Source organism: Fusarium oxysporum, chromosome 5 (genome assembly GCF_000149955.1).
Source record: "Fusarium oxysporum f. sp. lycopersici 4287 chromosome 5, whole genome shotgun sequence".
Taxonomy (NCBI): domain Eukaryota; kingdom Fungi; phylum Ascomycota; class Sordariomycetes; order Hypocreales; family Nectriaceae; genus Fusarium; species Fusarium oxysporum.
This window is the reverse complement of record NC_030990.1, coordinates 4,225,715-4,469,678: the sequence shown is the minus strand read 5'-3', so window position 1 is coordinate 4,469,678 and position 243,964 is coordinate 4,225,715. Positions and strand designations below refer to the sequence as shown.

The following is a 243,964-nucleotide window of genomic DNA, read 5'->3' as shown; positions in this document are numbered from 1 at the left end:
TTCAATGCTGCTCTGGCAGATCGAATGTGTCCTCGGTCGTTGGTGGCGCCGGACCTGCTAATAACTCGTCGCAGAATCTGTAAAATTCCTGAAAGTTCTTGACTTCCCGCAAGTCGCTCAAATTTGCCGTTTCGTGGGTCTTTGGTCTTGCTTGTGAGAGATGATACCTTCAACGCAGCAGAGTTGACCCAGAAGGTATGTGAATCAGCTGACGCAACCAGGATAGGCCTTTTCGTCTTGAGCTTATCTAGGTCCTTCTTCGTAACGCCGCCCGTATCGTCGACCAAGGCGTAGTAGTCAAGCGAGATAACCTCTAGCCAATCTTCATTACTCTTATCCTTGTCGTCATCAAGACAACTCTGGATTTTCTCAAGGACTTTACGAAGACCCAAAGGTTGAAAGTTCATGTTGCACTTCAGTAGACTCGCTCCGCCACGCAGGGGATGCATGTGGGCGTCCACGAGACCAGGCATCATCATGCGGCCTTCAAGGTTGAAGACCGAAGTGTTCTTTGCGATGTATGACTGAATGCCTTCCTCGTCGCCTAGGAAGGCAATGCGTCCATCTTTGACGGCGAGGGCAGTGTATTTTGTAGATAGAAGATCGAGAGAATAAATGGATCCATTGTGAAAGACGGTGTCTGCAATAACTGTCTTGTTGTTTGACTTCTCGGAAGCAGCTGAGCCGGTTGAAAACAGAAGAGCTACTGCCAGAAGCAGGCTAGAGATCGAACCTGGAGCTTTCATTGAGTTGTTTGAGAATTGAGAATATGAAAAACTGGAATGGTATCTATTTTATTCTCTAATAACATCCGGACAGCCTTATATAGTTATTCTACCTATACAACCGTCCCAAGGCCCAAGCGTAAGTCTCGGTCGTTACGTCCTCACCTGTCAAATTGACAAGCGACATCAAATCGTATACTAGAGTCGGCTCCCGCTTCCATAATCTATCTAGATGCGGGAGACAGATTGAGTTATGCTTGATGATAGGCTTGTTCGTAATTTTGCAGAAGCCAGGGTAGATGATCGTGACCATCTTATCAAGCCCCCTTGTCGTGATCCATGGGTTTGCGGGGAAGTCGCTTGAACTATCCTTTTTGGTCATAGGTTATCGTACTTCCCAACGACTTGATGTCTTCGACTACTGATCTAGACTGCACCAATTCAGCCGAATAAACCGCTTTCATCTTAGTATTGCAGTTGACTATGAAAACCCTCAAAGGAAATGTGAAAGGGATGTTTGGCGCCACTGCATATATTCACGACGTATGTAATCCTTGGGGGTTAAAGAGAAACAGATCTGTCGCTTTTATCGACACATTTTGAAGTGAATAGATATTATCCGATATAACGTGTATGATAAGCGAGTGTCACAGATAAGCGAGTGTCACAAAGATCCCTCAATTTACAACATGTCCATTTGATCAGATACTTCTCAACCACCAAATATGTCACAACCCTCAGATGAAGCTAGAATTCTTCTTGCCCTTCAGGCCCTTCAAAATGACCCCAAATTAAGTATCCGACGCGCTGCAACTATCTATAAAGTCCATTACCGTACCTTACATCGTCGTCAACATGGCATTCATTCACGACGCGATTCCATCCCAAACTCACGGAAACTATCTGATCTAGAGGAACAGATAATAGTTCAATTCGTCCTTGACCTAGATTCGCGAGGATTTCCCTCGCGATTGCGTTTTGTGGAAGAAATGGCCAATTCTCTGCTTATAGACCGCGACGCGTCACCTGTTGGCAAGCGCTGGGCTCATAACTTCATAAAGCGACAACCAGAGCTAAAGACGCGTTTATTTCGCAAATATGACTATCAAAGAGCTAAATGCGAAGATCCGACTATTATTCGTGGCTGGTTCAGGCTTGTACAGAACACAATCGCGAAGTATGGTATCCGATCAGATGATATCTGGAACTTTGATGAGACTGGCTTTATGATGGGCGTTATTATGGCCGGAATGGTTGTCACCGGTTCAGAAAGGCAAGCAAGACCAAAATCAGTGCAGCCTGGAAACCGGGAATGGATTACTGTGATCCAGGCGATTAACGCAGAAGGCCAATCGATCGCGCCGTTTATCATTGGTGCAGGCCAATATCACCTTGCGAATTGGTACCGAGAATGCGACCTCCCAGGCGATTGGGTTATTGCAACGAGCCAAAATGGATGGACAAATAACGAGCTGGGTCTCGAGTGGCTAAAGCACTTTGATCGATCTACAACTAAACGGTTAAATGCTCGGTATCGTCTTCTGATCCTTGATGGTCACGAAAGCCACCACTCGGCCGATTTCGAGAGATATTGCCAGGAGAACAAGATTATCACGCTCTGTATGCCTGCTCATGCATCTCACCTACTCCAACCCCTTGATGTTGGGTGCTTTGGGCCGCTAAAACAGGCTTATGGTCGAGAAATAGAGCATCTGATTAGATGCTCTATAACCCATATTTCTAAGACCGAGTTCTTTTCTGCCTTTTATGCTGCATTTAAAGATACTTTTACTGAAAGCAATATCCGGGGAGGTTTTAGAGGAGCTGGTCTTGCTCCTCTTAACCCGGAAAATGTAATCTCAAAGCTTGATGTGCAGCTACGGACTCCAACGCCTCCCGGGGAGGCTGCTAACCCTTCGACCCCATGGGTTTCAAAGACCCCAAAGACAGCAACTGAGGCTCAATCTCAATCTGAATACCTCGAAAGGCGAATCAGAAGTCATAAAAGCAGCTCCCCAGAGTCAATAATTGAAGCTTTAAAGTCTAGTACTAAAGCAACAAAGGCAGCTCTACATCGGCTAGCCTTAGTAGAGGCTAGGTTAAAGGATCTTGAACAAGCAAATAAGATACTAAGCCGGCGCCGAAGGGCAAAAAGGACTAGACTACAGAAAGGAGGGGCGATGACAGTACAGGAAGCATCGCAAGTAGTTGATCAGATGGATGTTGATGCGCAGGTAGTGGCCGAATCATCTAGAAATGGTGCTCGAGGAAGGTCGGAGCGCCCGGGTGGTCGGCGTTGCGGTGTATGCGGCAAGGCCGGGCATAATGCAAGGACCTGTCGGGTAGTGATTGAGACCCCAGGAGAAGAGTATAGCGAGTAGTTTTAATTGATTAGATGGTTTATGGTGGTTTTAAAGCGATTTAAAGTCAAGAGGTTGAGATTTTTGTGACACTCGCTTATCTGTGACACTCGCTTATCATACACGTTAGTCTTAATAGAGCCACATTGATGATAACTTAATCGAGTCTGCGAAATAGAGTTCAAGGACCCTTGCTCTTCTTTGGCATTGCTAAGAATTAGTGAGCGATTAAGCATCGATATTGATCACCCCACCAACTCGCTGAGGCTATGCTTGAATCCATCAGAGATGAGCTCTAATGTTGACAGTATATTAATATTGCAATCAATTGACTACTTCCATCCTAGCGCAGTAACGCTTATCACGACTTCTCGATCGGGATTGTCAATTGGTATTTCGCGCTACTCTGTCCCGTGACCGACGTGAGGTCAAATGATAGGGTATGCTCCAAGCTGCTAACTAAGTTCTCTGTGCTGAATTAAGCTCTCAGCCACAAGTCTCAACTGCAAATAACACATCTGGCTCACAACTTAGACATTATACCAAAATGCCTGACCAATTGCTACAGCGTAAAGCTGATATGAGGAAAACCTAGATTATGACTCTTTGAACAGCCTTGAAGGCATATAAGATGCTCCAATCCCTCGGCCAAGATAGGTTAGCTCAACACCACAAAAGCCCCAGATCTTCAAGATGGCAGCTCCCGCACCAACAAGGGCGTTCTTCTATCAAAATCACCCAAACCAAACAGACCTTAGTTTGGCTGAAGGTTTTGTGATGACAAGTATGTCGGTGCCATCGGGGCTGAGAAGAAGGCTGGAAAGATGGTTTGGAGCAATCAGAAGGTCGTGGCGGTATTGAGTTTATGAGTCAGTCCAAAGGTTAGAAAATACACTTCTGATTTAACACAATGGCTCCAAGCTGCAAACTAAGCTTATCGCTGTTTAAGTTAAGCATACCTGAAAATTTTAATTTATATTAATATAAGCCTATTTAAAACGAAGAAACTATAGTTACGATGTTAAGAAGTGGCATAGGCCCTATTCTTCTGTTACCTGACCAACAGAGGCTTTTGTTTTTGGGTTATTAGTCTAGTAGTCTAATCGCTACACATAATTAGGTTGAGAAGCGGTTATTTTCCGTATTCACAAAACAACGGAGGCGATGGTTGAAAATGCTATATATACAAGTCATGGCCATAGAGTCTAGGCTCAACGCCCCTCGATGACCGAGCGAAAATGTTAGCTCTTGCTTTTATGTCCGCCTTTACCTGGCTCGAGACAGATCAGGTGACAGCATCTGTTGAGTCAACCCAGCATTTATCGGTCTTTTGTCCGATATGCAGTTTGCTTGCTCTCCGCATTGCCGATCACAACATCCATTTTGCCTAATAGTGAAATGCACTTGATTGGTTGAATGGGAATACCTGCATCGTTTTACTGTTGCATTCAAACCCCAATTCGCCGCTTCAAGTTAGGAAATCTCGGAAGTTACATTGCAAAAGGACCTCGGCATGCTTTTGAGACTGTGTCGATGGCTACTTCTGGCTCCGAGAGTGGTCTGCACCGCACGGTGAAAGTGCGAAGCTTTCTCGCATCAGCAATGAGGCATCGTAAGAAGTACTCACGTAAGAATGCTGCCAGTCGGGTCACAGTATCAACCCGGCCAGCGGTCTGTTTTCCGCATCGAATATCTGTCTCGGTGAGATCTGGTTCATCTCGGATCCAGGTGTTGTGGATAAGAGAACATGCAAATGCATCCAACTCCATGATATCTCCGTAGGTGCAGCCTAATACAACCCTCGCATCCTCCATCCCAATCCTTACAACACCCATCAAACAGCACATACGAAAAAGAACAGCGTCCTTCCCACAAGTCAGCGGGTCATCATGACACCACTGGTTGTTCCCCGAGTCATAGACCTTGCTCGTGCCCATTTTACCCCAGAATCAACCCGACTCAGCTGCGGGGTAGTCTCGTCAATTGCGGGGGATGATCTACCGACTTGAAGCAATCACCTTGTTTCTCGTTGGCCAGACTGTTGGTGATGTTACATTTTTCGCTGATCTTGGTGAAATGTTACCAATGATGATGGAGATTCGGTGTATTCCTTTGCCGAAACTTGTGCCGGGTCTGCTCTTTTCTCGTTTGGGAGGGCTTTATATACCATCATTGGAGCTGAAGTCTTGGTCTTTTTATCCCCCAACTCTCTTCGTCTTTCACTGAAGTAGCAAATCTCGTTTATTCGTCACTCAGTACTCTTGACGCAATAATGGACACAGGCAAGGCATCCGTCCAGATGGACGAAGGCGATACCCCCGCCGCCGGTCGTGAGCAAAACCTCGAATCATGGGATTTTAACAACCAAACCGAAGAATGGCGAAAAGACTTCGACAAGAAACTCCTCCGCAAAGTCGATATGCGACTAATGCCAACTCTCGTCATCATGTATCTCCTCAACTTTCTCGACCGCTCGAATCTCGCACAAGCAAGACAAGGCTCCCTGGAAGAAGATCTCGGCATGTCAGGCACAGATTTCAACCTCGCCACGTCGATCTTCTTCGTGGGATATTTACTCATGCAACTCCCCTCCAATCTCATCCTGACAAAACTTCGGCCGTCGCTGTATCTTAGCGCTTCGTGTTGTCTTTGGGGCGTTGTGTCGACATGTAATGCTGCTTCTGATAGCTTCACCCATTTAATTGTGATTCGGTTCTTTCTTGGTTTTGTTGAAGCGCCATTTTTTCCAGGGGCGGTGTTTTTGATGAGTTCATGGTATACGAGAGCGGAGCTTACTCGGCGCATAGCTTGGCTTTATTCAGGAAATGCGTTGGCGAATATGTTTGGGGGTGTTTTAGGTGCCGCCATTCTCGGTGATCTCGAGGGAGCTCATGGCATCGCCGGTTGGAGATGGCTTTTCATCATCGTGAGTTCAATTTCGGCATTGGGTTAAAGCATGGCTAACAAGCAAGTAGGAAGGCGTAGCCGCTATCGGATTCTCCTTCATCGCCGCAGTCGCTCTGCCCAATTACCCTCACACCACCAAATGGTTGACCCAAGAAGAGCGAGCATTCGCAGCATGGCGCTTGGCACAAGATATTAGCGAAGTCGACGCCTACGGCGAAAAGACAATCTGGGACGGTGTCAAGTTGGCTGTACGCGATTATCGACTCTACCTCTTCGTTCTTCTTCAGCACGTCAGCTTGATTTCCCAGACATTCCAATACTTCTTCCCGACTATTGTTGGAACGCTTGGTTATGGAAAGATCACCACTCTGTGGCTCACTGCACCTGCTTGGGTAAGTTTGAGATACTATTATTTGAGTCAGAGTGGAATTTACTGACTGACCTTGTAGTTTGCGACTTTCCTCCTCTCGGTCTGCGTAACGTTGAGCTCTGCCAAGACGAATGATAGATCGCTGCATATTATTTGCCTCATGCTTGTAGCGGCTATTGGAAACGCGATTGCAGCTGCGACGACCGTCGTTGGAGCTCGCTTCTTTGCCATGTTTCTCATGCCCATGGGCTCTGTTGCTTCTTGTGAGCATGCAACTCCCCTCAGTCCCAAATCCGCAACTAACATTTTACAGATCAAATCATCGTATCATGGGTCGCAAACTCCTTCCCCCGTCCCTTGGTAAAACGATCAGCTGTCATCGCCATCTGCAACATGATCGGCAACACAGCCAGTATTTACGGATCATACATGTATCCCAGCAAAGACGGTCCCCAATACACCCCAGGCGGAAGTGCTAATGCCGCGATCTGTGTTATCGTCGCTCTCCTTGCTCTGTTACTGCGATATGTTCATAAATGGGAGAACAAGAAGTTGGATAAGGCAGAGGCTGAAGAGAATGCCGTGGCTACTGAGGATGGAAAGATCGACATGGCTGCAGCTACTGGAACTCAACGATCAGGGTTTAGGTACATTTACTAGATTGTTGTCTGATAGCTACTAGTTATTCAAGACCATCACCCACAGCTCAAGATGCCTCTTTCGCTCAATGCGCCTTTTTACTGGTGGTCAGTGTCACAGCAAGCCTGCGATGACGTTACCTCAAAAGGATCCCCAGTAATGCTTGTCATAGTCACCCTCCGGCTTCCACAGAGCAGCCGGCGTATAAACCGGAATGGGCACATCAGCTAAAGCAATAGTCAGCGCATATACATATAAAGCTCATCAAGTAACTTACTTCCATAACCAGTGCTTGCCGCAGCCCACGTAGGGAATGATGGAGCTGCCCAGCCGGTAGGTGTAGCGGTTACAGTGTAAGTGCTGGTGTATGCGGTAGGTGCCTGGCCAGAAGAAAGCGACTTGATGCCGTTCGCCTGTCCATAAGAATTATCGCCGTGGCCGAAGATGTTGCTGATCTTGTTGACGACTGAGGATCCAGATTCAGTCCAGATGCTGAAGTCTTCGACTGTGACGTTGGTCGCGAATGATAGATCGTTGGCTACTAGGAAGAGAGGAGGTCTCTTGGAACCATCGGCGACAGATCCTGGAACATGATGGTCAGTCTTTGAAGTCTTCTTATCAACTTTGCACTTACCGGAGAAGTTCTTAAAGACTAGGTTACTCAAAGCTACAGCCCCGGTATCAGGCTCAAACGTGTTCTGCCAATACTGGTTGATATCAAGGCCGTAGAGAGATGCCTTGGATCGGAAGTTCTCAAAAGTGATATTGGTAACGTGACCAGAGCCTCCGGGGTAAGTCTTGATAAAAGCAATATTGTTTCCCTGGATGATGTTGATATTGCGTGCATGCTAGAAGAACTCAGTCAATACCGTCAAGCCTTATAGGTAGGGTTTACTTACGATATTGGCGATAGATGCTGACACGTTAAGACTGCCAATCGAGATGCCGGAACCAGCTTGGTTGCAAACCAAGTTCTCGATGAGAGCATGGTTGGAAGGGCTTTTCACCGACACACATTCGTCTCGGTTTGTCACCTGATATGATAAGTACATGATCCATGAGTTTAGCTGAAGCGCTTCTTACCTCGATATCGTGGATCCAATAATTTGTGCCAACCACGTCAACCCCATCATAAGAACCCAGGTTGGCCCCTCGGATGGTGAGGTGATATACCTCGAGGTTCTCTGCAAAGTCAAAGACGATGTGAAACTTTGGGCTGTCAACGAGAATGAGGTCGTGAACAGAAGTGTTGATGGGTGAAATTATTCTGACAAGACGGGGACGGAAAGTACTTGATTGGGAATAAGCATTTCGCAACTATCACTGTGCTAAAGGGGGAGACTTACTTTGCCAAGTTTCTGTAGATGTATCCCTGTCCCTGAATGGCACCCTTTCCATTCTGCGAGTAAAACTCAAAGTCGACAGCTGGTAACTTTGTTAACAAACGGAAGAGTGGAGTAGTAGACGATGTACGTACGATTTATAATGGTGAGTCCATTCTGCAAGAATTGCCCATCACCTTCGCCATTGATAGTTGCGTTCAGCAGCTCAACTCCCGCAAAGCCCTGCAATACCAACTTACGATCAACAGTCCAGTTCCCACCATACGCCAAAGTGATAAGTCCATCGAGCTGAAACGCCCAATTTGTACCGTTTGACAGAACGACTGAGCGTTTGATCAGGTACTGTCCGTCTGGGACAATTAAACGGCTTCCAGCGTGTGGGAGGACGCAGGTCTTGAAGGTCTTCTCGATGGCGTCTGCTATATCAGTGGAGTTGTCGTTTACAGCGCCGTAGTCGAGAATGTTGCACTCATGGGTCTTTTGGGAGAGGGCTGTGAGGGGGCCGACGGGACCTGTGAGTTGGGCGGTTGCCAGGATGGCTGAGAATAAGCCTGTGATGAGAACGAGTTTCATCTTGGAGGAACTTTATTTTGGATGGTGAAGTTGGAATTCTTCTTTGAACCTCAAAGTCTAGTCTGAAATATATACTCATCCCAAGGCAGATTGTAAGTACTCCTGTCACTTCGATATCTACTCCCGCTGGTTCAGAATCTATCACTGATATCCATCATGAGCACGACATATGGCCTTCATCTTACATTTTCCCCTTTGGATTGGAATGATGTTGCCGTTGTTCCGGTCAGACCTACGGAGCAAGGTCTATCGAGATGGTGACTTCACTCTTGCCATTGCACCTCGCAGCGTTCAATCGTGGGCAGTGCTGATACCATCTCGGACCATCGCTCCTTTCCGAGACTAGAACTTGTCGTCATTATACTGAGCTTTACTCCATCAAGTGCTAGAAACCCAGAGATTCCTTGTATGTACCGGTACAATGAGCAAGTAGGCCTATGCCTTGGGGGGTTCCTGAGAGTCGGATCCGAATCCCTACACTTCGGCCGTTCACAACCATGCTATATCCAGAAATAGCGCGGATGTCACAATCGCTTATATGTATCCTCATTGGTGCGCTTTTTCTGATGCCGTGGATGAGCCAATCTGACAGATGGGCACTAGGTTGTTTACACACTTGATCGACATGATTGAGGCTCAATTCTGGGTAGTTTCACGATGTGAGGATGATAAGCACGGATATTCGGCACCGTCTTGATTTCGGTTACATATCATCTATTGTTTGATTGCGTGGGATGCTGGGTTATATATTTCTTGCTGTATGGCGACATAGTCTCGTTCGTCACGCCATCGCCAACCTGGACCTCGACATGTACCTCCGCGCCCAAACCCTGAGCAGAAAAGACAAGTCAAGAATCTTAATATCATTTATTTTACACTTCTAGTATAGCATCACGAACCAACGCTCGGCTATTCATCTGCTCTTTTCGATATGACGGCAAAAAACGTCCTCCTGCTTGTCGCAGACGACCTAGGCAAACAACTAGGCTGCTACGGCCATCCCAATGCCAAAACTCCAAATATCGACAAACTTGCTTCCCATGGTGTAAGATTTGACAGAGCATTTGCAAGCACCGCTTCGTGCAGTGGAAGTCGCTCTACCATCTACACCGGACTGCATACCCACCAGAATGGGCAGTATGGTCTCAACAGTGGAAAGCATCATTTCATGACATTTGATCACATCGAGTCTGGTCCTGCCATCCTAGCTAAGAACGGTGTGAGAACTGGAATCATTGGCAAGATCCACGTTGGGCCTGAGGCTGTTTATCCATGGGAGTGGAGAGCTGAGAGTTTGACGAGAGATGTCTGGTGGTCTTCTCAGAAGGCTAAAGAATTCTTTGAAGCGTTCAAAGAGGATCAAAGGCCGTTTGTTTTGACGGTTGGATATCATGACCCGCATCGTGATCGAACGCGTGGTGGCTTTGGGAATGACGAGCCGGTTGACAGGCGTATTCAAAGCGTCAAGTATCGGCCTGAAGATATGGTCGTTCCCAAATTTTTGTCCAACACTCCTGGGGCCAGACAAGAGCTTTCCGAGTATCTGGAAGCCATTAGTCGCTTAGATCAGGGCATTGGTTTTATACTAGAGGAGCTTGAGAACGCAGGCCTTGCGTCGAATACATTGGTCATCTTCATGAGCGATAACGGGCCTCCGTTCATGAACTCAAAGACAACTTTATACGACGCTGGTGTTCAGCTACCACTCATTGTTCGTCACCCAGGTTTCAGAGCCTCTGTCAACACAAACCTGGTGTCGTATGTGGACATTCTTCCAACGATCCTCGACTGGACACTTGGCCCAGCCGCGGAAGAGCCCAAGAAACAATTATCAGGTCGCTCGTTCCTGCAGATTCTTAATCAAGAAGAGGACCTTGATGCATGGGACCACGTGTTTGGCTCACACACGTTCCACGAGTCTACCAACTACTGGCCCACTCGCTTCATCCGGACACGGCGATACAAGTACCATCGCAACATCGCGTGGAGGCTCGATTTCCCATTTGCAAACGACATCTACGGATCGTTGACGTGGGAAGATATCCGCAACTCAGAAGACAGCCCCAAGAAGATTGGGCAGAGGAACTTGAAAGATTACTTCTTCCGCCCGGCTGAAGAGCTGCATGACTTGGAGCAAGACCCGCAGGAAGTTGTGAATCTAGCTAAAGACCCTAAGTATAAAGAGATTTTGGAGGAGTTGAGGGATAGGCTTGAGGATTGGCAAAGGAGGACGAATGACCCCTGGCTTTACCGGGATGGAGTCTCTGTGCTGTTGAATAAGCATCATCTTGATGCTGGTTTGGCAGTTCCTGATAAATGGGATCTTGATGTTGAGCATCCTAAAACAGAGGGAGTTCCAAAGTACAAGAATCTGCCGTTTGGTATAGCTGGGACACGAGATTGATCGCTAGAATACTGGGTATCTTTCTAGAGTTACAGAGAATACATTTTACTTGACTTCATGAATCAAAGCTGAGTGATGTGTCGATTAGCCACCGTAAGGTCCTGGTTTGCTTTTAAAACGGTTGCAAACCCCCAAAAGAATAGGCGTATTCTCTTAGCCTGTTACAGCCACGTAGTTCTTTTGGCATATAAACATTCACGATAAAAGTATTGATGAGATTACTCCTTCTGCTGCTCACACGCGGTATCAAAGTTCACAGAGTTTGTCATTGCGCCATGCACATTGGCCCATGCGATCGGGGGAATGTCTTGGTAACACGGCCTATCGCTTGTCATCCCGACTAACCGTATAAAACCCCCAAAAAGACCCCCATCCTTTGTATATGTACATTCCTTTGCGTGGGAGGGCCGGTACATAGCTCCGGGTGGCATCCCGCATATGGTAATAGGTGTTGGGGGTAGCTGGTCAATCCCCATTTATCCCCATAATGTCGTGATGGCTTCTCGGATCATCGGTGCCGAGATGCACAAGGTAGTAGGCTTGAATTGATGGTTATCTCTGAAACTGGGGGCCCGGCTGGTCACACCATCTGCACGCACCATCACGTTGAAGATGACCGTTTGCGCTGGTTGTCAGTCAGATTCTTAAAGAATCACAGGAAGGGTTTACATATAAGAGGCATAACTGTCGCTCTTGAAAATACAGAATCGCCAAGCTGATTCCTACAAGCTTTCAATTGTTATATACTCTCAGGGACATTTGGCCCTTCACTGCCCAGAATGGCTCACCCTAGTCATCTCGTCCATCAAGACATTGACGCAAAGGCACCATCCTTTGAAGTCACCTCTCCCAAAGACGAAGCGACCGATCTGGTAGAGCCCCAAGATACCAGCCGAAACATCGGCATCTGGGAAGCCCTCACCCGTCGCAACAAACCCGCCGACCTCGACGCCATCGCCACTGAGCGTAGTGTCTTTGACGATCCCCACCTCTCCCAATTTTACCAGCCACCACCAGAGTATGAGAACTTCCATCGCTTCGACCCAAGCGAAAGATGGACTTATCGCGAAGAATACGCCGTTCGCCGCAAGACTGACCTAAAGATCTTCATCTGGATCCTCGTCATGTTCTTCGGTCTTAACATCGATCGCGGTAATCTCGGTAACGCAGCTGCTGATAATTTACTTGATGATCTCAAGCTTAATACCAACGACTTTAATAATGCGCAGAACATGTATCGCATTGGATTCCTCGTTGCGGAGATTCCTTCGCAGATGATCGGCAAGCGTCTTGGCCCTGATCGCTGGATCCCTGTTCAGATCATCCTCTGGAGTTTAGCGTCGGGCGGACAGTTCTTCATGCATAACCGTGCAGGATTCTTTGCATGCCGTTTCTTTATCGGCTTGTTCATGGGTGGTTTTATCCCAGACTCGATCCTCTATCTCTCGTACTTCTACAAGAAGACTGAGATGCCTATACGTCTTGCCCTCTTCTGGTTCGTCGATTCCATGTCTGGTGTTGTTGCTTCGTTCATGGCATACGGTATTCTACATATGCGCGGTGTCGCTGGGAGAGAAGGCTGGCGTTGGTTGTTCCTCTTGGAAGCTTTGATCAGCTTGGTAGTTGGCGTTCTGAGTTTCCTGTTCCTCGTCCCTGGACCAACGCAGACCAAGACGTGGTGGAATCCTTCGGGCTACTTTACCGAGCGTGAGGAGAAGATCATTGTTAATCGTGTTCTTCGGGATGATCCGTCCAAGAGCGGTATGCATAATCGCGAGCCGATTACGTTGGGGATGCTTTGGAAGAGTCTCAAAGATTACGACCTCTGGCCTGTGTACGCTATTGGCATACTGTTTGAGATTCCGACCGCACCGCCTAAAACTTACCTAACGTTGTCTCTTCGAGCTTTAGGCTTTAGCACTTTCAACACTACGCTCTTGGCGATTCCTGCTACAGTTTTTGCCGCTGTCAACATGCTCTGGATCACCTTTCTTACTGAGAAGTTCCATCAAATCGCCTTGTTCGGTCTCCTCACCCAGCTTTGGGTCCTTCCCTTACTCATCGTTGAGTACACATCGGTCCAGAATCTATCGCATTGGGCCCAATACGCTGTGGCATTCTTGATCATCGGCCAGCCGTCCGTGCATGCAGCTCAAGTTGGTTGGTGCTCCAGACTGTCCGGCTCGGTCCGAACCCGAGCCATCAGTGCGGCTTTGTACAACATCACCATCCAATTGTCGGGCATTGCTTCGTCCAACATTTACCGTGAGGATGACAAGCCGCTCTATCATCGCGGAAACAAGAACTTGATTGGCATCACAGTGGGAACTATCTTTGCATATGCTTTTGCCAAGGGATATTATACCTACCGGAATAAGTCCAAGAGGACTAAGTGGGAGAGCATGACTGCGCACGAAAAAGCGAATTACCTCAACAATACTAGCGACCAGGGTAACAAACGTTTGGACTTTTTCTTCGATAGCTAGTCGAGCAAGCTGTAGATAGAACGCCAGTGTATGGAATAGACTCTTGGGCTCTCTTAAGAATAATTTCATATGTTTACTATGAGGTGTCTTATACCGAGAGACAAAGTGCCGGGTCGCTCTTATGTCTCAGGGCATTATGCTACAATTCAATGAATTTGAGTCAAGCTGTCATCTTAAATGAGCTCTAAAACTATTATATAACTTCCCGTAACCAGCAGCTATTCTAGTATGATTCCCTCCTGGGATAGCACTGCGTTTTCAAAGTCCCCGTAATGACCTCAATCAAAGACCTAGAAACTATAATCGCATCTGAAAAATAGACATGCAAGACATACTTGATGATGCATGCTGCAGTCTGCACGCGAGGATTTTTCATGATTCGAGATCATTAATAACTTGGCGACTTTGGGTCCATCTCATTCGTCCGTGGTGGCCTGTAAGACTTGGAAAACTGTCGGAGACTGCTCAATACTATTAAATGAGTCATTTGACGATAACCGGGGACAAAAAAGAACTTTTGCGAGAAAGGATCAAGCAAGAGAAGCAATCTATTTTTTCCTCAGCCTTGACCACCTCTCGGTGATTATTGCAACCAGGATATTGAGCACAGAACAGCCAAGTGATCAGTTTTCTTCTTCCTAGTATTGGACGCTTTACTACGTCGGCTGTTATCTCTCATTTCTGCAAGAAAGTAGACATATCCTAAATGGATTCGTAACTACTTTTCTCGAAACGCGCCCGCCAGTGATTGACGCCATCATTGGCTAGACAGAGTACCGCAGAACGGCATGAAAGACGGCAACGCTGGAAAGGCAGCCAAAGTCATTTAGAAGAACGAATACATGGGCAGAGTGTTTGGGTGGAATTAAGGGTGGGTTAGGTTATGGTGCTACAACGAATGACGGGGTTGAGAAGTATGAGAACTTGGACTCTCAAGTGGTTGAACTCTCAGGCCCGTGTCCTCGATGAGCAGTGCTTAGGCACATTTACTATTATTATCTCGTACAAAGATCGTCAGGGGTGCCTCACGTGCTATAATCTAGTCTAGCGCAAAAGCCAGCGATTCAAATAGTGACAAAAACCATGACTTAAGCATAGATAACCACGGAGCAAAAAAACAAGCTTGAATCTGTGATCGGCATTAATCCCCCATTAGTCCCCATACCAATTCCTCCAATCACCCCCCGCCAAGCCCGCTCCAAGGTCACATTGCGTCTTTAAACTTCACGATAAGATTAAAAAAATGCCATCGGCTCTATGTCCGAGAAAAGAAGTCTATCCAATAAGCTTAACTTACCTGCCGAACTAGGATTGGTACACTCGCCGCCAAGGATTGCGAAAGATATACCTTGTATCCAATGAGATTCAGCGTGTTAGAACTTTTGTAAGACATTCTTTGTGCAGAGTGGCTTCTTGGGTTGCAATGGAGAACCTTGGTGGTGCCTGTGGAGTTGATCATAGGTTCTGATAACAGAGCGGGTGTGCGGTAGACACCTTCCAGATCTGGGGTATTTCCGGGTAGACAGGAAATGCCGTCACTATCGCCAAGTTGAGATAATGGTTCGGTGCGACGCTGGGGAGGCGATGATTGGTGAAGGGGAGATCTCGAGGCGCGAACGTGCATTGACCCTCCGGCTGTGATCGCTTATGGTAGGATTGCCGGTATACGTGATCTACAAAGATTCTAACACTACATCCCCAGATAGCCATACCGCCAGTTGATACATAAAAGGCACCCTCTCCTCGCTAAACATGTTGGTCTTCTCACTCCATCCCTAACTATCATCCTCAACCTTTCATGATGGTCAAGTCCACTCTGCTCCTCGGCGCCCTCGCCGCTGTCAGCTCCTATGTCGCCGCCAAGGAGATCAAGGTGAACGAGGAGAAGGCCGCTAGGCTGTACGACTCGGGCGAGGTGCACAACAAGCTCATGGCCAGCAAGCAGGCTATCTGGGCTAAGCAGGAGGCTGCTGGTGCTTTCGCCAGCGAGCAGTATCCCAAGCTCGGCTACACCAAGTGTGTCAAGGGTTACGCAGAGGCTATCAAGGGTGATGCCAACAACACCTTTGCCTGCCACAACGTTAGTATTACCCTGCTGGGGGGTATCGGTTACACTGGCTAACGAATCTCTAGGCTGATCTTTACTCGTTCTTGAGCCATGCTGCGCTTGGTAGCACGGGTGGTCGAGGTTCGTCCTCATGGGGATGGACTTCCGATAACGGACGTGAGTTTGTCGCTGTCGGTCAGTACGACGGCACTGCTTTCGCGGAGATCACCAAGAAGGGACAGCTCGTCTACCTTGGCCGTCTGCCCGAGTACTCTGTCCCCTCCCAGTGGCGCGAGATCCGCACGTACAAGAACTACGTCATCATCGGATCCGAAGCTGTCGGCCATGGTATTCAGATCTTCGACATGAAGAAGCTCCTCAAGATCAACCCCAAGCGTCCTGTTGTCTTTGACGCAAAGAAGGATCTCACCAGTCACTTTTCTGCCCTACTGCCTGTTGGTCGAGCTCACAATGTTGTTGTCAATGAGGAGTTGAAGTACGGTGTTGCTGTTGGTGCTCAGCCACGCAATGACTCCAACTGTCTTTCTGGACTTAACTTCTTTGATCTTACTGATCCTTCTAACCCAGAGTCTCTTGGATGCGCCAAGGGCGATGGCTATGTTCACGATGCGCAGTGTCTTGTTTACCGTGGTCCTGATAAGCGTTACCAGGGTCGTGATATCTGCTACGGATATAACGAGGATACCCTGACTATCTATGATGTCACCGACAAGGCTAATGTCACCAACATCATCTCCAAGATCTCTTATGAGGGTGCTTCTTACACTCATCAAGGTTGGGTTCTCGACACCCAGAACCAAGAGTTTCTCGTCATGGACGACGAACTCGATGAGCGTGATGGTAAAGGCCCTGGTGCTGACGGTTATCCCGTGACTTTCATCTGGGACATCCGTGATCTTGAGAACCCCAAGCAGACCGGTGTTTTCAAGCACCCCACCAAGTCCATCGATCACAACCAGTACGTCATCAACAACTACATCTACCAGTCCCACTACGGCGCTGGTCTCCGCGTCCTCGACGGCCGCTCCATTCCTCAAGATCCCACCGGTGCTGGTGTTTATGAAGCCGCCTGGTTCGACATCTACCCCGAGGATGATGCTCTTCCCGGAGGTGGCACTGTTGCTTTTGTTGGAACTTGGTCTTCTTATGCTTACTTCAAGTCGGGATACATCTTCATCAACACTATTGAGCGTGGTGCTTTCGTTGTTAAGCTCACCAAGGATGCTTTCAAGAAGCCAAAGAACTAGAAGGTCAAGGTGCTTCACGCTGGGTTAAAGTTATGTTGACGTGTAGAGTCATGTAGTTAGCGAATCAAAACACAAATCAATAATTCCAACTACCTACTGCGCGAATGTTTTAATCTAAAATCACTACCAGTCTTCCCTTTCCCTTTCCCAAGCACCCCCTTCCCATAAACTACCACCAGTACCAATCTTACTCTGCCTTCTCACTTGAATCTTCTGCAAACCATGGGTGACGGAGGATCTCTTCAGCCGATGGTCTCTTGGCAGGATCATACTGAATAATCCATCGAATGAGCTTCTTAACCTCCTGCGCCTCATCCTCTGTCATCTCTGGGCCCTCCTTATCGAAGGCTTCCTCCATAGTAGACAGCATAGACGGTTTCGGCATATTCGGCTCTTCACCCTCCTCAACACCACCAAGCGCCCAATTGTACAGTTGTCTATCCTTGGTGTAGTAGCGCGAGGAAGTCTTCCAGTGGCTGTAAAGCTCATCGGGTAATGGGCCAAGCCTATCCTGAATCTCAAGAAGATGCTCATCGTCTGGTTCGGTCTCGTCTTTGAATGGACCACATATGTAGAAAAGATGTCGTCCAGCGATCAACTCAAAAACAAGACATCCGAAGCTCCAGATATCCTGAGCCTTGTCGAATTCTCCTTTGAGGACTAGCTCTGGAGCGCGAAGGGCACGAGGGACTACCGGTTCCTCGGGGGGGTCGTTGAGGAAGTATGCTAATAGCTGTTAGCCTAAATTTATCTGAGGAGAGAATGTACTTACCACCACCCATATCGGCTAGTTTAACTTCGAGGTTTTCATCAATACTCGTGTGGCTAGCCAGTGGCTCTGCGGTCAACAGATACTCGGGTGCCCATTTATCCTTCTTGCCATCAAGTCTCTCAATTCGGTATTCCTCGTCCGGCGTCTCCTCCTGGCATAGGGCCGCCTCATCGCAGGAATCAATGTTGTTGAGCGAGAACAGCATATTTCCAGGCTGAAAGTCTGCGTGAGAGATACCATTCTTATGAAGAAAAGCCAACCCTTTCAAGGAGTCCCTGAGGATGCGTTTTGCCATCTGGGGCGGATACTTTATCTCACTCGGAAACTTGTCCTCTCTGTAAGCAAATTCCAGAATCATTTGATTGACGGAAGGGCCCATTGGTTCAAACACGAGACATTTGTGCGTGCCGTTGGGGCCTTTGTGTTCAAACTCTGCGAGAATCTGCGTGGTCCTCTGAGGTGCTTCCGAGGGAGCAATCTTGGCAAGATGGTGCAGTATTTCCACCTCCTGGGATTGGTCCGCCTGGTCTGAGACAAGAATCTTCAGAGCCACGTATCGAGAGTTCCTATCAAATTGTAAGCAAACGTTCAGTGTTGAATGGGGGATGATTAACTTACCTTAAGTCGTGGGCGAGCCAGACAATAGAGAAACACCCTTCTCCAAGTTTCCGAATAACCTTGTACTGGCCATCATTGAAGATATCACCTAGATTAACCGGGTGGTAGCCTCCGGGGCGGTATTTCGCGGGATTCTCGCCAGGGGATGTGAAGTTCTTCAACCTCCGTTTGAAAGGAGCCGTTGGCGTTGGTGGAGGAGAGTCGCTTATTTCTGTCATGGTGACGTGTCCTGTAAGGGTGTTCTGAGGAGTATTTTGGAACATGTAACGAGTGGAAGCGAGGACTTTATAAGTTTCTGGGATTCGTGACAGGCAATGGATATCACAAGTACTGTTGGTCTTGTTGGAGTGGGGCAATAGCAACTCGGGTGAATGATTGGCTTCACACCACCAAAATGGAATGAATAGTTTGCCGCTGTTCTGGAATGGCTCAGCAAAGTGCTCATTGTTGCTGGATGGGATCACAGCCCATGATTCGCCCCATGACAATAGGCCTCGATAGCAAACACTCTTTGTTCTCCATGCGGAGCCCATATGTGGCAGCCAAGATCCGTTTCAAGTTGAAAGAATCCGCTCCAAGTCGCGGGCTATGTTTGGTTGCCATTAACCTTTGTCTCTGCTCTAGCCTTGGTTCCCGCTTTGAACCAGAACAAGGAAGTCGGTTCCTCTCGGTCGGTCGTGGCATCGCCATGCCCCAAACACTTTTAGGTATTGAAGAGCCGGTGATCTGTGAACAATGACTTAAATGTCCACTACCAGGGAGAACAATATATCCTGTTGTCAGTTCAGTCTAGTACGTATTTCGATAATAGGTGTTCTATTTCACTACCGGTGCTGGGACCAATTTCAACCCACTGATATGCCGTTGAACATGCACAAGGACAATGAACAACCAGATGAGTCCACGGTTCACCGAGAACACTCTTGACATGAGATGTTTAACTCCTTTCTCGCTATAAAACCTCAAGGTTGCCGGCTCTAGCCAATTTCTGTCAATCCCCAATTAATCTATGTTGTGAACCACCGCGAAACACCAAATTCATCTACTCTGATTTACTCAAGCCGACGCAAATACCAAAATTTCCGTCTAGCTTTTTTGTTGTGACTTGACCTTTTTTTACGCTTTCAACCTTGTACACCTACAATCGCTCGTAGGACGCTCACTGACGCCGCCGTCAACATGCACGCTGCCAACGTCAAATTTAAGGGTATGAGGTATTTGAATGCGCAAAAGAATCAGCAAAAGGGCCTTGCCATTAGAGCCTAAATAGCCAGGTTTACGGTAGAACAAGCTCCTGCTAGAGCTGCTTCCGCATTGGTCGAGGTTGGCTGGCACGATAGTGACAGTGACACGAAGAAACACTGTACCGTGGACTACAAAAACGGCAAGGGTAGGTTTATTAAGCGTAAGCATGTTTATAATAGCGATGAGACAAATACTTAGAGTACAGTCAATAGTGGAAGTAAGGGGCCAAGCACACTACTCCTATCTTGACTACATCTTCTCAATCTGATAGAGCCAAGATGGTTTATCAGGCTGTGTATGGGTAGGATTTCGGTTAATCTTTTAGGTCATTAGTTGGCGTTTTGGTGCTTGGTTTTATTTTGGTTAGGAGCTAGAGAGGCAATAAAACGGTATTGGCTTCCACTCTGAGCAGCTCGCTACCTTAACCACATGTTCTACTGCGAAAAGAAAGTAATCCGACTGAGGGTCAGTCTAGATTTATGCAACGAAAATAGCCATCATCAAGTCTTTGTCCTTGGTTGCTAGATCTGTCAGCAAGTTCCGCTAGTTTTTGCACAGCTCAATTCAAAGTCAAATTTCATTGCCATCGAAATTGGGCTTTGTTGCCAACACTGTTCTTCCTCCCATCAAAGGAGCCCGCAGTAGCGGTGAAAGGACAGCGCAGTTCGCAAGTTCAGACAAAGAATACTGTGTGTCGTCATGTTCAAGCCCAACCTGTCACCGATGACCCGAATTTCTTCTACCTGGGTATGTTTAGAGAACAATGACTTTATTATTCATTTGAAGCAACGCCTCTGCTCACCTCAACTTACTGACTATCAAATACAACAATGGAAGGTCGTACCTACAAAATGAAATAATGTATCATATAGGATCATCTCCACATCAAACCCTTCTTTTATAGAACACCAGAACAGTCAGTACCCATCGTCTTCTTCTCAATCCCGGAAATTATGTAAGCAACCATCGGGACAAAAATGGACGTCACCAACGTTACATTTCAGCTGGACAGCATGTACAGAAACAACTCCTGCACAAGTTTAATATAGCCAATTCGGTCGTTGCAAAAGTTCCTTCAGAGCCGGATGCGCCACCGTTGTTAACAGCTGGCACAATGTCCGAAGTGACAGGCGCAATCACTGTACAGTGGCCACTATGTCAGTGATGGAGATTTTATCCATGCCGACGGACAAAGACACAAAGAAACCCAGTCGGACTCACCCTGGTCAATCAAGTTTAACGTCTTGACTCGGATGGGATGCAACGCTGGGCCTCGGTAGCAAACATTCTTTGTTCTGACCTGGAGGGGCACTGGACACAGCGACCATTTGCATTGGATCAAAAAAAGCTTCCTCCAAGTTTTTGTCGTCTGCATGTGATGGCTGTTTTCCTTTGTTCACGCTCTGACCTTAGCATTCGCTTTGTAACAGAACAGCAAAATTAATTGACATGGCCATGGCACAGACGACCTTGCCAGGATTGCTCAGCCTCCAACAAGCAGAAAGTTTTGTATGCTGAGTTAATTGAATCATTTGCGCATCCGATTAGTATATTTTGTTCGTAGTTTGTCTGTAACATGGGATATTCTAGGGAAGTACTTGTTAGACACAAGGTCAAACATAACGAGAATACGATGGAACATAAGATATGGTCCCTGAACATAGAATCGACGACGGATTAATTGGTCGAGAACATCACTTAGAGAACTGAGTGATTTCTCTGCATCTTTCCATATAAATTCCTGGCTATCAACTCTGGTCTTAGCAATATCAACCTCACACTGAATCTCTACACTATCTCACCTTTCGGATAGATTGACACTCTCTGTGATATACTCCAACCGCACTAACGATATCGCCACCTTCCTCGCAAACATGGACAACACCAGCGTCTCATTCGATCCTGAAAACATGTATACCAGCCAGACAAACGGCGACACCAAACGACTTGTTATCCAACTACACCGTAGCTCAAGCTCCTGCTAATGCTACTAACGCAAGCGTCGTGAATGGATGGCACACCAGTAAGAGCGACCCAGAGGAGCACTGTACAGTCGACTACCGATGCAATGGCAAGAACAAACGCCGTCATGTCTACGACACCGATGGGACAAACCAGTAAGCAAAAGCAATTCGATGGTGAGAGCCCGTTCCGGAGCCGTATACGCCACTGCTATCAACAGCTGGCTACTATGATGGCAATGATGATTGCATCAACTGTGATCATGCTACCTAACCCTCTCAGAGGGATTGCCCGGATGTATGGTGCCAGAAAGGTTCATGTTTGGTTCTTTGGCGCTCTTCGATGTATGGGGTAAGGTAAGGTAAGTGGATGGTTTTGTGTTCTTCTATTTAGGCAAGCTTGGCCTGTCAGGCGTTACTATAGTCAGGTTTGTATTTAGGCGTTAGACGTCTGTAGTAAAAAGAGCAAGACAACTTCCGAACAGAAAACTTCATTTTCCATTTTGAGTATCTCACGGATTCATCCGAATTTCTTTAGTCAAATAATTAACCCAATCTTGGTAGTGATGATCTATATGCTACGCCAACCCACTTCCTATACTACATATTGTCGGATAGACGGTCATCTTGATCCGAAAAATGCATGAAGCAATATGATTGAATATGTATAATACCAATTAACCCCTCAAGGACAAGAAAATCATCCAGTCAAAAGACGGATAAATATATTGTTTCACACCCCTTCCACGGAAGAATTCCCGTTATGCTCGTCTCAGGTTTCACCTCATGGCCCGACAAGGAAAATGCGGGCTTTCGATTCCGAACTAACCGCAACAACCCTGCACGACCAATGACAACCACAAGCGAGAGAACCGCCCTGTTTCAGGCTTCAGTCCCTAATATCGCCCGTCAATGGTCAGCTCATATATAGATCTCGCATCGTCCCTCATTCTTGGCAACCTTGGCTTTTCATCCTCACTTCACTTCACTTCTTTCAGTCTATATTTCATTTCTCGTATATTTTTATCATGCTTCGTCAAGTTGCTCTTGCTGCACTTTCTGTGCTGCCCCTCGCCCTCGGCCAGGTCGCTGAGGATTTCGAGAGTGGTTGGGATAAGGTCGCTTGGCCGACTTATGCGCCTGATTGCGATCAGGGCGGTAGCGTTGAGCTTGACAAGACTACTGCTCACAGTGGAAAGAACTCTATCAAGGTCACTGGTGGACCCAATGGTTTCTGTGGACACAAGTTCTTTGGAACTGATGCTGTTCCCGAGGGTCATGTCTATGTCCGAACTTGGATGTAAGTTTTGAGGCTGAACATGCCAAGAGAATAGCTGCTGATTACTTGTTCCAATTATAGGAAGACTGCCAAGGCTTTTGATGACTCGCACGTCACTTTCATCACTATGCCTGACGCTGCGCAGGGCAAGGGCAAGCATCTCCGCATCGGCGGCCAGAGCAAGATCATGATGTACAACCACGAATCCGACGACGCCACCCTTCCCGATCTGTCCCCCGACGGCATCGCAGCCTCCAAGAACATCCCCGCCAACACATGGCAATGTCTCGAGTACCACCTCTCCCCCGATGGTACCATCGCCACTTGGCTCAACGACAACCCCGTTCACGGTCTTGTCTACAAGCCCAATGCTCCCAGCTCTTATGCTGGCGGTTGGGCCAGGAGCAAGCCCAAGCCCAAGGTTCAGGGTGTTTACTTTGGCTGGGAGTCTTACAGCGGCGCTGTCAACACTTTCTGGTTTGATGACATTGCTATTGACTCTAAGCGCATTGGATGCGCTGTTAAGAAGTGAGCTTTGAGCTGGTTATGATGGATTATATATGAGATTGAGTGTAGGAGTTGCCAGGTGCAACATTCTTGTATCTATTTTGAGAGTATTTACATACAACGTCTTTATGCCGACTGCGATCCTGTGATAGAGTCCATTACGAAGAGCGTAGCCTGTCAGACCTTTGATTGAAGTATCAGTTTCATTTAAATGTACGGGGATCTTTGTGGGGTTGCCCATAATGCCTTAGGACCATGCCTGCGCCAACCTTTTTAATGACTATCTGAACGACCCAAATAGCTTACTGAGTGCCCAGCGCAAAGTTTCTCCTCGTACCGTAAAAGCCGACGTCTAGTGTAACCAAATCATCCAAGTAACCCAAGTCGACCTTTGACAGGCTATCATCGTCTTCACCAAAGAACTTGGCTACTCTCTTCGCAGTCCATCGAGGGTTCTCATCCGCTACTCAACAATTAGCAAGATACTTTATCGAGGTTAGAAAGAAAACTCACCAACCCAATGCCCAGCTTTCGGAATGACATCAATCTCAAGATCAGATGAAACTGGCTCAAACGTCTGTTGCAGGACCGACTTCAGTCCCAGACTTGCCTCACCACCCATACCAAGCAGCGGCACGCTCAGACGACTGTCGTTCAGCGCGGCTTTGAAGAAGTTTCCGTCCTGATAAACTGTCGAACTTGAGAACGGTCCAAGCATAGCTCTTAGAAATCCTGGCTTCGAGATACTGCTCGTGTATCTGTTGACTGTTTCTTCGCTAAAGCTTTCGACGCCAGAATAGCTCCCATGGTAGAAGTACCATTGCAAGAATTGCTTTTCCTTGCCCGACATGAGAAATTCGGCTAAATCGGGAACTTGAAAGAATGCCAACTGCCAGTTCTGATACAGATCCCAGAACGGCGCTGGGTTTGAGGATTGTTCGTAGGTGAAGCCTGGAAGAACATATTCAGCCAGAGCAAGTCTCTTGACAAGATCTGGATACTTGATAGCCAGTGCAGTTGCCATTCCAACGCCCTTATCATGCGCAAACACATACGCCGAGGTAATGTTCAGGAAATCCAGTACGCCTTTGAGATCTTCTGCCGATGCAGCGGCAGTGTAGTTCCCATCGGGAGGAACGCTCGAATCACCAGCGCCTCGGTTATCGGGGGCAATGACAGTGTAGTTCTGAGCGAGAATGGGACCGATAAATTGCCATGTAAGGCTATGTTGGGGATTTCCGTGGACGAGAAGAAGGGGCGGTCCTGAGCCTGCGTATCGGAAGTGAATGCTGACGTCTTGTAGGGCAACTCGGCCGTGAGCCCAAGTGTCGAAGGATGAAGTGGCTGCCGCGAGGGAAGCCAACGAGGCGAGGGCGAGCTGAAAGAAGCGCATCTTCGTTAATATCTCAACAAGCAATGAAGCAATTAATGGATTAAGTGGTGAGTCTCATCATCATGCATCATTCCCCCTCTTTATACCAAAGCCAATATATCATCTCACTGCATAGCATTGCAGGCGATGACATAACCCCAGCCCTATGGTTTTCAAGCTCCGGATGCTCCTTTGGGGAGGTGGGTCTTGGTCACTGCAACTATTCGCTGACAATCCCGTAGGATTGGAGGAACCAGGTTGATATGCTTAAAAATTGGTGGACTGGAGAAGATCTGATTGGTTCAGAGGTAAGATGCTTACGAAAAATGGCTGACAAACCTGGCGGCTTATGCTTATGGGCTTCTGCCAAAAGGACTTTCGGATGTGACTTCATAATATTGGCTAGGAAGCTTGGCGACTGAAAATCTTGGCCATTTCCACAAGGTTTCGGCAAATATCTATCGCTCTAAATGCTTATTAACAAAAGAACTAATCATCTTTCGCCCCTCAGCACCCTCACTATGCGGAAGTAAAGGCCAGACATGAAGCATACCCTCCTTCTCAACATACACAAGCCGATCCGTCTCCACACTCCCTGCCGGAGCCTCATCCACGTCTTTGCCTAGCAACTTGGATTTCAGCCGTCTAGCATCAGCACAGAGCAAATCCCTCGGACCACCAAACATCAGCAATGGTGGAAGCTTATCCATATCGCCGTATAGCGGACTAACAAGGGGATGTTTGATCGGCAAATCTCCTGCAAACATCTTCCCTGAGATGCGAAGACCAGTTACACCGAGCCAGAAATCAATCTTGGCGAGACGTAGTGCTTCAGGATGATCGACTGCACAATCAAGAAGAGGCGCTATTAGAATCAACGAGCGCACTTTCGCGAATAGTTCAGGCGCTGTGTCTCGTAGGTGGAGAGTAGTTGATAGAGCGAGCGTCCCGCCTGCTGAATCACCCGCTATGCTCACGATGGGCTGCTTCGACAAACGACAGATATCAACAAACCCATCGGCGAGCTTCTGCGCTGTAGCCACTGGCCTTGGGACCAGCGGATAAATCGGTATCAAGACGTCCAGGTCTGTCTCACTCACAATCTGCACGGCGAGTTTCCAGTGCTGGGGATAGATTTCCTTAAAGAACGATCCGCCGTGGATGTAAAGAAGGGCTTTGCGCTGCTGACTCTTACTCTGAGAATTCTTGGTGGATATCTTGTATAGAGGCCATTCCTGCACATCGACGCGATCAATGGTGATGTTTGAGCCGAGATTGCTGGGAGGGCGATGGTCTTGCGGTCGGATGTAGGTGTCGTGAATGTTCTGGCGCGTCGCCTCCTCATCTTCCTGGACGGCCTTGTTCTGGAGAAACCATTTTATGATGAGTGAGATTACTGAGGCTGATATGGAAGGCATTGTGATAGATGCGCTGATGTGAACAAATCGAGAGAGGATCAAGTTTCATGAATTTAGGATCGGGGCGTGATTGACTTTAATTGATCTTCAGCGATCGCTGGAGATGGGTAAAGCTTCAAAGATTCTGGCGCTACCCCGCAAACTTTAAAAAAGATGCCTCGGCGCCTCGGTAAACGAAGAGTTAAAGGTTATCGAAAAAGAAAATGTACTTTATTCCAACTGGTTCTTGGGATGGATTGTTTAAGTCCAAAGAAGCATAGGCAGTTCAGCTGATATCTTGGGGAATGAGGAGGCCCGCGGGGACCGGAGCTTCGCTACCCGCGGGCACTGTCAACTTCCTGGACTTATATCAGCTGCCAAGCTTTCACATTGCTTTATATCGTTGCGACGAATCCGTGCATATAGAATTTTCCTCCAACTTTTGCATTATTTCTTACCTTGATTAAGGTCCATGGGATTTACTCCAGTTCAAAGCTGCTCTAACATGCGCGGGTTGAAGATACTGGCAAAGAAGAAACCATGGAGAATTCGTATTAAAAGTTCATTCTTGGATAATCGAAAGAGACTTCCAGAGTACCTGTGTGACACACATTTACAGTGCCCTTAGAGAGCCGGACGATAGATCATTGATGCAAAGGTCCGCGGATGCCGACGACTGCTCTGCAACGTCAACCTTTTGAGTCTTCTGACATGTCTCGCATTTCCACTTCCGTCTTTCCATTGGTTTCGCTTCATAATATTCATCATAATTATTGTCAACTTCAGATACCTTTCTAACGTCTTTTGGTGTCGTGTTGCCAAGTTGATTCAACCTGGGGAGCAATCGGTTATTGCAACTGTGGCTTAACATAGCAATTGAGCGCCACATCTCAGCCACCCACACAATCGATAAGCAATCACAATCGATAACGATAAGAACGGCTTTTGTCTGGGATGCTTCAGGGTAGGAGATGCTGGCAGATGTCATTTTCCAGCTCATCTCAATCAATTCTGTCTTATGACCTTGTGCTGCTTTAAGGGGTCTGTCTGGGGTTTAACCAAGATGATCTATGCTTATTCGCAACCATAAACTCAGATCTCTCACGCTCTTTGGTCCCCGCATTTTGCAGATTTTACATGTTGATTCAGCATTATTAGAAGCCATCATCAAATATCATCAAAGCCTCAGTTAAATCTTTCCAGGTCCCTACTCAACTTCAGACTCACTTGCCAACGTTATCGGGCCAGTTCATCAACGAACGGAGATACTATGTTAAGGTCCGAACTCCATCTTCATCGTACTATTCGCATCCGCAAATGCTACCGAGGAGCAACCTCAATTTATGCAAAGTCGAGGTTCTTATCAGTGCAGCGACTCGGATATGTATAGGCGATATTCTCGGTCGCACAAAAACACCACATCTGCTCCCAGCCTCACCTCGTGATGTGGGCTATCGCACCGGTATGTAATACACGAATCTTGCGGTCACATCAAGGGTCCAAGCTCATCACATCTCACGAACAAAACCGGACCTCTTTCCCTGGCAGGCACCGTTCTTATAAAGTAATGAGCCGATTGACCGTTGATTTTATTCAGCATATGTAACGTTGAGCCTGTTTGTGGGCCGTGGGGGCTTCCTTGAGGCTCCAGATTTCCAAGTTATACCCGAGTCATCTAAACTGGAGTCATCTCACGATTGTGGATCAACAAAGCATTAAGAGATTTTTTGTTGAGCAAGTGATATGGGGTAGATTGAAATATCCATAACGGAGTATTTACTTTTAGTTTGAGATTCCCCGTGGAGGTAAGATGAATAAAGGGTCTTTTCCACAATTTTATAAATGATACTACTGTAATTGGCCAGAGATATCAAGTTCCCCGATATCTCTCTCGTTAATTTTACATACTCTCTATTACATACTCTTTGCTACATTGACAATTGGTAACGCGCTGAAATCAACTGATTCAAACCCTCGATTAAAAGACGTCATTCGTTGATCTTACATAAGCGTTCAAATACCGGACAACGGATCGGCCGAGAGCGCCACGGAACAGAAGATCGACAGTGCTTCTCCCCTAGAAATTTTCTAGAACGATTCGAATCGCCCAAGTCCGGGAACGTCTGCGAGTAAACTTTCCGGCCTGCATCCTTTCAAATCTGAACTCCGAAGACTATTTGAAGCTTAATCACTTAATCAGCATCGATTAAAAGGTTCTAGACAATGCAAATGATACCACCAGACTCCGCAATCTCCCGTAGGCAACGAGATGCTAGCATCTTGAAAGTGCCGTTTTTGCCGTTCGCGACCAGGGGTAGCAAGCCTCTACCGGACCCGCTGCCATCCAATGCCGTGCATGAGCCTCATAGCTTGGCGATAAGGAATGCCTATTGCAGTTACCCCGAGCCTTATCGCTGCGAGATTTTGCATCCTCTGACTCGCGGGCTATGACGACTGCGGAGCGCAAGGACCCATTTCGCGAGACCCGATATCCACAGTCGACATGGCACCTCCGAAAAGAGACCGTGCCGTTTTATCCGATGACCCCAAAACCTCACCGTGAGAAAGATGCCATGGCAAGAAAAATAATCTCATGTTATTCTTCTCACTGTTACAATCGAGCTTGGATCAACTAAATCTTATCCCCACATACGAGGGGTTTTTTCCTGCTTCTCCATGGGGCTCCGCAGAAATCTGGAGTCTCTAGTCTCGACGATGAGATTGGTATAAAACCTAGAGACGAGCCTGTTTCATTACTCCAATCCCAATCTCCAACCCAGGGCGATTCTCCAACTTGTCTCCAACTTTCTGCTTCTTGAAGACATTTTGACCAAGATGAGCGTGCCAACATATATGGGCGTCAGCGGCAAGCCCCTCGCCATCCTCCAAATCGCCGCCATCGTCGCTCCTTCCTTCGTCCTCTTCGGCTACAACCAAGCTGGCATTGGCGGTCTCCTCTCCGAAGAAGACTGGGTCAAGACCTTCCCCGAGATCGACACCGTCAACTCTACCGGCGCAGACAAGAGCTCCAAATCAACGCTTCAGGGCTTTGTTGTCGCGACATTTGTCATTGGTGCGCTGATTGGCTCGTTGAGTTGCTCGTATACGGGTGATAAGTTTGGACGCAGAAATGTCATCTTTGCGGCGGCGATTTGCTCCTTGATTGGAGAGATCCTCGAGGCTTCGTCTTTTGGACTGGCGCAGTTCATTGTCGGGCGTGTCATTATTGGTCTGGGTATTGGACAGCTTAGTTCGATTGTGCCGGTTTGGCAGAGTGAGACGTCGGCGGCCGTGAACCGTGGTCGTCAGGTTGTGTTGACGGGTCTTTTCATCTGCCTTGGTTACGTCCTCGAGTCATGGATCAACCTTGGTTTCTTCGAGTTTCACCATGGCCCTGTTACCTGGAGACCCCCGATTGCCATTGCCATTGCCTTCTCCCTCATCCTCATGGCTAGCATTTATTTCTTCCCCGAGAGCCCTCGATGGCTCGTCCTCAAGAACCGATCTGAGGAGGCCCGTCACGCTGTCGCTGCCCTTCGGGGTCTTCCCATCGACTCGACAGAGGTTCTCGCTGAAGTTGCTGGCATTGAGCACTCCCTCGAAGAGACCTCCGATAACGCTGCTCGTCTGGGCGATATGCTCAAGATGGGTGAGGATAAGCTCCTGTACCGCTTCATCCTCTGCATTCTTCTCCAGTTCTACCAGCAGATGAGTGGTTCCAACCTCGTCAGTGTCTACGCCAACGTTCTCTTCCAGAAGAACTTGGGGATGAGCGCCGAGACTGCCAAGATTCTCACCGGAGGAGCTCTCACTTGGAAGTTCCTTGCTTCTTTCATTGCCTTCTTCACCATCGATCGTTTCGGTCGTCGCGCCGTTTTCATGATCAGCGGTATTGGTATGTCAGCTTGCATGATCGCCCTCGCCATCACCACCTCTTTCGGCAGTGAGAACAAGCCTGCCATGATTGCTGCTGGTTGCTTCATTTACCTTTACAACACCTTCGTTCCCATCGGTTTCCTAGGCGCCAACTTCTTGTACTGTACTGAGGTTGCTCCCATTCGCCTCCGAATGGCCATGTCTTCCATCTCGACCGGTAACCACTGGCTTTGGTATGTTTTCCCATCTCATTCCTGTTACCGTAAACACTAACATCCGTAGGAACTTCATTGTCGTCATGGTCACCCCCGTCGCTCTCGAGAGTATCGGCTGGCAGTACTACATCGTGTACGCCGTCATCGCCGCATGCGTTCCCATTTCGGTCTTCCTGTTCTTCCCTGAAACCATGGGTCGCAACCTCGAAGAGATCGAGCTCATCTTCAAGGAATCGCCCTCTGTGTTCTCAACAGTCAAGTTTGCAAAGACTCGACCTCGCAACACTCCTCAGCAATTCCTCGCAAGCAAGGAAAAGGCTGATCACTTGGAGCAAAGCGAAGAGTAATTGGGAAAGAAATGGAAGCAATTGTTTATGTTTACGAAATAGCGATAGAAAGCAGAATGCGAGTATGATTATGACATGACATGATATGGATTCGCTTGTTATTCACCAGCCAAGTGACATTTATCCGGCCTCTCATCATGTGAACATCCCTTGGCCCCTTGTAATTTATCGCGTTAATTCGTGGATGAATTTGAAGAAATTGTCAATCGGAAAAGCTAAGCTAGTTTTGGTGAGCTACACCGAGTCAATCATGAAGATCACGACAAAATACGACTCAGGTCCACACAAGCTCTACCATGCGCACGAATCATTTCCCTCTTCCCCTCAAACCCCTGTTCAATTGGAGCTTTTTACCCCAACTCCAAAACAAGCCATGATCGACAGATTTAGTAAACGTCATGATCACCCCCAGAATTTAACCGTTTTTTCACGATCGTCCCCCCGCGTTCGGGTAAAGTTATTGGTGTTAATGGCTCTCTCGGCAGTGACCATGATACGATCGTCAAAGTGCGGAGAAGCTTATCTTGTCAGTGATTGGACCGCTTGTTTCCTGCAGGAACGGAATGGGGTTGGTTAAGCCGGTTGAATTGTGCAGGTTTGTGCCTGAATTGAAGGATAGCTATATATAAGACCGTAGCAGCGTCGGAGTTTCTGAAAATCTCACCTCATCTGCAAGGCAAGGTCGAGATTTGACATCATGGTTCGCTTCAGTTCAATCCTTGCGGCTGCGGCTTGCTTCGTGGCTGTTGAGTCTGTCGACATCAAGGTGGACAGCAAGGGCGGAAACGCCACTAGCGGTCACCAATATGGCTTCCTTCACGAGGTTGGTCTTGACTCAGCGCTGATGATGATTGGAATGCTAACTTGGGCTAGGATATTAACAACTCCGGTGATGGCGGCATCTACGCTGAACTCATCCGCAACCGAGCTTTCCAGTACAGCAAGAAATACCCTGTTTCTCTGTCTGGTTGGAGATCTATCAACGATGCTAAGCTCTCCCTCAACCGTCTCGATGACCCTCTCTCTGACGCTCTCCCTGTTTCTATGAACGTCAAGTCTGGAGAGAGCAAGTCCAAGGAGATTGGCTTCCTCAACGAGGGTTACTGGGGAATGGATGTCAAGAAGCAGAAGTACACTGGCTCTTTCTGGGTCAAGGGTGCTTACAAGGGCCACTTTACTGCTTCTCTGCGATCAAACCTTACCGACGATGTCTTTGGTAGCGTCAAAGTCAAGTCCAAGGCCAACAAGAAGCAGTGGGTTGAGCATGAGTTTGTGCTTACTCCTAACAAGAATGCTCCTAACAGCAACAACACTTTTGCTATTACCTATGATCCCAAGGTGAGTCACAATCAAAACCGAGGCGTGACATATACTGACATCTATTAGGGCGCTGATGGAGCCCTGGACTTTAACCTCATCAGCTTGTTCCCTCCTACCTACAAGGGCCGCAAGAACGGTCTTCGAGTTGACCTTGCTGAGGCTCTCGAAGGTCTCCACCCCGTGAGTTCACCGTCTCACGTCTCTCGCGAGTAGTCGCTGACATGCAGAAAAGAGCCTGCTGCGCTTCCCTGGTGGTAACATGCTCGAGGGCAACACCAACAAGACCTGGTGGGACTGGAAGGATACCCTCGGACCTCTCCGCAACCGCCCTGGTTTCGAGGGTGTCTGGAACTACCAGCAGACCCACGGTCTTGGAATCTTGGAGTACCTTCAGTGGGCTGAGGATATGAACCTCGAAATCAGTGAGTCTCATATCCTTCCAACTCATCGAGCTAGTGCTAACGACTTTTAGTTGTCGGTGTCTATGCTGGTCTTTCCCTCGATGGCTCCGTCACTCCCAAGGACCAACTCCAGCCTCTCATCGACGACGCCCTCGACGAGATCGAATTCATTCGAGGTCCTGTCACTTCAAAGTGGGGTAAGAAGCGTGCTGAGCTCGGCCACCCCAAGCCTTTCAGACTCTCATACGTTGAAATCGGAAACGAGGATTGGCTCGCTGGCTACCCCACCGGCTGGAACTCTTACAAGGAGTACCGCTTCCCCATGTTCCTCGATGCCATTAAGAAGGCTCACCCTGATCTCACCGTAATCTCCTCCGGCGCTTCTTTTGACCCCGTTGGTGACAAGGAGAATGCTGGTTTTGACATTCCTGCTCCTGGAATCGGCGACTACCATCCTTACCGCGAGCCTAATGCTCTAGTTGAGGAGTTCAACCTGTTTGATAACAACAAGTACGGCCATATAATTGGCGAGGTGGCTTCTACTCACCCCAACGGTGGCACTGGCTGGAGTGGCAATTTGATGCCTTATCCCTGGTGGATCTCTGGTGTCGGCGAGGCCGTCGCTCTCTGCGGCTATGAGCGCAACGCTGATCGCATCCCCGGAACTTTCTACGCTCCTATCCTTAAGAACGAGAACCGCTGGCAGTGGTCTATCACCATGATCCAATTCGCCGCCGATTCTGCCATGACCACCCGCTCTACCAGTTGGTACGTCTGGTCCCTCTTCGCCGGACACCCTATGACACATACCCTCCCTGCCACCTCCAACTTCGACCCTCTCTACTACGTCGCTGGCAAGAACGAGGACAAGGGAACTCTTATCTGGAAGGGTGCTGCGTACAACACCACCAAGGGCGCTGACGTTCCTGTCTCTCTGTCCTTCGAGGGTGTCAAACCCGGTGCTCAGGCCGAGCTTACTCTTCTGACCAACAAGGAGAAAGATCCTTTTGCGTTCAACGATCCTCACAAGGGTAACAATGTTGTTGATACTAAGAAGACTGTTCTCAAGGCTGATGGAAAGGGTGCCTTCAACTTTAAGCTTCCTAATCTTAGTGTTGCTGTTCTTGAGACTCTTAAGAAGGGAAAGCCTTACTCTAGCTAGAGGGCGGGCATTGGCCCTGTTGTTGACTTAAGATATAAAGAAAATGTTTAAATATACTGATAGCGAATTGAAGCGTAACTGATTTTAACCAATCAGTCTCATTATCCTTAGAGAGTGTGGCCGACCGTACCCATCACCACCATCCCATCCTCGCACGCTCATAAGCCGCTTCAGAATAGTCATTCCGATTCTTTGGGAATCCTTTAGGCGTGTTAGATATAATTTAACCACTGAACTCAACGCCTTGCCAATTGACCTCGCATTGCCACGTCTTCCACAAGTCTCAGCGACCCCCTCCTGGGTGGATCCGTGATCGCGAGGCATTCTATAGCTTAGAGACGACTAGCAATTGCTAATGATTGAAGAAAGCTGTAGTCGAGTGGTCTCTACTTATGGGAGCCAAGGAGCTGCTATAGGTTATAGCGTAATACAAGCAGTCTATTGTATCCCCTTGCACTTCCTCTAGATATTTGGCTCAGGACGGCATATCGCTTTTATGGCTGTGGAGCATTTGCCTGCAGTCAGCTCCTATCAGGGACAAAGACCCACTCTGATGAGAAGGGCTGAGTTAATTTTGTATGTCAGTCTTGAACAAGGAGTCACAATCGATTCCTCTGAGCCCAAGTGTCCGCCTGGGTTCTAGGACAGCATACGTGGTTTAAAGCTGCCAAGTGTTAGAGAGATCGGGAGTAAGCTACTTCCATTCCCGATACGCGCAAAAACGTATCCAATACCTTCCAATCTTTACCAGCACTAAATCTTCTCAGCTCATCCAGTCTATGTGCCTGCAATAGATGCTCCGCCTCTAATCACATCACTTCTTAATTCGTTATATTAATAGTCGGTTGAGCGTACTACTATTCCACACACACGCAACAACCTTCCCGTTAGCAATCAGAACATCTCTGGTCTGATCTGGCGTAAAAAAAATAAACACACCATTCACCAAAATTATGTTGTGGTTAATAGGCTATTCCCACGGCACTCTGAAAGCTTCTGTGAGAAATTTCACGAGAGACACTACCTAGGCAGTTTATATCTAGGATTACAGAACCTTGGGAGACGTCCAAAGTAGGAGTAATTACAGATGCGTGTAACTCCCTCACCCAATGCGGCAAACAGTTGAGCAGTCGTTGAGATCAGATAGTCCATCAATAACAGTCATACAAGCAAAACAGTTACAGTCTTGCTATTAAGTATGACTTAAGGCCCAGCCGTAATGTGACCTACTTCTACTCAGTTGCACATGACCTTGCATTGGTAGATTGGCCAGAGTCTTCTGATACAGCGGTATTCCTCCCGTTATGCGTGCTGTTGGCTGAATACGAGTTCTCGAGACAAGTGGACTGATCAGCGCGCTGCCGGTCCATTTCAAACAATGATTTGGTGGCTCAAAAATAACTTCCTGACTAGCATGAGATAATGATGTAAGAGTGGGTGGTTTGATGGTTATTGTCAACCTGGGTGCATATCGGGATCGTCTGTTTTACACCTTGATAGAAAGTACCTTGTTTGACATATGTAGATTCTGCCGCTTCGGCTACTTCTGCTTTGAGAAAACTTTGTGCTGATCGCCTGCAACGACTTGTTTTCATCACAAGACCCCGGCCAGTATTTACGCAACAAACGTCTCATACCTGGGTATGAACTGGTATGTGTGCACCTTTCAGTATAAGGCAAAGGAAGATACTTAGGCTAGTGCCGAAATGCACAATTAATTTCCCGACGGGCCATAGGTACTACTATGTATCGCTCACTCTATTTGATGACTGATCTCCCTAACCTGAGGCATAGATTTGGTGCTGACCCCGCATTTACTAATGATGCCACAACTTGAACTCGGCCATCTCGATCTACGTTTAACAGCCAACAGCCAACAGCCAACAACCAACAACCAACAACCAACACGACAACTCAACTTCCTTGATTCAACCCACCAATCGTGTCTACATTTGGGACTCCGACTTGGACAACCAACATAATAACCTCTTTGATCTACACTTGGCGCTGCGCTTTGACAGTCAGCTCGGAGATTTCCTGATTCAACCTGCCAGCTGCAGTTTACTTTGGTACTACGCTTCGACAACCAGCCTTGAACTGTGGCTTTTGAAAAAGGGACAACAAGTAAGAGTCTAGGCAAGACCAACGAGTGAAAAGAAGATAAATATCCAGCTTATTCCGCTCCCCAAGAGTCCCCTCTACTCCAGCATGACATCCAGAAACCTCAACAAGACCTGGCGCGATATTGTCTTCGAACAGTACGAAGCCGACTACGCAGCTGACGTCCCCTTTCCCATCCGCTACTTAATCTACGGCGACCAGTGGAAAACAGATATCCTTATTGAGATCTCCACCAAGATTGACGTGCCTGTCTTCCGTCAAGCTCTCCTCCACGCTGCTAGTTCTAGACGCCTTGAAAACGACCCGGCGTACGAAGACGACCTAATCAAGGTCCGAGCACGTGTTCCGCCTTCTGCCCAAAGCAACAATGATGCTCACCCGCAAGACGGCTCTGCTGCTCCTGGCAACAGTGGCTAATGCTTGGAAGTTTACTATTTATGGTGACGGCGACTGCGAGTCGACTCCGTCGGGTGACCTTCGGGGAGATGGTAATAAAGGTACTTGCTCCATTCCTAGATCCTGATGATAAGGCACTTCCAGTAATGACGACTAATGCCCTCTCGCCCGCCCAGACTGTACCAGTATTCCGAATCCTCATAGAGGGTTCTGGCTTGAAAATATGGGTAACTGCCAAATTGACCTGTATGCTAACGAGGACGATTGCGATGATGGCGTACCGCAGCAGTTTTATGATGCGACCAATCAGGGCGTCTGCATTGGTCCTCAGTTCCAATGGGATTACTATACTGTAGTCGGTTGTTAGGAAGTTCTATCATACTAGCATTTTGTAACTAAAGGCATAAGCTATATATTAGGTAGTTTCAAGTTTGAACTAGCCTCATCTGTAGTGCCTATTTGGCGATGTGAATGGACCTGTTCTTAGACTGACTTGATATCTTTGAGAGTGCCTGTGTGGATAGAAGAACAACATGACGATAGCCTAAGGAGGGTAACGGACTGGCTCGGGCTTTCGCACTTTCCAGACAGTAACCGATTGCGTCTGTATTAGTCCAGACCGAATCAGCCATTATTATCATGCATCAAGTCGACCATACTCGAACTTAACCAGCGAGACAATCCTCAAGACAAGTATACATGATGGGCTACAGCACTATTACCCATAGCTTCACTATCATTGTCTTCATCCCTTACGCTCCATTCGAATCCAAGCACGAAGTATTCATTCAGCACAGTGTGCACGCGCAGGGGATCATATAAACGCCCGATAAGCAATTTAGGCCGCGACAGCACCCATCGCGCTCTGGATCATCACGAGGACGTCTGCGATTGGCTCTAGGATCTGCGCGCCCTTGTGGCCTTTGGAATTCTATATCAAGACGTTAATCAGCTTGCGGGCACCTGATAATTGACATGAAACCCATACTCATAGGCTGCTGCGTTCTCGGCTGAGACATTTGCACAGGCTGAGAAGCCTTCGCACCAGCAGGCTGGGCGGCTGGTTGGGGTTCAGAAATTGGTGACATATCGACGATACAATGCTGAAACAACAATACGAGTAATGATTCAAATATGCAGACACTAGAATAAATAACCAGGCTCTTGGTATTGGCTCTGATAACGATTGATAGCTAAGCCCCAATGGATGGTGGTGGCTTAGTAGCTCGAAGGATCGCAGCATGCCCACTAAATGTGCCGCAACATTACGAGAGGCAAAGCATTCAGCTGACGGGAGTCTAACCGAAATTTCACTCTAGTCTGCCTTGCAGGGTACCAAAAGTGCCTGGGGATTCTGACCTCGACCTGCTGCATGACCCAATGACGTCGCATACGTCGGAAAACTTGTCGTCCCATATTACTTCACTAGCAGGGTTCATGTCATCCAGCCCAATGCGAAGATAAGCTTGTTTAACCCCCGTAGGCTATGCAGCACTTCTAGAACCCGAAGCTGGCTTGGCAAACTGTCGCTATCGCCTTTGGTGGATAATGAACCTTACAGCATGTATGCGGCGTGTTTGCCACGTAACCTGTTCTCGCTGGTTTTTCCCATAAACAGTTTTGGGCGCTTGAGCATATTTTTATAATTTAGATAAGGATTTAGATAGGTAAATATGCATCTATTTCTAATACCCATATCTAAGATAAAATAGGATATAATTATTTCAGAGTACCTTGAAAAGTATTGGAAACAAGAAGTCTTCTTAGTGAGCGTGCTTATTGGGAAATTGCTAAAGGCTTGGGTAACTATTGCCTACTTCAAAGCTTCCACGCAGAAAGGGTTCGCAGTAAACGTACCCTTTGGATCATACGTCTGCCTGATCTTCTGCATCTTCTTATACGTCTCTGGATCGTAGTAGAACTGCCAAACATCCTTCATGTTCCAATCACCATAAGATCCCCAGAGAACACGACGATCCGCCTTGCTAAAGTACTTCGCTCTGCCCTCGTCGTTCACCGCCTGCCACTTCTCGGCTGCTTCCTTGGTACCCTGATAGAACACATCCCAGGTCCCCCCAAAGGTGGCATCTCTGAAGCAATAAGCTGTGCCGTTGCCTGCGTTCCTTCGGAACATGGATTGTTCGCCGCCGTAGACTTGGAGTTGAGATGAGACCCAAAGACCATTGTGCTTGTCTTTGATGACCTCGTTGATACGACCAGAGAACCAAGATGACCAGCCTGTCTTGGAGAGTTCGGTTGAGGTTGTGCTGTTGGTGCGCTTGTCGTAGGGGTAGGGAAACTCGCGAGGGCTCCCGAACAGCCACATGGAGGCGATAACGGACATCGGGGTGCCTTCAGGAGCCTCTTTGACAATCTTGAACTCATTAGGCACGTTCTTGATCTGGGTGAAGAGATCGGGTGAGTATGGCTCTTCGTTGACGTTGACCCATTGTGCATAGACGACAATCATTGCGTACTTGAACTTGAGCAGATCAGCAATATTGTCCTTCCCGTCGTGGACATCGTCTGGAAGTTTCTGCTTAAGCTCGTCCTCAGAACCAGGGAAAAGATCCAGAAGATTGGCCTGTCTGCTGACAATGTTGACAGTAAAGTCGTAACCACGAGGCAACTTGGGATCCTCTCCCTTCTGGACGAGAATATCGAGTAGAGCCTTGAGTGTCTCCTCCTTGTAGGCGAAGCCGACCCAGAGGCCCTTGGAGCCCTGATGATTCTTGTCATCCTGGACTTCGATCTTGAAGTGCGTCAGGACGCCAAGATTGCCAGGACTGCCTCCGAGAAAGCCATAGAATAGATCTGGGTGGGAGTCTTTGGTGACCTTGACTACATCGCCGTTATAGTCAACGATCTCAAGCTCACGAACCCAATCTCCAAGAAGACCAAAGGATCGTGCAAGCATGCCATAACCGCCAGTCTGAACGTGTCCACCAAGACAGACAGTAGAGCACTGGCCAGTCGGCATGAAAACGCCGTTATCTTTGAGAAAGTCAAAGATCTCGGTGAGTTGCCAGCTGACACTAGAGCGAAGGTAAACCTTGCCATTTTCCCTCAGGATATTAAGATCAATGTTGGGGCGTCGGAAAGTAGGCTTCAAGTCCAGCTGGATACCCTGGGAGCCAGTTGAAGATGCACCGCTGTATTGGTGACCACCAGATCTGATGGCAAGAGGCTTGCCCATCTTGGTAGCCGCCTTGACGACTTCTTGGATATCCTCAATGCTTGCGGGCTGGAGGATCTCGGAGGGGTTCATGTCGCGACTGACGCCGTAAGTGGAGGTAGCGTAGATGTTGTTGGCACGCTTGTAGGCAGCTGTGCCGGGGAAGAATTGGTTGCCTTGGAAGGAAGGCTCCATTTTGGTGGTGATAGTCATAGATGAGAGTAGAAGAAGCTTGTAGTGGTGGATTGATAGGGAATGCGGAATGAAGATAGCTGGTTTGAAGTCTGTTCTTATACCCGTTGTATGAACTGTCGTGAGGGGACTGATTTCAACATGTGAAGTCGCACAGATCACCTGGACCATTCAGCTCAATACCCAAAATGCATGCACAGCCTCTTCATGGACACCTGCATTCCAATATTTTCAGCTTTCATCTCACATGTCAATAAAAACACCAATATTCGCAAGCAAACACGGGCTGAGTGCCCGTTTCATTGCAGGTATGTGATAGACCAATTCGGCAAAGCGCGCTAAAATACGACCAGTCTCGACTCATCGGGACGGGCCGTGGCCAGTGACATGCGCGAGAAGCCAATTCCGTCTCATTCTTGATACGTGAGTGGCTGCATATTGTCTTAGAGTCGTTGCGGGGAAGTTGAGATCTTTTGTCCCGTGCCGGTAAGCCACAGGTGGTCAGCTTGCCAATTCGAGGATGCTTACTGGACAGGAGGGGAAGTTGAGAACGTTTTCAGCCAGCCACTGCGGGCGGATATTGGAAGATCATCCGAGCTGAGATATGTGAAGCTGTTAGCGTGCTTCCGCCGCGTCACGTTAGAAGTGAAAGTGTCTTTGTGATATGAACGTTGCCACTGGGTGGTATGGCAACGGATGAAGAGCCTTACTGTGTTCAGTAAGCTATTGAGGTAAGCTTGTACTGTTGTAGCATAGATCGTCTGCGATGAGGCATGTGAGGTGCTCATTGAAAGTCAGATAGGTATTGGTATTGATATGAATGCTCTTAGAGCGACAAAGTGCTGACAAGTAACAACTTCCTGCGAATATAAGACCTGTGAGCGTCTGCTACACAATCAAGCCCATCATCCTCACCAAGACATCCGAATACTCAACCAATTCAAAGATTACACGGCAAGCATAATGGCTCCTACCAAAGAATCGTCGCGTGCTGGTATTCACCTCCCCAAAGGCTTCCAATACGACGAAGTCAACTTTGATCCTACCCCTCCACCTCCAAGAGACGAGCCAGATCCTCCTCTGGGCATCTTGGATAGCTTCACCGGATCCTGGACCGGGCCTGGCTTCAACACCATCTTCCGACCAAACTCCGTCTCCCCCACTACTACCACCTTCACCAATCCCGTCCTCCCTGCCCCTCCCTCGCCTCCCAATGTCTCAGTCCTTGAGCTCAATCTGACGCAAGAGGATATGGTATTTTCTCAACCTCTGGGAAAGGTTCCAAACCGTGGTCTTGAGCAGCAGAATGACATTATTATCAATGGTGTCACGTATCTCCAGACCGTCAATGATGTTACCAACACAGCTACCGGCAAGGCCGACGGTACTAAGACGGGTATTCATACTGAGACCGGCTTCTGGTTGAACGTTCCTCCGACGAAGAATAACCCCGTGGAGGGGAACACGCTTGTCCGCCTTGGCTCTATCCCTCACGGAACTACCATCAATGCACAGGGCAACCCTCCCAACGTGACCCAGGGAGCGCCAGATATCGGCCCACGACCTATCACTCCTTTCGTCATTGGGGACAAGGGGAATACTCAGGTCAAGCCCAGCCAGACAGCCTCCCTTAACAACACAGCACGTCTACCCCAGGATCTCACCCTGTTCATTCAGCAGGGAACGATCACCCAGGCTATTCTTGACAACCCAATCCAGATTCTTCTTGACATCAACAGCCAGCTCAATATCACCGAGACCAGCACTTTCACAGTCTCTACACAGTTTGCTCCAACCCCCGGCGGCGGAACAGCCAACATCGCCTTCCTCGTCGGAGCGAGTTCTCAGGGCCCCAACGCAAACGCCGTGCAGATGGACTCCACATTCTGGGTCGAGACGATCAAGTCTGAGATTACTGTCCAGAACTACACTCCTGGAAAGGCTCTTCTTCTGCAGCCAGCTTACAAGCAGGGCCAGGGCAAGACGCCTCCTCCGCTGCCGACATTCTCTGTCACACCTCCTGGACCTGTTACCGGCCCCAAGACGATTCCTGTGACTTATACGCAGATTCAGTACTCGCAGACTGTTTTTCTTAATTTTAATGGGTTGACTTGGCCGCATTTGTCGTTGGCTACGCTAGTGCCTGCCCAGCCTATCGAAGTTGACTATCCCTCATCTTGATGGGATCTTAGCATTGGGCTGAGGAACTTGGGGAAGCTGTCTTTCGTGATTGATAGTGGGCGTCGGAAACTCAGAAGGCATTAACAAGGTATATCGCGATTTAGTTAGATCTACAATTTGAATTCTACAAAGTAAAAGACGTTAATCTTTATCGCTACTATGTATGTGTATACTCTAGCTCACTAGTTCTTTATTTGGATTCGCCCGCCATTATCACTTGCTGTCTTTGGCATGTGAGAGGAAAGGAGATTTGATATGAAATTTTGCTAAGTAATGAGATGCCAGTACATAAAACTTCCAAAATAAACACTATTACATCTTGTGGCATCAGAATATATCATCTATGCCGCTGCTGTGAAACCAATCTGCAGAGACCCCGCAAGCGAAGCAGTCTGGACCTCGAAAGTCTTCAACCCGCCAAAAGTATATGGAGCGATAGTTCGATTGGCAAACCCTTTAAAAGCCGGGGTATTGTCCCAGTTATGCTGGGCCGCATGCTCAAGCACAGCTCCAAGCGTTATCAGCGTTCCATCAGCAAGACCAGTAAGCGCAGCCAAAGTGCCAGTCCATTTCGCGACTGAAGACCACATATTCGCTCTATTGGCGCTGATCGAAGCCTTGCCCAGCATATTCAAAGCATCAGCACCAGCCTCTCCAATGAAAGCTCGCTTGGCTGCTGGGCTTTTGAGGAGATCCTGGAGGGCCAATCTGATCTCGCTGGACGAGGCTGTGGCTTCCACCGCCCCAGCTTCCTTCAGTGCTGTGGTTGCTGCTCTGGACGCTATGGCCTTACCGATAACGCCGCCAATACAGATCACTGAAAGGGCAATGGTGATGATGCCGACGACCAGCTCAACTGTGAAGTACGCGTCGTCCATGACCGCGCTTACGTTGGTGACATTTGGCTGGTTTTCCGGAACGTCGAACCAAAGCGTTTTGTTGCCATTGGTACCCGTCTTGAGACTGAGCTTGAACTGACCATTGAATATGATGTTAGTCTTTCCAACCTCACCCCCCAGCAAGGTTATGGGATAGTTGAGGTTTGAGAATGATAGAGTTATACGGTCATTCTGTATCGTCATAGCAAAATGACCCGTGTCAACAGAAAGCTGGACCGTCTTGCCGCTCTCCAGCTCAACGTTAGCCCATGTGAGCTTGTTGCTGTTGATAACCGATAAGTTCCCCTCGTCAATGGTAAAGTCGGTTTTACTGCTTCCTTGGAAAATGCTGGAAACTCCTGGGGCCAACATGTATTTGAGGAACATGTAGGGAGATATGAGCAAGCTGCTAGTACAGTCTTTGGCAATAGCATTCACATCCACCTGTAATGCCGCTTTAGGGGCTGTACGATTGTTTACCATAGATAGAATTGCAAAGGTACAGCTGTCGTTGGTCGGGTTCTCAAGAGGCTCGACGACAGCATACCCGTTGGTCGTAGGCTGTAGCCATGCCCAGACATCCGTGTCAACAAGCTGGGTCACAACATCGACAGTGGCGAAGACGAAGTTGAATTCCTTCAAGTTACGGTCAATGTTATCTGCTATGAGTTCCTTCAGGATGGGACCGTCGATCCTATCACTGATGTTGCCTGCAGAGATAACTGTGACCGGGGTGATAGGGTGGTCGGGGGCAACCATCAGACTGTGCACGACGTATTGATAAACGGAAATCATCGAGCTCCCGCCGCCAACGTTGGTGATGTAGACGTAGAATGACATGCCCGATGATGGATCTGTGATTTTCCAAGTGACCCCCGTGGTGATGGGAGATACAGTGGCTGACGAAGACAACGTGACCTTGCCGTTTTCGAATGCGTGGATGATAGCCGTAGTCACAGTAGTGCTCTTGTTCAGGTCAGCTTGAACCGTCGCGACATTATCGTCAATAGAGAATTGGATCTGGTTGGGTTGCGGAACCCACTCAAGAGCGAGTTCTATCAGAATATTCTGCCCACCAAGAGCGTAGTTATCCATGATACCTTTGAATATTCCACTTTTGATGGGGAGGACCAGCTTAACGAGGCCTCCAGAGCCTCCCTGTGTCAATTGCCATGGGGACATGTCTATGTTGACATTGGCCTTATCTCCTATGCTGGCAGTGATAGTACCAAGGGAGGGGGCTTTGGCAACCAGGGATGACCATTGTGCAGCGATTTGCTGGTTGAGGTTGGTGTAGTTTGTCGCAAAGACTGTATCCCAGCCATTGGTAGTGATGAAAGCCATGATGTTTGAGTATCTGGGATAGTGATACTGAAGTTAGGAACAGTTGATGTTTGTGTCTCAATACAATAGGCGGGCCATCGTGTCTATATAGTAATCGGCTGCTAGTGCTCTGACTTGTCTTGTCGGACCCATTCTACTTTTCGCTCACCTTGCTTAATCCTCCCAGGTCTCCTGAATAATATCCTTGAGACATGAAGCAACGCAAGCAGAGTCATCTTTTGATAGTTGCGTCAAATAAATTGTATATTGGAATGCAGGGCAGCTGTTCACGACGAGGAAACCTAGGTGATGCTTTGTGGAATGGCGCTCGGAACCCGTCAACTCCCACCCGCGATGGTCTAGAACTGATATAACCATGAGACATACATCGCAGTGGATAGCTGATTCCTGGATTTGGTTAAGGCCTCGGTGGTATTTGTAATTTCTCGTACCATGTTTTGGGCACTGCAATGTGATGTCTTGGAGTTACAGGAAAGCTGAAAGATAAGACAGAATATAGATGCTGGTTCGTTCCGGAAATGCCTCTTGGCCATTCCTTTCACACAAACGGTCTAGACTGGCTCAGCCACCATCCTCATACAACGAAGCAACATTCTGCCGCCATTACTTGCAAGACTATATAATGTTGACAGACATTAAAGGAGGGCCAGATTTCTAACACGCGTTTCCACGACCCTGAACAGGCTCGGAAATTACTAGCTTTCATTCAGTTCTAAATCACGACTTCATTCTACTTCATTTCCCTTTCATTCCACCAGCAGACAAGATGGAAATGAATGGATGGGATGTTGTTTCTTTGGTCACAGTACCTTTCATCAACGCCGCAATTCATCGTGAAGGCGGATCCCCTACCAAGATGCAATTGTCAACAGACACTATGGCTGTACAGGCCGAATTTGGATCCTGGCAAATCACCGTTGGAGGCGCTGCCAACATGCTCATGTTCGACATCCCGCTCTCCTACATCCGTGGTAGGGTGACCAAAGATCGCCAAACCATCGCGCACTTTAGCTACCAGTCCCTAGCGGCCAGGGTACAGCTCGTCTTGAAGTTTGTCAATAGCAAGGAAAAGAGCCATGACCTCGTTGTTGATCCCACCAATCCACCAACCTCTCTTGTTTCACTCATGGATGCCAATGGTCGCCCGCTACCCAGTGCCATTGATAAAGCCTTCATCACCGAGGCTTTGACGACGTGGCTCAATGGGAACCTCTCGGAGTTCAACCACGTGTTTGCCAGTGTTGAGCTCGATCCTGGCGTTGGCTCAGATACCCAGTGGGCGTTTTGTAAGCCTTCAGTTGTTGTGTATACGTATGTTTCTGGACGCTCGCTTGCAGACAGCTATCTCGGCATATTATACAACACCGCTGGAAGATCTACACCTGGGTCAGTTGCACAGATTGATCCTTCTTTCATCCCTGCTGGATGCCAGGCAGCGTTTATGCTTTCGCCAACGATGTTCATCACGGACTTCTTGGGGCCGGCAGCACGTCAGCAGTTTGGTATCCCGGCTCAGTCACTGAAAGTCGACACAAGTCAATTGACGGTGGCTCTGAATGCAGGCGAGAGTATCCCACTGCCTGAAGTCCCTGTGGAAGAGCCAGCGGGGTCGTCTCGAGTAGGAGTCTTGATTGCCGAGGTGCTCCAAGGCTTCTTGGATGTCGCGGGTAAAGCGTTTGCTCATCCACAAAAGGTGTATAAGCCTTATCTGGTAGATCTGCAGATCGCAGTGCAGAATTCTGTCATCAAAACATATTCCAAGACCTCGACGATAGTTCTTGATGAGTTCTATGGGACTGTGACGGCATTCAACGAATCAGAAAGCTGGATGACGCTTGGTCTCGACGCATCACGTCAGGCTCTCACCTACACCAACACACAGCCACCTATCAACAACCATCACACTGAGCAATCTATAAGTTTCACTATAATCCAGGATATACTCCAGGCTCTGGGTATCGTCACCATTGTTATCGCTGCGGTCTTGACGGATGGCGCAGCCTTGCTTGCGATTGGTGCACTCAGCGGCGTAGCATCTGGGGGCGCGCAATGGGCACTTGCTTCATTCGAGTCTGATCATAGGAACGATGCGCCAGAGATCAACAACCTGGTGTCCAACCTCACGTTGCCTGTGCGCTGGTCAAGGACAGGGCCATTTGCGACAACTCAAGCCGGTCTTCACCAAGGTGGTTTCTTCCTTGCGGGGACTATAAGACAAGATGAGAAGCAGACTTGAAGTCTTCCATGACAACACCGTCTTTTTACTGCATATGTTAGCTGCCAGGACAAATTTATTTGCAATAGCTTACTGGGGATTGGTCGCGTAATCTAGTGCTAAAGTGATCAGATTATTTATTTCTAGCCCCAAGTAATTTTGGTGGTTCATTACGTTGCCCAACTTCACAACAACCACCGTACCGTATTCAAGTACCCAGGCCTGTCATACAAACATAAACTAGCTGTCTTTATCCATTGTGACCCTGTAGCCAACAAGCTCAAGTTTCTCAACTGTCCTATCACTGCCCTTACCAGACTCTGTAAACACAAAATGCTCATGAGCCAAAAGCTGATACACAATACGGTCCAGAGATGCCCAAGTATTACAGTTCCCATCAGGCCACGCAAACAGGTTCTTTTCTTTGTCGCTGTCCTCCTCAGATCCAACAGTGTACATCATTCGCCACGAAGATTCAGTATCGCTCTTGAGACCTGTTGGGTACAAGCGGAAGCGCACTTCTCCCGGGGGCGTAGGGAAGGTTGGTGGTAGCCCGATGCTGAGGTATGTGCCTGCGATGTCAATACCCCTGACAGTCCAGTTCGTGATGTGTAAGCCTGGCTCATCATCGACTGATAAAGTAAGAGTAGAATTCGTCTTGTCGTCGATGTATGTACCACCGTAGATCTTGGCTGCTTCATCCTTGCCAGCTTCTTCCACAGCCGGAAGTAGTTCCTTCGCAATTTCTGTGAACAGGGTTTGGAGAAGACCACCGGTGACTTCAGGACCAGCATTGAAAAGGGTGACGGTCAAGTTGTAGTCTGGGATCAACACCATCAGCGAGTGATACGTGGTGATATCACCAGCCTTGGTGTAGAATTCAATGAGGCGGCCGTCTTTGGTGACGTTGTCAGCACGGAATATTTCCCACGGTTCTCCGAGCAAGATTCCTCTTGATGAGGTGCTTGTAGCAGGCTTCAGCCACTTTCTTGTCTCGGCGGGACTAAGAAGCTTGCTCTTGAGGACAGCATCCCCAAAGGCCATTATATCATTGATGGAGGAATAATATTCGCCGGCCCTAATCCCCAAATTTGTCAGTGCTTCTCATGAAAAGCATCTAAGAAAGACTTACGGATCGCCATAGCCAAGGGTTGCGTTCCACCACTCATCATCAACGGGAATGAATCCCAAAGAGTCATCAGGCTTCTTGTAAAAGGTGTTCTTCATTCCCGTGGGGTCTCAAATTTCTTTCTTGATGAACTCTCCGGACGGCATACCGCTGACCTTCTCAATGACCCATCCCATTATAGCGAACCCTACGTTTGAGTAAACGGGGTTCACAGCGTAGGGTGCGTAAACGGGGGGCCTCTCGCCGAATCGTTCGAAGAAATCTGTCTATATTAGCACTTTTCAACTCCGCACCAGCTGCGAAATCTCACCGTCTTTGGTGCACTCTGGGAGACCTAAGAGACCAGAGCAATTGAGGCTTTTGGATGGGTCGGGTGGCGGATAACCAAGCTTTGTCCAGTCCCCGTAAGGCTCGACATCGGTTACCACTAGACGTATCAGCACGTTTTCAATTCTTGGCCGTGTACATCACTTACAGTCAGCTGGTATACCACCAATGTGAGACGCCAATGCACCAACGGTGACTTGATCCCAGTCAACCGCCCAAACAGCATCTTGCTTTCGAGCTTGTTTGTTCAATGCACGAAGCTCAGGTACGTATTTCGTAACAGCATCGTCAAAATCAACCTTGTGAAGTTTTAACAAGGCCAGCACGGGAAACACCTTTGACAGACTGGCCAGGCGGAAGACCGTGTCTGAATCTACTTTATTGACTCCACGAGGGTCAACCTTTGGAGGTGTGTTGGCGAATTCGAGGAGGTAGTCATCTTCGCAGGTTGATTTGATGGCGATTGCTATGGACGACTCGTTATATGGAGCTGTCTCTTCTTCAAGTCTTTGTTGGATAGAAGCTACTGCTGCCTTGACGGAGGCGTGGGTGGAGGGGTGGACAGGTGCAGGGAGGACTGGACCGAGAGGGGGGCAGTGGCCTCCACGAACTGCGAGGGAGCTCCCCACGAAGAGAGATGTATAGAGATAATACTGAAGCGCCTTCATCCCAACTGAGAGTTTCAATCAGACCTGAACTCTATTTGAGCGAATGGGAATAGCAGGCAATGAGCTACTCACTAGATTTATACTAAATCAGGTACTCTGAAGACCGATGGCCAATGGCGCAATATGAGCCCTTCTCCGTGGACGGAGGGATCACGATGATTTACAATATTGCTTACTCCCCCGCAAGTCCAAGTCATGAGATGTCCTACGTAAGCTTATGGCGTTTTAAGATGACGAAGTTTCCTTCAGATGATGGTTAGAAAACCACCAGATGAAGCATTCGATAACCCTTCTGGGATCCTATTTGTGTAAGACATCCCACGCCCAATAAGATTTATTACGTTTGTAACTTACAAATCACATTGACGTAGGGTTCTATTGAGCATTGTAGAGCTGCAGAAAGGCATACATCGAGATCTTACAGCGAGATATCATGGTTTCTTGGCAGTAAGATGGCGTCAGCTGTGCGGCTCAATTGGGAATTTAGGCCATTCGCGGACACGATGTGACGTAAAGGCAGGACACCTGAGATGTTTATTGGGTGCGGCTACGGAGAGCTTTATATAATATTTTCTGATTTTGTGAATACGCTGCAATGACTGGAACATGGCATTGCATATGGAAGGGTAAGGCAAATATACCTACACTTTCGATCAGAGAGGAAAAGGTGAAATCTGCAATAGCAGGGTATTAATTAATAACTTATCTAGACAGCATCACTCCGTCTAAAAACGAAAAGAATATATAATACCCAGAAGTAGATGCTCGCGCAAGAAATTTATATGACAAAAAGTTAATTAGCTGTAGCATCCTTACGAGGAGACGTTCGGTCAACTCTTAATTAGCCTGAGGACCGCAGAGCTTTGTGAAAGTGATGTCATCAACATTGATCGTAAGCTGATCATACTCTCCGGAACATTCCAAGACAAACGACAAGTCAGCCTGGGCTACAGCCTCACTGCCACTCGACCACGTCTGGCTCTCGGGAGTCCAACCGACAAATTCGGAGGGATAGGCACCAGGGAGGGTATCGTCTCCGACCTTGGGCGTGATGCTACACGAGAAACCAGAGCCGACGTTAACACCGGAGACGACAGCCCAGTTGTAAGATAGTCGGTAGTTGCCGTCGAGGTTGGTCAGGGTTTGGGAAAGCTGGGCGCTGCCCTGGCCATTGCTGAAGACGAAAGAACTGGATTGTTGTTAGCGCAGGCGAAATGTTACTAGGTAGTGGCACTTACATGGCGTTGGGGGCGGTATTGGGGCCGTCGGTAGTGAGCGAGCCGCCGCCAAACCAAGGCGATTTATTGCTATCGCTGTCGTCAAAGCCGGGGTTGACGACGACCTGGGTTTCGACGCAGGCGGGCGCTTCGGTCGTCGTTGTGCTCTCTGCGACGGCAGTAGAAGTGGTCTCTTCCAAGACGGTGGAAGTCGTCTCCACAAGGGCAGTTGTTGCAGTGGTAGCCAGGGCAGTAACCGTCGTGTCGGAAGCGATCGTCGAAGAGGCCTCAGCGACGCTCGTCACCGTCGTGGGCCGGCAGGGACTAGCTTCAGCTCCGAGGATGGCGAAAGCCACAGCGAGGATAGAATAGCGAACCATCTTAGCGAAATCAAAGGCGATTGATTAAACGAGCGGAAGCGACTGAGACAGCGCAAGTAAACGAGTGTGAGGTTGCAAGAGCGCAAAACCGATTCAACGTCATTTGGGCGTGGCGCCTCCTTTTTAAAGCCCGCTGTCAAATTCTCAAAAAGACTCCGAAGCTGTGTTGGCTGGACGCGAATCACTCGTTGGCGCCGCGCTAATGCCAATAGTTCAGAGGCTATTGGAGTCGAGATTGATTAAATCTGTGAAGGTGTGGGGGCAGATGATGTGTACCTTGCATCTAACGCGCCTCTAACGCAGTTGAGATGGTCTACGGGCAGGGGTATCTCAGCCCCAGCTAACAAGATCATAAGTTGGTGAATTGTGATTTTATGCCTGGAATAAGTAACAAGGGATCTAAAGTACGACTGTAATATACTTTTAAAAACTAATAAGTCAAGCAGTGCCAAACCCGGTGACCTCGTAAGTAACTTTAATCCCCTTCTCTCATAAGCCGTAACGGTGGAGAGACTGATAGGTTCTTTCATATAGGTCGTTGCTAACACCAACTCTTTATCTAATTGGGTGTTTGCGACATGGCAATGATCCGTGAAGGAGTCACTAGATCATGTCACCAGGATGGATGAGTAAAAGTCGCATCTTGATAGAGGAATATATGAGTAGTCAGCTACGGCCAGTCCATATCAGGCCGTTTCATAGTAAACTCGGCTGCTTGAGCTACATTAATCATGATCGGCTCCTTCTTCATCTTATCATACGTCCTCTCAGTCAACGGCTTGCGAAGAAGCTCTTCACCACTACCCTCGAACCATCCCTTTATGGTAGATTCTTTATCAATCCCGACTCTATAAGTCTTCGAGTTCTCGAGATTCTCCGCACTCCACCGTTTCCAAACTTTGGGTTGCTTTGCAATTGCCTTTTTGTATTCTTCAGCAGTGCTATTCGGTGGGAGTTGGATGCCTCCCAATCCATTTTCAATGCGCGATATATATGCTTTCAGAGTATGGTTCTGTTCAGGATGTAGGGTCAGGAAACACTCTTTGTTGTCCTCTCGCAAAGGCCCTTCGTAACCGGGCCCGCAGATGAAGAATGTGTTTCGACGAGCCTCGGTGCCGGTCTCGGTGTCCGTGAAGGTAGGGCCGCCTTTATTCATAGGTGAGCTGAACAGACGGATATCTTGAGTTGGGAACGTTATGGCACGATTGTGCTGAAGGAAAAATCATTAGTAAGTGATGCAACCATCTAGGCATCACTTTAGTGGTTTGAAGAGGCTTACAACGCATATTATGATCCCATGAGAAAATCAATGGCTGGCAATAACAGTTATCTTTTTATAATTGGTCATTTAAATTACGATGAGGCAACTCGAATAACACTTCAGCCTCAGTGAGTAATAAGCGCCGGCGGTGTTGGTTTGTGTTCGTCACACACGCCTGACATCATTAGGTGGTAGGTACAGGGTAAGTCAAACTCATCTCAATCTACAAACATCATACCTCAATAACCACCAAACACGCCCTGCTGCTGATAAAATAATATCATACCATCACCCCGCACCACTGTTCAACAAGGCAAAGCACTCTCGTACAACAATCCACACACTGTCTCAAATGGGTCGATAATACTACCTCCTTCAACCTCCGTCCCCTCAATTTAGCGCCAGCTGATTGGGCGGATAAATACATTCAGCCCAGCCGGATATCACCAACATGCATTTGGCCACATTGTGCGGAACATAAGAATCAACTCAGCTGCCGATGCCAACTGCCATCTCGAAAAGGTCAAGCTTCTCCAACAACGCAGAGACAGATACTGCAGTCACAATGTCGCCCTCCAACCCCATCATCCCTGGCTTCTCGCCCGATCCGTCCATCGTCAAGGTTGGCGAGTGGTACTTTCTTGTCAACTCCACTTTTCACATGTTTCCTGGTATTCCAGTTTACGCCTCCAAGGATCTTCTGTCATGGAAGCATATCGGCATGTGGCCTATGTCTTTGTGAGTACTGGTGCTGACGGGTGTAGGAAATGTTATCAGTAGACCGGGACAGGTTGCTTTGAATCGGTCAGACACTGATGTCAATCATATGCCGGATGTTGGAGAAGTCATGCTCGCGACTGGCGGTCTTTTTGCGCCAACGATTCGTTACAACAATGGTACTTTCTACGTTGTCTGCACGAATGTCGTGAGAGCAGCAGAGGATACTCGGTATGCTTTGCAGAACTTCATCGCTACCACGAAGGATATCTGGTCAGGTCAGTGGAACGATTTGATCTGGTATGACTTCAATGGTATTGATCCAAGTATTCTTTTTGATGATGATGGCAAGACATATATCCAGGGCTCAAAGGCCCCAGGACCTTACACCAAGATCGCTCAGTTTGAGATTGACATCGAGACGGGCAAGAAGTTATCTGACGAAAAGATCCTCTGGGAGGGTACAGGAGGCGTTTATCCCGAGGGGCCGCATATGTACAAGCGAAATGGCTGGTACTGCCTCATGATTTCTGAGGGAGGAACACACGAAGACCATATGATCACCATGGCTCGATCTCGCGACGTCTGGGGTCCTTACGAGCCATGCCCGGAGAACCCCATTCTGGTCCCGGCAAGCAAAGACATGTACATTCGCCATACTGGCCACTGCGACGTATTCGAGGATGAGAACGGTCAGTGGTGGGGAGCTCTTCTCGGAGTACGCAGAGATAAAGACGGAAGATACAACATGGGTCGAGAGTCGCATCTCACGCCTGCAGAGTGGACCGATGATTGGCTCCGCCTTGAATCTGTCGAGGCTACAATCGATACATCCCGGCTCACGAGTGCCAACGCAGTGCAGGGATTGACAGCAGTGGAGGGCGTGGATTTTATGTACATCCGAGACCCAATTTTGGAGAACTACAAGATTGACAGCGGAAGCAAGACGATCAGTGTAACATCATCATCCGTCGATCTATCGCATCCACGGGAATCACCTAGTTTTGTGGGTAAGCGACAGCGTCTGCACGCAGGCCAAAGCAGCGCAACCTTCAAGATCAACGCATCTTCCGCTGAGGCAAAGTTGAAGACCGGTCTGGCAGTTTACAAAGACGAGCACCGCTACTTGCGCGTCTTTTACGACACCGCTCAAAAGGCAGTGATTTACGAATTCGTCAATAACGCCAAGGATCTCAAAAAGACGGAACAGCGTGCGCTGGACAAGGATGCTGACACCATCCAATTCCGCTTTGAGTACACTGAGCAGGAATATCGGGTATTTTACACAGCCGGGAAAGACTGGGAGCATATTGCGACGCTTGATACGCTCGATATGACTGGACCAGACTTTGTAGGTCCCGTTATCGGCGTGGTTGCCTTGGCGCAGGAGAGTGTCACGGTTGAAGTCGTCGATCTGCAAGTTGAGTAGATAAGCACTTCCAACGCCAAGTCAATTGAGATTGAATTCGGCTCGGCTACGCTCCGAGCTTCGTATATCCGGTTCCAGCCTATTGGTGTGAATTGCATGCCCCATCGTGACTCTCTAACACATGACTCTAATTACTGTTGGTCCTTGATTAAGCTTTCAGCCTAACATTTACCCGCTGAAGCCCAACAGGCTAATTAACTTCTACGCCCGCGCGCGTGTCTATCGCAATAATTAACCGGTCTACGCCAATTGGACATGTAAATTCCCCATGGGGATGATTTTCGTTCCTCGTAGCTCGGATAAAGACATGCGGGGAAAGAAGCTTCAATTTGGGGTAAGCCGAGCCAATCGCTGAGCGTGGAGGGTCCTGGGTGCATTGATGGAACGGTCTGTTGAGTTTTGATCGCTGGGTTAAGTAGACTTACCGAGCCAGTGATATAAAGTTACTGCATCTCCCAGTGTTGATCGTTAGGCTTAGATCTTCATTCACAGATACTGAGGAAAGCTACAGGCATCATGGGTCTTCTCAGTCCTCCCAAGCGGACCCAAAAGGTCATTCCTGATAAGCCAGCTAAAGGGCATTTCTTCTTTGCTGGCAAGGAATTTGCTCGTGTGCCTTGGTGGAAGAGACCTAATATGCGCGTTCTGTACTTCTACATCGTTATTCTTATTCTTACCAACACTGCCAATGGTTTCGATGGTAAACTCCACCATGTCACTACTTCGCTTACACAGGTCGCTAACATGTTCAGGCTCCATGATGAACGGTCTTCAGACCCTCTCCTACTGGCAAGAGTACTTCAACCACCCACGAGGCTCCATCCTCGGCCTATTCAATGCCTCTATGAGTCTTGGCTCTCTCATTGGTCTCTTTGTGGTGCCTTATCTGGTCGATTGGGCTGGCCGCAAAGTTGGTGTACAGATTGGTTGTATTCTCATGCTTCTCGCTGTTGGTCTTCAGGCTGGAGCTCAGAACTTTGGAATGTTTGTTGCGGCACGTATAATTCTGGGCTTTGGTGATTGTATTGTTCTTGGATCGGCGCCTCTTCTCATCGCTGAGATTGCGCATCCCCAGGATCGTGCTATTCTTGTGACGTTGAGTGGTGCTTCCTATCACTCTGGTGCTTTCATTTCTAGTTGGGTTACATATGGAACCCTCCAGATCAAGGTACGCCACTCTTTCTCACTTACAAACTATTTTGAGACTGACTCTTTGTTCAGAGCAACTGGTCCTGGAGACTTCCCAGCCTTCTCCAGTCCATATGCAGCGTCATCATCCTCATCGGAATCTTTTGGATGCCCGAGAGTCCCCGTTGGCTCCTCAGCAAGGATAAGCACGACGAAGCCCTCAAGGTCCTCACTCATTACCACGCAGAGGATGACCCCGATGATGAATTTGTCCAGCTCGAGTTTAGCGAGATCAAGGCCGCCATCGCCCTCGATAAAGAGGTCGGACAGACAGCCTGGGTCGACTTCCTCAAGACTCCTGGTAACCGTAAGAGAATTGGTCTCATCACTGCTCTGGGTTTCTTCAGTCAGTGGAGTGGCAACGGTTTGATCTCTTATTATCTTAAGGGTATCATGGACAACGTTGGTATCACCAAGGCGGAGACTCAGCTTGGTATCAATGCAGGTATGAAGACGCAGGGTTTGATCATCAACACGGCTTTTGCGTTCTTCATTGATATTTTCGGCCGTCGACCTATTTATCTTACCTCGACTATCGGAACCTGTGTCATCTTCACTTTCTGGACAATTGTCTCGGCTCGATATGACATCGACCCCAACAAGGCCCTTGGCTACGCCTTTGTGGCGCTGACCTTTATCTATGGTCTTTTCTACGACATCAAGTGAGTGCCCCTCTCTTACGTGCCCGCCTTCAAAGCTAACAGTGCGCAGGTCTGGTCTCATGGCCAACTACACCACTGAGATTCTGCCCTATGGTCTTCGAGCCAAGGGTTTCACATGGCTCAACTTTTGTGTCACTGCCGCACTCTTCTTCAACCAGTACATTAACGGTATTGCTCTTGAGGCTATGGGCTGGAAGTACTACACCATTTACTGCGTTTTTCTTGGTTTTGAGGTTTACGTCATTTACTTCTTCCTCATCGAGACCCGCTACACGCCTATGGAAGAAATCGCCAAATACTTCGATGGCGATGCGGTTGACGTTGGTGAGGTTGCTAGGGCTGATATGAAGGAGAGAGGTGTTATGATGACTGAGGTGGATTCTAAGGGACCTCGTGCTACTGAGATCGAGACTCGTTAGAAAAGATGGGATGATTTGATGAGTATGAAAGCCAAGGAAAGAAGAAGGGTTAGGGGAGCCATCGGCCAGAGTATACCCGAGAAGAGACAGACGGTCTTAGTTATTTGTTTAGCAATTCACTTCATGATGCGCTAGTAATACATGTGTCGATTCAATCACCCAATGACAATAATCAAAGAGATCGATGATTAGATATGGTTCATATTATTGGGCTGAGAGATACCTCTAGCGTCCATCTCAGCAGAATATATATACAAGAAACTTTTTTTATATGAACCATAAAGGCCAGCTTGAGACTATCAACACACACACACACACAAAATAAAACAGCTTCAGAGCCTCTAGCCCTGCCTCCACTCCACCATGCTACTCAAGTCCCTTAGAAGTTGGAAGTACCCTTGGTGACGACTCCAGACTTGAGAGCAACGTTCTTGACAATGACCTTCTTGTTGTTGACGCTGGTGACGCGGACCCAGGCAGTGTCGTTGGGCAGCGTACCCTTGAGGATCCACATGTTGGGGTCCTTGAGAGTAGTCGCCTTCCAGGTCTTGCCGCTGTCGCTGCTGACCTCGACAGCCTTGACACGATGGGTGATGTTCTCGATGGTAGCGGCGAACCAGTACTTGGAGGCGCCGCCGTGCATGTGGACCTGGAGGGGTGATTTGAGAGGGCAGGCGATCCACTTCCACTTGATGCCGTCGACACCGCGCCGGTCATGCGTTGGTGAGTTTGGACCAGGTGGCGGGGGTCATGTCGAGATGGTTCTTGTCGCCGCCAGTCTTGTTGGTGACCTGGACCAGTTAGACAACCACGTACTTTATCACAATATGTAATTAGACTTACCATGATCTTGAGGGACTTGCCCTTGTAGGAGACCTGAATGCAACCACCGCAGTTGGCGCCATCCTTCCAGATATCCTCAGAGACACAGGTAGTTCCGTCGATGCCAGCGGGCAGCTTGTAGTCGACAAAGCTGCAGGCACCCTTCTGCCAGCAATCCTCCTCAGTGCAGCCATCGCTGTCGCCGTATCGGGTACCGAGGCCGGTGTAGACGGGGTTCTTGGAAGTAGCAGCGGCGTTGGCAACCGTCGAGGCTGCGGCCAAGAGGGTGACGAAGTAAGTAGAAATGCTTCCGAACATGTTTGCGTTGGTGTTTATGTTAGAAATGAATGTAAATTTTGTTTAAATGAATGAATGAAGAAGTAAAAGCTTGCAAAAAAAGAATGTGTTGATGAGATTGGATGGTCGTTGGTGGTTAGAGCAGGTCTAGTCTTATATACAACATTCCAGAACACTACGAAGTAATTTCCTTGCTGATGAGCTGACTAGGTTGTCGATGCTGACGAGGTTTTTACTAAGTGCATCGTCCCTAGCTGTTTCCAATGCCGAAACCCTGTATTTCCCAACTGCCATTTCTCCAGGATTGGTCTGGACTCGCAAACGTAAGAGGGGGAAATCGAAAGGCACAGCCGTGATGGTTTCATTCAACGATCCGTCTAATATCAAGATCGTGTTATTGATGCCGGTTTACCGTGATAGTTTGCGCTACTGTGTTTCAGAGTTGACAGGTTTGGCGGGATGCCAATCAAATTAAGTGAGTGTATCCCTGTCACGCCCCCCGATAGCCGTCTTCTGGGCTGCGATTGTGGATGATTTAATGTTTTATTACGATACCGTATATAGCTTAGCGTGGAGGTAAGCGAGGAGGTGAACGAGGGGGTAAACGAGACAGCAAGTAAACTAAATCCAAGCCACAGCAGCACTCTAATTGAGTGCCGAGTTCCATGGCATAGCTTTGCCCTGAGACTTAGCACTTGGCCGATGCAAAATGCACTGGTGCAGGATCAAGAAAATGGTTACATCGATCCGATCTGGTAGACTAGTAGTACTTTAAGTGAGACAATTCGGTGGATACACGATAACTGAACCTCATTTGTCTGGATAACACATAAAACTGACTCTGCAGAGTAACGTTATATCCACGATCAATACGACGCAAAAAAACGACGCAAATTCCATATCCGACAGCATGGCAAACGTGGGTCTGGCTGAAACCGCGGCTTGGCAAACAAGTTGCCGCGGCGCTTGGTCAATTTGCGAGAAGTTTGGGGGTTTGATTGAACACCTGGGATGATTTACCCTGAGCTAGGGTTTTGGAGGCTACTGCAGTGATGCGGATATCGCTGCTGACTCTCACATCATGACACTGCGGTTGATGAGATTGGGCCAGACGACGTATGCAGCTAAAAGGGGACATAATTACGAAGCGTTGAGTCGGTATTGTTAGACGCCAATATGACGATAGTATCTGCGTACAGACGGAAGCACGGGAGTCTTTCGCAGCAACATGATGCCAAAGTCAATGGAAAGCTACAGATATAAACTTCAGGTCGTTTCCTTACAGTGCTACCGGGATGGTCCCGGTCAAGGCTTCTGGCGGCAATAGATTTCGCATCGCCAAGGACGGCTGATGTGCCGGTGTCTTGTACAATAAACCAACGCAAAATCTACCGAGAGCTTTCTATGTCCTCGCCTTCGCAACTCCCAAACGACCTTTGTAAAAGCAACCTGAATTGGTTCACCTTTGAAGAATAGAACTTGGAGTAACTTTGAACTATCAGGCGGCACTGTCAGGCTATGTTCAAGAAGCCCCCAACATGGGCTGATAATAAAAGACCACGCACACTTTGTCACCAACGAAGCCTACGTAGCAAATATACAACATAATTTCAGGTTCTAAATGACTTCTCCTACACCTGAAACTTGAAACCCAGGGCTAGGTTGGGTGACATCCTGTAGCGGGTGCCAAGATGCGAAACGTGGGGTTTTCATCCCAAGTGCCCCCTGCCGGTTTGGAGATATCAGCACCAAGTGCCTCAGCCGCAAATCTTGGCTAATATCAGGCCTTTCGATATATTCAATCTCGCCTTTCATGGCTGTACCGGCACGTAAACGTCACATGGGAGACTCGCTCTTCCGTGGAGTTAATATTAGTAGCTGGTTCAGGGGCTTTGGCGATCACTCCGTCCGGCAAAAAGACCAACAAGTTCTTGTAAACTCGCATCAAGTCTCTTGGAAAATGCGGTCTTCACCTAAGATCTAATTCATCAAGCGTATGTTTGAGAAAACGGATGGCTTTCTTGCTGTTGTTGAGAAACATACAATACAAGAGGACATGCGAATACGTGCTGGGGTTTTCGCTACTCAAATACATACCTAGTACCCAATCTCACTGGTTATTCCCGTATACAATCTATGTAAACTTTACCAGCTCGGTGTAACAAGATCCTATTGATAGCCCCGTTGAACACAAGCAGACTCTAGAAACTCATTCCTCCATCTTCTCCGCATGATGCGCAACCGCGCCCCAAGGTAATGCGACGCCCCGTAAGAGGTACAGCTCACCAGCAACATTCTCTATCTCAATATCGGGAAGACCAGCAGACGTGGCTTTGATTGAGATATCAACGCGCGCAACCATTGGGTGAGAGACCAGTGCGGCTAGAAGCATTGGTTTAGGTGGTTCCTCCACAGCGTCATGGATGATAAGCTTGTAACAGTCCCAGGTGATATTGTGAGGTGCTGCCTCACGTGCACCAACGATAACGACCCCAAGTGACCATCCAACAGGGTTCCAAAAGTTGGTTGCAGCAACCGTGGATGCAGCAGCAGTAGCAGCAGCGCCTTCGAGTGCAACAGCCGCAGCAAAGGCGGTTTCACCCACGGCTACGGCGCCCACGACGTCAACTGCAGCTTTGGCGGCAAAGCCCGCCGCTGCGGACTGAGAGGTTGCTACAACAGCCATTGCTTCTTTTATAATGGTGCCAGCAATCACTAGAGGGGCGCCGCCGCTAGCTACCGTGACCATGTTCGCCGGTGTTGTAGAGATGCGGTCTATTGTAACTAAATAGGTAGCGTTGCTTTTGATGTTGGAATGAGAGGTAAGAAAGAAATTGCAGAGGTCTCGTGTGTTCTCGAAAACCTCATTATGTAGATGGGAGTCGGGTAAACTTCTGATCTAGACGGAAGTTGTAAGTCTGGATGGCCTCAAACTGTGGTACTACCAATCTTTTGCCAAAGGTGCAGCCAGTCGCTGGAAGACTGTTCCATCACCTGGTACACGTAGTTCCCCTGTATAAGGGGAAATAGCAGAACATGTATCAGTGAGACTATTTCGATACCAATCAAGAAAAATGAGGCGGTATTAGGAGACGAAAGTCAAACCATCCGTGACCTGACACAGATTGCTGCTTTTATGGCTCTTCATCAGGCCCCCTTCAGCCCCCCCCTCCACACACACACACACACACACAGCTTTACTCGCCCCCTTGGCTGAGCAGCTGGCCAGTGCGGCTCTATTCCCCATGTCTGGGCCCAACCGGGTCCATTAGGATCCCAATTTTTGATCCTCTGACGAAAGTCTCAGAATTTGGCTCTGATTGAATCCTTCCGTCCGTGGAATCAGTGAGTTCTGATGCAAGGCTCCTCGTTGCGGATAATTAAATACCACATAAGGTAATTAGATAAGACTTTGGGCTTTGAATACCTAAGTGTCGCTTACTATATTGCTGAAAACACGAGAAAGCAGAATATACGAGTTTCGTTGGGTCCTAAGTTGTATGGAGATTGCCTGTCACTGGCTAAGTTATACACCAATTCTGCTCGAGTTCTGTTTATCCCGCTGATGGTCAAAAAGCTACACAATCCATCACTTCCGTTCCGCTATACATCCGAAGTTCAAGCCTTTCTATTCAAAGCTTCAAAATATGGAACTGGGGATTTCGTTGGATCACAAGGTCAAGAAAGCAGCCGCGCCACTTGTTGAGGGTCCTCAAGTGGAAATTATTGTGTCTTTCGCTGTGGCGTATCACGCCGGTTATTATGGTTCAAAGCCCATGGTGGAAAACAGAGAGTTAAAGACCACACAGAAATTCACAACATGGCCCCAGTCTTGGATCAATCTACGGGGGAGAGGGCAAATGTGCATTCAATAGTCACCTGCAAAATCGGAGGCGCAAAAAGTAGCTGACTGGCGTTGTGGTGGCCGCGCCACAGATGCTCTTCACCCAACAGCCGTGCAAATTCTCGCTAGGCGTAATGCATGTGAACATAACGGGTTATCTATTGCTTACGTGGCATCAGCTAGGTTTGCTCATCTGACTTTATTTTGCATGTGTCTTGGATCGTCAAAACGCGGCATTGTGTCTCGGAAGTGGTAGAGTAAGTCTCATCAATAATGATCATCTATGCGTTGTCGATCACATTAAACTGCTTCCTATCCTTGGATTAGGTTGCCATATACGCACAGTAGTGAAATACGCATGCTGAGGTAAATGAACGCTTGGAAGCGCGAAGATGCAGATATTGTTACGACGTAGCGGCGAGACTTTGGTCCATATCAACACTAAGTAATGTGAATCTAGTAATCTTTCAAATGAGGCTGGACCACTACGCCTGCAGTGCAGACCCGAATTGGACTTTATGCATAAATCTGGCATCAAGCTGAACAACCACTAGAAGAAGTAGCCTATCAAATATAAAACGAAGATGAATTGCTACTGAAGATCAGAACTTAATAACAGGTTAGGCGTTGTCTGCTCTGCCTAGACAGTCTAATCAACGCCACACAAACTCTGAAAAACTGTCAAATTGTCCTGTCTACATCTAGCTGTCAATAAGGTTTTAAGTATGATCTAGAAATTCTACTTTTTGTATATCTGATGAGATTATTATTGTACATATCAGCTTTGTTACATGTTTTCTTTTCGATTTAAATAGAGGTATAATAAATACAGCACCAACGCTACTAGTCCAAAGACACTGTGCTGAGGCCTGTATCTGAGCCATTAATTATGAAAATAGCTCCTAGTGAAGCATCTTGAGTATAAGGTGTTTGAAGTAACCTAATCTAAAGAATTGACTTTTTAAATCCCGGGGAGAAACATTTTCGAGGCGTTAAAACTCCCAAACGCCCGAGCATTCACTGAACTTTATTAAAGGTCAGAACCAAGCTGCCTAATGCTTGACTACATTCTTATCGTTCAATAGGTACTGGTCTTAACTATTCTTATCTTTTTTCTTTTCTTTCTTTTTTTTTTTTTTTTTCATCACGGCGACTTTACCTGTCTTAAATCGCTAATGGCCAAGAACATAAATATACACACAAGGTCTAAGTCAGTGGAGAGTACTTTAGATAAGATGCTGTTTGTGATGAAATATTCTAGGCAAGTTTCTTCAAATCTATCGCAAGGACAAGGAATGAAGGCTTTTGGCTAATGCAAGCCTTTTCAATGTCTGGAGTGTCAGCTGCCTGACAGATTCTGCCGTGCAGGTAGTACTTAAGCGGGACAGTGTCTCTTCCTTTCTCTCTATAGGTCTCTAATATCGGCTCCTAACTCCTGTCAAGCAAAACCCTTTCAAAAATCTTGCAAATATTCCCATGACCACTGATCTGCATAAGCCTGATCCTGTGCCACGGTCACGTAGGCTGGCACGAAAACGGGACGTTGATGAACTGAGCCAACTTACCTCTGGCACGCTCACCGTGACTGTTGCCCCAGATCCAACCTGCGGGTTCACCAATAATGATGAGGCTGTCTGGGTATGCCCCGGTGGCCGGCCTTGCACCTGGGAAAAGGGCCAGATCAACCGTTTCTGGTGCGCTTGGCAACAAATCTACACCACTTGTTTAGACAGCACCGCCATCTTTGACCCCGCCATTTGCAACAGCGAATGCCGTACAAATACGCGTAATGCCATTGCTGGATGGTGAGTTCAGATCTCCGTCAATCCCTTTGGATGTTGCTTTCTGACTTATGGCCACCGTCGTAGCCCGTCGTCTGAAAAACCTTTTTGTGTCACACTCGAGCTTGGCAACGGAATCTTTTCCTATGGGTGCAATACAATATCAGTTGATGAAAGATTTGAATTTGATAGCACAAGCTTTCGACAATCTCGGAACTTCAGTACCGTGGTTTTCGTTGATGGGGTTTCCGAGACGCAATGGATCACTGATGGACCAGCGCCATCAAAGATGGAAACAACACCAACCCAGAGCGGATCAAGTATGACTGCTTCTGCCACAGTAGAGGCGTCAAGCTCCTACACTCAAATATCTACCTCTGCAACATCCATCCCTGGAGACAGTCCCAACGTGGGCGCGATTGTTGGTGGTGTAGTCGGCGGTCTAGGCGTCATTGGTCTCGTTGCCTTGGGACTATTTGGGCTCATACTTCTACGTCGCCGAAGAGGCAATATGGCTGCTCCCCCTGAGCATACGCCTGGCTTGGCACAACAACCTCACAGTCCATCAAAGGTAACAAGCAATACTCAATTTGTGGAGACTCAGGCTGGGGCTTATGACGTGAGCACGCATTCCTACGCGGCGCCGGTTCAATCAAATGGTCCAACCCCTCAACTATCCCCCTCAACCTCTTCCCCTCTCAATAAGGCACCCAGCCCGGGGACTTTGTATAACTATGAACTTGACGAGGCGAGGACAGATCACCATCGTGGATCGATGTATGAGATGTGATAGGGCTTTAATAAGCCCAAGTCTGAGTGTGTATTCTTAAGGCTGTTAGATAGGGGTGATAACTGGTAGCGGATAGCAAAGTCTGACCTTGTATATCTAGTTAAGGATAGTTGAAATCGTTGGGTACTTTTCGTCACCATATTTGTAATGAGGACCTCTTTTCCTCATATTTTAACAAGTGACTAAGTTTCCGTGTTCAACACCTCTAGTTGATTACCTATGTGCTCCTCCCACTTAGTAAGCTCTCCTACTCCCGCCAATCTTTTTGGATGACTTGCACCAAGTATATGTTGCTGCAGGGCAACATAGCTTCTCATAAGGACTATAGCCTCTGAAAGCCTATTGCGAATTGCCCAAATGACTGCCAAGTTACGCATAGAGCCCAGAGTGCCAAGATGGTGTCCTCTTTAATATCTCAAAAGCCTGCCTCTCGATCTCTTCTGCCTCCTCTTGTTGGCCCTGCAGCTTTTAAACTGCTATTGAGCGCTTCATGCTCTACATTATAGAAGGACTCTCTCCTATAAGACACCTCTTCTGTGAATCCAGTACCCTAAAGGCAAGCCTTTCGGCCTCCTGAGACCAAAGTTCGAGCGACAAGTGACATGCCACGGACTGTCGCTGTTATGGCCTTTTCACTCACTGGCTCAACTTCGGCTCAGCTGTTCGTCGGAACCTATCTAGGTTCTTAAAGAAGTGCAGTAAAAGAGTGTAATATTATATAGAGTAAGTTAATTTATAAGATATCATAGCTAATGGTGTTGTGCAGAATTTTATTATTAATTTAGTTGATGTATCTGATGACTTCGAACGTCGAGGGCGCCTCCCTCCTGAAATTTGGGAAAGCTACTGAGGAGATCGTTGGCAAGTTTTTGAATTCTGTTGCTGCTATATAATAAACTGATGAATATATTTGCCTTATCTTAAATTTTCCTGACCTATTACAGACCAATCGAACTCTAATGGTTGGACTCTGGTAGACTAGAATATCTAAAGCTCTTTCAGATATCGGGTCGCTGTCGATTGAAAAGAACAAAACTGTTGCATCAAGTCACCAAACCTGAAATTTCTAATAAAACATTGTCTTTCTTTTCTAATTTCATGAATTAATTGTATAATCTAGAGAAAGAAACACGATAACCCATGTATCCCATTTAACGATACCCGACCTTGGATATTAACTAAGTCTATATAAGCGTGACTGTCATGGGTTCCCAGGCATCTATTTCATACTTTCCTGTCGCGTGCCTGTAAATCCCAACCCTGCGGTACATCTGTGAGCTACCATCAAGCTCTGCCAATAACCCATACCTTCCTTTAATATGCAAACAGAGCACAGGCTTTCCCTCATAACTGTTTGCCAATTCGATAGTATCAAAGTCGAGGTCGAAAGAGCCGCAAATGAGAATTTTGTCCTGTCCATGGCTTCGACCGGTGTTGTTTCTCTTCTTCCAACGTTCCTCTTCGATGAACTTCGCTCCGGCCCACCCGAAGTAACAATCAGTACCCAAACTTAAAGACGGCAGGTAGCTGCCTTGCCTAGATGTTCTCTCTCTGATCCATCTTTCCTTGAAACTCAATTCGAAAAAGCCCGGCCACCGACGTACTTGGCGGTCATACTCGCTACTTAGTTCTTCATAACTCCTCCATATCTTCGAATGAAGACCATGACCGCTCAAAGGAGTGGTGATCCCCATCGCTTTAGCAACCTTCTTTCCGGGCGATGGATTCCAATCATGGCGCTTACCGACCACGTCCCTTGCCAGGGTCTGGATTTCTAGCTCCGCTCGACGTGTCCGGCCCATGGATAGAGACCGAGGCTCAGTTGGATCAATGACAGACCTTTGTAAGGATGCGTCTGGAAACCGGTCCATCTCCACCGAAGAGCTGGACGGGGGCGCAGTGGCACGTTCAAACTCCACTCGGCATTCTGTAGACGCCCAAGACCACGACGGACCACCACGGGTTTGCTTCGTGCTACATCCAGGTCGCGGCTGGAATCTCTTGAAAAGGAGGCCAGTAAGGATATCGTCTTTCCAGAGTCCGGAAAAGTATTCGTCGCCTGTCATCTCTTGAAATTTCTGTGCCAGCGCCCAAATAGCCGGCAGCCGATCCTCCGATCTGGTTAAGTCTTTTTGGCTATACTGCGTGACCATGTCGTACCATTGGCTATAGAGTTGGCCTTGGGGCTTTTGGTTAGACGTTGCACCACTCGTTAGCTCTGAGGTAGTCTCCTGGCCGCCTGAGTCGCCTGAGTCAGTTCTCAAAAAGTTCTTAGGGCCGTTGCGCGTCACTGGGACTGTCTCAGGCGACGAGGCAAATTTTCCCCTAAATTGTTGAGGTTGCCCGGCTGGACGACAGTAGATTGATTCTTTAGCCGACAGTGCGCGGCATTCCCAGATGATCTCCCCTGGAAGAAAGTGCACTGTCCTCGGTGAGAGCACATTCTCCTGCAACACCCAACCTCTGCTGGTGAGTGGCAAGGGCCTTCCGAGACCTAGCTCGTCAAATTCGGACTGGGGATCAAAGGTCCAACAAACTTGTCTAGATTGCATCCAGTCTCCCCAGAGGTTGCGCGAGGATACTGGGTCAATCTGCTGCTTCCAGGAACACGAGGTGACGTGGTGCTGGTTCCGTTCTAACAACAGACCTCCATGGCTGTCTGAGGAGTAGGTCGCTGCAAGGTTCAGGATACCTTTTGAATAGATGCTTGCCATGTTGGCACTTTCACGCTCCCAGTCGATTTTATCGCCTTGGATGATGCAGAGCGAGTCAATCCAAAGGTAAGTAAAGCCTAATCTCCTCGTGGCCGTAATAGCATCTTTGAACGTCCGTGGCAAGTTCTTTAAGGGGATCTCCAAATTTCCTCCAACAGTCCTACGAACAATATTGGCATTCTGACCCCAGCAGTGACTCAGCGTCAGGTACGGCGCATGAAATCCATTTCCAGTCTCTATGAGATGAACTGTACTCGAGTCAAGCGTACCTACGTCGACTAGCCTTGTAGGTATATGTGTCGGGGAATCATCACGGCATTCTTGATGATCAGCCTGGCATTGCCGCAGCCAGTCCCTAATCATGTCGAATATCGCGTCGGGGATCTCGCCGGCGGGATGGTAATATGTCCCAGCGAGCTGTGATGGTGCATATTTGTTATCTGGTCCGACGAGTTAGCAGCAAGATGGCGAACTGGGACACAGCTATAATCACCTTTCAAGCCTAGCCGAATCTCAGTGCAATCCTTGTCGACGCTAACATCGAATGCATAATTCCGCCCGCCTGTATTTCTGATGTCGACCTTGAGCATGACAGGCAGGTCTGAATCGATAGGGGAGATAGTGCAATATAGTTCTATGAGATTGCAAAGGTGACACCCGGCTCTTGCGGCCTGTCTCAAGCGATGGAAGGACTCATGGTGCCTGACTGAACCTTCCGCCAGGCGGTCGCAAACGAGCACGTAGGACTCATCGCATTCGCAGAGCATCTTCCTCCAAGTATCGTAAGAATCCAAAGCTTTGAGAAATGCTGATGAACATGTTGCACATAAATTATCTAGACCATGGCTTGTCTCACCAGGCTCGGCGCTACTGTTACGTTGCTGCTGCAATGAAGACATCCTAAAGTTTGGGTTAAAGGTGAATGGATATGAAGGGGAAATGCTGGAAGAAAAGGAGATGCTCAATATATGAAATATGGCTGAGATGTCGGAAGTTACAATCGATATGAATATGCATACTGTGTTTGTGGTTTGTTATGGAATGGTAAGGCAGACAAGAGTCGATATATGCGCCTTGATACACACACTGAGGCATGAGGATGCGCTCTTCATTGGTCAACGTTAGTATAAGTGGTCAGAGGAGCTCCACTGCATTAGGTATCACTGGTGTGAAAAAGGTGACTGGGTCTGCCCAACGACGGATTGAGGTTGAAATGAGGCGGAAAACATGACATTCATGTTCTCCATAACCAAGGCACAAGTGGCTCTTGTAATTTACAATTCCAAAGCTGACTTTAACTTGGATGCGAGTAGCGAGTAAGGCGCGCGATGCAAACAGCACCTGTCAGGTCCATCACCTCAAAATAACACTCTCAAAAACACGCTTCAGGCAGCATGCCAACTGCCCACACAATAGCTCAAGATAAGCTTTTCAAGCTGGGCTGCTATAGAGGTTTGAATCGTTTCTGAAAGGAAAGTTGAAATTTCACCTACCGGATCTATCAGCCTTGTAAAGTCCAAGTAGCCATTGGCATTTATGACTTTGAAGCACCGACAGATGGATATGAATAATCACCAATCTGCTCCATGGCATGATTTCTGAGCCAACCGCAGAGTTATAATACAAAAGAAACAGGGAGTCAATAAAAATGCAGGTATATTAAATTGGTTACTGAATTAACGTTGCAGTACTCAATGCTGCAGAGGTTCCCGCAACTCCGTCCGTCTGTGCCGAACCCGCTTCCGAAATACCCACTTGGCTCTCCATATTCCGATCCGTCCGCATCCCGAGATCCGGGGTACTAATTATACTGGAAGTCATTGTACTATTTATATATATGTCCGATTATTTAGAGCGACGAAGTCAGTTTACTATACACCACTCTCTGGTACCATTGTAACTAGGTTCTCGGTTTTGTGTTTCGGCTTCACATTCCCGAGCGTTCACAACCCTATCTTCCCCGGATAGACCGTGTTTCCACAGCTAGAATAAATAATATATCCCGGCACTACTGCAGCACGACTTCTCATATGCTCGAGCACCAGTATTATACAAAGCATTTATATACTTGCATTTGGACCTCTATAACTTCTGTATGCCTTCGGCAGCTCCACAACTCGCTCTTCTCATTTTAGCATGGCCGACATCAAGTCTACACTAGTTCCCCCAGGCAAACCCGACGAAGCTTACATAGTCCCGTATCTTGAAGGACATGTTGTCGACATACCCTCTTCTGTCTCGGTTATCCGAGTAATGGTAACCGCGAAAGAGACAAATAACACTTTTGCATTGGTGACGTCAGGCGGTTCCGGTATGTATAGCAATCTAGAAAAGTAGTCGCAGAAGCTTACCTCGAGACTTATAGAAGGGCCTCCTATTGGGCTCCACTGCCACGATGATGCACATGATATATTTCTCTGCACCAAGGGTCAGGTGAGCGTCTGGGCCAATGAACCAGGTCGTACTCTCAATCCTGGAGACATGGCCAGTGTACCACATGTAAGCGCAGCCCTTCTCTCACTACGATAATTACTGGGGTACTAATGCCTCGCAATGGGGTCATACATCGTTACCAGATGTTAGGTACCCATACAGAGTTCTAGGGCCCAATTGTTCCTGCGGATTGGATTGAAATGTTCTACGCAATGGGTGACGTTGCCTCCGAGGATAGTGTCCTGTATTAGTCGCCAGATACAAGAGACCCGACTAAGACGTTGTTTCCTCGTCTTATGGAATTACCTGGTAAACATGACTTTGTGCCTGTCCCAGGTCATCCCGCCACCGAGGTCACGTTTTGCCTACCGACCGACAGCGTTATCCCGGACGGGCCGGAACCATACTTTCTCAAAGCAGACTCCAGGCCCAAGTATGCGGCCACAGGACTCCTGTTCAAGCCCTTGGTCGGCTTGAAGCAGACACACAACCGCTTCGTGGTGTCTCGCATTGAAGGAACAACCCGAATTCCATCTAAACTGCCCAAACTCAGCTATCCTAGCCACCAAGCCATCATCGTAGTTGAAGGGGCTTTCAGGGTTGACGTTGGAGACTATGCGCAGGAAGTCCAGACTCGTCAGACTATTTTCATCCCTGCTGGAAATACAGCTTCGCTGGCGGCGACTACTCGTTATGCATCGTTGTATGTCACTTGCGATGGCGTTGGCTTCCCTGCGGTCCTGGGGGCCATTGGAAAGGAATACTCATCTCCTGTAATTTCTGTGGGATTTGATACTGACCCTGACGTCTCCAGATACGAGGAGGCTTTCGAGCGACTTGGTCTTCAGTAGATACCGGTACTAGAGCATGCCAAGAGTTACATATGCAATCAATAAATGTCCCGCAAGTGAATCAAGTTTACATATACTGGGTTTCACTGATTCGGAACAGGTCTTTTCCATCCTAATAATGATGAAATAGAGAAGGCAGAATCTAAGCCCATGGTACCCTTGGTTATGTTAGTTCGGGGTTTACGGGGCTACCTGTCTCCGAAATGACAGTTTCGGCCGAGTAACACGGAGGACCGAGATACGAGAGGGAACAGGGGGGCCACCTCCCCTAACTTATCCGCCACCAACTTCCCGCGGGAAGCCTGTCGACGGGAACCATGGGCCATGGCTCAGGGGTATCGAGATGAGTTGTCAATCAACTCAATGCTGAAGCTCAAACTCAATCAACTTGGTATCAACTCGCGGGCTACCATGTAGATGATTCTTGGCCATAGGGATAAGCTTCAGGCTGCGACATAGATACAATTCGTGTGCACTACGATGAAAATCATGTTGAGTATCTCCAAAGGGTTTACAAAGCTGACAACGGCGGCTGGTATATCGGACTTGTGTAATTTAACGACGGACGAAGTAACAGGTACAAGAGAGCGAATTATGTAGAAACGAGTGTGATTCATTTAATATCTCCGCAATAGTATGTTGAATACCCTGTGTTGCAACTAATGGATGATATGTTGGGATTCCATGTGGACAGCCCATCGATCCCTAGCCCCAGATTTCTTCAGAGCCATCAATATCTTAGACGCCTGCGACAAGCTTGAGTTCACCTCCAACACCCTTCTCGCTGATCACGGAAATGGTAGTCTGCGCAATCGAGACTGTGTATATTGTTAGTGTTTTCCAACATCAGAAACATGGATCCCTGCTCCCAGGTTTTCACACTTGGTGGCTTACATTCGACCGTGGCAAGGGCATTTTTCGGGAACACAAAGCCGGCTGAGACCGTGAAGGCCTTGACGACACCATTGTTGTAGGTGACGTATGCTTCATATGCCTCACCCTCTAGGTTGGCCTTTTCACCTTCTGCAATCGTTGCCTCTTTTCCATTCGTGTATTTGAACTTGATGTCCTTGACTTTTGCGCCAAGTGCAATAGTGGTAGAGTTATCTCCTAGAAAGTTGATAGACATGGTTTCGATGTGAATAAGACTGTGTGATGAATTTGATATAAAATGTAGAGAAGTGTTTGTGTAGTGATGAGAGAGTTGGATTTCTCGGGCGATTATGCTTGGTTTATATAATCCGTGCTACACTGACCCATTTACTCTATAGCCGAAGAAATAGGAGGATAGAATGGCGAAAGGACCGGCAGCTTACCTCCAGGGCCAGCGCAAGCATTGCCAATGGCACTCACCGACTCGAATCACGAGCTATTCGAAGGCGTTCGCGACTACACCGCTAGGGTCACCTTCTCTCGATACATCATTTCCTTGGCCTTCGAGGCGTCGTTGTCTCTGATGCCGGCGCAGCTCGGTGCTTCTGGACCGGTTTGATTCTGTCACATTCTTTCCGCTCGCATTCCTGCTATGGAACATCTCGATTTATACATACCCGCCTCCATTTCGCAATTCCAATTATGTCAAAACTATCCTATTACGGCTAGTGATAAGATGAATCCGATTGCATCATATCACAAAAGGGAAGGTTGTCTGCAAATCGATAAGGATAGTCGTGAATACAGCAATGCATGCCATTCTAAGTGAGAAATTGTCTATTTCGATCTGGATTGGAGTCAGTTAGACTGCTCAGCACCCTCTGCCCTCTTTTGAATAGTCCCTTATGCTACAAGCTAGATTTGTGACAGTTGAACATGGCCAGCCTCGTCTTTCAGTGTTTGGTTGTTGAAGTCCAATTTGTGACTTTTTCCAAATTACAAACTTTTAGGTATGATACCCACCACGGTGAAGAGACATGTGGCTGGCTGATGGGAGACCTACCTTCAACTAACGCAAGTTTGGAAGCTGGTTATTGCGTGGCAATCATTATCCTGCATATGTGGCTCTCATATTCCTTATGTGAAGCCAATGCCTGCTCACTTAGGCTCTGCACCTCTAGACATTTAGGTATACACCGCATCAAAATCTGTGGTTGTGTTTCGTATCCCATTGGCCATCAAAGTTCTATCACGAAGAAAAAGATATCCTCCAGTACAGCAAGGGGCTAATAGGCTCTATAGCCTACCAGGCTTAATGTGACTGGCTGAGGTCTTTGACTGCAGACTTTCCAGGCTGCGCCCGCATTATCACGCCATACCTGGATAGAAGCCGCCAATCGCCACGTGGTGGGTCCTTCCGGTATAGTTTGCGACTGTGTATCTAGCAGCTTGGAGTTGGCTTTGCCTATGACCTGACATGTTTCAGTTGAAGGATTAAAAGAGACTAGCTGTCATTTTAATTGACACTTTATCGGCATCATCTGAGGAATGTGACAGTCTAGACATCTTCTACGTCGCCATACGCTCCACCACTCCCGTTATACCATATGAGTCCATATTGATTCTCAACAGGAGGTTATGTGGCTGGCTGAAGTGCTCTGGATACTTTGAATCAACTAGGAAAAGTAGAGTAGTGATTAGCATAGCCAGGATCAACAGTTCAACCACTCCAATACTTGAGAGTTGGCGGAGTTCCAGACTTCTGGTCAAATAGTCAACATCACTGTGCGATGCCTACCTTAGTTCAGAGACCGGGGAAATATGACAGCTGGAGGTCTATTCATCCCGGGAGTTGGAAGACCATGAGACATGCTTAGACGGCTGCAGCGCTCCATTTGGAAATGATTTCATGCCCCGGTTACACTCAGAAGCTGAAGACTATCACTGCTCTATTGCTGAAGCTATAAGTCCCAGTACGACACCACCCTAGTCAGTTACGACCTTCTCCTGACCACACATAGTGAAAAATTGCAAACAGCCAGCCACATTCGAGAATATCGGTGGGGTAGGTTGTGTTCTGGAGCTACTAAACTTGAATGAATTCTCAGACAGTCAAGCCATATTCGTGAAGCTTCGACCAATAGATGCAAGACTCGATATAGATACAACTGTTTGATAGCAGAGTTTCCTTCACAGATGCAAAAACGGCCATTATTTAACAACTTTGTTGCTCCCGAAAGCTGACACGTTTCCGGTGTTATCATAGTAGGATTGTCAGAATGCTTAATGGAATTGTCAATCTACCATGTCGTCATTGCTATCCCCGCCCAAGAGGAAGACCCGTTCTTTTCATGGTGATTTCTTCGGATGTATTTGCCAACCCCACCCTGCTACGACTTCAACCGCTCGTTTTGTAGAGAAGGAAATACAACTGTATGATAGGCCGGAGTACGTGATGCAGGTGAGAAGCTTCATGCCCGTACTAATGCAAGTTTCCCGCTTCGTCTTTGTGGCGTTATATGCTTTCGTGGAAAGAGCTGAGAGTGAAACATACATGGATGGGCCCAAAATATTGCATGACTTGAGCATGCACCGATCCTTTCCCTTACCGCCTACCATTCCGTTTATGAGGTGCATTGAGACTTTAACCCCCTCCACCAGGATCAATGCAACATCTGTGATGACGGTGAGTGATGAGCGGTGAGGGCCTGGTTAAAGATACTTCTAAGGGCTTTGGAAATCTTGATCTTAATCAAGCGAAGTGAAGGCTTAAAAAACCCTCCAAGGCGCAATTTGCAATAACAAAACTTCTACTTCTCATCTTCATATTAAAGTTGAATCTACTATCTGGCGCAAAGATTGCAACATGACTTTCATTGTTTTCAATAACAGTACTCTCGCCATCCAGCTCAACAACGCTGTATCACATGTGAGCTTGTTCAATGATCGAGGAATCCTTCGTAATAGCACAACCGATCCTATTCCATTGAGTGGCACGTCCCAGAAGCTCAGGATCATGTACACAAACAACAACCCACCACCAAGGATCTTCACGGTTAAGATAGGAGTCGCGTTTCCTGAAAACACGGATATTAAATTAACTGGTAGGCAGACTGGTCTCTTTGAAAATCAGGCTAAAGGTTTAATAGGCGGTGGTCCAAATGATACTTATGTGGAAGCCACTGATAATGGGCATCGGGGTGTCTGGAGCAGGTAGAATGTCGTTGTCTGAGGAATGGTCAAATAACCGGTTGCCACGGGAATGCTGTAAATTAAATGCGCCAGGACGGAGATCATAGCTTGATGCTGAGATCTTTGGATGTTGGTATTAATTATAGCTACAGTTTAATGACTCAAGATACGACAAGTTCACCATACACTTCGAAATTCATCTTCTCAACCAATGCGGTAGTAAACTCGAGCATTATACCTCTATTGTTCTACTGGAAACCGCGAGTTTCCTCGACTGGCCTTGAGCACCCTTTAAAACTCTCGTAATTTATCGCCGAAGTATTTCTCTCCAAATTTGACAATGTCCACGCCGCCATCAAAACCCATGCTGCGAGCGACCTTTGCGGCCTCGTTTCCCGCCGCTAAAATGGCGCTTTGCACAAAACGACACTATATATCGTCAATCTCGGGCTATAATGCCTAATGAATAAGACCTACTTGATTTGGTTCGTTGTCTTTATTGTGAAGTACTAGAAAGCGCTTTGTCTGTTCCTTGTTCTGGCCGTATAGGAAGTCGCGATTGATTCGTACGGTGTACATGTCTTTGGAGCGATCGTGCTTGCGACGAAATTCATCGGCTTTGTTGACTTGAATGAAAATTCGTCCAGTGACGTCTTATTCCGGAGTTAACATTGGTCTTCAGGCTACTCGATCGGGGGACTTGCCAGGGTTCGTGCCATCACTACCACGGTACTGAGCTGGGATATAGCTTTCGGTGCGGTCAACAAACCACTGCTGCCATTCGACGATTATCGGTTCATTATCCAGCTCCACGTCACGTACATAGATGGTATCGCCTTTCCCGATCAAAAGAGACATTGTAGTGGTTGTGTAAACTATGGAAAAGTGATTGATGCAGAATGAAAAGAGCGGGAGGTGATATGAAGGTCCTTGTTACATCCATTTGCTTAGCATCAATCATTAATAGGCCTTGTGAGTAGAAAAAAATCGCTTTGACCACAACTGCACTGTCTTACACCAGCCAGCCCGGGTGAAAGCCACACCCGCCATACCAGAGCGAAGCATGGCTTATTGGACTCCTTGCGCATTCATGCCCGCTGTATAACAGGTTTCGGGGCTTAACCATAGTGGGTCATTGAAATGAATGCCGCTTCGACGGAAGCTAAAAATTAATTCGAAAGAGAAGACTACCCGTCTGTGATGGAGCGGGCCGCACATCTAGTGGTTAGGATGGGGATGTCTCGGATTCAGTCACTGTACTGTACATCACGGCGATCGACAGAATGTATCGCTGTGGCCACGATCTCATCTATCCAAGACCGGCCTCTCTGCACTCGATGCCGACGCTGCCAAAGAGAAGCAGATTGCAATTGTTGGTGCGGGTATGTCCGGCTTGATGACCGTCCTGGTCTTGTCACAAGCAGGTATGACCAACAGACGCGGCTGCGTCTATGTACCGCAAGCATTCTACATGGGCCAAGGTAACCACCAATAGGGAAAACTTAAGACATGTAGCAAGCTATCGATCGTCATCAACATCCCGGGGGTAATTACCTATTGCGACCAAAGTCGTCTAGCTTCCCATTCTGAATAACGTCCAGGCAGCCGGTGTGGAATTGTTGATTCATCTGTGGGTCGTTTGGCTTCATTTCACTCAACCATTTGCAATAGGCTATATCCAAAGGGCCTAGAACCAAGCAATGCTGCAAAGCCACCATGTTGTCCGCTGCATTGGGAGGAGAGTGGGCTGGCTGATAGTCCCAAAAGTCTCTAGCTGGTCTCAGTTTATGTCTGAATACCTCAAATTCTGTCGGCTTCATTCACAAGTTTTGACCTCGATGCCGGATTGAATAGCACAGCAACTAAGGCGGTGAAAACCGCGGTGGCCATCCGATGTCTCAGCTTGGCCATTCTTGGGTTGCCAGCCAGCCTCAGAAAAGCCACTACACCACCAACGTGTAAACTCATCATTGATGTTGAATATCTCCATGCCAATCTTTGCTTTTGAATGCTGTTTCGGATTTGGTGGACTTAAGTGGCGGGAGGAAGCGATCTCGGGACTATAACCGTCTGTTCCGTGCGGCATGGTGCATGCCGTTGACAAACAAGAGGTGAACGAGCCAGCAAGCCGTTTCACTGTGTTTGATGGCTGGCTGAGCCTCAAGACATTAAACTTGGCAGCTCCAGTGCTCCTCTTAGTACGTGATTTTTCTCAGTGGACAAACCTCGCAGCATCCGTTTAGCGATGGGCAAATAGCAAAGTGGTTAAATTCCAGATACTTGGTCCTGGTTCAAGTAATAATCCTCAAATCTGTTTCTCTTGGTCTAAATATATTTTATCAACTCCTTATAGCGCATTTGCTGAGGGCAAGCTCCCGTTGGATACGTGCTGCCTGTTCATTGCCTCAGAATTCTCAACAAGGCTCAGACCTGTTCACCGGTCGGTTGCAGCAGTCGAGGGTGAGACGTATCTGCCTTCAGAGTCAGGATCAAGTCTCGTATAGCATTAGTAGCGGCTATTCAGGGAGCTATGCGTATCTCAGTGGTAGAAGAAGCGTAAGGCTGGCTGAGTAGTTCCATCTTTGCCAGACTCTTACTGAACTGGCTAATGCAAGTCGGCCCGGACGGCCGATCATCCTTTGGACAGCCAAGAAAGTACATCGTCAGAAAGAACGGAAGGAATCACGTCCTGAATATCGTGACGCTCGTTCTTGCATTGCGAAGGGATGCATCGAACGCCTTCGAATAACCTGGAACGGGCAATCTCCCTCATTCCGCAAGGATATCAAGCTGTGGTCCCAGAAGTCAAATCTCAAACTTGAATACGGACAATTTCGACTGTAGCGACTGTTGGCTCAGGATTGTCTAGATCTATCATGCATAATGAGGCTTAGGTTTGTGAGCCTACGCCAAAGCCCCCTTCCCAGCCAGCCACGATCATATCCCGTTTCAGCCAGCCACAGCCGGTATGTCCCAACCGTTTTAGGATCGAACTAGCTGTAATTGAAGTGCCGTGAGCGAGTCGTATCATTTCAATTCCTTATTAAATGTAAAAGTCTCAAAATTACCGTTGCTTTATGTACATAGTCACCTGCCATTGAATTTCTATGCAAGCCACTCTTTCTGTCACATTTCTACGGCGCCCTGGATGGCGATCCATCCGGCCGATACTCTACCATGATTAACAATCCTTTCTTCATTCTACTACTTGTGGCTTGCAATATCTCTGAGAGCTAGTTAACTTGAGACCTGCTCTCATCCTCATCTCGCAAGTCTCGTCTCACTTGCATGGGCTCACCCTTCCTTTCAGCTGTGTTGAATCATCAAAATAATAATCTTTTAGATCAGAGAAATCACCACATGTCTACAAATGAGAGTCTAATGTCTTGTTCGTTTTACGGGAGGATTTGTGCGAAATCTGGCATTATCTCTCGATTCTCGCTTCCTGCACTCGTCCCTCCTCCTTCTTTCTCATTGTCAATAGATGTCGATTGCTACCTTTGTCATAATTCATAACTTCGCTTGATATCTTTCTAAACAAACCTCCTCATTGCCCCTCTCAAATTCTGGATCTTAGAATATACGGTAGTTCATCATGTTGATCAATGACTTTTGGCGACTTTTCGCTGTCATGCTGCTGAGAAGTGTAAGTTTTCATTCTATTGACCTTGGATACTACCATTGACTCCGTCCACCCAGTCCGCTAATATGTGTAAAGCATTATCGAGCCCTGTTTTATGGGATGCTGAAAGCAGCACATCGTGAACTGTTGATGAGAAGACGATAATCGAGTGCGGTGGCCATATCAAGCAATGCGGAATCATGGAAGATATCAAAATTGTTCGATCACCTGTTATCACCGTACACGTGACCCAGAACTTTACAACGACAACAGAGAAGGTATTTCTCTTAGAAAGGACACTTCATCTAGCATTGCGGGCTGACAAGTAACCCAGGTTCTCCCAACCCAGACAGTTGTCATTAAATCAGTGAAGGTGGTGACCATCAACAACCAAACACAAGGTATGTGCAAGAAATTCCTCTGGCAGACCCAGCTGATACGTGAAACCTCAGGTCACTGCCGAGAAACTATGACTGTACCTGACTTGAAACCCGCCATCTTCACAGTGAACGTCACAGTCGAGCATGTCCGAGAGATAGTGCCGGTCACAAACCTTGTTTCTATAGAGACCAGCACGGTTACTGCTACTTCGATCGAACAATGCTTCATCAACAACCCCAAGCCATTCATTCATCCCTTGGTGCCGTCTTCGCAAGATCCTCTACCCGTGGCTCTGTCGAGCGAAGATCCCCCAGTTGCCTGGGATAGCGAGGCGATAAAGACCGGGGATGGTCTGGTGCAAGAGATAAGACATGAACGCATCTATGAGCAGGTTGGGGAAGAGCTTTCGCCGGAGCAACCTGGGTTCATCTTCCAAGGCGATTAAAGTTGATAATGCGAGATAATCGTCATGCTGCCATGAACTCGTGATTGGGGGAAATTTACTTTATCCTGAGGATTTTAATAGAACTATGCTTCGATTTGTACACCGGCTAATGGACTTGTCTGACTTGCAAGGACAGAGGCTTAACTATCCTCATCTAGTATGCGATACAAACATGGTTACTTTGTGCTGCTGCTTGAGTGTGTTGAATGGCATGGCATTGCCCAGATCGTTTTACTCCTAGCTGTTGACGGCTTCGCTCTTCATGCGGGAGGCCGACCAGCTGAAGAGGGGTTCACGCACTGGGCTACGTCGTATTTCGTCCCTCATTTTCGGTTACACAGCGATTTCCCCTCACAATCATCCTCCTGCTCTTCTCAACCAACAAATACTACTGTTTTTCCTTCCAAAATGACCTGAGATCCAGCGAAGCAATGAAGATCCTCAACAGCATCACCCGTCACATTCGCCGCCTCCCCTCCGCATTCTCATCCTCAGCCCTCCACCGCACGCACTACACCGGCTCCCTGCTCTTCAACCTCGCATCATTCATCCTCCCTGCTCTATACGGCACTTTATCTAAACTATGGGTTGCAAACATTGACTCATCAATGGTGGTGCTCACCGATGCGTATACATACATGAACACTGCGTCCGAGGCTGTGAATGAAGGGTTGCCGAGAGCTGCATGGGTTATCATTGGAGACAAAGCTTCGCGATCGCTGGGGAAGCGCCTTCAATTGACGCATACTCTCATTGCGTTCCAGTCTGTTATTGGGTTGATACTGAGTATAGTGTTTCTTGCTGCTGCATCGTCGTTTGCGAAGAACTTCGTCCCTGAGGAAGTCCGCGATGCGAGTTTGACATATGTGCGTATTGCTTCATTCACTGTCTTCAGCGGAGCGCTCGAAACAGCAGTGGCGACAGCTACGAGGGCTTTGGATAAGCCTGATATTCCACTGGCCATCAGCACCGTCAAGTTTGCAGTTAACATTATCCTCGACTTTCTTCTCATTTCGAAATTCCACGTCGGTTCCTTTACGCCCACCGTCAACATGCAAGGCACCATACAACTGGTCTGTAATCTTGTCGCGGCATTTGCAGGACTTATTTACTTTCTCTGGTCGAATACCTGGTCGTTCAAGAGGCACACATCCCATGACCCTCAAGAGAAGCTGCGTCCAAGCTTTGACGCTCTCAAAGTCCTTCTTCGGCCTGGATTGATCTTCTTCACCGAGTCAGCTGTCAGAAACGCCTTGTATCTCTGGCTGGTTAGTACAATCGTTGCTCTAGGAGCAGTGTACGCTACAGCTTGGGGTGTCTTCAACACTATCCGATGGGGTTTGATCATGGTTCCCGTTCAGGCTTTGGAGGCAACAGCGTTGCAATTCATCGGTCACAACTGGGGCGACTGGAGAAGGCGCGTCGACATCAGCACACGAAATCCTCAAGCATCATTGAAGGACCTTCGTGGCATCGTACGCCCAGCTTTCAGATCATTAGTTATCGCCCTCGTTTTCGAAGTCCCGATAGCCATCTTCCTCACGCTCTTCGGAGCAAAGCCCTTTGCATCATACATCAGTGGCTCAGAGGAAGTCGCAGAGGTCACAGCTTACATGTGGCGAAGTCTGGACTGGTGTTACATCTTTTACGCGATGTCAACTCAGCTTGCGACGATTCTTCTGGCAACGCGACCGAGATGGTATTTGTATCAGAGTCTTGCAAGCAATCTGCTTTATGTACTGCCGTGGGCGATCGCATGTCAAGTGGATGACTTGAATGACAGTAATGCATGGTGGTATTATAAGTTTGTGTTTGGGGGTAGTCTCGTGTTCAGTTTTGGGGCAATTCTGGTTGTGGATTCGCTATGGGCTTGGACGTTATATCATGGTAAGACTGAGTTGGAGGAGTTCCGAGAGTGAATGCACTTCTGTGATTGGAGGCAGTGAGTTCCTGCAGATTTATGCTCTAATTGACTCCTTGACGGTCGTGTCCTAAGGTCTCTTATTGTACGTGGTTACATACGGAACTTTACTCCATTTTCGCAGAATTTTGGAGAGTATTATGTGCTATGGTGCAATCAATGTTACGCATCACCTCATCATGCAGATCCCACCACCACTTGTTATGCCTCTTATTAATAATGACCTCCAACCCATTTGCTTATTACCGGCGATCATAGCGAGTGCTTCACACCTTTTTCCTACATCACTTCCCATTGACTATCAACATCATGTCTTTTACAACAACTGTTACCGCGGCACCCCCGCCCGGTCAACCAGATATTGCTTACGCTCCAAACTACGAAAACTACCAAGCCAGAACAGCCAAGCGACTCAAAGAGGGGAACCTTCCGACTTCGGTCCCAGATGGCTTCCCGAAACAACTAAATGGCGATCTTGTATGGGAAGGCGACTCAGTTGGCCAAACTTATGACTGGACTTATAAGCTATCCGAGGACCAGCTCGGCGAGATTGATCAGGCTTTACAGCATTTCAAAGGTATCCGGCATTGATAGCTATATACCCCTCATCTAACACGACCAGGTCTTGGCCTCTCACTGGGTCATCTCACGACAGAGACATTCCCTCTACCAAATCTACACTCAGAATTGCGAAAGCTATCCGATGAGCTGCACAAAGGCCATGGTTTCTTCGTCATCCGCGGCGTTAACGTAGACAACTACACCCGCGAAGAAAACGCCATAATCTACGTCGGCATTTCGTCACATATCGCATCGCAGCGAGGTCGTCAAGACAGCAAGTTCAACGGCAAACCCGCCGACGTTGTCCTCACGCATGTAAAAGATCTTAGCGCCGGTCAAGACAAGAGCGCGATCGGAAGTCCGGCGTATACTACTGACAGACAGGTTTTTCATACTGATTCTGGTGATATCGTGTCGCTGTTTTGTCTACAGACGGCGCTAGAGGGCGGTGCGAGTAGGATTGCGAGTACGTGGAGGGTTTATAATGAGTTGGCAAGGACGAGGCCTGATTTGATTCATACGCTGTCGCAGAATTGGAATGTTGAGAAGTATGAAGACTCTGATGTTTAATGGTCGGTTGACTGACACTTTCAGCTTCGCAAACCCGAATAAGAAGTTCACGACTCGACCACTTCTCTATCATCAAAAGGCCACCGATACACTGCCTGAGAGAGTTGCGTTGCAGTACGCTCGTCGATACTTTGTCGGATTCGGTGCACTGCCACGGAGTCACGATATTCCGCCCATCACCGAGGCTCAAGCCGAAGCTCTCGATGCTCTTCACTTCTTGGGAGATAAACTAAGTGTTTCGACCAACTTTGCAAAAGGCGATATGCAATTCATCAACAACCTCGCTGTGTTTCATGCTCGAGACGCATTCACCGATTCGCCAGCTCAGCAGTAAGTACGAAAGTCTGAGTAATGGGTTTATGTTGACTTTATAGGCGCCATTTGTTGCGACTTTGGTTGAGAGATCCTGAGAATGCTTGGGAAACTCCGGAGCCTCTACGTGAGAGGTGGGCAGAACTTTATGAGGGCGTGACGCCAGAAGCTCAGGTGTTTCCGTTGGAACCTTACATTCGTAGTGCTAGCAACAAGGCCAGATAGAGACTTGTTTAGGAAGCTTCGCCGACGCCGATGGATTGGGGCATTACTTATCATCAGCTTCCTTTTCGATGTTGTCTCTTTGTTCAAATCTCGATATCGTTATTATTAGGAGGGTCATCCAGGTGACCACGAACAACCGCTAACACATACATGAGAAGATAATTCAAAGCAAGGACTGTTAATTAGGTATTTACTGAAATCAAGAATGCAGAGTTCCTTCCAATAATTCGCGAACTTTGGTACGAATAAGAATAGAAGACTCTGACACAAGCATGAATTAAAAGCTAACGAAGAAAGGCAAGGCATGGCCCATCCAGTTTTCAGCACTCAAGTACAAGAGGCGCCCAAATTAACGAAACTTGGTCAAAGCCTGCTCTTCAGTGCTCCAACCCTAGAGGCGGATGAGCCCAGAGAATGAGACTTTCCCTGCTCAACTCAGCCCGACCCAGGCAATTAGCCTAGTCAGTATCATCCGGAGCGTACATGTTGACAGCATCAAATGGTTGGGTCGTATGGTTGGTGCATTTACCACTTGTCGTGACTCCAGCAAAACGATCATCGATCCACTGAAGAAAGTAGGGCGATGCAGCAGCGATTACAGGATCATGGTCCATGCCAGGGTAGAGTTCAAGGTGCAGCTCATTACGCGAGCGACAGCCAACTCGATACGATTCTTCGACCACTTCCGGCAAGACTGAAACATCATTTAGTCCTTGCACAACCAGAATGGGTTGCTGACTCTTCCCCTCGCCCCTGGCGGTGAAGTTCTGCATGACATTGATAGCCTTGAGAAAGCCTGGGTCGGTAAAGTCCACAATATCTTCCACGCCAAGATCCGAAACTAGGGCCTGAGCCGACGCGTAACAGGCTTGTGCTAGAGTTGCAAGTTCGAGTCGCTTTCGGAATGCAGGCTTCAACCAATTTTGTCTGTCCTTGGGGAGGATGGATCGAAGACCTATTATGACCCATCCCACCTCACCCAGAACGCCGCGGGAGGAAGTGACGTCCGATGACGAATCTGACTCAAGGGCAGCGATAGCCATCTCTTTAAGACGAACACCAGGTGCCTGTGCCACTGTGCCAAGATATTTGCCGACAGGACAGTTTTGACGCAGCAGTGGACTCTCGGCCAGCGCCCAGGCAGCACCGCCACCTTGAGAATGGCCGACGCTCATCCATTCACTTGTAAGAGACGCTCCGAACAGTTTGCGGGCCGCGACAATAGAATAGTACACATCGTTGGCTTGTGCTGGGGAGGCTTGATACTGGTGACTTGTGTAGTTATTTCCCAAGCCTGCATAGTCCGTCGCGACAACAGCGTACCCTCGTCTGATCAGAAGTGACCAGCTGTTATAATCATACAGGTTTGGCATCGCCGAGGGGGCGCACCCACGGAACACGCCAGAAGTTCCGTGTGCGTAAGCAATGAGTGGATACTTGTGGTCGTTTCTCCGAGTAGCATAAGGAAAAGCAATGAAACCCGTGACCGGAACCATCCTTCCGTGTAAGTCCTTGGTCACGTACTGGAGTTTGTACGCCGCCGTACCTTCGGGGATGTCGGTCAAGAGACTGGCGTTGATAGGCTTGAACTTGAGAACGTCGCCTGGCTTGGAAGAAGAGAAGTTGGAAGCTGTGGCATAAAAGTCGTCGTCGTAGATGGCACCATAAAACTCGCGATCGGCAGCCAGCCCAGCTTGGAAGTTTTTGTAGCACGCTCCCTTGCACCCATACTGGGCTGCAACCTTTGCCGGAATGTCTAGATTGGCAACTAGTGAGGCTTGGGTGGCTAGTGGCATAAAGCCTAGCAGCAAGTATATCAGAGGGGAAAGCATGGCGCCTTTTTGAGGAGAGAAAGGATTAAAGATAAGAGAGGGTGTATGATCTGCTGAAAGAATGGCAAGTAGTAAGTGGCCCAGGGCTGGAGCTTAAGGATGGTGAAATATATCGAAGGGCGTAGCTCGTTCTTATAGTTGGTTCCTCCAACTCCTCTGGTACTTTTACCGATCCGGTAGAGGCTTTGAAGTCCCACAAAGCCGCAATGCATACGTGTATTGAGTAAGTGATCCGGTAGTACTGTCCCGTCATACGCATTGTTTAATACATTACTTCAGAGATCTATACTTGAACGAGTAGAATTTACGCAGGTTGGGCCTTCTGAGCTACCATCGAGCTAGACCCTTTGCAGTATACAGAATACGATGGGTGCGGGGGCTGCATGGCCCAAGTTCCAACCGCAATGATTGGGCATTATATTCCACCCAGGCCTCACAACAGGGTGTCTTTTACTAACAGCTACTGAGTCTCAAGATGTGTCCGACAAGCGGGATAGCTCGAGAGATAATCGAGTGGCTCCCCAAGGCAGAGCTTCCCAAGTGGCTACTTTGCCGTCCAGCACGCTAGCCATCCTGCTGAACAGACCGGTCATCTCTTGGCTATCAAACACGCCCTCTCTACGACGTATAGAGCGAAGCAGACTTATCGCCCGGTTTCTCACGTCGCCATCCCTGCAAGCTGTGCAGACGAATCCAACAGAACTGAGTAAATCTCCATCAAACTTAAACACTGGTCTTGTCTGGGCTGACTCGATCTGAAGAATATCTTCGACTCTTTCAAGAATTTGACAACTATTCTCTTTCGTATAGCCTCCATCAGAACAGTTCAGAAATGCTCTCCAGAGGGCTTGCTGTAATTCACACCAGGCTAGAGACTGCTGTTCCTGAGGTCCTAGCTGCACGCCGCTCATAGAGCGTTTGAATAAATCCAATCTGGAGCTCCATACATTATATGCAGCTTGTGTAAGATTGGCGGCGTTTGTGTAGTGGCGAGAGACAGCCTTTAGGGGAAGTGGACAACTCCTGTGCCTCTGGATGTCGTCAGAGGTCGTGTCGCCGTTGAAATTAGCTTCGTAAACAAAATCCAGATACGAGAGACTCTCCTGTGCTCCCTGAAGACTACTAAATGGGAGTGTCTCGTCTCCCAGAATGCTCGGTATACAAGGATGCCAGTCCAGCTCAGGAACGTATAAATCGCCCGTGTACAGGGCTACATTTTGGCTGAGCCAGTAGATCATTTCGGAAATTATATCGTGCATGTCGTCTTCATACGTACTGTGACCTCTTTTCAAACCATATATGACCGGAATCTTGGATGAGGGCGGATGTTGTAGCTTCTGCCGGTGGCAGTTCAGTAACCGAATAGCCGCGTGAAGATGGCAGACAGCATGAGAAAATCGACCAAGCAAGTTCTCTATGCAAATAAATATGACGCAACAAGTCAGTGTCGTCTGATTATTATCCTCAAGACCCTCTGCAATTCTCGACTGTATACATTGAATGGCTTCGTTGTACTTTTGTATCGCTTCATTTCTGACGTCGGCGTGAACAAGTGCGCCTTCAGCTGGATTAGAGGCCCAGAAACAGCGATGAGCTCCACCAAGGGCAATAATAGCATGCCTCACAGGTTTTACGATGTGAGAGAGTGGGAATGCGAGCTGTTGCCAGAAGCCTCTTCCCGTGTCGAATGATATCAGGTCATGCGCGGCGTATACTCTTGCGTGGTGATGGAGAGCGTTGTCGGTTCGATCCACAAGCATCATGTCGCCGAAGCAAGGAGATGAAGATTCTGGCTTGTGTAGGAGGACAGTCACAGACCAAGGTCTGTTGTGATTCGAACGAATCGGTATATGCTTTGAGTAACCGTCACATTTTCTCTGGTCTTTGGTACATCTCTTGCATTCGGGTTTGCTCTCATCGCACTTTAGGTGCCGAATTCTGAGTCGTTTATTAGCAATAGACTCGGTGATTAAGATGTACTTTATTTGCACTGACTTGCTGCAGAGCGGCATCAGCATTACTCGGTCTGTCTGAAGAGTGGTCACAACTTACCAGGTTAAGCACCCCGTCCGGACTCGGCAAGTTCGAGCCCTGGTTCGTTTAACTCTTTGCTTCTCAGTTTGAACCGTCATCATATCGTTCCCACGCAACTGAACGTGAAGGTTATGCCAAGCTGGAGGCGTATAATTTATAGATGACCTACGTGCATGAATGGACAGTGGAGACGATGAAAATGAAACTTGGTGTGCTGATTGGTCGCGTCGTAGTCCAACTACTACTTTAAGTCTAGCTCAGAATTCGTCCGCCTCCACAAGTCCGCGGAATCCGTCTTCACATCAAGATAAGCACTAGCAAGTCCAACCTCGGCCAATGTGATATTCTGTCCTTTATCTTTTTCTATCTATTTACAGCTATTATAACCCACCGTGCATAAGAGAGATATTGCCATGCTAAAATAAAATATCGACACTAATTGCCAGAAAAGGGGTGATAGAAATCATCTTTATTTTAATAGAGTGGGTAGATTCTGCGGAATGGAGGGTTGATTATATTTTACCAATATCGATCTCAATCAGCTCGCCGCTCCGTGGAAGATCGCAGTCCCACATAATAGAGAACTTTGCAATGGCTGCGATGATGATTTATATCATTCCTACTCTTTCTTTCACTCCCTTAGGGGTGTCGATTTCAGATGAAAGTCAAGGAAGGGTCATCAATGCCGAAACCGTCTTTGTGAACTGATAGGGACTTCGAGGACTTGGAGTTATGCCAGGAATTAAGGATAGCCAGTCATTATCGCCAGCGTGAGAGCGGCGTGTCGTAGGTTGTAACAGCGGCCAGATTATAGTAAGTTCACTATTTAGACTTTAATTAACTAGCAAAAACGACTATTAACAAAGTGTGTAATAAAATAGACTTTCCAATTAAATATAAGAAGAACATTAATTACCTTACAAGTTTTAGTAGTGATAAATTATGTTCCTTGAAAAGCTTGCAGGAAACTACTCAGTGGTTTCGAGTCAACGATATAGCGTCACTCAAGCCGGACAGGCCGATGCCAAGCGAAGCCCCTTCCCTAGATATCCGACTCACTAGATAGCTTACGTCCGTACCAGCTGTCTCGTGGCCACGTCTTCCTGCAAATGCCGTTGGGTCTGGCAAAACGGCATGCGCGTTATGGTCTAACTTGGCATTCATGGTCCCTGGGCCCAAGAATTCGGTTCTCCAGGGAACTCTCAGCTCCACATTGTGAGTAGGGGCTGGAGATTGCCGAAGTGATCCTTGAAATAGCGTTGCAGAGGCTTTTACGGAAGAGCAAACTCTCTGGAGGTCTTGAACGTTGACGGACCGACAAGTGGTCCAGACACCAGATGTCGAACCATGAGTAGATCATAGACCCACGGCAAGACTCTCGATCGGATCCGAGACCGGGGAGAGAAGTCCACTCGCTTGGGTTGACAGCTGAGAGTGGAGTTTAGATCGGAATCGTTAAAGTCAAATCTGCAAAACCAGACCCCTTGCATAAGCACCGATGCAAATGTTAGAAGGTTTTAAAACGTTTAATCGACAGTCCTATTTTTTTCAAATCCGCTCTATAGTGAACTCCGGTTCCCTCGGCCCAGCTAACCACAATGATTCTAACAAGAAACACCAAAATAAACCCTCCATTCATAACATCCGACAAAAGTACCATATTCCAACCAGTAACCTGAAGGTAGTAGCCACTTCACAGGCTTATCCTGGTCCCATTTGCCTCCAGAAATCTGCACAGGTCTCGGCAACTGTCAAGTAAAGTCTTCTGGGGCTTCCATCCAAGTTGGGTCATGGCTCTTCCAGGATCAGCGACACAGGCTCCGACATCACCTTGGCGGCGTCCCACTTTCATCACGGGAATGGCTCTTCCTGAGGCAGTCTCCATAGCTTCAACAACCTCGTACACCGTCTGGCCAGTTCCGGTACCAATATTGAAGGTCTGGAAACCTTGGCCGTCCTTCACGGTAAGGGCGGCTAGATGACCCCTGGCAAGATCAGAGACATGGATGAAGTCTCGGATAGCAGTTCCGTCCCGGGTGTCCCAGTCTGTACCGAACACTTCCAGTTGATCTATCTCGCCAAGCATGACTTTGAGGAGGACAGGCATCAAGTTGGTTGGTGCAACACGGGGATCTTCTCCCAAGCGGCCTGATTCATCACAGCCAATGGGGTTGAAATACCGTAAAGCAGTGATAGTCCATTCTGGATCAGCCACAGCTAAATCAGACAGGATAGCTTCACAGATCCATTTTGTTCGCCCATATGGATTCGTGAGGCCCGTGCAGCCGGAAAGAGTTGTTTGATTCTGGCCACTAGCATCGCGCCACTCCGTTGTAGTATGAGTGCAAGACTCTTCGACTAAACGACCACCTGCATCTGCAAGTGAACCATACACAGTAGCTGATGACGAGAAGATGAGGTTCTTAATGTTGAAGGTTGACAACGTGTTGCAGAATCTGATGAGCCCACCGACGTTGTTGCCATAGTACTTGAGTGGCTGTTCAATACTTTCCGAGACAGATTTGTATGCAGCAAAGTGAATAACTCGTTTGATTTGGGACCCAGAAGGTGAGGAGTAAAGGGTCAAGATCTCCTGGATTTTGGCATCGTCTCGAAAGTCAGCCTCGTAGAAGTGAAGGTCTGGACGACGACGACGACGACTGATGCTGAAGCGTTGGTCCGTCATGTCGTTGAGTGTATCAAGAACATTAACAAAAGCATTGCTGAGGTTGTCGATGACAACGACATTGCTTCCATCTTTTAGGAGCTCCCAAGTTGTGTGGCTGCCGATGTAGCCAAGGCCACCAACGACGAGGACGTACTCATCTGGAGTTGTACGGGTGGGAGAGGGAGGACGGCTGAACAGAAGGTCTTGTTCAGTTGCAGGAGTACTTGGTCGAGATGATGACTTCAATGACTGGGCAGTGCTTGTGATTGGGGTTGTAGTGCCTGAGGATAATACAAGAGAACCCATGATGCTAAGACTTGGAGATAACAAAGAGAGACACAGAGTATACTGTATAACTAATCTGATGGGCAATGCAAGATCTTCCTGTGGTAAGTGATACCTTTTTATTTCAAAACTGAATTCAACCCAACTCAGGCGGCTGAAGAATGGTTTATATACCTCCATCTTGGAACAGCAACCTCGAACAGCAACGCCGAACAGCAACAATTACTCAACAGTTCCAACGCTAAAATTTCTCACAAGGAGAAAATTTCAATGATTCCGCAGCCTGACTGAGAACCCATCGTAGCTGCAACGCAAATCAAGGTCGTAACGCGAAAGTGGGATGGCCTCCATAACGGCCTCGAACGGAACGGGGAAGCTGATGGATGAAACGGATGACATAGACGTCAAAGACCTCGTGCTATTGTTGCTCCTTTGTTCTAGATGCGTTATGGTATTGTTCCGTTTACACTAGCAGCGTGCACGTTCATCTCGCGATGTTGACGGCTATCCACTTAGTCACTTGTTGGTGCCCTGTCTAGGAATAGGATGTAATGAATATCAAAGTGGTCTGCGTCATTGTAAACCAGCGGAATTAAGGCATTACTATACCATGTAATTCTTTTAAGGGCAACTTGAGCAAGATTTCAACTAGCAAGAATCATTATACTGACGAAAGAGCAGCTGTTGTCGAGCAACGATGAGACAATTACTCGCTATATCAGATCCTCACCAAGAGCCAAACCTAAAGAAAGCCGTTTATAATCTGCTCTCTATGATTCCGCCGTTCCTAGATGTTTCCCTCGGTACTTTCGGAATGTGGATAATTTTCTCTCCCGGCCGGCCATGCCGGGAAGGCTAAGGCTATATATAAGCGAGGTGGATTCGCCATGTGGCTTTCAAGCTTAAACGGCGCAGACGTTGAAACTTTATCTTGCCCACTTTCCCGAACGGGGTTTTACATTTACTGGGAAATGTCCCATGGACCATCGTGATCTAGTCGAGATTTGCTCCTTTTGGCAATGCTGACCGATCCGGAGAGCTTGGGAGTATCCCCACGTTCAGCTCTGATGCTCTCGGCTCATCCGCAAGTGCAGCTCTTATTGTTCTCGTCATACGATTTGGCTAGGAAGATGAGGCTGTTGGAAATTTTTACAAATATCGCTGAGGTGGATATTTTTTACTTCGTTTAGTTATTAGGTAGTCTTGGTGTAGGAATAATTTACAAGTTCTTCAAGCTCTTGGGTAAATAATCCGTCACGTCACTCTCTTTCCGCTAATTATTCTTTTCTTCTTCTTTTCTCTGTCTAGTTTTACCCTCTCCTTGCCTACCTTCTTTACAGTCATACTTAAGAATTCCGTTTGTTTAGATGGCTGCCAAAAGTAATAATCCTTTTTGGAGTAATGACGATTCTTCATGTGAGGAGCTGTCTCTCCCCTGCCACGCGAGGCTAGATTCTTCAGTCCCAGACCTTTACCCAGATCAAACTCGCTCAGCACTTCCCATTAGCCCTTCTAACCGCTCTCTGGATAACCCTTTTGCAACTCCCCCATCAAGTCCCTCCATGAGTCCAATATCTACCCCATCACCAGCCATATCCTCAGACCGAAGTGCCCGCAAAGTTGGCATCTATGGTCCTTCCTCTCCCTCACAGACATCTCTAAGCAGCTTGTCCGACGAAAGACCTGCCAACAACCTTCTTCGCCCTGAATCGTCTCCCCAGTCTACCAAAAAGGCATCACTATGGTCAAGGTTCTGGCGCTCACTGAACAATCAGTTCTCCCCCAATGCCCTCTGGGAGCTTATCAACCCCAAAGAGTACATCTACCCCATGACTCTCAAGAAAGGCGCTGCACTTGCTTTCGTCATGTTTTGCGTTGCTGCGCTTGTTATATCGAACTGGTTTACCGGTTGGATGGGAAAGGCCATTGCTCAAACTCGAAGTTACATGCTACCTGTTCTTGTAATTGTTCTTACTCTTGAACCACTTATGTTTCTTATAATCTTGTCTATTGCGAGGGTTCCGCCATATAACCCGCCCAAGACAACTCCGTCGCACGTTACTGAGGGAGTTATCAGCGAGAAGAGTCCGGATGATCTGGAGCGTGGTGTGGCGGTGACTACTACGGGGATTTGGGAAACTGCCTTTGTGATTCCCTGTCACAACTCAGATCGCGAAGCCTTACGAAAGGTGATCGAATCCGCATATCCCCATTTCAGACCCCAAGACATCTTCATTATCGATAACGGTAGATCTCGATATCCACAAGATCTCTCCTTCCGATACTGGCTCAAGAATCTTCACCCTGACCTCGTCTACATCTGGTCCCCCATCGATTCAAAGAACGCAGCTCAACTCGTCGGTTCCCTAGCAGCTAAGGACTACAAGTACATCTTGACAACAGACGATGATGTCTCTCTTCCAGAGAACTATCGCCATCCTATTCATCTCATGAACGACCACTTAAGAGCCGTTGCTTTTCCCTTAGCAGGCACCGATGCAGATGGTAACACGCCCCTTGGTATGGTCTCTTGGCAAGACTGCGAGTACCGCATGGCTGGTCTTGTCAAACTCGCTGAGAATCGTACATGCGGCGTCAACTTTCCCCACGGCGCTGGGTGGTTTGTTGATCGCGATGTATTTGTTGAGCTCCTTTCGAAATATCATCCTATGGATTTTATTGCGGAAGACGCGAATGCTGGGTTTTCTATCATGCGTCTTGGCAAGGGTATTGCTTTTGATGCTCAGGTTACGCTTGCGACTGAAGTTCCAGCGACTGTGCTTGGTCCGGGGTTGAACTGGTGCAAGCAGAGGATCAAGTCATGGGAAATGGGAAGGCATAGTTTGATCTGGAAAATAATGCGGCACCTGTTTCGCATGAACGGTCAGCGAACTATTCAGGGCATTCTTATGCAAAAGGGTCTCTTCCTTTACATTCTGGCCTGTCTAGTTATTGATTGGGTCCGCATTCCCGTCCTGGTCGCTCTCGGCGCGCACAAGGAATACTGGATCTTCTTCTTCAGTCTTGCCTTTGTCGCTTGTCTCCCTCCCCTTCTCTACAACTATATCAGCTGTTGGCACCGTCCTGATATGCGTATTGGACTTGTCACCATCGCTACTTATCCTATTTACAAGCAGCTCTATAGTTTTGTCTCTGTTTTTGGTGCTGTTCGTTGGGCACTGTTTTATATCGGGGGACATGTTAGAGCGAAACCTATTCGGAATATGCTAAAAAATGGAGATGAAGCTTGTTTTTGGCTGGATCCTAGATTTGAGACAAACCCTGCTTGGTTGGCGGATGAGAAGGAGAAGATGCTAGCAGATGAACTGGCGGTGACAGAAGTCGGATCATACAGAGTCTCTTCACAGCTATATTAACGAGGTGACACTCATGGAGTTTACTACCTATCCAAATTTTATCCAGACTATAAAGCATCCTTGACTATAGTCTACTGGTTCGAGCATGTGACCCTGCATAGCTATTACCATACAGCTAACGAAGCATGCAATAATATTTCTTGATCGAAGTATAACTCACAAAGCCAAAGATCGATCAGGCTGTACTGCCAATCCGTCACATGATATAAGCATCGCTTATAGAAGGCTAGCAGTTTCACCATGTTTGAAGGTAAGCGATCGCAATCTCCACGCTTCCAATAGCTCCCTCGGTCACCATCAATTATCTGGTTCTTGGTTCAACTTTCGCGATGCTTCGGTAAGGTTACACCAAGCATGTCACTGTATTCAATATGGCGTTACGTCAAAGACACTGTCCGGCTTCCATCAGGCTTCCAAGTAAACTTTTTCAACGTCTGTGCAGGATGCAGCCTTGACAGCCAATTTCCGAACTGATCTGATCTCCGTACGCCAAGAGCGGGAAGTGGTCCACTTACATCATACCAATTTGCGATTTTCAGCTGCATCAACCGTCTACCATCACCAGAGTCACAAGCTTTACTACTATTTCAAGCTCAACTCTGTCTATAACTTTCCATCGGAAGATCTTCACAAAGATTTCCTCCGCTTACGTAGTGTCCATCCTCAAAAAACCTGCCTCCGATCCTTACCAAAGTTGCCTAGCAACTGGATCCTCTCACCTCCACATCCTTGCCATGATACGAGCCTTAGCTCATGCTGCTAAATTTGGAGTGGCGCTGCTGATAGGCCAAGAACCCCGGATTAACCCCTTAATGCGAGCCTAGCAGAGACAAAAACTGACCCGTCTGCCCATCCCGTGCTAAGCCCATCCCTCAGCCGACGCGTAACTTTTTTGTTCCTCCATCATCTCCATCACCAACATTCGTTAATTCTTTTTCGTCCTTCTTCAACTACAATCGCTATCTTGAAAGTTTTAATACACTTTTTAAACACAAACCGTCATCATGTCTTCCACCACTCTCAGCACCGCCAGCGCCGTCCCCACGGCCTGCACAAACCTCTATGACACCCCCAACCAGGACAACACCTGCGCCATGCCCTTCAAGGACAACCACACCGAGATCATGCAGAAGTGCTGCGGTGATGCCAAGATCGTGAGCTACTACAACGGCTGCGGCCTCTACTGCGTCGCCCTCGACCAGACCATCGGCGAGCTCGCAAAGTGCCTCTTCTCCAATGGCGCCCCCGACGCCGACGTCTTCTGCAGCGGAAGCAAGAAGACTACAAAGACAAAGGACGCCGACGTCCCCGCTACCGCCCAGGCTAGCGTCATCTCCGGCGACGATGACAAGGATGATGATGACAAGAGCTCTACTGGTACTGCTTCTGGTACCTCTACCAGCACCGGTACTAGCTCTTCTAGCTCTGAGACTTCTACTGAGAGTGGAAACGCCGCTGCTGGCTTCGCTCCCAAGTCTAGCATCAACACCCTTGGCCTTGCCATTGGTGCTCTGCTCTTCTCATCCATGGCTGCTGGTGCTTTCCAGCTGTAAGCAGCTCAAACTACCATTAGATGTTTGCTCGGTCATTCTATGTCGATAATTTGGAACGGTGCAAATAATGGTTGCGTGCATCTAGCATTTGGGCGGTGCGTAAAATATTGATGGATATCATAATTGGTTTTATGTGTTTGGGAAATGGAAGTGTATACTTTAATTGGCAGTCTATCTCTTGATATACAAATGGCTCCCCCAGTTTGTTTACCCCATTATCGTGACTCGTGCAAGCGTCGCTGCCTCCACTTATAAGCGAGGGACGGACTTAATTAATCGTGATCGATGAATGGAACGCCGTGTAACTTCGTGCGACGTCATTAAATCATGTGTAGACCATGTGTCGACTGGAAATGGCTTGCCAAGGAAAACGGTTCAAAAGTCAATTGCACGAGGCCGTTTGCGATGATCCGGGAAGACGGGTCGGTAAAGGAAAATACGAGGATTCACGCTCACAACATACCACCGCTTTTGGACGTAATCTTGCCCACAAATGCTTCATTTGAAGGATCGTCTTGAAGAGTGACTTGCGATTTACTTCCGTCATCGACACGAGTCTTTTGCCGGATATCCGCGCTTCCAAGACAATGTCACACCAGTTGGAGTACAGGGTAACCACGACATTTCGAAGCAATCTCGATCAAGTAATCATAGCAGCTCAACAGATACTTCGAGTTATTACCCCGGTGAGCTAGAAAGCGTCATATTAATTATCATAACACGGTTATTCGTAGTTTTTTTTTAGACTGCAAAAATGTCCGACAAACCAACTGACAAATATTCATTTCACCGCGATTAGCAGTAGTATTAGCTGTATCAATACACTGGCAACAAGCGAAGGCCAGGCAATCTAACAATGACTCAGTAAGTGTTAGAGCCTCCTTCTCCTATTTCAGCATTCTTCCAGTACTCACCCTAAATCAAATCCAATTATTCCCATCGTCATAGACCTCTCATAACACCATTCCAAAGATCACCGCTCGGCCCCCCCCCCTCTTTCTTCGCCGCTTCACATTCCATCGCAACATCTCGACAAAGGGGGTAGCACAGGCAACACCCTTGCAGTGTCTCACATCTCTGTTCTTCGCCAATTATCCTTCTCAGCCTCGGACTCGGGAGCCAAAGCTTGTTCCTGAGACACAAATTCTGCATTCCATCTTGGCAAGATCGCAAGAAATGTCGTCTCCAGGGCTGTCGATGCAGGGGAATATTCACTGCGGGTTTGTTTGATCTCCGTGGGAGTACAGCGCTAGGTACCTTACAAGGCTGGAGGGGACTGGGGTCAGGGAGGGGGATTTTGCGGGTTCGATGTCGGGTAATTCACTGCATACTCTTGTTCATTCCTCTGTTTGCTATACGAATTGGTTGCTGAGCGGCCGCCTAGAGGGGATGAATAATGGCAGTGCCAAGCATCACCACTCGAGCAATCATCAGATCACATCATTGGGTTCAATTCCGCAGTGCAATAAACTTTCGGAACCGAATATTACCGTGGTAATAAACCTTACATCAAGTGATTGACGTGATTAGGCGCGCTAGCAACAACAAGTCCCAACGCTTTCCAACGCTCCACCAAACGTCGAACCGCAAACGGCGCTCAGCTGGGCTGCCGTTTAGTTCAAACGCTAAGGATAAGCGCTGTCACTCTTGCAGTTTTCTTGAAATAGCATAGGGTAGGTTCCCGTCAATAACCACGGGCAAGACGATTTGCCCTTGCATCAGTGACATCCAGATCCCAATGTGCAGATTACATGGCATTGTATGTATGTCACCAGCCGGAGTCAATGATGAAGCTTGGGCCTGTTGTTTTGTTTAGCATGATGATCCGTCGTAGAACCGTTGTAAGATACTGTAGTATCTTGCTATCAATCTGATTGATAGCTCTCTCATCGCATCCACTTAGCGATCGTTGGAGACAACACACTAGATCAAGACATGATCAAATGACCCAGCATCGGTTCCTTGTTTCCGGTAATCTGAACCACACCATATCTCCGCAACCATTCAAACAGAATCATCCAAAAGGGCTTACCGCAGGATCAAAGTGCAACATCAACCACACACAAGAATTTCCAGCCACATAGCTAAGCAATTGCGGGAGAAACACTGTAAATTACCACTTACGCGTCCGACCTCATGCAAGGCACAGAGATCTCACTGGTTCAGACATTGACAGTCCACTGGCTTCGTCGGGCGATGGGTGCAGCCGATTTCGCCACTGGTCTCAATGAAAGGAAAGTGACACTCGTTCTTCTCCCTACTGGACAATTCTGATTCTGGCCCTACGCCGTGTCTGGGCCGCGCAGATCAAGAGCATACCTTTTGAAATTTTGTTGCTGAAGCCACCAGATGAGGAGGTTTTCAGTACAGGCTGTTGTCACGGGCATTAATGGGGAAATGTGATAAGTGGAAAAAGGATTGTTTGACTTTAAACTAAGGTATTGTTGCATTTCTTGTCAAGTCTTGGCTTGTCTCTGTTATCGCTTGTGGGAGATATGTGCGGTAACAACTTTATTGCTATGGTGGTTTGATAACGACTCTTGGTGTGGCTGGTCAACAAAAGCTTGGTACGCCTGTAAAACTTGGTGACAACTCCAAGATTTTGCTTATTTTATTATTGAATAGGTACAGAAAACCGTTGTTGGAATTCCTCGGTGAAATTGCCTTATCAAGGGAGACATAGGGGGCCGCTTCCATATCTTCAACTCCAAAAGCACACTCCGTAAATACGAAAGCAAAAAAAAGTAGCTTGAGCGGTAGTCTGCAAATAGCTAGCCAAAAACCTTGAAGAATGGAATATTATCGTCTAGACTGGTTGATCGTGCCTGTGCTGGTGAGACATTTTCATCAACCATCTGCTTTTGGTCCACACCGGGTGGAGTGATGGTATCGCCCTTGCATGCTTTCGGATCTAGCAACCGTGTATCAGGAATGTTTGCATGCAGGAGACCAATATTCCAAAGGGCGGATAACGGAAATATCATAGAGTAAGGAATTGTTGATGTGAAGTGGGAAAATCTGTATATATAGAGGCTGGTGTTCTTGTCCAGAATATTCTCATCTCATCCTCACTTCCAATCTTCCCATCGAGGACCAGGTCCATTCGTTTACAAACAAAGAACACATTCTTTCATTCACTCTTTAATACATTCGCTCAACAGCAAAAAAGTTACCTAATCATGCGTTTCTCTACCGGTTTGCTCCTGGCTGCGGCCTCGAGCGTCATGGGTCAGCGATTCACCAACTCCAGTATCCCTGCTACTGAGACCGCTACCACTACCTCTGAGGCTGCTCCCACCGGCTCTGCTGGTGCTGCTCAGCCTGTCGACCTCGGCGGTGCTAGCCTGGGACCTGGCGCTTCGTTTGTCACTCGCCCCGATGGAAGTATCGCTATGTAAGTCTACTCCCAAACGGCCCGCGACTCGGTCACAAACTCTAATCAGCACTATAGTTCCCTGTTCGCTGGTCCCAATGGCATTGCTTCCTTCTCCATTGGTATTCCCGACGACACCTTCAACGACTTCCCCGTTGGAAACTTGTTCATCATCCTCTGGGAGATCCTCGTCGAGCTCCTCGAGACCCGGAAGCGTGCTGAGACCGACTGCACCCTTGACGTCACTGTTGACGGTGTGAGCGTCTTCTCTGAGGGTCTCTCCACCGGCTCTGCCTCCAAGAGTTCTGATAGCACTCCTTCCACTGGTAACGCCCCCAACGTCGAGTTTGTTCAGTCTTGTGGTGCTACCTCCTCCCGCCTCGAAGTCTCTGATCTCGCTGTCGGCCCCCCTGGTTCCAGCAACCCTGGTGCCGGTAACGGTGGCGGCAACGGCAGCGGTACTACTGGAACCGACACCACTGGCACTGCTGAGCCTACCAACACCAACTCTGAGGGCGCTACTACCAACTCTGAGGGCGAGACCATCCAGCCTACTGGCACTGAGACTGGCACCGAGACTGAGACTGCTGCCACCAACTCTGAGGGTGCCACCACCAACAGCGAGGGCGAGACTGTCTTCCCTACTGGCACCCAGACCGGCACCGAGACTGAGACTGCTGCTACCAACTCTGAGGGTGCCACCACCAACTCCGAGGGCGAGACCATCCAGCCTACCGGTACTGAGACCACTGCTCCTACTTCTTCTGCAACATCTGCTCCTGGCTTCCCCGGCTCCATCGGCGACTTTGTTTTCTTCGGCTGTGTCGGCTCAACTAATGGCTTCCCTACCTTCGAGCTTCTTCAATCTTCTGGCTCCATGGACCTCAACCTCTGCGCCAGCCTCGCCGAGGGCCGCGCTTACTTCGGTGTCCACGATGAGGATTGCTATGCCGGTGACGAGATCGATGGTGACAACACCAGCCGTGTGGACTCTGACCAGTGTGACATCGAGTGCCCCGGAGACGACTCTGAGTTCTGTGGTGGTGATGCTCCTCTTGCTCGCCGCAGCCGCATCCAGGCCCGCCAGGCTATCCCCAACACCATCCGCCTCACTGTCTACGTCGCTGTCAACGGCCCTGATGTCACCATCACCGATGTCCTCACTGCTACTGTCACTGACCAGTTTACCCTGACCACCACCTTCACCACCACCATCTCCGATGCCACTGCCACTGAGACCCAGACCGTCACTGCCATCTACGTCTGCTCCAACGGCAAGTGCTACCCCGAGAACGACAACGGCTCCAAGGTTGTCTACATCTTCGTTTCTTACCCTGGTGATGAGTGCGACGGTGAGCTTGTCTACATCTCTGAGGCTTGCGATTGCCAGGGTGGCTCTCAGTACGTCCCCAAGTACTGCTCCAACGGCAGCTGCCACGGTCTCACCGTCTACAAACCTGAGGAGTGCCACGACTGGTACAACCAGAAGAACTTCTTCGTTCCCGCTGACTGCGATGTCTGCGAGCACGGTGATGTCGTCTACAAGCCTTGGGAGAACTCCTGGGGTACCCCCGCTGAGTGCAAGGAGGCCGAGGTCCCCAGCTGCACCAAGGATACCTGCCCTACCAACGGTGGTGGCTCCAAGGGTGGCAACGGCGGTAACGGCGGTAACGGTGGCAATGGCGGAAACGGAGGTAACGGTGGAAACGGTGGAAACGGAGGCAACGGCTCCAACGGTGGCTCCGGCTCTGAGGGCTCTGGCTCCAAGGGCAGCTCCGGCTCTGAGGGTTCCGGCTCTAAGGGCGAGAGTGGCTCCGAGGGTTCCGGCTCCAAGGGCGAGAGCGGCTCCGAGGGCTCTGGATCCAAGGGCGAGAGCGGCTCCAGCTGCGAGGGTGACCACTGTGTCCCCGTCATTGTCAGCAGCGCTGGCAAGCAGGCCGTCAGCGCCCTTGCTCTCCTCGCTGCTGTTGCCGCTCTTCTCTAAGCGACTCACACAGCTTGAGTTGAGTTTCTGATCTTGAACGTTTGCCTTCCTTTCTGGTTTTCTCTTTGGGAAGATCCGCAATACAAATGGTGGCATTGTCTTGTGCCACTGACTTTGTAGTTAGACTTAATGCAGTTTCAATTCTACTGGGGTTTTTGGGAATAACCTATCTGTAGTCAACTAATAATGACGCTCTTTTTGCTTTCAACTATGATTACTGGGAACTGTGACTGATGCTTTTGACAATCATATTGCTGAGTTGCTTCTTTGGCACTGGATCATTTCGGATGATGTGCTTGGCATGCTCTGTTTCATCTGACTCTCGCATTGTTGACATCTCAGTCAACACGGCGCACATGACGGAGCTTAAAACACATAAAGAATGTGCCTCTCGTTGCAGGGGGCATTATGAGCCACGCCCATCTCACAACAAGACAAGAATACAGCTTCTGATTATATGGCCTTAACAACCATAAAGTCCATTTATCACTGCGCTAAACGCACTCCTAATACATACGTAACAGCAGTGTTTCTTCTCAACCGTTACTCTATATACAGAAATATTTATATATTAGTCACTCAGACTTCCAAGCTCCTCAACTAAGACGAGGATCCACTAGAAGATAAGCTATCAGACAGGCTCTCATTTGCTTCATCAGTATTCCAGCCACTTCCAGAATCCCTGCCTCCCTCAAATACAACTTCAGCAGAGTTATCCTCATATGCTGGACCAGGCTGTTCCTCCTTTTGATCGTAGACTGGAGCACCATTATCCTCCTTCCGGTAATCAGGCTTCCACTCTGAAGACATCTTAACGTGGCTACTCTCAGTTAGTCATATTTCTTCAAGGCATAATGCAAGGGGATATACATAGAGATTTAGCAGGAGAGATAGACTCGTATCTTGGCAGATTGAATTCGCTTTGACTGCTGCAAGTAATGCTTTGACAATGGTAACCTACAGAAGAGCTGGTTGATATTGGATATTCCTTCAGATATGCTAGGAAGAAGAGCCGCGCTTTGTAGACATTGGCATGAGAGGGACGATCGCTCTGCAACGACAGATGCCCAGGAAAGCTAAAGCTACACACGGCAATCGGGCGTGTCAGTCTATGTTGTGGCGTAATTATTGCAGCTGCACCTTCTAATGGGCGAGCTTTTATAGGCGTGATTCTTTGGAGTGGTGTTGCAAAGTGCAAGTAGGCTACCTATGAGATGTGAGTGTACGTTCTGGGTGGCCTCAAAATATTCTTCTTGGATATACGGTGAGTTATTTCTCCATTTTACATCGATGACTACGCATGAAGATTCAAGCCAACAACAAGAGTCTGCACTTTTGCCTTGCTATTCTGGTATCGATGATGCTCTACACCCTTGAATGGTAATAGTCTTGATGACCTGATACTGGACCAAATCAGCCGTTGCCTCGATTATGGTGGTTTCAAATTCCTACATTGCTCATGCCAACTTGAAGTGCTTTGGATCCAGCTGGCTTTTATCAGCTTTGTTATTCGGACGCGAGTCTATCTACACAAGCCATGAAGAGTCTTGCGATATCAAGCGATATGCCTGTTCTTGGCAATAATTTTCGCTTACACCATGTCCCCCCACTTGTAAGAGATAAACACGCGATACGGCAGAATTACCAGATCCGTTAATTTTCCCTGTCAAGCTGATACATTCGCGATCGGTCCGCCTCCACCAGCAGATTCCCCCTTGAGAAAGGTATAGATCTGAGCAGACAGTCGCACTCGATGCGATGATAATAAAGCACATAATCGTCGGTGATAAAGATATAAGCTTAACCTGCAAGCGTCGGGGCTTGGCCGACAGATATCGCCCGTTTGGGAGAATGTCGTTCTTTGGGCGGCGAATGACGCGAGAACTGCAGATGCTGGATTGACCCGCTAAATTCCTATCTGGAGTTTCACATCTGTCATGGTTTGTCGGGTTGGGGATGAGGTGAAGACAGGGTCGTGATGGTTGATATGTATATAACCCTGAGCCGTCTTTTCATAAATGGATCTTTGCATTGTTTGTTCTCAGTGCATACTCATTTCTCTTGAGAGATAGCTGTAATAATGGCGACTGTCACTGCTCAACGGACAGATACAGCTGAGACTGTAACATATCCCCCTCAAACGGGCATCTTTAAGCATATCTCCAAAGCGATTCCCTATTTTCGCAATCCTAGGCATGTCTTAATTCTCAAGCTTGATTGTCTTCTCCTGACATGGACTTTCATTGCTGGCATCATGAAGGAGATGGATCAGTCTGCAACGACACAAGCATATGTTTCCGGAATGCGAGAAGCTTTGAGTCTGTACGGCAATGAGTTGGTCTTTTTCAACACCTACTTCTCTATTGGATATGCCATTGGTCTTGTTCCTGGGCAGTTGGCTCAGACGAGGGTGAGTTGAACAACCTTGGTGCTTTGAGTCATGCTAATTCGATACTAGGTCCGCCCATCCCTGTTTCTACCAACTTGCGAGATCATCTGGGGTCTCTTTGTCATAGTGTAAGTCTCTATGCTCCAGTGTGGTCTTTCATAGTTTACTTACACAGATAACAGCACCTGCAAAGCCCAAAACGCAACAACCGTCTACGCCCTCCGCTTCTTCCTCGGTCTCTTCTCAGCCGTCTTCTGGCCCAGTGTCGTCTCCCTCATCTTCAACTGGTACACACCCAAAGAGCTCGCCTTCCGAATCGCCTGCTTCAATGTTTCCGACGTCGCAGGAGCCATGTTCCTCGGTGCCCTCCAAGCAGCTCTGTACCGTAACCTAAACGGCGCTCATGGAATAGCTGGATGGCAGTGGCTTTTCATTGTTTCAGGTGTTATTACCATCGCTCAGGGAATTGTTGGCTTCTTCATCATTCCTGATACGCCTGCGTACACACGTGCGAAGTGGTTGACAGAGGATGAGAAGAAGTTATCTCGTGAGCGAATGGAGGGCTTTGGCGCAAATACGTCGAAACTTATCCCTCCGGCTGTCTTGAAGCAGAAGTTGCGCAAGTTGATCGTCCATCCTGTGACGTACTTCTTCCTCGTTGCTTTTGCCTTGAATGCCTGGGCTCACCGCGCCACTTCGTACTTTGTTCTTTACATCGAGAGTCTCAAGGACGCGGCTGGTAATCGTATGTATAGCACATACCAGGTCAATGTCCTCCCCCTGGGCGGTTATGCTCTTCAGATTGTTTCCAATCTTATTTTGAACGGCTTGTCGGACTGGAAACATTGGAGATGGCAGATCAGTACTGGATCTACATTCTCATTTGGTGTCCTGCTTTGCGTGCTTTGTGCTTGGCCTTCAGATCAGAAGGTCGTTATGGCATTCTACTTCATGACCTATGCTGCCAACGCCGGAGCTCCTTCACTGATGGCGTGGTTTGCTGAACTTATGAGAAAGGAGCCTGAAGCGAGAGCAATTGTCGTTGCGATCACAGTTATGATCGTGTATATCGGCCATGCAACGATTCCACTTCGTGCTTTCAGAGTTGCAGACGCCCCACAATATCCTATTGGATTTCCACTGGCCACAGCGATGTCTTTTGCATCGGTTTTTGTCCAGCTTGGCTTGCTATGGTGGGCTCGAAGGAATCCTCAGCTTGTTAAGGGTGGTTATGAGGGTACTGCGATCGACTCGAGAGTGTCTGATGAGGAAAGCTCTGGAAGTATTGTCGATGGGGCAAGTGACCGAGAGGGAGGAGACGGAGAGAAGACGGCTGACCCAGTGGTTTCAAAGGTCAACCAGTAGAAGTACCTTGAAGTTCTATGTAGATAATGAAATTCAACATATACCCTCGACATGATTAGGCACAGCAAATTTCCAGTACGGACATCATCAGATGGAAGCCATTGCCATGATGAACATAAACCACGGCATGCCTACAAAGGATGCTAGCATCTATGCTCCTTCCCAAAGAAGCAATTCGCTACATGAACTCTATTAGATGAAACTTGTGAGACTGGTCGGCTAAGAAATAAGCTTAATTCAACCAGGTCCAAATGTAACGCCCGCTGGCATATCGGCTAAGTCACGTTGATTCTACAAACTTGAGGTTAAATAATCAAAACAGAAAAGACGACTTTCACGAAAGATCCGCATACATAAGAGCGTTAGCTGGTTTTAGAGTATTGGATGGTTTGGACATTGCAGGAACAAGAGCTGTTTAGGTTCACGCATTGATGTCGGAAGGATACCGCTTCTCTAAAGCGACTAGACCCTAACATATCGGCTTTCAGCCCATCATAGACTTTTTATGCATATAAACTACTCATTGTAACTCAAATCAGTGTTCGGTGGAATCGACATATCAACTTCAGCAGAAGAAGTCGCCCCTATCGGTTTCAAAACCCAGCAATTGAAAGATCTCCAGGCTGGCTCGGGAGGATAATTGCCAAAAATCAGAACATTAATGAAAACTTGTTTAAACAACATGTTCTTCATGATCCAGTATTGAAAAGCTAGCCTACCTCCTTTATCGTTGTGTTTTGTGATGGTAAGAGTTCTCTCTCAAACAATGCAAGAAAGGATTTTGAAGAGCTATCTCTTTATAAACTTTTTATTATACAGCTTCTCTTATGACCCAGGTGCCATAAAGGATCAGGATCATATCTGTTGTCACCTCGAGATTCCAATGGGGGATGTTGAGGGCTGCTTGAAACTGTTCAGCAGGTGCCTGATACACAACAGCACACCTTTCAAAGATCTTGCTCAGCTCTTAGGCTTCAAAATAGTGGAAACTAATTCTTAGGCATGCACTTATCTCAAGATGAGGCCGTTTTGCTATGGCTTAATTATTTGGTCAGATGACTGCTTTCGATAAACCTTGAAATATGCTATCTCTGCTTATTTATAATAAGTATCTTATAGAAATTATTTCACTTATAATATGCTTCTCGACTTATCTCTTACTTAGTTTACTTCAGATCTTAGTTCAAGTTTTGTCTGTTAGTCGAACGATGTTAATACTCAGCTAAATCGAAATGGGTGCATAACAAGCAGCCCGTGCCGGACAACTTGACACAACACGATGCTCTTTCTCTCAAAGACACTCACTCAGTCAAAGGATCCGGGATGTTTGCAACAGTTCACTTCTGTCCAGCTTGCCCAATGCTTCAACGAGTGCCCTGAAACGCCCAAGACTCTGCTCGAGACATTAGGGGCTAAATGCAAGCTTTATCACGCTTCGACCATGATACTTTGTTTCGACGCCCTACGGAAGACCTTGGTTCCATTTTAAAAATAGAAAAGCCCCCTTGTCTTACTTCTAGAAGACTTTCACAAAGATTTCTTGCCCCAGGGGCGAAGGAGCGAGTAGTTACCAAAGTAGCATGTCTCATCTTTCGCAGTCCTTCAATGCCGAGATCTGTTCATGATACATCATATCGCCAAGAACATACGAATCCATTTAATGTTAGGTTCCTGTGTTTGTCTCTACGCATATTGAAGGTCTTGAGGGACTTGCTTAGGCCGAGGATGAAGTAATGCAAGTCAACCTTGCACACGTGTTTAAGCTTAAATACCCAGCATGTGATTGTCCAAGCATAAGGGCCATTGCCCTCAGGGGTCATTCAAGCGCCGTGCAGCTTAGTGCTTATTGCCGCGTGCTTGCAGAAGTTTGAAAGCATATGGAGGTTCAATCGGAGACTTCAAGTCGTCAAAGGCCAGTCGTTAACATCCGAATGTTTCAACAAGTCAACCAACGCACGACCATCCATGCCACCAGTGGCCACAAATATACGAACAAGCTTCACGCGGAAGCAACCTCCCGATCCCGAGACCGTCGCAGGCTAGTTTCCAGCTCACCGTAGTCGTATGTTCATTTCATGCGTCCAAACCAACACAGCAAAAACAAGGCCATCGCTCAGCTATAATGCGTTGGTTCGCAAGCACATCATACGATGCATTGCCACCCCAGAGCCTGCTAGTAAAAGACACTATTGTTCTTCTGGCTACCGAGAAAGACGGGATATCAAGGCTGCAAGGTAACTAATGGTCAATTATTGGACTGTCCGTTTTTATCGGGATTTAATGGTCGCTCAATTTCCGTAATTCGGGGGATCAAGCTCGATATGACAGGTAATATTAAAATATCCTTGTAAAAAAGAAAGAGTCTAGAATTCTTCTTCAAAAGTAGAAGAAAAAAAATTACTTGCAGAAGCTGATCAGAGCCTGATTGAGTTTACTCTGTACAGCGATAAACCCGAGATCTTCAATTTTTTTACGGACAATTAAATTACAATCTCGATGCGCCCGTATTCTGACGTTTTCTTTTCTGTTCATCGAGTCCCATTAATTGAGACATTTTCCCTCTTTCTCATTACGAAAAGTTATCAAGTCCAGAATCTATAAAACAATTTCACTGGACCATGGGATCCATGTCCGCTATCCACTTACAAGGCCTCCCCTCGCTACAGCACACTTCAGTTTTCCGAGTGAAACGGCGGGCGACGGTGGATTTCCATTTCTTACAGCGCTGGAGCACCGTAAGCAGCCCCCGCAAGTGTTACCGTCTCGGCCCGATTGTGCTGTTCTTTCAGTGATTATTGCCGTGTTGATTGTCTTGAGGAATTGGATCGTCGTTGGAGAATTGACTGGAGTATGTTATTGGTTCCTTGGGTGATTATCGCAGTATTAGCTTGAGACATCAGGAATTATGCAAAAAGCAGGCGAGTAAATGGTATTTGAGCAAATGTTGCAGTGTCTGGTGTCATCTTGAACCCCTCAAAACACACCAAGCCCTACCATCGTCGCTAGATGAATCTTCCTAGTGTCCCACGGGGGAGGGGAAGAAGTTAATCTGTTGTTAACCCGCGCTTTTTACGTACAACAAAAGCAAATATTAATATTCCGACGATTATATCGTGGAGGTTAGACGAGAAAACGGGTCTCCGGTAAGAGGAGCCGGATCAGCCCCTGAGCTGAAGCTGCAACGTTTCCCTCACGGTGTTCTTTCATGAGCCAAGCGACCAAGCTCGTTTTACGAAGAGACCGTGTCAGAATCCTAGACTACCAAAATTCTTGGCGTGAGACCAACAGAACGGAGTTGTTCCGTTTCTCTTCTAGCGTCAAATGCACAAAATATGGATCAGCGGGCTTCTAGAGTGTGTTCCGTACATAGCCGAGCTTTTCCCAGAAGAGCCATGGCTTTTTTTTTGGTACAGGGGGGGAGAAATCGCAAAGGCAAGGCACAGAGAGGGCCCCTGAACTCCTGAGTTTGTCTTGTCTTTTGAGGCCTGATCCAAGCTTGAACCCTTTCTCTATTCCTCTGCCGTCTTCCGATACAGAGCTTTTGTTGGTTGATCTCACTCACACACTACGTACCCAGGCCCAGTTTATTCCTTCGCGCCGAGCCTGCCCTCTACAATCTGATTCGAAGGCGTACCGACCGATCCAATCTCTATATCTGCGACGAATTATACACACATATCACAATGTCGGGTCTCGACGCACCAGAAGTCAGCGCAGCCTACGACGCCGTGCGCTCAGACAAAGATGAGACAAACTGGCTGCTCATCTCGTACGCGTCGGCCGTGGGGAACAAGCTGAGCCTCACCAAGACGGGAACAGGCGGTCTGGCCGAGATGGTCAAGGAGCTGGACGACGGGCAGGTGCAGTACGGCTACGTTCGCGTCGAGTACGCCAACGACAAGGAGAGCAAGCGTGTCAAGTTTGCGCTGGTCGTCTGGATCGGAGAGAACACAAAGGTCATGCGCAAAGCACGCGTTAGCATCGAGAGCGGCGACGTCAAGAGGCAGCTCTCGCATCATAGCATCGCGGTCACCACGGGGGATCGGTCCGAGCTGGATGAGGGGGATATCGTTGTGAGGTTGAGGAAGGCTGGCGGTGCTGATTACAACGGAGGTCGGGGTTGAGATACGCGACGATAGCTTCATGATGTCGTATCTACATACATATCTTGCCCGTACATATCATGAGATACAGCGTTTACGGCTCGTTATCTTGGACGAACCGGTCACGTGCGTGCTGGAGATAGACGGCAGTTCATTATCTATCACGGAAATGTCGCCGGACTTCTTAGATAGGAATAAGGCGCATCCAAGGAACGAGGGGTAACGATGTTTACGATAGAACCGGTTTCCCAAGCTCAATACCCCAAACTTTGTGATAACTAGCCAAGGCTATCAATCCTTCAACCACGTTAGATGCCAGGATTGCCGGGCGCGCGGGTGCTGATACCCTGACGATCACATACTGGATATTCACCAGATTAGGTAAAGTTCAAGATTGGGAGGGATGCATTCAATTCAATTCAATCCCGGCATTCGGGGTTTGATAGATATGATGGGTGAATTTAAGGTGAATGTGCATGATCTGCCTGTTTCACAAGCAACCTCTTCGACCGTCAAAGCTCTGCACATGTCTGCCAATATCTGTATCAGTCCTCGGGTGAAACCTACCAGCCAACCACCACCTACCACCAGTTTAGCTAACAGGTAGCCCACGGCTGAAAGCTTGGCTCAGTAATTGGCACTTTGAGATTCGACCTATGAAACGCGGTATTTTACTCTGCCAGAGCTAATCTCCTTCCAGTTTGAGCTGTCGACGCCGAAACCTTGTGTCGGCTTGTCCGTCTTGTGCAGCCCACTAGCATGACGTAGGGGGTTTGGCTTCAAGCCTATCGTATCGTGTTTCCCCGGTCGTTGAATGAATCGCTTTTTTTGCTTCAGCCCCGCGCTTGGCCTATCATAGGGAGGGGACTCAAGGTTGGCTCGGTCGGAGAGTTGGTGATGGCGTTGCAAGGCGTTTGTTAAGGGGAGCTGTCATCTTTACTGGTGATACAGAGTGCAGTCGTTGCACTAGAAGTGAGGGTAAGCATTGTACTCACTAACAGGATCAGTAACAGTCAGTCAGTCACTGTAATCAGTCACTCGACCCCCCCTGTACCTTGGCCCGTATCTAGGCCTGACCCTTGGCTTTCCATCGTGTGGGTTCTCTCACGTCTCAATCATTTTCACCTTTTCCTCTTTCGGACGTTGGCTTGATCCCTGCCCCATGGCTATTCATTGCCACCACGCACCCACGCACATGGAGAACCCACTCCCGCAGCAACAGTAGATAATTTAGCGTTTTCCCTCTCTCCCTCCCATGCCTTGCTTGTGCTTGTCTAGGTTCGGTCTACTCCAAATCTCTTCAATGGTCACTCTTCCCCAGATTCAATTCCTTTCTTTTTAAATCCCCTCACATTCCCACGCCTCGTATCGCGTGTCACTCTCTTTTTCCTCTCTCACCTCCTCTCACCCCCCTCTACAACACTGTTGCTGTTGTAGTTGTCTTATCCTCCCTCCCTCCCGATTATGTCTAAACACGACTCGGCCAGCACAAGCACTGGAGTCATGGACCCCGTCGCAGAGCAGAAGCCTCGTCGAGGCTCAAAGGCCTCGCTCGGAAACACTGAGGGTGCTGATCAGCTCCTCGAGAACCTCGGCTACAAGGCTGAGCTGTCGCGTAACCGCTCTACCTTCCAGGTCGCCTTCATGTCCTTCGTCCTCGCATCCATTCCCTACGGTCTCGCTACAACCCTGGTTTATCCTCTGATTGGAGGCGGTCCCGTCAACGTCATCTGGGGCTGGCTCGCCGTCTCCCTCATCATTGTCTGTGTTGCTTGCTCTCTCGGTGAAATCACCAGTGTCTATCCTACCGCTGGAGGTAAAAACAGATTCCTCCCATTTGCTCGCGTCCCACTGTGAAAAAAAGCATGTAACTGATCGCGTGATACTACAGGTGTTTACTACCAGGCCTTTATGCTTTCTCCTCCTCGATGGCGTCGCATTGCTAGCTGGATTTGTGGCTGGCTCTATATCGTTGGAAACATCACCATCACTCTCGCCGTGAACTTTGGTACCGCCCTCTTCATCGTCGGCTGTGTCAATGTCTTCGAGAAAAGCCCTGGCGTTGGTGTCATGTCTGGAGAGCCTTACCAGGTCTTCCTTGTTTTCCTTGGCCTGACTCTTCTGTGCAATGCTGTCTCTGCGCTCGGTAACAAGTGGCTTCCCTGGATTGATGTATGCTTGCCCTCCTCTCCTCCTCTTGTGAACGTAATGGTTACTGATACTCTGCTTAAAGACCGCCGCTATCTTCTGGACCTTCGCTGGTCTCATCGCTATCATCGCCACTATCCTTGCTATTGCTAAGAACGGACGTCGTGATGCTAACTGGGTCTTTACACACTTCGAGGACAACTCCGGCTGGCCCAAGGGATGGTCTTTCTGCGTCGGTCTCCTCCACGCTGCTTATGCTACTTCTTCTACTGGAATGATTATCTCGTGAGTCCTCAGTCTACCAACTAACTCAACCTCAGAACAGCTGTACTAACATGGTATAGCATGTGCGAGGAGGTTCAGAACCCTCAGGTCCAGGTCCCCAAGGCCATGGTCGCTACCATCTTCATCAACACCTTCGCCGGTCTTCTCTTCCTCATCCCTCTCATGTTCGTCATGCCCGAGATCCAGGACGTCATCGTCTCCGCCCAACCCGTGCCTCTCATCATCAAGAGCGCTGTTGGCAGCTCCGGCGGTGCCTTCGGTCTTCTCATTCCTCTCATCGTTCTCGCCATTATTTGCGGTATTGGCTGCACAACTGCCAGTTCTCGATGCGCTTGGGCTTTCGCTCGTGATGGTGCCATTCCCGGTGCCAGGATGTGGTCCAAGGTCAACACCTCTCTCGATGTTCCCCTGAACGCTATGATGCTTTGCATGGTTATTGAGATCATCCTCGGTGTTATCTACTTCGGATCCTCCGCCGCCTTCAACGCTTTCTCCGGTGTCGGTGTCATTTGCTTGACTGCTTCTTACGCCACTCCTATTGCTATCAGTCTTGCTACTGGTCGCAAGCAGGTCAAGACTGGCCAGTTCTACCTCGGAAAGTTTGGTGCTGTTGCCAACTGGATCGCTCTCGGTATGTACTCTAGCTCCTCTATCGTGATATGTCTTGCTAACTCGTTATTAGCCTGGTCTCTGTTGGCTATGCCCCTCTTCTGCATGCCCTCCGCCATCCCCGTTACCGCCGAAACCGTCAATTACGCCCCCGTCGTCTTCGTCTTTGCTTGCATGGTTTCTGGTATCTGGTACTGGGTCTGGGGTCACAAGAACTATGCTGGTCCTCCTACCCACGAGGACTAAGCTGTTGAAGCAAGCAGGATCTAGATGCTTGACAGTGCAGTGCGCTTCGCTTCGTTTGACATTTCATATCAATATCAGTCAGTATATATGTGCGACAGTTTAATTCGTGCCTATGCTTGCCAGCGCGATGTGCTTGATACCCCGCCCGGCCTGTACTCAAGGCCTGTGATGCTCTTGGTATTAGCTAGAAGATGTCCATAATTCAATATTGTTAAGCTTCAACGTGATTGTCTCATTACATTGTTCAATTTTAGTAGATCTTGTGGCTCGTAGTCTTGTGCAGCCGCCCGCTGCATGCTTGGCAGACGAGCTGTCGTGTGGGAAATATGGGAGGCCGCGTGGAGCGGGAGTGGGTAACGCCTTACGACTGGCATGGGCAGTCTTGATGCAATCTATAGTCGATGCTTCGTGCATTGTTCTTGAGCCAGACCCTTCGATTGAGTCATGCGCGCTGGTCGACTGCCTCCCAGGATGCCTATAAGGTGTATCTTCATTCTCATTCTGTTGCTCAAACTCTCCCACTTAACGTTAAGCATTCTCTCGGTCTCTTTGGACCTCTTCAAATTATCCGAGGATCTTATTGAGAAGTGGTATGCTCAAAGATGAGGCTATGGTCACGCGAACATCCACTTCAAGCATGGGATATGTGCAGAATCTGGAGCAAAATGATTTCTCATTTTTTTATAAAAAGGATACCGACATGAGTATAATGTCTAAGCGTGATCTACATAAAATTCGAAGTTACAAATACTAAGAATGCTCGACTGTAAGTGTCATGCTGGAGCCACATGGTTCATACTCAACGTAGCGACGTTGACATCTGAGTTCACAATACAGAGGCAATTCATCGAGCAAGAATATTGTTACGTATATCATTCAAGGCTAACTAATATCTCTATTGTCTATGGACTATTGTTAATTGCTAGTCTTGCAGTCCATTTCATATAGAATCAAGAGTGTACAGCTTCTACCTTGCCAGCACTCACTCTCGGAACTAGACTTCCTCAAATACATCCTTGGATATCTCAATGGTGGTTTCGGTCATGGAATTTCCTCTCTTCATCTTCAGACTATTTTAAAATTGCTGGTGTTCCTTCCTAGCTTGCGAAATGACTACGAAGCAGAGTGATTGATAATGTTCATGTAGCTGCCCTTGAGCTTCATCAACCAGCTACACTCGCGGATGGGCTCAAAGTTCTATTTTAGAGTTGGTAATTGTCCAAACTCGTGCGTATTGGCTGTACACCTGTCTAGGAGGATATCGAACTACGATCAAGCAAACGGTTCAAGAAACGATTTCTCTGAAACAAGACGAACCATAACGCAGTCACGCCCTTCCTACCTTTCCATTCAACCATGGTGGTGGTCTCCAATCAAAACCAGTGTCTCAAATACGTAGCTTTCACGATAGAAAATCACGAACAGCCAGTCTACGACTTCGACAGTCACATCGTCAGCATGCTTTCAGCTGTAGAAGCTTTTTCTGGCCATAAGGTTAAACTTTAGGCGTCCAACACAGATGTCAGAAATACGGTATTCCTTTTCACAATACGAGCTTCTACCCAAAAGCTTCCACGGTGACCAATGAATCTTATATCCATCAAGCCCTTAGGACTTTACAGAAGGAAGAGACAAAGTCAATATGGTTTAGCTACCTAGAATGTTACCCTAAGCTAGCTAACATTCCCATATGCTACTGTTATTGGAGAGGTTTGAGGCCTGTTTTCGTTGAAATTCTGCTTTGCCGTGACCACCTAGACCAATATCAAACAGCCTCAGGCACCCCACAGGTCCTCCATGTATCATGGATTTAACACTCTTACTTCTTGCGATATCATGAAACCCGGGATCTGATCTACCACCTCTGTCCTTGCTGTTTCCCAGAGCATTGTTAAGATCCCTGTCCAGTTCGTTCTGGCAATGACTGATCGTGACTCACGGCTAGAAGTTCTCCGGAGCTTATCATCCGTCACATGTCGATCATGCGTCCATAGCAATGAGTGTCTCCATCTCTGACCCATCAGAAGTCTACCAACACTATTGTCGATCGTGCAAATGAGCTCTTTTGCTTGTGTTGCCAAGTGTCACTCGAACTGACAACTCCCAGGGTACTGTTGCCGAGCTTTCAAAGAACTATTCTCTCATGTGACAGGACAACGTTACTACGTTCTAGAGTTCTTCAGTCAGTATTAGTTCGCTACACAGTAGTCATTCACGAGCCTCATAATTGTTGTCCTTAGCCACTGTCGTGCACTCCCGAGATATGTACAGCGGCGTGGCACGATCATGTTACTTCCCCGGCAATCATATCACTTTCAAACGGAGTTAAGTAGGTCTCCCTCGCCTCTCAGTAGTAGTCCGTAGGATGTGTCGCTCCTTACAGAACAAAGAACAGGTGATATCCTTTGAAATCAGCGTCAGCTCTCCCCTCCAGCAAATCACCATATCATCCCAAAAGCCGTGGAACTCAACCGGTCAAAACCTGAAGGGGATTGTTGCCGAGCATATGTCGTGCCACCCAAAGTTATATACGTTCCTGACGCTCCTTTTTGAAAGCGTTTATGAAGTGTTCTTATGCAGATTGGGTTACCTGAGACGGAAAAAGCCGTTTCTAGCCCTCGTGTCGGTGCAACCCACGCCATGCTTACAGATATTGGAACGCAACATCGGGTTTTCGTGATGGATGCTTCCCAATTGTTGGCCGAATCAGGGAAAAGATATGGCAAGGTCTTTGTACTGTAGGGGTAGCAACGAGCCGATACTACCGAAATCTGGGGAACATAAACGAACTGCAGCTGAACACCAACATATCAAAACCATGATTTTTGGACACAAATACACATTCCGACAGGAAGGTAGACTAAGCAGAACCCTTATCTATACGTAGAGATAACACAAGAAAACACGAGAAATGGCATTCTCCACGGAAAGTATCATCAGCCGCCACCATAACTCTCGTCCAGTCGAGCCTCAGCATCGCCTCACGGTTAGCTGTCAGAGTGGCACAACAGTCGCCATTGAATTGATACTCGCAGCGGCCTCTGTGAGGAGTCAGAATGGCCCGGGCCGTTGTCAGTGGGTGTAATGAGGGCAGATCTAGAACTTGGTAAGATAATACCGTATAGTTTCAACGCCGACTAGCGCCTCCCTTCTTGACCGAGCGTCGAACGCTCAGATGGGGAAGTTACGGAGTCTGGGGCATCCGGGGAAGAGCAGACGTGTCATATGCTCTGGCACATGACACAAGCTGTCGTTACAGCACAGAAGTCGTTTATGTATGTGAGATCTCAATATTCAATATTGCTACCCTAATGTCTACCGTGCACTTCGTGACAGTACTACCCTACAGCAGTACGTAGAGTTCAAAGGGATAGATAAGCTCCGCAGCTGAGGGCAACACCTCCGAGGAGGGGGACCCTTTACGACAGAGCAAGTCAGCACGGCCAGTCATTTGACATACGGTAGATGCACGATATTGCAAGACAATGCGGGACACGCCTGTCTCGAGGGGCGGTTTCTCCCTGCAAGCGCAGTGTACGGTAGTGTGTACTGTAGGTCACTGTACCTACAGTAAGAGAATGCAATGCGGGCGACTCATGAGGACGCAGAACAGAGATGCATGGCTGAGGCGGTGAAGAGGTTACAGTAGCAGTGACAGTTTCTAACAAGTGAGGCGGCCGTTTACTTTGGAATAGCGTAGACATCTGTGTGTTATTGGTGTGTGGCGGAGAAGCGAGCTCAGATTTCGTGTGGTGGCTTTTTTGGCACGATGTGATGCTGTCTGCCACCACTTCAAACTTTGGACCTTCAACTCCGCGTCCACACGTTGGATATTGAGGGGAAGGATGGCGGGGTGCGAGGCGAGGCGTCTTTGCCAACAGAAATAAGTGGAATTCAATCACATCTCTGCTCCATATAGTGCCAGTGCGTGAAATATTCAACATTCATTTTTACGAATAGCAACAATTACGTAGCAGTCCTTGAGCGAAAAGGGATAAGGATGAGGGATATTGCTACTCACGGGGGAGTCCACTTGTGTATTAAGCCGTTTTGAACCTCGCCAGGTTTGCAAAGGGAGATGAGAGGGCTCTTCCATAGCGGAGACATGTATGTCATGGCGGTTAGTTATTTGACTCTGACTCCTATTTCCCATACCATTGATGTGATAGTAAAGCTGCGGCTCATTCACAGGGGGCGGAAAGTGGATTCTACTCTATGTCTCCATCGTACCGTAGCGAGATAAATGGAACATCGAGAGAGGCTCTTTGTGCGATCCTCCGGCACCAACCAGGCTCCCTTGCTTTTGCTAGCCTAGTTCCAGCCTCTAGGATCAGTCAGCCTTTTCCGCTTCCTTGTTACTCTTTCGTTGATTGTTAAAACAAATGCTTGGCGTTGAAATTACTTTGGAAGCAGAGACCGTGCACACCCAGTCGAGCAACTCCACCTGATCCGACTATTTGCACGATTTGCATACTAGACCTCGATGGTGGTGATCACAGCATCTGCGCAGAATACGTCATAAAGCAGTCACTTTTCAAAACGACAATGAAGTAGAGTCTGGGTTTTCCTTACCCCGTGGGAGCACGGGGGGACCAGGTCTGGGGAAGCCAGAAAGAGAATGAGGCGAGGCGAACATAATTCTGTTGAGTTGGTGTCGGGGAATACCAGGAATAAAACACCAAAGTCGGGAACCAAGTCCCTGTGCCTGGACAAGAAGAGAGGTAAACTATCCATAACTGAACAAGTTTTGCTGATCAGAGGGCCGAGCCTCAAGTGGTGGGCAACCATCTCGGGGCTTGGTGGCTGCCTTGGGAGGTTTGAAGCTGTTCGAATTCAGTAAACGTATCCATCGGTGGGCGTTCAAAAGTGCCCATATCGGACGGCGCCTCTGTGAAATACTGTGGGTTCTCAATGTGACATGCCCCGTTATGAAGGAGCTTCAACGACTCATGCGAAATACAAGCCTATACGCCAGTCTTCCAAGGTATCTTTGAAACCCGGCACCTGCTTAGCATCGATACAAGACACGCAGAAAGAGCGCGATTCACCGGCCTTATCTGACCGACTGCACAAGGGGGACGCGACAAGGGTCGATCAGCGGGGATATTAAACCAGTCGAAAGCAGTCTCGAGACACCAACAGGGCAGTGGTATTTTTGCCAAACTCGTGGTGTTGGTGTTGAGGTCCCGGTTTCTGCTTGTGATGCCCCTACCTGGTTGGCAGCCAGACAGCCAGGATCTCATTCAAGGTGGTGTGGAGGAGGGGGGCCGTTGCTTAGCGAGCCATGATAACGGGCGAGGGGGGGTTGCAGGGAGGGGGAGCGGAGAGGGGGAGCATTTGTGTGCTCTGTTCATAGTTACAGCTCTTGATGTATGAAGCTCTCTACGGAAGTGTTTAATTCTGACAGAGCTCGAATAGTGACCAATTGAGTAATTACCGACTTCTAAATCAGTGATATTATGCTTGATAAAGACCCTGGATTAGTCTTGGCAGCTGAGTTGCTCGTAGAGGTCTAGAATGGACTACCTGCCCCTATGAATAGCTTCCCCGCACCATGAGTCGATGTTTGGTCTTGAGTATCAAAAGCTGTCATACTCAGATCATGCCGCATCACGATGAAAATATACCAAGCAAAGCAATTTACCAGGGGGAGCAAACTTTCCCATATCATCATATCAGGTTCCGAAACGTCCGATAAATCACGTCTTAGAAATGCCATCACGTGGATATCGGGTTTTTGATGTCGGCCGAGAGAGAAATGGCACATCATGTGTAAAGTAACATGACCCTACAGTAGTCTTTCCTGTTCATCCAGATGCGGTTACAATGGAAAGTCATCGATAGTGCGTTAGCAGAAACATGCCATGGCTTTGCTTGGTCTTGTAAAGAGGGGGTTCGCGCGGGGTTGGAGAAACGATGCTCGTTTTGTCGAGACGCGCAGAGAGAGCTCCAAGATAGCGTAAGGTAGGGTGACGTGCAGCTTCTGGTTAGGTCTCTGGAAGATGACACCCGAAAGGAAAAAAGAGTCCAAGAATGAGCCATCACCAATATTGACTTGGTGAAACGAAAACTACGGCAGGCATCTCTTCTTGCTACCTAGCATCTCGCTCAATGGTAAGCTGGGCTCAATCGGCATCACCCCACTCCGACAGGTAGCGCCTCCGGGGCGGAAGATCCGGTAAAGCTTAAGGGCACATCGTAGCGTTTAGCTAAAATCCGTTCCTCCAATTGCTTCACGGTGCTTGGGAGTTCACTAATTATACGGTGACAGTGTTTTGTGCGACTCCGCAAGTCGTACCGATAAGACGAGACGAACGGCGTCTGGGGATATTGGCTTGAATGATGATGAGTTGCAGATCACAGAGGAACACGAAAACGTTCCCCGCATTCGTGTTGGACCAATTCCATCTCGTCAAAATCTCCCCAGATGCTCGGCAGATAACGAGACGCAGCGGAGGGAGCAAATGATAAGAGCCTAGATATGCGTTATGACTCTCAGAAACGAGGTGACTTGCAGCAAGAGCATACGCAATACCACGCAATTAACATGCCTCGCAGCGTCATCATCGTTAGACCTGCCCTCTCATCTCCCCTTCTCCTCGAACGAGTTGTGCTGTAGTGTCGCTGATGCATTTCACTTCTCATCCTTCTGATTGCGGATGTGGCTGCGTATATGGCGTATCATTTTGAGGCGGCCATCATTCTCCCATGGTAACGTCGGTGAGCAGCGGAGAGAAAGTAAACTCAATTTGGACAGAACCCTTTTTCTCCTACGGGGGTTCTTCTCTACGTAGGTATAATGAATGTATGAAGGGTCCCGTTTCCTGCCTTGGTTTTATCGCCACATAAAGGGTCTGCCCTTATTCCCAGCCGTGAGGGTGAGGGCGTACACGAGGAACACTGCAACGAAGATCACGGTAATGTACGGGAATGGTTTTTGGTACATATGTATATCCACTCACACAGTTCTGCTTTTGTGGCATTATCATGGCGGGATGCCGACGATCAGGGTAGCAGACATCATTTGAGGCTGGACCCCTTTGAAGATCCCCTCAAAGTGTTGAAGAATGGCAAAAGATGAACGATTATGACCCACGAGGCTTGGCTATCATGCAAAACACCAAAATGACGGCCTCGGCATGGCATGATGAGATGAAAAGAGGAGGAGGTTTTACTTGGTATACCCTCAATCAGATCATTGATGTTGTGCTTTCTTGGCCCGTGGGTCCTGTTAACACCATAAACACAGACCAAGAGAACCCTTGACCCACCTAACCACTGGATGGAGGATGTTCTGATACCCAAGAGGCTGGAGATAGTTGCATATTCAGTTTAGTTCTTGTAGGCGAGACAATTAATCACGGATATCTGCTTCCTGGACAGCGGCAGGCGTCTAGATTCATGGGTGGCGAAGTGTCCGTGTGCAGTGTTGAAGACTTTTTGATACTGAGACGGCAATTGATCTTCGATTCACAGAAGACCCTTGAGATCAAGAGACAATTGTTGGCTGGATCATAGACGCCTCTGGAAGCCATCATGGTCAAAGGTGCCAGACCAAAATGTTACTGTAGTGTCTTGCTATCATGCCATTAATGACATTCACTGCAAATCATTGCCTTGAAGACCGTGCGCGTCTAGTGTGGGCCACTGAATACGATACGATTGATATTGAGCTTCAGAGCTCGTTGGGGTCTAAAAAGGCGAGACCTTGTAGCAGGGTACGAGAATAAGCCAGTCAAGAGCCCCGCATTTTCATTGTAAAATTGTAGTAGCATTTCTGTCACCTCTGATAGAAGTCCTTCACCCCGGCCTCATCAACTCCAACTCCAAACTCCATTCAATCTCGGTGTACGGCTTCAGACCCACCAAAAAACCCAAATTGAATGTCGCGCTGGTCAATGCTCATCCCTGCTCTTCGATTCCCTGTCAAAGCTCATGGATGGCGCCCACTCTTGCATGCTTAGCGAAACTCACTGCGAACCGCTGCTGCCAAAAACCAATCAAGCCACAGAGATCCTCGCCGTTTCACTCACACACATCGAGATGCAGTGTGTGCGCGCTGACACCCATCCCTGTACCCTGGGTGTGGCGTGCGAAGAGTGAAGAACGCAGGAGATGCTCATTGCATTCGCGGGGCAGGGCCAATTGATAGTGAGTGCGAGTGCTGATAAGGACTGCTTTTAGATATGTTTGGCTATCTGTGCTTTATCGGTGTGATAGTCATCGCAGGCAGTGTTGGAGGTTGTGTCAATGTCATTACAGTGGTTGGATGGCATCAATGGTGAGAAGAGCAGAGCGACATCGGAGCTTATGTTACGTGATGAATAGAGGCTCTGGCGTGAGTTACACAAGATATTGGGATAGCTTTCCGGTCTCATTATCGTCGCGATCATCCTTGGTGATCTCGCCGCGCATCTTGTCGCTCTCCCGCGCATTATCATACGACAAGGGTAGGGTAAAAAGCAGATCAGTCATATCACAATAGAAAAGGAAAACTGTGAATTGAACAAACATGGCTTATTGCATATTCGGCATGTTTCCAAAATAGACGCTCTAGGAAACGGAGCCCCGTCTGAAGGATCATCATCACATCTCGTAAAACAGAAACGGTCGTCCTGCAGTTTTGCAAAACCGTACGTTACGGGCGATGCGCTGAGTGCGACATTACATTTGCCGTTCAAGCTGGTGTGTGCATCGAGAATGGATCCCGTCGGTGAACGGCAGAAACAATATAACGGTTGAGGCAAATAAGTCGGGATGCGACAGGACGGAAATGGAAGAAGCTATTTACTTGTTGGTGGTAGTATGTGACTAATGGGTGGCGATGAAAACTCTTGGTGTTGTTGCGCCTTTATTGCCTGACCTTTCACTTGTTGGGGGATGGGAGTGAACGGTTGCAGAGCATATTGGTGGCGATGCGACTGTCAGCTTTCATTTAACCCTTTAGCTGTAACAGTAACCGCCTTGAGTTCAAATGGTGGGCATCGCATCATTGCAGGGGACTTTATGGTTGGTTGGGGATCAGGGTCCTTTGTATGTAAAGTGACTGATGGGGATAGCATCGATGAGTGGTTGCACACACTTGGAGCAAATTCACATGTGAAAATGCAAGCCACGGTGAGATCGCTAACGCTCGCGTACCCAACAACCTCCCAAAACTGTTAAGACGAACCACAAAACACCATGATTTTAGCTTCTGGAGGCGTTCCCATTGTTGGGTCTAGCATCTTTCGATATGGCTCTAGCGCTGTCACTCACAGCTCACCTCTCACCCTACAGTCATTCCATTAACAGTCAGAATAAGACAAGCTTCTTTGGGGAACGAGACGATTTGCCTTAGTTGCCGTTAGATTCGGCAGTATTTGAGGCATTTGAGGATATTTATTTAAAAAGATGTGAGTGGAATTTCCCCACCTACCGACCGGTCTGTTAGTATGGGCGGGACGTTCTGACTCTGGATGTGAAATTGAAGCTGATAACGGGGAGCAATTGGAGGCTTTTGGATACAACCCTGGAGGTGCAAAAATTTTTCTGGACCAATACAGAAATAGCATCCCAAGGAGAGGCTGAGAAGTGTGAGTGGGCGATCTGGTCTGTGCATGGCCCGTTATCTCTTTGGTGTCGGACGCAATCTTGGACGCTAAACCCCTTCAGTGCAGGTCTTATCCATGTCCTCGCTTCGCCCTTGGAGCCTCGATCTGGGATTGACTCTTTTTAATCTCGCTCATTTCAGTTTTTCGTAACGGTAGGAAAAACAAGCTCAACACTACTGTGCGTAGTACGTGGGGGATCTGTGACATTTTTCATATTGGCATCCCGCCCAAAGCGCCAGACAAATATGTTTTACAGAACAGCTCCGTGGAGAAATAATAGGGAGGAAAACTCTTGTAGCCAATACCAGTGCGAGGCTGTCTTCCGCGCTCTGTGTGTTCTGTCAAATCATGACAGGAAGCTTTGACATGCTAGTCTTATTGACTAAGCCGTGCATGTCGGATGTAGTCTCGTCTGGGGATGGTGTAATCTGCATTGCAGCAAAAAAAGACAGCCGCCATCGTCTGGAAACTATTGAAGCGGGAAAGAAGCGGTCTTGACTCTTTGACTTCGAGTCTGTCTTCTTGTTCATGACAACCTGAATCATGCGATCAGTTGTCTGGGTGAAGAGACACGACTGTGTTCAGACTGTCATCTTGGAGAGTGCCAGACGCAAAAAAGAGAAGAGGCTCTAGCTTTTTACGGTGTGAGACCCACATACGCGAACGAACAATCTGGAGGCTCTCCAAGTGTGTCAGCCACGAGCGTTGGGCTTTGCTTTTGCTTTGTCTTGGAGATTTCCCGCCCTTTGACTTCGCAGGTTCATTTGGGGATGAGGATCAGTGGGCGACAAGCATCGTGAGACGTTTGGACCTGGGGTTTGTCCGTCGTCCACTGAAATAACAGCGGGTATGGGCACGGATGATACTGTATCACAGCATGGTTATTGACATGGATCAGCATCTGGGCAAATGGCATGCCATGGAGCTTCAGGTCCTGTTTTGTAGATCTTAGTAATTGGTCCAAGGACCAGTGTTGCAGTTGCACCGGAGAAGTCTGGGGGAGGCTCCCGGCTGAGACTTTGTTGGTATCTCGAGATGTTGTGTATGTGTTGGTTGGGAGCATTATTTTTTTCCAAGACAGAAAAGAGAAGGAAAAAGAAAAAAAAAGAGTGTGTAGTGAGACAATGAAAGAATGAGCGCGTGGTTTCTGTGACGACATACGTCATTGACGACAAAGATGTCACGAGTTACCATGCACTGCATTTGTTGACCTGGCGGACGTTGTGCTCCCCTCTATCAAATGAAATCCTCGTAAGCGAATTGGCTTGGCTCCTTCTTTTTGGCTTTCGTTCAATATGCACGGAATTTCCAATGGTACTGCACCCGAAAGAAGCCTCGAATCAATGCCCTTGCTAACGTGCTACAGGGCATAGAGCTCTTCTAGACGTGCCCCGTGCTCTGGTTCAACAAGGGGCTCTGCCTTGGAAATACACAATTCAGTGATACAGTGCAAGGAGGCTCAGACTCAAGGTTGCGGTGCAAGCCATGAACTCACTCTTGTGGCACATACATGGAAATGCGAGCCTCATAATGTCGGTGAAGCTTTTATTCTTTGAAGGATTGACCATGTCGTACTGAGCCATCGAGATTGACGATTTTCTGTTAAATCCATCTACCGAGAGCTAACGCTCCTGCAATGGTAGTTCAGAGAGTCGGGCCCTGATTCATTGCCCTGAACGGCGCGTCCGGATGACACGGAGCGGACGATACGGAGGAGTGAGTCTGGACATGGGGGCAGGGAGTATTTTGGACCGTGAGGCACGCACGCAAGCTATTGGGGAAAGGCGTGAGAAGCTGAAGCTCTAGGCTCACTGTGTGTCACCGACCCGACTCCACCTCTCAGTTTGATGAGGTGAGGATGATTGATAGCTTTGGCACTTTTTTGTCCACATTATTTTTCTGGTCCAAAGCTGTTTCTGTTCCCCACGTCCCGCTTCGCTTGCTTCACCTCGTTTCTCCAGACCATGCTCTACATATCTAGCTTTCTTGATAATTCGTCATCGTGGATTAGTTGCTGATATCATCTTGTCTACCTCACCATTGAAGCAGTCAGCTTGGAAGTTTAACTGGGATGCACACTCCTCCCCACGAACTTTCAGAGACATTTCTGTCTTCCCCACCTCGTCCCAAGAATGCTCAGTTCACTTGGCGTGCGCCACGGAGACCTCTCATTCGATGATCTGACCCGGCCTTGGGAACAACTTTGGGGAGAGTGGTCTGTTTCTGTTTCTGTTTGACTTCCTAGGTTCACTTTTTCTGAATCCTCACCATGACGACCTGTTTATTGTCTCTGTGAATCTGTATAGACTTGACTTTCCCCGTTTCCTTTTTTGAATCTTTCTTCTTTTTCTTTCTTTTCTGTTTTCAGCTTGTAAATCATTCATTGGTGCCTCAAAAAAGCCATCCAGTCATTCATTCACTACTACATTCATTCATTTTTTTACTGCTTACAACTCTCTTTTGACTGTTTTCTATTTTGCTTGAATTATTCAGCCATTCATAACACCACTCGCTACTCCATAAACTACACACACTAAAACCTTCCGGCGCATCCTCAAACCGAAGCAGGCCAAACCAAGAGAGCCCCCCATCTGCTTGCTGCTCTAACGTTAACTTGATACCCATGCCCCGGTAGCGGTAGCATTGGATCTCCGCTTCGACTGTCGCCATCCTAGCAGTTTCGTTTTTTTTATCTGTCGATTCGCGTTTTGATACGACACCTATCTGCGCTACCGGAACTGCCTTGCTCAGATCATATCCACTCTCTCTTCAATCAGGTTCAGTGCAAATCATTTCTCACCAGAAACCTCATATCATCTCATTTTCCTTAAACAATTGTCTGTCATATGCTTTCATCGGCTTCCACGTTTCAATTGCCGATATTTCCCATCCCATCCCACGCTCAGGTTTCGCCTCTCACTTCTCCTTTGTCCCCCGCCGCCGCCATCTGACGTTTTCCTGCAAAGCATCCTTACACATCCGGTAACCATCAGCATCCGGTAACATCATTCATCTACAAACGTACATGCATAAGACAAAAAACCACACACTGATTATCAAATCGTCAATCTTTCTCTTTTTCTTTATTAGTCTTTCTTTCTATTTTCTTATATTATTGCCCGTCAAGCCCAGTTGTAAATCTTCAGCAAATCGGCAGACGCCAGTCTCCGCCATCCCAACTCAAAAAACACCGCGAATCTACACGCACAAATCCACAACACCAAGTCTTGATCTGGTTTGGTTGGGGGTCCTTTTTTTGCCGCCGCCTCTGATAATCTTGGTGATTACTTCAATTCACGCATTTTGAGGGAATATCAAAAGCCTCTTCCTGTCGAATTGAACTGTAGCTTCATTTCATCAAACCATCCTTCTTCTGCTTCTCTCCACTACTCCATACTCGAACTCGAGTTCTATCCACATCGATCTACCCCCCAGAGAAAGCACAGCACAAAATTGTGGTCGTCCCCGACTTGAACTCCACCGCATGGAGAGAGTCTATCTATTGGATACTACACAGAATCCATAATACAACACAACAGAAGACACAAGAAGAGTACGGATAAGATTCCTGTAACAGAACAGATATCTCGTAAGTGCACAACAGCCAGTACAGACAGACAGACAGAAGATGATGCCCCCCCTCCCTCTATCATAAACCCTACCATCCACTCCCTAACACATCCCCCATCCCATCTGTGGCTCTGCCCATCCCAACCAAAAACTCGTTAGCCCACCCCTGGCCTGCAACTCAAATCCTGCCCACTGCTCATCCCTGCCCATTAACACCCACCACCATCCCAAAGAAACCACCACCAGACGGCCCATGCCTACGCGGCTCTCAACCTTGTAGCTCGCTAGCCTCTAGTCCCATGCCGCTCAGGCCGGGCCCCGGTGCTGCCCTCACACCTCTGGACAGGGCCAAGGCAGCGTAGAAAAGAGTTTTGTACCTTGGTTTTTTAATTGGGACCTGGGTGGGCTTGGCTTGACTTGACTTGACCTTGGGGTGTTCAATTCGCCTGCAGCGCAAGACTCAAAACCACCTGCTCCCCGCAGCACTCTTATCCTCGATTCCTTTCAGCATCTCCACCAGCTCTGATTGCTGTCGACGAGTTTATGACCACCGACTGACTGACTTTACTTCAACAGACTTCCTTCTCAAGTCTTTGGTATCAGCAGCCTCTTTTCATTGTATTTTGTTTTACTGTTTGGTCATTGATTGATTTTGTCTTTGTTGGTTTCTTGTTTCATGTCGCCATCGTCCTCATCCTCATCGCCATCATCGTCTCGACGAGCCTCCTAATCCGACGACTCTTCTCGCTCACGTTCAACGGATCCATCTGCTGTACCACTTCACTGTGATACCCTCAACCCAACCACCGTCAATTGCCGAACTGTACCTTTCGTGGAAATCTATCTGCTCTGTTGCTGGAATATTGCCAGAGCATTTGTTTTTCTCGAGCTGTATCGTTTGCCTGCCTATTTTTTGTTGGGGTGCGCATTGATCAATTTCATCGTGTAAGTAGTGCACTGCACCTTATCGCCCGCTGAAAACCACCATCACTCCACTCACTGTACTCCCCTGTGGATGCACCTGGACCTCAGCACAGCACCATCCTATTGTTTCACTCGTCCTCTTATTGTCATCCATCGCAACAATCGTCAAACAATTAAAAACAATCGTCATTCTTCATTTTTTACTTTTCATCAATAGCCTGTGAAAACCTTGTTACTACCAATTGTCCCCCATCAGCTCTTATCTTTCCCCCCATTTCTTCGTCTAATTATGCATCGCCACAAAAATTCCTTGTTTCTTAACCATGCTAATCAGTGCCTTCCCCATTATTAGACCTGATCTCGATCACCTTCTGCGCCTGCCTTGATCTTCATCGCATACGCTAAGAGAAAGAGAAAAGAAAAAACCACTTCTCGCTGTAGCGCATTCCGCGCAACTGCCCTTGAATCTCTCTCCATCACGAGAAGAGAGCTTCTCATCTCGAAAACCTCATTTATCCCCCTGGGTTACTTCTTTTACTCTATCCTCCACGTGGTGAAGCGAAGTTCCTGGCAAACGGCTTCCACGGAATAACCTCCTCCTCTCTTCCCCCCTTCTTCTCCCTCTAATCACCACACAACCCACCTTGGGAATGCCTTACACGCCGCCCTCACATCGATCTCCCGCTTCGTCAGCCTCCGCATCGCCTGTAGCGAGTCGGCGGTCGTCGCTACAATCGAGTCCGAGACCTAGTCTACCGCGATCTGCTTCATATCTTACAAAGCATCGACGAACACCTTCAGCTTCAGCCCTTAGCGATGGATCAACAGGGACGCTGACACCGCAGGGAACATCGGAGGATCTTAAGAGCATGGGCACAGCTGTTCCTTCAAGCGTGAGACAATCACCACCACCCGTCACAGACGAACGCACAATGCCCATGGGTGCCATCATCTCGCCACCTGATTCTGCTTCCTCCGGTAGCGACGACGAGGAGCAAGAACCACAAATTCGAGGTCGAAAGCTTGACAAGGCTCTGCGGGACGCTGTCAGCCAGATCCCCATGCAACGTTCATCATCCCCCCCACGATCACAATTGCAGCATCAAGACAGCACAGAACATCTTCAGCTCCGCCGCAAGGATGGTGTACACCTCAGCTTCAGCACAAGTGCACTAGGTGATCTCGCAAAGGGCCGTAAGATGGGACACGTTCGATCAGCCACCGAGCCAAACGCTGGCCTCTCAAAGTCAAACGACAACTCGATATCAGTATCAGAGGAGGAGTCTGACGAGGACCTGCTTAAGAAGCCTCAAATGGTGCGAAAGAAGTCTGGTGAGCTAGTCCGACCTGCCCTCCGTCCTTCTTCTCGACGACGTCCCTCAAGCATGCCCGGTACCCCCATCTTCTCCAAGGCTGTTCACTTTGATTCACACCTCGAGCACGTCCGACACTTCTTGCAAGTGGACCGACCTCTGGCTGTGAGTGCTGGATCTTCGCCAATCGACAGCTACGAGAGTGATACCGAGTATCCCTTCCCTGGCAATGGCAAGCAGACTGCCCGCACCCCTCCTTTTGAGTGGGAGATCCTTACCACAAACTTCCCTCACGACTCAGCCGCACGTAAGTCGTTGCCCGTTCGACTGGAAAAGGTTTGGCTCTCGGCCGACCAAAAGACCCTTCTGGGCTCTGTGGCTGTCGCCAACATTGCCTTCTCCAAGGCCGTTACCTGCCGTTTCACTCTGGATTACTGGAAGACCACCTCGGAGGTTGCCGCTGACTACAGCCACGAGATCCGCCCTCGGGAAACACCGCTGGGTCATGATCGCTTTACCTTTTCCATCAAGCTTGCTGACACGGCCAACCTCGAGTCAAAGACACTCTTCCTCTGCATCCGCTATGCCGTCAACGGACAGGAGTACTGGGACAACAACAGCAGCTCTAACTTCCAGGTCGACTTCCGAAAGAAGCATCTGCCCATGAACGGGAAGAACAACTTCCAGGGCGCTTCTTCCCGACCCGCTAATGGCCTTCCCCGGAGTAGCCGACGCACCAACAGCGCCAATGTCCCCCGACCTAAGTCGATGCCTGCTGGCTTCGGTGACTTTGGTGACGATGCTAAGCTCAACTTTGACCAGCCTATCCACGAGTATCTCGGCGAGTCTGAGAACAGCACTGGCGGCCTCCGTCTCAAGTCCAAGTCGGCTGGCAACCTTGCTAGCGATAACCTCTCCAAGGATTTCGGCTCGCCTAGCGGACTTGCCTTCTCCAACCGTTATGACTTTGGTGCTTCCTTGAGTGCTGCTGTCCAGGCCGCGAAGGACAAGGAGGCCTCTCAGGATAAGGATGGACTTTATATGAAGGCCAACGTCCGGACTCTCAAGCCCACCCTCACTGTCCCTGAGCCTGCCACCAACGCTAAGAGCCAGTCTACCACTGGAGCTACCTCTCCCAACTCGACCATCTCCAGCTCTTCGTATGAAGAGTTGGTCAACAAGTACTGCTTTGTACGTGCCCCCGAAGTTCGCCCTGCTTCACCCATCGCTTCTGGTGCCCGTCGCCCATCCCTGATTCACCAGAATCTCAGCATCAGTCTCCAAGGCCTACGGGATGGCACGGCGACACAGAAGCAAAATGAAAGAGTCGGTTACTAACAGTTGTTCGTGTTGCAGTTTGGATCAAAACAGTCGAGTCCTAACATGAAGGACGGTACACTCAGCGGTGCCCGCTTCGACGGTGCTGCCGGCGGAAATCACCATCGCCGCAGCTATACCACCTCACTTGGAAGCCCGAACGGAAATGCCCATCACGCCGGACCTGCAGCTCACCATACCCTTCAGTTGCACGGCGCCTTGAGCCCTCCTTCCGGTGCTTCAACACCACAGGATGCGTTCCGTGCCAACAGTACTTCGCCTTCACCGAGACCTTCAGCCACGGCTAGGTCGGCTTCACCCGCCTTCGTGTCGTTTGATGCTACACCATCCAACGATCTGTCGTACCATGTCCAGCAACAAATGATGGATCGGTTTCCCTGGTCTGATGGACATGCTGCTACGGCGATCCGAGGATAGAATCGTACCGGCGACCGTGGAATTAGGTTGGACTGTTAACATCCACCAGCAACACAACATCAAGAGCAACCCAAGATTGCATTACTATCTTGATATCTAATAACCCTTCAACACTTATGGGACAAGACAACATCATGTTTGTCGCCCAACATCACTACTCTACCCCGGCTGTTTGATCCGAAACAGCACAGCCCTTTGACATACAGTCACTGGCAATGCTTCTACGGCTGACGGCCACAATTGTTTGGCGTTTACGGTAATGGACTTGTGCTAGCCTGGCATGGCGAGCCGGGCATCCGCATCGGAGTTTGGGAGCCATGTTTACCTGCGAGTCCTGATTTCCTCGTTTGCTCTCGCGGAATATCACCCGCTTCTGTTTTACTCTTGTTTTTTAATCGGAATTTTCTGGCCATCATCACCGCTTCACCCCGACGCTTGCTTCTCGCCGTTGAACGGACGGAGACAACCTTTAATGCGGGTTTTGCGTGTGATGTGACAGACCATTGTGTTTTATCTTGACGTCTGCGGATAGTTGAGCGAAGCCTGGTTTTACGCGTGTCACGAATGTCTCCCGAGGCGTATGCCTAAACGATGACTTGATTGAATGCGAAGACTGTGTAATGGCGAATGGACAGGACAATTGGGAATGGATTCAAAAAAGTTTGCCTTCCGATGAATGGTATGCAATACGAAGGATTGTGTTTGGAAGGGAGGAAAAGAGTTGGGTCAGAACAGATATACATTATACTATACACTACAAAGCTGCCAGAATGCGATGCAGGTCCAGCTCAAGAGAATCATTTGCACCTCTGACTTTTATCCCATGTTTGTGATGTGATTGTTGTGATTGACTGTAGCGATGAAGGGCAGGAGGTTTGATGAGGGGATCGTCAATGGGCTTATTGTTATTTACTTCCATGACGAGATTGAAGTGGTCAACACATAGTAATAGCTAATTTTAACTTTTTTTTCTGACATGACGGTAAACTTGAATTGAGTCTCTTCGTACTAAAGACGGGAGATTCATTCCTTATTCCGGAGAAATTGTTTGGCGAGCATCCAAGCCACGCACCGTAAGCTCGACAAGGCTCCTTGATTGGCCGGCTCGCCAACAAACAGTCCCGTCCTTTGTTCAGCCTTACAGGCAATGCCCTGGCCGTAAGCAAACACTCCCAAATCAGAATGAACCAGTGGGCCGCAGAGTCATCAGTGCATTATATTGTTCTCTTCCTTCTGTCAGATGCTTTGAAGTGATTGGTCGGGTCGCCAAACATGGTTCTGGTATACTCAATTCAGAGCAGTGAAGCAGGGTCGTGATGTGTTTCATGGAGTCTGAGCCTCTTTGATGATGAGTGATTGGCGACATGATGTGTTGATCAGTGTTCTGGGGTTGAGCAGTGGGAGGATATAAGAGCGTGAGTTGATCGCTGGGAAAGAGGAGGAGTATCATTCCTCTCATACAGTCTTGTACAATCTTCTATTTTTGTTGGTTCTACTAGTTCGCAATGAGGCTTCCGAAGAGTCTTGGTCTGGCGTTTGGGTCGTTGGTGGCGGCTCAAGAGTGGGTGGCTGCGCCAAAGGGTCTAGAAGTCGTGTCGTCCAAGTTGTTCAATGGCGCTGAGATTTCGTACAAGAAGGTAAAGCCTCAAGCCTTTCAACGGCCTCAGAAGATGGAGTGACTAATAATTAAACAGACTTCTGTTTGTGAGACTACCGAGGGTGTCAATGCTTACAGCGGCTATGTCTCGCTTCCTAAGAGTCTACTCCCTGACTTTCAGCATTGGGATGAGAAGCAGAAAGCCCATCTCTTCTTCTGGTACTTCGGTACGACGCCCTACTCAATACTATATAGTTTATATACTGATAGACTACAGAGGCCCGAAACAACCCATCCACAGCCCCAACATCAATCTACATAGGCGGCGGTCCCGGCTCATCCTCCTTCGACAACACAAACGGCTTTCCCTGCTCCGTAAACGCCGACTCCAACTCAACGACCCTCAATGACATATCATGGAACAAGCACGTCAACATGCTGTACATCGACCAACCGCTGGGAACGGGTTTCTCGTACGTTGATCTTGTGAATGGGACGTTTGATACTCTCACGCAGACGTTTACACCGGTGAAAGGGGAAAAGGTACCCAAGACGAATGGGACGTTTTTGCAGGCGACTTTTGACTCGGGGGAGTTGGAGACTGTGCCGAAGACGACGATGAGTGGTGCTAGGACGATGTGGGCTTTTGCGCAGGTTTGGTTCAATGAGTATGTTTGCCTGTCGAGTTGTGTTGGAGTGTTGCTAACGGGTTAGGTTTCCGGAGTGGCAGACTAAGAATGATGAGATATCCCTCTGGACATCATCTGTAAGTCGCCTTCTCAACCTCAGATTCTTAAACTAATATCTCCAGTACGGCGGCTTCTACGGCCCCAACTACTTCTCCTACTTCCAAGATCAAAACACCCTCATCTTCAACTCTAAACCAACCTTTGCAAACGCCACGATTCTTAACCTCGCGACTCTGGGTCTTCAAGAACCTGGTATCGACGCACGAGCTATGGCGAAGGGGTACGCTGATTACGGTCATCATAATAACTACGGTCTTCAATTCTTCGACGATAAGACGTACAAGGGTATGCTCCAGAAGATTGAGGAACCGGAGACGGGCTGTTATGCGTTGACAGATAAGTGCCGCGCTCTCGTGGCGGAAGGTGATCCTGAAAGGTTTGGGAATAACAAGACTGTGAATGAAGCTTGTCTTGCGGCGACGAATCTGTGCTTTTTTGGGATTCAGGGGACTTATCAGGCTACCTCCGATGTATGTACCCCTCTCCCCCATCATTTTATACGACACATACTGACTTGAAGCAGCGATCGCCTTTTGACATCACACACTCCAACACCACGCTCTTCCCAAAGCCTTACATTGAGAACTTCTTCAACCAACCCTGGGTCCAGCGCGATCTCGGTGTTCCGCTTAACTTCACTACGGGATTCAATAATATTGGCAAAGTGTGGTTGGGACAGACGGGAGATATCATGATTGGGAGTCTTCATGCTGTGGAGAGGGTTGTTGAGCGGGGTGTTAACGTTGCGTTGATCTACGCTGATCGCGACTATCGCTGCCCTTGTAAGTTTTCACAGAACGTTCTTGTGGGGTGATTGCTAATTGGTAAAGGGTACGGTGGTGAGAACATCAGTCTTTCACTGAACTTCTCCTCTGCTGAAGAGTTCCGCTCCGCTGGATACACGCCCATCAAGACGAATTGCTCTTACACAGCTGGTTTCGTTCGCGAGCATGGAAATGTATCGTTTTCTCGAATTTTCGAATCTGGACATGGAGTAGCAGGTTATCAACCTGAGGCGTTGTCTACGATCTTCAACAGAGTCATGTCGAGGAGGGATTTGGCCACTGGGGAGGTTGATCTGAGGAAGCATACGGGGTACAAGACCAAGGGACGAAAGAGTGTGAGGAGTGTGAGGAACAAGGTTCCCGAGTCGCCGGTAAATACGTGCTTTGTTAGAGATGCGCCGTTGAGCTGTACGGATGAGCAGTTGATGGCGTTGGCGGTGGGTAAGGCCAAGGTTGAGAATTGGGTTGTTGTTGAGCCGAAGGGGGAGAAGCCTAAGGCGATGAAGGTTGAGATTAAGGGACGCTTTGTTTGAGGTAAGGGGATTGGATTGACATGCTTGGATGTCTAATTGACTGGGATAGGCATAGATTCATTTCGCTTCTATTAACTGTTTTTTATATAGAGATTTATTGACTTACACTGATTGACTGAAATGAACTGAGCTGCATGAAAGTGGATCAAAAGAGCTGACGTCACATGCCAACTCAGCTCTGCCAGCTCAGCTCCCCTCAGTTTAGGACCCCTCATTCACTGTTTACCTAGCCTCAGCCAAAATAACCTTAACCTTAGCTTCGTCCTCCATCTCCATCACCAACTTTACTTCTGTCTTCTTCCCAAGATGTCCTCCCGCGGTGTCCCAGAAGTCCTTTTCAAAAAAGTAGACGAATACGTCGACTCCCTCGCTCCCCAGATCCAACCCCGCATCACCTCCGAGCTCGAGACCTTTCAGCAAAAGACCATCGACAGCCTCGAAGATAAAGTCGTCGACGCTTTCCGATCACTCTTCAACAAAGATAAGGATTCTTCTTCGAGAAGTCCATTTGATCTTAAGGATGATGCGCCTGATGCCTACGGTGGACAGAGTTTGCCGTTTGCGGATGAGTTGGCAAAGTTGACGAGGAGTTTTACAAAGATTACTGATGAGGCGGGGGATGATTTACGGGATATTTTCGATATTACGGAGGGGAGAGCCGGAGGACAGAGTGATACGAGATCGAGGGGAGGGGAGACGTCGCGGGGTGGTGCGAAGGGGTTCTTGTCGGCTGCCTTTGACGCGGTGCAGGATCATCTGGAGAACAATAACGGCAAGGGAGGAGGCCAAGGCTTTGAACTTGATGGTCTGCTAGGTGTGATTAGCAACACTGTCAAAGACGCCGCACGAAATCCCGAGGAAAAAGCACGGATGATCAGTCCTGAGATCAAAGAACAAGTCGGTGCCAAACTCCGCGAACAACATGCCCCGATCGCAGAGCAGTTCACGCGCATTGCTCTCGATCATATCAAGCGCTGGTTACGAGGAAATACGAGCACGAAAGATCTAGGCGATGGTGTCAAGGGCGAGATTGAAGATCAGGTTAAGGATCTTGTTAAAGGAATTGGAGGGCTGTTTGGGAATAATAAAAAGTCCAACGAAGGTTCGGCGAGAGGGTTCGGCGATGGAGATCGTGATGGCGAACGCGCTGATGGCGAGAGCGGTGGTTTCTCAAAAGTCATAAGCGATAAACTCAGCACAGGTATCGCAAGAGTCCACAGAGAAGTCCGTCTCGAGTTCCGAAAGATTCTCGGCAGTATTGAAAAGCAACTCTTCGAATTACTACCCGACCAGTTCCAACGTCCTCTCGAGAAAATCCTCGGCGGAAACCCTTTCGACACACAACTCGATCGCGACGCCGGCCCTGGCCATTCTGCGGATAGAGGGTTTGGGGACGATATCAAGGCGAAGCTGGTGAACAAGATTAGAGGGCTGGTGAGGAAGGTTCAGGAGACGCTGAGGGAGAGTATTCTGGGGGTTGTTAATGGTGGGCATAGGAAGTTTGAGAGGCAGAGCTGGGTGTTTGTGCAGAATATGGTGGAGATGAAGGTGCAGAAGTATCTGCCCAAGGTTAAGATCTCGGTGCCGGATGATATTGGGAATGAGGGTGTTAGTGTGGGAGCTCCGGCTCAAGCGAATCTTGGTGGTTCGAATGCGCCTGTGCCAGTTTCTCAAGGCGGACATTCGTCGTCAGGACAGGGAGGATACTCGTCGGGTCAGGGAGGCTATGAACGGCCGTCGGAGCAGCATGGAGGGGGGTATCAACAGCCGTACAATCCTCCTTCGCAGTTTGGGGACAATCGACCTGATCACCAGCAGAGCCATGACTACAGGCCGCAACAGAGTCACGAATACAGACCTCCTCAGGGACAGGACTATAGGCCACAGCAGAGCCAAGACTACAGACCTCAAGGCCACGATGAGTACCGACCTCAAGGCCACGATGAGTACCGACCTCAAGGGCAACAGGGCGAATACCGACCACAGCACCAGTCCCAGCAGGATTACAGACCTCAAAACCAGGATAACTACCGACCCCAGGACGAGTATAGACCTCAGCAACAGCAGTCGCACCAAGAGTACCGCCCCGACCAATACCCTCCGCCGCCACAGCATCAACCAAGCCACTCTGGGAGCTACCAGCAGAACGAGGGTTATCAGAATCAGGGTTACCAGCAAGCTCAAGGCTACCAACAGAGCCAGGGCTACCAACAGAGCCAGGGCTATCAACAGAACCAAGGTTACCAACAGAACCAAGGTTACCAACAGAACCAAGGTTACCAACAGAATCAAGGTTACCAACAGAACCAAGATTACCAACAGAATCAAGGTTACTAACAGAATCAAGGACACAGCCAGTTCCGGGGATATGGTCAAGACCCAGCCGTAACCAGGACTTCTGAGAATGTCAACGAAATGTACAACGAAATGACAGGCATGCTCAATGACGATAACCGATACGGCGCAAGAAGATGACGAGCTATCTCGCCAAGCGATACAGGGTTCCTCTACGCCGATGGCTTGGGCGACGCTAGGTAGATTGATGAATGAACGGCCATTTCCATGATCTGATCCGTCCCCCGTTCTTGAATTGACTCTATCAATATGCCGAACATTCCGTCTCCCCTCCCGCTGACAGATAACGCTCTAGAACGCCTCTTGCTACCGAGACCCTGGATTTGCCCCCCACAGATCCTGAGTTCCATGGCTTCCGCCATCTACACTAAACCATCATATCATGAAAGCACCATGACAGAAAACCCCCGTCAATCCCACCATGTGAGACTTTCTATCCTACGACGTGCAGAATATACACCCAGGACCCTGCATCACGAAGATCTCAGCCACCATTTTCCCTTCGGATTGTGATATCACATGACATCCCGGTATGCTTGGCACGGTGGTCTGATTGTGTTGTTACGTAGAAGAAAACTTTGGAGTTGCGAGTGATATGATATGATGCTTCCACGTGCCTGGGATTTCGTCACAACGGCATGATTTTGGAAGACCGAGGTATTCGTTCTAGCGCTGGGATTTGCCAGTGGTTTTGTTCTTGATAGCTACACACCTGCGGTCGAAGTCCGAGATGTGCATGGCATTCTGGAGCATGGCAATTGCGCGATGGCTTCAAGGGTTCTTGATTTCAGGGTCCTGGGAGTGTGATGGAATCCTTGTAGAAAGGTTCGGGGGTGTAAGGGACCTTTGGGGAGGGAAGAGATAACTTCAGCTTCAAACTCACGATCTGATCATGTTGGTGTTTTTGAAGAGATCCGCGGATGACGCGAGAGTCCGATGATGGGAGACGTCACGGGGATATGTCATGGGAAGAACGAAGCCGTGATGTTCCGTCCATGATATGAAATTCGGGCGGGCAAGCGAAGTATCGCGGGATGTCTTGGGCGGCTTCAAGGCAGAGGCTCTGCGCTTCTAGGACTTCATCGTTAACTTGAGATAGTGGCGACAAGCTGTGTGCTCTAGATATGTAGCTTTGCTAGCTACTCAGGATCAAAGAAGTTCCGTTAGTCCTCCAGCTACCGGTGTTGGGCGCTCTGAGAGATGCATTGGGTACTTTCCCCTTGTTTGATCTCTTCTTTGCCAAGTCATAAGCTGCTATACGCGGATTTATTGTTCGCATCTGCTATTCCTCTATCGAGGTGTTTCCTTGATGTAGTTCGAGTTGTCTCCTTGGCAAGTCCCCTTTGGAAGAGCTGCCTCACACTGCACCAGCTTCCTCGCGCTTTGAAACGAGGGCCCGAGTTCTTCAAAGCCATTGACTTCTCTATCCCTAAACGCAATGCATAGAGATGTTTCGTTGTAACATCAGAACACTTGATGGACACGCTCTTTTATTAACATTACTATATCCTCCTCTAACCTTCAATCTCACCTCTCAACCCACAACCCCCCATTCCCATAAACCTGATCCCTCAATACCCCAGCCTCACTCCTAACTCCAACCCAATGCTTTGGTATCCTATCCATCTGGCTCTGCACCACCCCCGTCGCATCCCCCAACCTCTCCTTAAACCCCTTCTCGCTCTTCACAGCCCTGACCGCCGAGACAGAAACTTCCGGGCCCCAATTCTCCCGCCCTAAACTCGCTGTCGTGGTCATGACATCGCGCGTATGCTCTTCCAAGAAAGCTTCATCTGTGAGGTTGGGAGAGGAGGGGTGCAAGTGCCCCATCAGCATGACTTTCATGCGGAGGTCGAAGAAGAGTGTGTCAGAAAAGTCGTGGAGGATGTGCACTGTTACTTTGTTCCGAAGAACTACCCCAGGAGGGGCGTTGCGGAGGGGTGCGATTGTGACGATTGCTTCGTGCCAGTCGTCGTCGAAATCTTCGCTTTCTTTGGGTGGGAGGACGCGTGCCCATGCGGCAAAGACACCGCCCATTCTCATCTTGACCTCATCGCCAACCTCACTCAGATTCGCCGTTGGAACACCCAACTCGCGAGTAGAAATGCCCGTCCCTCGAACGACCTTACCCGCAAACTTGAAAGGAAACGGCGCCTCAGGTCCCTCGTCACTCCCAAGTATCGTCAGCGGCTCCATTGCTTCTCCCGATATCAACGGATCATAACGTCCCGCCTTGCCATTCTTCCAACTCTCACTAACTGCATTCCCAATGCCACTTCCATGGTACGCTTTCGTAGCGACTTTCTTGATAGTAGCGTTCGAAGGCGTGAGTCTTTTGGCCCCCTGTTCGACGACTGCGCCTGCGACGCCAGTGTACTTCTTTGCAACCTGTGAACCAATGGTGCTAGCGACTTTGATGCCCATTTCCAAAGGCATAGTACTTAGACTTGAGCCACGAACGGTGCTTACGTCTGTGGATGTGCTGGCGATGCGGAATACGGGACTCCCGCAGAGGACCTTTTTGCCATCGGAGTTGGAGCAGAGAACGAGGCGGAAGTAACCGTCTGTTGCTGCGGCGGGGATACGGATGATGTGTGTTTCTCTCGGGAGGTGTTTCTTCATACGCCCCGAGGCTTTTTTAACGAACCGCTTGAAATCGCGCTGGATACCGCGTTCTTCTGCTTCAGAGATATGTTCCACGCCTGTTTTGGTCGCGGGGGTTACATCGATCCAAGTACCAGTTGTTCCCATCATTGCTTTGAGCGTCATTCCCATGTTTCCTGAATATCCCTTTTGCTGTAACCACACAGTTCTCGTGGGTGGAAGAGGTTCATCTGAGAGGATGGTGATGGGTACTGAAGTCGCTGGACCTCTGTACCAGATTAGAGCGTGAGAGTGACGAATGATACTGAAATGCTTGTTGGACTCTGCGGGGTGACTTATAAGGCCACCAGCGAAATACTGCGCTTCTCCAAGTGCAGCTTTCCATTTCGACGAATCCTTCGGTTTGTCTTCTTGAGCATCCAACCTTGCTGATAGAGCAGATGAGCTCTTAACTCTTCTAATCTCATTTGACGGCGCAGGACTCAAAGGGCCCGGAGTGAGTGACGTTGGACTTGGAATCTCATCAACCACAAAATCAACCTGGTAATTCCCCCTCGGGTCCAAAAACCCCGACTGCTGCGGTGCATGAGCGCCAGTGAGGTTCGTCGCCGAGCGGACCGGGCGCAGAAGCCGTGGAGGCGGAGGCGGTGCTAGGCCGGCGCCGAACTCGGGACGGTAGGCACTGTATTCCGGGGGCGGGGACGGAGCTGGCGGTGCGACGGGGGCTGGTCGCGTGTAGTAATTTGGGTCAGACCATTTCTCTGCGTCCGGAGTTGGAGGGAAATACGGATTCATCTTGTCATTAAGCGTAGAGGATTAAAGAGGGTTATTTGCTTTGAAGTTCGAGAAGGGAGAGGAGAGGTATGTAAAAGATGAGCATACGTGTTGGGTGGCCAAGAAATTGCACCGTGTGGATGGTCAGGGGGTTAGACTGCACACAGTATTCAGACAAAGAGTGTTTCTACGAGTGTTTCGACACCAAAACCAGGATAGAAGATTAAATATCGACAGAAATCGCGGGGATGATATTTATAGAATATTTATTGGTCTATTGATCATCTCCCAAATAAGCTTATTATGTTGGGGCTCGCTTCACTCTAACTTCCAGAAACCAGGGCCTCCATCTCATCAGCTTCCCTTGGTACATCGGTCAGGTTCTCAGAGCCAGTCTTGGTGATGAGAATGTTATCCTCGATGCTATCAAATACCGGTTAGCAAATTGCTTCGATAGCGCGACGGTGGCCACCAGAGCCATAACATACCGAACTCCACCGACATCCCAGTACTTGTCCAGAACGTCCTTGTCAATGAATTTGCTGTGCACGGGGTCCTCGAGGTAAGGGTCGATGATAAACTTGCAGAAGTAAATCTGAAAATGTCAATACCCGTTCAAATGCGCCGTGAATGTCACTTACACCAGGCTCGACAGTGACAACACTGCCGCTGGGGAGAGTGCCCCGCACGCGTAGGTAGCGGAAGAGCTTATCCTTGTCGCCAAAGTTGGGGTTGCCGCCGGTGTCGTGGGTGTCCATGCCAAGGTAATGACCTAGACCGTGAGGAAGGAAAGCAGCGCTCGTGCGAGCCTTGAGGATTTCGTCCTCGTCGCCCTTGAGAATGCCAGCTTCGAGGAGTCCGTCGATGGCGATCTTGTGGGCGAGCAGATGAACATCGTCCCAGACAACACCCTCCTTGAGAACTGATATACACTCCTTTTGCATCTTGAGGACGGTCTCGTAGATGTGGCGAGACTCCTTGGTGAACTTGCCCGAGAGAGGGAATGTTCGTGTCTAAACGGTCAGCTCAATCCAACCCAGGATCTTATGTACTCACAATATCAGCAGCGTAGTTGTTCCACTCGCCACCAGCATCCATCAACAGGTTGAGCTTGCCCTCCAGAGGCGCGTTGTTTGGGACGTAGTGCAGCGTAGCAGCAGCTCTTCCAGCAGCAGCAATAGGATCATACGACATCTTCTTAACACCATAAGAATAGCATCTCTCCTTAAAGGCCGCCTCAAACTCCTGCTCATTCTTGGCAGTCTTGGCCCTTGCAAACACAGCGCGATGTCCAATGCCAGAGATATAGTTTGCCTTTCGTAGCATAGCAACCTCGAACTCGTCCTTGACCACTCGCGAGGTCTCGATAGCTGTCTTCAACACATTGAAGTTCTTGTTGTCGAAGCCGATGAAGGAAACGTGGTCGGAGACTTGGTTCGCGATGGCAAAGGCTGATGACTTGGGGTTCTCGGATCCGAGGTGTGCGAGGGTAGCGTTGAGTTCGGTGGTGAGCTTGACTTCGTCGACGTCGTATTGCGCGAGGGCCTCGTCGATGCTGACGGGGAGACCGGACCAGATGACATCGTCGGGGTTGATGGGAGGAATAAAGAGTGTGGATTTCGCGGATTGGATGTCGTAGACGAAAGCGCAGTCGGGGAGGTTGCAGCCAGTGAGGTAGTAGAAGGATCGGCGCTGACTGGTCATCAAAGATTAGATGATAATTTGGAGATAAGGTGGGATACGCACCGGAAGGCTCGGGGTCGTCGCTATCTTCCATCATTCGAGTAACTTGACTCTCAAGATATAGAATACCATTGGCATCAGGGACATCCTTGCGGATGAGGTCACGACACGTTTGGCATGGTCTTTGCCTGGGTATTTGCCCTTGAGGACGGCCTCGTAGTTTTCAGCGACCATGGTGATAGCTCTGGCGTGGGGTGTTCGCGATAAGAAACGTGGTCGCGTGGATGATATCGGATTCAGACGTTGCACTTCTGTATACAGACTTTGTTGCGCTGACCTTGCAGTCTTTGTAGAAAGTGTTCGTGTTGTTGCTTGAAAAGAACAAAGATGGAGGGGAGATTTGAACAACCCCGCTATGGACCTCGGATTCTTCTTGGTCATGACGGAGGTGCATTTCACAAATTAGGAAGCTCCAGTGGTTGCATTCACTAATCGCCTGCCCGTTACAGGGTCCCAAATGTGGGGTTACGGCTGACAACGGCTTCTGCAGGTAAAACTTGAAAATGAACTGATGGAGATTTGAGATGGATGGGAATTTGACGGATGAATTAATGGTCCGTTTGAACAAATAAGGAAATGTATTAGCTGCAAAGTAGACTATATACAATAGATACTGAAAGAATAATATGCGAAAGAAGGTGGAAGAAGGCATCAAGCCAGTTCTGAGAGAAACTCGAGAATAGCATCGTAAGTGACAGTGTGTGAATATCCAAAGTTCAATCCGTGACCTGCACCTGGCACAACGGTTGTGTTGAATCGCGAAGCTTGTGTAAAGAATTGTCTCGATATGTCGAGTAATGAGGGCAGCTTGGGGTCTACGCTGCCTGTAGAGTAGCAGTTATCGCCACAGAAAGGTACATCGCGTGCTGCAACTATTAGCTTTGCTCTGTTCCATTCAGAGTGAGGTTGACTTACAGCCAGTCACGATCTGGACAGGGCCAGTGTATGTGTTATTCTTCCCAGCTGGTGCTCCCAATGTAAGAAGTTCACCAGGCGAAACAGGCTGGCCCTTCTCATATGCCACTTCCAGAATCTTGGGGTCAAAGTCGCCCTCTGCAAAGAAGTTGATCTGTATGCCCACTGTAGACGACACACCGACGTAGCCAGCGGGATACTTATCGGCGAGAGGTGTAGCAGTAATAGGAATAAAGTTGCTTCCAACTGCGAATAGCCCCAAATAAGCAGTCGCCTGCGAAAAGCCCGTCAAGACAACAGCATCAGTGAGTTCAGGACTCTCATTCGCGAGCGCATAGCTAATGACCGACCCAAACGAATGCCCCAAGTGAACGACCTTGGAGTACTTGCATCCTACCCCAAGAGATCCTTCACGAGCTTTGGTAGTGAGAGCCTTGAGAGCTGCAATCTCAAGGTAAACCTGGATCTCGTTCAATGGATCACCCTTGGAAGAAGCACCGACTCCAAGACGGTCCCAGGTAAGAGTCGAGTAGCCGTGCTCATCGACTGCGCGCGCAACATAGCTGTAGTTGTAGTTGTTGTAAGGAAAGTCCCAGTAACTTCTATCAAAGCCAATGCCGTGCGTCATGATCTGAAGTTCCTTTCCAGGACCGGCATCGGGTTCGCAATATGTAGCGGCGAGTTCATAATTACCCGAAACAGTGGTAAACTATCACCATAAGCTTGCATCAAACCATTGAGCGCATATATGACTTACACCCTTTTGCACCTGTTCGGGATATGGAGGTGCACCCTGACGAGCGAGATTGACAGCAAGGCTCGTCACTTCAATGCCCGTCAACGGCGCCTCAATGGTGAAAACAGCATTTTGAGAGGTAAGTGACACAGGGACTGTGATGTTTGTGCACTTTCGCGCCGAGGCAGCGGTGATGAGAGTGAAGAGAGCCAAAGACTTGATCATCATGACGACTGTAACTGTTTTTGTCTAAGCAGTAGCAAAGATGGAGAGACAATCTCAAGCCTCTGAGCGATGATCTGTGTATCTTTATATGGGAAGAGGATATGCATGTCTTAATTACAAATTTCTCCTGCATCCGCTGACCGGTCCTGCAGAGCTTAGCTGCATCTACTAATTTGTGTTTCTTGTTGCATATACATCCTTGTAGATATCATCTTCGATCTCACTCCGGAGGTCCGACCATCATCGGCAATGCTACCAAACTCTTACCTGCAATGCTACGGAGGTAGAAAGAAAGAGCACGCTTCTTTGTGAATGATGCTTAGATACCATGTTACAGTACCGCGGCACTCGAGACACTAGCGGAGAATTTAATTCTAAACCCACGGACGCTATCCAACGGGTCGTCTATTGAGATCTTCACTCGGTAGAAACGACCTATCCGCTGTATCCATCTTGGCAAAAAAACATGTGTTCTGGGAGGCCAATCGGTGCAAGTTAGTAATCATCCCTTCCCCTTGCAGAGCCTCTTGACGTGATAGATGCAGTGAGATTGTTAAACCCCAACATGTCATGTCATCGGGGACCATCGTTTGCATTGTGATGTAACCCTTCTAGCAAACTCAATTCACTCTCAGACTTTCACCTACTAAACTTTACGTGTGTGCCGAGCAATGACAAATATCTTACCAAGAGGACAGTGAGCCTGGGAGGTGAAGTCATCTGCCGAGGGCTCCATCCCTTGCATTGTGATAGTCAGAGTCTCAACTGAGACAGACACACCGACCGGTACGGGGACTTTTTGTTCTAGCGTCGAATAGAATCATGGATGGGCATAATATAACGGGTTTAAGCGTTGTCTATTGTTTTATGACGGGACAGGGTCTGAGTCGAGAACATGTATGTCTTGAGTGTTGTCTCGCATAATGGCCCGAAAGAGAAGCAATGACAAAAGGCTGAGATGCAACCAATAGGCACAGGGCGGGCAAGCTGCATTAGCACAAGAGCCAAAAAGGTGTAACGTCTTACATTGTTCCAAGGTAAGCAGATTGACAAATAACAAGCATGGATCTATTTGCAATACTTCTTACAGCTCATCCTTCTCATCCAGTTCATGCTGTAACTGCATCGCCATCCCAATAGCTGCAAAACCACCCATATGCATCGCCTGCAAAGCACTCCTCATAACAGTCGCCGCATCACCAAACGCAAAACACCCCTTCACACTAGTCTCATTCATCGGCACCTCAACTTTGATATCACCCGTCGGCGTCGTCTCCAGCCCAAGCTGCTCTGCAAACGGCGCTGCTTGTGCGACATTGGGATGACTTACCACGAAGCCTTCGGTCTTGGAGGAGCCATCCTCAAAGGTGATTTTAACAGAGGGACCAGAATTAACAAGGGCGAAGGATGTGATCTTCCGGGTGTCGAAGTGCACTTTGCTGCTGTGTACTTTTGTCTTTATGGTTGAGGGGAGAGAGGGGTCGCCGTTGGTGTAGATTGTTACGGACTGGGAGAGGCGTTTGGCCATGGGGGTTACGTGCGCGAGCATGTCGGCGCTGGAGAGCATGCCGCCTGCGAAGACGCCTACACTCTCTGCTCCTCGCTCCTCAAAGCCATGGCAGTAAAGGCAGTGGAAACTTCAAAGTTAGCGAGGTGCGTTCACAAAGTCAGGGATTTACTTACATTCCCTTTCCCCAGCACTCAGCATATCCCTTAGGCTGCTCCTCAACAAGATCCTTCACCCCGGTGCCTAAGCCGAGTTTCTTTCCTTGATAGATATTTCCATCGTGATCAACCGCTTCAAACACACCAGCGTCTGTTTTGCGAACGGTTGCGATGGTTGTGGACTTGAACTCAATGCTTTCGTACCGCTTTTCAAGATCGTCACGGGCTTTTTGGCGGAAAACGGAGGGCTCAACGTGATCGAAGCCGAGGACGTTGTGCATGTGTTTTGTAGGCGCGTTGCGATATACGCCTGAGTCGAGAATCAGGGCTGTATAGACTTGACGGGCGAGGGCGGATGCCATGGCGAGACCGCCTGGGCCGCCGCCGATGATGAGGACGTCGTAGAGCTTGGATGACATTGTGGTTGTATGAGAGACGGAAGAGGTTCAGAGGTAATTTGTGACTGTTATGGGGTAGAATAAGAGTGTAGTTGCTCTTTGGCTTATATACACTCAGCGGAGAGATCCTGAATATCTCCGGTCGGAGACTTTGATGATGGGGCGGAATCGTCCAGAGGTTGGATGAAAAAGGTGCCGCTGACTTGGGGCACGAAATATCTCCATCTGTACTGAGTCTGTGGCCATTTATGATCTGATCATTGTTCTCAGCTTAACGCCGTTGGTTGTGTCGACCGGGCAGATACCCCAATAGAAGACGCCCAAGAGTGAGGTCGACGTTAGTGTCAACGCCAGCATAGGCATACGTAGCTACGATAAGATACTAGTCATAAATCTCTTCGAAACATTTGCCCTTTTAGGACTTATTGATGGTCAATTGAACTAGATCAGGGACTTTTGGGGTTTAGGGGGGTCCTTGTTGGTGATGTTGGTGATCAGCCGTGTGTGTGTGGGTGAGCGGCATGCATCGAGCGAACAACTACAATAAAATAATCGCATTCGCACCCACAGACCCAGGTTTTTCAACGATAGTTCTACAATTCCTGCGCGATCAGGCTGAATAAATAAGACCCAGAGGTCATGCCCAGGGATGAAGTAGACAGAGACAAGTCGGGGAGATCTTATACGGTGAATATATCATAAGCATGGCAGGCAGCAAACACATCTCACGACATCATTATCATCGCAGAAGCATATTTAAATCAGAGGTTGAGGAGATAGTACAGGTTCAGATCAAGGCTGAACCATCAATTGCGCTATATAAATAACAATATCCAAAGTCCCGTAGGACAAATCCAAAACAAAAACAGCACTCGTTTCAACTATGCAAGCAGGTCGCTACCCATAATAAGTAACTCCATCGCGATGCTCAAGCATTTCTGCGAGCACCAGCGCCTCACCCTAGTTCAGAAACTCCCAGGCAGCGCCAAGTTTAATGAGGACCAGTCCGACGATGAGGCTCTCCCATCGCTATATCTTTGCTCAGAACCACAAAACTGCAGTTTGCGTATTCCGAGTTCGGACCTGCTACGAGTCGTCACCTAGCACCACCCACGTCTCTGAACCAGGCGTAGCTGCACTGTCTAGAAATTCCCGCTGAGAGGGTAAATCGTCGAGTTCGCTGTCGGAAAGACAATCGTAGTCTGAGATTAGATCGGGGGGTTGGGACGTATCAACGTCGAAGGAGGGGTTTGAACCGTCGAGTTCGTATATCACGCGCAGAGGAGCGAAGCTGCGTGTGGGGGTGGCGGAGGGGACTGTGTCGTCGGAGGAGGAAAGGATTTGAGCGAGGGCTTGGGAGCCGCCGAGGTCTGTGAAGGAGAGATCGAGATGCAGAGGCTGGTTGAAGCTAAAGCTCTGAGCGCGCTTCTTGCGGGATTGCTTGGCTGGGCGGATGGAGTAGGTGGGTTCTTCGTGCTTGATACTGTCAAGATTGAAGCCCTCGCCCCTGATCTGCTCGTCGTCGTATAGCAGTCCCATGCGATACAGCTCAGCGACTTCATCGTCCTCCGTCATGGGCATCTTTCGTCCAAGGTACACATTCCCCCTCGCAGTCGAAGCATCGCGAAATGCCTCCTCCCTCTCAAGCGTAGGTCTCCTCACGAGTCGAAAGCGGTCAACAGGCAGAGAGATCCTGCTGTTCGCTAGATCTCTCCCCTCGACCTCATCGGAAGAACCACCAAGACTGGAGTGGTCATGTTTCCGGGCCATGCGGTTCCGATGGACGTGTGTCCATCGTGGATTCGCGCGCTGCAAGTTCCCCGTCGAGATCTCGTAGTGCAGGATCTTTTCGAGCTGAGGACGGCGCGCGCCTCCGTTTGTGTTTGTACTATCCTGTTGTCCACAGCGCAGACAGTGCGTTTCTCCAAAACTTGAAGTCGTGCAGGGGAAACCGGTGTCGCGGCACAGGTTGGCGCCTTTGTGTTGGGACTGACGCTTTGCTGTGGCGCGGACGAAGTGGTTTCGACTTATTTGGGCGCGGGTCTTTAATGTGCTGGGAGGATTGATATGAAAGTGCTTTGCAGCTGGAAGATCTCCAGAGCTGTTGAGTAAGACGTCCATGATGGGCTGGGGACGTATTATAAGTAGGTTAGATTGATAGAGGTTTGTACAAGTGAAAGGTATTATGTTGTCAATAAAGATGTTATGTTGTCAAGAAAGGCGCAAAGTTGCGTGCTTGAACACCAAAGGGCGCGAAATTAGGGAATATGAAAGAGGTGTCTGGAAGAGTCGAAGGCTGGAGGGTGTATTAATACGATATCATCTCATCCGGGGCGATATCGTCGTGATTGGCCGCCGGAGGAGTCATATGGACTGCGGATGGCGTACTACCAACCTAGACTAGGCTCTTACATTGTATTACATTACGATTACGGCCTTTGTCTCACGCCTGTCTCTGTTATGAGCAACAACAAGTACAGTGCTGCCTCGGCCTAGTCCCTAGTTGTGACGTGACTCATATTGCATTGCTTGCTTGATCCGGGCGTCTTACAAGGCCAAGATAACCGAGGTGGCGCAGCGAATAAGACAAAACTTGGGGTTTTCGTTGTTGGGGGGAGCCTTATCGACGAGGCACAGGGCGAGGCGCATGATGGTTTGATTGACAGGCAACGTCCGTGTGATGCGGTTCTGATTGGTTGGTGGGTGTAGGACTCATGACGATAAGGAGAAAGAAGAGGGTGTCGTCATTTGCAGAGGTATCGAGTCGCTGTGTTATAGTGCATTGATACCTAGAGCTGCCTTGAAGGAAGTGTATTCTACCAAGGTTCTTTTCTTGAATGAGTTGTGCCCGATGACCAAACTGCATGGATGAAGACAGGGAATCACAACGATGATGTTATTGGACAGGGCTCAATGCGGGTGACGACGAGAGTGTTTGATCGCCGTGGAGCTGTTTTCGGTTTGTTGCCGCTGCAGAAACTGGGTTAACCAACGATAACGATGAGACAGGATCACGGTGCAAGATAAGACGGTTTCTGTTGGAGGAGCTTGTTTATGGGGTGATAAGACATTTCCCCAATGAGGATATCCCGATAACACCCGGATGTTACGGCGGCTGGACGGACATGCCGGGAGGCTGTAGAACACACTCAATATTACACTTACACTGTATGTCGACATTGCTTTCAAATCTTGTGATTGACTGCATTTCAGCTCAGGATCAATATTGCATTTTCCCTAACCGCCATCACCCTCAAACAGGTCATACAAGGTGAATGTGCAACGCCCAAAGCAGACACTCACATAACCGTAGGGTAACACTCACCACTCATCATCCAACTCAGAGCAACCATCACTCATCTGACTTGACATCCATTCCCTCGAGATACTTCCTCACATCAACCATCTCAATCCCCCTCTCCTCATTGACACTCACACTCTTATCCCACGCAACCCCACGGCCCTGCGCAAACGTATCCCTATACTTGACCATCACGCTCGGCTCGCTCTCCATCTGCCTCTTGAGCTCCTCCAGATCCCACACCTCCCGCTTGAACTTGGTGTCAAAATGCTCATCTAGTAAATCTGCCAGTTCGCCGTAGGATATAGTATCTCCCGCTGTGTACACAACTCGATGCGATATACCCCGTGGATCGAGGATTATATCCGCTGTGACGCGCCCGATGTCAGTAGGTGTTGTGACGGTAATTCTGTTATCCCAGCTTCCAAGTGCTCTGACGATCTTATTCCCGAGATCAACGACCCCAAAGTCTGGGAGGAACAAAAAGCTCATGAACAGTCCAGTTGACACAATCGTCCAATCAACGTCCCTCTGCGCTCTTAGTTTCTTCCGGACCTCTAACTGCTCATCGAATAAATCCTGCGAGCTGCCCTCCCCAATAACATCATAGTCCATCCCAAACTGCCAGGGAAAGAACCTCTTAACGCCCGCTTTAAGCACAGCGTCTAAAAGCTTGAGCTGCGTTCCAGACGGTAACCCCATACCATTACAAGACACAATAACATCGTATTTCTCAAAGATAGACGCTAGGTCTTCAACACTCGCGTTGACGACATCAGCTGCTTCAAACCCTGCGTTGAGGGCACGAATGCGCTGGACTAGTTTCTTCTTCTCCGGAGCAGCGGAATCAAGAGTTGCTTGACGAAGAAGAACGGAATAGCGTTGACGCTTGGGGTGTGAGGTGAGGGCCTCGAGGACAGAGAGGCCTAGTTCCCCGGCGCCGAGGATAAGGATGTTTTGGGGCGTCATGGGCACTGGTATGGATGGATCGTTGAGACGATTGAGGGCTTGCAAGTTCTCGATGGAGAGTTTAAGAGGCGTTTCGGGCGTCATATTTATAAGAAATAGTAGTATTTTAGGCTGTAGTTTAATTTTGTGCTGTATTACGTCGTGAATACAACCTTTGGAAGGGACGAGAATTGAGGCTGGATCTGCATCTTTGCGGATCCTTTGTGGGGGAACGAATGATCTTGGCGTTGGGTGTAAGCAATTCCTCTATCTCCATATCAAACTCCGAGAACATGAGGATATTCCAATTTTTAGTATTGTATTTGTAAGAATAATTCATCAATAAACAAGGTTAAGTGCCAAGATCCTTGTTGGCCAATGATCCACATCACTCACTCAATATCCGGCACTCGAATCATCGAATTCCAACGACAAGCCATGTTTTCCAAGCCAGGGGCAAACATGACAAATGCGGAATTATGATGGAGTTTATTTCATTTTCTATCCGACGAGAAATTCAAGTTCATACGGAAAAGGCCTGGTCGGCTTTTTATTAGACTTTCAGCTATACAGTAGTAAATGCAGGCAACGGTTTATCCAACAAGAACGCCCACGCTTCCCAATGCAGCAACGAAAACAATGATGATTTCACGACTCTAGGAAAAACAGTAGTAGTTTAACTAAGGTAGAAGTGAATGATGGACACGAAAGAACGGTGATTGAATGACAATAGCCTTATGACTTGATTGTGAGTTTGTTGGCGAATCCAACACGTTGACCCTTGAGATCGAAGACAACGAACTGCGCCTTGAGGAGGATGTCGCCCAGAATGGCGAATCCAATACCGTCGGAGCTCTGGATGCCACCGTAGCAGACAGTGTTGGTGAGACGACCGTAGTTGATGTAGTTTCCGGGGACTTTGCCTTGGTAGCTGCCGAAGCCAAAGTAGAAGCTGGGGAGCTTGGATGTGCAGGGGAATACCCAGACACCGTAGTCTTGGTCGATGTAAGCGCCCTTGACCTTTCTGTAGTAGAAGTTGGTCAAAACGCCGGGCAGAAGAAGAAGTGTGGTGCCAGTGTCGACGATGGCTGAATAGTTGTACTTGTGCCACGGTGCACCCGCAGCGATGCGGTAGCCCTCAATGTTGATCTGCCACCAAGGACTGCCCTTCTTGACCTTGGCGAACTGAATACTTCCGTAATACTCGCCCTGGTCGATGTAGCCAAAATTGTAGTTTCCAGCCTTGCCCTTCTGCAGATTGGCGGTAAAGACTGGAACTGCTAAGTTGTTCTGCACGTTCTGGAAGTAGGTGTTTTGAGGTGTAGGTCGGACAGTGTTCAGGCTTGACATGGCGAGACCCATGATGCCGTGCGAGAACTTGTCTGAGGCGATACCATCCGAGACTTCAGTAGCAGACTCAACGGCCTGCTTGTTGACATAGGTCTTTCCGACTTGGACCTTGTCGGTGTAGACAATGCCACTGGCGCCAGTGCCATCGCCGTATTTAATACTCCAAGTCTGACCGTTTAGTCGCTTAGAGGTCGTCGACTTGTCTGGCTTGTAGAGAATGTGACCAGCTTGGTCAGGTTGATATGTGTCTGTAGAAAACACCCAACTGCGACAATTAGCAATGCTCCTTTCTTGACCAAAGACAGGCAACTTACAGATCAGATGAGCCAGTATCAAAGTTCAGATATGTTTGTTGAGCTGGAGTACCAATCTTGACAGGAACTACATACTGTGAATCGTAGTACTGAGGCGGTGTTGCCGAAGCAGTACCCTTCATTCCTGGCGAGTGTTAGTCGTGTTCATTGACCCAAGTGGCGAGACTAACCAAGCTTGTTTTTGATGAGGTCAGCCTCATGTTGAGCAATCTTTTTGAGCTTCGGGGGTAAAGGCTTGCGATATTTGTTGTATGCCTGGATGAGGGCAATTTCGGCATGAGGCTTCTTGTAACGCGTGTTGGTGAGTTGGTCCATCTTGACCTTTTCTCCGCCAGCTCTAGGCTTGAGGTGAGCCGAGTCGGGATCATTCTCATGATCAATAGCTCGACCTCGAAGCGTCTTGCCAAGCTCCTCCTCTTCTTGTTCCTCGGGATCAATATCCCGCTCTTGCAGGCCTTTAACTCCTTCAACCTCTGGATCAACAGCGTTGGGCGAAAAAGGATTCTTGACCTCATAGATATCGCCACGTGCCTCTAAATGGTCGTTATCGGATACATCCCTGGGTTTTATGTCCCGGTCTTGTAAACCCTTCACACCTTCAACCTCAGGGTCAACAGCATTAGGTGAGAAGGGATTTTTGACCTCGTACACGTCGCCACGTGCCACGAGGGCTTGATCTCCTTTGGGGTCTGTTGCCCTTTTTTGCAGACCCTTTACTCCTTCAACTTCCGGATCAACAGCGTTGGGTGAGAATGGATTCTTCACCTCGTAGACATCGCCACGGATTTCATGAGGAATACCCGTACTACAGCCGGCGAGGAGGAGAAAGGAAACCGTGCTGAATTTCATCGTGAAAGATGGGTGGGTGAGAAACAGTTGTGATCGTTGGATAGAGATGTATTAAATAGACGGGGGGTCAGGCCTGATATTTCAAGACAATGGGAGCAGCAACGATCCATTGTATGAGGCGGGCTGAGTGTTCCGGATCGAGGGCAAAGGCCAATTTCCAGGCACTTCGAGATCCATAGCATGGCATTCTGGGCAAGCATGGAGCTAAGTGAAGCCATGCTGGAGAGCTTAATGTGGAATGTGGCCCATGAAGACGATGATTTTGGGTGGAATGTATCTGGATCGAGTATGGTATGGCCTGGCATCTGCATTCCGGGGCCTTGGGACTAGACATTTTAGACCCTAGAATGAATGCCACGAGTACGGCAGAGCAGCCATGACCGAAACATGGCCCAAACTGTCCGTTCTTGGTTCTTGGTTCCTGGTTCCTGCGTCTAATTTGTCCGCGTTTGTCGTAAAGGGTCCCATCTTGAAGTTGAAGGCGCCGCCCCAATTGTCAGGGTTTTGTGTGTGCGTGTCTATCGGCGAAGAATCTGCTTGAGGCTGACAGAAACGATGTCTCTGAGACCTTTTTTGGCATGGTGATCGACGGACCAGGTGAACAAGATGGGACGGGGATGATGAAAGTACCCTTGATAGATCATTAGATCTACAACAATGTCGTTGTTTCTGTCTTGGTCGAATTTGCTCAAACTCATGCCCAGTTCTGTACCTGCATCTTTCGTAAATCTGTCGTAAATGGCGCCTATGTCATAGTATGACAGCAAAATCTTCAGGTTCCTCTGGACGGAAATCTCTCATCCGGCCCGTATCCCAAGTTGTCGATTCCGTAGTTTGGTAAATAACCTCATCTTAGTGCTAACTAGAGATGTTCGTGGCTTGAGCTGTCGGAGAGCGGGAATGCACTGACTCGATATGGTGATGTTAGCGGTGGTGTTGAGGTTTGAAACGATGCTTGAGCCGTCTCTTGCGATTCTGGGGGAAATGCTCCGAAGAGAGTAAAGTGGCAGTCATTGGTCAATGCTCAACAAAGGCTCGGTCCCTTCCGCTTTGAGGCTCTTGACTTTTTAGTAGAGTTAGAGGTCCAATCAAGTCTCTCACACAAGTTTCTTCATTGAATTACTGTAAACAGATGCGTCGTTACGAGCTCTAATTTTACACCTAACAGTCATGTCTGAGCTTTTCTGCTTTGGGCCTAATAATTACTGATGTGACGATGCTCATAGTCATTTACTCTCGAGGTAATCGTGCTTCTCTCTTCACGATATTAGACTTGATGACAAAGGCAGTGGAGGCTCGATGTGAAGTCATCATCGATGGCTCATCTCATGACTCCTCCACTGAAAATTACCCCTCCATGACTCACCAAAATACAGCGGCATCTCCACTGACAGTCCCCTTGAAGAAGAAAACATCAGGCAGAAGGGAAATTAAGACTATCCAGATCATCAATATGAGTAAAAATGATTAATCTGCCTGGGCAGAAATTGAGAAAAACTAGGTGAATTTTTCTATATATATAATTCAATTACAGTTCTCAAATCTTCTGAGAATTATCTTAGAACGTTAGAGCGAACCCTGGTAGACACATCCACTGATAAGATAACGTTTTTTTGAACCCCGCGGTAACAAGGTTGCACAAAAATTCCACAACGCCTTCATCGAATTTGTTTTCGCCAACATAACCGACATATTTTGCAATCTCGCTAAATCCCATTGCAAATTATTCAACATGGATCCCGCGGCAGGACCTGCTGCTCCTCACGAGCCTCCCTACCAATACACAGCAAACCAGGGCTACGAACAGACAGAAGAAATACCCCGCGAACTACAGACCCAAAAAGACGACGGTGCTGTTCTCGAGCAAGAAGACGATAACGACTTTGACGATATTTTCGAGGAAGATTTCGACGATAATGAGTGGTCTGCTGATGCGGGCGATTTGACCAAGTCTTATAACCGTCAGCGCAATGCCGACGGCGCCGCCGCTCCTCGCTCGAATCAGCAGAAACCTACTGCGAACACCTTTGCCAGCGTCGACGACCAAGTATCCGCCCTCTCAAAGCACGCCGCCAAGCTTCGTCTTGACACTGTCAAACAAGATGTCGAGAAAGACAAGGACAAGGCCGACCGCGCCACCAGCGAACAAGTCCTCGACCAGCGCACCCGCATGATTCTTCTCCAGATGATCAACCGTGGCTTTGTTAGCGAAGTCCACGGTGCTATCAGTACCGGCAAAGAAGCCAACGTCTACGGCGCCGTCCTCCACGATGATCAAACCGGCGAAGCTACCCAAAGAGCTATCAAGGTCTACAAGACAGCCATTCTCAGCTTCAAGGACAGAGAGCGTTACATCACCGGTGAGCACCGTTTCAAGGGTGGCTTTGACAAGGGAAACAACAGAAAGATGGTTAAACTTTGGGCGGAGAAGGAATTCCGCAACTTGCGAAGGATCTACACAGCTGGTATTCCCTGCCCGGAGCCCATCAGCCTCAAGCTTCACGTTCTCGTCATGGGCTTCCTCGGCGACCGCAAGGGCTGGGCGTATCCTCGCCTCCGTGACGCTACTCTGACGGGCGACGATGTCGATCAGCAGTGGTATAAGCTTTATGTCCAGCTACTTGGCATCATGCGCCGAATTTATCAGGTCTGCCGTCTTGTCCACGCCGATCTGAGCGAGTACAACATTCTCTACCACAAGGAGAAGCTGTACATCATCGACGTCTCGCAAAGTGTGGAGCCTGATCACCCTCGCTCTCTTGAGTTCCTGCGCATGGATATTAAGAACGTGGGTGACTTTTTTAGGCGCAAGGGTGTTGATACGCTTGCTGACCGCGCTATCTTCAACTTCATCACTACCCCTGAGGGTCCTGTGGAGGAGCCAGAAATGGCCAAGGCGATCGAGACTCTGTACGAGACTCGCGCTGATACAAGTGAAGACCAGGCTGCTCAGATCGAGGTTGACAATGAGGTGTTCAGAAACCAGTACATTCCTCAGACATTAGAGCAGGTCTACGATATTGAGAAGGATGCTCAGAAGGTGACACAAGGTGAAGGTAACGACCTTGTCTACAGTAATCTACTGGCAGACCAGGTTATCGCTCCCAAGAAGGATGGTGAAGATGGCGAAGAGGAACAAGCTTCCACATCCGACTCTGATGAAGGGGCATCTCTCTCAGGCGACTCAAACGACGAGGCCAACTTCGAAAAGGGTCCTCCCCGCGGCCGTCGCTTCGAGGACAAGGATGAGAAGAAGGTTTGTATCTCAACACCCATTCTCCTCGAGGAACTTGACTGACCAATAACTCTCCAGGCCCATAAACAAGCCGTCAAGGAAGCTAAGCGCGAGAAGCGCAAGGAGAAGATGCCCAAGCACCTAAAGAAGAAGATCGTCGCCACCTCGTCCCGTCGCAAGAAATAGACCTGAACAGCTCAGTCTTGGCGATTCCTTATTCGCTTTCTCCCCATTCCGGGCAAGGGACCGTTGTGTCGAGACGCAGGGCCGTCGAGAAAGAAAAGCCCCTTTGCCCGAAGGAGGAATAACACGAAAAGCTTATATCAACCCTTTCCCCCCTCAGGTACTGCAATCGGATGATGAAGACATTGATTCGTCGCCCGGAGATGTCACCGCCGAGATGGTTTAGCATTCCCCCTCGGGGTCTGTGTAACCTCCGGTTCTTTTGGCTCCCGCGGCGATCTGAACGTTCCCCCTTTCCGTGGGTCCGTTTTGAACGATCAAAGAGAGCTCTGACGATTTGTATTTTTTCCGCCTCCCCCTTCCCCGTAACGGAACGGAAAGGGTTCACAGCTCCGGATGAGGCTTGGCTGACCTCGGTTTTTGGGGGGTCAAAGACGAGCACACCGGAAAAAAGAGTAACGACTTGAATATTATGTATGAAAAGCCCTGATTTTATCGCTCAGTTGTGTTTTTTACAACTCAAATAGAAAAAAGTCAAAATGTTAACCCTCCCCCTTTGACGCCATTACATGATAACGTACAATCTCAACCTGATCAAAATTTCTCAAATTTCACCTCCCCACAGGTTCATCACCCGGTAGATGATACTGTAACAGGATTGGTTATGTTCAAAAGTAAAACTGCTGCTGGGGCTGGCCTGGCGGTGGCTGGGCTAGGAAGTCAAAGTTCAACGAGTCCATTCCCGTGTTCCACGGGTCTGGCGATTCTGTGGCGAGTTAGTTTTCGGGGTTTGTCAAAACAGAAGTATGACAGATGGGAAGTGACATACCACCCCAGATAGATTCGTAGAGGTCCATGGGAGCCATGTATTGTGTAGGATCGACGTTCATGGCGTTCATGCTGTCGAGATTCAGGTTTCCGTTTGGCATCTGCTGACCGTACGCAAGACTAGACACACTTTTAGAAACGTTCAGTTCAGATGGAAGGGAAAAGAATACTGACCCTGGAAAGTCTTGGATTGAAGCTCCTCCGTTTTGCATCTCAGCCATAGCGAGCGCTGCGTCCTCCCTGGGGTCCGCGCTCTGGGAAACGTTGCGAAACATTGAATTGCCATTTCCGGGAAGTTGGCCTGGGTTTCCAAAAGGGTTAAGGGGCGTCCGGCTCCCGCTGCCGGCGGCAGAGGCGTCGCCTTCTTTCTTGAGATGTGACGGGACAATAGAGCCATGGTCGTAAATGTTCTTGAGGGCCGTGAGGGCGCGGTACAGAGGCCCGGAGAGTTCAATGTCCTTGTCGGTGGTCATGACATGCGGCTCAGGGGAGCTAACGTCCTTGGCAGCAGTGGCAGAGAGAGCAGCGATCAGATCCCCTTGTAACTGCCGAACCTCTGGATCTGTTTTTGTCTCACATAGTATGCCGAGGAGCAGAGCTGATGATAGGCCGTGATACGTGAAGGCCCAGCTTCGCGTTGGGATGGAGGAGAGCTGGTGCATGGCGAGGAACATCCTGACGGTTTCGGTTAGGTTGTCTTTGCAGCGATCTGCTAGCGTCTTTCGTTGCTCAGGTTCAAATTCGCTGTCTTTTCGGAGTGCCGGACGACATGCGACGGAGATGACAAATGATGTGTGGAGGCGGATTGCAAAGTGTTGCAGACGGTCGAGGGCTGTCTTGCAGATTTCTTTGTTTCGTAATTGTGGTGCGGTGCGGCTTCGAAGGGTCTCTACGGCTTCGCAGTCGTCGATGATTTGAGCGTATGAAGCACTCATCATGTCGTCGGGGTTTAGTCGACGAGAAATGATTTCCATGAGATGGTACATTGTTTCGAGGTATGAGTAGTTTCCGTTTGGTGTCGGCGCCATGACGGGGATCGGACAGCAGGGGAAGTTGGTCATTGGAGATCTGACAGCGTTAGAGGTGAGCCATCAACATGAGATACCCAATACTCACCTGTCAAAAGAAAGCGACGTCAAGGTGTCGTGCCATACAACGCTCCACCATAATCTTCTTCGCACCATTTCTTTCGATTGGGTGTTTGGCGGTGTACAATCGCGGCTTTCGTTACGCAGTGTTCGGTGTAGACCGAGCGACTGGGCAAGACGACAGGTCAATCCCATCAGCGCCCATGATGCTTCAGCCTTCATGTCATTCAGAAGAACGAAACACGTTAGAAGAAGAGCTTGGATGGAGTCAAAAGAGGGTCTGCGATGTGTCAGTCCAAGTTGTCAAAGTTGGCAGGCTGCATTACCGAAGAAGAAAGTTGCCCAATCGGAGGAAGTGAAATGATATCTGAATAAAGCGCTGAGAGTCTCGGGTGCGAATATGGTATGGCGATTCGTGGTACTGTGATCCGACGGCTAGTACGGCGAAGAGTATTGCTAGCCATGATGCTGTGACGGGTTTGGTGGACTTGATGCCGTTTGTCGCATTTCGTGAACGATCTTCCAGGTAAGTCATGAGCTTGGCCTCGAGGTCATCAATGTCCATAACGAATCCCCAAAACGGCTGAGGTATTTCCTTGTATGTGCGAAACAGCCTGAATGGCTCGTCAGCTTACGATCTCGCCACAGCAATTGAGCAGAGGGCAAAGGCGAATACTCACTTCATAACCTCGCGGTCGGAAGGTAATTCGGTGGATATATCCTGTGTCAATTTCTGAAGGTGATGCGACGACATCAGCGGGAAAGGCGCTGATGTGTCCAAGCCGAGAATGGACCTCATGTCTTGTCGAATGTCAAGACCTTCGCCTTTGTGAACTGGTGAGGACTGCTCGCGCAGTAGTGCTGGAATACTGTTCTGCCCAAGGTAGCGGTCTGCTGCAACTTCAGGTTCATCGATGCTTGCTGTGTTGTTTATTAGTCGTATGAACAGTGGCATGACCCGGATGTTCGGACACTCACCAAGGGTGCGCGGCCAACTGTCCTGTCGCTCAACCTTGCGCACTCCTTCGTCGCGAGGAGCCTCTGAGAATGAAAGTGTCCTCTTGCGATTGGCGATGCCTTGACTTGCTTCTGAAGGTGCACCAGAGCCTGATGGCTTTGAGGTTGATGAGCGGTTGGGCTTATAGGAACATAGTCTTGGGTGTTCTCTCTTGACGCAGTTTTCACAAGGTTGTTTATTGTCGCACTTGACTTTTCTCTGGCGGCAAGGCCAACATGCAGTACCTAACGTGATGATGAGCTATCGATTTCCCCAATTGAGGTTATTCACAACATCTCTTACCGTAGCGAACCTTGCGATGGGAATGTATGATTCGATTGGCCTCCTCTGGGGTCAGGTCATCAATGGCTACCCGCTCATCTGGGCTAGGGTTCTCAGCCATGGTGAATCGGGGATATGGGCTCAGAGACGAGCCGTGGAGCCAAACAAAGGTCGCGATAGCAATTGCGATGTGATGTTATGATTGCAGATGAGGGTTTACGAATGCCGAACTCCGAGAGTCTCCCATGCGATAGCGATAAGAGAGCGGGCGAAGGAGGGGAAGATTGCGGTGCTGACGAGCGGGGCCGGTTCGGCTTTCGAATTGGTTTTAGTTAGGATCGGGATGGTATTAATAAGGTAACAAAGAAGGGGAAGAATGTACTTGGCGGCTGATCTTTTGACCTTTCGATTCTCTGCCTCTGGTCTCTATGGTTGGCTGCTGGATGGGCACGAGACCGGTATGAGAACCGACATCCCGAAGCCACCGGTCGGATAAACTGAGGCCGAATCCGCGAGGCAAGCCACAGCCAGTCATCGCATGATGTCGCCTCTAGGGTAAAGAGACAAGAGAACACGATTGAATAGTCAGTTGTCTATCATGATCAGCTTCATTTTCACAATTATCAACAGTTCCTATTAGCGCCCAGTCAATACAACTTCAGTCTACCATGAATCGCTCTTCCTCTCGTCCTTTTTTGTTGTCCTGTCTTTCTTTTTCTTTTGCGTGGAGGCCTACCATTCACTGCCTGTCGCATGTCCCTTAACTTTTCTCCGAGAACTGCGCTCGCCCATGCTGCCCTGTCCAATCACCATATTTTTTGTGATAACCAATTTGTTCTTGCATGATCCAGCATTGGACTCAATTTGGTTCACGAGGCTGTGTATTAATTTACTGATTAGAGCTCCTTTGTTGCAACGAACGACCACCGTCTTTCAGGACCAGAACTACCGTTGCAGCCGTTTGAACACTTTCGACAACGAGCCCAAGAGCTCAAACGTTTATGAAGTATTCCGTTTGTTAAGGGACACTTCAATCAAAATTGTACGGCCTGCAGCTCTGGCGGGCTGAGCCTCTGCACAGCGCAAGCTGAGAGCGGTCTCCCGTATCAGTTGTTGCACGCTAATTTTAACTGACTCTAGGCTCTCATGATCGCTCCCTATTCCTCACTCACTCATTTGACCGTTTCAACCCGTTTTGCATCTCTCATTCTTGGGTTCTGGCACCGGTCGTCATGGCTAGTCAGCTCTCGTCCAGGAAAGGAGAGCCAGCCAAAGACGAACTCGATCGCACAGTTCGCTCACTCAGCACTGATTTTCAGCTTCAGCTTCACATCCCTGACATAACTCTGTCGCCCAGTAAGCGCCGGCAACAGCATCGCAATGGAGACCAAGAGCGAAGCGAACACATCTACTTATGCGCATATCGACTCAAGTTCCAGGATCCCAACCGTCTCGCGATATGTCTGACTCGCTTCCGTGAGCAGGCAGACGAGCATCTCAAGAATTGGATCCGGAAGCCCCGCGCTGACCCTGATACGGCCCCGAGCAAGTCCTTTGGCCCACACCATCCACATGCCCGCTTGACTTCAGAGGAGCGGGCTGAGCTACAGAACTTTCTGCTGCAGTTGCTCAAAGACGACAATATTGCAAATCGCCAGCGTTCCAAGTACTCGAAGCGCAAGTCTGATGAATTCCCTGATCCTAGCTCAAAGAAATCTAGAAAATCTTTCGAGGGTTCTCCTGCGTGTGAAAGCATTGACAGTATCCCAGTTCGCTCTAGAGCGGTGGCCTCCAGTAGCCGTCTATCAACGGGACGGCCCGCTAGAGGCGCAGGTACATCGTCCTTCACCAATGGCATAGTCAATTCCGCCACCACATCATTTGCCAGCACTCAGCCATTGTCGTTTGGCATAAGGTCATTTAATTTTAGTAAAGTTTCACTGGCTCCAACTGTTTCCACAAATGACTATGCGCCGAGTACCCAGGCAACTACAGTGACAAACACCTCGTTCAAAAGATCTCAGCATCCGTTTCAGAGCACTCAACCTTCGTTCAGTAGCAATGCGACATCATCGAAAGACATTCAGGTTCCTTTCTCTCAAAGCATTCGGAGATTTGCGTACGAGCCGCCAAGCGAGGAAAATCGCAATGACATTGATCCGCCGAAACCGCCTTCATTTCGAAGGTATGGGGATCGAACGCCCCCAGAGCCTGTCATCGATCTCACTGATGATGATAAGCCCGTGGAAGAGCCAAGGCTTCCAGTTCTATCAATGCCTCAGCCGATCCGAAGTCAAGTTGACTTGAAGAGAGCAGGCATAGTTCGATCCAGCAGTCCCGCGACAGCCTACTCAAGCCTGCCAGAAATGAATGAGTTCGATACAATGCTTCTCGATGCTCCGATCTTTGATCCAGAACCGCCTGAATGTCCGCTGACAGATCGTCTTCGGAACATCTGGCCAAAGTTCCCCATTCCCGGTTTGAATCAGGCGCCTCTCATTATCCTGTGGGAGCTTACCCGTGCCGCGCTTCATTGTCGCGTGGATCTATCTACATGGGATCTCGAATATCAGCCTAATGATAGTTGGCATGATCAGACCAATTTCCGAGGCCAGCTCTTCAGACATCGACTATTTGTGGGACAGGGCTTGCCTGCAGCTTGCGATCGCGCCGTCTGGGATGCTGCATTTGGATCGTTCGCCTCACAAGACAAAGTCGTCGTCCTTGCTGCAGAATTTGTCTGTAATGCAGAAGATACTGGGCAACTATATCAGCTAAAGCTTCAGCCTCCGCGTCTTGAACTCGGGCATCGGCTGGCTCGCCGCTTTGGTGCAGATCGCTTCCTGGAAGTTATTATGCCCTCACCCACTTCTAGAGATGTTCCCGATGTAATCAAGCAAGATCCGCAAGGTGCAAATAAGGTCATCAAATGGTTGACTGAAAGCTTTCATTACTTTGTCGGTCGATCATGGGCAGCTTTCTACACTCGCGAGGCCAATAAGTCCATCAAAGACCCACGCCCTCCTCACAAGTCACTGACGATCATGCAAGAGCGCGTGTATTTCTTCGCAACCGACGGTATCAATTTTCGGGTTCCCATGAGTCAGTTTCCTCCTTTAGAAGAAGCGATGTCTCTGGGACACCGTACAAAGATGAGGCGGTGTGATCTCTTGAACTGGGCTATCAACATTGAGCAGAACTCGTCACAACCGGTGCCCAAGCTATTTTCACGACTTGCTCTCAGTCAGTTGTTTGACCGACCGTTTTCCGTACTCTTAGCTAATATCCCAGTCCAGGCCTCAGCAAGACTGTCCCCACCATCGTCATTGAACCTCACCAATTTCGACATCGCGACACTATGTTAGGCTTCCACAAGTACATGAGCAACAAAGAGAAGAAGGAGCAAAAGGATATGGGTGACGGTATCGGTCGAGTGTCTCGAAACCTAGCGCGCAGAATAGCGACTCACATGGGACTCTTGGAAACGCCGTGTGCGTTCCAGGCTCGTATCGGAAGTGCAAAAGGGATGTGGATCGTCGACGTCGAGGATGATGGATTGGACAATGACGATTGGATCGAAACATATCCCTCACAACGAAAATGGAATTGCGACTTCGAAGACGTCCATCACCGGACATTTGAGGTACGCGAGTGGTCCAGAGAGCTACGGTCAGCTGCTCTCAACACACAGTTCATCCCGGTTCTTGAGGCCCAGGCGCCGGTGCCTCAGGACATGCGCAATGTCATCGCCCGTCACCTCGCGAATGGCCTTCAAGAAGAGATTGGGGGTCAACTTGCCGCTATGACCCATCCGACCAATCTTCGTGGGTTTACACATCGCGGCTTTGACCGAGCGACATTGGGTAACGTCCCATTCGTGGGCGCCCTGCCAGAGCGAGAAGAAGACATTATCTCATACATGCTCGACGCTGGCTTCGACGCGACTAAGTGTCGGTTTCTGCGAGATATGGTGTGGAACAACCAGAAGCGACAGGCCGACCAGCTCAAGGCGAAGATGAACATCAAAATCCCTCGGTCGACATACGCATTCATGACGGTCGACTTCACTGGCACACTAGAAGAGGGCGAGGTACAGCTTGCATTTTCCTCAAAATTCCAAGCAGACGGCGAATCAGACACGTTACTCGATGGGATCGACATCCTGGTAGCTCGAGCTCCCGCTCACTTTGTCAGTGACATACAGAAAGTCAAAGCTGTATTCCGACCGAACCTGAAAAGACTCAAAGATGTTATTGTCTTCTCGTCAAAGGGCAAATCTCCGCTGGCCGATATGCTCTCTGGCGGCGACTACGACGGCGACTTGGCTTGGATCTGCTGGGACCCTGATGTTGTCAACAACTTCAACAACGCGCCAAAGCCAGTCGAGCCGGATCTTGTCGGACAGGGATATCTCAGGAAGTGCAACCCAAGCTTCGAGTCCATCTTGGACGCGGCCACTGATGTCGATAGTGCATGCGCAGACTTTCTTTGTACAGCGATCTCGTTCAACATGCAACCTGGGTATTTAGGCATAGCGACCAAGTTCAAAGAAAAACTGTGTTATCTAGAAAGAGGTGTCAACAGCGAACGAGCTGTTGCGTTGAGCACCTTGGTCGCTCTCCTGGTTGACCAAGCGAAACAAGGACTGTTATTCACTCGTGAAGACTACGACCGGCTGAAGCGCGACATGCAAATGAAAGGCAAGGACCCAGAATATGAGAACGAGAGGAGCTCTAGACGTAACTACGTCAACAGGGATGGTTCCATCCATATTCTGGACGAGCTTAAGTTTATAGTAGCTGAGGACACAATCGCAGACGCATTGAAGAAGTTCTCTGCTGCTCTTTTTGGAAAAGACGTCCCCGTACAAGCATGGGACAAGGACCTGGCCCGTCTTTGGGACGACTTCGAAAGCCAGAAGAACGAGTCGAGGATCATTGGCAGACTCATGACTGCCCTCCGCGCACAGGTTTCCGATATCATGGAAGAGTGGAAGAAGACAATGGCCGGCGGTAAAAGCGATCCCTCGAACAGCGATTTTAGCGTCAAAGTCCGGGAACTGCACCAGAAGTGGTCTTCATTTCAACCACCGCCCGAACTCCTAACCTCGAGGCAAGTCAAGCCCCTCCTCGACAAATGGAACAGCGACGCCTCCCTAAGCAAATGGGAGCTCCTCAAAGCATCCACCATGTTTAAACTGGGCTACGAAAAGTCGTACAAAATGGTCTGGCGTCTCTCAGGCAAACAGCTCGCATGGATGAAGGCCATGATGCCGGACGGAGGCGCGGTCGCAGTCAAGATTGAGATGTGGAGTATTCTCAGGCCTGATAACAAGCGCATTGCTGCGCTTAATGCGCGGAGGCAGATTGGGCATGATAATGAGAGTCTGGCGGCGCTGGAGGAGGTTACGGAGTATGATGAGACGGGGATGCAGATTGACGATGCTTAGAGGCGCATTGGATCGGATACTTCGACGTTCTCGAATACGGGGTCTTCGAGGAGCTGGAGCTCTTGAAGTTGGATTGAGGGTTTGGGAGGGAGAGGTTGAGACTGGAGGACATTGAGAACGCAGGGGGCGTTGGATATGCAATGATAGCTTGGGCATCCTTCAGTTGGTCATGGGGGTGATCCAACGCAATCGAGGGTTTGTTTGTATTTGTGGAATCGAGTGATACCCTGGCGTTGTAATTAGTACACTACGTTCTATTCAAGAAAGACAGAAGAGCTAATCAGGCAGTCTTCACGAGGAAGCATCTAGCGGCCGTGCTGTGAGTTGTCTTAGGTAGCCTGTAATGTGTGATGGTGGGCGTGATGTCTAAGATCCAGGAACAAGGAATAAAGGCCAAAGCGCTGCAGGCTGCAGGCACTACCGAAGATGGAACTGCAAAGTCATCCTTCGAAATTCCCCGTCCTTTATTCCCATCGCGTTATTGATACGAGAACAGCTATCAACCAGGGTTTCAATCAGCTAACACCAAGCACTGGAATGTTCTCTGTCTCCGTCGTGACGACCTGTTATGAATTCAACATTGGCGAGCTGCAGTCATTACACAGCACAGTTTCCTTGTGTATCCAAATGAAACAAACAAATGCAAACAAACAAACAAACAAACACTCTTTGATGAAAGCCGCTCGGACGTCCCTTAAGCATAACGGAAATTCCCAAATTCACCAGATTAGGTTGGCTAGGTTGGCGCTCGGCAGGTCGGCATTTGGACAAGCCACTAGCGGCTCTTGGTCTTCAGCTCTCCAGGGCCCAGTAGCTACAGGGAGCTTTCCGCTGGCCAGAAATTTGATTGGTCCAACAGGGAGATCTAAACCGTTCTGCGTTACAGCTCTGGCGCCTCAATGAGGTCATTGAGTTTGGGCCAAGCTCGTTGTGTGATGTCTTTGATTCTTAGGCAATCTTGGAGGGCCCCGCTTGGACTAGACTGGGTTTTGTGAGATCATGATGTTTTTTGGGTGCCCTCCCTTTTTGAGTTTATGTTTGCTCTTGACTTCTTCATCATCAGAATTGATTGAATCCATTACTCGTGATTGAATCAATCAAGCGCAATTGTTTTCGTATCGCGACTCGGTACTTGGTATCCCTGCGCTGATCACGACTCCATCGCGATTAAGAAACATCCTCCACTGAATCGCGGCGACAAGTAATTCGTCAAAGAGACTACCAATTTATCAAAAGTATTCTCGTCACCAGAACCGACCATGGGCGAAGCCGACAATTACTACAATCCGAATCAACAGCCGCCGTACGGCTACTCCAACGGCGGCGGCGGTTACCAACAACAATACCAACCTCAACCTCCCCCCGCAACGCACCAGCAACAGTACCAACCGCCTCCCCAGCAGCCCTACCAACAAGCTCCCCCTCAGAATGGCAATGGCTACATGCCCGCCCAAGGCTACGGCGGCAACGAGAAGGCCTCGTTCGAAGAGCAGTTCAATATCCCCAAGCCAAAGTGGAATGATCTCTGGGCTGGTATCCTCTTTATTCTCTTCATGGCCGGCTACGTTGTTGTCTCTGGTATTGCGCTGCAGGGATACGCTGCGAATAAGGGAAATGCTGGGTCGGGAATCTACGGTAATCGGAATGACTTTTCGCTGAACACTAGTACCGTTATTTTGTTTATGTTTGTGCTCGCTGTTGCGTTTGTCCTCTCGTATGCGTATGTTTGGATGGCGAGGTTGTTTCCGAAGCAGTTCATTTGGGTCACTGGTATTCTTAATATCTGCTGGGCGCTTGGAACTGCTATCTTTTACCTCTGGCGCAGATACTGGTCTGCTGGAATTGTGTTCCTCATCTTCGGACTTTTCCTGGCTTTTTGTTTTTGGACATGGATTTCGCGAATTCCCTTCTCAGCGCTGATGCTTCGAACTACTATCGACGTTAGCAAGAAGTATGGCCATGTCTACCTTACCAGTCTGATTGGAGGCATTATCGCCACGGCTATGTCTGCTTGGTTCTCCATCACTCTTGTCGCAATCTACATCAAGTACCAGCCTGCGAACGATAACCCCTCTTGCGCCGATGGCGGCTGCAGTTCAGGCAAGGTCATCGGTCTTATCGTCTTCATCACGTTTGCCATGTACTGGTTCTCCGAGTGGCTCAAGAACACCATCCACACCACGATTGCTGGTGTCTACGGCTCTTGGTACTTCAACCCTCACAACTTCCCCAAGGACGCCACTCGTGCTTCCGCCAAGCGAGCCTTGACATACAGTTTCGGTTCCATTGCTCTTGGTAGCTTGCTGGTCGCCATTATCCAATTCGTTCGTCAAATTTGCACCGCTGCTCGCAACCAGGAGGCCGCTGATGGCAGTATGTTGGGATACGCTCTGTTCTGTTGCATTGGCTGCCTTCTTGGTATTTTGGAGTGGGCTGTTGAGTTCATCAACAAATATGCTTTCTGCCACATTGCGCTCTACGGCAAGGCTTACTTTGCGGCTGCCAAGGATACATGGAAGATGATCAAGGACCGTGGAATTGACGCTCTGATCAACGTAAGTACAATCGACCTCTCGTCAAGTGCACGGCTAACTTGTGCAGGACTGCCTCATCGGACCCGTTCTTTCGTTCGGCGGCCTCTTCATCGCATACGCTTGCGGTCTCCTGGCCTATCTCTACCTCTACTTCACCGACCCCCCTTACAACAGTGACGGTCAATACACAGCAGTCGTCATGGCGTTCTCGTTCCTCATCGGATTCCAGATCGCCAACGTCTTTACGACCCCGATTTCGAGCGGTGTCGAGACCATCTTTGTTGCTGCCGGTTGGGATCCTCAGGTCATGTGGCGCGACCACCCTGAGCTTTACCAGGAGATGTGCAGAGTGTATCCCAAGGTTCAGCAGGTCATTCGTGACCGATAAGCTAGTCATGCATGTTGATATCATCATAACTTTACCCTGAGTAAGCCGAAGCGGACTACTGCTCTGGCTGAAATGGCGAATACGTATGATGAATGATAGCATAAATAGCCAAAGCTTAGCCCTGAGGACTGGGGTGCTCTTACGATTGACTGATTGGCTAGCTGCTTGTCTTTGAATGATACCATAGAAGGATACTGGAGGATTCATTGTGTATTGCGCATGATGAAAACTGTCTTTTGTTTCGTGCCACTGTTTTGCACCACGGAGAATATTTAATGCTACGGAATAATGAATAATTACCCTTTCTTCACCTTGAATGCTGCCACTGGTTCTTTGAATCTACAGGTGATATTGAGCGGCAGCAATCTGCAAGAGCGTAGCTGAAGTGTTTGCATAAAGTGTATGCAGGTTATCAAGCTGACTTGAGCTACCCATAAGACTGTGGTTGGCCTCCAGGGCCAGACCTAAAGAGCAAGCAATGACGAGTTCCAGCGACTCGAAGCGCAATTTGGAAGCTATCAGTTACTCAAAGCATTTTTGAAGTACAACCCAAGATCAGAGAGTTTCCGAGTTGTTTTCGCAAGTTGGCTTGGGTGATCGGTCACAGCTTGGCCACAAATCAAGTGGTGTGAGTCTACAGCTCCAACATCAACACCAACTGTGCCGCACACTCTCGCTCTTTGCATGAGGTCCTTTTGGATCTCACATCAAACAACCAACAATAAATGCCAAGAATAAACCACCAAGCATGGGGCCTATCGGACCTGCGCCCGTAACGACACGAGGGAATAAGTCAGTTCATGCATGGCTCGCGGGAAGATCTCCCGGATCTTATTTCCCTATCACGATCCTAGCTAGGTCCAAGCTGGAGGTAAGATACGTAGGGGGGATGATGGTATTACACAACTTGATCGTCAAAGAATTTGTCAGTAAAACTGTGGTGAGACGGCCGGGGGAAGGAAGCGAGATTGTCGAATGATGGGGATAACGCGGAGGAAGAGACGGGTATGCAGTGGTGGAATGTTTTGTCATCTGAGTGGATATTACTGTGACGATGCCAATGGCCAACTCTGGTCTTGAGCCGTTGGGTGAACTGGGGATGGAGGCTTGATATCCGATTGAAGCATCACAACTACTCCCATCACATCGGAACCCCTCATGACTCAACTGACAGTCTCGGCCCGTAACGGTGATGGCATCTTGCGGAGTCAGTACATAATGAAAACACCCAAGCCCAGGTTCTCCTCAATCCCCGTTTGACGCCATGAATGCTTATTTTCAGCATCACGTAACCGTATCACAAACCGCTCGGCTAGATCCATTATTTCGTCCCCAGTATCAGTTAGTCTAGCAGGTTTTATTGATGGTCGGTGCTCTCCGATAATGGAGAGAGTGATTCACATAAAAACAGTCACGTCGGAGATGCGAGGTTGTCGTCGGCAGAAAGAGCCGCATATCCCTGTTTCTTCTGTACGAAATGGCCCGATAGTTTAAAGCTGAGAGAGTTGCTGGGAGGGTGCCTTGTCAGACCACGAGCTGCATGTAAGCCACCCGATCCAAGGCTTCGATTTGTTCCATGCAGAATCAAGCCACATGAAATTTTCTCTTTTTCCTTGGCTTCGCGGGCACTCATTGGCTGCTGTGCGTGGTTTTGCAGCGGACTGTCCGTGGCAAGGATTTTCATCAGTGGCGCGTGTGTGAGAAAAAATGACCCCCTGGCCCTTGAGAACTTTTTTCTTCTGCGTTTTTAGCGTGGCGGCTCGGGAGACCTAACTCAATCGGTAACGAGCCGGAAACTGCAGAATTAAAACATCTCGCGATATTTCACATTCAACGTGATTAACCCAATAACACGGAGCTCTCCTTTACTGCTTGTGTATGTAAAATATGATATGTGTTATATAGCTGTGATATATAGTGTGATTTAGTCAAAATAGGAAGTTGGGGAAATCGGGCAACATGGTTAATGGTGGGTGTTGTGGTGCTCGCTGAGATCGCTCGCTCATACCGGGAGGCAAATGCTCGAGAAAATCTCGCTGGATGTAAATGGATTACATCCACTCACACAGACCAATTCTTACAGCACCAAGGTTCTGGTCTGGTCCGATATTGAAATTTTTCGTAATGGGCCCATTCATTCCCGATTGATATACCCATCCCCGTTGACATTTCATTTTTTTTACATAACAGAGTCATTTGCCAGCCCACTTGGTCTCGGTCTCTCGTCTCTCAACTCATCTTACCACTCGGGCTCGTCTCTTCTCCCTTCTTGCAAGCGAGTCAATCCTGTCTTCTTCTGTACCTCGCATATCACCACCATCAGGACAGTCTTTGATTTGAGATACAGCCATCATGCTCGTGGACTCTTCCTCAGCGGACGAAAAGTCCCCTCGTGTTAGCAACGAGAAGAAAACCCCCTCCAAGGAAGATGTCGAGACCGGCGAGGCTGGCCTCGACAGGGCCATGAGCTCGCGTCACTTGCAGTTCATCGCTATTGGCGGCACCATTGGAACAGGTCTCTTCCTCGGTGTAGGCCCAGCCCTCGTCAAGGCAGGTCCCGTGTCGCTCCTCGTCGCATTCGCCTTCATGGGCTCAGTCGTGTACTCTGTCATGGTCAGCTTGGGCGAGATGGCGGCGTACATCCCCATCACTGGATCCTTCACCTCGTATGCCGCTCGCTTCGTCGATCCCACGCTGGGCTTCGCCATGGGCTGGCTGTACTGGTTTAGTTGGTCTATCACTTTTGCGCTGGAGCTTGTTGCCGCTGGAATTATTATCCAGTATTGGGATTCGGATCTTAGCATTGCGATCTGGATTAGTGTTTTCTGGGCGTTGTTTACGGCGTTGAACTTTGTCCCCGTGAGGATCTTTGGAGAGATTGAGATGTGGTTCTCTATGATCAAGGTCGTTACCATCATTGGCTTCATCATCTTCTCCATCTGCGTAAACGCTGGTGTTGGCGAGGAGGGCTACATTGGTTTCAAGTACTGGAAGGATCCAGGCGTCACAAACACCTACATGGACATTGACGGCGCCACGGGCAAATTCGTCGGCTTCTGGGCTGTCCTCGTCACTGCTGGTTTCTCGTACCAGGGCACTGAGCTCGTCGGTGTCGGCGCCGGTGAGACTGCCAACCCCCGCAAGGCTATCCCCCAGGCTATCCGCTGGACTTTTTGGGGAATCTTCAGCTTGTTCATGGCGACCGTCTTCTTCGTCGGAATCAATGTTCCCTTCAACGACCCCCGACTTGACTCTGGTGCGCAGGATGCTTCTGCTTCACCTCTCGTCGTCGTCGCCACCCGCGCTGGTGTCAAGGTTCTCCCTGACATTATCAACGCCGTTCTTCTCTCTGCCATTCTCACAGCTGCCAACTCAAACGTCTACTCTAGTAGCCGTATCATGGTCGCGCTCGCTGAAGATGGTCTTGCGCCCGCTTTCATGAAGCGCACCAACAAGTACGGAACTCCTTACTTTGCCGTGGCTTCATGCTCCGTCATGGGACTCATCGCCTACATCAACCTTTCCTCCAGCGGAGCCGAGGTGTTCAACTGGCTTCTCAACGTCAGTTCCACCTCGTGCTTCATCACCTGGGTCCTCATCAACGTCTGCCACATCCGCTTCCAGAAGATCATGCGCGTGCAGGGAATTCCCCGCTCCGAGCTTCCCTACCTCGCTCCTCTCCAGCCCTACCTCTCCTACTACGGCGCTTTCTTCGTGGGGATGATCACCATCACTTGGTGGTTTCACCGGCCTTCATCGATTGGAGCGTAGCCGATTTCTTCTCCAACTACATCAGCTTGATGCTTTTCGCCGCGTTGTATGTTGGTCATAAGCTCATCTGCCGAACCAAGGTTGTTCCTCTGGCTGAGGTTGATCTGAGCAAGGGACGAGAGGAAATGTAAAACGAGTTTTGATTCGGAGTTTTGGGTGCTGGAAAAAGTAGCAAAAGTTTTGTGTCCGTTTTTTTTTTTTTGGCGTATAGCAGTTAATAGTTGTAATGAGAGATATGATACCCTGAATACTCGAGTCTCGTCTGCGAAGTCGAATGTGTAGCACTGTAGAATCTATAGTCTTAAATCAGGGGAAGGATAATAGGATAAAACAGACATCAATGGTCAGGGGGGCATCGATGGCTTTATTGTAGGAGCATGAATTTATTTTACGTCAAGCGGTGGCATGAGACCACGGAATGGCACTCTTTTTTCGGTAAAAGCATCAAATTATTTGGTAATTTTTTATTAGCAGCATGTCAAGACATGGCAAAGGGCGTTGTGTCCTGACACGATGGGACCCAGTTGGCAATGACAAGACATGGTAAAGGGCGTCGTCAAGGCGGGTCCCTTTATCTTATCGTTTGACAAGCTTTGGTGGGACCTGATGAATTGATGGAGAAGAATCATGCTATTTTTATTTATAGGATTTAAATGGGATTCCGTTTATTATGGTTAATTGTTAACGGTTCAATTGTGTTGTCTCCGTTTTCTACTGATTCAATGGTTGAAGTTTAAGATTTACTAATCTTCAACACTGAGAGAGCCAACTAGACGGTAAGGAAAACTCTTGATCTGCACGCTTAAGTAAATCAGCATTACAGAGTAGTCAACAATACCATGCATTCCTCAACGTTCATTCTATCCCCAAGGCTCTCAACTATTTGTACTATCCACTGCTCAATCTTTGGTACAGGCGTTGTGTCGTCTACAACCTGGTCCGGGGGGAACAAGGAGGAACAAGATTCCTATGGGACTCACTTGATCCGCTCCGGCAACGATTTCATCTCCCCGAAGAGCAAACCATTGACTGCAGATCAAATGCTGTGTGGTTCAGCGGACGCGATTGGCTTGGCGGCTCTAGGCGAACAAAAGTTGCTGACGTTCTTGATGCCAAGCCTCGCCTTAAGCTTCTTTTGATGTTGCGCATCAGATGGAGATGGAGATGGAGGGCCACCCCACGCTACAACCCACCTCTTCAGCCGTCTTTCAGCTTTTCTATTGCGATTGCCTCAATGTAAAGAACTACAACTAATAACTATTCCTCTTGAGAAAACTCGCAGGAGTGAGAGCACGTCTTACGCGTCCGACTCACCGCCAAACCTCAAAGTCTCCCATCATCAAACTCTGACAGGGCAAGAAAAATCCCAAGTCGCATCCTGTGCCTCAAACAAGCTCACCACAAACACCCTGATTCGCTGGACCTCCAAGAAAATAGACTCCCCGAGCGTCATGCACGAGTATGAAAGCGGTAATGCTCGACAAATAGTGGCGATGGTCCGACCCCTCTGCTTCGGGTCGTCGGCGCCAATCAGGGTTGCGCACGACGGGGAGAATCGCGATGCGACAGGCTTTCGAGGGTAAAGTACTCCGGTTCTGGGAGTCTAGAGTTGGAAAACTTGGAAAAGAGGGTGGTGACACGTTGGCAGTTCGGTCAGATAATAGGACAAGAGGCGATATTGGTGATAGGTGATGATGATATCAGCGGATGGAACGGGGAGAACAAAGCTGGTATTGTCTGCCCTGCGAGATCCGAAGCGTCAACGTGCTAATTTGGTCCATCTCGTGTGACGAGTCGCTTGAATCAGTACGAACTCTCAATAATCCCGCAATTGATATGCGTGTGACTCTCTTCTGGAGAACATATCCAGGTCCAAATGCCGGGATTAGCACATTGTGCATAACCATGCTGCGGCTGGAAGTTTCATCACGTATGATTACAGGCTGTTTACTCTTTCTTTTCAGCAATGCTTTATCAAATCGAGTTCGTAACGGAAACATAGACTCTGTATCAATAGGTCAAGTTGATGTTGAACATACCTTCAAGTGATGGGAGAAAACAAATTGAAGATTACCCTGTAACGTTGCTAGGGGAGTTCCGATTGGCGCTACAAGATAGAAGCAGGGGTGCTGTAAAGAATGTTTCTAGCACGTGAAAGTGGCCCAAGTGTTTGGTTTCGTTGAGAAGTCCCCTGTTTCTTCCCTACAGGGATCAAAATTCTTCAGGATTACACTTCTAGCGATTGAACATCGCAATATTAACAGAAACACGAATTGAAAGAGCATACGAGAGAACCAAAGACATGCTTCCATTACCCTCCATCGATAGGTACCTTTCTCCAGGGCCACGATGGAGTTCCCCCCTCCCCCTCCAGGTCCCAAAATTGGCGGGCAGCTAGGCCTGAATTGTCTTTAGGGCAGTCCAATCATGGGCTACGTGGGGGGGCATGTCAATTGGCACCCGCCCTGAAAGTGATTGAGGCACTGGCACTCCGTATTGTGAATAAAATGCTAACTACTCCTTGCTTCCAAGTGGCTTCTTTTTAAGAACCTAGAGACTTGGTCACCATACTTCTGTATCTTTATCTTCTTTATTCTTTGTTCTTATCTTCAATTGACCTTGACCGGTGTTGTAGCACGACAGCTAGGTGTTATTTTGCTGGCGTTTTTCAACCCCACAAACCTTTGGGTTATGGCAGCTTGAAAAGTGTCTACTGTTACAAGAGTAAGAGCAAGAGATAGCAACGACACCTCGCTTGGGGATCACAGACTAACGTTGCCGAGCCCCCAGAAAAGGTTATCATCTACTCCGTACTATACGAACTGTACTGTATGTACGTGGGAGGCAATTGTTGGGGATAGACAGACATTACCGGACCCGTCACCGACATCTCTTTTAGCCCAGTGGTCGCGTGACCCACCCACCGCTTCATCTCATCTCTACCTCCAGCACAACTACCTACCTCACTCTCTCCCTCCCTCCTCCCATTCACAATCACACAATCTCACCTGGCATCATGTCAATTATCGATGTCAACAAGGATCTCGCTGCTCTCTTCGAGCAGCAGGCCCAAGCAACTCCAGACGCAGTGGCCCTTGAGGATGAGAAGAGATCCCTCACATACGCAGAGCTCGACAGAGAAACATGGGCGCTAGCCGAGCGATTGCGTGACTACGGTGTTGGCCGCGATGATCTAGTCGGTGTCCTCATGGGCAGAAGCGCAGACTACGTTATCGCCGCTCTCGCTACCCTCAGAGCTGGTGGTGCGTTCTTGGTGCTTGAGGTTGCGTACCCTGCTGGCCTCTTGCGAGATGTCATTGAAGATGCGAAACCAACTGTCATTCTCACTCAGTCTGAGTACTCGGGCAATCTCACCTCTGAAACTCCGGTTATTGTTGTCGATAGTCCCGACAAGTTGGCTAGGGGAGAGATTTCGCCTCATCTGGATGAGAGGAGATCGCTGCCAGAGGATGATGATGTGGAGCGTTTACTGTTTGTGTCGTACTCTTCTGGTACGACGGGAAAGCCCAAGGGTATTATGAATCCCCACAGGGCGGCAGTTCGCTCCTACGATCTGAGATTTGCTGTCAGCGATCTCAAGCCTGGTGATAGGGTGGCATGTAATGTATTCTTCATTTGGGAGATGCTTCGACCTCTGATTCGGGGTGCCACAACTGTCGCTATTCCTGACCACGCCAGCTACGATCCTGTTGCTCTTGTCGAGCTTCTCTCACAATGGCGAATTACCGATACCCTCATGACTCCTACACTTTTGGCGACAGTTCTGTCTCGGCATCCCAAGCTGGGCGAGTAGCTTCCTCACCTTCGGTCGCTGTGGCTGAACGGTGAGGTGGTCACTACAGATCTTGTGCGCCGTGCGATGGATGCTCTTCCCGAGACACGGCTTCTCAACGTCTATAGTGCTTGCGAGACTCACGAGACTGCTGTTGGAGATATCAGAACCTTTGTTGACTTTGACACACGAGTGTGCCCTGTTGGTCCTCCAACAGACCCTGAGCACACCTATGTTCTGGACGAGGCAGGTAACAGAGTCAACCAAGGTGATAGCGGCGAGCTTTACGTTGGTGGTAAGCTTCTAGCACGAGGATATCTCAACCTGCCAGAAACAACAGCCAAGGCATTCCAGCCGGATCCTTTCGCTGGAGACAAGGACGCGCGAATGTACCGAACTGGTGATTTGGCTCGCATCCTTCCTAATGGGCTCTTGGAGATCACTGGCCGAGTTGGCGGCATGATTAAGACTCGTGGCTACACTGTCCAGCCCGGAGCCGTTGAGAGCGCCATCAGAAAGCATCTCGCCGTTCGTGACTGTGCGGTTGTAGCTCACGGTGAAGGCCTGGAGAGACAAATTGTTGCTTACATCGTTCGTGAGAAGGGCGAGACTAGAGATCGAACCATTCCTCTCGTCGATGAATATGGCTACAGTCCCGTCGCTCGACGTGCTCTTACCGACCATCTCGCCCACTACATGATTCCCTCAGTTTGGGTTGAGCTAGAAGAGCTCCCTACACATGGCGTTTCTGGAAAGGTCGATCTCAAGGCTCTGCCCGCGCCACCATCTCCGAGATCACCTAGGCCTGCGCAGAAGAAGAAGAAGGAGCATAACATCAAGGTCAAGACTGAGACCGTTATTCAGTTATGGGCTGCGTCGCTTAACATGCCCGCTAGCGTCATCACACCAAAGCACGACTTTTTCGACCTGGGCGGTCATTCGCTGGCTCTCGCTGACCTTGCTGGCCGACTTACCAAGACCTTTGGCTTTCCTGTCCCTCTGGCTCCTCTTGCTGGAACACCGACTCTTGAGGGACATGTTTCAGCTATCAAGGCTGCTCGCGACGGTCACACTGCTGCGGTGCAGGCTGACCTCCCCGCTGTTCTTCGCGCAGACTCTGTGCTTCCTGAAGATATCCAGGGTAACGGTACCCCCATGCGTGCGCTCAGAGATGCTGAGACTATTCTCCTCACTGGTGTTACTGGCTACCTTGGTGCTTTCCTCCTCAAGAACTTGGTCGATTCTACAGACGCACAGATTATTTGTCTCGTGCGATTCCCTGAACCTGTCGAAGACTGTGCACCCGCTGGTATGGCTCGTATCCGAAAGAACTTGATCGATCTTGGACTTTGGGAGGATTATCTCCTGGAGCGTATTGAGATCCTGCCTGGTACACTTACCCGAAAGCGTCTGGGTCTTGCTCCTGATGTCTTTGATGAGCTGGCTACTCGTGTGCAGGTCATTGTTCACGCTGCTGCTACCGTTAACCTGGTTTATCCTTATGCTGCGCTGCGAAACGCCAATGTTATGGGTACACGTGAGATTCTTCGTCTTGCTGGCCGCAGTGGTGCTACTGTTCACCACGTTTCTACTAACGGCGTGCTTCCACCTTCACATACCGGGTGGTGTGAGGACACTGTCATCGATGTGGATGATGTTCCTACTAAGTTGTTGGATGGCTATGGTCAGACCAAGTGGGTTGCTGAGAAGCTCGTCAACGAAGCTAGCCGTCGTGGTATTCCTGTGCGTGTATACCGCCCTGGAACTATCTCTGGTCACAGTGTCTCTGGCTCAACCAACGCCTGGGATTTGATCAATGCTATTCTCGTTGAGTCTCTTCAACTTGGCCGTGCTCCTGATGTTGAGGGCTGGTATATCGAGATGACCCCTGTGGACTTTGTCAGCGACGCCATCGTCACTCTCGCAAACCACACCAACGACACCGAGCAGACCATGTATCATCTCGGCGACCCTGCTCCCGTTCCCTCCGGAGAATTGTTTGCATCCCTAGCCAAGCTGGGCTACCCTACTGAGACTCTACCATGGGATGATTGGGTTGCCCTGTGGTGGGAGAAGCGAGGCAACAGAAAGACCGGCGACGACCCTTTCACAGTGGACATTCTCCGCGGTGGTATGCCCAGCGTAGAAGTCCTCAAGTCAGTCATCGTTCTCAAAGACGGCAAGACACAGCCTACACTCGATAAGTACGACGTCCCCCGTCCCAAGATGAACGACGGTCTTCTCGAGATCTACATGCGACACTTCTACGCTCGCGGTTGGCTCTCCCGCCCTCCCCGCCGCGAACAAGTCAACGGCGTCGCCAAAAAGTGCCGCAAGGGCCGTCTTGCAGGAAAAGTCGCCGTCGTAACAGGTGCATCTTCCGGAATCGGCGCCGCAGTAGCAGCTGGTCTCGCCAAAGAAGGCGCACATGTTGCAGTCGCTGCTCGTCGAACTGAAGCCCTTGAAGGCGTCAAGAAGAAGATCAGCGTCTACGGTGGTAAAGTTCTTATTCACAAGACGGATGTCACGAATAAGGCTCAGGTGGAGTCGCTCATGAAAGAGGCTACTGAACAGCTTGGACCAGTCGATATCCTTGTTAGTTGCGCGGGTGTGATGTACTTCACCATGATGGCGAATAACCAGACCGACGAGTGGGAGCGCACCGTCGACGTCAACTGCAAGGGTCTTCTGCACTGCCTGTCATCCACAGTCCCAGGCATGTTATCCCGTGGAGCAGGCCACATTGTGGCTATCTCCTCCGACGCAGGCCGCAAGGTCTTCCCGGGTCTGGGCGTCTACTCCGCGAGTAAATTCTTCGTCGAAGCGACGCTCCAGGCCCTGCGCTTGGAGACCGCAGGCTCTGGTCTACGGGTCACGGCCGTGCAGCCTGGAAATGTGGCGACGGACCTGCTGGGCATGTCGACCGACCAGGAGGCGCTGAAGAAGTACGGTGAGCCTACGGGTGCCGAGGTTCTCAAGCCTGAAGAGGTTGCTAGCGCTATTGTGTATGCTGTGTGTCAGCCGCCGCATGTTGCTGTTAATGAGGTTCTTATTGAGCCTCGTGATGAGCCAATTTAAATGTTTATGCATGGCGTGAAACAAAATTCGTATCTAGATTTATGATCTCAGGAATTTCTTATCGTGTTTGTTTGCTTGATCGGATCATGATCATGGGTCGGATCACGAGATGTTGGGATGGAAAATGAATAGTGTTTGGTTGCATGTTTCACCACGTGGGGGAAGGGATGAACTGCAATGCCGTGATGAAGAAGCATTAATGAGTTTGTTAAACTGATGAATTGACGAAAGATCTCTTAAATCGTCTCGAGTTGATTAAAAGTTCATCTACACTCTTCCGCAGTGACATGCCCCTGAATCCGAAAATACAAGAATCATTTACCTTGCCAGCCTGTCGAGGGGCACTTCGTCTATTCAGGCCTGTCTGCCGAATTCCGGCTTGTCAAGGACTAATTAATCGTAGGCGGAAGAATAGACGATGTTTATAATTATGCATAGGCAGGCGGGCGTTCCTTGGCCGCATGCCATCCTGAAACAAGGGACTTGGTGTTTGTCGGAGACGGGTTTCGAAGTTTTTGGGGAGAGTTTTTCCGTGGATGAGAAGCGTTTGTTTGGAGGGGGATACAGGGCTGGGCTGATCCACTTTACAGGGGTTCGTTATGCTTTGGCGATGATGTTATGCTTGATGTTAGTGCTGAAGCCACTAAATCGTCGTATTGAACGCGAAATATCTGTATACAAGATAAGTAATTGATCATCTACATCTTGAGAATACTGTGTTCGCGCTGTGTGAAGAATACGAGTAAGTGGTGATTGCGAACAAGCGACAAGCCCCGAAGAATGCTATTAATTAATCTCGGCGGTTCAAGACATTTTCTATCATTCCATCTTGAGGCTCAAACACAGCCGTTGGATGTTCCACCAATGATCTTAGCGCCCCTTGCGCTGGCTCCAAACAGGCCCTGACAAGGGGTTGATAGATACAGTGGGGAAGACCTGAGAGCGGTTGAACAGGCCGGACGAATTGTCTTTTGGCAGATTCGAATTCCGGTGAAGTCGGGCCTTGGCGACGGTGTAAGACATGGGGGACTGATCGCTTAGAAAGGGAGACGGACGAGCTGCAAAGTGTTTGGTTTGGAGAGCGACGAAACGGGATGAGTGACATGTTTGATGGGAAACTAAACATGTTTGTATGAACCGAGAATCATAGCAGATGTGATTTTGGTTTGAATGATAGAAATAGACTGGAGAATAAAGAATAAGGTCATAGAGTAACATGATCTGCTTTATTCTAGACCGGCGCTTGTAGTCTAAACCCCAGCATCAACTCACAGCCGCCGTCAACTAACCCCCGTCTGACTTACAATCAACGACAAGGATCACCAACATCAACGAGATTGACTACGGAGCGAGGCCCACGGTCCACCGCCTCGCCTCAGACGCCGAGTATCAGATTCCCATCGCTAAACCCTGTGTAGAAGTCATCCGCCGAGGGTAGTTTCGAGTATATATCCAACTTGATCAACCCTCACTTCGATCACTTCTCCCTCTCTTCTCAACCTCTATTCTTTCACGGACCTCGAAGGACCAGATTCGCCATTCTTTTTTCTTGTACTTTTTTGTACTTCACTTTCATTCCAACATTCACTTTCGTTCAGAGCCTTGACGGCCGTTCAATTCAAACAACCACTCTTTACAACTTTACATCTGGTCCTAGAGACTCTCACGAAGCAACTTCTTCAAATTCTACCCAAATTTAAGACTTATCTACCGCCAAAATGAAGAACGCCGCCGCCCTTCTTACTCTTCTTCCCCTCGTCGCCGCCCACGGCTTCGTCAAGTCTCCTCCTCCCCGCAAGCCCGGCAACGCCTTCAAGGCTGCTTGCGGCGAGCAGCCCTTCTACCAGCAGAGCGCCGACATCAACGGCAACGTCCAGGGCATCAAGCAGGTCGTCGGATCCAACTTTGACGCCAAGGACTGCAACCTCTGGCTGTGCAAGGGCTTCCAGTTCGACGACAACAAGGACAATGTCCAGAGCTACAAGCTCGGTGAGAAGATTGACTTTGACGTCAACATTGCTGCTCCTCACACCGGTTACGCCAACGTCTCCGTTGTCAAGACCTCCACTGATAAGATGATCGGAGAGCCTCTTATCGAGTTTGAGAACTATGCTGCCAACGCTGGTCTCAACCCCAACAACACTGCCTTCAGCGTCACTCTTCCTGAGAGCCTGGGTGGTGAGTGCACCAAGGCTGGAGACTGTGTTCTCCAGTGGTTCTGGGATGCTCCTGATATCGACCAGACCTACGAGTCTTGCGTTGACTTTGTCGTCGGCGCTGGCTCCGGCTCCGGCTCCGGATCTGGTTCCACCAAGCCTTCTTCCGCTGCCTCTGCTGCCCCCGTCGCTACCTCCGCCCCTGCCGCTGAGAAGCCCGCCACCACCCTCGAGGCCGTCGCTGTTACTTCTTCCGCCCTCGGCCCCGTCTTCGAGAGCGTGACCACCGCCGTTCCCGAGCCCACCGCCGCTGCCCCCGACGCCGGCGACGACGAGGACTGCGATGACGAGGAGCCCGTTGATGAGGGTGACGATGAGGACTGTGATGACGAGGACGAGCCTACCCCCTCTGCTGCCGCTGCGACTGGTGATGACGAGGACTGTGACGAGGATGAGGAGCCCGAGACCGGTGATGATGAGGAGTGCCCTGCCGACGATGGTGATGAGTACGACACCCAACCCGCGACACCCAGCAACTCGGCCCAAGGAATCTCCGCAGCCGCTAACACCGCCGCAGTTACTAAGACTCAGAACAACGCTTACCCCGTGCCTAAGCCCACTGGAAAGAGCTCATCTGACAAGACTGGATCCGGCTCCAAGGGCTCCAACAACAACGCTGGTAGCAACAACAACTATGGCAATGCCGGCAGCAACAACAACAATGCTGGCAGCAACACTGTCGTGACTTCATATGTTACTGTTGCTGCTGAGACCCACTACGTCACCGTCACTGCTGACGCTCCTGCTTGCACTGCTTGAGTGTAAGTGATGTGTGTGTACAGCTTCTTGGGGATGTTGTTTGTTTTCTTGGAAGGGGTATATATTATTCATTTTGACGTAGATATTTACTTATGGGTAGCCTCCTGTGGAGGTATTCAATGTGAGATATTTGAGGAACTATTTCGTTCTTTTCAGTGAAGTTTTATGTTCAACAATTAAGCTGGTGATGAAGTAGTGGAGGTCTTGAGTGCATTGCCTGAATAGGCAATTCTCGCGGCCCGGTATGGGGCTGAGGCACCTGAGATCGACTCCGAATGTCTTAGGCTGAGTGCTACCCAGAAGCTCTTTAGCTGATACAGCTGTCGTGATTTTGGCTAAAGGTTAGATATAAACCCGCGGTCTTTTGCCATTGTTACAATTGTTATAATGCCGCTTACTTTAGACTATAATAACTAATCGAGGCTATTAATGCACGCGATATTTACTTTTACTTCCAATCCTTCCAAGGTGGAAAGGAATGCTTGTGCTAAGCACGAGTATCCCTCTCATAACTGCTTACTCTTGCCAGCCTGCTGCTATTTTGCATCCAGCCAATTGGTCGCAGGGAAACTTGACTCCGGTCTTGGCATTGCTGTAGTGTAATCGTGAGCTTTCTTGGTGTTGTGTGGCGTATGCACCGCCTAGGCATTTCCTCCATCTGATTGGAGTGGCTCAAGCATTCAACAAAGATTGGAAGAAAACCGAGACTACTGCCTGGTAACATTGCTCTGGGGATTTTTCAGCTAAGCTTCTATTCCGAGTGCCCGTTTTTAGCCCTCAGAGGACTAAATGATTACCTAGAAGATCGCGTTTAGAGTAATGACGAAGTAGTCTTCGATCCATGATGCGGATACCTTCAACCCAACTTACATCATTTCATGACATCAATACTGTACCTTACAGCTAGTGATTACTTATCTCAGCTATATGTGTGTCTCTGATAATCCCTGTGACGAACACTTCATCGTGCTTCTGAAAATGAGACACATCATCTTGTCTCAGACACAGATCCCTGCGGGGCATAGAGGATCATTACTGCATAGTTCGGTAATCGCTGCATGATACGTAAAAGACCAAACAGCGCCCAACCGCTGAAGATTGAGTTATTTTTTCTCCTTCTTCTTCTAATCTAACTCAAGTTAAATCTACCGGCAGCGGAAAAAACGTGCGTTGAGCAAGCCACCAACACAATGAGGCCACCTGTCGTGCATTCCGAGTCCGCGTTGCCGGAAACCGAACCAAACGAGCCGATTCTGGCTGACTTGATTGATGATGAGGATGGCGAGTCGATTTCTGGCGATATGTCGACGGTGTCGATAACGAGCAGCATTCTTGCGTACCGAAGGCGCTATGGGAGGACATATGAGAATATTCAGTCGACGGAGTATTGGGCGCCTAATGATGCGCAGCAGAATTATGGTCTGGATCTCACGCATGTCGGACTGTTCTTTACTCTCGGCGAGAAATTGTTCCTTGCGCCTGTTGAAGAACCGAAACGTGTGCTGGATATCGGCACGGGCACGGGGATTTGGGCAATTGACTTTGGAGATGAGCACCCAGAGGCTGAAGTCACAGGCACAGATCTAAGTCCTATCCAGCCAGCCGTGGTTCCTCCAAACGTCAAGTTCGTCATTGACGATTGTCTGCTCGACTGGACGTGGCCTGAGGACCATTTCGACTTTATCCACATCCGCGCCATGTATGGCAGTGTTCCCGACTGGGTCGATCTATACAGCAAGGCATATACACACCTTGCACCGGGAGGCTGGATCCAAGATCTAGAAATGGACGTCAAGCTTCAGTCCGATCACGTCAAACTGCCCCCCGACCACGTCTTCAACGTCTGGGCAGACGCATTCTACCGCGCGGGCCAGAAAATGGGCCGTTCATTCGACATCTGCAAAGGGCACACGATGCGCGATAATCTCAAAGCAGCAGGCTTCGTCGACATCGTGGAAAAGAAGATCAAGGCGCCCATGCACCTGTGGCCCAGCGATCAGAAACTGAAACGAGCAGGAGAGCTGTTCCTAGAGGCTCTGGAGCAGAGTGTTGAAGGTTATGCGAATTTGCTGCTCATGGACCTGCTGGGGTGGTATAGAGAGGAGGTTGAAGTGCTGCTGGGGCTGTTTCGTAAGGAGATGAGGGATAAGAGTACATGTGCATGGGTTGAGACGTGAGTTGGGCCCTGATCAGAGGAGCGGATGTGGGTTTGCTGACGATTTATAGGACGGTTGTATATGGACGGAAACCCTTTGGTAATGAGACAACGACGAACTAGGCGACTTCGAGGGTAGGATTGAAGAGATCTGCTCCTCTGATGCACAACTCCGTTGAGACATCTTGGCCGGCATCAAGGTGATACGGGCACGGACGGCTGTCTTTTCGAAATCCCATCAGAAGAGGAGGCCAACAGTAGACTACGCTCTCTGAAGCGCAACTGGAGGCTGCTTGACGCAGGAGATTGGCTCGCGATGCTGGATATCAGTCCAACACCCATCTTCAGCCTCATCCTTGCCCCACAGGCACATGAACATGCCGATACGACCAAACCCCGAAATCCATATTGCCTTCAAAGTTAAGCTGTACCCAATTCCCGTCTATCAAGAAATCTAAACTTCTTTTGTAAACGACAGATGGGTGGCTTCTCACTTCCCGCCCACCATACCAAAAGCAGCCCTTTATATCAAGCCTCATCTCGATCAACTGATTGACAGGTCACTTCCTGCCGAGACAACCGAGATCTATGATTCAAATATAAACTATGGCGGCCGAACACGAAATGCCTGAAACGATCATAAGTGCAGGGGAGCTAGGGGGAATATGACGGGGGAGGAATGTTGGCTGTCTCAGGGAGAAGCTTATCGGGCTGGGTGGGAACTAATCCGGTAGTTGGCTTTTTCAGATCTGCGATTTGGGATGGGGATGGGAATGTAAAAAGACGGTTATCTGTCACTGGTAGTGAGGGATTGATGGGACTTGGCAAATGATAGAGTGGAAAGGAGATCGGGTTCAGTTCAGATGCTTTCGGAGCGGAGGGAGATGGACTTGGTGACACTGCGATCACAATCTTCAGCAGACTCACCAAGCTGAAATAATATGATGTTATAACAGATATTTTCAGAGTCTCAGTAGTAACCGATTTGAAATGCTGCGTTCATGCTCTTCAGCCCAGACTCCTCCTCAGCAAGGGTCAACATCAAACCAGATCTCTAGCCATGTTGATCACCCGCAGCGATCGCCATCTTCTCATTCAATACTAATATGACCAGGATGCGTTAAACCAAAATCTCTGATCTACCAACAAGCTTTTCTGAACGAGGGGTAGGCTCGATGGGGATAGAAAAAACATCGGCGACTTGTGGTGTGATGTTTTTCTTCCCCCGCCAACGCAGGGGGAATGTTGCAGCTCAATCTAAGGTTTTACCTCAGGAACTTACAGATCCTCCCGTGTTAAGCTTTGTGATCTCGTGTAGAAAGGGGATAAGATCGGCGTTCGATGATGTACCGTTGATGGGTGCAAGTCAGGCCTTGAAGCTTGTCCCCGGGAGTATAAGGATGTGATGTCCTCTCCGTGCCAAGATCTCCTCAGCTCTGGCAGCTCTGCCTCTTATCCCTCCTCTCTTTAGCTCTATGTTTCTTCTTCTTCGAGAATATTAGTTTATTCTGTTCATCATGAAGTTGACAATCTTCCTCATAGTGACACTCTTCACTGGTGTCTTGGCTGCTCCCCTGTCTAAGACCGTCATCGTTAGAGATGAGACACTTGTGCCTCGCCGTCTACCGGACTATGCTACACCTCGCATAGGCGTCACTGTAATTTCTTCTAGCAAAGCGCCCAAGTCACACATCGAGCGCTCAATCAGCCGCAAGGGTTTGAGCTTGGTCAGCTTGGTAGATCGCGTTGCTGGGAAGATCAAGACCAAGTGTGATGATATCGGTACGAACAACATACCCACTGTTACTTTCCCTTTGCTAACAGATGACCACAGGAGATGTTATAGAGGCAACGGAGGATGACAGATTGTCGAAAGACGAGGCTGTGCATAAAGTCGTTCGCAAGATGAACAGCATCAGAGCAACACTCTCCCGAACAGTCTCTACTATGGACAGGACTCCAACCCTTGATCTCTCCCGAGACGATAGTAAAACTCTCCTCAATCATGTCTACATCATGACAGAGAAGCTGCACAACACAGTCAAAGACTCCGTCACCACACTAGGAGGAACAGGAGCTCGCTCCATGTCTCGAGCAACTCACATGCTCGCAGATGTCCTCAGCAACATCGTCACCATCAACCCAGATACCGCCTCAGACATGTATCGCAAGCTGAGCCCCGTCTTCTCAGACATGGTTCCTACAAATGAAGATAACCTCCAAGTCTTAATCATGAGCTCAGTGACGGAGTTTCTGTCATCCATCAAGCCTGATGATCTTGACTCAGATACTGCATGCAGCTCTGGAGACTGTTTCAACAGTCCAAATGAAGACTTGAAATGAAGGGGTTGATCACGGAGTAAATTGTTCTCTTTTTGGGAGTTTATGTGTGTAACGAGAAACGGCCGGAATAATGACAGTAACATGGATGGAGTATCGGAATCTTAACTTATCACGATTCCTACGAAAATAACTGCATAGCATTTTAAGATCCTAGCATAGCCTTCATTAATTTATTTTGTTATAAGGACTTATAGTTGTATTTTAAGTGAATCGCGATAAAAGCATCTTGTGGTCAGGCGACCTAAGATGAATAAACACCCGCATCAATCATCAGACTGATATCCATAATGCCCAAGCCAAGCTCTACGTACAGGCTACAAATTACAAAGACAGTCGACTTTAGCTGTGGCTCGTGCACGCATTCATTGAGATAACCCGGATATCACAAATGCAGGTATTTAGTATTAAAGCAACACGCCTCGAGACAACGTCTTCTGTGTAGCCGCAACTAAGATTAGCTGCCGTTGAGCCGTCACAAGTGTCGAACGTTTGAAAACGAGAATGATTATTGATCAAGGCACCCTACCATCCCCCTAAGTATCCGTATTGAAAGGAATACAAGTGGTTATTGCTTTGTCTTGCTACATCTCACCAGAACACCACAGCCATCAGGTGAATCCAGACTTTGAGCAAGAGCAATATGTGGAGTATTATTCCCAATTCCAGATAACCACCCTATCCAAAACGCCATCCCAGCTATCAATACCAATCGTACATATCTAAGTATCACTCTTATCTCACTCCCCGTCTCTCCCCAGCCCTTGCAAGTCTCTCCTTCGCCGCCTCAACAACACTCCTCCTCAGCGGCTGCACCTCTCCACCACCCTCATCCTCACCCTCCTTCACAACAGTCCACTTCTTCGCAGAACCCTGCATACCCGCCCATAGATCCGTCGGCAGAAACTCCCCTACGTCCTGCCGGAACGCCTCGCGCGATACGCGATCTGTTTCGAGGAGCTTGTCCACGTTTTCTTGTGCTTTGCGCCAGATGCTGCGCACGCGATCGTCTACTGCGCGACGGCGCTCGACTTCGAGAATCAGACTGTCGTACGCACTCGCGTAGCGTTCGTAGAAGTCTTTGAGTTGCTGCATCTCTTGTAATTTGGCGAATACGCTCTCCTTCTCCATATCCCATCGTGTTTTAAAGTCTCCCTCGGCCGCGAGGTAATCAGCGAGTCGATCGCCGATATCGCCCAAAATAGCGTACGCTTGTAGCATGCCTGTGTAGGCTTGTTTTGAGATATCATGCTGTTCCTGCAGCACTGTGTAATCCTGCTCCATTGCCGTGAGGCGCTCTTGTATTTCCTGCACCACGTCGTCAACCTCCCGTGCGTCTTGCACGACGACTTTTAACATCTCAGCTCGGTCTTTCGCCGTTTTGGGTTCGAGGTCAGATACATTAGACTCTTGTTCGGCGATGACGCCTGAAATGGAGACCCCGTCGTTTCCTTGGGACTGTGTAGCCTCGGCAGCTCTACGGCGAGCGAGAGCTACGCCGCCTTCGGTCGTTCGGATCGCGGTGACGCACATGTCGAAGTGATGGGTCAGCGATGCGAGGAGCTGAGCCATGTTGGCTGAATGGTCGACTAGACTCTCGAGGATCTCGCCGGCCGATGGATTATTGCCCTGTGGTATATCCTGTATGCTGGGCGTATCGGCCACCACCTTCTTTAGATTCCGGATGTCGTTATCAAAACGGAGTAGATCTCCATCAAAAGATTGCTGAATAGCCTAGTCGGTGTCAGCGCATGATTGGCGATGCCTTTTGCTGGGCAGCTTACCTGTAGCTCCTGGATGCTTTGCTTCATCGCCTCGCGCACTCCATCCACGCCTCCTTCATCGATAAAATCAAGAAGACTTCGTCTCTCTTCACCCTGAGGTCTAAAAACACTCTCAACCCCAGTCCCGCGCAGCATCTCCATAGTATGATCAAGCTGTCCGTCGACCAAGTCCATCGACTTGACCAGCTTTCGGAAGTCCTTCTTTCCCCATTCGTAAGTGCTCTGCAAGCTCCTCCTTGTTCTCACAAGTATCGCCGTCTGATCCAGTATAGAAGTTCGTAAGAAGCCCGCTTGCGCAGCTAGGATGGATACATCATCATGTGACTGCCTAGCATCATTCGCGATCTCATTCGCACGAAGAACAAGAGTCATAGAAGAAAGCGATCGTTTTGCGACGAGGAGGTGGTTAACGAGAGTATCGATATCGATAGACGGCGCGGTAGAAAGTCGAGATTGTGTCGCTGATCGTGGATGCGAATGTCCAGACGAGGCTCCGGATGAGTCGCCATGACTACGGCGCAAAGAGCTTTTAGAAGAAGAAGAAGCCATGATGAATGTGATGTAGGTAATGTTAGATACTAGTATTCACCCATGACTACATGATGGGAGCGATGGTAATAGATGATACAAGAAAAATAAGGTAATAATTACACGAGATGAAAGGGAAGAAAGTTAAGATAGAGAGACGACGGACGGGACGGGGGAGAGCTTGAACGATGACGGAACTTGGGTGCGATAAGCTAAGCTTCCGTTATCGCACCCACTTTCCATGAAGGTGCCTAGGCTCCACACAGTCTAGGCAGCTGACGCCTCCTAAAAAAGCTCGGTTACAGGAGCTGACTCGTGATTCCAGGGACTAACCTGGCCCGTCTAGGCACGTTTAGCGCATTGCTATAGGCTGTCTCATGTGTCTCAGGACCTGCAGTTTGGCAGTCTGTTTGCGACCTGGAACGTGGAATTTCCATTCCTGTTTGTTTTGTTTGCACGTGGAAAGGCTGATGCCGCCATTTGTATTACTTTGTCGCAAGTCTCACATCAATCAACTCAAAATGGTATCATTCAAGATTGTGCAGAAGCAACTGTTGTTTGTAATTGTGATTTATTGTTCAAAAACATTCTTGATATCTTTGCTAAAAAGTTCATCTCATCGTTCCTGAAAGAATCCCAACACCTGCGCCTATCCTCAATCCATCCTATTCCCAAAACATCAAATATTAACCTATGATCTAATTCGTCTCGATACCGTATACCCTCGAGTCATGATCATTCTAGAATCTCTAATACGCTCTTAAACAAAATTCCTTAATCTCAAGCCTTATCGGCTAGCAGCAGGGAACTCCAGCCTCCGATCATGCTCATAAGGCGTCGGTGCTGGAGAATTAACCCTCGTTGTAAAAGCAGAGTCAATGTGGAAATAGCTCTGAATAGAAGAATACTTCTCTCCGGAGGTAGTTTCATCTTCCACGTATTTTCCATCTTTGCGGATGACGGGGGGATACGACCTGTCGTCATCTTGCTTCGTCTTGGAAGCATCCTTGTCGTCGGCTCGTCCACCGCCCGCGTTGGACTGAGCGTTGTCGAGATCTGCGGCGCCCTTGGGACCCATGCCGCCCTCTAGAAGCTCACCGCCTTCCATGACGGTGCGCAGCTCGAGGTTCTCGTCCTTGGAGTAGACGCGCACGCCGACGATGCAGATGGCGTTCCAGGGCTCAGGCATCTTTTCCTCCTCGGAGTCGTAGTCGTCTTGGGCGGCGGTTTGGTTGGCTTGTGTGAGACGAGGCTTGCGGACCATGTCGTCGCTGCTGTAGAGGGCTTCCCAGTCTTCAACAGGGGAGTCGGATGACTCGCCTGCAGAATCGTAGGCAGGTCGAGGGCGAATGGGAAGAGGCTCCTCTTCCTCAATAGGAGCGGGAGGTCCTCCACTGACTGGTGGGACTTCCTGCTTCTCTTCAGCACCCTCAGCTGTAGAGTCCATGGACTTGGGAGTCAAGTGAGGTGATCCAGTCGAGACAGAAATAACCGCATCGTCATGATCCTTGTGATGCTCATCAACGACAACAGGCTCATCCTTGTCCTCTGAAATCTTGATCTCCTCAGTCTTCTTGCTCAAAGCCTCATCATCAGCCTCTTGAGCCCTCTTCTCAGCCTCAGCAGCCTTCTCAGCCTCAGCCTTAGCGAGCCTCTCTTTCTTCATCTGCTCGCGCTCAGCCTTGACCTTGGCGTTGAACTCCTCATCAAGACGGTTCTGCTCAGCCTCCCACTCTGCGCGACGGCGCTTTCTCTTGTCCGCGTTCTTCTTGGTCTGTTGCTTGGTAACATCGCGGTTGGTAGAGCGCTTCTCCCACATGCGGCGACGCTCCTTCTGGCGACTGGCAGAAGCCTTTTTCTGATCCTTCTTCTGGCGAAGCTTGGTAACCTTGTCCATGTGGTCCCAAGCCTTGCTGTGAGCTAGATCATAAGCGTAGCCAACCTGAGCAAGCTTCTCATTCTCTGTCCTGTCGGCAGCCTCGCGCTTCACGACCTGCTCAACAGACTGAACATTGGAGTCTCGCTCGCCAGTGACCTTGAGGTAAACGACATAGTTGCCAGCGGGAAGATCAGGTAGCTCAACAGAAACAGAACGCTCCATGAGATAGTTGCCGTGAGACCGGACAATGTAGTCCTCGGCATTGGGGCTGTCCTCGTAGTGAAGTCGGAAGTGAAGACGGAAGGAGTACTGTCCGTGAAGACCCTTGAAATACCGACCATCAAGCTGCGAAAGAACCAGAACAAGAGGCGAATCCTGGGTTAACTTGATATGGAACTTCTCATGGTATGCCGCCTTCCACGGGACATCAACACCAATCCAGCGCTGGCAGCATCGCCAGTCGCGATCGCGGAAGAGTCGAGTGCGGTCAAAGTGAGAATATTTCCGAATAAGATCCTCGTAAGAAATCCAGAAAACAGAGTCGCTACCGAACTTGTGGTCCATCTCCTCCTGCACTTCGGTAGTCCACTCCTTAGACCCATCACTCCAAGCTCCCTCCCAGATACCCTTGCGGACCTTACCCCAAGGGTTGCGAAGCTTGACCAAGCGCTGGCCAGACTTTAGAGTACGTGCCTCCATGACGACATAGGCGTGTCCTTCGGAGATGCCATTGCGCTCACCGTAGCCGTGCTCAAGAAGACCAGTAGAAGCGCCAAAGAGGAACTCATCGTTGACTCGTGACATCTCCTTATCCCAGAACTCATCAATATCGAGAATATCAGACGTCAAGAGCTCAGTGGTAACTCCACCAGAGAGATCTTCAACACCCTCACCAATCCAGCCACCCGCCAATGACGCATAGTCGCCATGAGCCTTGGCGTAGGCCTTCTCGAAGAGAGGAACCCAAGTCTCATTCTGATCTCTGCACTGCGCGAAGAAAAGAGCCTTGGAGCCAGTCTGATAAGTCTTGCGGTAAACATTCTCGTTATCCTCACGATCGATCTGCTGCAGAAGATCTCTCTGCATAGAGGGGGAATCCCACAACGGAGACTTGAGATAGAGTTTATCGTCGATGATGGAGTAGATCCATTCGCCATCTCGATAAAAGACAAAGCCGTAGATGCCGATCTTTGTGTCATGGGCAACGCAGATCCGCTGTAGACCTCCTGGAACATTGGCCAGAGCCGTTAGGCCAGCCATAATCCAGCAGTCTCCTAGACTGCCCTGCTTGACGTCACCACCACTAACCTCTTTCATGAAGGTGGGATTCTCAAAGATCTCGTGCACGCGCTTGACGGCCTTGGGAACAGCCGCCTTTGAGCTCAGCAGCGTTGTCCTGTTGAGCTCGAATTTCTGTGATCCCAGATTGTTCAAGCAGTGGCCCTTCTCGTACTTGAGATCCCAATCCTAGTAAATGCATTAGCGCCAAATTCACACGGACTACAAACGGACGGCAAACTCACCAAATCCCAACCAGGATCTCGATATCGCATATTCACTCGCTTGCATTCTTTGATGATCTTCTCAACCTTGCGTCGACATTCCTCAGCGGCTCGCTCGTAACCAGCCGATAAGAGCTCGTTGGAATGGTAGGTAGCTGGAGGTTGCACGGGGTCGAATGGAAGGACGGCGAGAGCCTTGTGAAACTTGCGCTTGGAGAACTTCTTCCAGATACGGTTGATACTCTTTTGAGGCGGGAGCTTCTTCTTTTTCTTCTTCTTCTGGTCGTTGTTGTTGGTGGTAGCAGGTTGGGCACGAGGCCGACGAGGGTCGTCGGACTCTTCTGATGAACTGTAACCGTGCATTGTGACGGATGTGATATATAGCAAATTAAAGAAAGGATAGTCTCCCAAGGAGTAGATTTACTATCTTGAGCGAGGATGTTACGGTGTAAGGTGTTGGGTGTTGGGTGTATCTTGTTGAGCTACACAAGATAAGATCGTACGACCCCTTTTGGAGATATTTTACGCGCGTAACCTGAGTAGAGAGTCCTTAACTTTACGAGAGTCGAAGGATGAGAAAGCGAGAAATGCAAAATTTTCAATATCCGAAGTCGGAGGAAAAGAAGGGTCTATATATGACAAGACTCGAGCGAAGGAAATGGGAATGCTATTCACTGCCGCACTAGTCCTCCGCCACCACCCATCAACCGAAGTCCTCAGACCAAGGGTCCACGGACACACGACACGACACGGTCCTGCACAGTACAGTACAACTTCACCGACGGAAACTGGAAGGGTTTGCCATGTTCCTCACCAGCAAAACAAAGCTGTCGAGGTACAGTACCCACAGGCTGTCCTATCGATAGACATTCTCGAATGGCACCATTTGATGCACGGAGCACCGGACAGTGTGGATTCAAAGAACAAGCAAGGGTCGTCCATCCCCGGAACTGGAAAGTATAAAAGTGTACAGTATGGAGCTAGGACCCCGATACCCGGGGCCTGCAGGAGGAGAGACATTGTGCTTGTCTTGTCCCATCCCAGCTCAATCAAGCGCCCTATTAATTTCACGGAAACGCGATTTCGAACCCGGTTGCATGGCACAGGGTTGCTGAGCAATTCCCCCTTCTGGCGCGCTGATTCCAGACCGCTCTCTTGGGGCTGGGTTAACTCCTTGGCTTTGTGTTGACTTGACGCTCAACCATGTGTGTCTGACACCTAGAACACCCTCACTTTCCGATGTCATTCTTCTTTGACGACGGACAGTCCGAGGAGAATTAGATTCCGTGAGTCTAGATGACAAAGCAGACGAAGCCAGTAGTGCTGTACTGTACTGTACAAAAAAGCGAAGCACGAGAGGGCCGTCGAATCTTCGAAACAAAGATCTAGTACATAATCTTTTCGCCATCCGCTATAGGTAATGGCTTCGAAAATCCTTTTGATCCGATTCGTTCAAAACAGCGAGGCTAGAACTCCTGAGTCGAGTCGTTGACCCGGCCGGTGGGTCCCCAGGATTTCTAGGGGTCCAACCTAGAACGCACAGTAGTGAGTAAGAAGGGTCCTGGGGGCCCATCCTAGACCATCAACTCCTTTAAGGTACTTTGGCGAGGCAAACAGTGCGGGGCGCCAGGGACGCCCGCTCCAAGGCTGTACACTGTAGACTGCAGTGAGCCTTGATAGGCGCAGCGATTATCATGCATGGACGGGACTCGTTGACCACCTCACGGACTGACAGTGGGCGTAATACTGTCTCTCCTGAGGCCTTCAAGGCGGTGATGCTACCAACCAAAATGACTGGTCATGAATTATTCCTCTTCACTCAGGAGGTTGGTGTCCAAAGCCCCAACAACGAAACAATGCTTCTCGTTCAAGCGCCCATACATCTTTGTCTTATTTCTGGAACAAAGACGCCCGGAAAAAAGAAACAAAGTGTTATCAGTACCACGGGGTACTTTAGTTCCACCAGCGATAAGCAATTAACCTATGAGGAGGCAGAGATTAGCACTAGTTAAGAGCGACAAGGGTGGCAACGCTTCCGAGAACGGGGGGCGCATCTGACTCTTTCAATCCCCTAGCTAGCCCCTTCAGTTGATCAGCCTCAGAAACTGGGGACCTAAGACTGCAAATCCGTCCTCTTTCCCCTGACACGACACGATGCAGCCTGGTCAAAGACCCATCTGGAGGATATAAGTCGGCTTCACGAAAGAACTACCCCGCATTCTCGATCTTGAGAAACAATATCAATTTCCGCAATCGAGAGCCTTGTCTCGTCGTCTCTAGGGACGATATACTATGTACTCTTTAACAGAGTAAGCCAGAGCCTCAACAAGTGCGCGCACCACAGTGACAGAGCAGTTGGGGGCGGTACAAGGGAATAACAAAACCACTAACCATAAAAAAACAATTATTCAAAACCCATTTAGTTTACACCAAAATTACCCAAGCCTTCTTATCGCTCATCTGGGTGTCAGAAGACTTAAGACCTTACATCAGTTGAGAAAATAAAGTAGCCAAAGAGGATACTAAATTTATCCTAAACTATCCTAAGGTTGTCTAAAAATCTTTTTGTCACTTAGGATTTTGGACCTGTGAAGTGGTGTCCAAGGTCTGACTGGCGCTCTTTAGCGGCGTCCATCCTGCTCGAACCTCGCTCGAAGGGCCGCCTCATGGGCACGACGTCGCTGAAGCTCATCTGCCGTGGGAGTCCTGAACTGGGGAAGGCCAGCTCCCGACGGAGGACCGAAGCTGTATTGTGCAGACATGTTTGGTTGATTGCTTGCAGGTCTGGGTCCAGTTTGATGATTGCCCGAGGCATGGTTGTAGCCAGATGCCCCGGGAACGCTCAACGGATACATCGCGGGGTGGCGCAGAGACTGAAGATTCCCCAAGGAAGGATGATTCGTGGTGACTCCGGTTGTGAGCGAATCCCCGTCTATGCAAGAGTTTTGCACCTGACGTCCTGGACGCATTGGGATGTTCAAGTGAGGAAGAGGATCCTCAGTCGCAGTGGGAAGCTGGCCAGGAGAAGACATTGGGCTAGGAGGACTGCTTCCCATCGTCATCTCATTAGCAAGCTGCTGCTGAGGTAGCCTAGGGGCAGACCAGGGGATATTAGCATTGTGAGAAGACGCAATGCCACGAGGATTCATTCCCACTCGGGCCTGCTGTTGAGGTAGCATAGGGGAAGACCAGGGGATATTTCCGTTGTGAGAAGACGCAATGCCACGAGGATCTATTCCCATCCGCGCCTGCTGAGAAGCATAATACTGATCCCGTCTATGATTAGCAAGCAACTCATTCCAGATTGAAGCCGCCTGAGGGTGAGCAGCAAGCCAAGCAGGATCGTTCAAACACTGAAAATCAGCTCTGCTTGGCATATGGAACCGGAATGCCTGTTGTTGATAAGGTACAGGAATTCTTGGCGTAATAGGCCTATAACGAGGGGGCTTGGCCTTGGCCTCATTGGATTCCTCAGCTTTCACCTTCTTAGTCGCGGGCTGGCCATTTCCATTTCTATCGGCAGGTCGCTTTGCGGCTCGAGGCGAGGGCTTGGGTTCCCTGGCCCTCTTTACACCTCGGGCTCTGGCCTGAGGGATAGGTTTGACATTAGGTTTGGCACTCGGAGCAGATGGAGACTTGGGGACACTGGCGTCCGTAGCTGTTGGGGTCTTAGCCTGCTGTCTGTTCTGGACAGTTGGTGCTGCGTTAGTAGGGGTAGGAGCTTCAGTGACGGGGCTCTCAGGTTTTATAGTCCCGTTCGTTTCGTTGTTGGAAATCCTGGGGACGGTTGTTGGAAAACCTCCAATAGCAGAGTCATCCCTTTCAGGTTCACTGACTGTTTGGTTGGTCGAAGGAGATTCTTCTTTTTGATCTTGACCTTTGCCAGCGTTGGGATCCGCAGGAAATTGAGCATTTGAAAATAGGTAGGCACTTTCGCCGAGTTGATGATCCGAAGATCCAGTCTGCTCGGGCGCGGAGGTGTTGGGTGGTGCCGCTTGATCTACAAACGTTTGCGCTTGAAGGGAATTCTGCATGTTGGTAGAGACATTACTCTGTTGAGCAGCCGTATCATCGGCCCAGAATAGATCAATAGCTTGTTGTAGGCGACGTTCAGTTTCCTCACGACTGTACGTTGGTGGGTTGGTGAAGGTTTGCTGTGGGAAGGGAGACATCACGGTGAGATCCCAATCTATGGAAAAGTTCAGGGCGTTCTTGTCGTCGTCATCGTCGTTGATGAAAGCAAAGGCGTTACTCGATTGGCCCTTTGGGTCTTGAGACTCTGAATGAACGTTGTCAGTTGTGGCCGGGAAGAACATAGGTAGAAAATGCATCTACTTACTTCGTTCACTCATAGAAGCGATTGATGGTGATACCAGATGCTGCTTTTGATACCATGATATTGATGTTGATGTTGATATCGATGGATGTGCCAAAGCCACTGATCATAAAATCGTCAAACTGATGATGAGAAGACCCTAAACTCACCAAAACTATGATGAGAAGAAAGAAGAAGGGGAAAAGAAGTGTGACCAAGTGCTTTCTTATACCTACCTTATTCGTTTCGAAAGTACTGAGCAGTCCCTCCCTCTTCCTTCACGTAGAATACAAGCTCATACTTGCCAATTAGAGTGTGAATGGAGCGACAACACTACAAAACTACCTAGTCACCGTGAAGAGATAAAACCCATCGGCCAATCGCGTAAGTCAAAGGAAAAACGCACGAAAGCTAAACAATTCTTTGTGCGTGGACACATCCATTCTCTTCACGCTCAGTCGAAGGCGCAGGCGAGTGAGCGTCCAAGGAGGGCTCCGGATGCTGAATCAAGCTTTCCTGTTGCCTCTCGACGTGTCTTCTCCAGGGTTTATATACGAATATTGAACCCAAACCTACGATCAGAAACACGCCGCAGATGCTTCCGCCAACAATGTCAAAATGGTCGCCAATCGAAGAAACTCCATCCCAGAATCGCCCCTGAGGGTCTGCGACGTTCTGTATTAGGGAGAGAACTTGGACGATGCCGATGAAAGCTGATACCACGACTGTAATTCCTGTGAGGACGATGGAATAATACAGAATAGCAACCACGTCTCTTGAGAATGCTTTCGACGTGTACAGGGCCATCATGAGGGCTCCATCTGTGGTATCGAGCATGCACATGCCAGCTGTCACGCGTGAGTAAACTTCCAACTCTAATGCAGATACATCGCCACTCACCTGTGAAAAGAATAGGAAAGATCAGAATCAGCCAGATACTTGTCCCCTGAACAGCCTGAATGCTCGCAATCCCCAGTATAGCAATCTCTGAGCTTGTATCGAACCCAAGACCAAAAACCACGCCGAGGGGGTACATCTTCCACGGTCGGTCAATAACGCGAAATAACCTTTTGAACACGCGCGTCAAGAAGCCTCCCCCTTCCAGAGCAAAATGATCCTGGATCTGCGTCTCCTCCTCGACAAATCCTTCAAGTCGGACTTGATTTCTTCGCTCTTGCAGAATCCCTTGCAAGCGCTGGATGAGCTTATATAGAACCCAGCCATTTCCTATACAGAGAATTATAAGAAATGCGGCACTGACACTAGTGCCAACTATATTTCCCACGTGTTGAAACCCATCGAACCTTTCCCTCAAAGCGCCACTCGTGGCTGCGACAACGATGCATGTTACAATGACGATGGTGCTGTGCCCTAATGAGAAGAATGTCCCCACTGTCGCAGGGCGCTGCCCTGATGCTATGAGACGACGTGTCATCAGGTCAATAGCTGCGATGTGGTCTGCGTCCAAAGCATGGCGAAGACCAAGGACGTATGAGAGGGCAGCTGGCGAAATGAGGCGTGGATGGAAATGCAGAACAATGCCTGCAGCGATCCATACCAGGGCATTGACTGCGATGAGGGTCGCTATAGCAAAGATACTATTGTCTGGTATCCCATTGAGAAATTTGGGTTTGCTGATGGGTTGAAGTCGAGGCATGGTGAAGCGGGGCATTGTGAAAGCCAGATGGTGAATAGGAAGCCAAGTGGTGATACAAACGATGGTGTTGAGCTCACCGCAAAACAATCACTGACAAAGACTCACTGAAACAACAACGAGAGAGCACAAGTAAAGCACAAAGAAGAATCTGTGAAGAGGAGAAGAAGGGTTGATATTTTCTCAACCCCACAAACATTCTAGACCTTCAAAGGTCGTCGTTCTAGCATCATCAAAAGCCGTCATGAAGCCGGCGGGCCGTAGTGTAGTTGTGCGGGGTGGGTCAAGTCTTGGCCGCCGGCCGCCGATGTTATCTCGGTGCGGGGTGACTCTGCATTATCGCATTTTGATGAGTAATGGTTAAACAATTGGTTGGTCTAACATTCTATTGCGAGTTCCGTCTAAGTAGGTTCTATGCTTATTGGCTAGACAAGTTGAAGCTCTTCTCAAATGTATCCTCATCCTCCTCTTCAACTTCAAAGTCGAAGCGTGTCACGTCCTCTGCAAAAGGCCAGAGATATTGACTTGTAACCCTGGAACTCATCAGCTTCTGTTCTTTTTGATAATCGGGAGGTGGATCTACCTGTGATGTTCACTACTCGCCTGATACGCCGCCAGCGCAGCCTTATCGTGGTGAAAACTCAACAAACAAATTTGAAAGCCTTTACTCCTCGCAATCGGATCCGTAATCGACGGGCCCCCCACGACAAGCCGCTCATCTTTGACGCATGGTAATGTCTTGAGGGCTTTGAGTTCTTTGACAAACGTCTCGCGATGTGACTCGTCGACGTCCGCGCGAAACTTGAAGAGGACTGAGAGGGGTAAGTAAGATATCACGAGAGGGGGAAAAGTCACTATTGAAGGGAAAGAGGGGACGCACCAATGTGAATGACAGTCATTGTGAAATGAGGGATGATTTACCAATGATTTATTTATCTGGCGGCGATGTAGATGAGTTTAAATGTGTTGCGGGTTGGCTTGGCTTGAACTAACACCAACGGACGGGTTTGCACCGCTGAGGTGAGCGGAGAAACGGCGGAGTGCCGCCTACGCAATTTGGCCGGTGCAGAAATGGAATCGTGTTATCAACTCGCCGAGAAGAGGAAGTATAAGTTATCTGATGAAGTTGAAGCTCAGTTGCCATGGGAGATCGATTAACTCACCGTGATTATTAGTGGTAGATAATGCACCAAACTCCCCAACAGGAAGAATTGCAGACCCCAAGTTTGGCATCGTCAGATATTGCACATATTCCCATTAGAACCCCATCTACTCGCTCTCCCTTTTGAATTATACTTGACGTATTCGTTACTGAGCCTCGTCGTTCCGTCTGCATCCATGGCCTTCTCTGTTGAAACAATGGCTGCCGTTTCGTAGGCACTGGAGTACTTCCAAAGAGACACCGAAGCCTTCTGACACGTATTATCCAATACCAAGAAGGGAAACCAGCAAGATGTAGTCCACAGGTTTATATTGTTGATCCTGTATCTAAGACAGAAACGCCACTCCACTTTGATGTTGTCTGTCTGTCTACATGACCCAACTACCCCTTACAAACGGTATCCTATGACAGATAACTAAAAGCTTCATTTTAGGTCAAACTTCACCTTATCAAGCCTCAACTAAATCTCACAAAAGTTACCTTCAACATCTCACATACTACCCCCACAAACTCAAAACCCTCAACCCTAAGCCCTCCCCGTAGAGCTCGTTATCCCCCCATCAACCACAATCTTCTGCCCGGTAACATATCTCGCCTCATCAGCCGCCAGGAACGCAACCGCACTCGCCACATCCCACGCATCCCCCATCCTCCCCATCGGAACCTGCTCCTCCCTCGTCCTGCAAAACTCCTCATACCCCTTCCCAAACCGCTCCGCCAAACTCCTTGTGTACGGCGTGTTCATCAGCCCAGGCACAACGGCGTTTAAGCGTACTCCCTTGGCGGCGTATATTATCGCCGTGGCTTTGACGAATTGTAGGATTGCTGCTTTGGCGGTGTTGTAGGCTACTTGGGGTTTGCCGATGTAGCGGAGTCCTGCGATGCTGGAGATGCAGATCACAGAACCGCTTTTTTGAGATTCCATTATGGGGAGGACGTGATGGCATGCGAGATACACGCTCTTGAGGTTGATGTCCATTTGCGAGTCCCAAACTTCCTCACTCATAGACGCAGGATCTCCGGGCTGGGATTGTCCAACGCTTGTCAAAAGGATATCAATACGCCCATGCTTCTTCATACAAGCATCAACAAGTGCCTTCACAGAAGCTGAGTCTGTAGCATCTGTAGCGATGATATCGCATGTTCCACCCTCTGCTTCAATGGTCTCTTTTGTCTTTGTTGTTGAAGCGAGGGTTCTGTTTCCGCCAAAGATGATGGCTCCCTGTCGTGCCAAGGTCACGGCGCATGCTGCACCGATTCCCCAGCCCTCGGTGCCTGTTTGGCCGAGACCGATTATGAGGGCAACTTTATTTGTGAGGTTGAGCATATTGAGTAGATGGTCAAAGAAACAAGGTAAGGATACTGGGAATGGCGATTTTATCTATCATACCGACGGCCTTTTATTATATCTATTTATTTACTTAGGTTGGTGTGTAGCGGGATTCTCCCGTCTGTCATGTAAGTGCTCCATCGGCCATATTGCGTGATGGCCGACGCGGGGTCACCCCGTCTACATCTCCAACGCCGATATGTGATCATCGCAATGGGGGAGAGTAATACATAAACACTGATAGGCCAGTATTTAATCCCCTGCAATCATCTTTTCATTCAATATTCAACTCAATTGATCAAAGCTACCAAAATGTCAGACCCCAAGAAAACAGTGGTCAACCCAGACTACGACCTCGACCAACCCATCACATCAAAAGTCGGCCTCCGCCAAGGCCTCGCCTCCTACGGCGATCCTCACTTCTCCCTCTTCCTCCGCAAAGTCTTCATCAAAGCCCTCGGCTACAGCGAGGATGCACTCTCACGCCCCATCATTGGAATCGTGAATACATATTCTAGCTTCAATCCCTGCCACGCCAACATTCCTCAGCTCATTGACGCTGTCAAGAGAGGCGTTCAGCTCAATGGCGGGTTGGCTATTGACTTTCCTACTATTAGTATCCATGAGAGCTTCTCGTCGCCGACGAGTATGTACTTGAGGAATTTGATGAGCATGGATACGGAGGAGATGATTGCGGCGCAGCCTTGTGATGCTGTTGTGTTGATTGGTGGTATGTTCGCCCTTGAAATATACTGAATGAAGTTGATGCTGACTAGGATAGGATGTGACAAGACTACGCCTGCTCAACTGATGGGAGGTGTCTCAGCAAACAAGCCCATCCTTCATCTAGTCACTGGTCCAATGATGCCCGGGAGTCATCGCGGAGTGCGCATCGGAGCTTGTACAGACTGTCGTAACAACTGGGCCAAGTACAGAGCTGGCACTCTTGACATTGAAGATATTTCAGCTATCAACGATGAACTAGCACCAACTGTGAGTTTTAATCATCTAGCGCATGATATCAAGTCTAACAATATCAGGGAGGAACTTGTGGTGTCATGGGCACAGCATCTACCATGGCCTCCATTCTCGTTGGACTCGGCATGATGCCTTTTGCTGGCGCCACAGCCCCAGCTGTATCAGCGACAAGGTTACGAATTGCAGAAGCCACAGGAGGACTAGCCGTTGCAGCTTGCAAAGACGTTGAACGCCTGCGGCCACAAGCTTTACTCTCACGAGAGTCGTTCTTAAACGCCATCACTGTACTACAGGCAATTGGCGGCTCAACGAATGCTGTAGTCCATCTCATGGCGATCATTGGGCGCCACCCCAAGGTTGCAGGCACAATAACATTGGAGACCATCGACGAGATTGGTCGCAAGACACCGTTGCTGGTTGATCTGAAACCAAGTGGTGATAACTACATGACAGACTTCCATAACTCAGGTATGTCAATCATTCTGTTTTGAAGTAAAGACTAACAACTCAGGTGGCATGCTCGCTTTGTTCCATGAACTCAAGCCTCTGCTTCACCTTGATGCATTGACAGTCACTGGCCGAACACTAGGAGAAGAAATTGCTCACAACTCTCTTATCCCTGTTCCCCGAGAGCTAAGTGTCATTCAGCCATTTGACAAGCCATTATATCCAGCGTCTTCTCTAGTAGTGTTGAAAGGCAACCTGGCCCCAGGAGGCGCCATCATGAAGGCCAGTGCTTCCAAGTACAGAAAGCTACTGCAGCATACCGGCAAAGCCGTCGTTTTTGCAAATTCCGCAGATATGGCAGAAAGGATTGATGATCCTGATCTGGACGTGACACCCGAGAGTGTCCTGGTCCTCCAGAACATTGGTCCAATTGGAAACCCCGGTATGCCAGAAGCAGGCATGATCCCTATCCCAAGAAAGATTGCCTCTCAGGGAGTGTTGGATATGCTGCGTCTATCAGACGGCCGCATGAGTGGAACAGCAGGTGGAACAATTGGACTACACATCTCTCCAGAATCAGCCGACCCCAAATCCCCGCTTGGCATCGTCAGGAATGGTGATCTCATCACACTTGATGTCGAAAAGAGGCAGCTCTCTGTGGATCTATCTGATGCAGAAATATCACAGAGGATCCAGGAGAGACTCAAGACCTTCCAGCAAGCTGAGGGTGCTGCAACACCATGGGTGAAGAGGGAAGGAATGAGAGGCTATCGGGGCTTATACATGCGGAGCGTGAACCAGGCTGAGCTAGGCGCTGATTTTGACTTCTTGACTGCTGAAGGGCCACAAAGGTCTCAAGAATAATGTATAGGTTTAGACTGAATCTGTTGGAATAAGGCCTTGGAACAGGTCGCGAACAATGTTATCGAGATTTGTCGACTCCGTTGGCTCAAAGTATTCCGCGAATGTCTCATTAAGTAACCCCTCGTAGAATTGGTTCTGCATGAAACCCATATCGTCGTCCATATTTATGTGGGATGAAGATCCCTGGATGCTGTTGAACTCTTGCCCCAAACTCTCCCATGCGTCTGTCGAGAGTGTGGGATCAATAACCTGTTCATTGACTTGTGGTGCAGAACGGTCACGCAAACCCTCCGATCGCCTATTCTTCTCTCGGATGTATCGAACAGTCGATTTGCCCAGGTTATCCAGAATATCGCGACTGTGTTTGGCGCCAGACCAATGCTCACCTGTAGCGCCCAGAATACTGAGGGATATGCTCAGGTCAGACATGAAAGCGTCTACACCCGTAGAGCGGGCGATTTCTGACACTGACTGGATGCAGTATAACAGAGTTATGGAACTGAGAACGAGCCCGTGGAAAGTAGTCCAGCTATGAACAAGCAGGTTTTTCTTGTACAATTGGTCAAATAGTTGTAGGCTTTCACAAGCACTTTGGTGACACTTTACCAAGGCTTCTTTGGGGGGCTTGGGTATAGCAGGGCTAGGTCTCAATAAAAGCATTCGTAAACCGTGGTATCGAAGCTGACAAGTCGTTCGCAGATACAACATATCAGGGTCACCAAGACCTGGTATCTTGTCTGACCACTCATCCAGTCGCTGCAGCATGGCGTTTTGCCAGTCGTTGATGTTAGTCACTCTAGGATAAGCATATCTAGGCGTGTCTCTTATGATGCTTTGCGCGATGTATTTGATCTCCGAGTTGAGTTTGGCCGCTTCGAATAAGTGAACCGCAAATGACATGTCACTGGACGGTTCGGTGATTTGATGTTGCCTCTGGCTGACAAGCTGCTCGTCAGACAGGCCCAATGGCATCTTTCTCATTAGTTTGCGCCGTGATTCAGCAGTATGCATCAACTTACACGGAGCTCACATCCTTCATCACGCAGTCCAATTGGTCGACCCATCATAGTCGCAATGATGCGATCGAAGGAGTAAATGACCCAGAAGATCCTGGCTCGCATCTCCTGATTAAATAGGCTGTACTCTGGTCCCATGCTGATGTTCCTTTGGAGACCTTGATCGACCAAGGCAGCAATGCAGTGATAGTTGAGATACCAGACATTGAGGCGAACGCATGGGCTATGTATAGTGAAGATTAGAAGCAAGACAAGACACTGAATGCCTTTCAACGAGTTCTCGACATTTAGTTCATCGAGGTATTGTAGTGCGGAGAGACAGTACGATTCTGCTGGTATGCGAGCTCTGGTTCGAGCAGAAAGGACAGCAGATCCTATCGCCAGAACCATGAAGACCTGGAAGTGGGCGGCAGGGTCCTGGCTCTCTTCATCATAAGCCATATCCAGGTAGTCGTAAAACCTATGTTGATGTAGAATAGGATATTGTAAGTTAATAGCGCTGAAGTATGCCTCACATAATTGCATTGCCGTGTCTCTGGGCGGGAGTAGGAGTGGCCCCTGGAGAGCTTCAACCAGCTTTATAGGGAACGGTGCATTGCGATTGGCGCGACCAACGCTATCGTCTGATTTTGATGCCGAGTCTAGTAAAACTCGTGCTAAGAAATAACCACTGGATGGGCCGATATATCGTGGATCTTGGTTCGTAGCAAGGGAAACCAGCCCAATCTCGTGGGTCATGGCACTGGCTCCTGTGGGTTCCGAAGTAGATGTTACCGGCTGGGTTGCCGGTGGCTCATTTTCAGTATTTCGTATAGTTTCAGAGCTCCGCTGAACGGGCTCGGACTCTGGGGCTGGGAGAGTAGAATTGTCTGCAACTACAGAGCTGGTGTCGTTCCAGGCTTCTCCTATATAGACGGGCGGACCTTGAGATAAGTCGACGTCAGGACAATTCGATCGGACAATGGACTCCAGCCAATTAATCCGGTTCGTCAAAGACGTGATGTATCTATATCGTCAATTAGTAACCATGACGGCAGGCTATAGATGATCTACAGTCACGTACTGTCGAGGTGCCGCATCAGCACGGGCTGATTTTCCATCGACACATTCAGCACCGGCTGCACGGCAATTGCTACAGGTGGGTAACTCTAGATTACACTAAATATAGGTTTAGAAAAACGACGTATCTAAAGTTGGTGCCAAACGTACCTTTCTTTTCAGCCGCTGGCACCGGGAACAGGCCATGCGTGTCCTGGGAGCACTCCGATCAGGTAAGGAGGCTTGATGGGGTCGCTTCCCGTTGGAATTCCTTGCCCCGGGCATTTTTGTACTTCTGCCGGTAACGGATCGAGTTTCTCGGCATGTAATGATGAGCTGAGTGGAAGGGATGTAGATGGGAGGATGGCAAAAATCCGTCGAGCGGGGAGATGCCGCTTTAACGCCTTTCAGAGACGGGCCTTCCCCGCTCGTATTTCCGGTGACATTTCAGTATTAAAAGAATGGGGAGAATCGCTCAACATCAGAATTGACAAGTATCAAAACATCTCAGTGGTCTTTAAAACACTAGATTGAGCTCATAACTAACTTATTCACTCCATCATGGCTGAAAATCAAGACTCCCAGAAGTTCCCAATCGCCGCCTCAGAAGCACGACGCTTCATTGAAGACGTCCTCAAAGGCAACGGCATCCCCTCTGAGAATGCCTCCATCATCGCCCGCTGTTTAGTCGCCGCCGATCTCCGCGGCGTCGACACCCACGGCATGAACCGAATCCCCTCTTACATGGAGCGTCTCCGTCAAGGCGTCCTCAACGCCAGCGCCCAGCCAATTCTCACTCAAGTCACACCCGCCGTAGCTCAAGTCGATGGCCAAAACGGCTTCGGCTTCGTAGCAGCTCACAAGGGCATGGCAGCTGCTATTGAGTCTGCAAAGGTGTTTGGTATTGGCATGGCGAGTATCAAGCACTCTAACCATTTTGGTATGAGTGCTTGGATCGTGCAGCAGGCTCTTGATGCCGATATGATGAGTTTGGTGTTTACAAACTCGAGTCCTGCGCTTCCTGCGTTTGGTGGAAAGAGTAAGCTATTGGGTGTTTCGCCTATTGCTTGCGGTGCGCCTGGTAAAGGACCCATGGAGAACTTCATCCTTGATATGGCGCCTTCTGTAGCTGCAAGGGGAAAGATTTACAAGGCGAAGAGAAGGGGCGAAAAGATTCCCTTGGATTGGGCACTTGATGCTGAGGGACGTCCAACAGATGATCCCGAAGCTGCTCTCGGTGGTGTCATGTTACCAATGGGTGGCCCCAAGGGTTCTGCACTGTCAATCATGATGGATGTATTCTCAGGGGTTCTTTCAGGCTCAGCCTTCGCTGGCCATGTCACTGGCCCCTACGATCCTTCCAAGCCTGCAGATGTTGGTCACTTCTTGGTAGCTATCAAGCCTGACCTCTTCATGAACCTGGATGAGTTTAGAGAAAGGATGCAGTACCTTTACGAGCGTGTAGTCGGGTCAGAAAAGGCTGCCGGGGTTGAGAGGATTTATTTCCCTGGTGAGATTGAGCAGCTGGCTCAGAAGGAGAGGGAGAAGACTGGCATTCCTCTAGTGCAAGCTGAGATTGATGCGTTGAATGCTGAGGCAAAGAAGGTTGGGGCAGAACCGCTGAAATTTTAAGTATGTAATTATAGAATTTTGACAGCATTCTCAATATTGGAGATCATTTGTTTTGAGAGAGAAGCTCACCGTGATGAAACCTTGCATGCATCGCTTTACTTTCATATGTTTGGCATTAGTCTTCGAGTGAGAAGCTACGGAATTTCCTGGCAGATTGAATGAGTCTATTTGGTTGTGTGACTTGCTCTAACTCTATAATTCATGTTTCTCATGCTGTCTTTGGCTGTGATCCCTTCACATACTTAGTATGCTGTCCAAGCGTAACCAACTTCAGCCCCCCATCCTTCTCAACCTTTGATATCCTAATCGACGTAAACGCCACACTCCCCCCAACTTTGTCCGCCGTCGAAACAATCTCAACCGTATCCCCCAACCTCGCCGCACTCAGATAGCTAATATGCATATCCACACTCGCACCAGTAGTATCCCTCAGATCCCAACTCGCAATAGCCAGACCAGTCGTGAAGTCAATGATAGTAGCTGATACAGCGCCGTGAAGATTTCCACTGCTGTTGAGATGGTTCTCGTTCAGAACGAGCCGTGTTGTTACGCTGCCCTGCGTTGTGCTGATGAGTTGCGCTGAGGACATTATGAAGTTGTAGATGGGGCTTTTGGCGCGCAGACGGTCCATGAGGGATTGGACGTGTGCGGTTCTTTGGGCTTCTGATGAGTCGACATCTGGGGTTTGGACACGAGTTGAAGGCGGCTCAGACATTTTGAAGAATTTGAAACTAGGACTGTGTTTGTGAAGTTGTTTATGAGTCTTATTTCTGAATGGTTTGTCTAGCTGAGTTCTTAAGAGAAATTTCCTCATCGGGCAATTCCCGCCCCTCCTTTGATGAATATCCTCTCTTCTCGCATACCAACTCCTAAACCTTCTCAAAAACATCCTTCAGGTAATCGAACGCACCCAATGGAACACCCTGTGTGCGCATGATACAATATGCACTTGTGAGGTGAAAGTGGAAATTGGGGATTACATATTCGCTCACGTATCGCTGGCCCGTGAAGCGGAAGTTGCCCATCTTACTCTCCATTATAATCTCCTCGTTCTCTTTACCGTTGATGACTTCAGGGTCTACACCCTCAAGGACTTCAATTGTTCGAGTGATTCGGGCTTGGAGCTGTTCGAATGTTTGTTCGTCGTCTTCGAATGTGGGAATGTTTTGTGCGCCAAGACGTGAGGCCAGGAATTTTGCTGTGTTGGAGCAGGACTGGACTTGGTAGGGAAGCCTGAAGAGTGTTAGTCGGGATTCGCACGAGGTTTGAATAACTTACCCTCTCATATCGGAAATCAGACGGTATGTAAGAAGGTCTTCATGTTTCATTTCCTTATCGTCACAGAACTTGGCGCCCTTCTGGAGCATGAAGGACAAGTTCTTGAGGTACTTGACCAGCACGGGAATGCTCTGTTGATAGAGTGTCGTCATTTTACTAGCCTAGGATTGATGTACTGGCTCGTTTATTGTTGAAATTATTAGATGGGCATAATGCCCGTATATATACCAACCTCGCGAACTTTTCGCTCTATTCGTCCGGGATAATCTCACATATTCGCTTCTAGATACTAGTGAGTCCGGAACGCTGACTGCAGCGTAGGATTTAGTGCTTATTGAACGAACTTTGGCCACCCTTGAAACGTGTAAGACGATTCGGCATGATGCTGAGATGTTTGGTGCCCCAATGCCCATTGCCCAACGCTACAATTCTTTCTCACTAGACGGGATGATCGGCTGACGGAACTTAGGCGCCGTGTAAGCTGACAGAGAATCCATAGATCCTACATATTTACTTTATACATATTTGATTTGTCATCCGTAGTGATTTCTCGGAAGATCGGCGCATAATTCAGACCTTGGATGGATGTCGCAGGCCGAAGAGGTGCTCTTTGGCATCGCAGTAGTCAGGTTAGTAGTCATTCATACTGATGCGACAGCAGCAGGCTAATCGTATGCTAGAATTTGGCCACATAATTTTCGACTCTCATTAAAGTGAACCCAACCGGCCTGAAGTGCTGCGTGATGGTGTTCAGTGTCTTGCTCGAGATGTCTGTCGATGGCCCGATGAGGCTTTGGCGCAGAAGCTGAAGGCATTGATATATGGGATTTATTCTCCGACACCGTAAAACAGCTAGATTTGACCAAACAAATTATTTATTTCTAAGTTTCAATTTATGTATTAACAAATACGATAAGGTCAATCATGGCTCCCAAGCCAAGGCTTGTCATGCACCTCCTCCGAACCAACCCCGAACCCCCGCAGTGTCTCGGTCTGTAACAACCTTAAATCAACACTCTCATCCAACACAACCACAAACAACCCATAACAATTCAAAATGTCCCTCCCAATTCTCGACCACTTCGCCATTCTGGTCTCATACCAGACACTTCAAACCGTAACCCAATCCCTAAAAGATTCTCTCCTCGTAATCGACGGAGGCGCCCACGCAGATGGCCTAACAGTCAACAAACTAATCCATCTCGCCGACGGCACATATCTCGAGTTCATCGCCTTTGTCGAAGGCGTAGACCCTGAGAAACGCCGTGCTCACCGCTGGGGAAACCTCGAACAGGGCAAAATCGCAGATTGGGCTCATACGCTACCGAGTGAAGCTGATTACGCACAGTTGCAGAAGCGCGTGGCTGATGCTGGGAATGGTGTTACGTATGGTGATCTTACTTCGCTTCAAAGACATAGGCCTGATGGCGTTTTGATGAAGTGTCTTGTTTCTGTGGCGCTGAATGCGGAGGGGGGAAGGATATTTCCTGGGACGGTGCCGTTTTGGTGTGTTGATGAGACGGAGAGGCATTTGCGATCGCCATTCAAGGCGGAGAGTGGTGATGGGCTGCATGAGTATACGAAACATCCTTCGCATGCCAGAGGTGTATCGAAAGTCACTGTCCTGCTTCCCGAGAAGGACATTGCGAAGTACAAGCCTGTTTACGACGCTATTCACAACCAGAACGCTACTGCTGGATCAGACGGCTACTTATGGCCTTACGACCTCCCCGCTGGACCTAACTCAGGAAGCAACGAGGTCTTCCTGTCAACTCTCGAAGGTGGAAATGGCAATGCAGAGATCAAGTTGACACTTCTTGGCACAAAGGATAGCCCCAAGTCCATCGAGCTTCTTCCAGGGTTAGTCGTCGACTTTGAACACACAGATTAGACAAACAAAAACGTTCTATTCGGGTATCTAAAAAAACAACTCCCTAGTCCAGATTCAATCTCAAGTCAAAGTTCGCTTCTCCGTCTTCCAAAACCTCGACAGCTTCCCAATATTCCATAGCTCTGGGACGAATATCCCTCTGGAGCATGAGCTTGAACTTGAGCCCTGCAAAGTCCTCAGAGTACCATCTCTTTTTTGAATTCTGCACCAGACGCTCCGTTATCTCATCACAGACCCGCTGCAACGCGTCTCCCAAAGGAATCTCCCGCACAAACTCATCGTAGACATTTGCGCTCTCTTCAAGGTTTACAGCCCAGTAATGAAGATTTGCCCCAGTACCGTACGTGATGAGCGTCTCTCTGTCTGTGAGGTCCAATGGGGGTGTGAATACGGGGGCGAGAACCGCGACAACAGAGATTATCTCCACGGCTAGACATTCGCCGCACCTGTGCGACAGAACTCCACCCTCTGCGAGTGTAGCCGGCATTGCGTAGACGCCTTCCATGGTGGTTGGCATGAACTTACCTGAGTGAGGATGCCCACAGTCGCTGTGAGGTGAGAAGACGACACGGCAAGATGGGCAAGCGATCTCTGGGGATTCTCCGTCTTCCATGTCCTTCAAGGCTTCATCTATCATGGTGTGAAGACACTTGTTTCCAAACATGTGACCGCAGGGTAAAATGCGAGCCCGGTGGGACATCATTTTCTTTTCAGGGGTCAGGCCTTCATCGGGACTGAAGGTGTGGTCGTGGGGAAAGATGGACATGCCAGTGAGACAGATTCCGCACTCGAGATGAAGATGGTTGAAGAGCTTCGGGTCTTCGATGAGGGAGTCTCTGAGACGAGGCCAGAAGGGTGTGGTCCACGCAGGTCTGTTATATTGGGGTTCGTGGTGGATGATGTTTTTGATGGACATCATGTTGACAACGGTTGTGGAAGACATGATGAATGGTAGTTCTTGTTAGTCAAGTACAAGGTGATAAGTTCAGAAGAAGAAGTAAGTAGATCTAAAGGAAGAGGTATATCTATCAAAGGCTATTGAGGAAATCATATTTATTTAATCGTTTGATCCACTGATTCAATGTCCGTTACTGTTCTGCAGTGTCTGCCAGATGCTGCGTGAACATGGTCGTTGTCAAAAGCTTTTATTGTTCACTCCCCTTTGAGAATGCCGAACAATTTTTACAATCTGTTTTCCCTTGCAGTATCAGCGCCAACTTACGATAAGACAAAGAACACTATTGAATACAATTCCCGGTAGCTAAACATGTGTAGTATACTGAAACCCAGGGAGAACCGGTAATCAGGTAAGGGTATCGCTGCATACGAACGGCACTCGAGCTTCATATCATGTAGAAGTTCATCTTATCATCCCCACATGACACTGCCTTAAATTTACATCTATATTGGCACCGGCAGTTTTAACTTTTATGCTAACTGTTCATTTCCGTGATCGAGTTACAACAGTGGCAGAAACGGCCATATCTGATGAACAGCACTCCAGGCTACGAAGTGAATGATACAAGTTATAATACATAAACGAAATTATATTCTTGAATAACGGAGTGTAATATTTCCCTCCTTATCACATCCCTTCCCATCGTTCTCGATAGTAGATTATCTCATCAATTCTAGAGTCACACAACCTTCATCATGCCCACCATGAATCCAGCTATGAATCCTGGATCCATCATCGACGCAATCCGCAGTGACATTGAGCCGATCACTGACATCTACTGGCCAGCCTTCAAAAAGGCAGTCGAGAATGATCCTCAACAGCTTCGCCCCATCGATCTGACCTGCACCATCTGCACAGAGAAAATGTCGACGCAAGGATCCGCACGTGGTTCCATCCATTGGATCCCGAAACCAGGTCGCAGAATCTCCCATGAAGCCCAGATTCTTCCCTGTGGCCATATGGTCGGCGCCTGCTGCTTCATGAACTGGCTTGCCAGTCTCTCTGAACGGTTTCGAGGTAGAAAGTTCTACTCGTGTCCTGTTTGCAGCACTGCGATTATGTATCATCCTGAGTGCGGCCATGTATGCCATGGCCAACGAATCCCAGGCTTGATTGCCAACTATTCTAGAATTCCCCTTGTTCTGAGTGAGGGTGGTTTTATCCACGCGCGATGTGCCGGATGTGAAGTCCAGCATACCTTTTCCGAGCTGACCAAGTACACCAGTATCTACAAGTGGGAAGATGAAGTCGAGTCTAACCATCAATACATCACCCTTGGCTTTTTGGACCAGCGTCCTGGCGGTTTTCTGTACATGGATGGCTCTAGGGACCGCAAGCGACCTATTTGTGAGCGCGTCCGAAGGCTCGAGACTCCAGAGGAGTTGAAGACTATCTGGGAAGCCTATAGAAAAGTTTGGGCTCTGAAGTTCAAGACCTTTTGGATTTCGCATGATCTTTCCAGTGTAAGTCTGTGTCTCTACTTGATGAAGACCTCGAAGCCACTTCCCAAGACGCTCAAGACACAGGGCATCTTTCGTCGGGTCTTCTCTCGAGGATCTTCTTCCTGACAGGTAGTTTGATGAGTATATGAGGAGTTGTGGCCTTTTGGAGTTGAAAGAGTGTACTGTGAGTCGAGCAGTTAAGGCTTCTTTGTTTTTATGACTGGCGTTTTGTATTTGCATTTTTGGTGTTGGGATGATGAACGATACAGGCTGGTCCTGAGCTTAGGCAGATCTTAGGAAATAAAATTGAATGCTAGACCAGAACTTGATGATGGTTACGGTATATGAATTGTGATGATTATTATGAACTTCAACACGCCGAGTAAAATCGGTGACTGTAGAAATACCAAACTTATCTAGGGACATACTGCAGTGCTTGAGATGAATGACTCTATCTCATCACTGTGCTTACTTGATTTCAAGGCAAGGACAACGCAGGATGAGTCGATTTTGGACCAACTACAATGCATTTAGAAGCTTTTAATGTATTTCTGCGACTTTTTTCTGCCCTTAAGTAGTCACTGAATATGGTATTATCCTGATTTGGAGTATAGAGATAGGCATGGTGTTTTAGTGAAGTACCTGCAATCACAAACACCTTTTAGCAAGCAATCACTTACATCACCCGCTCACTTACCTCGTCTGCCTTTTCTTTCATCGCATGGATCTCCGCCTTTTGAGTTGGATTCTATTTCTCATGTGTATTCGTGGCCGACCGACCACATCTGATGTCGAAAGTGCCAGCAACGCTGCTAGCTCAAGTTACACTTGCCAGTGGTAGCCCGTGATTCATCACCAAACTAATTTATTCATCCTTTGTTTACTTTGTCCTTTTCCTCCCGCACGTGCATAAATTCTCTCCTTGACTTCTTCATCTCACTTTTCTCCTCTCATCAGCAACTTCATACTCCCGACTCGTTCATCCTCCGCCCGCGTAACTATGCATGAACCTACGATCCAAATCATCACTCGCCCACCAGAGCCGCTGGATGCTGAGCCCAAACCCGAACCACAAGTCATCTGGCGCGATGAAAACGGAAAGATTTACTTTCGCAACAACCCAACTCTTCCTATCCTGCGATACCCCAACAGTAAGGCGGTAGAGAAGCCCGATGACGCCCCAGACAAATGCAAAAGTTGCACTCGCGAGTGTCTCGTGGCTATCCGTAGGTACATATCTTCTATCGTTTTTCTAACCTGACTAACTCCTGCAGCAAACGAAGAGATTGAGAAGGAGATCCGGGAACTTGAACTTGACGTCGAGAAAGACTTTGAAGTTCCTGAAGCCAAGAAGCCTGAGCCTAATATCGACATCGAAATGGCCAAACTAGCCAACAAAAAGGCCAAGAAAGCCAACAAGAAGAAGAATAACAAGACGAAAGAGTCCAAAGAAGATCTCTTAAAGGAAAAGGCCGAACTCACAAAGGAGAAAGTCGGACTCACCAAGGAGAGGGCCGCCCTAGTAAAAGCCCTCAAAGTCAAGAAAGCAGAAAAGATCAGAGCCGAAACGCCTGCCAAAACTACAGCGAAGACCATCGCAGAGATGAAGAAACTCTCCGAGTTCATCAGCGTCAGAATTAAACGGTACAATAGACACGACGCACCCTTGTCTGAGAAGATGGCAGAGGAGGACCTTAAGTATACCATCGAGAAAATGTACAAGCACCTCCCAAACTCATTCGTCGACTGGGAATATGAAGAGGACGTAGACGTGTGTCGTATTCTAGACTTGCCTTGCTACGGCAAAAGTTTTGGTAAGGATATTGAGGATCATCTGTATGGAAAGGAGCATTTGGTGAGTATTTTGCCCAACCCCTGGATATACTGTCTCTAATGCTGTCAGGCCTATGATCGATCGATGAAGGGGAGTGTTCCGCTTTGTGTCCAGCACAACAGAGTGAAGCGGGAGATTGAGAACGGTCTTTCATACCATGAAGGCCTGTTGGCGGAACTTTCCGTTGACCCTTATAGTTATTAGGTCAGAAGCAGATGATAGAGACAGTGAACGGTTGAGCTTAGTTGAGACACAAGAATTCAATAGCTCAAAAGAGTCTATGTCTGTCCCCATTACCAAATCTCGCAAGAGACCGCAGATGGCAGTCGTGTAGATCCCATGTAGTGTTACAATACAAATGCGCGCCACTAAATAACCCAGAAAGCAAAGAAACAATGTTCGGTAGGGATCAATGATCCATATAACGCCGGTCCAATTCTTCCAATGCGTGAGTCTTTAATCGGCACGCGATCCGCTGCTGTGACGGGTACGCTTTCGTCCGCTGCTCGTGGCAGGGTGCATCTTGTCGTTGCGCTCTCTCTTGAGCTTGCCGTCCAATACGCGGGCTGAACAACGTTAGCAGACAAATCTCCAATCTCGGGGTCGGCGAACGTACTAAGAACATCGTATCCGAACTGGGGGTGCTCCAAGCACAGAGCCTTGAACTCTTCTTCCGCCTCGGCGCGCAGGGTGTGTGAGCGCGTAGCCCAGAAGCTTGCGACGGGGGCGCGGATGGTGGTGTCGTCGTTGCTGGTGTAGGCGTAGACGTAACGAGCGTATGTGATCTCGCCCTTGGCGGTAGAGTTGACGCAGTGAATCTTGGAGCTCGAGAGGGTCTTGAGACCAGCGACGCCAAACTTCTCGGCGAGGGTGTAGATGCGGGCGTGCTTGAGGAGTTGGTCGCCGCTGTTGTCGACCGAGGGAATTGAGGGGTCGGACTCCAAGACTCGCTGGCCGGGAAGCTTCTTGGGGAAGTATTCGCCTGTGTAAAGGTATTCGAGGAAGCTGCCGACGGTCTCGATGTCGTACTCGGGGAGCTCAATCTGACGAGGCTGTGGGGAGGTTAGAAGGGGTCCACGGCCAGATGTCGCTGGCGCAAAGGCTCTGAAGCACTAACGCTGCCGTCCTCAACGAAACTATCGCAAATGTCCTTGAAGTATGGGCTTTGTGTCAAAAGTCCCTGATGCGCTGAGAGGATAGATTGATCGCCAGATCCGATGAGCAAGGTGACGATTGGGCTCATGAGATAACTGGCAAAGGTAACTCTGGGCTCTGCGACCTCAGAGTCGGCGAAGGGAAGCTCAGTGTTGTCGGCATTCTCATTCTCCTCACCCTCTTGGGTAGCCTCTGGCGCAGTATCCTGCGTGTTCTGGGTCTCAGACATCTCAACATCACCGGTGGGCTCGATTGAATCCTCGTGCTGATCGGCAGGCATGGTTGCGAATGAATTAGGAGGCGAGTTAGAAAGGAGCGATTGATACCATTGCTTGAAACGAGCGGAATTGGTGCCGAAATCAGTGGCTTAAAGATAGTTCAAATGATGGTTCCTGAGCTCGTGTGGATCCGCGTAAACGTGAGATCCAGTCTTGGTGGGCAGCTTCAGCTGGTTCAATGAGCGCCAATCTGTATGCGGAAGCGAGCTTGGCTTAAATTGATGCCCCGTGCGCAAGGCATCACTGCATGATCATCATAGCTACCCTACACCGACCGCTCAGGGACTGCCGACCTGCCGCTATCGGTGCCCCGCCCCCACTAACATCTGAGGCGTCTTCATTTGGCAATCGATAAAAAGTGACTCCGAAGCAAACACCTTTCCGCTAACACTTCCATTGTTCTCCTTCTTTGTCCTCAAGCCACCAATCTGTCGTGATACTCGGGGATAAACACTATAAGGATGTGTGCAGCTCATGTAAGAACACCTCTCCATCGCAATCACCATCAATCAGCATCACCGAGACTTCCGCAATGGACCATACTAATCCTCTACACCAGCTCGATATACGGCCAACTGCCGATGAAGCTCGAGCTGCCTTCAACCAAGAATGGACTCCTACAACTCAACCCACGCTTCTCCCCGTTTGCGCCTCCGCTCCAGCCGATCTATTGACTCCTTCAGCTATCTATCTTAAGCTATCATCGGGGTAAAGACTACAATGCTTCCACCGCCGTATCATCCTCTGACTCACCACTTACAGCGCAACTGCCGAATACTCATTTCTCCTCGAGAGTGCGACTGGAAGCACAGAGACGGTTGGACGATATAGTTTTATTGGCGCCAGTAAGCTTTTCTGAGACTCTTGTGTTGGACACCCTCTGAGTCTCTCTTCTAGACCCCCGAAAAGTACTGGCCACTGGCGACGGCTACGAACACAATGGCGACCCTCTCAAGACCCTTGCGGCCGAACTTTCCAATGATCGAGTCCTCGATATTCCTTCGTTGGCGCTTCCGAAGCTGTCTGGTGGTGCCGTTGGATACGTCTCATATGATTGTATCAAGTACTTCGAGCCCAAGACCGAGCGACCACTCAAAGACAACCTCCAAATTCCCGAGGCTTTGTTCATGCTATTCGACACCATTGTCGCCTTGGACCATTTCCGTTCGACATTGACAATTGTCACACATATGAAGTTGCCCAAGAGCCCCTCTGATGATCTTCAACCTGCCTACGACGTGGCCTGCGAGACACTCCGCAAGACCCTCGACATCATCTACCAGCCCGAGACTCCCTTGCCTGCTCAAACTCTTGGTGCGCAAACAGAATCAGAGCAGCAATATTCTTCGAACGTTGGTCGTAAGGGTTACGAGACATTCGTCAAGGAGCTCAAGAAATACATTGTCAAGGGAGACATCATTCAAGCCGTGCCTTCACAACGGTTCCGCCGGAGCACCAAGCTTCACCCCTTTAACATTTACAGAACTCTCCGAACACTCAACCCCTCACCTTATGTGTTCTTCCTCTCATGCGCCGACTTTCACATCGTTGGTGCTTCGCCGGAGTGTCTGATGAAAACTGATGGATATGCTCCATTACCCTCTGACTCACGATTTGGCTACTCAGCTGCCGAAGCTCGATCAAGACCTCGTATTGTCAACCACGCAATCGCCGGTACAATTCACCGTGGAAAGAATGCCGCTGAGGATGATAGACTCGCAGCCGAGCTTTTGGCTTCCAAGAAGGACAGAGCTGAGCACGTCATGTTGGTGGATCTCGCCCGCAACGACGTGAACAGAGTCTGCCACCCCACAACCGTCAAGGTTGACCGGCTCATGAGAATTGACCGCTTCTCCCATGTTCAGCACATCACCTCTGAGGTTTCAGGAGTTCTGCGTCCTGAGTGCACACGCTGGGATGCTCTGCGTTCCATTTTCCCTGCGGGAACAGTCTCTGGAGCACCCAAGATCCGAGCTATGGAGCTCATCTACGACCTGGAGCAGGAGAAGCGGGGTATCTACGCTGGAGCTGCGGGATGGTTTGGATACGACATTGTGCGCGTGGACGAGGGCAGTAAGCCTGAGGACAAGGTTTTCGTCGACGAAGGACCCATGGACACATGCATTGCCATCCGGACCATGCTCGTCAAGGATGGCGTGGCATATATGCAGGCCGGCGGTGGCATCGTCTACGACAGCGACCCTACAGATGAGTGGATGGAGACGATGAATAAATTGTCCGCCAACCTCCGCTGTGTGGAGCTGTCGGAAAAGTACTTTGGCGATGGGGTGAGCACTAAGACCGTGGAGGAGATTATTGCGATTGAGAGGAGGAAGGGAGAGGAGGAGGTGAAGGAGGCTGAAAAGTAGGTCATCTGCATAGAAACATTCCTGATGAAGGATAGAATCAATTTATACTCATTGGCGCGCTTATTGTGTTCGAAGTCGTTTATTTCCTCTTCATTACCATACGCTGCCGGGGTAGTGTCCCACGACAGAGGTTGTTCAAACGGTCAAGGCTTCACTGTTCAGGTCGAACGAGGAGTGAAAGCAAAACATCGCCTTGAAAGTCATGGTTCACCCTAAACTCACAAGATGGACCGTGAACATTGAATGTGCTTGACTTCAGTGACTGCATCAAATGTGACTATATAATGAAATGATGCCTACTCAACATCAAATTCATCTTCTCCTCATCACCACCACCCATCACACCCAGGTAAGTCTAACACCAAAAACAGATCAAAAACAAAAAAGGTAAGTCTACGCAAAACGAACTACATCACGTCTCGCTTCACCAGTCAGTCATCTCGCTGGTAAGTATCCCTTTTCAACATGTCTTCTCCCAAACCTCTCCCTGAAGCCTTCTGGCCAACTATCAAAAAGGCTATAGACAAGGGCAGCAACACCAATTCCGACAATGAGGTTATCACCCCTCAATGTCCCATCTGTATGGAACTCCTCCCGGTGAGATCTTTTCCTACCGAAGGTGAGTTGGATGCTGAGGTCTTGCTCTGTGGTCATGTTCTCTGCCAGTCTTGCCGTAAACAATACCAACACAGCGACGCCGGAGGACGGTGTCCTGTATGCCGCACCAATCTCTACTGCAGCCGATGCAAAGTAAATGCTATCCCCATCACCATCCCCAAGAACGGTGAAGAATCTAGTCTTCCTCCTACGACTCTTCCAGAGTGCGTTCAGAAGAACTTGTGTCCTGATTGTGTAGCTACGGTTGAGTTTCACAGGGACGTAGAGAAAGGTGAGTGGCCTTATCACTTAGATGATATGGAGCCTGGGTTTGTCAGCTTCTTCTACCATGTTGTTGATAACATTGAGAAGAATGACGAAACTGCTACAGAGGGGAGAGTCCAGGGGGCGATTTCCGACACCATCATGCAGGAGTTTACGAATATGATGATGAGTCGTCGCTGTGTTACGCTTGGTCGTGGGAATACGTTGCGACAGACGAACCCATGGTACGCTGAGAATAATGAACATCAGGAAAATTGTCGTATTGGGGTTGTTCAAGGTCATTTTGGCCCCAGCCCAGACTCAGACTCAGACTCGGACGATGATGATGAGCCTCTTGGGAACCCTCCTGCTGGTGTCCCTCTTCCGGTTCTGAATCCCGCACAGACTGATAACAACCGCCAGAACTCTGGCTTGCAAGTGTCTCCATTTGAACGAGCTGGCCTACGCCGGGTTTTGCACCCGATTCGGAGTCTTGATGATCCTGCGCAGCCTGGCAATGCCAATTCGCCGTTTGATGTCCAGGACGGCATTGCACGTCCTAGTGCAGCAACACAGACATCTGAACCAGCTCGACGTTATCATGACAGGGCACTGTTAGATGAGGAGTCAGACGACGATATGGCCTGGATTGGATCTTCACAACGAGAGGGTAACACTGTTGCGACGACAGCTGAAGTGCTTCCAACATCTGGAATGTTTCCACCAGGATCTGACAATGTACGTCTGAGTCCCCGACCAAATAGGAGAGCAGAAAGAGCAGCAAGGGCGGCTCAAGGTCATGGTATGCATGGAGGAGGCATGCAGGGACTGGCGAGGGTTGTAAGGCGCGTACCACCTCGACCTCGCTTTGCACCTCCCAGTGCAGCAACACAGACAAATAGATCAGTTCAAGATGATGAAATGCAGGCACCAGATGCTGACGCAGATAGACTCTGGTATGAGTTTTTAGAACGGGAGGGTAACTCTACTCCGGCGACAGCTGCAGCGGCCAGACCAGCTGGACCTCGTAGCTTGCAAGAAGCGTTTGATTATGCAGATGCGAACGATATTCTGAGTCTGGGAGGTAGCATTGGCGGAATGCCCCAACAGTTTCGGGACTATCTGGCGAGAGGTTCAGCGATTAGACCGGCGACAGGAGAGTCGCCCAGTCCAGCATCCGGTGCCTCACATAGCTCTATGGATTTGGACGATAGCGACGAGGTGTCGTCAAATGATCAGCCCGTCTCTGAGCGCTGAGGATCCTCCATATCCACTGTGGAAAGACGCGTGTAAGTCAAGGGCATGATGATATTGCATGCGGGCCATGGTTGAGTAGGCGAAGACGCTCGGACCGAGATATGGATGGGACGGCACGGCACGGGAAACGGCATGAAGTACGGAGTAGACTGGAAGTTATTTGTGAATTTGAATTTATTCGGTGAAACGGAGTCTTGGATCAGGATCAACCGGGGATAAATTAGATTGATACTGAATCATTAGTCAGGTCTGTTGTGGTAGCGGAGAATAAACAAAAAGGTGTAAGAAATGTTTCAAGGGGTTCGGATGTGCCGTCAGAGCCGTTTGAGTTCATTGGTATCAGTCGATCCTTTAGTGACTGATGATGTATGAAGAAACCCGTGACATGGAATTAGGAAATAAAAGAGTAAGTCAAGTCAAGTCAAGTTAATGCTATGCATCGTACGTCAGCTAGGCGCGTGAGGCTGCAAAGTGAAAAGTATGCGGATAGTTCAGCCACGTAATTCAGGAAGCGAATACACGTACAATTCGGATATCGGCTCCAAAGTGATATTCATCAGCCATGACTCGATGCGAAATATATATGCCGATAGTCGAAATATAAACGAAATACAGTGAGTATATAGTGAGGATAGTGAGGGACATCAGTGAGCGAACAGAGAGGGAAAAGTGGGCAAATAGCATCATCTCACCGCGCCGTGCCGGTATCCGATCGCGCCCAATCGACCCCGGCAAGTCGGCACGTCGACATCCACCTTTTCTAAACGCCCAGTTTTTAGTCTGATATCGGTTTGCATGGTATTTACGAGGGAGCATATGAACAAACAGAGGCAGAGGGATCATATGCAGAGGATAATGAATGAAAGAAGATGTAGAACTATAGAGCGTGAGATGGTGATATTTTACCGTCTACAATAATACATCAGCCATATCTTGATAAGTGTACTCAGATATCTGTCTAAATTAGATGCATGTCACTCAACTCGCTTCTCGGCACCACAAATTCCTCTCGAGGGGGGCCATTCCCCAATCCTACCCTCCACTCAACCTCATCCGCTAGTGGACAAGCCCGTTACTGTCTCGGAAGTACGGCTTCATCGTCTTGCCTATTGAAAGTTGCCTGCCTTTGAAACTCGGCGCCTCTTTTCGCTGGGCCCTTCAGGTGCCGTCTCTTCCAGACTTTCGCGCTCTTTTTCTCCCCTTGGCCTGCGCCTAAAAATAATACGTCCCCCCAGCCTTGGGGCTTACATCTACCTAATACATCTGTTGTTCCCCTGCCCTTCGCTCTTTTTCGGTTCCTGCTTTTAGAGACCACCCCCTCCCGCTCTCTCGCTTCTCTCGCGCTGTGCTCCCCCATTTACAAATTCTTGTAACTGAACTGGACCTGGACCTGGACCTGGACCTGGGGGGCTTGGCTCGAACTTCCATTTAAGCCAAAGGGGGCCTAGAAGCCTCTGCCAAGAATTTCCATCCCGTCTACTTCAGGACCCTTTAACATTTACATCACTTACATCCGCATTTGATTTGAGCCTCACTCACTACAGATCAATTCATTTTGCTTCTTTCGACAATTGATTACCTAACACTCCCAGTATTGAATGATACCGCGATAGATGCCTTCCGCTCTGCAGGCCGACATGGACATGGATCCCGCCGTTGTCGGCCTCCCTACCACAACAGCCATCACAGGCCTTCTCGACGTCGGCGCTGCTGCCATCGACATCCTCAGCGACCTCAACATCTCACCACAGCACGACACCGCCATCCTCAACATCCTCCTCCGCGAGGTCAAGGAGTGCCGATCCTCCGTCCACGCCTTCTACAAGACCCTCAACCTCATCGAGAACAACCAGATCCCCTTCCCTGCCCGCGCGGCCTGGATCTCTCTCGACACCCTCGTCGCGACCCTCACAGACACCGTCCTCGCTTTCACCCGCCTCTCGTCGCTATGTTGTGCGCTCGACGAGCAGTCCAATAGGTCTACGCCTGAAGATGCCGCTAAGCAGTTCGAGAAGAGGATCAAGGCGCTGTGTGCCAGGTTGAGATGGCATAATCTTTCGTATGCTATGATGATGACTATAGTGAACTGGTAAGTTAAGCGAGACGGCACACGGACCGCTAGATGAACAAGTGCAATTTTTGCTGACGGGGGCCAAAAAGTCCGGGAGAAAAGGACGCAAAGAACAGTCGCGACGAGCTGGCGCATCGCGTTGCGAGACTTCTCACATTCAACGTCAACCTCTCTGCTAGATTACGACAGAGTCGCCCCGGATCCTCGGCTGCCAAGACAACGGGACCGGGAGCCCAGACCCCCGATAGCCCCGAGATCACCCCCGCCAATGTGGGGCACAGACCCGCCCCTTACTCCGGAACCCTCTCAAAGCTCACCACCCCGAAGGCTCTATCCAAGGTCATTCTGCCTATCGAGCTGGGGGAGCTTCGTGATGATTTTGAATACTACACCGAGATGATCCCCTCGCAGACCGGAAGCTGTGAGTTTCCAACTGGTGGTGTCTTGATGGGAACGCCATATGATCTCGCTTCAGCACGATGAGACACATCATCAATCAGTAACTATCAATCTATCCCTAGCGGATAATCATCTTATCAGATGAAAACTTGCAAAGTCGGTGTTTGGGTGGGAAATAGTGCGAGGCATTTCAAGCCATGTATGGCTACAGGACCGGTTGGGGGCTTAGACGGGCATTTTACCAAACGGTTATTACGTGTAATGATGTTTTTTGTTTCTTGATTCGTTTCACTTGGAGTCGATTTAGCTAGGCATTTGCAATTTCAACGTAGAGATATCCATTCAAATTAATCAATCACCCATTACTCATTGTGCTATACTTGCTACTCGATACTTAAATGAAGAGCTTGCTACCGTGGTACTTGGTCTTGTCAGAGTAAGTCTGCACAGACGTCTCAATCTCTCGCTCGGGGAAACCCTTGAACGACTTGGCGTATGTTGCAACGGAATGGGCGATGAGCTGTTCTGTGTTAGTGTCACGGTTTCTGAACAAGACATTGGTTGGGTGCGACTTACCTTGGTGTTCACCTCCCACGCAGTGTAATTCACATTGGTCAGATCATCCCCGATCTGGTGGTAGTTCTTATCATACCAGACACCGGCTTCACCGCCAAACATCTCGACTTCGTCTTCTGTCTTGACACCCTCGGCACCTGTGGCGATACCACCAGCGGGAATACCACCACGGATGAAACCATCGTAGTCACTGCGACCATCAAAGGGGATAAAGGTGTAGTTGAGACCCTGCTCCTCGTACCAGTTAACATACAGATCACGCAGCTCCTCTGAACCCTTGGGGTTCTCGGCGTTGGTGGCGTTGTAGATCTGGTAGGCAAAGTTGGGACTGGCCATCATGTCGTAGTCCATGAAGAGACGAATCTTGCGGTTCTCGTCTTCAGGAAGAACGGAGACGTAGTGGTCGGAGCCAAGAAGACCTTCTTCCTCAGCGGCCCACCAGGCGAAGCGGACGCAGTTGTTGACGCGGTACTTGGTCAGTTGGACAGCGACCTCGAGCACAGAGATACTGCCGGATCCATCGTCGTTTATACCAGGGCCCTCGGCAACACTGTCGCTGTGACCACCGAGCATAACACAGTTGTCGGGATCACCACCCCGAGTCTGGGCGATGATGTTGGTGGTGGAAATGGTCTTGACCTCAGCGTCGATGTAGGCAATAGCATCGACCTTTTCACCATCCTTGAGCTTCTTAGCAACAGCCTTACCCTCTTCACCGCCCAGACCAAAAGTAGCAACATGGTCAGGCGAAGGAGTACCGAGAGTTCCATGAACCTCATCCTTCTCGTAGTTATACACAACGGCAGCGACAGCACCCGCTTTACCAGCATTGCCGGACTTTGTACCAAAGGGGCACGTTCCACGAAGGACGAGAGCAATGTTGCCCTTGACGGCCTCGGGATAATCGGACTCGTCGCATCCTTCGTTGTCGACGAGGACAAGCGTTCCGTGGACGGGCTCCTTGTTCTTAGTCGGAGGAGTCAGACCCATGGGCGATGCCTGCTTGGGAACAGAGTCGCCGATGACGAGACGCGACTCGAAGACATTGCCCGAAACAGCGGGGAACTGCTGGTTCGAGACGGAGTAGTAGCCGCCTAGCTTGGCGAGCTCAGCGTGGATGTATGACAGTGTACCGAGATGGCCTTGAGAACAATCAGTCATTATGTTCATGATAACAGTCCGATTTCGGAGAACGTACCTTCACTGCCAATGACACGAGTCGGATGTCCATATTCCTCTTCTCCATTCTTGGCAATCTCATACAGGTCCTTTGCTCTAGCCTCAAGGTTCTCAGGCTTGATGCTCTTCTGCAATTCCTTGGTATCTACCAGAGGAAGATCGTCACCAAAGAGATTCCAAGAGAGCTTGGGGACTTGGAGGTTAAGAGGGATCTGAAGAGCTGACACGCCCTGGAGGGCGGCCGTGGCGGCGACTAAGCAAAGACCCTTTGTTGTCATTTTTGGAGTTTGTTGTGAGGATGAAGGGGAGAGGATGGAAGGGGAGGGTTTTGGTTAAGACATGGACTGCGCAGGTGATACAAGCTTGTGACGTGATGATGCTGGGACCTGGAGCTATAGAGGGTCTTAGCTCACTGTAGCTTAGCTTGGTTGCCCTGCCAGGAACCCGAGGCATTGCTTATCTTTGCCTTGGCCCCCGCGATTTGTCTCAGCTGTGCTTGGCGATGATCGGCAATAGCTACCCTGGACTTTGATGGCACTTTGAATCGGATCTTGAATGAGAACAAAAGCTATTGTAAATCAACTATTTATTCCCGTAGATCGATATTTATTGCGCTTGAAAGTTCGCTGATGGCTGATTTCATTCGCTATTGGGTTTCTTTTCTCACGTCGGCACATGGAGAATATATTGAGGATTGACGCACCTACCCGCCTCGCATTGGTTTCACAACGACCAATAACGGAAGACATGGAGGAGTATTGTGCAAGGGGCTCGTGACATTATGCTTTGGTGTTTCTCTCACAATTTGGGCTCTGTTCAACATTCGATGAAACCGTCAAATGGCTTAAACCATCTGCGACCTGGCAACGGGCGATATAAACCATGGCGAAAGTAAAAGGTAATAAATAAATATTGCTGTTGGAAAGTCGCCCGAAACCAAGTGAGCAATGGGATGAAGTTGCCAAAATCATCGTGATGTGAGAGGCGCAACAAGTCCATCCATGCTAGTCCGAATACCCTCCTTTTGACAAGTCCAGAACCGCCAAGCATACCTACATCTGCAACCCAAAAACCACAAGACGTAGCAACAAATATCATTTTAGGTCACACATCGCAGCCCCCAGCTCTGTACTCCTTATCTCCATTGGTTAACCATGCTTACGCCCAGCCCATCCAGATGGACCATCAAGATACCGTCAGCTCACTCAGCGAGCAAGAATAGATAAAGTGCTGACATATCCCAATAACGCTGACGCCGTAGTTAAAAATGAACTCAAGCCTCGAACTTCATCCTATCTTTCATCCCGTTTCATCCCAAGTCAGGACGAGAACTCAGCATGCATCCTGCTTACACACTGTACATCGGGCTTGAAGCTCGTGTGACCGAATGGAAGAACGATATGTATGCGACTGTCAGTAAACGGTTCAGCGCACCCACTGATGCACAATATCAGGTAAGTTAAGTGGTATCGCGATAAAGGAATGCTTGCTGATGCTGAAGTTGTAGGTTGATGAGAAGAGACCGATGATTACGGAGAAGCAAGCTGAAGAAGGGAGATCGGAGAAGGAATTGCTGGAACAAAAATACGCCAGTCAGTCATGATCAGAGTTAACATATGGCTCGGAAGCGACGAGATAGAATTGTCAAGTTGTTTATTCTGTCTTGCTCATTATCAACCAATCCCTGACATTGAAGCTTTTATACATCTATTTTCAACTGTAATCTATCTACTTTCAAACAACCACCTTTTATTCTTCCCCAAACAAAATCAAGGAATGCTCATCTTGACATGATCCTGCTTCTTCGTAGCCCGTCCTCCAAATCCCCATCCAATCTGATGCGCAAGCTGAATCTCAACATCCAAGTCATCAGCCCAAGCCCACACCAACCCGGGATTCTTCTGAAACATTCTCCCTGCCGCAATGAGGTCCAACTTCACACCATCATCCTTTCCAGAGATGATATCCTCCGCAAGTGTACCGGTCTTGATACTGCCCACCGAGCTAACGAGCATCTTGTCGCCAACAACCTTCTTGATGTGCTTCGCGAACTTGGCTTGATATCCTGGGCCGCCTTGCACCTTCTGCTGGGGGTGGTTTCCGCCGCTTGATACGTCGATCACATCGACGCCGCGCTCGGCGAAGAGGATAGCGAGTTTGGCGGCTTCGTCGACAGTCCAGCTCTCGCCGGTGTACTCAGGGTTAGTATCCAACCAATCCGTCGCACTGATCCTCACGAAAAGAGGCATGGTCTCAGGGATAACAGCACGAACTTCCTCAACGAGCTCAAGCGCCAGACGAGTTCTGTTCTCAAAACTTCCACCATACTGATCCGTTCGCTTGTTAACACTCGGCGTAAGGAACGAGCTGACAAGATAACCATGCGCAAAGTGAAGTTCGATCACGTCGAAGCCAGCGGTGACGGCGCGGTTGGCGGCCTTGACGAAATCTTTCTTGAGCTGGTTAATCTCCTGGATACTCATGCTACGCGGCGTGGGCATGTTCTCATTGAAGGGCTCATCGCTGGGACCTACGACATCGTCGGGCCACCCGTTGACTTCCTCGGTGGCTGTGGCGCCGGCGCTGAGCCAGGGTGCTACACAGCTTGCTTTGCGGCCTGCGTGGGCGAGTTGAATGGCGATGTTTGTATTCTGACCGTGCGCAAAGTCGACGTTTTTTCGGAGAGTGTCAACATGGGCGTCGAGCCAGATACCAGCATCCCTATGACGATCAGTTAATGAACCACAATATAGGTCGTGAGTATATGCTTACTCAGGTGTAATTCGACCATTGGCTTGCACGGCAGTTGCTTCAATCATCATAAGCCCCGGCTACAAAGATTAGCTTTGATCATCTCACTCGTATAACGCCACTCACACCACGCTGAGCCATACCGCCATAGTGCGTAATATGCCAAGGCGTCATGAAACCTTCATGGCAGGAGTACTGGCACATAGGGCTGACCCAAATTCTATTCTGCATAGTGACATTTCGAATCTTGAGGGGCTGAAAGAGTCGAGGAACAGGTCTTCCATCGCTGGGCTGGATGGCCAGACCAGGCGGAGGATCCTGCTCGGGGGTGAAGAAGGGAACGCCCTTTGCAGCCTTGTTGACAATGGGGTGGCTGCATTTCTCAGTCTTTGCGGGTGCAGGAGTTTCGGGCCTCGATACGGGAATGCCGTGGTGAGGGTGGCAGATGCGGTTGGTGAGATATGCAGCCATGGTGATGAGTGTTCAGATAGAGTTGTTATGCTTAACGATCCTTCAGCAACCTCATCTTGGGAATTGGGAACAGGATTTTATATACAGGTTCATGATGGGTCAATGACGTTGTGATTAGAAATCTTTGACGTTAATTTTCGGAAAGCTCCAGATCTACGGTATGTAGGGCGCGAATCTTCACATCGGCGACGGGCGATGAACATTGGTTCTTTCGATGGATTGAAACATTTATAATAAATAACGTTGTCCAGATGGTGGGTCAGTTATCTAAACTAGGCCTCTTGGTCTAGCAATGCCGTTGACATAAAATATACAGTTATAAATCCCGCTCGCCTCAAAAAAAAAGGAAAAAAAGAAAAAAAAAAACATGCTCGGTCCGAATTATGTCCAACAGTTCTCCACGTATGTTCATCATGGGTCGAGGAACCTACTGTTCACTCGACGAAGCCTTCCGCTTCTTCGATGGCCTGAGTCTTGTTCTGTTGATGGACCCGTTCGCCCCATTAAGTTTGATGTGCTGTGTCGCTTCCGGCCCCGCTCGAGCTCTTCCGTTTCTTCTGTGTCTGTCTTGAGATTTCCAAAACTCTTGCGACATCTCACTTTTCGCTCATCATCGGGATCCAAGAATCGATGGATGGTGCGGTGATCCAGAATTCTCTCTTCTTTGTCATGCGGTCCGGCCTTGTCCGTCTTGGGCCAGATGTACCCGTAAAGCTTCGAGTGTCGTTCGCATCGAGGACATGAAGCTCGTGTAAAATATGCGTTCTGTTGTACAAAGTAACCGTCGCAGATGGTACACTGGATCCAGGCCATCTCAGGTTCTGATAAAAGTAGCGGTGTAAGGAGGTAATCTCCCGGCACTCGCACTCTAGATGGAGGCGTATCTTCCTTATAGACACGACGTTGATATTTCTTTCGTTTTGGCTGATCCTCATCAGCCACTTGACTGTCTTCGACAGTTTCAATACTGGTTGCAATAGGCTCGGTTGGTGGAGGTACCACAGTTGCTTCCTTGAGCTTTTCCGGTTCAGGTTCACTCTCAGCCTCAGACTCCAGAGGAGCGTTTAGAATGGCCTGGATAGTCATACTCTCTAGGCCACTTCGACGGGTTCTCTCTCTCGTTATTTCAGCCGCTTGCTGCGGTGATCGTGAACCTTGACTGCTCTGCGGCGAAACTGGTGCCCCCTCTGTCTGTTGACTACCCTTGTTCGCATTCCCTTTCAATGGAGTATGTCCTAGAGGCTCTGGAGTCTCCTTCTCTGGCGAAGTGACATCTGTCTCGACAACGCCACTTGAAGTTTCACTGGCAGTGACAGATGTACTGCGCGACGAATCGTCAATAATAATTACAGTCTTCTCAGCCGAAATCTTTTGTCGCTTCGCTGGAGTCTTGGGCGGTGTCGCCAGACTATCATGCTGTCGCTTTCGATCATTGGTTTGCTCGGCGGGTGGAGACCTAGCAGATGATGAATCGCGAGCTAGCTTTGATCCTCTTGAAGTCGCTTTTGTAATCCGTGGTCGCATATCGGGAGTGACTGATGGTGTCCGTGAAGAGCCAGAGATGCTTTCATCTCTTCGCCGTCGCCGTAATGAGTAACCTTCTGACTTTTCCTGCTCAATACTAGTTTTCACTGGCACTGTGCCATCTTCTGGTTCCCAAGCATTCCGTAAAAGATCCTCGCATGTCCTGCACAAACACTCGCAGTTGTTCTCGCCGAAATAGTTATCTCCGTAAGTGACCGTAATCTCCTCTCCCGCTTCAATTGGCCTTGTTGCGACAATCTCGATTCCTGCGTGGCTTGTCCTCATAAGTTTGGCGTTCGCATCGCAATCGTGGTTCGCAAAGCGAGCAGGTCCCATAAACAGGCTGGTGCACTTGCTTCGTGAGCTAACAACAATGCTAAAGTCCTTCTTCTGAGATGAGATGGCCTTTTCCTCCTCTGGCGTGATGATGACTTGAACACCGGATAAATATTTAATGGCCTCGTTGCGTCGGATAGGTCGTCTGGCTGTTACGGCAGCCTCGTGAGTAACAATTGTGTATCGGTTTGTCGAGCTGACCTCCCATGGACAATCCGGAAGGTAAATTTGAACATAACGTCTGAGATGCCGTCGGAAGTTCTCCTTTTCATTGTCGGTCTTCAATCCATTGTGAAACCGTTTTAGCCCGTTTGTTGCCAGCAATCGCTTCTCAGCACTTTCCAAGTCCTTCTTGAGAACCACCTCCTCTTGCAAGATCTTAGCGATCTCCTCCTCCCTTACACCTCTTGATGGATGATATGATGTGCGGTTTTTGGGGACCGTTGTCCAGTAAAAGACCTGCCTGTGTTAGAGTCGCATTGCCTCATGAGCGATGCTCAGCCGTAAACCACTCACATGATCAACCAGGGCGTCAGTGAGAATGTCATCATATGCTGACACTTGTGCCAACGTCATGCGCGGCTTTTTGGCAGCCGCTTTCTGTGATGGAGGCATTTTGCCTAATGCGAATTCACTCTGATGCCAGTCTGCTGTGTAAAGCTGTCGCCCAAGGAATAAAAGAGCGTACGTGTCCCTCGAAACTAGCTGTCAAAGTCCGAGCGAGAAAAGAGCGGAGATGTCGATCTTTGGCTCAGTGTATGAGAGCCTTGCCAAACGATGCCACAATTGAAGCCTGTCCAATCTTGCAGAGCAATGCGCAGGAGTTGAAAAGATAAAAGCCAAAGTCAAGCGTTTTATGTTCGAATTCAGCTAACTCAGTGCCGCAACGTCATAGGTTCCGTCTCTCTAAATAAGGAGCGTTAATCGATGGAACAAAGACAGACGAGGCTGAGACTTGGGTGAGTAAAAGATCGTGGTGCGGGTGCCTTTCAAGGAATCGGGCTTGAAGGAGGGAAGTGATGTTCAAGGTGGAATGACATGGTTGTAGCTCGCTCGGGTGCTTTCGAGGTTAGGGGGGGCTTGCTTTGTTCCTCTTCCCTGGATCAAGGCCGGTTTGGGGCATTGGCCAGGCGACGGGTGGGGCTGTGTAGGCCTAGGAAATCACTCTCAAACATTAAATCAGCTCAAGCTGTCGAGTTAGGTATCAAGCCATGGTACGATGATCAAAGGGTCTTTGTTGGGGAGTGAGGTGCAGTAGAGATGAGCATTAAAGAGATGTTATTTTTGTATTATCCTCTCAAGGGCCAGTCATAGAGATACAGTTTCATGATAAGACGACACGATATCTCCAGATTTTCTTTACCCCAGCTGAGATCTATTGGGTTCCGCTGGAGCAAGTGTGGCTTCAACTGTGGCTGTGAGCACGTGATATTAGTCCAAAAATTCAACGACAGGTTGGACGATTGATGATATCCCGAGTTAGACCGTGGTGAGAGTTGAGCATTGAACCTCCGCGCGCGGGACACAGCCAAGATGATTCAATTAAAGGTACCTCAGCTCTACTCACCTCGTTGACCCCTTACTGACTATAGTAGACAATGCTTAACTGCATCGACAACTCGGGCGCTGCCCTTGTCGAATGCGTCTTGGTCGTCGGCCAAAAACGACATGCCCGAATCGGTACGATACACCCCTACGAACACCTCAGTCGAGCCCCTCGAAATTATGCAACATGTGACTAACACACCTCAGGTGACCGTGTTGTCGTCGTCGTTCAGGAGCAGCGTGGTAGCTCCTCCGGTGGTATGGCCGGTATCTCTGCCGCCAACAAGGTCAAGCGAGGTGATATCCGTCACGCCGTCGTCGTCCGAACCCGATACCCTACACAACGCCGAGACGGCTCAGTCGTCAAGTTCGACGACAATGCTTGTGTGCTGCTGAACAAGGCTGGAGATCCCGTGGGATCACGTATCAACGGTGCTGTTGGCGCCGAGCTGAAGCGCAAGAAGTGGAGCAAGATTCTGTCAATGGCGCCTATGCAGGCATAAAGAATTGACAAGGAGTTTAGGCGGATGGGTGGTTATTTACAAAAGACAGGATAGATCAGAGGGAATGGATTGGCTGCATACAGCCGTGTACGAGTGGAATACTGTATAATTACGAATATTACAACATTTGGCATTTGCGAGGCGTTGATACGAAAATACAGACACCTTTCAGCTCTCAAAACTAAAAATCACTGTGGTTGCATAACTTGGAATATGTAATGTCACGGAACTTATTTTGCATGATTAAAAAACTGCAGGTGCATCTTGATAATTTACCCCTCCTACGGAAGGTGGCTAGAAACTTAACCCTCAATCCTAAACGACGAACTGAGGAAAGCTTGGTACATTTATGTGGCCCTCCTCCAAAATCTTATTCGCTGCTCAAAGCAGTCTTATACAGGATCATTGATAGAATACAATTTGCATTTCCCTCCTTATAACCTGGCGCCGGTGGCATAACCATGCCACAACCCTCTCTAAAAACGCCTTGCGAATTCAAATGATGATGCGAGTATCCTCCACAACTTGGGCGTCGACGATTCGGTGCCCGGGTATCGATACAAGGTTTCGCTTAAGTGAAAATGTGACCACACTCGCAGCAGACGTAGAAGAGTTTCTACCGTGGCGTTAGTGAGCTGGCCTCTGAAACGTACATGTGAGAGAGTTCAACTTACCATGCCGGTTTCAGCGCTTCGCTGCTGAGACTGGAAAAACACAGCTTCGGTGTGCTGGCAACTAGGGCAGGTCTTTGTAGATCGCGGGAGCTGCAGCGCGCAAAAAAAGAAATAAAGTCAGCCAGCAGTCTTTAAGCGATGACAAGCGGGTTCCAAAGAAGACGCGAGACACCCAGTGCTCCAACTGCTGTTTCCAACTTATACTTTGTCATGTGACCGGTCGGCCGCCAACTGCTCGCCGCCGGATAATGATGCCAGAAGCCCAGAGCATGTGCCAGTCAGCCCAGGATAGAATAATATAGTCGTGCCAGTCGTGTCGTGTCGTCAGTTACATAATTGTCGTGATACAGGATGTTTGTTGGAGATGCTCATGATTGACATTTCATGGACGAATCACAGCACATGGAGATCTCTTCGAGGAATTCTTCGCTGGCGTCGGAGAGGAAGTCATCAGACTCGGTCCTTGTGTCATCGTAGTCCTCGTCCATCATCTCCTCATCGTAGTCGGCGAAAAGGATCCTCCCATGGCAAGGTGAACTGGCACATGCCCGTGATGGGCTGACTGACTTTCTCGTTGGAGACGACCATTTGGCAATCGGGCTGGCCGCAAGAGATGCACAAGATGACTCCGCCACAGCCGTAACAGAGAACAGGTGGAAGATGACTAACCGTTGGATCGGAGCCAACATCCTGGGTGACACCGGCGGTCTCACCGGCCGAGGTGTTGAGGACGTTGCGGAAGACACAGGTAGACTTGGCGTCCTCGGTGTACTGGCAAGTTCGGCAGGTAAACTGAAGCTTGTGAGCATCCTCGTCCTCCTTGGGATAAAGCATGTTGGAGCATTCGGAACAGAATCGGAAGGTGATCTGCTCGAGCTTCTTGTCGCCTTCGGCGCCCTCGTAAGAGGTGGTGGATTGGGGGGTAGCCATTTGGTCGGTCGGGTGGTGGTTGTATGGGTGGTTCAATTTGAAGAGAATGCTTGGTTGCTTATGAGGAGGCAAGAAGCAAAAACAAATCTGAAAGCTGAAATATCGAATAGATAGTTCAGGCTGTGAATGAGAGATGGCGGTTGTCGCTCTAGAATAGAGGTCGTGCTGTTGAAGAAGAAAGAAGGGGAGAAATGATGGATGAAAGGCGACAGGGCTGGAAAATAGTTCAAGTGGGAGTGGAGGGGCTTCTGGCTTCCGCTGTCTTCTTGTCCCACTTTTCCGTGCAAATCCTTGGATTTGGTTGCTTGTGTTGGGTTTTTTGGGTTTGGTGCCTTGAGCTTGGGCTTGGGCTGTGTTGGGTTTATAATAGACGGTTGGCAGCCAGCCACAAATTCAGAGGCTTTACGGATGAGAAATTGGTGATTATGCAGGCTTGTAATTGACGGGCGCTGTTCAAAGTCCGTAGATTCGTGAACATAGATGATAGCAAACTTACAGAGGAAGAGAAGAGAAGAACAAGGCTTCAGTGTTGGGGTCGGTCGAGTTTTGTACGGAATGCATAAGCAGCAAGTGACTTGAACAAACCAAGGCACAGCATAAACAGTGGGTGATTCAGCGCGTTATCCTTCAGTGGCCTCGTGTGGACTGTCACACGTGGGCCGTCTACAAACGAGACGAAAGTTATGTCCCTCTGCCGCGCCTTGTTATTGCTGACTCGTTATCTCTATTTCACGGTCTTATGCTGCGAGTGGCAAGGCAAAACACTGGGGACAATTCATTCATCGACAGGGGTTGGTTATTTGCGGTGACTCACGTCTTGAGCTTCAACTCTACCTATATGAGGCGGTGATGCCTTAGAGTCATCTAATCATGAGGCAGCCAGAAATACTTGATACCTACGCGTGCATAAAACGACGTCGTTGTGAATCCTTTGAAAAGAGCTCTTATTGGATGATGCTATCTATTCCAGCTGAACAGCTACGGAGGTTTGTCCGGCAGAACGAGGCTGGTCTCCGTATGTTCACATCATCACTGGTGCGTTAATCAGGCACAATGTAACCTCCGTCACGACGAGGAGTAAACTAGAGTGACGTGCATGTTAGAAATATGCGTGAAAAAGACATCTCTCGAATTAGGAACTCGAAACAAGACGCAGGAACATGGTTTTCTGCCACTTCAAACAGCATTAACTGGATAAGGCGTTGACAAGTGATCAATAAGTGGCACATGGAGGGCTACATGAGGTCCACGAGACCATCACGATCGTACCAAAGCGGAACTTGAGACACGATCAACACGAAAAAGGCCGCAGAGACGTACACGTGTAGAGAGTACGTAGACCATGGAATTCGTAATTGGCCGAGAGAGGATATGCTGGTGAATAGGTAGGGAGTTGTTCCTAGGCCTAGAATGAATTATCCGATCTGACGCTTGGAAGGTCGGCGATTTAGCGATTCGTGTGAACCTCAGGACGGGGTGGATCATGAAACAGAAGATACGTTATTGCCTTGCGTGAACTATTCACAATCTGATCGCGTTGGCCAACTCACTCAGGTCGCCAATGTCTTTGCAGTCAGCAAACAAACCACAACTTGCAAACCCACGCGTAGTCGTACGCCTTCGCCTTCCAACTTAGGTCATACCATTTGCTCTGAAGGCAACCACCAACATGCATAGATAAAGCATATTGGAAGTGATTTGAGAGCTTTGGAGTGACTTAGCCATTGCTTAAAGAGTTGGCGACCCTAGTCAAACATGTTCGAAGGATGATTCCACAAAGTGATCAAATACTCAACAGCGGGGTTTCAATTGCACATCGTCTTCGACTGTGAGGTGTCAACGAGACGTGAATTGAAGGCTCTCGAGGATAATCGTTAGTTCTGAATGCCAATGCTCCCTCTATATCTGTTCTGCATGCATTATAGGAAGGCTTTACGTCTCTGTTGGAGTGGCAGCATGGTGACATGCCCCACAATCTGCTCTGGCCCCGAATCTTTTAGCTGATTGTACGGTGAGATTGGATGTATGCTTCTAATCAAGAGGCTCAAATCAATTATTCGTTTTTTGGACCTGCTCTCTCACAGCCATGCATATTCTCTATCGCTCGCAGACTGAAGTTACATACCCATGGTTTGAGATGGGGCACTTGGGTACCTCCAGCTTATGGCGAGTGGTGTTCTAGTCTTGATAACAGCTTTCGCAACGCCTGCTTCCCTTCTTTTACACATCAAACCCCTAGTTCTAGTATTAACAAAGAACAAAGAAGAATTGTCTTGCCTAAGATTTATTCGCGAGTAATTTTACCGAGTCTTCCATCGTAGTTTTAGCGTGACGATGATTATAGACGCTGAGCTAGCCACTTAACCTGTAGACTATTGATTTACCGGCTGGCATCTCCGTGTTATTCTACATTCAACTATCCGAACCAGGTCCAGGTCCAGGGCCAGTGACAACTGACAGATCTGCAGGTTGTTCCGAATGGATGGAAGCGCACCTCCGCATTTTCCCTTCGGTGCTGGTAGTGTGTGGGAGGGATGGCGGAGAAGCTGGTACAGTTGAAAGGTTCCGAAAGACGAAACCCCCGAACTCCACCGTTGATACTCCATCTTCACTCTTGTCAAAACTTGCGAGTGCAGCCCGAATTGCTATTTCTATCAACTGTATGCATCTTCAGATATTATTGGCTCAGGAGGGTCCCGGAGATGTATGTGCCTACAGCTCGACGATGCCGAGCGTCTGGTGACAAGTAACCCCTTGATTAAGCATGCACTAAAGACTGATCCCATGATCTAAAGCCAGTAAGCATGGTTTATTACCAACCGAGTTGGATATATCCCTCGTTAAGAGAGGTAAGGGCGTATTGAGGCGCTTGTTAGAGGTTGAGTCGCTGCAACGCTTCGAGCATTTAAGCCTATCACAGCGTCGGGTAGCTCACCCACCCACTGAAAGAAGGAAGGGCCACCCCGCGTCAAACCCCGCCCACCACAGCAACGCCGCATGGCAACCGCGGGGGCCTGTCGCTCCTTCTGTTGTACAGTACGGCACGTCATTGTTCCAGTTAGGTCGAGTCGAGAAGCGACGGGAGGACCCAGCTCCATCAGCTCCAGCTTACCATACCTTAACTGGTAGCCCATCCATCTCATCACTCCTCTTCGCAGCACATCTCTCAAGCTGCAACTTTTGCTTCCCTCAAAGACGACTTTTTTGACGATCGATACCCCAACGACGAGGCTGAATACAGCTCATTTTTGCTTTCGCTTACCCGCTTCATCAAAGTCAACAACAGATATAAACATGGTAAGCAGCTCAACAGCAAGCCTCGACAAACGTCGCAGATCCTTCAAGACCGCTCGTCGCCCCCTCTCTTGGCTGCGTCAATCAACTCACAGACTCAATTCCTCGTCTAACATTTACACTACAGGCTGACACTGGTCTTCCTCCGGGCTGGGAGGTCCGACACTCCAACTCCAAGAACCTCCCCTACTACTTCAACTCTGCCGAGAAGCTCTCACGATGGGAACCTCCCTCCGGCACCGACACCGAGAAACTTAAGCATTATATGGCTACTAACCACAGCGCCGGCTCTCGTCCCGGTGCCGTCGCTGGTGTTCCCGAGGGCAAGATTCGCGCTGCTCATCTACTAGTCAAGCATCGCGACAGCCGACGACCCAGCAGCTGGAGAGAGGTGCGCATACCCGACCACCATATGCGACAGTCGCATTGATCGCTGACTAACACAATTGGCTGCAGGCTGAGATTACGCGCACCAAGGAGGAGGCTCTTGAGATCATCCAGGACCACGAGCAAAAGATCAAGTCTGGTAGTATCACACTTGGTGAGCTCGCTCTCACCGAATCCGACTGCTCTTCTGCCCGTAAGCGAGGCGACCTCGGATACTTTGGCAAGGGAGACATGCAGAAGGAGTTTGAAGATGCTTCCTTTGGCCTCCAGCCTGGCCAGATGAGCGGAATTGTGGAGACAGCTAGCGGCCTTCACTTGATTGAGCGGTAAGTCTAATGTCTGTGGTTTGAGCTTATTATTGACTGACTTTCCCCAGCCTGGAATAAACTGAAAAGTATATATAATTGACAAATTTTGTAAATTGACAAAGCAGAGCGTATCGTTGACGTCTTCGCGCAATACCTCCCGATCGCATTTGTCGATATCTGTTGAAGTGATATATATGTGGTTGACTTGGACGTCATATTTTCAAACTTCAGTGAGAGTGGCAGTCTTTTGAATCTTGAGGGTCTACATTATTCTTCCATGTCTAAGTATCTACAGTACCCAGCCACAACTGGCTTCTACCAGACTTGCTCTTTGTCTTTGTATCCGTCTTCCTAGCAAGTATATAACTCTAAACACCAGGTCACGAACGTTACCACGTCTATCCTCGCCGAGATTCTATGGCCGTCTCTCTTCAGCTGGCCAAACCCAACACAGCACTTTTGAAAGGCTCGACAGTTGTGAAAACCACCGTCATGACACCGGATACTGTCATAGCAAGAGCAGCGTACGGAGCAGCGCGACTTCTAGTCTCGTACAGATACGACACGCCCATGGCTGCGCCGTTGATACCAACCGTGATCCCTGCTGAGATTGTAAAGGGATCATCGCCACTTGGCAAATCCTTTTGAGCTGTTCTCAGAAGAGGCTTCAGGCTCAGACGTGAGACCCTGCCGTCGGAGTCGGAAATGTTGACGCTTGAACGGGAGAAACGGTCTTCTCGTCTGACGCCTAGTTTGTCGAGTACAAACGGGTAGCAAAGTTGACCAAGGATTCCATTGCTTACCACGAGGGCAGCATTCACACCGAGATTTCCACCAAGTGCTTCCATGGCCGGTTTGGCAAGTGCCAAAGTTGTGCTTCGTGCAGCGAATGCCAGCGCTGCGGGTGCGTTTAGACCGACAAGCTTCCCTCCCAGGACTGACAAGAAGACGTTTCCAGCTGCGGCCGCCATTGCCAGGATGATAGTGAGGAAACCGGCGAGACTGAAGAGCTGTCGTTGGCATTCGTATAGCTTAAACCCCCATATCAGAATTCCGCATTCGAGGACCGAAAGTGCAGCGTCACCGGCGCCAAACCAAGGGCTTCGTCCATCCGAAAGGGGTTTTCCAGTTGCCACAGAGGTCCAAAGGACATAAAGGGGCGTCCCTCCGCTGAAATCGCGCAGTACTTTGTCTATGCTGCCGTAGCCATATGCGCCCGCTTTGGCTCGGGTATATGCCGTCATGAAGAGGGTCGTGAACAGGACAGGATTCATAAGCGTGACCATCGTGTTCTTGAGCCTCGACAGGTCGGTGCAAACTTGAGAGGCCTTGAGGGCTCGTTGGAGTCGCAGTGTCAGCACCCAGACGAACCAGAGAACGCAACCATCAAGGACGCGGTCATCGTTGGTGGCGACAGCTACTGGTGCTCCAATCACGAAGATGGCGAGAGACGATGCGATCAGTGGGAAGTTAGACATCCAAAAGTGCCAAAGCTGTGACACCGGAACCGGATCCTTGGAAACAATGGATGATCGTTGGCTGGCTGTTGCTGAGGTTGCTTCGTCCGGCCCGGCTCTCGGCGGGTTTGCTACCTTTTCGCGACGGCCAAACATACGCTGTTGTCCTTGGTCCAGAGTTGAGTCGGAGAGCCAGCTGGTTTCGATCCGGGGAGGAGTTCCTGTAATAGGCTGCGGAAGGCAAACGTCGTCGGGCACTTGACCAGTCATTCGAGCCACACAGCTCATAACGAGAAGCGAGAGGGCAAAGATCATGGCCCAAGAAGCAAGGTTGGTGATTACTGGAGTGACGATAAGAAAAGTTTTCAAGGAGTTTTTGCACTGAAACATACCAAAGTTGCCGATGACGCAGCCGATATCGCGGCCGCTGAGAATGTCGCTCTGGTTGAGCATCATGAGAGGAATTGGAAAGCCCAAGCCAAGATGAACATTGATGAAGTCGACCTCAAACGAAAGTTAGTGCTGCCGTTATGGAGAATCGTGTTCACTTACCTTGGATTTGATGTGCCTTCGATACACACCATCAACATCTGCGAAGCAGAGGTAGGCCGCAGCCATGAAGCAAAATGTCAGAACCATTCCAAAAATAGAGGAGAAGAACTCGAGATGCACAGGAGTCAACGCCCTACTCGAACCCCATATGATCACCTCGCTCATGAGATAGACGACGACGACCCAGCCAAACTCCAGCACATTGCTGGCGACGGTGATGAATCGCGTCCTCCAGAGATCTGATAGCGACATGTCTAGGGCTGCTTGAAACAGTGATTGTGGGGAGTTGATCCATGATGGCCTCGAGAGGAGCGGATTGCGAGCTTCATTTGAGGGTCTGAGACAGCGGAGGATTTCAGAAACGTTGTTTCTAATGGTAGTAGTCATGGTGCAACTGCAACTGCAACTGCAACGTCGACGTGATGAGCACAGCCAGGTTGGTGAGGGTGAAGAAGCACAGGGTCGGCGGTTTTGGAGGCGTTACACATGAAGATACAATACACCCCTTTCGCGACTTGCGGAAGGGTGATTGTTTAAAAAGGGTTCGAGGGACAAGCGAGATATGTTGAAAAAGGAAAAGAGGGATTGGAAAATGGGTGAATTGGGGGCAGAAGTGTTGACAGTGACAAGGCCAAGCTGGCTGGCGGTTTGCACTGGCAGAGCGTATTCTGCATTTGAAGGCCACATATTCACAGTTACAGGTCTGTTTGAAACATATTATCGTTCTATCTGTTGACGTGTGCAGCTCTTTTTGGAAAGATGATGTAGGGACCCGACATATCTCCAATCTAGATCGGTCTGTTACCGAGCATGTCTGGAGGAATTGGACCACCTCTGACCATGTCAGATTGGCTGCATATGATATTTTGTTTGCGTCAGTTTGACACATTCAACGGGAAGAACGGGACTGCACCCTGAATCCAGACCGTCTCGTTTGAAAGGTGTTCTTCGATCTTGTATCATTTCTTTTCCCGCTACGAGGGTTGTTTGACAAAACTTCATTATAGATAGGGCCAGAAATAGGTTGGAACATGACTCTATTCCCCGTGAGGGGTTGATGTACAGATGAGCATTGGATGTATGAGGTTGGAAGATTTGCTCAGATGGTGACGATTTCTTGGTCACGACAGGGAGGACGATGCCGGGGGACGTGGGATGAGAGGTTCAAACGGATGAGGGGGGGGACGTATGAGATATGCATATGACGAGTATGATGGATCCCAAGTGTTTGTTAAGCTATTTTTTTATTTTTTTTATTTGTATAAGCTGATCTCTGAGACTTGCATAAAAGTATCTTGTCAAACCATTCTGAAGATAGTGATGCTGTCGTGTCTTGCAATGGTAGTGTATCAACAGGACATCTCCCCTGCATTAAACGACCTGAATGCATGCACAACCGTTGCTATCTCAAGACATTTCTCTCTTCACCAATAATCGCCTCTTGTAAAGAGCATCAAAATGTCCGTGGAAGCTTGCCTCACGCAAGATGCGCTGTAGATGCTGTGGCACGCTAGCCCCGCCTTCACTGGTCTTTAGGTGTACGTCCACTGGAAAAAAAGTGCCGCGCGAGGCTCAGGGGTTGTTTGACCGCCCGGGATCTTTGGGCCGACATTTAACGTCTGGGCGTTTGTTTTGTTTGAATATGAGGTTATCTTGAGCATCACCACGACGGCACGGCACGGCATTGACGTTTGAGTGAACCGATTTGAAAGCCAATTGCTCGTATTCTTGTTTGTTTTTCTATTCTCAGCTGGATTTATTTGCTTGGGTGGACAAATCCACTTGGGGCTCAGTGCACCGTCTGACTGAGTCGGTATCGTCCACAACACCAATCTCTATTCATCGTACTCAGCAACATCTCCATCTTTCCCCAGGGACGACTTGTGTCATCATCAACACCGCTACTCAATCAACCCTGGAAACAAAACGTTAGCTGTACCACCCCATCACTGTTACTTCAAAAACGCCACCTCGCTATTCCACAGGTCCAAAATGGATCTCAGCCCCAAGCACCGCGCAGAAGCCCTGCTTCTAAAGGCAGCCCGCGCGTACGGCATCCCCGCCTCCAAGGAAGACGTGCAACACGCCCTATCAGACGCTTCATTCGTGGACTGGGCGAATCTGCATCTCGCGAGCGATCACCTCCTCACGGGTGATGAGCTGGCCCTGTGAGTCGTTACTTTTGTGTATCTGTTTATGTTAATGCTGATGAGGGGGGGTTTATAGGTATACTGCGCTTGATAAGAGCGGGCAGGTTGACAGATTAGCGGATCTGCATGATTTGGGAGAGGTGCAGGCGGTGAATGAGGATGATATTCGTGCGGCGATTGAAGAGCTGAATAGGTCGACTGCTACGATATCGAAGCAGACTGAGACGTTGAAGCAGCAGCGTGATGCGTTGGCGAGATTGGTTAAGAAACGTGATGAGGCGGAGAGTCAGAGGAGGGATCTTGAAGAAGCGCGTCTTAATAAGACGAAACATGCCTTGAAGAAATTGGTGTTTGAGGTAACACAGACTAGTCCAAGGCCGTTTGAGATGAAGTTGCTAATGTGGTGTAGGTTGATGGTGAGGCACAGAGCTTGGAGTATCGTGTTGCAGATCTGGAGCAGATTGCTAAAGACTCGCGATCGAATCTTAAGAAGACGGTCGATACGGTGTTTCAGTCTGATGATAAGTTACTGTCGAGTTTGCAGAAGCTTGGGTGGGAACTTGATCAGCAGGATCCAGAGGAGGAGAAGACGATCGAGAAATTGAGGGAGACTTGTATGAGGTAAGTCCTCCGCTTATCATTGTATTGATCTGTTCTAATTTGAGCAGGTTGATCAAGACGACTGTTGAGACTCTGAGGACGAGACTGGATAGAATCTATCTGGAGGCTATCCTTGCGGCGGAGCGCTCGGGAGATGTCAAGGCTGCTACTCAAGAAGACGTCAAAGCTCTCGAGGAAGAGCTCGAGTCGCTGTACTCGGAGATCTTGCCTGTTGCACAAATGTCTGCTGAACAGCAGCATTTGGAACCAGCGTTGAAGTCTACGAATGCCCAGAGTGGACAGAGCATACACCGCTCAGCTGTAGCAGTTTCTTACGTGCGTGCATTCTAACACCATATTTTTCGTGTCGCTAATACTGTCTAGGTCAACGAGTGTCTCGACTATCTTGTAGAAAGAATAACACTCCTGACCGACCGTGTCGAAACTCTCAAATCCCACAACGCAGCAGCATCTTCCATCATCGCCACAGCCAAAGCAGAAGTATCTGCCTCGCTATCCCCCGAAAAGAAGAAATCTATCAGAGCCGCTATGCCAGCATCTCCCATTCGGAACCCCTCACCAATTCGTATGCGCGCCAATACAGACGGTGCCCGTCGCGGCAACAATAACCGACGTCGCTCATCCGGCATTCTCGACGAACCTGCAATCGAAGCTCTTCTCCGTGACTTGGCGCTTTCACTACCAGACGCAGAAGAAGCTTCCATCCAAGACCAAGTATCCGCTTTGAACAAAGCGTTCACCGAAAGATCTGGCAAAACTACAGATGTGGTGCGCAATGCACAGGATAGCTTTGAGACGAGCGTTACTTCTAGGTTGGACGATGCTAGATTGGCGATTCAGCTTTTGCGCGATAGTGTATTGGCTGAGAGTCCGTTTGGGGAGATTAAAATGGTTGATCCGGAGTTTGAAGGGTCAATTGATGTGTTAAGCCAAGAGGTGGACAAGGTTAAGGAGAAGTTGGATGGTGTTGTTGCCAAGAAGGCGTTGGCGAAGAGTGTGAAGAAGGATGAATTTGTGCAGAGATGGGCATCATAGGCCAAAGAAGACAGTTCTAGTGGGATGCATAGATGATCCATTATCATTTAATTATCTAATATTCTTCATACATGCAGCCATGCATGGTCGATAAACATAGGCTGCGAGAATATACTATCAAGAGAATACTGCTCCAACCCTTCATAAATATCAGCAGTCATCGAATCGCCCAGCGAAGTCTGTCGTTGATCCGTTCGTCTTTCACCAACAGGGTGAACAAAAGTCGTTTGCACACTAACGGTTGTCTTTGAAGCATCAGATTGACCGCCCTGCGTACCATCAACCGTAGGCTGCGGTGCTACAGCGTCCATGATATCAGAGTCGATGAGTTGCCAGATCTTGGAAGGCTGAAAACTAATCATGTTGTTATCCTGGGCTTGACTCGACATTGTTTGTAGTTGGTGTAAAAGTTCTCGCTGTCAAGGTTAGCACATGCTTCCCAGCTGGGTGTGTTCTGACGAACCTTGTGTATACTTCTCGGTGAAGGATCAGGCATCGACTCTAGAAACTCGATGCATTTTCTGTAATTCTCCTTTGAAGTTTCTGAGACTTTGGCATCCCTCGCATACTGGAAAAGCCACGGTATTGTCGCTGTCGCAGCGACTAAATCGCCTATTAATGGATCATACACCATTAATCCACGATCTATACATGTTTGGACTAAGCGCGCTACCCAAGCTGAGTGAAACATAGCTTGATCGACAGTTTGTTGGAGGAACAGTCTCGGTTGAGAAGGTCGATTCGCTCTTCGAAGGGTAACGAGATGAATGAATGGATGATTTAATAATCCTTGTGTCGCGTGCGCTGTGATTTGGAAGAGAAGCCATGGCGCCCAGTACTCACGGTGTCTTTCGAATTCCTCTGGTGTTCGTTCCGAAAAGCCCACGTTGCGAACGAAATGTATATGACCGAGTCTAGACTCAAGATCATACAGGGTATTCGTCAATTGGTAAAAGTTAGAATTCGTATCAGCAGGGTTATCAGCCTTTCCGATATGCAGCGCATGAAGGTATGAAATAACATCACCGCAGAACGACACAGCGCGTACAGCATGTGATGTAATTCCAGGGTCTGTCCTCAAGTCATCGCGAATACTTTCGAGATCCGGCGCATATTCTTCATCGCCTAAATATGCAGGCGGTGAGGGTTCTCTTGCGCTGCGAGGATATTCGGGTTTGGTGTGCGTTTGGGAGAGCAGGGTGAAACGAGGAGCGAAGCCCTTTTCGAGGATGAAAATACTCCAGTAACACCTGAGACTGGCGTCGCCTTGGGGGCTGTGAGGAGACTCTGAGTAGCCTGCTCCGCGGACGAGTTCGAGCCTGCTGGCTGCTCCAATTGTCATTAAAGCCAATGCTGGTCTTCCTTCTGCAAGCGAGTTAGCGATATCCTCAAAAGGGATTTGGGATCGGTACCGAGAATGTCACCCAGAGCAAGGAGACATAGAGCTTGTGAGATTTCCAACTGGGCTGTTCCTCGCATGGCAAGTTCAAGTACCATATCACGCGCTGATCTCGCATGAGAGTGGATTAAGTCTGCTTCCTTCGCACTGCTCGAATCATAAGGGAGATTTGAAAGCGCAAGTGCTAAGAAGATCCATTGAAGAAACATGGGAAATCTCTCAATTCGATCTCTCAGACCTTCTGGATTGAAGAGAGGCAGTGGCTGGAAGTATAGCCGCCTTCGGTACTCTTCTACTGCATGGTCAAGTGCATCTGGCGATGGTCTTGCCTCTGTTGCTGAAGGAAGCCTGGTGCTTTGTGAGTTTATGTGCAGATTATACGGCACAGAGCGGTGCTTACCAAGATACTGAGACTTCATCGTTAATGCTCACTCTGTTCATCCGTCTTGAAGCGCTTTCGACGAAAGATCCCGACCTGTTTGTGTGCCTCGGCAGGGAGTCCGGAGTCAAGGCTGAGCCATTGCTCGATGAGGCAGCTTGAGGATGACTTTACACCTGTTAGTCATTGAAGTAACAGTAAAATCTCGGTCTTTCTCACTGAATAAGATCATATATCTCATCACCCCGATTCTCAACACTCGAAACACGATCCCTAGATCCCGGTTTCCTGGTCACTCATAAGACAAGTCATTCAGTCAAAGTAATGACTCACGCTCTAGAAGTCCTCCTCCTTCGCTTCACAGTCTCTCGATTCCTGGGCAAATATTCACAAGGCTGATTTAACCTCTCACAAAAAGAGCACACAGGTCGTTCCCCAGTACACCTCGTCTTCTTCCGTCTGTTCCCAGATTAGAGGATACCCTTGTAAATACATCATACGACTCACCGACAGCTCTCGCACGCACGCCGGACGGATGATTCGGGATTACCTGTCATTATGAAGTCGAAAGTGGGGCTGGTGGACAAGCATTCAGAGGAAGTATATACAATATGTAGTTGGGATGAAGAGGATGAGACACGGATTCTCCGTGCCCACCATTAACCTAGGGAAAAAGTGCACGTGACTCAAGTTGGAGAAGTTAACGTATGACTCCGAAATACTGTCTTTTTACATATTAAAAAGATACCGAATTCCAGAGCTTTTCCCTTCGGCGTATGTCATGATTTGGAGAGTTGATCTAGTGATAGCGTTATTAGTGAGTCGTTGACCGGAGAATTGTCGTGATAGTTTTCCGTGCCCGTTGGTGAAGAGACGGTGAAACACGATTGGTCAATGCCTCTGGACACGGAGTTTTAGACCAATTTTCCGTCTTAGACATCGACTTATACAAGTCGCTTGTCTACTATAAGACGGGCTGGTTGTTTCTTTCTTTCTATTCTTCAGACCATTACTTTACTACTAGTATCTATTTTCTTGACTTCAACATGACTTCTAGAACGCCTGCATCAAAGAACGAGCCCATCGTCATCGTGGGCGCTGGTGTCTTTGGCCTTTCAACAGCCCTTGAACTCAAGAAGAGAGGTTATCAACATGTCGCAGTGCTCGATCGATATCTACCACCTGTGATAGACGGAAGCAGTGTTGATATTTCACGTGTGATTCGCGTGGAATATGCTGATCCTTTCTACGGCAAGATGGCGACTGAAGCCCTTGATGGTTGGACCGGTCAATATTCACAGCACTACCACCAGTCGGGCTTTGTGATGCTTACCGATGCTTCTGGAAACTCCTTTGTTGAGCAGAGTAAGGAGTCGAACAAGACTCTTGGTGGAACACTGGAGGAGTATGAGAATGCACACGATATTCGAAAACAATTCCCTGCTGTTCAGTCTCGGCTTGATGGCAAGAAGGCGTACTTCAACAAGACTGGTGGCTGGGCGGATGCAGAGTCTAGTATACAACAATTGGCTACCGAGTGCTCTCTTGCCGGTGTGTCGTTCATCACAGGTGCAAGAGGCAGGGCTTTATCTCTACGCTACAACGACAAGAAAGTCACCGGCGTCAACGTCGCCGAAGGTGACACTATCCCTGCCGCACAAGTCATTATAGCCACTGGCGCGTGGTCAAACAGACTCCTCCCAATCAGCCACGCCTCATCAGGCTCTGGGCAGCCAGTCGGCTTCATCCGCCTCACCCCCGATGAAGCAGAGAGACTCAAAGACATGCCCGTCATCATCAATCTCAGCACAGGAGTTTTTGTCTTCCCACCTACACCAAAGACACATATTCTTAAGATTGCTCGTCACGGCTATGGATGGGCTACCGAAGTTGAAGTCAAAGATCCTCTCGGACAAACTCGAATGGTATCATCTCCCAAACGAGACGGAAATAACGCTACAACCAATTATTTACCTGCAGATGCACTGCAAGCTCTTCGTGAGGGTTTACAAGATCTCGTACCTGAGGTTGCGGATCGGGAGTGGTTGAGAACACGGCTTTGTTGGTACTCTGATACGCCTGAGGGAGACTTTATCGTGGATCACCATCCTGTTCGCGAGGGTCTTTTCCTCGCTACGGGTGGTGCTGGACAGTGAGTTACTCTACAAGATCTAACGTGAGGTTATACTGACGATAACGTAGTGCTTTCAAATTTCTTCCTGTTCTCGGACGGTATGTTGTTGATTGTTTTGAGAATAAGGCTCCCAAGGAGCTTAGGCATAAGTGGAGGCTACGAGCCCCAACTGGGCAGGATATGGTGAAGCAGGGTGATGGTAGTCGAGGTGGTCCTCCTTTGAGGAAGTTGACGAGAGCTGAGCAGGCCAAGCTGTGAAAAGCAAATAGATGTATTCTTCCATATAATACGAGAGATTATTGAGATAGTGTTTTAGCTAAGATACACAATGAATATCTGCTATACGATGGAAGACCATGTCCTCCGAGTTTGTGAGTATCGTGCCATATTTTACGATCTTTGCGCTACGAGGAACAATGCCTCATGCCACAATGGCCATGCAACGTGAAGCAGTGGGCCTACCACGATGAGAAACGACCCCATGGTCTCGGTCTCATATCACATCGTACACGTACAGCATACTATTGTTTTATGCTCTGAGCAAGCATGGCAGAAGAGTCTGAATGCTTGTATACGAAGTACATGTCACGCCTACGTTTACGCATGGCCCCTACGATGGTGTTTTGGTGCTGTATTATGTGGGATATGGAGATATGTGTGACATGTGATATCCCAAAGTTCGGTAACTGGACTCGACCCCGTCACCGTCTGTGTCCGACCACTCACCACGTTTGTGACCTCCTAGCCAAGAGGAGCACAAGTGAAAGCGTTCTTGACAGTTCCGTGATCATACTGATCGATCTACCAAGAGTTAGTCCATGTTACATAAGACGTTTTGGTGCGTTGACTTACAATATCGACAACAGCTGAGTAGGTTCCGGCAACCAAGAAGACAAGGCCCATGATGAAGATGATGGCATTGACAACGCTTGGAAGAATGTTCTTCTTGTTGTACCACTTTCCTTCCCTCAGAAGCATGAACCACATCACTGCAGGCCAGTACAGGGTGAAGCCCGAGTTCAGCAAACTGGATGTGATGGCAATCAAGTCGCTGAAGAATGGAATAGCCTCTGCGATGACAAAACCAACCCAGGTGAAGATGCTGATGAGAAGAAGCCAAGAGATCCAGCCCTTGGGGGTATTGATATACTTGGCGATCGAATTCTCATAGATGCGACCGTGGATGTAGCGTACGGCGACAGTCGTGTTAATCGAGCCACTGATGAAGATAACCGGTAAGGCGACGCCAAAGGCAACCTTAGCAACGGTATGGCCTGCAGATAGCAGAGCTGGAGACTTGACATCGACACCAACGAAGGAGTAGATGAGAGCGCCGGTGAGGGTATAGATAACAATTTCAATACCGCCGAGTGTCCAAATAGCCTTCATATAGTCGGTAGGCGTATGCATTTCATCCATGAAGCTGAACTGTGAGATGGAGAAGCTGTAGGCGAAGAAGATGTTGCAAAGCGCAATAAAGGCCTGAGCAAATGTGACATCAGGCTTGGGCCAGGCAGACCAATTGGCCGGTTCAGGTGCATCAGAAGCTCGAATACCAGTTGCGATGATAGTGACTCCAATAGCTGCGATGATCGATGCGAAGTCGATATAGCCCAGAATAGCCACCTCTGCAAAACTAGGAGGCACAGCAAGAAGCAGCAGCAGGACAGCAGAAATGACACCCCAGACAAGACTGCAGACGTTGCTCTCAGTCAAAGTAGCAAAGGCGATAGTCCCTGTCAAGCAATGCGACGCTGTGAGGAGCAACAACTGAAGCGTGACCATCACACCAAAAGCCTCAGCACCCCACCGTCCAAACATAAGTCCTCCAGCAGCAGGATAGTGCTCAATATGCGGATACCTAACCTTGACCTGGCCAACAATATACGACGTGTAAATCGCAATGAGGCCAATACCAATTGAGCAGATAACGCCAGCGACCATGCCCAGTGTTGCAAAAGCACCAGGGATGGAGAGGGAGCCGAGCGCGATGGCCTGGACGATGAGAACAATGGTGAGGCGCTTCCAGCCGAGGCGGCTGAACTTTGCCTTTCCGTCGAGGATCTTGCGCTTCTCGAATTCGGTCACTTCGCCGACCATTTTCTCGCTGGTGGAATCGTCATCTTGGGGCGATGGGGGAGGAGAGGATGTTGTTTGTCTTGAGGGCCTTGGGGCTTGTCCTTGTTTTTGCTGGCGGTGGAGGCCCGCGGGGGTTGATGGGAGGGAGGTCAATTGTTTTTGATGAAGTGTAGCTGTAGTCTCCCATTGTCACACAGGACTGGTTTACGTGGTTGAACTCGTTTAGGAGGTTTCGGAGAGGATGAGTTTGAGGGGAATGTGAAAGTGTGAATTAAAGAAGGGACTTGG

At 48.9% G+C, this 243,964-nt stretch overlaps 101 protein-coding genes across 118 annotated transcripts in view; 51 read left to right on the top strand and 50 right to left on the bottom strand.

The window, feature by feature from the left end:
- Positions 1-746, bottom strand: part of FOXG_02511 (uncharacterized protein) — a gene marked incomplete at both ends in the record, with an annotated part of 2,117 nt that extends 1,371 nt beyond the window's left edge. The window contains one exon of the mRNA XM_018379968.1: positions 55-746. Coding sequence (XP_018236114.1) covers positions 55-746 — 692 coding nt within the window. The remainder of the gene's footprint in view (positions 1-54) is intronic.
- A 4,034-nt stretch (positions 747-4,780) lies between these two features.
- Positions 4,781-7,282, top strand: FOXG_02510 (uncharacterized protein). 2 transcript variants are annotated; one of them, XM_018379967.1, is made up of 5 exons: positions 4,781-4,863; positions 5,006-6,011; positions 6,061-6,384; positions 6,442-6,625; positions 6,676-7,282. In XM_018379967.1, the coding sequence occupies exons 2-5, from the start codon at positions 5,358-5,360 to the stop codon at positions 7,020-7,022; spliced, it is 1,509 nt and encodes a 502-aa protein (XP_018236113.1). In that variant the 5' UTR covers positions 4,781-4,863; positions 5,006-5,357; the 3' UTR covers positions 7,023-7,282. The 2 variants fall into 2 exon arrangements, with proteins under 2 accessions (XP_018236113.1, XP_018236112.1); XM_018379966.1 differs by lacking the exon at positions 4,781-4,863 and having other exon boundaries at positions 4,880-6,011.
- On the bottom strand, positions 7,143-8,917 carry FOXG_02509 (murein transglycosylase; the record flags this gene model as incomplete). Its single annotated transcript, XM_018379965.1, has 7 exons — positions 7,143-7,228; positions 7,279-7,584; positions 7,636-7,849; positions 7,901-8,035; positions 8,085-8,292; positions 8,348-8,426; positions 8,479-8,917. The coding sequence occupies 7 exons, from the start codon at positions 8,915-8,917 to the stop codon at positions 7,143-7,145; spliced, it is 1,467 nt and encodes a 488-aa protein (XP_018236111.1).
- Positions 8,918-9,848: 931 nt separating this feature from the next.
- Positions 9,849-11,321, top strand: FOXG_02508 (uncharacterized protein; the record flags this gene model as incomplete). Its single annotated transcript, XM_018379964.1, has 1 exon — positions 9,849-11,321. One exon carries the CDS (start codon positions 9,849-9,851, stop codon positions 11,319-11,321), a length of 1,473 nt encoding a protein of 490 aa, XP_018236110.1.
- A 779-nt stretch (positions 11,322-12,100) lies between these two features.
- FOXG_02507 (uncharacterized protein) lies at positions 12,101-13,807 on the top strand (the record flags this gene model as incomplete). The annotated part of the gene is made up of 1 exon (XM_018379963.1): positions 12,101-13,807. The coding sequence occupies one exon, from the start codon at positions 12,101-12,103 to the stop codon at positions 13,805-13,807; it is 1,707 nt and encodes a 568-aa protein (XP_018236109.1).
- Positions 13,808-15,486: 1,679 nt separating this feature from the next.
- On the top strand, positions 15,487-17,729 carry FOXG_02506 (uncharacterized protein). Its single transcript, XM_018379962.1, has 2 exons — positions 15,487-15,887; positions 15,941-17,729. The coding sequence occupies exons 1-2, from the start codon at positions 15,606-15,608 to the stop codon at positions 17,120-17,122; spliced, it is 1,464 nt and encodes a 487-aa protein (XP_018236108.1). The 5' UTR covers positions 15,487-15,605; the 3' UTR covers positions 17,123-17,729.
- FOXG_02505 (CMGC/SRPK protein kinase) lies at positions 17,181-18,730 on the bottom strand (the record flags this gene model as incomplete). The annotated part of the gene is made up of 3 exons (XM_018379961.1): positions 17,181-17,848; positions 17,895-18,460; positions 18,513-18,730. The coding sequence occupies 3 exons, from the start codon at positions 18,728-18,730 to the stop codon at positions 17,310-17,312; spliced, it is 1,323 nt and encodes a 440-aa protein (XP_018236107.1). The 3' UTR covers positions 17,181-17,309.
- Positions 18,731-21,631: 2,901 nt separating this feature from the next.
- FOXG_18329 (uncharacterized protein) lies at positions 21,632-21,878 on the top strand (the record flags this gene model as incomplete). The annotated part of the gene is given in 2 exon segments (XM_018398398.1): positions 21,632-21,722; positions 21,727-21,878. Coding segments are annotated over 2 exon segments (243 nt in total).
- Positions 21,879-22,653: 775 nt separating this feature from the next.
- FOXG_02504 (uncharacterized protein) lies at positions 22,654-23,662 on the top strand. The gene is made up of 2 exons (XM_018379960.1): positions 22,654-23,018; positions 23,079-23,662. Exons 1-2 carry the CDS (start codon positions 22,747-22,749, stop codon positions 23,527-23,529), a joined length of 723 nt encoding a protein of 240 aa, XP_018236105.1. The 5' UTR covers positions 22,654-22,746; the 3' UTR covers positions 23,530-23,662.
- Positions 23,663-23,806: 144 nt separating this feature from the next.
- On the bottom strand, positions 23,807-24,897 carry FOXG_02503 (uncharacterized protein; the record flags this gene model as incomplete). Its single annotated transcript, XM_018379959.1, has 2 exons — positions 23,807-23,967; positions 24,018-24,897. The coding sequence occupies 2 exons, from the start codon at positions 24,895-24,897 to the stop codon at positions 23,807-23,809; spliced, it is 1,041 nt and encodes a 346-aa protein (XP_018236104.1).
- Positions 24,898-25,198: 301 nt separating this feature from the next.
- On the bottom strand, positions 25,199-26,524 carry FOXG_02502 (uncharacterized protein). The gene has a single exon (XM_018379958.1). The coding sequence runs from the start codon at positions 26,292-26,294 to the stop codon at positions 25,335-25,337; it is 960 nt and encodes a 319-aa protein (XP_018236103.1). The 5' UTR covers positions 26,295-26,524; the 3' UTR covers positions 25,199-25,334.
- Positions 26,525-28,819: 2,295 nt separating this feature from the next.
- Positions 28,820-30,866, top strand: FOXG_02501 (uncharacterized protein). The gene is made up of 2 exons (XM_018379957.1): positions 28,820-30,382; positions 30,432-30,866. The coding sequence occupies exons 1-2, from the start codon at positions 29,109-29,111 to the stop codon at positions 30,709-30,711; spliced, it is 1,554 nt and encodes a 517-aa protein (XP_018236102.1). The 5' UTR covers positions 28,820-29,108; the 3' UTR covers positions 30,712-30,866.
- Positions 30,867-31,200: 334 nt separating this feature from the next.
- On the top strand, positions 31,201-33,709 carry FOXG_02500 (uncharacterized protein). Its single transcript, XM_018379956.1, has 5 exons — positions 31,201-31,534; positions 31,585-32,049; positions 32,098-32,211; positions 32,264-32,453; positions 32,504-33,709. The coding sequence occupies exons 1-5, from the start codon at positions 31,409-31,411 to the stop codon at positions 33,592-33,594; spliced, it is 1,986 nt and encodes a 661-aa protein (XP_018236101.1). The 5' UTR covers positions 31,201-31,408; the 3' UTR covers positions 33,595-33,709.
- Positions 33,710-35,164: 1,455 nt separating this feature from the next.
- On the top strand, positions 35,165-37,047 carry FOXG_02499 (uncharacterized protein). 2 transcript variants are annotated; one of them, XM_018379955.1, is made up of 3 exons: positions 35,165-35,330; positions 35,389-36,212; positions 36,288-36,773. In XM_018379955.1, exon 2 carries the CDS (start codon positions 35,803-35,805, stop codon positions 36,130-36,132), a length of 330 nt encoding a protein of 109 aa, XP_018236100.1. In that variant the 5' UTR covers positions 35,165-35,330; positions 35,389-35,802; the 3' UTR covers positions 36,133-36,212; positions 36,288-36,773. The 2 variants fall into 2 exon arrangements, with proteins under 2 accessions (XP_018236100.1, XP_018236099.1); XM_018379954.1 differs by having other exon boundaries at positions 35,165-36,212; positions 36,288-37,047.
- FOXG_18328 (uncharacterized protein) lies at positions 36,950-37,199 on the bottom strand (the record flags this gene model as incomplete). The annotated part of the gene is made up of 2 exons (XM_018398397.1): positions 36,950-37,032; positions 37,100-37,199. 2 exons carry the CDS (start codon positions 37,197-37,199, stop codon positions 36,950-36,952), a joined length of 183 nt encoding a protein of 60 aa, XP_018236098.1.
- Positions 37,200-37,734: 535 nt separating this feature from the next.
- Positions 37,735-39,705, bottom strand: FOXG_02498 (uncharacterized protein). The gene has a single exon (XM_018379953.1). It carries the CDS (start codon positions 39,647-39,649, stop codon positions 37,925-37,927), a length of 1,725 nt encoding a protein of 574 aa, XP_018236097.1. The 5' UTR covers positions 39,650-39,705; the 3' UTR covers positions 37,735-37,924.
- A 615-nt stretch (positions 39,706-40,320) lies between these two features.
- Positions 40,321-41,678, top strand: FOXG_02497 (uncharacterized protein). The gene has a single exon (XM_018379952.1). It carries the CDS (start codon positions 40,442-40,444, stop codon positions 41,657-41,659), a length of 1,218 nt encoding a protein of 405 aa, XP_018236096.1. The 5' UTR covers positions 40,321-40,441; the 3' UTR covers positions 41,660-41,678.
- Positions 41,679-41,770: 92 nt separating this feature from the next.
- Positions 41,771-43,983, bottom strand: FOXG_02496 (uncharacterized protein). The gene has a single exon (XM_018379951.1). The coding sequence runs from the start codon at positions 43,879-43,881 to the stop codon at positions 42,001-42,003; it is 1,881 nt and encodes a 626-aa protein (XP_018236095.1). The 5' UTR covers positions 43,882-43,983; the 3' UTR covers positions 41,771-42,000.
- Positions 43,984-44,460: 477 nt separating this feature from the next.
- Positions 44,461-46,300, top strand: FOXG_02495 (uncharacterized protein). The gene has a single exon (XM_018379950.1). It carries the CDS (start codon positions 44,648-44,650, stop codon positions 46,115-46,117), a length of 1,470 nt encoding a protein of 489 aa, XP_018236094.1. The 5' UTR covers positions 44,461-44,647; the 3' UTR covers positions 46,118-46,300.
- Positions 46,301-46,336: 36 nt separating this feature from the next.
- On the bottom strand, positions 46,337-47,778 carry FOXG_02494 (uncharacterized protein; the record flags this gene model as incomplete). Its single annotated transcript, XM_018379949.1, has 4 exons — positions 46,337-47,174; positions 47,229-47,299; positions 47,381-47,491; positions 47,701-47,778. 4 exons carry the CDS (start codon positions 47,776-47,778, stop codon positions 46,337-46,339), a joined length of 1,098 nt encoding a protein of 365 aa, XP_018236093.1.
- An 886-nt stretch (positions 47,779-48,664) lies between these two features.
- On the bottom strand, positions 48,665-50,004 carry FOXG_02493 (uncharacterized protein). The gene is made up of 2 exons (XM_018379948.1): positions 49,459-50,004; positions 48,665-49,409 (listed from the first exon to the last, which is right to left on the bottom strand). Exons 1-2 carry the CDS (start codon positions 49,815-49,817, stop codon positions 49,058-49,060), a joined length of 711 nt encoding a protein of 236 aa, XP_018236092.1. The 5' UTR covers positions 49,818-50,004; the 3' UTR covers positions 48,665-49,057.
- A 483-nt stretch (positions 50,005-50,487) lies between these two features.
- FOXG_18327 (uncharacterized protein) lies at positions 50,488-50,973 on the bottom strand (the record flags this gene model as incomplete). Its single annotated transcript, XM_018398396.1, has 1 exon — positions 50,488-50,973. The coding sequence occupies one exon, from the start codon at positions 50,971-50,973 to the stop codon at positions 50,488-50,490; it is 486 nt and encodes a 161-aa protein (XP_018236091.1).
- Positions 50,974-51,548: 575 nt separating this feature from the next.
- On the top strand, positions 51,549-53,365 carry FOXG_02492 (murein transglycosylase). The gene is made up of 2 exons (XM_018379947.1): positions 51,549-51,797; positions 51,843-53,365. Exons 1-2 carry the CDS (start codon positions 51,578-51,580, stop codon positions 53,222-53,224), a joined length of 1,602 nt encoding a protein of 533 aa, XP_018236090.1. The 5' UTR covers positions 51,549-51,577; the 3' UTR covers positions 53,225-53,365.
- Positions 53,366-53,573: 208 nt separating this feature from the next.
- Positions 53,574-55,493, top strand: FOXG_02491 (uncharacterized protein; the record flags this gene model as incomplete). The annotated part of the gene is made up of 4 exons (XM_018379946.1): positions 53,574-53,924; positions 53,977-54,392; positions 54,446-55,074; positions 55,124-55,493. Exons 1-4 carry the CDS (start codon positions 53,741-53,743, stop codon positions 55,491-55,493), a joined length of 1,599 nt encoding a protein of 532 aa, XP_018236089.1. The 5' UTR covers positions 53,574-53,740.
- Positions 55,494-55,872: 379 nt separating this feature from the next.
- On the bottom strand, positions 55,873-56,136 carry FOXG_18326 (uncharacterized protein; the record flags this gene model as incomplete). Its single annotated transcript, XM_018398395.1, has 1 exon — positions 55,873-56,136. One exon carries the CDS (start codon positions 56,134-56,136, stop codon positions 55,873-55,875), a length of 264 nt encoding a protein of 87 aa, XP_018236088.1.
- A 70-nt stretch (positions 56,137-56,206) lies between these two features.
- FOXG_02490 (uncharacterized protein) lies at positions 56,207-56,633 on the bottom strand (the record flags this gene model as incomplete). Its single annotated transcript, XM_018379945.1, has 2 exons — positions 56,207-56,284; positions 56,337-56,633. 2 exons carry the CDS (start codon positions 56,631-56,633, stop codon positions 56,207-56,209), a joined length of 375 nt encoding a protein of 124 aa, XP_018236087.1.
- Positions 56,634-58,821: 2,188 nt separating this feature from the next.
- FOXG_02489 (uncharacterized protein) lies at positions 58,822-59,298 on the bottom strand (the record flags this gene model as incomplete). The annotated part of the gene is made up of 1 exon (XM_018379944.1): positions 58,822-59,298. One exon carries the CDS (start codon positions 59,296-59,298, stop codon positions 58,822-58,824), a length of 477 nt encoding a protein of 158 aa, XP_018236086.1.
- Positions 59,299-61,932: 2,634 nt separating this feature from the next.
- On the top strand, positions 61,933-63,027 carry FOXG_02488 (uncharacterized protein; the record flags this gene model as incomplete). The annotated part of the gene is made up of 2 exons (XM_018379943.1): positions 61,933-62,261; positions 62,325-63,027. The coding sequence occupies 2 exons, from the start codon at positions 61,933-61,935 to the stop codon at positions 63,025-63,027; spliced, it is 1,032 nt and encodes a 343-aa protein (XP_018236085.1).
- Positions 63,028-63,824: 797 nt separating this feature from the next.
- Positions 63,825-63,920, top strand: FOXG_18325 (uncharacterized protein; the record flags this gene model as incomplete). The annotated part of the gene is made up of 1 exon (XM_018398394.1): positions 63,825-63,920. The coding sequence occupies one exon, from the start codon at positions 63,825-63,827 to the stop codon at positions 63,918-63,920; it is 96 nt and encodes a 31-aa protein (XP_018236084.1).
- Positions 63,921-64,563: 643 nt separating this feature from the next.
- On the bottom strand, positions 64,564-66,331 carry FOXG_02487 (uncharacterized protein; the record flags this gene model as incomplete). The annotated part of the gene is made up of 3 exons (XM_018379942.1): positions 64,564-64,578; positions 64,632-66,181; positions 66,235-66,331. 3 exons carry the CDS (start codon positions 66,329-66,331, stop codon positions 64,564-64,566), a joined length of 1,662 nt encoding a protein of 553 aa, XP_018236083.1.
- Positions 66,332-67,877: 1,546 nt separating this feature from the next.
- On the top strand, positions 67,878-69,025 carry FOXG_02486 (uncharacterized protein; the record flags this gene model as incomplete). Its single annotated transcript, XM_018379941.1, has 3 exons — positions 67,878-68,052; positions 68,107-68,240; positions 68,426-69,025. 3 exons carry the CDS (start codon positions 67,878-67,880, stop codon positions 69,023-69,025), a joined length of 909 nt encoding a protein of 302 aa, XP_018236082.1.
- Positions 69,026-69,620: 595 nt separating this feature from the next.
- Positions 69,621-70,215, bottom strand: FOXG_02485 (uncharacterized protein). Its single transcript, XM_018379940.1, has 2 exons — positions 69,920-70,215; positions 69,621-69,843 (listed from the first exon to the last, which is right to left on the bottom strand). Exons 1-2 carry the CDS (start codon positions 70,152-70,154, stop codon positions 69,764-69,766), a joined length of 315 nt encoding a protein of 104 aa, XP_018236081.1. The 5' UTR covers positions 70,155-70,215; the 3' UTR covers positions 69,621-69,763.
- Positions 70,216-72,764: 2,549 nt separating this feature from the next.
- On the top strand, positions 72,765-73,115 carry FOXG_02484 (uncharacterized protein; the record flags this gene model as incomplete). The annotated part of the gene is made up of 1 exon (XM_018379939.1): positions 72,765-73,115. One exon carries the CDS (start codon positions 72,765-72,767, stop codon positions 73,113-73,115), a length of 351 nt encoding a protein of 116 aa, XP_018236080.1.
- Positions 73,116-73,381: 266 nt separating this feature from the next.
- On the bottom strand, positions 73,382-73,948 carry FOXG_18324 (uncharacterized protein; the record flags this gene model as incomplete). The annotated part of the gene is made up of 3 exons (XM_018398393.1): positions 73,382-73,519; positions 73,568-73,743; positions 73,816-73,948. 3 exons carry the CDS (start codon positions 73,946-73,948, stop codon positions 73,382-73,384), a joined length of 447 nt encoding a protein of 148 aa, XP_018236079.1.
- A 1,750-nt stretch (positions 73,949-75,698) lies between these two features.
- FOXG_18323 (uncharacterized protein) lies at positions 75,699-75,839 on the top strand (the record flags this gene model as incomplete). Its single annotated transcript, XM_018398392.1, has 1 exon — positions 75,699-75,839. One exon carries the CDS (start codon positions 75,699-75,701, stop codon positions 75,837-75,839), a length of 141 nt encoding a protein of 46 aa, XP_018236078.1.
- A 1,073-nt stretch (positions 75,840-76,912) lies between these two features.
- Positions 76,913-77,538, top strand: FOXG_18322 (uncharacterized protein; the record flags this gene model as incomplete). Its single annotated transcript, XM_018398391.1, has 3 exons — positions 76,913-76,990; positions 77,047-77,113; positions 77,165-77,538. 3 exons carry the CDS (start codon positions 76,913-76,915, stop codon positions 77,536-77,538), a joined length of 519 nt encoding a protein of 172 aa, XP_018236077.1.
- A 431-nt stretch (positions 77,539-77,969) lies between these two features.
- Positions 77,970-79,457, top strand: FOXG_02483 (uncharacterized protein; the record flags this gene model as incomplete). The annotated part of the gene is made up of 1 exon (XM_018379938.1): positions 77,970-79,457. One exon carries the CDS (start codon positions 77,970-77,972, stop codon positions 79,455-79,457), a length of 1,488 nt encoding a protein of 495 aa, XP_018236076.1.
- A 311-nt stretch (positions 79,458-79,768) lies between these two features.
- Positions 79,769-81,127, top strand: FOXG_02482 (uncharacterized protein; the record flags this gene model as incomplete). Its single annotated transcript, XM_018379937.1, has 4 exons — positions 79,769-80,036; positions 80,082-80,568; positions 80,615-80,920; positions 80,965-81,127. The coding sequence occupies 4 exons, from the start codon at positions 79,769-79,771 to the stop codon at positions 81,125-81,127; spliced, it is 1,224 nt and encodes a 407-aa protein (XP_018236075.1).
- Positions 81,128-81,585: 458 nt separating this feature from the next.
- FOXG_02481 (uncharacterized protein) lies at positions 81,586-82,959 on the bottom strand (the record flags this gene model as incomplete). Its single annotated transcript, XM_018379936.1, has 1 exon — positions 81,586-82,959. One exon carries the CDS (start codon positions 82,957-82,959, stop codon positions 81,586-81,588), a length of 1,374 nt encoding a protein of 457 aa, XP_018236074.1.
- Positions 82,960-83,256: 297 nt separating this feature from the next.
- Positions 83,257-85,102, bottom strand: FOXG_18321 (uncharacterized protein). The gene is made up of 3 exons (XM_018398390.1): positions 85,012-85,102; positions 84,955-84,957; positions 83,257-84,897 (listed from the first exon to the last, which is right to left on the bottom strand). Exons 1-3 carry the CDS (start codon positions 85,092-85,094, stop codon positions 83,430-83,432), a joined length of 1,554 nt encoding a protein of 517 aa, XP_018236073.1. The 5' UTR covers positions 85,095-85,102; the 3' UTR covers positions 83,257-83,429.
- Positions 85,103-86,686: 1,584 nt separating this feature from the next.
- On the bottom strand, positions 86,687-87,967 carry FOXG_02480 (UDP-glucose 4-epimerase; the record flags this gene model as incomplete). The annotated part of the gene is made up of 1 exon (XM_018379935.1): positions 86,687-87,967. The coding sequence occupies one exon, from the start codon at positions 87,965-87,967 to the stop codon at positions 86,687-86,689; it is 1,281 nt and encodes a 426-aa protein (XP_018236072.1).
- Positions 87,968-89,508: 1,541 nt separating this feature from the next.
- FOXG_02479 (uncharacterized protein) lies at positions 89,509-91,323 on the top strand (the record flags this gene model as incomplete). Its single annotated transcript, XM_018379934.1, has 1 exon — positions 89,509-91,323. One exon carries the CDS (start codon positions 89,509-89,511, stop codon positions 91,321-91,323), a length of 1,815 nt encoding a protein of 604 aa, XP_018236071.1.
- A 642-nt stretch (positions 91,324-91,965) lies between these two features.
- FOXG_02478 (uncharacterized protein) lies at positions 91,966-93,249 on the top strand. Its single transcript, XM_018379933.1, has one exon. It carries the CDS (start codon positions 92,328-92,330, stop codon positions 92,874-92,876), a length of 549 nt encoding a protein of 182 aa, XP_018236070.1. The 5' UTR covers positions 91,966-92,327; the 3' UTR covers positions 92,877-93,249.
- A 2,617-nt stretch (positions 93,250-95,866) lies between these two features.
- FOXG_02477 (uncharacterized protein) lies at positions 95,867-98,441 on the top strand. Its single transcript, XM_018379932.1, has 2 exons — positions 95,867-96,270; positions 96,328-98,441. Exons 1-2 carry the CDS (start codon positions 96,056-96,058, stop codon positions 98,231-98,233), a joined length of 2,121 nt encoding a protein of 706 aa, XP_018236069.1. The 5' UTR covers positions 95,867-96,055; the 3' UTR covers positions 98,234-98,441.
- A 392-nt stretch (positions 98,442-98,833) lies between these two features.
- FOXG_18320 (uncharacterized protein) lies at positions 98,834-99,043 on the bottom strand (the record flags this gene model as incomplete). Its single annotated transcript, XM_018398389.1, has 1 exon — positions 98,834-99,043. The coding sequence occupies one exon, from the start codon at positions 99,041-99,043 to the stop codon at positions 98,834-98,836; it is 210 nt and encodes a 69-aa protein (XP_018236068.1).
- Positions 99,044-100,251: 1,208 nt separating this feature from the next.
- On the top strand, positions 100,252-102,111 carry FOXG_02476 (uncharacterized protein). Its single transcript, XM_018379931.1, has 3 exons — positions 100,252-100,643; positions 100,692-100,750; positions 100,805-102,111. Exons 1-3 carry the CDS (start codon positions 100,314-100,316, stop codon positions 101,985-101,987), a joined length of 1,572 nt encoding a protein of 523 aa, XP_018236067.1. The 5' UTR covers positions 100,252-100,313; the 3' UTR covers positions 101,988-102,111.
- Positions 102,112-105,112: 3,001 nt separating this feature from the next.
- FOXG_02475 (uncharacterized protein) lies at positions 105,113-106,587 on the top strand. Its single transcript, XM_018379930.1, has one exon. The coding sequence runs from the start codon at positions 105,671-105,673 to the stop codon at positions 106,109-106,111; it is 441 nt and encodes a 146-aa protein (XP_018236066.1). The 5' UTR covers positions 105,113-105,670; the 3' UTR covers positions 106,112-106,587.
- Positions 106,588-107,216: 629 nt separating this feature from the next.
- On the top strand, positions 107,217-109,612 carry FOXG_02474 (uncharacterized protein). Of its 2 annotated transcripts, XM_018379928.1 has the most exons (5): positions 107,217-107,906; positions 107,982-108,262; positions 108,324-108,523; positions 108,583-109,154; positions 109,206-109,612. In XM_018379928.1, exons 1-5 carry the CDS (start codon positions 107,555-107,557, stop codon positions 109,376-109,378), a joined length of 1,578 nt encoding a protein of 525 aa, XP_018236064.1. In that variant the 5' UTR covers positions 107,217-107,554; the 3' UTR covers positions 109,379-109,612. The 2 variants fall into 2 exon arrangements, with proteins under 2 accessions (XP_018236064.1, XP_018236065.1); XM_018379929.1 differs by having other exon boundaries at positions 107,217-108,262.
- Positions 109,613-117,558: 7,946 nt separating this feature from the next.
- Positions 117,559-117,793, bottom strand: FOXG_18319 (uncharacterized protein; the record flags this gene model as incomplete). The annotated part of the gene is made up of 2 exons (XM_018398388.1): positions 117,559-117,685; positions 117,726-117,793. 2 exons carry the CDS (start codon positions 117,791-117,793, stop codon positions 117,559-117,561), a joined length of 195 nt encoding a protein of 64 aa, XP_018236063.1.
- A 997-nt stretch (positions 117,794-118,790) lies between these two features.
- Positions 118,791-127,357, top strand: FOXG_02473 (uncharacterized protein). Of its 7 annotated transcripts, XM_018379924.1 has the most exons (5): positions 118,791-120,285; positions 120,338-122,560; positions 123,118-123,486; positions 123,818-125,969; positions 126,135-127,357. In XM_018379924.1, exons 4-5 carry the CDS (start codon positions 124,116-124,118, stop codon positions 126,531-126,533), a joined length of 2,253 nt encoding a protein of 750 aa, XP_018236058.1. In that variant the 5' UTR covers positions 118,791-120,285; positions 120,338-122,560; positions 123,118-123,486; positions 123,818-124,115; the 3' UTR covers positions 126,534-127,357. The 7 variants fall into 7 exon arrangements, with proteins under 7 accessions (XP_018236058.1, XP_018236061.1, XP_018236057.1 ...); XM_018379927.1 differs by having other exon boundaries at positions 123,818-127,357; XM_018379923.1 differs by having other exon boundaries at positions 123,118-125,969.
- FOXG_18318 (uncharacterized protein) lies at positions 119,732-120,130 on the bottom strand (the record flags this gene model as incomplete). The annotated part of the gene is made up of 1 exon (XM_018398387.1): positions 119,732-120,130. One exon carries the CDS (start codon positions 120,128-120,130, stop codon positions 119,732-119,734), a length of 399 nt encoding a protein of 132 aa, XP_018236062.1.
- Positions 127,358-127,632: 275 nt separating the features above from the next.
- FOXG_02472 (uncharacterized protein) lies at positions 127,633-130,316 on the top strand. Its single transcript, XM_018379920.1, has 7 exons — positions 127,633-128,170; positions 128,228-128,357; positions 128,408-128,798; positions 128,845-128,896; positions 128,942-129,349; positions 129,403-129,661; positions 129,710-130,316. The coding sequence occupies exons 1-7, from the start codon at positions 128,039-128,041 to the stop codon at positions 130,195-130,197; spliced, it is 1,860 nt and encodes a 619-aa protein (XP_018236054.1). The 5' UTR covers positions 127,633-128,038; the 3' UTR covers positions 130,198-130,316.
- Positions 130,317-130,422: 106 nt separating this feature from the next.
- Positions 130,423-136,248, top strand: FOXG_02471 (uncharacterized protein). 2 transcript variants are annotated; one of them, XM_018379919.1, is made up of 3 exons: positions 130,423-132,109; positions 132,134-132,490; positions 132,527-136,248. In XM_018379919.1, exons 1-3 carry the CDS (start codon positions 130,504-130,506, stop codon positions 132,532-132,534), a joined length of 1,971 nt encoding a protein of 656 aa, XP_018236052.1. In that variant the 5' UTR covers positions 130,423-130,503; the 3' UTR covers positions 132,535-136,248. The 2 variants fall into 2 exon arrangements, with proteins under 2 accessions (XP_018236052.1, XP_018236051.1); XM_018379918.1 differs by having other exon boundaries at positions 130,423-132,133; positions 132,158-132,436; positions 132,545-136,248.
- FOXG_02470 (uncharacterized protein) lies at positions 133,981-136,017 on the bottom strand. The gene has a single exon (XM_018379917.1). The coding sequence runs from the start codon at positions 135,949-135,951 to the stop codon at positions 134,080-134,082; it is 1,872 nt and encodes a 623-aa protein (XP_018236053.1). The 5' UTR covers positions 135,952-136,017; the 3' UTR covers positions 133,981-134,079.
- A 5-nt stretch (positions 136,249-136,253) lies between the features above and the next one.
- FOXG_02469 (xaa-Pro dipeptidase) lies at positions 136,254-137,847 on the bottom strand (the record flags this gene model as incomplete). The annotated part of the gene is made up of 6 exons (XM_018379916.1): positions 136,254-136,353; positions 136,419-136,525; positions 136,572-136,943; positions 136,987-137,626; positions 137,677-137,696; positions 137,743-137,847. 6 exons carry the CDS (start codon positions 137,845-137,847, stop codon positions 136,254-136,256), a joined length of 1,344 nt encoding a protein of 447 aa, XP_018236050.1.
- Positions 137,848-138,164: 317 nt separating this feature from the next.
- FOXG_02468 (uncharacterized protein) lies at positions 138,165-139,675 on the bottom strand. Its single transcript, XM_018379915.1, has 3 exons — positions 139,346-139,675; positions 138,589-139,297; positions 138,165-138,539 (listed from the first exon to the last, which is right to left on the bottom strand). Exons 1-3 carry the CDS (start codon positions 139,550-139,552, stop codon positions 138,325-138,327), a joined length of 1,131 nt encoding a protein of 376 aa, XP_018236049.1. The 5' UTR covers positions 139,553-139,675; the 3' UTR covers positions 138,165-138,324.
- Positions 139,676-140,213: 538 nt separating this feature from the next.
- FOXG_02467 (uncharacterized protein) lies at positions 140,214-141,968 on the bottom strand. Its single transcript, XM_018379914.1, has 2 exons — positions 141,233-141,968; positions 140,214-141,186 (listed from the first exon to the last, which is right to left on the bottom strand). Exons 1-2 carry the CDS (start codon positions 141,631-141,633, stop codon positions 140,634-140,636), a joined length of 954 nt encoding a protein of 317 aa, XP_018236048.1. The 5' UTR covers positions 141,634-141,968; the 3' UTR covers positions 140,214-140,633.
- A 406-nt stretch (positions 141,969-142,374) lies between these two features.
- Positions 142,375-144,398, bottom strand: FOXG_02466 (uncharacterized protein). The gene is made up of 2 exons (XM_018379913.1): positions 144,025-144,398; positions 142,375-143,908 (listed from the first exon to the last, which is right to left on the bottom strand). Exon 2 carries the CDS (start codon positions 143,731-143,733, stop codon positions 142,699-142,701), a length of 1,035 nt encoding a protein of 344 aa, XP_018236047.1. The 5' UTR covers positions 143,734-143,908; positions 144,025-144,398; the 3' UTR covers positions 142,375-142,698.
- Positions 144,399-144,476: 78 nt separating this feature from the next.
- On the bottom strand, positions 144,477-146,159 carry FOXG_02465 (uncharacterized protein). Its single transcript, XM_018379912.1, has 2 exons — positions 144,778-146,159; positions 144,477-144,582 (listed from the first exon to the last, which is right to left on the bottom strand). The coding sequence occupies exon 1, from the start codon at positions 145,964-145,966 to the stop codon at positions 144,965-144,967; it is 1,002 nt and encodes a 333-aa protein (XP_018236046.1). The 5' UTR covers positions 145,967-146,159; the 3' UTR covers positions 144,477-144,582; positions 144,778-144,964.
- A 437-nt stretch (positions 146,160-146,596) lies between these two features.
- FOXG_02464 (uncharacterized protein) lies at positions 146,597-148,374 on the bottom strand (the record flags this gene model as incomplete). Its single annotated transcript, XM_018379911.1, has 3 exons — positions 146,597-147,476; positions 147,526-147,649; positions 147,696-148,374. The coding sequence occupies 3 exons, from the start codon at positions 148,372-148,374 to the stop codon at positions 146,597-146,599; spliced, it is 1,683 nt and encodes a 560-aa protein (XP_018236045.1).
- Positions 148,375-150,106: 1,732 nt separating this feature from the next.
- Positions 150,107-151,795, top strand: FOXG_02463 (serine/threonine protein kinase RIO; the record flags this gene model as incomplete). The annotated part of the gene is made up of 2 exons (XM_018379910.1): positions 150,107-151,630; positions 151,688-151,795. The coding sequence occupies 2 exons, from the start codon at positions 150,107-150,109 to the stop codon at positions 151,793-151,795; spliced, it is 1,632 nt and encodes a 543-aa protein (XP_018236044.1).
- A 665-nt stretch (positions 151,796-152,460) lies between these two features.
- On the bottom strand, positions 152,461-155,108 carry FOXG_02462 (uncharacterized protein; the record flags this gene model as incomplete). Its single annotated transcript, XM_018379909.1, has 8 exons — positions 152,461-152,558; positions 152,622-152,740; positions 152,795-153,688; positions 153,737-153,988; positions 154,035-154,322; positions 154,389-154,629; positions 154,687-154,950; positions 155,009-155,108. 8 exons carry the CDS (start codon positions 155,106-155,108, stop codon positions 152,461-152,463), a joined length of 2,256 nt encoding a protein of 751 aa, XP_018236043.1.
- A 1,111-nt stretch (positions 155,109-156,219) lies between these two features.
- Positions 156,220-160,436, top strand: FOXG_02461 (uncharacterized protein; the record flags this gene model as incomplete). Its single annotated transcript, XM_018379908.1, has 2 exons — positions 156,220-158,230; positions 158,284-160,436. The coding sequence occupies 2 exons, from the start codon at positions 156,220-156,222 to the stop codon at positions 160,434-160,436; spliced, it is 4,164 nt and encodes a 1,387-aa protein (XP_018236042.1).
- A 1,259-nt stretch (positions 160,437-161,695) lies between these two features.
- FOXG_02460 (uncharacterized protein) lies at positions 161,696-163,358 on the top strand (the record flags this gene model as incomplete). Its single annotated transcript, XM_018379907.1, has 2 exons — positions 161,696-162,991; positions 163,038-163,358. 2 exons carry the CDS (start codon positions 161,696-161,698, stop codon positions 163,356-163,358), a joined length of 1,617 nt encoding a protein of 538 aa, XP_018236041.1.
- A 2,352-nt stretch (positions 163,359-165,710) lies between these two features.
- On the top strand, positions 165,711-167,129 carry FOXG_02459 (uncharacterized protein; the record flags this gene model as incomplete). The annotated part of the gene is made up of 1 exon (XM_018379906.1): positions 165,711-167,129. The coding sequence occupies one exon, from the start codon at positions 165,711-165,713 to the stop codon at positions 167,127-167,129; it is 1,419 nt and encodes a 472-aa protein (XP_018236040.1).
- A 3,016-nt stretch (positions 167,130-170,145) lies between these two features.
- FOXG_02458 (nonribosomal peptide synthetase) lies at positions 170,146-174,000 on the top strand (the record flags this gene model as incomplete). The annotated part of the gene is made up of 2 exons (XM_018379905.1): positions 170,146-170,939; positions 171,051-174,000. 2 exons carry the CDS (start codon positions 170,146-170,148, stop codon positions 173,998-174,000), a joined length of 3,744 nt encoding a protein of 1,247 aa, XP_018236039.1.
- Positions 174,001-175,491: 1,491 nt separating this feature from the next.
- FOXG_02457 (uncharacterized protein) lies at positions 175,492-177,035 on the top strand. Of its 2 annotated transcripts, XM_018379904.1 has the most exons (2): positions 175,492-176,662; positions 176,734-177,035. In XM_018379904.1, exons 1-2 carry the CDS (start codon positions 175,719-175,721, stop codon positions 176,738-176,740), a joined length of 951 nt encoding a protein of 316 aa, XP_018236038.1. In that variant the 5' UTR covers positions 175,492-175,718; the 3' UTR covers positions 176,741-177,035. The 2 variants fall into 2 exon arrangements, with proteins under 2 accessions (XP_018236038.1, XP_018236037.1); XM_018379903.1 differs by having other exon boundaries at positions 175,492-177,035.
- Positions 177,036-177,383: 348 nt separating this feature from the next.
- Positions 177,384-180,141, top strand: FOXG_02456 (uncharacterized protein). 2 transcript variants are annotated; one of them, XM_018379902.1, is made up of 3 exons: positions 177,439-179,148; positions 179,202-179,549; positions 179,609-180,113. In XM_018379902.1, the coding sequence occupies exons 1-2, from the start codon at positions 178,166-178,168 to the stop codon at positions 179,251-179,253; spliced, it is 1,035 nt and encodes a 344-aa protein (XP_018236036.1). In that variant the 5' UTR covers positions 177,439-178,165; the 3' UTR covers positions 179,254-179,549; positions 179,609-180,113. The 2 variants fall into 2 exon arrangements, with proteins under 2 accessions (XP_018236035.1, XP_018236036.1); XM_018379901.1 differs by having other exon boundaries at positions 177,384-179,148; positions 179,202-180,141.
- Positions 180,142-180,572: 431 nt separating this feature from the next.
- Positions 180,573-181,660, top strand: FOXG_02455 (uncharacterized protein). The gene is made up of 2 exons (XM_018379900.1): positions 180,573-180,912; positions 180,965-181,660. Exons 1-2 carry the CDS (start codon positions 180,648-180,650, stop codon positions 181,471-181,473), a joined length of 774 nt encoding a protein of 257 aa, XP_018236034.1. The 5' UTR covers positions 180,573-180,647; the 3' UTR covers positions 181,474-181,660.
- A 193-nt stretch (positions 181,661-181,853) lies between these two features.
- Positions 181,854-184,019, bottom strand: FOXG_17742 (uncharacterized protein). The gene is made up of 2 exons (XM_018397743.1): positions 183,255-184,019; positions 181,854-183,204 (listed from the first exon to the last, which is right to left on the bottom strand). The coding sequence occupies exons 1-2, from the start codon at positions 183,801-183,803 to the stop codon at positions 182,206-182,208; spliced, it is 1,548 nt and encodes a 515-aa protein (XP_018236033.1). The 5' UTR covers positions 183,804-184,019; the 3' UTR covers positions 181,854-182,205.
- Positions 184,020-184,327: 308 nt separating this feature from the next.
- On the bottom strand, positions 184,328-187,914 carry FOXG_02452 (uncharacterized protein). Its single transcript, XM_018379899.1, has 2 exons — positions 187,185-187,914; positions 184,328-187,128 (listed from the first exon to the last, which is right to left on the bottom strand). The coding sequence occupies exons 1-2, from the start codon at positions 187,524-187,526 to the stop codon at positions 184,570-184,572; spliced, it is 2,901 nt and encodes a 966-aa protein (XP_018236032.1). The 5' UTR covers positions 187,527-187,914; the 3' UTR covers positions 184,328-184,569.
- Positions 187,915-189,256: 1,342 nt separating this feature from the next.
- FOXG_18317 (uncharacterized protein) lies at positions 189,257-191,386 on the top strand. The gene has a single exon (XM_018398386.1). It carries the CDS (start codon positions 190,541-190,543, stop codon positions 191,078-191,080), a length of 540 nt encoding a protein of 179 aa, XP_018236030.1. The 5' UTR covers positions 189,257-190,540; the 3' UTR covers positions 191,081-191,386.
- Positions 189,785-190,195, bottom strand: FOXG_02451 (uncharacterized protein; the record flags this gene model as incomplete). The annotated part of the gene is made up of 1 exon (XM_018379898.1): positions 189,785-190,195. One exon carries the CDS (start codon positions 190,193-190,195, stop codon positions 189,785-189,787), a length of 411 nt encoding a protein of 136 aa, XP_018236031.1.
- Positions 191,387-191,889: 503 nt separating the features above from the next.
- Positions 191,890-193,135, bottom strand: FOXG_02449 (high-affinity nickel-transporter; the record flags this gene model as incomplete). Its single annotated transcript, XM_018379897.1, has 2 exons — positions 191,890-192,326; positions 192,379-193,135. 2 exons carry the CDS (start codon positions 193,133-193,135, stop codon positions 191,890-191,892), a joined length of 1,194 nt encoding a protein of 397 aa, XP_018236029.1.
- A 366-nt stretch (positions 193,136-193,501) lies between these two features.
- FOXG_02448 (uncharacterized protein) lies at positions 193,502-194,118 on the bottom strand. The gene is made up of 3 exons (XM_018379896.1): positions 194,013-194,118; positions 193,716-193,944; positions 193,502-193,665 (listed from the first exon to the last, which is right to left on the bottom strand). Exons 1-3 carry the CDS (start codon positions 194,029-194,031, stop codon positions 193,551-193,553), a joined length of 363 nt encoding a protein of 120 aa, XP_018236028.1. The 5' UTR covers positions 194,032-194,118; the 3' UTR covers positions 193,502-193,550.
- A 469-nt stretch (positions 194,119-194,587) lies between these two features.
- FOXG_02447 (uncharacterized protein) lies at positions 194,588-195,698 on the bottom strand. The gene has a single exon (XM_018379895.1). It carries the CDS (start codon positions 195,619-195,621, stop codon positions 194,821-194,823), a length of 801 nt encoding a protein of 266 aa, XP_018236027.1. The 5' UTR covers positions 195,622-195,698; the 3' UTR covers positions 194,588-194,820.
- On the top strand, positions 195,644-198,720 carry FOXG_02446 (dihydroxy-acid dehydratase). 2 transcript variants are annotated; one of them, XM_018379893.1, is made up of 4 exons: positions 195,644-196,354; positions 196,406-196,617; positions 196,665-197,070; positions 197,114-198,720. In XM_018379893.1, the coding sequence occupies exons 1-4, from the start codon at positions 195,937-195,939 to the stop codon at positions 197,911-197,913; spliced, it is 1,836 nt and encodes a 611-aa protein (XP_018236025.1). In that variant the 5' UTR covers positions 195,644-195,936; the 3' UTR covers positions 197,914-198,720. The 2 variants fall into 2 exon arrangements, with proteins under 2 accessions (XP_018236025.1, XP_018236026.1); XM_018379894.1 differs by lacking the exon at positions 195,644-196,354 and having other exon boundaries at positions 196,369-196,617.
- On the bottom strand, positions 195,884-200,320 carry FOXG_02445 (uncharacterized protein). The gene is made up of 4 exons (XM_018379892.1): positions 200,139-200,320; positions 199,993-200,087; positions 198,933-199,935; positions 195,884-198,885 (listed from the first exon to the last, which is right to left on the bottom strand). The coding sequence occupies exons 1-4, from the start codon at positions 200,250-200,252 to the stop codon at positions 197,923-197,925; spliced, it is 2,175 nt and encodes a 724-aa protein (XP_018236024.1). The 5' UTR covers positions 200,253-200,320; the 3' UTR covers positions 195,884-197,922.
- A 104-nt stretch (positions 200,321-200,424) lies between these two features.
- On the top strand, positions 200,425-201,659 carry FOXG_02444 (alcohol dehydrogenase). Its single transcript, XM_018379891.1, has one exon. The coding sequence runs from the start codon at positions 200,529-200,531 to the stop codon at positions 201,597-201,599; it is 1,071 nt and encodes a 356-aa protein (XP_018236023.1). The 5' UTR covers positions 200,425-200,528; the 3' UTR covers positions 201,600-201,659.
- Positions 201,660-201,807: 148 nt separating this feature from the next.
- On the bottom strand, positions 201,808-202,488 carry FOXG_02443 (uncharacterized protein; the record flags this gene model as incomplete). Its single annotated transcript, XM_018379890.1, has 1 exon — positions 201,808-202,488. The coding sequence occupies one exon, from the start codon at positions 202,486-202,488 to the stop codon at positions 201,808-201,810; it is 681 nt and encodes a 226-aa protein (XP_018236022.1).
- FOXG_02442 (uncharacterized protein) lies at positions 202,469-203,029 on the bottom strand (the record flags this gene model as incomplete). Its single annotated transcript, XM_018379889.1, has 2 exons — positions 202,469-202,832; positions 202,947-203,029. The coding sequence occupies 2 exons, from the start codon at positions 203,027-203,029 to the stop codon at positions 202,469-202,471; spliced, it is 447 nt and encodes a 148-aa protein (XP_018236021.1).
- An 849-nt stretch (positions 203,030-203,878) lies between these two features.
- FOXG_02441 (uncharacterized protein) lies at positions 203,879-205,843 on the top strand. Its single transcript, XM_018379888.1, has one exon. The coding sequence runs from the start codon at positions 203,935-203,937 to the stop codon at positions 204,766-204,768; it is 834 nt and encodes a 277-aa protein (XP_018236019.1). The 5' UTR covers positions 203,879-203,934; the 3' UTR covers positions 204,769-205,843.
- On the bottom strand, positions 204,812-205,711 carry FOXG_02440 (uncharacterized protein; the record flags this gene model as incomplete). Its single annotated transcript, XM_018379887.1, has 1 exon — positions 204,812-205,711. The coding sequence occupies one exon, from the start codon at positions 205,709-205,711 to the stop codon at positions 204,812-204,814; it is 900 nt and encodes a 299-aa protein (XP_018236020.1).
- A 578-nt stretch (positions 205,844-206,421) lies between the features above and the next one.
- Positions 206,422-207,294, top strand: FOXG_02439 (uncharacterized protein; the record flags this gene model as incomplete). The annotated part of the gene is made up of 1 exon (XM_018379886.1): positions 206,422-207,294. The coding sequence occupies one exon, from the start codon at positions 206,422-206,424 to the stop codon at positions 207,292-207,294; it is 873 nt and encodes a 290-aa protein (XP_018236018.1).
- Positions 207,295-208,010: 716 nt separating this feature from the next.
- Positions 208,011-209,046, bottom strand: FOXG_18316 (uncharacterized protein). The gene has a single exon (XM_018398385.1). The coding sequence runs from the start codon at positions 208,873-208,875 to the stop codon at positions 208,273-208,275; it is 603 nt and encodes a 200-aa protein (XP_018236017.1). The 5' UTR covers positions 208,876-209,046; the 3' UTR covers positions 208,011-208,272.
- Positions 209,047-209,077: 31 nt separating this feature from the next.
- On the bottom strand, positions 209,078-210,592 carry FOXG_02437 (uncharacterized protein). The gene is made up of 3 exons (XM_018379885.1): positions 210,120-210,592; positions 209,619-210,054; positions 209,078-209,568 (listed from the first exon to the last, which is right to left on the bottom strand). Exons 1-3 carry the CDS (start codon positions 210,435-210,437, stop codon positions 209,459-209,461), a joined length of 864 nt encoding a protein of 287 aa, XP_018236016.1. The 5' UTR covers positions 210,438-210,592; the 3' UTR covers positions 209,078-209,458.
- A 200-nt stretch (positions 210,593-210,792) lies between these two features.
- On the top strand, positions 210,793-212,997 carry FOXG_02436 (anthranilate synthase component I). Of its 2 annotated transcripts, XM_018379883.1 has the most exons (4): positions 210,793-210,911; positions 210,995-211,143; positions 211,198-211,280; positions 211,333-212,997. In XM_018379883.1, exons 1-4 carry the CDS (start codon positions 210,897-210,899, stop codon positions 212,802-212,804), a joined length of 1,719 nt encoding a protein of 572 aa, XP_018236014.1. In that variant the 5' UTR covers positions 210,793-210,896; the 3' UTR covers positions 212,805-212,997. The 2 variants fall into 2 exon arrangements, with proteins under 2 accessions (XP_018236014.1, XP_018236015.1); XM_018379884.1 differs by having other exon boundaries at positions 210,995-211,280.
- Positions 212,998-213,009: 12 nt separating this feature from the next.
- On the top strand, positions 213,010-215,688 carry FOXG_02435 (uncharacterized protein). The gene has a single exon (XM_018379882.1). The coding sequence runs from the start codon at positions 213,270-213,272 to the stop codon at positions 214,920-214,922; it is 1,653 nt and encodes a 550-aa protein (XP_018236013.1). The 5' UTR covers positions 213,010-213,269; the 3' UTR covers positions 214,923-215,688.
- A 352-nt stretch (positions 215,689-216,040) lies between these two features.
- Positions 216,041-217,771, top strand: FOXG_02434 (uncharacterized protein). The gene is made up of 2 exons (XM_018379881.1): positions 216,041-217,011; positions 217,083-217,771. The coding sequence occupies exons 1-2, from the start codon at positions 216,536-216,538 to the stop codon at positions 217,474-217,476; spliced, it is 870 nt and encodes a 289-aa protein (XP_018236012.1). The 5' UTR covers positions 216,041-216,535; the 3' UTR covers positions 217,477-217,771.
- FOXG_02433 (aminopeptidase Y) lies at positions 216,090-219,553 on the bottom strand. Its single transcript, XM_018379880.1, has 3 exons — positions 219,167-219,553; positions 217,969-219,110; positions 216,090-217,912 (listed from the first exon to the last, which is right to left on the bottom strand). The coding sequence occupies exons 1-3, from the start codon at positions 219,423-219,425 to the stop codon at positions 217,787-217,789; spliced, it is 1,527 nt and encodes a 508-aa protein (XP_018236011.1). The 5' UTR covers positions 219,426-219,553; the 3' UTR covers positions 216,090-217,786.
- Positions 219,554-220,344: 791 nt separating this feature from the next.
- On the top strand, positions 220,345-220,930 carry FOXG_18315 (uncharacterized protein). Its single transcript, XM_018398384.1, has 2 exons — positions 220,345-220,601; positions 220,655-220,930. Exons 1-2 carry the CDS (start codon positions 220,485-220,487, stop codon positions 220,748-220,750), a joined length of 213 nt encoding a protein of 70 aa, XP_018236010.1. The 5' UTR covers positions 220,345-220,484; the 3' UTR covers positions 220,751-220,930.
- On the bottom strand, positions 220,776-222,457 carry FOXG_02432 (oxidoreductase). The gene is made up of 3 exons (XM_018379879.1): positions 222,025-222,457; positions 221,920-221,978; positions 220,776-221,868 (listed from the first exon to the last, which is right to left on the bottom strand). The coding sequence occupies exons 1-3, from the start codon at positions 222,367-222,369 to the stop codon at positions 220,917-220,919; spliced, it is 1,356 nt and encodes a 451-aa protein (XP_018236009.1). The 5' UTR covers positions 222,370-222,457; the 3' UTR covers positions 220,776-220,916.
- A 114-nt stretch (positions 222,458-222,571) lies between these two features.
- On the bottom strand, positions 222,572-225,297 carry FOXG_02431 (histone-lysine N-methyltransferase SET9). Its single transcript, XM_018379878.1, has 2 exons — positions 224,746-225,297; positions 222,572-224,688 (listed from the first exon to the last, which is right to left on the bottom strand). The coding sequence occupies exons 1-2, from the start codon at positions 224,842-224,844 to the stop codon at positions 222,781-222,783; spliced, it is 2,007 nt and encodes a 668-aa protein (XP_018236008.1). The 5' UTR covers positions 224,845-225,297; the 3' UTR covers positions 222,572-222,780.
- Positions 225,298-225,418: 121 nt separating this feature from the next.
- Positions 225,419-226,516, top strand: FOXG_02430 (50S ribosomal protein L14). Its single transcript, XM_018379877.1, has 3 exons — positions 225,419-225,777; positions 225,825-225,909; positions 225,982-226,516. Exons 1-3 carry the CDS (start codon positions 225,763-225,765, stop codon positions 226,275-226,277), a joined length of 396 nt encoding a protein of 131 aa, XP_018236007.1. The 5' UTR covers positions 225,419-225,762; the 3' UTR covers positions 226,278-226,516.
- On the bottom strand, positions 226,499-228,580 carry FOXG_02429 (DNA-directed RNA polymerase II subunit RPB9). 2 transcript variants are annotated; one of them, XM_018379875.1, is made up of 3 exons: positions 227,621-228,580; positions 226,952-227,041; positions 226,499-226,893 (listed from the first exon to the last, which is right to left on the bottom strand). In XM_018379875.1, the coding sequence occupies exons 1-3, from the start codon at positions 227,879-227,881 to the stop codon at positions 226,849-226,851; spliced, it is 396 nt and encodes a 131-aa protein (XP_018236005.1). In that variant the 5' UTR covers positions 227,882-228,580; the 3' UTR covers positions 226,499-226,848. The 2 variants fall into 2 exon arrangements, with proteins under 2 accessions (XP_018236005.1, XP_018236006.1); XM_018379876.1 differs by having other exon boundaries at positions 226,499-227,041.
- A 2,302-nt stretch (positions 228,581-230,882) lies between these two features.
- Positions 230,883-232,732, top strand: FOXG_02428 (peptidyl-prolyl cis-trans isomerase ssp-1). Its single transcript, XM_018379874.1, has 4 exons — positions 230,883-231,178; positions 231,303-231,566; positions 231,632-231,888; positions 231,939-232,732. Exons 1-4 carry the CDS (start codon positions 231,176-231,178, stop codon positions 231,946-231,948), a joined length of 534 nt encoding a protein of 177 aa, XP_018236004.1. The 5' UTR covers positions 230,883-231,175; the 3' UTR covers positions 231,949-232,732.
- On the bottom strand, positions 232,302-233,945 carry FOXG_02427 (uncharacterized protein; the record flags this gene model as incomplete). The annotated part of the gene is made up of 3 exons (XM_018379873.1): positions 232,302-233,668; positions 233,720-233,831; positions 233,880-233,945. The coding sequence occupies 3 exons, from the start codon at positions 233,943-233,945 to the stop codon at positions 232,302-232,304; spliced, it is 1,545 nt and encodes a 514-aa protein (XP_018236003.1).
- A 1,581-nt stretch (positions 233,946-235,526) lies between these two features.
- On the top strand, positions 235,527-237,842 carry FOXG_02426 (uncharacterized protein). The gene is made up of 5 exons (XM_018379872.1): positions 235,527-236,047; positions 236,106-236,385; positions 236,439-236,650; positions 236,698-236,965; positions 237,014-237,842. Exons 1-5 carry the CDS (start codon positions 235,872-235,874, stop codon positions 237,683-237,685), a joined length of 1,608 nt encoding a protein of 535 aa, XP_018236002.1. The 5' UTR covers positions 235,527-235,871; the 3' UTR covers positions 237,686-237,842.
- FOXG_18314 (uncharacterized protein) lies at positions 237,011-240,279 on the bottom strand. Of its 3 annotated transcripts, none has more exons than XM_018398381.1 (7): positions 239,971-240,279; positions 239,797-239,922; positions 239,683-239,751; positions 239,485-239,631; positions 239,098-239,432; positions 238,149-239,050; positions 237,011-238,101 (listed from the first exon to the last, which is right to left on the bottom strand). In XM_018398381.1, exons 1-7 carry the CDS (start codon positions 240,018-240,020, stop codon positions 237,751-237,753), a joined length of 1,980 nt encoding a protein of 659 aa, XP_018235999.1. In that variant the 5' UTR covers positions 240,021-240,279; the 3' UTR covers positions 237,011-237,750. The 3 variants fall into 3 exon arrangements, with proteins under 3 accessions (XP_018235999.1, XP_018236000.1, XP_018236001.1); XM_018398382.1 differs by having other exon boundaries at positions 237,695-238,101; positions 239,683-239,736; positions 239,971-240,232; XM_018398383.1 differs by having other exon boundaries at positions 237,695-238,101; positions 239,683-239,922.
- A 150-nt stretch (positions 240,280-240,429) lies between these two features.
- On the top strand, positions 240,430-241,973 carry FOXG_02425 (uncharacterized protein). Its single transcript, XM_018379871.1, has 2 exons — positions 240,430-241,615; positions 241,666-241,973. Exons 1-2 carry the CDS (start codon positions 240,510-240,512, stop codon positions 241,853-241,855), a joined length of 1,296 nt encoding a protein of 431 aa, XP_018235998.1. The 5' UTR covers positions 240,430-240,509; the 3' UTR covers positions 241,856-241,973.
- Positions 241,974-242,338: 365 nt separating this feature from the next.
- Positions 242,339-243,697, bottom strand: FOXG_02424 (uncharacterized protein; the record flags this gene model as incomplete). Its single annotated transcript, XM_018379870.1, has 2 exons — positions 242,339-242,398; positions 242,450-243,697. The coding sequence occupies 2 exons, from the start codon at positions 243,695-243,697 to the stop codon at positions 242,339-242,341; spliced, it is 1,308 nt and encodes a 435-aa protein (XP_018235997.1).
- Positions 243,698-243,964: the final 267 nt, after the last annotated feature.

Excerpts from the sequence above, each read along its gene's own strand:
- FOXG_02510 (XM_018379967.1), top strand. The coding sequence starts at position 5,358 with ATGGACACAGGCAAGGCATCCGTCCAGATGGACGAAGGCGATACCCCC. Across the intron at positions 6,385-6,441 it reads GGCTCACTGCACCTGCTTGG|TTTGCGACTTTCCTCCTCTC; the intron begins GTAAGTTTGAGA and ends CTGACCTTGTAG. Across the intron at positions 6,626-6,675 it reads CATGGGCTCTGTTGCTTCTT|ATCAAATCATCGTATCATGG; the intron begins GTGAGCATGCAA and ends AACATTTTACAG.
- FOXG_02506 (XM_018379962.1), top strand. The coding sequence starts at position 15,606 with ATGATGGTCAAGTCCACTCTGCTCCTCGGCGCCCTCGCCGCTGTCAGC. Across the intron at positions 15,888-15,940 it reads ACACCTTTGCCTGCCACAAC|GCTGATCTTTACTCGTTCTT; the intron begins GTTAGTATTACC and ends ACGAATCTCTAG.
- FOXG_02504 (XM_018379960.1), top strand. The coding sequence starts at position 22,747 with ATGCTTCGTCAAGTTGCTCTTGCTGCACTTTCTGTGCTGCCCCTCGCC. Across the intron at positions 23,019-23,078 it reads GTCTATGTCCGAACTTGGAT|GAAGACTGCCAAGGCTTTTG; the intron begins GTAAGTTTTGAG and ends TTCCAATTATAG.
- FOXG_02502 (XM_018379958.1), bottom strand. The coding sequence starts at position 26,294 with ATGCCTTCCATATCAGCCTCAGTAATCTCACTCATCATAAAATGGTTT.
- FOXG_02501 (XM_018379957.1), top strand. The coding sequence starts at position 29,109 with ATGAGCGTGCCAACATATATGGGCGTCAGCGGCAAGCCCCTCGCCATC. Across the intron at positions 30,383-30,431 it reads ACCGGTAACCACTGGCTTTG|GAACTTCATTGTCGTCATGG; the intron begins GTATGTTTTCCC and ends TAACATCCGTAG.
- FOXG_02500 (XM_018379956.1), top strand. The coding sequence starts at position 31,409 with ATGGTTCGCTTCAGTTCAATCCTTGCGGCTGCGGCTTGCTTCGTGGCT. Across the intron at positions 32,050-32,097 it reads CTATTACCTATGATCCCAAG|GGCGCTGATGGAGCCCTGGA; the intron begins GTGAGTCACAAT and ends GACATCTATTAG. Across the intron at positions 32,212-32,263 it reads CTCTCGAAGGTCTCCACCCC|AGCCTGCTGCGCTTCCCTGG; the intron begins GTGAGTTCACCG and ends CATGCAGAAAAG.
- FOXG_02499 (XM_018379954.1), top strand. The coding sequence starts at position 35,803 with ATGACATCCAGAAACCTCAACAAGACCTGGCGCGATATTGTCTTCGAA.
- FOXG_02498 (XM_018379953.1), bottom strand. The coding sequence starts at position 39,649 with ATGGTCCAGGTGATCTGTGCGACTTCACATGTTGAAATCAGTCCCCTC.
- FOXG_02497 (XM_018379952.1), top strand. The coding sequence starts at position 40,442 with ATGGCTCCTACCAAAGAATCGTCGCGTGCTGGTATTCACCTCCCCAAA.
- FOXG_02496 (XM_018379951.1), bottom strand. The coding sequence starts at position 43,881 with ATGGCTTTCATCACTACCAATGGCTGGGATACAGTCTTTGCGACAAAC.
- FOXG_02495 (XM_018379950.1), top strand. The coding sequence starts at position 44,648 with ATGGAAATGAATGGATGGGATGTTGTTTCTTTGGTCACAGTACCTTTC.
- FOXG_02493 (XM_018379948.1), bottom strand. The coding sequence starts at position 49,817 with ATGGTTCGCTATTCTATCCTCGCTGTGGCTTTCGCCATCCTCGGAGCT. Across the intron at positions 49,410-49,458 it reads AATACCGCCCCCAACGCCAT|TTCTTTCGTCTTCAGCAATG; the intron begins GTAAGTGCCACT and ends ACAACAATCCAG.
- FOXG_02492 (XM_018379947.1), top strand. The coding sequence starts at position 51,578 with ATGCCAACTGCCATCTCGAAAAGGTCAAGCTTCTCCAACAACGCAGAG. Across the intron at positions 51,798-51,842 it reads TCTGTCATGGAAGCATATCG|GAAATGTTATCAGTAGACCG; the intron begins GCATGTGGCCTA and ends TGACGGGTGTAG.
- FOXG_02485 (XM_018379940.1), bottom strand. The coding sequence starts at position 70,154 with ATGTCTATCAACTTTCTAGGAGATAACTCTACCACTATTGCACTTGGC. Across the intron at positions 69,844-69,919 it reads TGCCCTTGCCACGGTCGAAT|TCTCGATTGCGCAGACTACC; the intron begins GTAAGCCACCAA and ends CAATATACACAG.
- FOXG_18321 (XM_018398390.1), bottom strand. The coding sequence starts at position 85,094 with ATGATGACGGTTCAAACTGAGAAGCAAAGAGTTAAACGAACCAGGGCT.
- FOXG_02478 (XM_018379933.1), top strand. The coding sequence starts at position 92,328 with ATGTCTTCCACCACTCTCAGCACCGCCAGCGCCGTCCCCACGGCCTGC.
- FOXG_02477 (XM_018379932.1), top strand. The coding sequence starts at position 96,056 with ATGCGTTTCTCTACCGGTTTGCTCCTGGCTGCGGCCTCGAGCGTCATG. Across the intron at positions 96,271-96,327 it reads CCCGATGGAAGTATCGCTAT|TTCCCTGTTCGCTGGTCCCA; the intron begins GTAAGTCTACTC and ends TCAGCACTATAG.
- FOXG_02476 (XM_018379931.1), top strand. The coding sequence starts at position 100,314 with ATGGCGACTGTCACTGCTCAACGGACAGATACAGCTGAGACTGTAACA. Across the intron at positions 100,644-100,691 it reads GGCAGTTGGCTCAGACGAGG|GTCCGCCCATCCCTGTTTCT; the intron begins GTGAGTTGAACA and ends ATTCGATACTAG. Across the intron at positions 100,751-100,804 it reads TGGGGTCTCTTTGTCATAGT|CACCTGCAAAGCCCAAAACG; the intron begins GTAAGTCTCTAT and ends CACAGATAACAG.
- FOXG_02475 (XM_018379930.1), top strand. The coding sequence starts at position 105,671 with ATGTCGGGTCTCGACGCACCAGAAGTCAGCGCAGCCTACGACGCCGTG.
- FOXG_02474 (XM_018379928.1), top strand. The coding sequence starts at position 107,555 with ATGTCTAAACACGACTCGGCCAGCACAAGCACTGGAGTCATGGACCCC. Across the intron at positions 108,263-108,323 it reads AGTGGCTTCCCTGGATTGAT|ACCGCCGCTATCTTCTGGAC; the intron begins GTATGCTTGCCC and ends CTCTGCTTAAAG. Across the intron at positions 109,155-109,205 it reads TGCCAACTGGATCGCTCTCG|CCTGGTCTCTGTTGGCTATG; the intron begins GTATGTACTCTA and ends ACTCGTTATTAG.
- FOXG_02473 (XM_018379924.1), top strand. The coding sequence starts at position 124,116 with ATGCCTTACACGCCGCCCTCACATCGATCTCCCGCTTCGTCAGCCTCC. Across the intron at positions 125,970-126,134 it reads TGGTCAACAAGTACTGCTTT|TTTGGATCAAAACAGTCGAG; the intron begins GTACGTGCCCCC and ends TTCGTGTTGCAG.
- FOXG_02472 (XM_018379920.1), top strand. The coding sequence starts at position 128,039 with ATGAGGCTTCCGAAGAGTCTTGGTCTGGCGTTTGGGTCGTTGGTGGCG. Across the intron at positions 129,350-129,402 it reads CTTATCAGGCTACCTCCGAT|CGATCGCCTTTTGACATCAC; the intron begins GTATGTACCCCT and ends GACTTGAAGCAG. Across the intron at positions 129,662-129,709 it reads TCGCGACTATCGCTGCCCTT|GGTACGGTGGTGAGAACATC; the intron begins GTAAGTTTTCAC and ends TAATTGGTAAAG.
- FOXG_02471 (XM_018379918.1), top strand. The coding sequence starts at position 130,504 with ATGTCCTCCCGCGGTGTCCCAGAAGTCCTTTTCAAAAAAGTAGACGAA. Across the intron at positions 132,134-132,157 it reads CGATGAGTACCGACCTCAAG|GGCAACAGGGCGAATACCGA; the intron begins GCCACGATGAGT and ends ACCGACCTCAAG. Across the intron at positions 132,437-132,544 it reads GGGCTATCAACAGAACCAAG|GACACAGCCAGTTCCGGGGA; the intron begins GTTACCAACAGA and ends AACAGAATCAAG.
- FOXG_02470 (XM_018379917.1), bottom strand. The coding sequence starts at position 135,951 with ATGAATCCGTATTTCCCTCCAACTCCGGACGCAGAGAAATGGTCTGAC.
- FOXG_02468 (XM_018379915.1), bottom strand. The coding sequence starts at position 139,552 with ATGATGATCAAGTCTTTGGCTCTCTTCACTCTCATCACCGCTGCCTCG. Across the intron at positions 139,298-139,345 it reads CCGAACAGGTGCAAAAGGGT|TTTACCACTGTTTCGGGTAA; the intron begins GTAAGTCATATA and ends TTATGGTGATAG. Across the intron at positions 138,540-138,588 it reads TGTCCAGATCGTGACTGGCT|CACGCGATGTACCTTTCTGT; the intron begins GTAAGTCAACCT and ends TAATAGTTGCAG.
- FOXG_02467 (XM_018379914.1), bottom strand. The coding sequence starts at position 141,633 with ATGTCATCCAAGCTCTACGACGTCCTCATCATCGGCGGCGGCCCAGGC. Across the intron at positions 141,187-141,232 it reads GAGTGCTGGGGAAAGGGAAT|TTTCCACTGCCTTTACTGCC; the intron begins GTAAGTAAATCC and ends CTAACTTTGAAG.
- FOXG_02466 (XM_018379913.1), bottom strand. The coding sequence starts at position 143,733 with ATGGACGTCTTACTCAACAGCTCTGGAGATCTTCCAGCTGCAAAGCAC.
- FOXG_02465 (XM_018379912.1), bottom strand. The coding sequence starts at position 145,966 with ATGACGCCCGAAACGCCTCTTAAACTCTCCATCGAGAACTTGCAAGCC.
- FOXG_02457 (XM_018379903.1), top strand. The coding sequence starts at position 175,719 with ATGAAGAACGCCGCCGCCCTTCTTACTCTTCTTCCCCTCGTCGCCGCC.
- FOXG_02456 (XM_018379901.1), top strand. The coding sequence starts at position 178,166 with ATGAGGCCACCTGTCGTGCATTCCGAGTCCGCGTTGCCGGAAACCGAA. Across the intron at positions 179,149-179,201 it reads ACATGTGCATGGGTTGAGAC|GACGGTTGTATATGGACGGA; the intron begins GTGAGTTGGGCC and ends GACGATTTATAG.
- FOXG_02455 (XM_018379900.1), top strand. The coding sequence starts at position 180,648 with ATGAAGTTGACAATCTTCCTCATAGTGACACTCTTCACTGGTGTCTTG. Across the intron at positions 180,913-180,964 it reads GACCAAGTGTGATGATATCG|GAGATGTTATAGAGGCAACG; the intron begins GTACGAACAACA and ends AGATGACCACAG.
- FOXG_17742 (XM_018397743.1), bottom strand. The coding sequence starts at position 183,803 with ATGGCTTCTTCTTCTTCTAAAAGCTCTTTGCGCCGTAGTCATGGCGAC. Across the intron at positions 183,205-183,254 it reads AAAGCATCCAGGAGCTACAG|GCTATTCAGCAATCTTTTGA; the intron begins GTAAGCTGCCCA and ends GACACCGACTAG.
- FOXG_02452 (XM_018379899.1), bottom strand. The coding sequence starts at position 187,526 with ATGCACGGTTACAGTTCATCAGAAGAGTCCGACGACCCTCGTCGGCCT. Across the intron at positions 187,129-187,184 it reads GAGATCCTGGTTGGGATTTG|GATTGGGATCTCAAGTACGA; the intron begins GTGAGTTTGCCG and ends TGCATTTACTAG.
- FOXG_18317 (XM_018398386.1), top strand. The coding sequence starts at position 190,541 with ATGGAACCGGAATGCCTGTTGTTGATAAGGTACAGGAATTCTTGGCGT.
- FOXG_02448 (XM_018379896.1), bottom strand. Across the intron at positions 193,666-193,715 it reads GCGAGTAGTGAACATCACAG|GGTTACAAGTCAATATCTCT; the intron begins GTAGATCCACCT and ends GATGAGTTCCAG.
- FOXG_02447 (XM_018379895.1), bottom strand. The coding sequence starts at position 195,621 with ATGCTCAACCTCACAAATAAAGTTGCCCTCATAATCGGTCTCGGCCAA.
- FOXG_02446 (XM_018379893.1), top strand. The coding sequence starts at position 195,937 with ATGTCAGACCCCAAGAAAACAGTGGTCAACCCAGACTACGACCTCGAC. Across the intron at positions 196,618-196,664 it reads ACGATGAACTAGCACCAACT|GGAGGAACTTGTGGTGTCAT; the intron begins GTGAGTTTTAAT and ends TAACAATATCAG. Across the intron at positions 197,071-197,113 it reads GACAGACTTCCATAACTCAG|GTGGCATGCTCGCTTTGTTC; the intron begins GTATGTCAATCA and ends CTAACAACTCAG.
- FOXG_02445 (XM_018379892.1), bottom strand. The coding sequence starts at position 200,252 with ATGCCCGGGGCAAGGAATTCCAACGGGAAGCGACCCCATCAAGCCTCC. Across the intron at positions 200,088-200,138 it reads GCCAGCGGCTGAAAAGAAAG|TGTAATCTAGAGTTACCCAC; the intron begins GTACGTTTGGCA and ends ACCTATATTTAG. Across the intron at positions 198,886-198,932 it reads ATGAAGGATGTGAGCTCCGT|ATGCCATTGGGCCTGTCTGA; the intron begins GTAAGTTGATGC and ends CTAATGAGAAAG.
- FOXG_02444 (XM_018379891.1), top strand. The coding sequence starts at position 200,529 with ATGGCTGAAAATCAAGACTCCCAGAAGTTCCCAATCGCCGCCTCAGAA.
- FOXG_02441 (XM_018379888.1), top strand. The coding sequence starts at position 203,935 with ATGTCCCTCCCAATTCTCGACCACTTCGCCATTCTGGTCTCATACCAG.
- FOXG_18316 (XM_018398385.1), bottom strand. The coding sequence starts at position 208,875 with ATGGTATACTTAAGGTCCTCCTCTGCCATCTTCTCAGACAAGGGTGCG.
- FOXG_02437 (XM_018379885.1), bottom strand. The coding sequence starts at position 210,437 with ATGCCTGCCGATCAGCACGAGGATTCAATCGAGCCCACCGGTGATGTT. Across the intron at positions 210,055-210,119 it reads GTTTCGTTGAGGACGGCAGC|CCTCGTCAGATTGAGCTCCC; the intron begins GTTAGTGCTTCA and ends ACCTCCCCACAG. Across the intron at positions 209,569-209,618 it reads GTTCGGATACGATGTTCTTA|CCCGCGTATTGGACGGCAAG; the intron begins GTACGTTCGCCG and ends AACGTTGTTCAG.
- FOXG_02436 (XM_018379883.1), top strand. Across the intron at positions 211,144-211,197 it reads TATCTTAAGCTATCATCGGG|CGCAACTGCCGAATACTCAT; the intron begins GTAAAGACTACA and ends CACCACTTACAG. Across the intron at positions 211,281-211,332 it reads ATATAGTTTTATTGGCGCCA|ACCCCCGAAAAGTACTGGCC; the intron begins GTAAGCTTTTCT and ends TCTCTCTTCTAG.
- FOXG_02435 (XM_018379882.1), top strand. The coding sequence starts at position 213,270 with ATGTCTTCTCCCAAACCTCTCCCTGAAGCCTTCTGGCCAACTATCAAA.
- FOXG_02434 (XM_018379881.1), top strand. The coding sequence starts at position 216,536 with ATGCCTTCCGCTCTGCAGGCCGACATGGACATGGATCCCGCCGTTGTC. Across the intron at positions 217,012-217,082 it reads ATGATGACTATAGTGAACTG|TCCGGGAGAAAAGGACGCAA; the intron begins GTAAGTTAAGCG and ends GGGGCCAAAAAG.
- FOXG_02433 (XM_018379880.1), bottom strand. The coding sequence starts at position 219,425 with ATGACAACAAAGGGTCTTTGCTTAGTCGCCGCCACGGCCGCCCTCCAG. Across the intron at positions 219,111-219,166 it reads TCGTGTCATTGGCAGTGAAG|GCCATCTCGGTACACTGTCA; the intron begins GTACGTTCTCCG and ends ATTGTTCTCAAG. Across the intron at positions 217,913-217,968 it reads CGTGGGAGGTGAACACCAAG|CTCATCGCCCATTCCGTTGC; the intron begins GTAAGTCGCACC and ends AACACAGAACAG.
- FOXG_18315 (XM_018398384.1), top strand. The coding sequence starts at position 220,485 with ATGCATCCTGCTTACACACTGTACATCGGGCTTGAAGCTCGTGTGACC. Across the intron at positions 220,602-220,654 it reads CCACTGATGCACAATATCAG|GTTGATGAGAAGAGACCGAT; the intron begins GTAAGTTAAGTG and ends CTGAAGTTGTAG.
- FOXG_02432 (XM_018379879.1), bottom strand. The coding sequence starts at position 222,369 with ATGGCTGCATATCTCACCAACCGCATCTGCCACCCTCACCACGGCATT. Across the intron at positions 221,979-222,024 it reads GCGGTATGGCTCAGCGTGGT|CCGGGGCTTATGATGATTGA; the intron begins GTGAGTGGCGTT and ends TAATCTTTGTAG. Across the intron at positions 221,869-221,919 it reads AATGGTCGAATTACACCTGA|GGATGCTGGTATCTGGCTCG; the intron begins GTAAGCATATAC and ends TGATCGTCATAG.
- FOXG_02431 (XM_018379878.1), bottom strand. The coding sequence starts at position 224,844 with ATGCCTCCATCACAGAAAGCGGCTGCCAAAAAGCCGCGCATGACGTTG. Across the intron at positions 224,689-224,745 it reads CTGACGCCCTGGTTGATCAT|GTCTTTTACTGGACAACGGT; the intron begins GTGAGTGGTTTA and ends TAACACAGGCAG.
- FOXG_02430 (XM_018379877.1), top strand. Across the intron at positions 225,910-225,981 it reads AAAACGACATGCCCGAATCG|GTGACCGTGTTGTCGTCGTC; the intron begins GTACGATACACC and ends AACACACCTCAG.
- FOXG_02429 (XM_018379875.1), bottom strand. The coding sequence starts at position 227,881 with ATGGCTACCCCCCAATCCACCACCTCTTACGAGGGCGCCGAAGGCGAC. Across the intron at positions 227,042-227,620 it reads ATGTTGGCTCCGATCCAACG|CTCCCGCGATCTACAAAGAC; the intron begins GTTAGTCATCTT and ends TGCGCGCTGCAG. Across the intron at positions 226,894-226,951 it reads GAAGCGCTGAAACCGGCATG|AAACTCTTCTACGTCTGCTG; the intron begins GTAAGTTGAACT and ends ACGCCACGGTAG.
- FOXG_02428 (XM_018379874.1), top strand. Across the intron at positions 231,567-231,631 it reads GACCCAGCAGCTGGAGAGAG|GCTGAGATTACGCGCACCAA; the intron begins GTGCGCATACCC and ends AATTGGCTGCAG.
- FOXG_02426 (XM_018379872.1), top strand. The coding sequence starts at position 235,872 with ATGGATCTCAGCCCCAAGCACCGCGCAGAAGCCCTGCTTCTAAAGGCA. Across the intron at positions 236,386-236,438 it reads TGAAGAAATTGGTGTTTGAG|GTTGATGGTGAGGCACAGAG; the intron begins GTAACACAGACT and ends AATGTGGTGTAG. Across the intron at positions 236,651-236,697 it reads TTGAGGGAGACTTGTATGAG|GTTGATCAAGACGACTGTTG; the intron begins GTAAGTCCTCCG and ends TAATTTGAGCAG.
- FOXG_18314 (XM_018398381.1), bottom strand. The coding sequence starts at position 240,020 with ATGACAGGTAATCCCGAATCATCCGTCCGGCGTGCGTGCGAGAGCTGT. Across the intron at positions 239,923-239,970 it reads CGTGCGTGCGAGAGCTGTCG|ACGGAAGAAGACGAGGTGTA; the intron begins GTGAGTCGTATG and ends ATCTGGGAACAG. Across the intron at positions 238,102-238,148 it reads CACCGAGAAGTATACACAAG|CGAGAACTTTTACACCAACT; the intron begins GTTCGTCAGAAC and ends TAACCTTGACAG.
- FOXG_02425 (XM_018379871.1), top strand. The coding sequence starts at position 240,510 with ATGACTTCTAGAACGCCTGCATCAAAGAACGAGCCCATCGTCATCGTG. Across the intron at positions 241,616-241,665 it reads GCTACGGGTGGTGCTGGACA|TGCTTTCAAATTTCTTCCTG; the intron begins GTGAGTTACTCT and ends ACGATAACGTAG.